The 288,358-nt window shown below is 37.0% G+C and overlaps 2 protein-coding genes and 2 long non-coding RNA genes across 6 annotated transcripts; 1 reads left to right on the top strand and 3 right to left on the bottom strand.

Annotated features, from left to right (window-relative positions):
- Positions 1–52,439: 52,439 nt before the first annotated feature.
- LOC123874752 lies at positions 52,440–81,945 on the bottom strand. Its single transcript, XR_006798002.1, has 3 exons — positions 81,935–81,945; positions 79,283–79,300; positions 52,440–52,570 (listed from the first exon to the last, which is right to left on the bottom strand). It is a non-coding gene; the product is annotated as an uncharacterized LOC123874752 (long non-coding RNA).
- On the top strand, positions 61,576–218,099 carry LOC123874751 (hemicentin-1-like). 3 transcript variants are annotated; one of them, XM_045920239.1, is made up of 18 exons: positions 61,576–61,706; positions 103,576–103,779; positions 118,839–118,980; positions 139,902–140,110; positions 156,725–156,835; positions 169,253–169,459; positions 170,611–170,756; positions 172,688–172,838; positions 187,819–187,949; positions 190,225–190,384; positions 201,359–201,520; positions 203,561–203,695; positions 209,684–209,866; positions 211,729–211,887; positions 212,854–213,111; positions 214,526–214,597; positions 214,868–214,944; positions 215,475–218,099. In XM_045920239.1, the coding sequence occupies exons 2-18, from the start codon at positions 103,689–103,691 to the stop codon at positions 215,778–215,780; spliced, it is 2,700 nt and encodes an 899-aa protein (XP_045776195.1). In that variant the 5' UTR covers positions 61,576–61,706; positions 103,576–103,688; the 3' UTR covers positions 215,781–218,099. The 3 variants fall into 3 exon arrangements, with proteins under 3 accessions (XP_045776195.1, XP_045776194.1, XP_045776193.1); XM_045920238.1 differs by having other exon boundaries at positions 61,576–61,893; XM_045920237.1 differs by having other exon boundaries at positions 61,576–61,900.
- LOC123875290 lies at positions 93,282–94,036 on the bottom strand. Its single transcript, XM_045921039.1, has 2 exons — positions 93,434–94,036; positions 93,282–93,344 (listed from the first exon to the last, which is right to left on the bottom strand). Exons 1-2 carry the CDS (start codon positions 94,034–94,036, stop codon positions 93,282–93,284), a joined length of 666 nt encoding a protein of 221 aa, XP_045776995.1.
- Positions 218,100–244,429: 26,330 nt separating the features above from the next.
- Positions 244,430–266,256, bottom strand: LOC123874903. The gene is made up of 3 exons (XR_006798031.1): positions 266,246–266,256; positions 264,499–264,501; positions 244,430–244,530 (listed from the first exon to the last, which is right to left on the bottom strand). It is a non-coding gene; the product is annotated as an uncharacterized LOC123874903 (long non-coding RNA).
- Between the last annotated feature and the right edge of the window lie 22,102 nt (positions 266,257–288,358).

Genomic DNA, 288,358 nt, shown 5'->3' with positions numbered 1-288,358 from the left:
GTACAAAGTGGAGTATTGTGTACCTACTCTATTATTTTAGATATACAGAGTCTGGAAGGTTACACGCTCGAGTGAATCGTAGCGTTCGTAGAAGAGGGGTCTCTCCGTCACTCGCTCCATACGTACGTAACGTAGTTCGTCTCTCATTGGAATACTAACCAACCATACTCAATAGATTTTTGTAGAAACGTTCCGAGAACTAATATTTATGCCTGTGGTTTTCCAGATTTCCGTTAAAATATTCGGTTTCAAAGTTACGCGGTGTGAATGAATTCACATACAAATCTTTGAGCCCCTGTAATTTTAAAACTACATATTTTTGGAAAAATCTAAAACACCCCAGGCACAGATATTAGTTTCTAGAATATGTCTGCAAAATTTCACGGACTTTGGTTGCTTAATATTCAAATGAAATTGGGGCTACGATTGTATGGAGTAAGTGACGGAGAGAGCCCTGTTACGGAATGCCGAGTTGTAACGGCCAAAGCATTTGTGGGGGAACAAAGCATATCTACACTTAGTTACATGGTTCTTGTATTGCTTTCGATTAGATATGTGTAGGCTTTCATATTAAGTAAATCTATTCTAACATTGTAAGCTTTTTTTTCGTTTTAATTTGTTGGAACACGCATCACGTGTGTTTGATATTTGTTCGTTGGTTTGTCCTTCAATCACGCCGCAACGGAGCAATGGATCTTCATGAGTTTTTGCAAGGATATACCTAAAGACCTGGAGAAAGACATAGGCTACATTTTATCCCGAAAAAAGAAAGGTTTCCCACGGGATTTTAAAACCTAAATCCACGTGGACGAAGTCATGGATATTAGCCAGTAACTAATAGAGCTAAAGAGTTCTATAACTTAGTGCTCTTTGTGTATCGAACTATAAATTTATACGGGTATGGTACGGCTTAACACCCAAACAAGGCTCTTTTACTTCCTATAGGGTTCTTATAAGTAGTCGTTTGGAAACTTCGGAGAGTTACGTGGAAGTATGTAAGTATACTGCTGTTAGTGTTGGGAACTAGCTCTTGGTAAACTTCGAGTGGGATTAGCACTGAACAAGTTTTTGATTAAGTACCAACTACATTGTGAAACTTTTGTTTATGCTAAGGTACAAGGTGGTGCTATTTGGCTGTGATAGAGTAGCGATGGGAAAGGTAAAAGGTTGACTCTTTAGTAGCCTTCTTTAAAGAAAAGACAGAAGACAGAGAGAAAGTGTTTATTTGGTGCCACAAAAAGTACTGATAAAATCATAATTTTATACATAAGAGTTGGTTATCACGGTGCTTTCTCCATGTCTCAAGCAGAATAAGCACTGGAATAAACTGTGTCATGTGTGCCACTACCTGAAACAAGTGTAAATTAAAAAATTATAACACCCTCGACAAGTGAAGGCCAGTAACTAGAAAAGAGCTGATCTTATCCTTAGCCTTATCTCTTTAGATGGAGCAAGACGGAACTCTGTAATGGTAAAGGCGCAACATTCTGTATTATAACTCAAAATAAAATTCCCAACCCTGGTGGGAATAGAACCCGGGACCTCCTACTAATAAGTCTACGGCGCTTACCACTGGGCTAGGGAGGTTGTCTAAAATACATTGTACCTATATTTCCCTTGTTAAGAGGGCTCTCTCCGGTCACTCGTTTCATACAATCGTAGTTCCAATTTCATTTGAATATTAAGCAACCAAAGTCCATGAAATTTTGCAGACATATTCTAGAAACTAATATCTATGTCTGTGGTTTTCCAGATTTCTGTTAAAATATTCGGTTTCAAAGTTACGCGGTCTTAAAAAATTTCATACAAATCTTTGAGCCCCTGTAATTTTAAAACTACATATTTTTAGAAAAATCTAAAACACCACAGACACAGATATTAGTTTCTAGAATATGTCTGCAAAATTTCATGAACTTTGGTTGCTTAATATTCAAATGAAATTGGAACTACGATTGTATGAAACGAGTGACGGAGAGAGCCCTGTTAAAAAGTCTATTCGTAGTTGACGCAATTGTTTTAGTGTAAAAATAACGTGACATAGTGTTGTGAGTGTGACCTAGTTGAACTACCGAGTCGGATAGGCGAACCGTGCACGTTTTTAGGGTTCCGTACCTCAACAGAAAAAAAGAAACTCTTATAGTATCAATTTATTGGCTGTCTGTCTGTCTATATCTGTCAAAACCCTTTTTGTCAGGAATGCGTGGAGGTATTCAAGTTGAAATTAACATGAAATACTCAAGTCTATAATCCCTTGGATGTTGGAGCTGTGAAAAAATTAAACTTCTAAGTCAACGCAATCGAAAGATACGGTTATTTATACCGCATATTTTGACACTCGTAAGGTAATCAAAACCTATAAGGAACTTACCAGTGACCTAGAATCATGAAATTTTGCAGGTACAGGGTCTTATAGCACAAAGTAAAGTAAAGATCCGAAAACCACGTTGTGGTTAATTAATCAGATAAAAATTTGCTATTACAGACAATCACACTATCACACTATCACACTAATTCACACTAATATTATAAAGGCGAAAGTTTGTATGTGTGTGTGTGTGTGTGTGTGTGTGTATGTTTGTTACTCTTTCACGCAAAAACTACTGGACGGAATTGGCTGAAATTCAGAATGGAGATAGATAATATCCTGGATTAGCACATAGGCTACTTTTTATCCCGGAAAACCAAAGAGTTCCCACGGGATTTCGAAAAACCTAAATCCACGCGGACGAAGTCGCGGGCGTCAGCTAGTATATAATATTTGCAATTGGAGATAATTTATGCAACAAAATAACATACCAAGGTACGGAACCCCCGGTGCACGAGTCCTATTCGCACTTGGCTGGATTTTAGTTTTAGTTTTTTTACACAGCTTAGAGCCGGCTGACACACGAGTACAAAGGGCGCTTTCATCGTATCATGTGAGTTGATCTTTCTACGTTTCACTAGAAGAACTATTTAATGGTCTACTCAGCTGAAAGAAGATATCTTCTAGACTTTTGGTGGCCGATAACGAGGCTTTGTCCTGTCTCTTTTCCGGAATTTATAAAACGGAATTAGAAAGGATTTTGAGAAATTCCAACGGGATTTTTAAAACCATAAATCCACACAAACGCGAAAGTGTGTCGAAAACCCAACACTACCCCGTGATCGGGTAAAAAATAGTCATCAACATACACCCTTACCGGTTCACTACTGAGAATGGGTCTCCACTCAAAATGCCCACCATGCTCGCCAAACGGTGGATTGGCGGACTTCACACCCGCTTAAGAGCATTATGGAGAACTCCCAGGCATGCGGGTTACCTCACGATGTTTTCCTTCGCCGTTAAAGCAAGCGATGTTCAATTATTACTTTTTACTAGCTGATGCCCGCGAATTCGTTCGCGTGGATGTAGGTTTTTTAAATTTCCCGTGGGAACTCTTTGATTTTCCGGGATAAAAAGTAGCCTATGTGCTAATCCAAGGTATAATCTATCTCCATTCTGAATTTCAGTCCAATCCGTCCAGTAGTTTTTGCGTGAAGGAGTAACAAACATACACACACACACACACCTTTCTCCTTTATAATATTAGCGTGATAAAAAATAAAAAAATAGTTATGACAGATATGAGTACAAGTGCAATAGAGCAACGGGTGAGGTTTGAACCGCCGACCTTTCGGAATTCAGTCCGCTTCTCAACCGTTGAGCTTTCGAAGCTCGTATTTTAATTTTAATTAGGTACTTAAAATGAAATTAAATCCAAAAAGAAGTGCTTGCCCGGGATTGATCCCCGGATTCTTCGACTGTCGTCCTAACCACTAAGCTATCACATTTTATGACATCATAATATTGCCTATGCATACCTCATCATAGTACCTAGGTAGGCATTCCGAACCAGTGGTAGATGCTCTTGACGATTCAAAAGTACTTGTAAAAGTCTAATTGAATAAAAATATTTTGAATTTGAATACATACTAATATTATAAATGCCAAAGTATGTCTGTCTGTCTGTCTGCTACCTTTTCAAGGCCCAACAGTTTAACCGATTCTGACGAAATTCGGTACAGGGTTAGCTTATATCCCGGGGACAAACATAGGCTACTTTTTATTCCGGAAAATCAAAAGAGTTCTCACGGGATTCCTAAAAACTCATCCGCTTAACCAATTTGTATATTTGGTATCGGTACCAAGCATGCAAAGTAGCTTGTAGTGAAAGTTTGCGTCCCTGTAATTAACATAGGCATTTTATCCCGGAAAATCAAACTTTTCCCACGCGGACAAAGTCGCGGGCATCTTCTAGTTTATGAAAAAAGACGAAGCGAATGACACCTCATTTATTAAAAACTAATGAATACCTACAAGCGATGTACTGATAAGCAAACACACAAAATAACTACACCTTCCCTTAGTTGGGTAAAAAAATATTAACAAGGGGTAAAGGGGTAATTAAAATCTGTTCCACAGCGGTCGTAAGTTACGCAGGGCTGAGCCCCGATAATATCTTGACACACAGGCTCGACGGGTAATTAAATTTTACTGTTTACTTGAAGGGTAAAGCAGTTTAGTGTTAAAACAAACGACGCCGTTCCACCATGGGGTAATTTGTCCCAGAAAGAGCGACGGTTAAATAATGTTTACTTTATAGCAGGGATGGTACGGAGCTTCGGTTCCGGTTCCGTTAAGTCGGAACTTCCGATTACTATTATACTTTCGGTTCCGACTCCGGCTCCGACATTTTTTAATCGGAGGTGTGAATCGGAGGTCGAAACATAGATAGCGGGCGAGTGCGGCGGCGTGTGCCGACCGACTGTTATGATTCGACAGGTTCATACGCGTCGCGCGGGGAATCGCCCCTCCCCCGACCCGCGCACTCAATTGTCAATTATTTTTTCACTTCGTCAATTTTTGTCTTGTCCACCAAGCTCGGTAGCGAGCGAACAACTTTTTAGTGGCGCTGGCCTAATCTACGACCCCTTAAGAAACAGATTAGAGGGAGACAAAGCTTCAAAGCTTTTATTCGTCAAATATAATACGCTACTTTTAGAGTCAATTAATACGATTTAATTTTTTTAAAGCTTTTGTTCGTTAGTATAATATAATTACTAATTGATTAGTACATTGCTACTTCGGGTTTAAATTCATTCTATTTAAACTTGTTGTTTATATGCCAATTTTGTTCATTTTTTATGTTTTATCATAAAACATAAAACTTTTATGTTACAACTGAAACTTAAAATAAAAAAAATACTACATAATGTTTTATTTGTCCTTAAATAATAATTCTCTCTCATGTCACCCTGCTTCCGATTCCGATTCCGACTGCGGTTCCGATTCCGAGAAAGCAAATTTAAAAACTCCGATTCCGGCTTCGGTTCCGATAAAACTGCTTCCGTTACATCCCTACTTTATAGCATCACAAAAATAGGTTAACATTGTTACGGTGATTTGAATCATTTTTAACCTCGGACCCTAAAAGCGGGGTGTTATAAGTTTGATGTGTGTATCTGTGTGTCTGTGTATCTGTCTGTGGCATCGTAGCTCCTACACTAATTAACCAATTTTAATTTAGTTTTTTTGTTTTGTTTGAAAGGTGGCTTGATCGAGAGTGTTCTTAGCTATAATCCAAGAAAATTGGTTCAGCCGTTTGAAAGTTATCAGCTCTTTTCTAGTTACTGTAACCTTCACTTGTCGGGGGTGTTATAAATTTTAATTTACACTTGTTAGTTCCTACCTCTGATTTCAAAATAAGTTTAAAATTGGTGATGGGTGATTGTCACACAACATTTAGTAAAACATAAGTGCGCTTGTAAAAAAGATTTTCGGATTTTCTCTGTGAGTAAATTAGGTTATGTTTCTTTCTACGTAATTATAGAGGGCGAGTAGGTATAGTACGTAATTACGTAGTTCCACTACAAAAGATGGAGTCTAGATTTGTTTGAGATTCGAGTGCTTTGTGAAAGGCCGTCGTTAATATCTGCCGGCGGGGCGTGCCTTATCTCAATAGATGGAGCAAGACGGAACTCTGTAATGGTAAAGGCACAACATTCTCTATAATAATTCTGAAAAACCCCCGACACAAGAACCTCTATAAGAAAACTAGAAAAGAGCTGATAACTTTCAAACGGCTGAACCGATTTTCTTCGATTATAGCTAGGAACACTCTCGATCAAGCCACCTTTCAAACAAAAAAAAAACTAAATTAAAATCGGCTCATTCGTTTAGGAGCTACGATGCCACAGACAGATACACACGTCAAACTTACAACACTCCTCTTTTTGGGTCGGGGGTTAAAAATACTAAGATATCTATTTACAAAGCTTATAAATCACAAGTGTAAATTAATTTTATTAGAGGCTATTAAGTTTTGATGTAATATTTTCAGTAAAAAAAAAAGGCCAAGTGCAAGTCAGACTCGTGCATCGAGGGTTCCGTACAGGGGTATTTTTTTCCGACATTTTGCACGATACTATTATGCACTATTATGCATGAACTATTATGCATAAAAATAAATAAAAGTTTTTGAATGTGCAGGTAAAACCCTTTTATATGATACCACACTTGGTATAGTTATCTTACTTTGATAATACTAATAGTTCATGAACGCATTTTGATTTTTTTGTGATATAACTACAAATGTAAAAAAAAAAACCGTGAAAAAAAAAAAAACAGGAAAATTTCCTGTTGTAACACCGATTTTAGTACTCGACCCGATAACTAGATGGCGCTAGTTACCCGGTACTTCGCGTTACCGTGAGCCGCGGGTCAGTTGTATATATCGGCTAGCATATGTTTGTAAAATCTATCCAAACAATTCAAAAGCAATTCTTATCAATTCGTAATGAATTCCGAGTCAGTTCCGAATTCCTTCGCTCGGTACTCAAACGAGTTACGAACTCTGCATCCACATCTGTTGGGACAGAGTTAAACGCTAGTTTCAGTAGTACCAACGACATAGGTGGCACGAACCCCTGCATCCACATCTGCTGGGACGGGGCGTTCCGGAAACCTACCAACCTTCGTAGGTGGCACGAACTCCTGCATCCACATCTGCTGGAACAGGGCGTTCTGGAAGCCTACGAAGTGTTAAACTATAAGATTGTACCTAAACTAAGTGGTGAAGCAATATATATAGTTTCCGTCTAGTTCGACCTCGTGTTTTCTTCATCGCCTGCCTAACCTCCCCTACACTGTTTTTTTTTGTGAATAATCTAAAATTAACGAAAATGTTTTGCTGAGGGAAGAGTTTGCCACCAAGTGTGGCTACACTCTAACATAATTTTTTTTATTGCCTTTACTAAACTCGTTCAACATTTTCTTTTGGATCATTGATTAAATCAAACTGATAAAAAATGAAGATGGAGTGGCTTTTAAAATTTAAATTCAATTTATATCTTTGTTGAACAGTAGGTATATTTACTAACTATAATATTTCATAATTACGTTAAAAATTACATTAAAAAGTACATACACAGATTTATATGATCGAAAAAAATGAATATTTATTATGCATTTGGTACATTTCAGTTTATATAAAATCGGTTCAGAGTTTCGTACCATTGTACAAGAAATACATAACACTTTTTAATTTATTAAATTTTGATATCAGCCATTTTGAAATTTACCTTATTTGTTGTTATAGTGGCAATAGAAATAATATTATAATGTATTCCACATATTACGGTTCGTGAGATACAGCCCGCTGACAGACAGACGGATGAATGAACTGTCCCGTTGGCACCCTTTGGATACGGAACCCTAAAAAACGACTTGGCTAATACGCCAAGTGGCTATTTACCCTACTATTCGTTGGGGTCTTCTTAAGGTGGTTGGTCCAGCGGGTATCAGCCAGCGCAGTGTGGGACAACCTGGGCTTGCTGATACGTGGTTTCCACTCCAGAACACGTCTGCCCCAGCGGCCATCGGTTCTACGGTAATACTGACTGACTGACTGATCTATCAACGCACAGCTCACAAGTGTTAATTAAAAATTTATAACACCCCCGACAAGTGAAGGTTACAGTAGGTAATAACTAGAAAAGAGCTGATAACTTTCAAACGGATGAACCGATTTTCTTGGATTATAGCTAAGAACACTCTCGATCAAGCCACCTTTCAAACAAAAAAACTTAACTAAAATCGGTTCATTAGTTAGCAGCTACGATGCCACAGATAGATACACAGATACACACGTCAAACTTATAACACCCTTCTTTTTAGGTTGGGAGTTAAAAACTAGACATCCGCGAGGAAAAGATTTTTGGAAACTCAACCCCTAAGGGGTTAGACAGTGTAGTCGGGGACATGAGCTAGTCTTGCTGTATTCTTGATCGTTCTGGCACGAACGACTTTTGATGCCGAGTAGAAGTCAATTAGGATATTATGTGTCTGCACAGCTACCATTTATTTACTTATTTTCTAAGTATGTGGTGCAAAATAAGTAGGTATATAAAAGGTTTCCCTTGCACGTTTACCATACTTGTAAAAATGACTGGGAAATTTTTGAGGCTAATGACTAATTTTATTTGTTTTGATAATAGAACCAATAGAACTTCGCAGTGAATACTTATCTTTTCGACCACCTTTTTTTAAAAATGTGTTGATAAAATATTAAAGTTGGTTAAAAATGTAAATATTGAGAAATCTCTTTAAAAAGAAAGGCCAAGTGCGTGTTGGACTCTCGCACGTGGAGTTCCGTACCATCATACATTATAACATTAATATGTGCTTTTTAATTTTTTTTAATTGCACGACGACTTAGTTTTTAATTATTATTGCTGCTATAGTGGCAATAGAAATTACACACCGTGAGAAAACTTCAACTACTGAAACGATTTTAACCATTTTTTTAGGTACTCTTAGAAATGCTAATTTATCTATAATAGTAACATACTTTCTATATTACAATATAGGTAGATATATTAAATTTCAACCGAAAGAAGCCGGGTGGATCAATTAGTATACTATACTCAGGCTAAACACAGGCTAAATATTAGTCGCATAAACAGAAAATAAGTACCCACTGTGCACTAATACGCTCGCTCTTATAACTTATGGCCCTAATTTGCGTGTTTTATGTCTACACATATCTAATTTTCCCTCTGCGAGAGGCGTGCGTGAGAAATGGATCCCCCGCGTCTTAGTGACATGTCGGGCATTTTTTTTTCGGGAAATATACGCCGTATATCTTTCGGGAGCGACTGAAGATTTGGGTGACAAGTTAATCATATACTACCGTTTAAAATGATTCTTATTCCGACTACGGATGTATTTTGAGTTTTGCTATGTGCCTTTTATGTGAGGTCTATGTGTTTAGCTGATGCCCGCAACTTCGTTCCCGCGGATATAGGTTTTAAAAACCGTTGGATGCATTAATTTTCCGGGATGAAAAGTATCCTATGTGTTAATTCAGGGTATAGTCTATCACCATTCTAAATTTCAGCCAAATCCGTTTAGCAGTTTTTGCGCGAAAGAGTAACAAACATCCATGCATACATACAAACTTTCGCGTTTATAATATGTACCAATTACTAGATGAAGTCCACGAGTCCCTCTGTGTAGATTTAGTTTTCTTTAAAATGCCGGGGAACTTTCTTTACCTATACCAAAAATAGTATTTTCAAATAACATTGGATCAATCAACATTTTACAATGTTATACCTATAATATTAATTTATCATATCCATCGTCGCTGCACGTCACGTAAGCCGTGCCTTATCTCTCCTCGATCTTGGCAATGGACGCTTAGCATCGGATGAGAGACGGCACATTGTAATGTATCATTAGGAAAAGTATACCTAAGTTTAATAAGTTAATGGTAACTAAGTTTTCCTTTCAGCAAAGGTTGCCTGGTAGAGATTGCTCCAAGCAATAAGGCCGCCTTTGCACGTGCAAGATGCACAACATGACGTCTTCTTTCACTCACTTCTGTCATCCTTTCACATGCCCAAGTAGCTTCCGATTAAGTACATAATTTAACAAGGACTCGTATTCTTAAATGTGATTATGTGTTTAGGAGTTCTTCGAAATAAATTTTATACATTGGCTAGTGATCTCCCGCTATCTCGCTTGACAAAAATATCAATCCTCTATATTTCCTATTCCGTGGATGCGTATTTCTTAAAATCTAGCCTTATTTCTTGTTTACATTATAAACATACCCTATGCACAAACGTTGAGCTTTCTAGATTAAAAAGTTTGGGCTGAGCGCTGATGACAGATGTGAGTGACGAGAAATTCAACCAGGACAGCCAACCCAAATGGAGACTAGTCAAATACGTAGGCGATACTATTGTGGACACGTGTGTACTCACAATAATACTCTATTCCTTCACTCCCGATGAGATGGATATCCGACATGAGCGGAGAAAGATCAGGCTCAGGACCAACAGCTTAACGTTTTCCCAAAGACACGGAGATATATTATAACTAATGCTAACTTTCCAAATTCGGGCTGCTACTGAGGATTCCTTGATAGGAAAAGCCAATAACTTATTGGCCTGATCCGAGAATCGAAGCTGTGACCTCATGATTAGTAACCGAAGGTAGCCAGAACACGTATCAAATTTGAATTTACTTACATAATTTTCAAAAATTAAAACTCATTTTTATTCGGGTTAATCGAAATTTGGTGGCAAAACCGGTATTGAAAAGTTTTATTTAATAACATTAGGAATCATCACAAACGGCAAAAATCTATTTCCATACGACACGAATATCTAACGCCAAACACATTAACGATATTAAACCTGAAACTATTTCAGCTACTGTTAGAGAATGGGCAAGTTATGAGCCATAATAACCGAAATGCATGCAACTTTGAACAGCCATCATAATAATTGCATTATTGGAATTTGTCGTAGAATTTTGCTACGAACGCTACGTCGTAGTATGTTTGCTACACGTTTGCTACGAGGGTATCACGTTTCGAGGAATTTAATATTGTTTAATGTGGTTAAACACTGAGACCCTGAATTCTTGTTAGACGTCTTCACTATAATTTTCGTAGAAATCTATTACGTTATCTAGCAGACCTGAAATTTAAGTTACTTGAATTTCTTAGTTTTTTTATATTCAGATACATGTTACCCCTTGACTGCAATCTCACCTGGTGGTAAGTGATGATTTCTAAGATGAAAGTGGGCAGTTAAGTATTTTATGAAATAAAATAAAGTCTAGTTTTGTTCACAGATTCCTTAGTACAGTCTAATGCTTTAATTTAAACCCGGGGCTAAAGATACGTCTGTAGATTAAATTGAACACAGTCTCAGGGCTTTTCGGATCAAAGTCTAACACAATTTGCTCGCCGCCATTGCGTCGACCTGTCACTACACAGCTAAACGGATCCTCTTACAAGCCGGTTACAAGTTTAAACTTGATTTGTCATGTTGACTTAACACAGTTAAGGTAATTGCTATTTGACAAATCGCAAAAATGCTGTACTTTGAAGTAAATTGTTTATTTTTCTAAAGCATTAACAGCTATTAAATACATGCAATTAAAAACTTCAGTTTGTGAAGATTATAAGGGCCTCTTTTAATTTAGTATACATTATCCCAATAAATAAAAAAAAACAAGTTGAAAACATTGCTGTTCGCAACTTGTTCTGTAAAAATTTTCTTTAACATCTTGATACTTTGAAGCCAACCTCCAGAAAATGATATGTTTAGGTTTAGCAATCAATTTGAACTGTTAGTTTTATACTAAATGTTTTTCATTTCTTAAATAATCTAAAACTAACCAAAAAACTTCCTGTGCTATTTATTTTCTTGCAGGCGCTCTATGGAATTCAGTGTCCACTGGACTGTCATGGCGGAAGGACTGTGCGCGTCATTTCGTCGCAAAATATTATTTAAAATGAATTTAAGCTTATTATTTTTGAATGAAAGTTGTGTTTATAATCGTTGAAAAATAAAATAGGGATTTTTTCATTTCTAAATGAAGCCTGCTTATATACTAAAATTTATTCTAAAGTTACGGTTTTACCAGGTAAATACTCGGAGGTTGTCATAGATTATGATGACAGATAGTAAGTGTTCTAAATAGGTATTATACCTATGTTTTTTAGGAGATAGCGCGCCTCGTTTCGGGCGCCGTGTTCCGAAATGGATTTCGTAGTAGTGCAAGTTTGGTGCAAGCCCCACATGACGGAGGTGTATGCGTCAGGCATTTCCTGTGTACAAAAAAAGACCTATATTTCGGATCCATTTTTCATCACTGACATCATGCACTATTCAAAGACGGGTCTTCAAGCATTGAGGAATTTTGGACGAGAGACATCTCGAAGGTTCCCGAAGGCTGCCTAACTGAGTTAGATTTGTCGGCTAGCTAGCTTTTTTTGAAATTGGACCTACTTAGCTGGATTGTGTGTTAGAGATTTCTTATGAGATATTATATGTACATAATATAACCATCATAAGAAAGCTCAGATTCATGCTGCGGGCAATGGGGAGAGCCTAAAGGTTGGAACGCCATTTCGGCGGCCGTGTTTCATAATAAAGAATACGATGCGGAGAGAGATGTCACTCTCAAGGTCTTTAAATGTATCCATGCAAAAAACCACGTCGACTGGTTGCTCCGTTGCAGCGTGATTGAATATTAAACCAACAAACACACTTTCGCATTTGAAATATGGCCAGTGATTATTAGAAACAGTTTAAATCTCTCTCTGCTCTCCGAGAGACGTTAGGCAAAGTGAACACGAATTATGACACTTCTGTGTTCTTATACAAGCTTAGGTCTCTCAATTTTGTCAATTAATTTCAAATTTCTTTCTCAGATCAAAACCTAGTAAGTGGTTTAAATTCAAGAGAAGTTTAGGAACAAACCTTTGAGAACATGGAAAACTTGCAGGTATGCAGGTTTCCTCACGATGTTTTCCTTCGCCGTTAAAGCAAGTGATATTAAATTGCTTAAAACGCACATAACTGAAAAGTTAGTAGTGCGTGATTCCGGGATCGAACCCCCGACCTTCGATTAGGAGGCGGACGTTCTAACCACTAGGCTATGACAGTTTTTAAATTAAAGGGGTTTAAATATTTTAGTGTGAAGACTGGCCTACACATTTATTCATTACATGTGCATCATTTTCTTTTTTAGGGTTCCGTACCTCAAAATGAAAAACGGAGCTCTTAAAGGATCACTTTGTTGTCTGTCCATTTGTCCGTCTGTCCGTCAAGAAAACCTATACAGTACTTCCCGTTGATCTAGAATCACGAAATTTGTTCTCGGATTTATTCCTTTACTTGGGCTATGAGAGTTGAGACCTATCTACCTGCCCATAATTCTAGGTTAACGGGAAATACCCTATCGGTTTTCTTGACAGACACGACAGACGGACAGACGGACAGAAAGACAGACATCAAAGTGATCCTATAAGGGTCCCGTGTTTCCTTTTGAGATATGGAACCCTAAAAACATTATGTAAGTATGCAAAGTATTTCCCTTGCAAACCATATTTAACAGTTGACATGTAGATGTCATTGACTTTTCCTATCTTACTTTTAAGTTTTAATGCATTATTAAGTATTTACTGTTTTGACATGGTATTTAGATAATGGGTGATATTTATTTTATTTAATCTAATTCCTTTGAAAAACTTAGTAAGGCGCATTAATCTATAAAAAACCTAGCGAGTTCATAGACTTACTATGTTTTAAAATGGTCAAAGCGACTTACTAGCTTTTAATTTTACTTTAATGTGGGTGTCCTTACAATACAACGGGACATACTATGAAAGTTAGGCTTATGACATAAAACGATTTTCGGAAAAATGACATTTACTTTGTTTTGATATGGGGCGGTCGATATAATTAGGTACTAGGGTAAAGGCTCAAGTAAATTAACAGATTGGACGTTTTTACATGTATTAAGAGCTGGAATAAAAAACCGGCTGATATACCTTTTTTAAATATTTTCTTACAAATTCTTACACTTTTTTCAATTTCAATTTTAAAACCGTGTTCCGTTCAAACCGTTCAAAAGTGCGTGTGCGTGCGTCCATGTGTGTGTGTGTGAGTGTGTGTGAGTATATACTTGTCTGTATGTTTGTACGAGTGTTTGTGAGTTTGGTATTGCGTTGTATAACCACATGAGTAGCGAACAGAGTCAAAGCTTCATACAAGCGCGCTACGATAGGTACACTACTACAAGCTTGAGGCGCGTGTGTGCGTGAGCACAGGCGCTACGTCGCGTACGGAGAGAAATCGGTTTATACCGGTTCGGCCTGTGCTCAAGCTCAGGGGCTGCAATACACGTCGCGCGTCGTGTTTTCATTTAATTTAATGTTAATGATAATAATTTAAATAGTGTTTACAATCTATTTTCTTGAACTGTCATAGATTTTGTTCAAAATCAATATCTGAGGATCCCTAGGATCACAAAACAGGAAATTGTTACCAAAACTTAAAACAGTTGGCACCATTTTGTAATTCTTTGTTAATTGACCGATTTCGTTCAAAATCGATATTTAGAGCTCCCTGGGATCACAAAATAAGAAACTGTTACCAAAATTTAAAAAAGTCGATGCCATTTTGAAATTCTTTGTTAATTGACCGATTTCGTTCAAAATCGATATTTAGAGCTCCCTGGGATCACAAAAAAGGAAACTGTTCCCAAAATTTAAAAAGTCGACGCCATTTTGAAATTCTTTGTTAATTGACCGATTTCGTTCAAAATCGATATCTAGAGCTCCCTGGGATCACAAAATAAGAAACTGTTACCAAAATTTAAAAAAGTCGACGCCATTTTGAAATTCTTTGTTAATTGACAGATTTCGTTCAAAATCGATATTTAGAGCTCCCTGGGATCACAAAATAAGAAACTGTTACCAAAATTTAAAAAAGTCGACGCCATTTTGAAATTCTTTGTTGATTGACCGATTTCGTTCAAAATCGATATTTAGAGCTCCCTGGGATCACAAAAAAGGAAACTGTTACCAAAATTTAAAAAAGTCGACGCCATTTTGAAATTCTTTGTTAATTGACCGATTTCGTTCAAAATCGATATTTAGAGCTCCCTGGGATCACAAAAAAGGAAACTGTTACCAAAATTTAAAAAAGTCGACGCCATTTTGAAATTCTTTGTTAATTGACCGATTTCGTTCAAAATCGATATTTAGAGCTCCCTGGGATCACAAAAAAGGAAACTGTTACCAAAATTTAAAAAAGTCATCGCCATTTTGAAATTCTTTGTTAATTGACCGATTTCGTTCAAAATCGATATTTAGAGCTCCCTGGGATCACAAAAAAGGAAACTGTTCCCAAAATTTAAAAAAGTCGACGCCATTTTGAAATTCTTTGTTAATTGACCGATTTCGTTCAAAATCGATATTTAGAGCTCCCTGGGATCACAAAATAAGAAACTGTTACCAAAATTTAAAAAAGTCGACGCCATTTTGAAATTCTTTGTTAATTGACAGATTTCGTTCAAAATCGATATTTAGAGCTCCCTGGGATCACAAAATAAGAAACTGTTACCAAAATTTAAAAAAGTCGACGCCATTTTGAAATTCTTTGTTGATTGACCGATTTCGTTCAAAATCGATATTTAGAGCTCCCTGGGATCACAAAAAAGGAAACTGTTACCAAAATTTAAAAAAGTCGACGCCATTTTGAAATTCTTTGTTAATTGACCGATTTCGTTCAAAATCGATATTTAGAGCTCCCTGGGATCACAAAAAAGGAAACTGTTACCAAAATTTAAAAAAGTCGACGCCATTTTGAAATTCTTTGTTAATTGACCGATTTCGTTCAAAATCGATATTTAGAGCTCCCTGGGATCACAAAAAAGGAAACTGTTACCAAAATTTAAAAAAGTCGACGCCATTTTGAAATTCTTTGTTAATTGACCGATTTCGTTCAAAATCGATATTTAGAGCTCCCTGGGATCACAAAATAAGAAACTGTTACCAAAATTTAAAAAAGTCGACGCCATTTTGAAATTCTTTGTTAATTGACCGATTTCGTTCAAAATCGATATTTAGAGCTCCCTGGGATCACAAAATAAGAAACTGTTACCAAAATTTAAAAAGTCGACGCCATTTTGAAATTCTTTGTTGATTGACCGATTTCGTTCAAAATCGATATTTAGAGCTCCCTGGGATCACAAAAAAGGAAACTGTTACCAAAATTTAAAAAAGTCGACGCCATTTTGAAATTCTTTGTTATTTGACCGATTTCGTTCAAAATCGATATTTAGAGCTCCCTGGGATCACAAAATAAGAAACTGTTACCAAAATTTAAAAAAGTCGACGCCATTTTGAAATTCTTTGTTAATTGACCGATTTCGTTCAAAATCGATATTTAGAGTTCCCTGGGATCACAAAAAAGGAAACTGTTACCAGAATTTAAAAAAGTCGACGCCATTTTGAAATTCTTTATTAATTGACCGATTTCGTTCAAAATCGATATTTAGAGCTCCCGGGATCACAAAATAAGAAACTGTTACCAAAATTTAAAAAAGTCATCGCCATTTTGAAATTCTTTGTTAATTGACCGATTTCGTTCAAAATCGATATTTAGAGTTCCCTGGGATCACAAAAAAGGAAACTGTTACCAGAATTTAAAAAAGTCGACGCCATTTTGAAATTCTTTATTAATTGACCGATTTCGTTCAAAATCGATATTTAGAGCTCCCTGGCATCACAAAAAAGGAAACTGTTACCAAAATTTAAAAAATATTTTTAACCGACTTCAAAAAAAGGAAGAGGTTCTGAATTCCTCGTTATCTTTTTTTTTTAATGTATGTTCCCCGATTACTCAAAGACGCCTGGACCGATTTGGATTTTTTTCATTTGGATTTGGATCAGACAAGTAATTTCCAAAATTTATCGAGGTGTTAACATCAAGAAGAACATCTGCAAGTTATTCCAATCATTTTTGTACCATTTGGTGGCGAGTACGTATTAAAGAATGTCGTGCAAGTGTGTCCAACTTTGTAAAACAAGCATACTCGGGCTACTTTGAGAACCCATTAGCAGCTAACAGCAAGGCCTGGACTCCAAATTTTTATATGTGGAAGCTGTATTTCCTCATTGCGTTTATGAGCAAATAAGAATAGACCCTACTTTTACTAAAAAAAAGTATTATAATTTGGCGCGACCCATCTAAACACCATGATGATTATTATTTCTGCATTGTGAATATAACCAGAAGAAACAGCAAAAAAATTGTTCCAAGCGACTCTATTGTAACTTGCAGTCTACAATTAGAACGATTCTGACTTCTGGTGATAAATCTGTACCTCAGCCCCAACCCAGTACCTCCAATCTACTTCAAGAACTTTCAGAAGGTAGTGACGATGTAGTGACTTTTACATCTCAACTTAGACTATTCAATCAAAATGCTTTGGACCACTTAATGAGAGATCTTAGATTGTCTAAAAAGCATCAGAACATGTGGCTTCTCGGCTCAAAGGAACAAATCTGATAACATGTGTTACGGTATATTGTTCTCACTACTCTCAAAACATTCAGCAGCTGATGTTGCACTTCCAGCGACTTGGGTGCAACATGGGCATTAAGTTTCATTTTCTCTATTATACAGAAAGGGCTCTTTATACATTCTAAAACAGGTTTTATTTATTATTATTATGTAAAATAGTTTTTGATATATCGCGCAAAATGTAGAAAAAATATACAATAAGTCAAAAACTGTGAAAATCTGACAATTTTTTTTGAATTCCAAGCCGAAAATATATTTAAGAATTTATTTATTAATAGGAATCAAGAGTTTATGCACTAGATAGAGTTCGTTCATTCACTGAAATTCCCAGTTCATTTACTGGCAATTTATCCTTTTGTTAAATAAAATAATTTATAATAATTAATACCACGCATTTTATTTGATTTTTTGATATTTAAATAATTTAAGAGTGTATACCTACTGTGTACAGACACACAAAATATAAAAATTATATATAGAACGATTCTCATATACCTTAATTTTAGGTCAATGTCAGGGTAGTCCTTATTCGTTCATGTACTGGATCTTTTACCCTCCTACGTCAAAATACTAAAAGTCCGCGTAAATTTCGCAGATTGAAATGTCTGCTTGATTAATTGTCAATAGAGGGTCATGACATGTCAAAATTGCTAGTTTGAAGGTGAAATCGTCTATGTCATTCGCATTGGCTTTCCTCTTAAGTTAGATAAGATACTACGGGTTGCGTAACTACGTTATCCTAAGGGTCCAAGAGCAATTAAAACTAATATTAAGTATAAAACTAGTTTATGCCCGCGACTTCACCCGCATGGAGTACTTACACGAATTTCAAGCCCCTATTTTGCCCTTTCAGGGTTTGAATTTCTAAAAGTTTTTTCATAGTGGATGTGCACGTCATAATAGCCAAATTTTAGCCCGATCCGTCCAGTAGTTTGAGTAGTGCCTTGATAGATCAGTCAGTCAGTCAGTGAGTCAGTTCTTTCAGAGCAAGCCATAATAAACTAAGAGAAATCTATACTTTTTATTTTTTAGGGTTCCGTACCTCTAAAAGAAAAACGGAACCCTTATAGGATCACTTTGTTGTCTGTCTTTCCGTCCGTCCGTCGTGTCTGTCAAGAAAACCTATAGGGTAGGTACTTCCCGTTGACCTAGAATCATGAAATTTGTGATTACATTATTTAAAAAAAATTAAAATGTGTTTACATTTTCAAAGTAAGATAACTATACTAACTGGGATATCATATGAAAGGGCCTGTACCTACGTTTTAAACCAGATTTTATTTATTTTCATGTATAATACTTTTTGATTTATTAAAACCTTGAGTCACGCGAGCGAAGCTGCGGGTAATAGCTAGTAATTAATAATTTTAATACCCGTTAAGTATCTGGAAAGGTGGAAAGGCAGCCTTAGTGAAGTAATCAGAATCCTAAACACCATAGGGAACTGCATTTTAATGTTCATATTTGTAGATCTGGACCACTTTGAAAATAAATTTTTAAAACATAAGACCCGCTTCGTTTGACCTAGATATGGCGAAAACAGTTACACCGGCACTGCATTACAAGTAAAGGAGAATAGAATAGAATCACGTAAAATATGATTCCGTCGAACGTGCCTTCTATTCCGTTTTGGATCTATAACTATTTTTATATTATACACCTGTGCAGTTCGTTAGCCTGGCATGCAGACTGGTGCGATTTTTTTTTATAGAACTTACCGCAACATGCTGTTGGGCAAATTATTCTAGTGATCAAAAAATTGTTTATTGGGTTAACTTTTTTCTATCGCTTTTATTGGTCTAGTGGGAGGCTTCGGCCGTGGCTAGTTACCAGCGACTTAGCGTCAAGCTGAAAGTTTTCCTGCGTATTTTTTCCGACACAGGGAGGAACGATCAGCGACTATGAAGTTTGGATCATGTTGGCTTTGGCATATAACAGGTAATAAAGGTATAAAAATCTTACGTCAAAGTATAAGGTCTATTTTTTGTACTTTCTTCGGAATAGTACTAGATTTTACATCATGACTGTATTGCTAGACATTTAAAGTCGTGACAACACCCTGCCAGACACCCTTAAATTTTAAAAGTTTACGGGTGTCTAGCAGGGGGTTGCCACGATACTTATTTTGGGTTACATTTTTATTTTTCGGGACGTTTTCTGCTGACAGAGCCCTCAAACTGAAGAATTAAAGCTATCATTAAACAAGTGTCCAGTGGAATTATTGAAACATTCTGCTCAGAGAAAGTTAAATTGGATCTCTCAAGGTGGCAGTGTCGTGCGGATGACCGACTTTATTCATCTGCCTGCTAAGATATTCAAATGTAACATTATAGTAACAGATAGGACATTACTATAGTGTATTAAGTAGTATTAGTGGTCTGTGAGGTGTATTGCTTGATTGAGATGGCTCATGGTGTAGGGTGTGTGTTGCGGGAGGGAGACAGCGACGTTGAGTCGCTCGATGTTTAAGGTGCCTACGCACTCGAACTGAACTGCAGCGGAACTGCGCGTCGCGGCAGCGCCCCGCACGATATTCTCTCCAGCCGCGACGTGCGTACGTCACTGCCGCAACGCGCAGTTCAGTTGCAGTTCAGTTCGAGTGCGTGGGCACCTTTAGGGTTCTGTATCCGCAAAACTGCCAACTGGCTTCTATTAACTGTTCTATTACTTAGTCTCCGCTGTCCATCCGTCTGTCGATCAGCGGGCTGTATCTCATAAACCGTAATAGAAAAAGACTTGAAATTTTGACAGCGTTTATATTTATATTGCCGCTATAACAACATGGCCAATTTCAAAACGGCGGGCATGTAAATAAAAAAAAAAAAAAAATCAATGTTTTATCGTGTACGATGGCTCGGAACTTTTGCGTGGGAGTCCGGACTTCATCATAAGTTCGTGTAGAAACAATTTCTTTTACTTTGTAGTGACTTTGGACTGTCGGCCTCTTAATTTAAGGACATATTTTACACTAGCTGCTGAAACTGAGATTGAAATAGATTGAAATTATAGCTCTATGCTTATCCTAAATCTCCTTGGCATAGCTTTTTGTTATCTTAATAATTGTCATTTTTACTCGCGGACAGCGGGATCACAAGTGTCATTAACTCAGACCTCAACAGTGAACGATTTTCCATAGATTCCAAATTATAAAAGAAGAAACTGACTGACTGACTGACATAATCAACATACAGCTCTAACCACTCATGCAGTTGTTACTCTGAGTCTAAAAGTAATTTATAATCTGAAGCTGGACATCATAATATTATAATTATTATTAACTAGCTGTGCCCGCGATTTCGTTCGCGTGGAATAGTGACTTTTCGGGCAGCATATAAGGCGCGAGGCGTGTAGTACGTACTCTGTACGTTAAAAATGTTTGCCGTGATTCTTTAAACTGACATAACTTTTTTATTTATGAACCGATTGACATGAAATAAACACTAAATGTTAAGTGAAGCTTACTACAATATATTAGTGAAAACCGTATCTAAATCGGATAAGCCGTTTCTGATATTAGCGTGCACAAACACACTGACAAACAGACAAACAGATAAAAAAACAATTAATTACAATTTCGGGTTCGGCATCGATATAATAACAACCCCTGCTACTTTTTTTTTATATATTTCCATTGTACAGACACCACTTTTCTACAATTTTATTATATGTATATATAGACTGTATAGATTAATTAATATTTTTTTTTAGAAAAGGGGTGTAAAACAACTTTAAAATATACAAAAGGAAGTGCAGTTGGGAAAAATCACTTCTTCTTTATAAAGAAATACCGGGCGACGACGGACGGGATTCTTAAAGAAATACAAAATACAATTTAACTTCCTCAGAACACAAAACATTTTCATTTCTAAAGAGTTTCCTGAAGGATTGTAACAAATTGAATCTCACGCCCGCTCAATCCTTTATTTCAGCGGCTGTAATGCGAATGGAATATTATTAATCGAAATACCCCCCTCCCCCCACACCTCCCCCTTAACCATTTCAACGTTTTGATTACTCAGGTAAATGTGGCACCTGTTATGAACACCATAAGCGCAGCAGTGCGAAAGCTCGAGAAAGATAAGTGAAATAGAATAAAATAGTTAATTTTTTTTTACCCGACTGCGGCAAAGCTAAAAGGAAGGGTTATGACTTTAGCAGTCTATGTATGTATGTTTGTATCCAGATTCTGTGTGTTCCGCCGTAGGGCCTAAACTACTGGGCCGATTTTGATAAAGGAGGTATCAATTGATTCGTTGTAAAAGTCTGGGTGACGTAGGCTATATTTTATACGAAAAAATTGACCTAACAGACGTTACATAAAAAAAAGTGAGGTGTCCAAAAATATTTTTTTGCTATTGTATCGAGTGGGATGTCAAATGAAAGAAGAGAAAATTCTGACCTCACGAATACAAATATACAACAAAATTAAAATATACACGACAGAAAAACAATTTTACCCTTATATTTCAGCATTTATGAAGACATTTCAGCATTTTAGTTTTCAATTTTTTATAGTGTAGATAACGAATAGACATACCATGATTAATTTGTAATCACACTTTACCCTAATATTATAAAAAAGAAAGTTTGTATGTGTATGTGTGTGTGTGTGTATGTTTGTTACCCCTTCACGCAAAAACTACTAGACGGATTGGGCTGAGAATGGAGAATTATACCATGAATTAGCACATAGGCTACTTTTTATCCCGGAAAATCAAAGAGTTTCCACGGGAATTCAAAAAAACGTACATTCACGCGAACGAAGTCGCGGGCATCAGCTAGTATTGAAATAAAAATACAATGGATGTTAAGACAAAATTACAACTATTTAAACTTAAAACTACGAACTAGAAAATACAAAGAACAATATTAATGGAGTTTTGTGTACATATCTATGGTTTTGTGTGCGAACTAAAGGAACTCTGCCTCAGCATAACACTGCAGTTTTTGACCATTTTAGCGCTGATTTTCAGGCAGAGCCCTGGTGTCACAACTTGACAACGAAACAGTGCATATCTATATAAAAAAAAAATTGCTGATATTACGACTGATATACGTGGGTAAAAAGTTTAAAACTACTAGTTCGTTAAAACTACTAGGACGTTAAATCGAATATAAAAATATTCGATTACAAGTTGACGTCCTTTAGGTATCTCAGCGCGCGGTTATAATGCGACTGGAATATTATTAATTGAAATCCCCCTCCACCCCAGCCCCCCTCTTTACCATTTCATCGTTTTGATTACTTAGGCACAATGTGCCACCTGTTATGAAGACCATAAACGCAGCAATGGGAAAGCTCACTTGATTCGATAAGTTAAATTGAGGTATTGAAGTTAGAATTTCTATTCTTTTTAATTTTTTTATTGGATGATAGCAACTAAATTTTAAAGTTTTCACATATTTAATCAATGCTAGCCTGACTAGTTTCTAGCTTGAAACATAAAAATACCTTAAATGCTAAAATATTTTAAATACTTCAAATGCTAAAATATTTTTTTCACTAGAAAATGTCACAGTTACGTAAGTAATTTCGAAAAACTGAACTTAAAAATATAAATATTGGTAGTAAATTTTTTTCTAGCACAAAGTATTTGCTTTTAACTACTACTATTATTATGGTCTGCTAGCAATTGTAAAAAACCAGTTATTAAAAAACCCCCAACACTTTTTGCAAAGAAAAATCCTTTAGTCGAAAAATCGCTTCCGAATTCCGGCGAGCAAATAACCCAACGCCCCAACGCCGGAACGCGTTATATTTCGCAATCTCCACAACAGCCAAACAATGTAATAATATTCTGCCCCGGGCGGGCAGGGTCATCGATAGTCATTATCGGGAATGCGGGACTAAGAGACTCCTGTCCCGGCGGGACCCTTACAGAGGTCTTGTCCCGACGCGTTCTATAACTATGCTAATGTTATTTGCGCCAGTGGGTTCCAAAATCGGTATCCACTAACTTGCGCACACTTTAACCCAGCGGTTTCCAAACTGTTGATTGTAAATCCACCAGAAAAAATTCGCAATAACTATCAGCAAAAGAACAGTCTGGCCCTTTTCACGACTCCAAACGTACTTTCTAAAACTCTTCACAAAAAAACTTCAAAACTGTAGGTATAATTATCCTAATCCTAATTTTTAACATTTTTATTTATATTATAAATGTGAATGTTTGGATGTTTGTTACTCCTTTACGTCATAATAACTACCTATCGAACTGATTTGGTTGATTTGGAATCATACATCACATACGCTACTTTTTATTCCGGATTTAAGAGCTTTCACGGCATTTAAAAGAATCTATACCTTTCCACGTGAACAAAGTCACGGGTACCATTTAGTATCGCATAAAACTCTCCCAAGACACAGCTAAACCTCTTTATAAAATCTTTGTCTTATTCTCAATTGATAAAATCAATCTTATTTTCTAGGGTTTGTGACCTAATAATTCTCGAAGGCCGTAAACCCAAGAAAATAAAATGTCAGGTCGTCAATATCTACGTTTAACGTCTCATCGTGTTGCTAGACTTTAAAAATATGAGAGATTTTATTTATTTTTTGTAACACTTGATGTAATTACTCGTAATCCATACTACTAAGTGTGTCTGTCTATCTGTCTGTTAGCTTTTCACGGCTCAGCCAATCAAATGATTTTGATGACATTTGGTGCAGAGATTTTCATCCCGAGTATGAATATAGGCTGCTTTTGCCCGAAGTATAAAGAGTTTTAAGAGGCTTTATAAAACCTAAGTCGCAAGTATCTAGTATATTCTATACTTCTCTTTTATACTGTTTTAAAACTTGGGAAGCACTGCACTCTGGTGTAAAGGCATGAATGGTACACGCCTTGCAGCTATTATCCCGCGTGGAAAGATTTGAGCTATATTGGTTTACCGTTATGAATTTCCAATAAATATAAGACGTATATTAGAACTTTGGAAGGGCTTAGTGTACTATGTTAAAACACAACATCACATTATATTAATCATTTTATTGTAAAAGTTACAATTTATTTCATTGTCACAAGTACCTAACAAACTTAATCCAATGGAGAAAAATTGTAGTACCTACTAAATTACTAAGTCACATCATGTATCCCCGAAGGAAAGCAAATAAACTCATCTCCTCAGACTTTTAATTGGAAGACACCGCACGAGATGAAAACAATAAAAATGTTTAGCTCGCGTAAGCATTGTGTGTAGAATAACAATAGACCACATCTGCACATTTATGTGTCACGTATACAGACTATTCAGTTGATCGAAAAACTTTTCCAATACCAATGACAAGAACCTGCGTGGATACTTTCACCGTAAAACTACAGCTTATTTTTGAAGGTAAATCTAGGTTCTTTGAAATTAGTAAAATGATTTAAATCATGTAGAATAACAATAGACCACATTAGTATATTCTATGTATGTGTCACATATTGGAATTCAGTTGATTGAAAAACTTTTTCAACACCAGCGATGTTGATAATAAAACCTGGACGGATACTTTCGCCGTGAAACAATAACTTATTTTTAAAGTGATAAAATGAAAAAAATCTAACTTGCAATCTGTGTAGAATAACAATAGAATACATCTGCACATTTATGTGTCACGTATAAGGACTATTCAGTTGATCGAAAAACTTTTCCAATACCAATGACAAAAACCTGCGTGAATACTTTTACCGTAAAACTACAGCTTATTTATTAAAGTAGGTACTTTGCAAGGGCTATAATGATATAAATTGAGCTCGCATTGTATGTACCACATCTACATTTTATATGTCACACATATAACACTATTAAGTTGATCTAAAAACTTTTCCGATACACGTGACGTTGATGATAAAATTTGCGTTGATACTTTCGCCGTGAAACAATAACTTATTTTTAAAAGGCAAATATGTAATTTACAAGTGATAAAATAACATAAATCTAGCTCGCATTATGTGAAGAATAACAATAGACCACATCTGCATATTAACGTGTCACGTATAACAGCACTATTCAGTTGATCGAAAAACTTTTCCAATACCAGTGACGTTGATGATAGAATCTGCATGCATACTTTTGCCGTGAAACTAAGGTTTTAATAGGTAAATCGGTACTTTGCAAGGCTATAATGACATGAATCCAGCTCGCATTGTGTGTAGGATAACAATAGACCACATCTGCACATTTATGTGTCACAACATAGCACTATTCAGTTGAGCGAAAAACTTTTCTAATACTGAATGACGCGAACCTAGGTAAATGCTTTTGCAATGAAATTACAGCTTATTTTAAAAGGAAATGGATACCTAGCAAGGGATAAAATGATATATAGAAACCGGATTATATGCAATTGCATATTTGGATGTGCATTTGCATATTTGACCTATCTAATTATTACTATATTTAATGTTGCATATTTTGACACTTTTCGTGCATATTTTAAGCATTTTCCATGCATATTTGCATGCATATTTTAAGCTTTTTATGTTGCGTATAATCCGGTCTCTAATGATATAAATCTAGCCCGTATTGTATACTAGCTGATGCCCGCGACTTCGTTCGCGTGGATGTAGGTTTTTCAAAAATCCCGTGGGAGCTCTTTGATTTTCCGGGATAAAAAGTAGCCTATGTGCTAATCCAGGGTATAATCTATCTCCATTCTGAATTTCAGCCCAATCCGTCCAGTAGTTTTTGCGTGAAGGAGTAACAAACATACACACACACACACACACACACACACACATACAAACTTTCGCCTTTATAATATTAGTGTGATAGACCACATCTTCACATTTACGTCTCAGGTATACAGTACTATCGCACTATTCAGTTGATCGAAAAACTTTTCCAATACCAGTGACGTTGATGATAGCAGATTGTACGTGGAACCTGCGTGGATACTTTTGCCGTGAAACTACATCTTGCGAATAGTTTGAAAGAAATAACTTCACTGAACTTTGAAGTCAGTATATTTTCATGGCATATTATTTTGAAGGACATTATTGCAGAGTATTCTATTAGGTAACTATGATAAAAGTAGAACTATGAATTTTTTTAATAGTTGAATTTTCAAGTTTTAGTTTGGTTCTTCTCCGTAGCTAAGACATTTAAAGCAGAGAATATAGACAAAATATTATAAACAAGTGTAAATTAAAAATTTATAACACCCCCGACAAGTGAAGGTTACAGTAACTAGAAAAGAGCTGATAACTTTCAAACGGCTGAACCGATTTTCTTGGATTATAGCTAAGAACACTCTCAATCAAGTCACCTTTCAAACAAATAACTAAATTAAAATCGGTTAATTAGTTTAGGAGCTACGATGCCACAGATAGATACACAGATACACATGTCAAACTTATAACACCCCTCTTTTTGGGTCGGGGGTTAAAAACCTATATCCACATGAAGTCGCGGGGCATCACCTATTTGGTTTAGAGATCGCTTGCATTCTGGAGACTTATCATTTTCATTCATTTTCTCTCTCTGAGCTGGTTTCTGCACTAAAACATTTCCGTCTGTTGTGCGTGCGTTGCCCCTCCCCGCCGAAGTGAAACGGAAGTGAACGCCCGGAGACGGATATAGGCTACTTTTTATCTCAGAAAATTAAAGATTGCCCGCCGGATTAAAAAAAAATCTACGTGTGAACGTCAGGGTGGCTGGACCATGAGAAAATTTCGAAGTTTAATCCATCCCAAGATTTAGTACCTATTTGGTACCTGACATCAAATAAATTAGTCGATAAATAAGGAGAAATTGTATAATGAAAGTGACCAGCCATTCTGACGTCAGGATGGCTGGTCACTTTCATTACAAAATATCTTCTTCATTATAATTTTTCTCCCATCCGGACGCTCACAATCTACGTGGATGAAGTCTTGGACGTCATTCATTAAATTTAATAATAAGCAGTATAGTGTGGGACGCCCTCCAGCACGATGGACCGACGATATAAAGCGGCTGGCGGGAAGTGGCTGGATGAGGAAGGCTGAGGACCGGGTGTGGTGGCGCTCTTTAGGGAAGGCCTATGTCCAACAGTGGACTTCCACAGGCTGATGATGATGATGAATAATAAGCAACAAAGTTCAAAATAATGAGAGCCTCGATAGCTTAACGGTTGAGGAGCGGACTGAATTCCGGAAGGTCGGCGGTTCAAACCTCACCCGTTGCACTGTTGTCGTACCCACTCCTGGCACAAGCTTTACGCTTAGTTGGCGGGGAAAGGGGAGTATTAGTCATGATTAGCATGGCTAATATTGTTTAAAAAAAATATAATAATCAACTTACCTAAGTTTCCAAGTTGCAACAAGCTAAGTGTGTTGTTTAATGAACACGACATAATTGTAACTAACGCACATCAGATAAGCAACTAACTGTTTTGGCAACTAAAGTTGCCAAGTGGGCAATGGGCCCAGATAATACGCATAAATTATTTCCGAGGATTGTGCGCTAACCCTTAACTATTATCTGAAGCTTACACACTTGAACGGATCTAAACATGGGTTGTAAGTTTTTGAATGAGATTTTAACAGTGGTCCCTCCACAGCTCGCTCCATACAAACGTAGTTTGTTTATCATTTGCATATTAACCACAGATCACTCTCTATTTGATCTGTGATATTAACCAATCAAGCTCGATGTAATTTTGAAGACACGTTCTAGAAATCCTATGTCTGTGATTTGCCAGATTTCCATGAAAATAACTATTTTTAAGGCTCCGTACCTCAAAAGGAAAAACGGAACCTTTAAAGGATGACTTTGTCGTCTATCTGTCTGTCTGTCCGTCAAGAAAACATATAGGGTACTTCCCATTGACTTATATAGAGTCATGAAATGGAGGTAGGTCTTATCGCATAAATAAAAATCCGAAAACCGTGAATTTGTGGTTACAACCCAAAAAAAATATGTTTATGAACAAGTTTACCTATCTTTGATATGACCAAAAGTAAAGATGCAGACGCGCGTAAAGCGGAGTTCACGTTACGAAATTAGTGACACGAAATTAGTTTCACGATATTAATTTCACTATCAATTGCACGTGTAAACGTCTAATTGCATACTGCATGCATTGCTATTGATAATGAAATTGGTGTCGTGAAACTAATTTCGTGCCACTAAATTCGTAATGTAAATTTCGCTTTAAAGAAACGCGCTCTGAATTACTGCAAAAAGTCACCATGGGCTACCTTTCTCAGAATAATTCAATGACTAATACAATTTCAAAGTAATGGACTTCTTGCTATTCGATAGAGGTATTTGAATAAAGTGTTGACAAAATGTAGACATTGTACGAACAAAGGATCAAAGGCTAAGGTGGTCGATCCAGAGGATTGAACTTATGGAAAGGTCAAAGTTCAGAGACAGTAGGTATTGCAAATACGCGGTCAAGTTGAAATTTTACATAGTAATCGCAATTTCATTTGCAGTAAAATTTATAGATAGATATGCTGTTTGTATGATGATCGGAGAGCATAAATAATATTGCTATGAAATAGGTATTATAATATAATATATTATTGGTATAACTATAATAATATGATTCCGAAAAATAAAAATATCAGTACCTAAAAAAAAGTAGAGTAGGTAGGGAATTTCCGCGGGAAAATAATTTTATGTTAAAAATTGAAAAATATTTGTCACATATTGACCTTGTGACGTCATCGATTACCTTCCGTACAGTGACTTTAATAAAAATTATTTATGTTAAAAATTTCGAATACTTAATCTAATTTTTTTTTAATAATAAATTCTAGCCCCCTAAACAAGCGCTATACAAAAAAAAAACATCACATCATTTTATTACTGCAGTCCAAAACACTTCAGTACACTTTGACAACACTGAAGGCAAGCAATTATTCCTCACGATAATTTTTCTTCACCGTTAAAGTAAGTGATATTGATTGAACCTATGCCCCTTTGAATAGCAGGCTAAAGCTTTAGAATAGAATAGAATAGATAAGAATAGAATAGATTTTTATTCAAATAAACTTTTACAAGTGCTTTTGAATCGTCAAATAATTTACCACTGGTTCGGAATGCCGTTCCTACCGAGAAGAACCAGCAAGAAACTCGGCGGTTGCTCTTTTCAATTGTTCAATTTACAATAATATTCTATACTATACAAGCAATTACACACCCGCGCATTGCTGGAGCGAGTCAAATCCATGCTTTTTATCATTTACATAATCTTCGATTGTGTAATATGCTTTTGCCAGGAGCATACTTTTAATGGATTTTTTAAACTTTTGTAAACCACTTTAACCACTATCGCTCTTAATAAGAGGCCATGTCTTCCTACGGAGCCTTAAAAATACAAAATGATATCTTTGAAACGAGTCTTTATTTTCAGCAAGAGTTTTATACCATTAACTCTTACACTATAAAACGGGCACTGTCCGCACTTTCAATACATTGTAGGTAACTGTGAATTACGTAACTCCTCTTCTAGTGAGTTTTACGAACTTTTGAGTAGAACGAAGTGTTGCCTTATTGGAAGTGGAGAAGTCTTGTTGCGAACACAGTAAACTACTATAGAACTACTATATTACATTGTATTACCTTTGGAGTCATTCTACGCACTTGGATTTCCCACTCTATGGCGTAAGTTTATACTATTTCTTTTCGTTTACAAGTTTGAGCTTAAGAATGGTTACAGATTTAGAGCCTCGATAGCTCAACGGTTGAGGAGCGGACTGAATTCCGAAACGTCGGCGGTTCAAACCCCACCCGTTGCACTACTGTCGTACCTACTCCTGGCACAAGCTTTACGCTTAATTGGAGGGGAAAGGGTCATGATTAGCATGGCTAATATTATTTATTTAAAAAAAGAATAGAGTTTTTTGCGCGTATAAGGCATAAATTCGTTTATACAGGGTGTAATTAGAAGGCTACCAAAAACTTAGCGCTATTATTAGAAAACTAGGTACCTAAACACAATTAAATATTAATAACCATTTTGCCTGTAGTTTTAGTGATTTAGTATTTTTCAAACCCGCAATGTATAGCGTGCGAAACTCGGCCGTCTTCGACGCTGCATTGACTCCTACAGGACCTATATCTACGCAACGTTCGTTGACCTCTAGCGTCAGTCAGATGTTTTATTTTCAATACAATGCGAACTTTTAAAAAACTACCTGCCTTTCATGATTCTAGGTCAACGGGAAGTTGCCTAGCCTAGCCTACAGGTTTTCTTGACAGACACGACGGACGGACCGACGGACGGACGGACGGGCAGACGGACAGACAGACAACAAAGTGATCCTATAAGGGTTCCGTTTTTCCTTTTGAGGTACGGAACCCTAAAAACGCGTACTATACACTGTTTTGGCAGACCCCTTCTTATGATAAAGATTGGCAAATATAAATTACCTACTACGTGGCATAGAAGAACGCGTAGATTTCAGAAATACACTTCGGTTAATCGAGTACTGAATAGATAAATCAAATAAAGCCATTTTGAAAATAAATGTTTCTTCGAATTAACATAACCATCACGAATATTGAAATGTAAATTTGTAAATTCGTAAATGGCGACAGTGCCGACTGTTATTGATCGATTCATGATAACAAATTGCCTTTCAAGAGAGGATTTCTAATGATTTGTCGAAGTATTAATGGTAGGCCTCTTATAAATATTAAACAATACGAAAAGAGATGTTCTGTACTGATATTATAAAGAGGAAAGATTTGTTTGTATGTAATCGATAAACTCTGAAACTTCTGAACCGATTCTAATGATTCTTTCAGCATTAGATAGCCATACCTATCAAATCATTATCTTTTACCTGAGCGAGGGTGGGTAGTGAAAATTAGAATGTTCTACCAACCGAATTTCAATGACGACTGTGGTGAAGCTCCACAGATCACAGAATTAGCCATCTGTACGGAAAATATTGTATGATAGTGCAAAAATTAATATATGCGCAAGCAATTACTCTTTATTGTCTCCCTCACAGTTCAATGGGATGGTTATCTAACACGACCGGAGACCAATCAGGTGCCGGAAAAATGGCTGAGTCTGACGCAAGGGAGTGAAACACTGTCAACTTCCCACTGCTAGTACTGAGTATTGTAACTGAACTAACGGGGTCCTAAAAAACTCTACCCTATTTTTCCTTCGGATCTTTCTAAAGATTACATTTTAAAACAATTTCTTTAAAGTGGCACGTGTATCGTGTAGCGGTAGGACCCCTTGTGATGTTGTGTCCATAATAAACCAAGAACTTTTAGAGCGTCGGAAATAATGAGTTCATCAGACTTAAACGACTTTATAGAGTTCAAGTATTGAAAATGTGTGATTGCGTATAACATCTCCCATGCATTCGGTCTGGTAAGACTATTGCCAATGCGAACTTAGTTCGAGTATTGAAGGTGTGTTGTTTGTGTATGAATATTTATTTTAGCATTTGGTCTGATAAGACAAATGCTAGTTCAAGAATCAAAAGGTGTGTTCCCGCTTAGGACCGAATTAAACTATGATAGGATCATGAGACAGCCTTACAAGACAACACTTCATATAGAGCCCTACTTATTAGACGTGTGTGTGTGAGTGTGCTTCTTCCTTCGTAAAGGAAGAAGTTGTGTGCGGCATCATTCACTCCAGTTGGCGTAAAAGGGGTTTAGAGTGAATGATGGTACGTAGCTCCACCACGCCACGTACGGTGAGCTTCTGCCTTCCCTTGGTATCCCATCGACATACTGGGACCCTCGATAAATCAAGAGATCAATATGGCACATAAAATACCAATGAACAGTAGCTCCCCCCCCACACACGTCATCATCCAAATAAACAGCGCAGCGTATGCAAGCATACTTTAGGAAGTGGTGCGTTCCACTTATGATCCCACGTTGCAGCCGAAGCTGAAATAGCATTTTTATAGTGGTGCTCTCCCACTACAGACCTGTAATAGGTTTCAAGGACGGGTCAGACTCACTGCGGGAATATCCACAGGCCTTAACCCAACCTTCAGTATATATGCATTAGCGTAATTTTGTATGGGTATGTTATTGATATTGGGTAACCACCACAAGGCGGTTAAGCATTCCAACGAATGTCAGAATACAAACAGAACAGCAGCATTACCTGCCCTCTGTGGTCAGTCTGTTATTAAAGCACATTAGAATCATCTCAGCCAAAGGATTCACAAAGCGCCTAAGACACTAGGGCTCTCCTTAGTTAGGATTGACAAAGCATCAAAGGCACCAGGGTACTCCCTCGCATAAGTTTCTTCCAACGCGCTCTGTCATATGTCAGATAGTTAGTTAATATCACCGAAAGCCATCTCAAGCAAAGATCACCGAACATCCGGAGGACACGCGGTTCTCCCCGCCTGAGCAGCCACGTCGTCAACAGTTCAAACATAAATCGCTTTTAGATCTTAGGAGGTATCGCCCCTATATAACAAATATATCTGTGTATTTAAAGTGGTCCCCTTCTATTCGAATGTTTGCTTAGAATGTTTCTCTCCAAACACCAACTTGGTCCGAGTCTCAACTCAGTATTCTTTAATATAAACTTTATGTATCGCCCCAGTACAGAATTTAAACAAACTAATTATCTCCGCGCATTACGACGTCCGCGCAGGCACCGCCCGCCGACGCAAATGCACGCGGTCCCGCTGTGCGGGTTCACGTTCTGATTTCGACTCTGCTCCGAGCGTTACGACGCCCGCGCACACATCGCTCGCCAACGCAATTCGGCCGCGGTCGATCGCGTCTCTGCATCACCGACGTGCGAAACGGTGTTTGCCTCTTTTCGAAAATTCAAAAATTAATTTTATGTTTGTATGTGTAAGTACATCTCTACAAGTATTCACTGACCTGATTTTGATAAAATTGAAATAAAAATTTTAATACAATTTTTTTTTTTTTTTTTTTTTTTTTTTTAATATTATTTTGGTAACACTTTGGTGTAAAATGTAGGGTCGTTACAGTATTTCTGGAGCAAACACCAACACCTATTTAATTGTGTTTTGCCCATCCCGTTAATCGAACCAAGACCTCGTCATTCGAACAAAAGACCCACGAGGCAGATGTGAGATGTAGCAAGGTTTCAGCCGTTGAAGGTTGTAGAACCCATAAAGGTTTACAATCACTCATTTCATTTAAGTTCGTACTATAGATACAATCAGTAATGAGCTATATAACTTACAATTACATAATTATGTTTATATTAATACAACTTAACATTAATTTTCATATCCATAAGCTTTAAAGCTAAACTTAAGTAAGAAAATAGAAAAATAAATTCAAATTATGACTCTATGCATCGTATCGCATAAAGTAAACTTTGACTTACGGAATGTATAAAATTACGTATTTAAAGCGTGTACTGAAAGTGCTATAAAAACTCGGAGTCGGTCGTTAGAGCCATATTTTTGCGTATACGAACGGTCAACTACTTGAGTTTAGTTTTACCATAGACTAATGGAAATATTATTACCCGCAGTCGTTAGGAGTATTTTACATACCCCCCCCCCCCCACCCCGCCTCCCCTCCTGTATTTTAATTTGTGAAGTTATAAGCGCTTATCCATATCCATATTAATATAGAGGCAATCGTAGTTTTATTTTGTGAGTTAAACGAAAAACTGTAACTGAAAAACGGCCAACTCCCCCGGACTTATCCTAAATGAAAACCTAAAAGCTTAAACAGCGACAGCTAATAGGTTGTTTACACAGGCTGCGTAAGCGTTGCGTAAGCGTAGACGTAGCGCGTACCATTGCGTTGTAATGCATGGGACTGTATGAAACATGGCACACCGCTTGCGTAAAGCGTGGACGTATGCGTAACCCGGTGTGTTAGGGGTTTACGCGCGTGTCACGTGAACGCAATTTGTGTGAATCGGCCTTAAAAGTTAAAACTTCTTATACCTACTCTGTTATTATCATTGAAAGACATTCCCAAACTTAAAGCATAACCACTCCAGTAACTAATAACTAACGTTGTAACAGTTAATTCACAGTTACTAAGCAAACTTTTGAAAGCTATGTAGTGCGCGAGTCAAACGTGACAGGAGTTTGTTAGGCGTTGTTATACATAGTCAAAGAGACGGTTACACGTTTAATAGTATAATTTTATTAAAATCAAGGCAAAGTCAAAGTCAATTTATTCAAAATAGGTACCATCGTACACCTTTTGATTGTGAATTGTTGGATTTGTAAGATAATGATGTAATTATGAAAATTACTTAATATATAAAAGGACAAAGTGAATGACTGATTAATCTATCAAGTATCAACACACAGCTCATACTATTGCACGGATCGGGCAATTTTGAAATTTAAAATTTGGCATGCAGATAGATATTATGATGCAAACATCTGATAAGAAAGAATTTTTGAAAATTAAAACCCTAAGGGAGTGAAATGGGGGTTGACAATTTGTAGACACCAGGGATGTAGATCACGCGGATGAGGTCACGGGCATAAGCTAGTATAAACAGAAAAATAAAATTACAACGGTTCTAAATGCACCCTGGTCTGAGAAGAGCCCACAACGAACTCAGCCCAGTTAGTCTTAAATTGTTATGAAAATTGATTTTGAATTTAGGTATGTAAAAGAATTGTAATTTATAATTATTTTATTTGGTAAATAATATTATTATATATAATCATTATTCAAACTTACAGAGTAGCCTCATTGCGGACACGTCATTGCGAAAGAATTCCGTGGTTCAAGTATTTAAGCCTAAGTGTTATATTCAATAAAATATATGATCACAACCCCGATTGATAACCATTGTACCCGATTGATTGCACCATAATTCTGATTTTACAGTAGTGGTAAAACTGACAAGGAAATTTAGGAACCGTCTCTCAAACTAACCAAAATTAATTAAATTCATGTGTACACTGAAGATTACATGGCAGACCTTGTTTGTGCAGAGATTAATCCATTATTAAAATATATTTTTTAATTAATATCTAGGTATGTTCAGACATTAATTTACTACAGCTAGTATGGTTCAAGATTGTGCCCATGCTCTCAGATTTTTGTATACGATTGGATTCTTGAATTTGTGAATAACTCATAATTTTTAATGAGTTATTCAAACGCTAGAAGATACGCTCATAAGGTTTGAATTATATTAGATAAATTTTTTTGGTACATAAATGACATAATTATTGTAAAAGAGTGCAGCCAAGTTAAACAATTGTCGTATACCTACTAGCTTAATACCGTCCCAAAAATAGGGGTCCCGTCCCATAAATTATCCCCTCCCCCCCCCCCCCCCCCACCATAGGGGTTGAATTTTCAAAAACGCTTTCTTAGTGTATGTCTACGTCATAATAGCTTATGTCTGCATGCCAAATTGTAGCCCGATCCGTCCAGTAGTTTGAACTGTGCGTTAATAGATCAGTCAGTCAGTCAGGTTTAACTTACCTCTATACCGATCGTAGTAGGTACGTACCCGCTATTACACTGCATTATGTTTGAAATCTTAAAGCTGTCTCCCAAACTAACCAAGAATTAATTAAATTCATGTGTACACTGAAGATTACACAACAAGCCCTGTTTGTACGGAGGTTAATCCATTATTAAAATGCAGCTGCATTCACCGCGGGCGTATTAAAGCGGCTTTTGTTTATGGCCGAAATGTATTTTCGATGTTGTTTTATTAACCCCCGACCCGAAAAGAGGGGTGTTATAAGTTTGACGTGTGTATATGTGTATCTGTGTGTCTGTCTGTGGCATCTCAGCTCCTAAACTAATAAACCGATTTTAATTTAGTTTTTTTTTATTTATCTGAAAGGTGGCTTGATCGAGAGTGTTCTTAGCTATAATCCTTGAAGATCGGTTTAGCCGTTTGAAAATTATCAGATCTTTTCTAGTTACTGTAACCTTCACTTGTCGGGGGTGTTATAAATTTTTAATTTACACTTGTCGCTATATTTTTGAGGTTTCCGTGGTAAAACGAAAACTCTGAATAGTTTCATAATAACACTTGGTTTCTACCCAAGCGGAGATGAGGGCAAATATGTTCAGTCGATCAATCAGATTTTTAAAAGCTGATTTGTCGTAAATTTTTCATGTCATCTCATAAGAATCTGATTGGTAAACTGAATTCATATTGTCTCCTGCTCTGCATAGGTGGAAACCGAGCCTAACTATCAATTCGTTTCTATAGGATTCCGTACCTCAAAAGGAAAATCGAAACTCTTACTGACTTTGTCTGTCTATCTGTCTATCAATCTGTTTGTCTGTCGTGTCTGTTAAGAAAACATGTATGACCTAGAATCATGAAACTTGGCAGATAGGTAGGTATTACAGCACAAGTAAAGGAAAAATCCGAAAACCGTGAATTTGTGGTTAAGTACATCACAGAAAATAAATCTTGACCAAATAATTAGTAGTATTTTCTATTTTCAAAGTAAGATAACTATAGATACCAAGTGGAGTATCATTAAACATATGAAAGGGTTGTACCTGTACATTCTAAAGCGAATTTTTATTTATTTTTATGCATAATAGTTTTATTTTTGTTCAGATAAACTTTTACTTAGTATACTTTTGAAGACTTTTGAATCGTCAAATGCATTTTACTTGTTTAAAATGCCTTTCCTACCAAAAAGAACCAGGAAGGAACTCGGTCTATAATATTCCTATAAAACCTTAGTTCATGTTCTGAACAGCATTTTCATACTTAAAAGCTTACATTTAATTAGTTAATTTTAATTACTTCCCTGCACTGATACGCATTATTTCTGTTTGTTTAGGTCAAACCAATTTATGCATGGGACGCGTAGGGTATGGGAAATAAACAGTTTCAAAATTAATTTATTTAACGACTGGCAAGGCTTTAACGGTTGATTTAGGATGCTTATAATATGGGGTTGGGAAGGGAATAAAGTTAAATAAATAAAAAAAACATTTTGATTTGGTTGGAAAAATAACATATGCTTCGCAAAAATCCAGTCTATAGGGCATAGGTAGAAACATATTTTGTGTTTTATATATTATGAGGATTAAAGTTTCAAGTAAATTTTTAGGGTTCCGTACCTCAAAAAGAAAAACGGAACCCTTATAGGATCACTTCGTTGTTAATTTCTTTAGCAGCTTTCCCATAAAATGCAAGCAAGCAAGTATGCCTGGCCGTATAACATGTTGTTTGAACGTTTAAGCGCTCGCAAACAAAACAGAAAGTATAACCCGTGTTAATTTATTTCTAGCAAACAACCAGCTTTCGTGGTGTTTTTGTTGACCCCAATTTTCACTTACGCTGAAGAGATTTAAGCACTGAAATGGTAGAGCGCCTATCACACCAATATTATTATAAAGGCGAAAGTTTGTGTGTATGTGTGTGTGTATGTTTGTTACTGTTTTGCACCCAAAAACTATCGAACGGATTTGGCTGAAATTTGGAATGAATAGATTATATTCCGGATTAACACATAAGCTATTTTTTGTCCCGGAAAATCAAAGAGTTCCTACGGGATTATGAAAAATCTAAATCCACGCGGACGAAGTCGCGGGAGTCAACTAGTCAAATATAAAAATTATTCAAAGCAATTTTTTTTAATAGGTATCCATGCTAATATTATAATGTGAAAGTGTATTTTTAACCCACGACCCAAAAAGAGGGGTGTTGTAAGTTTGCCGTGTGTATCTGTGTATCTGTCGTGGCATCGTAGCTCCTAAACCAATGAACCGATTTTAATTTAGTTTTTCATGTTTGAAAGGTGGCTTGATTGAGAGTGTTCTTAGCTATAATCCAAGAAAATCGGTGCAGCCGTTTGAAAGATATCAGCTCTTTTCTATTTCTTGTAACCTTCACTTGTCGGGGGTGTTATAAATTTTTAATTTACACTTGTTGTCAATGTGAAAATGATCATCAAGGGGCTACACGACTTACGGCCTTTGCTGTCTTTAGCATACAACTACAGTTAGAGACACTAAACCTGCATGTCTAAGAGAAATTTTAGAACACCAGTAAAACAGGCAAAGGATTTCTATTCAAACGTCGTACATACTCTAGCTCGAATGGCAGAGCATAATCGTAACTGTTCTTTTATTGCGCTATTTACATTATGTGGGGCGACTGACCGAGCACCAGTGCTCACTCTGGATAGGGGATGAGATGACTAGCATTTGAAGCATGGATTAATTTTTAAACATATGAAACCTATTTAGGTATATAGCTATGAACTCAACCCACTATCTATCCCCTGATTGTATAATAAAGGTGAATCAGACGCTCATAATACTTAGAAGCGAATACCTATTGCTATCCCATTTCAACTAACAATGAGAGCGAGAGGTCTAGAATCTGAAATTTAATATTCTTTTGATATTATGATTTATATTATATCATGCAAAAAAGAAGTAAATAGCATACACTAAAATAAATAGCATACAATATATTGTGTCTAAAGTGGAAACCTAAAACATAGGCACTTTTTTCAAATTTGTAGAGCGCTATCTCTTCTACTTTCATGCGTTTTTATTTCCTGTCTTACTCATCACTGAGCATGAATTATAATTATACGCCATGTAATATGAAAGTAACATGTCTAAATTGGTTTAACAAAATAATAATGACAAAAACTTTAAACAAGGTCGCAACCGGCAAAACCACTATTATTGTTGGCAATATAGTTTTTACGGTCATTAGCTTACTTGTTCTGTTTTTGCGTCCCTCTGAATGAAAATATCCCGAAGAACCAAGAAACGGTGGGAAATTTTGAGGACGTACTTGATAAACTCTTATTATTTTTTAATTGTAGCGGTTGCCACATTCGCAAGAAGATGTCGTTTCTAAACTCAATCAATCAACAACGCTCGAAACACGAACCCCAGCCTGATAACTCACTACCTACGCCTAGATGGCAGCACGGGTAGCTTAATTGGAATACAAGGAGAAACACGCAACTTTCAATCGCATGGACAGAGCGTTTACCAAATTGCTCTATATATAGAAGTTTCAACGCATAACCGTCGGCCCAGCTGGCGCTACCGAGCACAACACCGCTCGGTTGGGAAATTTCCCTATTAGTACGGTCGAGCACACAGCCACAGCTACCGTACATAATTATTTTTTTTTCACATTTCATTCAAACACAAACAATAACATCCGCTCCTTAAATACCCATAGCGTTATACGGCATAAAAAATTACGTATGTTAATTTCCAGTACGCAAGCTACGTCTTTACCAAATTTCATATAAATCCGTTGAACGGATGGGCCTTATAGAATCTCATGGGAACTATTTAATTTTCTGGGATAAAAAAGTAGCCTATGTCCTTCCCCGGGATGTTAAGCTAACTCTGTATGTAGATATCAAATTTCATTAAAATTGGTTCAAATGTTGGGCCGTGAAAAGCGAGCAGATAGACAGACAGACACCCTTTCGTATTTATAATATTAGTATGGATAAGCTTTTTAAAAATCTCAACAACACCTCTCTGACAACTCTTCCATTTTCCGGGATAAAAGTAGTCTATGTCACTCTCCATGTCTTTAATTATACCCATGCAAAAAGTTCGTTGGAGTTCGGTCCGCGATTGCTCTGTTGCCATGTAATTGAAGAACAAACCATTAAACTAAAAACAAACACACTTTTGTATTTATAAAGGGGAACTGATATACACAATTTCATTTTACGGTACAGATGATCAGGGTCTTCTATTAACCTATAATAATAATTATAAGAGAACCTAAATGAATTCACAAAGATCCACCACAGACAATCTGACAAGTATTAGGTTTCCATATTCTTATCATATTATAACAGTCATAATATTACTATAACTTTCAGTTTTCAACAAGGACTTCCAGGTTAGCTCACTTGCATCTTAAACTGCATCATCACTTACCACCACATGAGATTGCAGTCCAGGCCTAACTTAAATCTGAATAAAAAATAAAAAACTCTTTCAAAATCTGCCAGCTCTTGGACTATATCCCGACATCTGGATACAAAACAAGGATGCTGACTGGGCCGCCCATTTATCTTTCTTTACCCTAATTATGTGATGAAAATTTATCGTAGTCACTGCGACCTAAAAGTCAAAAGAGGACAAAATGTTCGAAGCTATTTATGACCTCGGCAAAGTAGTTTAAACTATGCTTAGTAGTTACGCCACTCTGCTTTGTAACTTTCATCAATTAATTAGATAAAATACCTTATGCATTTAAAATACCTATTGGGATTGTTTGCGTGCTATCCTAACTATCATAGTAGTAATATTATAAAGGTGATAGTTTGTGTATGTGTGTATGTGTGTGTGTGTATGTTTGTTACTCCTTCACGCAAAAACTTCTAGACGGATTTGGCTGAAATTTGGAATGGAGATAAATAATATCCTGGATTAGCACATAAGCTGCTTTTTATTCCGGAAAATCAAAGAGTTCCCACGGGAATTCGAAAAACCTAAATCCACGCGGGCGAAGTCGCGGGCATCGGCTAGTAAAATATAAAAGTGTGTGTGTGTGTGCTCACCCACTAACTAATTGGTAGGGACAGCGTATCGTCCACCGTGGCAGGATGTTGAGATATTTATTGACTCTATCACCCAATCACTGACTCTATTCTCAAGCTATGAAAATATAATACTCTTGGGAGATTTTAACATCAATCTACTAAACCCGTTAGATAGCAAAACTAAACTTTTTAATGATTTTTTAAATTACATAAACCTTAACCAAGTTGTCACAGAGCCAACTCATTTTACCGACCACAGTGAGACCTTGATAGATTTAGTCTGCACAGATGCCTCAACCCGGGATGTAGAGGTGAGTCATGTAAAAGAATTAGGTAACCATGCCATTATAACACTCTTATTAAACCTAAAGAAGGCTAAAATCGCTCCTCGATGGATCTCCATTAGACCACTAAAGGATATTATTGCCGAAGACTTTAGTGAAGATTTAAATAGAGTTCCATGGAAAACTATTAACCGGTTGGATAATATTGAAGATATGGTGTCAGTATTTCACAATTATATTTTAACTTTATTTGACATGCATGCTCCCACAAAAAAGATACAGTTAAAGGAACAATCATGCCCCTGGATAACTCACACTATTAAGAAAATGATTATGTTGCGCAATCAAAGTCATTCTCGATATAAAGCATCAAAAAAGGAGACACATAAAGAGTACTATAAGAATTTTAAAAAGATTGTTTGGGAAGCAATAGAAGCTGAAAAAAGTGCTTATTTTAAATTTTATATAAATCAATGTATTAATAAACCTATGTTGTTATGGAAGAACCTAAAAAAAAATGTAGGGATAAATAAAAAACAGGAGTATGAAATACCAACGAACTTATGTGACCCGGAGAAAGTAAATAATCATTTTTTGAACATACCATATAGTGAGAGACCCACACTGTCTAACCTTACATACTATGAATTCAACAGGTTTGGGCCGAATACTTTTAACCTAAAAACGGTAACTGAAGCAGAAGTTATAAAAACCATAAAAGGATTAAAATCGAACGCACAAGGCATTGATGAAATCTCGTTACAAATATTGCATTGGACACTTCCACAGAGTTTAAGTACTTTAACAGCTATTATAAATAAATCCATCACAAGCAGCACATTCCCAAATGCATGGAAAACTGCAATAGTTAAACCTCTTCCAAAAGTAAATATTCCAACCAGTATGAAAGATCTTAGGCCTATCAGTATTTTGCCATGCATATCTAAGATCTTAGAAAAACTTGTATGTGCCCAAATGACATCTTTTGTAGAGGAAAACAACATTTTACCAGCTCACCAATCAGGATTTCGGAAATGCCACAGTACAGCGACCGCAATGATGGATGTAATTGATAACATCCTGACAGCGCAAGATCAGGGCATGGGAACTATGCTGGTGCTGCTTGATTTCTCTCGAGCATTTGATTCGCTCGATACCACTCTATTATTGTCAAAGCTGTCTTATTATGGATTTGGAACGTCAACCTTAAAGTGGTTAAATAGCTTCCTCAGTGATCGGGCCCAATCGGTGCATATAGACCAAAGTGATGGTAGTCAATTGATTTCATCAACGTCCCCAGTTCTACGAGGAGTGCCTCAAGGATCTGCACTCAGTCCGTTGCTTTTTGCTGTATATACAGCAGACATAGTTAACTGTTTCTCCAACTGCAAATACCATCTCTATGCTGACGACGTACAACTATATTTCTCATTCAAACCACAAGACGCAGCAGACGCAGAAATCAAAATTAATGAAGATTTAAAAAGAGTATCCATCTGGTCAGATAAAAACTCTTTATTATTGAACCTTCTAAAGTCTAAGTGCATGATACTAGGAACTAATAAGATGACGAAAACGATCGAATCTCTCAATCTACAAGTTAAAATAGGAAATATTAGTGTAGAAAGAGTAACTGAGGCAAGAAACTTGGGAGTAATCTTTGACTCAAACCTACACTTTGAATCACATATCTTGAATATAGTCAAAAATTGCTTCTACAGATTAAAAGTACTTTATAAGATAAGACCTTACTTAAGTGTAGAAGTTAGAATTCGGATATGTGATTCACTAATCTTGTCCAAGTTAAACTACGCAGACACAGCATACGGGCCTTGTCTGCTTGGAAGAACCAAGAAGTTAGTACAGAGAGTCCAAAATGCATGCGCTCGATTCTGCTTTTCCATTGCTCCTCGTTCTCATATCAGTCCCTATCTCAACAAAGCAAACCTATTAAATATGTCAGCTAGAAGAAATCTGCACTTGGCTACTTTGTTGTTTGGGGTTATTTCCACTGGTAAACCAGAATATCTTTTCACGAAGATTAAGTGGGCAAGGCAGCACAGTAGGTATGCGCCAAGAAATTCGGCGTGTCAAATAGCCGTGCCAAGGCACAGGACCGCCGCATTTCGAGGGAGTTTCAGGCTTGCTTTCTCCAGGATCTGGAACATTATCCCACCGCCAGTGCAGAACCTCAAGTCAGTATTTGCTTTCAAGTCTAAGCTTAAAAAGATACTATTAGAAAAGCAAAAGAGCTTGGAAGCACTTACTTGAGTTTACTTTTTTATCATCAATCCGGTATTCTGGAAAGTAGCCTGAAAAATAGCTCAGGGAGTTTCTTAGACTTTGGATCTACAAATTAGTTGGAGATAGAGATTATAAAGAAGTAAATTTTACGGCTATCTGCGGACTTAGTCAATTTTGCATAGGGAGGTCAATCGCACAGGTCAAACAGAATAATATCTAGACTGATCCGGGACGTCGAGCTGATTTTTTTCAGGGGTTGCCTGAAAAACAGCGCTGAGGTAGTGTATACACGTACACTACTACAGCATTATGCTGAGGCGATTCCCTTTTTGGGACAGTTTGGCGCCACAGACACGCATTCTGTTTTTTACTATTATTTAGATTTTATAATTGTTTATTTTTAGATTTAATATAAGTAGATATAAGATTCATTGAAATTCCATGCAATTCGGCTCAGAGGATCACCGTGCCTTTGCAGTACAAGTTTATTATTTATTAGAACTACGAAATAGCGGTGGTCGTCTCGGCCGAAATGCATGGAAAGCTCAGTAAGTTATGTTTTAGATAAATATTTAGGTTTTTAAGTTTAATTTATTAGTTTTTATGTTTTATCTGTTTTCATTCTATTTACTGTGTTTGCGCCTAACTTTATAGTCCCGAATAAAAGTATATTTATTTATTTAATTTTAACGAAAGTGGGCACAAAGACAATTTGCATCCCACAGATTTATTTAAAAGCCTCCTTTTTCTACAACCGCACCGCACGCCACCGCAAGCAATTTCACCCTCACCACCTGGGTGCCTGGTGCACTTCGACCGCCCGTTGTACCAGTTCCTTTTTTCCACTCTCCCTTCTGGGGTGTTGCCATTACATTACCATGGGATTATTCAAGGGGCGGACCAACCAATTCCTGAATGTCCGGCAACGCATCGGTGGTTCCTTTGGTACCTACTGCAAATGTTTATGGGCAGTGGTAATCACCTAACATCAGGTGCTCGTTTTCTCGCAATTTTATTCATAAAGAAACCTGAATCCACGCGAACGAAGTCGCGAGCATCTATAAGTGCATTCCAAGAAAAAAAACGTAATGAAAAATAGAGGACTTGGACGTTATTCATCATCATCATCATCATCATCATCAGACTGTGGATGTCCACTGCTGGACATAGGCCTTCCCTAAAGAGCGCCACCACACCCGGTCCTCAGCCTTCCTCATCCAGCCACTTCCCGCCAGCCGCTTAATATCATCGGTCCATCGTGCTGGAGGGCGTCCCACACTACGTTTGCTTAAACGCGGTCTCCACTCAAGGACTTTCCGGCTCCAACGGCCATCGCCTCTACGACAAGCATGGCCTGCCCACTGCCACTTCAGCTTGCTAATAGTTTGGGCTATGTCAGTGACCTTGGTTCTCCTGCGGATCTCCTCATTTCGGATCTTATCCTTCAAGGAAACTCCTAACATAGCCCTCTCCATAGCTCGCTATTGGACGTTATTATTATTAATATATAAAAATAATTTCTTTAGAATAAATACCTACCTTCATTCATTTTAATAACGTTTAATCCCTGTTTTTCTAAGATCTAGTGGGAGGCTTCGGCCGTGGCTAGTCACCACCCTACTGGCAAAGCCGTGCCACCAAGCGATTTAGCGTTTCGGTACGATACTGTGTAGAAACCAAAGGAGTATGGGTTTAATGAAAACTGCCATGCCCCTTCCAGGTTATCCCGCATCCATTCTTAGTCCGCATCATCACTTACCACCAGGTGAGATTGCAGGGCTTGCTGTATTTGGATAAAAAAGTACCGCCCCACGAACTTTCAGCTAAGATCGAGATGTTGCACGATATTTTCTATCGTATCTTCGTGTAACAGTATAGAGTAGCTTCTCAAGCATTTTCTCAAGATTTCCCACAGCCTCTCGGAATATTATATCGAGTATTTGATAACGCATCATGCTGTATAGTACCTAGTTGGCATCTTGTCAAGCAAAGCGATGTGTGACAAATCTCGGCCCAACGTATGTTTGCTATTGCAACTATATTATATCGTACTCTACATAGTACATATTGTAGGGTTTCCATATTTCCAGATATCCTTGATTTGGTTCTATTTTTAACCCCCGACCCAAAAAGAGGGGTGTTATAAGTTTGACGTGTGTATCTGTGTATTTGCGTATCTGTCTGTTGCACTGTAGCTCCTAAACTAATGAACCGATTTTAATTTAGTTTTTTTTTGTTTGAAAGGTAGCTTGATCGAGAGTGTTTTTAGCTATAATCCAAAAAAAAATCGGTTAAGTTGTATGAAAATTATCAGCTCTTTTCTAGTAACCTTCACTTGTCAGGATATTATAAATTTTTAATTTACACTTGTCGCAATTATTATGAGTCGATGATGCTTTATTATATGTTTTATAAATTATTGACCCTTAAAAACCCTGAATCTAAGCATAGTCAAAGCGGGCGTCATCTATCCACACTAATATTATATTATTATAAATGCGAACAGTCACAATCTGTCTGTCTGTTAGCAATTTTGACGAAATTTGGCATAATGTGCCATAGGGTTCATCCCGGAGGACATAAGTCACTTTTTTGATTATATTTCATTTATTAAAAACAATAAATGTTTATTATACGTCTAAATAAAAATATTTTCTTTCTATTTATTGCTACGAGTAGGCGAGTCATCAAAAAAAGTTTTGTAGGTAGGACATGGTATTTTATTCTCGGGTAAAATGGTCACCCTAGGTCACCCTTGCTGTATGTAGACACTTGACATGACAAGCCAGAATAATAATAATGGGCAGTGTCTGATACTTGAACCGTGATGACCCAGTGGCGTCCAAGTGGTGTACAAATTGGATACACACTTCGTGTTCTTCATGATGTACAAGATTGTCTTCCGCTGCAACTCTGCATCATATTAATCACTAGAGGATGCCCGCGACTTCGTCCGCGTAGATTTAGGTTTTTAAAGATCCCGTGGGAACTGCTTGCTTTTCCGGGATAAAAAGTTGCCTATGTCAATTACAGAGACGCAAGCTACTTCGGCAAAAAATTCATACAAATCGGTTAAACGGATGGGTTTTTTGGGAATCCCGTGGGAGTTCTTTGATTTTCCGAGATAAAAAGTAGTTTATGTCCGTCCCCGGGATATAAGCTAACCCTGTACCAAATTTCGTCAGAATCGGTTAAACTGTTGGGCCATGAAAAAGTAGCAGACATACAGACAGATAGACTGACAGACACACTTTCACGGCAAGCTTCGTCGGTGGTTAGTATAACTTTTGCCCGATTAAAAGTTTATGGATCCTTTGAACAGATTCAGGGTTCCTTGAAGAGACTACTAAGTATTGCCGAAACATATAAAAGGCACTTTACTAGACGCCGCCGTTTTGAAACCCGCTGGCGCAAATAATATTAGCATAGTTATAGAAGGCTGAGATGAGACCTCTATAAAGGTTCCTTTGGGACCGCGTCGGCTCTTAAGCCCGCTTTCTCAATAATGACTATCGATGATTTTGTGCCCCCAAACTCGAGACTGGGCTACTTTAATATTATGGGATAATTTTCGTTGTACAAATTGAGACTAAAAATACGTTCGTATGGGGTGTAGCCAAAATGCTAGCAAAAACGTTATTGTTATTAATTAATTATTAATTGTTAAATACTATTATTATATTATTATATTTGCCTAATCTCGTAGTTTTAGTGATTTAGTATTTTTCAAACCCGCTTTGTATAGCGTACTAAACTCGGGTCAATGCCCTACCTACGAGGCGGCATTGACTTCAAGTTACCTATTTACGTAACGTTTGTTGACCTCAGCGTCAAGTTAGATGTTTTATTTGCAATATATTGTAAGTTTTTAAAAATACAGGTTTAAAAAAAAAAACAGATTTTTTTATGGTATCTTTTCAGTAAACATCAGTACTATCACCTGTCTTCGTTTTTGCTAGCGTTCTACACCCTGTAGTTAGGAAGGAAGAATCCATAAGCTTCGTTCCGATACCTAACCCTAGTTTAAGTTAGTTTAAGTTTTAGAAAACGCACACAGCTACGAAAAGTTAATTGCCAAGGATTGAACCCCGAACCCACGAATCAGAAGCCGAAGTCTTAACCACTATGCTATCACCACTTTTCGTTGCTAAATTGCTTTGCAAATTATTTCAATATTACAAAATCCATAATGCAGAAACGCCTAATCAGTCAACTCGAAGTTATTAAAACCCAAAATGGATATTTACGCTGAAGGTGAAATATTTACTTAAGAAATCAAAGCAGGGGTCTTTCAGGGGGTACATGGAGAAATATTTCCAGGTAAGGTCGTTGATGGTATATGAAACCCAAGATTAAACTCTTGCTTGAGTATCTGAAAATTAAGTGTAATATTATATTATATTCATTCATTCATCTATATACGTCGTCTATGCTATTTAAAACTTAGTTAATATTGATTATTCTTATTGATTTACACTTTACGGAACTAAGAATTATTAAAAAAAAATAGAATATTTAAAAAAAATAGCATACGTAGCACTGGTTTTCGGGCCCGTTTAGACCACAGAATAAAACTTACCCCGTTGATTTAAAATGGTTTTAAAATCCATACTAATATGATAAATGCGAAAGTGTGTCTATCTGTATGTCTATCTGTCTGTCTGTCTGTCTGCTACGTTTTCACGGCCTAACTACTGAACCGATTTTAATAAAATTTAGTACAGACTTGGGATACATCACGGGGAAGGACATAGTGTACTTTTTATCCCGGAAAATTGAAGAGTTCCTATGGGATTTTAAAAAAACGAAATCCACGCGGGTGAAGCCGCGGGCATCCTCTAGTGAGAGTTACAAATTGCAAGTTTTCGGAATCCATTACGTGCCTATCCTTGGGTTTTTAATATCAACGCGATGGGTGGGAATATTTTTGATTAATAACCTTCCCCGTCGCATTACGAGTGATGAAATAAAGGATTGGGCGGCGTGATATTCAATTTCATGTTTTGATTCAGGAAATGCTCCGGAATGAAATGCTACGCAATAGAAAGCTTTGTGTTTTGCGTTAAGTTAAATTGTGTTTTTACATGAATTATTCCGATGTATTTCAGTGGATCTAACAATGAAAAATTTAATCACAATGCGTTGACGGCATATGGTTGACGGTAATAATTAATTAATTGGTATGAATAACAAGTGTAAATTAAAAATTTATAACACCCCCGACGATCCAAAGTATTTGAGTTTTCCAAAACATCATTTTCAAATAAATAATTATGTATTTAGGCAACGTCCATCTTGACAGCTTGACATTTGTCAATTGACATAATATTATGAACCTAACGGTTATCTAACCTTCTTTTCTACAAGAAAACTAGAAAAGAGCTCATAACTCTTAAACGGCTGAACCAATTTTTTTAGATTATAGCTAAGAACATTCTCGATCAAGCCACCTTTCAAACAAAAAAAACTAAATTAAAATCGGTTTATTCGTTTAGGCGCTACGATGCCACAGACAGATACACAGATACACACGTCAAACTTATAACACCCCTCTTTTTGGGTCGGTGGTTAAAAAACCGGTAAGTGCTAGTTTTATTTTAGGAATTTTAGTTTATTTTAGGAATAATAAATAAATAGGAACTAAATCAAACGTAGGTACCTGTCAAATTTAGGTAGGTAGGTACCTAAACTGTGGTCAACTTGATTCCAAAGTCACAAGAACAAAGGTAATGAGGTAAAGTTTATTTAACTCCGAAAACGGGATTAAAACAATTAAGTGTTATTTATACAAACAGTTTAATGAGGTCTTGAATACAAAGTAGCTGCTGACCTCAGGAGATTTGAATAACGCTTGTTGTTGTAGCAAGCTGTTTTAGACTACCAACTTCAAATTCTTGTTTTCTTGAATTAAAGTTAAAACAATTTTGCTCGACTACGGGTTTTTAGGGTTTGAAACCTCTGTCCGTCTATCCATCGTCTGTCTATATTATGACATTGACATGGACATTTTAAAGAAAAACTGAGTTACATAATATAGAAACCTATTACAGCTACACAGAGGTATATTTAAATTTTAAAATTTAAAAAAAGATTCAGAGCACTTTTAAGGTTATTGAAAAAAAATCCGACCGTCTAAGGTTTGTGACGTCTGTATTCCTTTATCTTTTTTAGTTATGTGCAAAAAATATTCTAGAATTATCGCCAAAAAATAGGAATTTTGAAAAGCTAATGGTCTAAAAAAGAATACTAAAAAGTTAAAAACTAACTAGAAAGTTCGATGCTACCTAGAGCATTCTTTTTACTAACATTAGTTTGTGAAAATTTCTACCTCCACCTATATTTTTTTGCTCTTAACGGCTTTTTAGTTAAAGGAAATCTGTATTTGACCAGCGTAGTGAACTGTATCTTAAAATTCTGTTGTCAGTACATGGATTAAGATATTGGTGAAAAATTTTTTTTAAAAGAAAATGTCGTTTTTTCCCTTTCTCAGTCATAAAACATAGTTTTGAAGATCTCATCCTCATAGATTTGAAGATGTTTACCATGTATCGGGACTTGAGAGTAACAAATGCAATAGCTCTCAAGTAAACACGCACTCGGCGTTATTGCCCCGCTCTCCCCTTCCATCGGATAAACATCGCCCGTAGGAAATGATGAGAGTGGTCCACGCGGGGTAGGCGCGGGCAATGTCACCCGGATGACACTGAGACGTATATTCCAAGGCGACGAGTGGATTTAGTTGAGAAGTGGGTATTGCTACTTTTAAATCATTTTCATTCAGTGAAATTATATTATTTTTCTTCACAGGTGATTTTTCACGGTAAATGTTTTTCTATTTTCGCACTTATAAATCACCGTTTGCTTTCATTAATTTCACTATGCATTACGATCAAAACAACTAGCGCTGATAATTTCGTAGGTGCTTTTTCACGGTAAGTGATTTTCGCACTTAATTCACTTTCCGTAAAATGATTATTTGTTATATTGATTCAATTCAAATAAATATTTTTCCCTTAATATACCGCGAGCGTTCTCACTCGCCCGCTTTTTAGCGTCTTAGCTCTAGTCAATGGCATACAAGATTTTGCTTCTTGATTTTTCACAGACTACTTTAAGTTAGGTAGCAACACGGTAGTATTCTTACATAATATGAAAAGAATTTCATATGATTTGTCAAATAGGCCATCTCTAGCCTATTTCATTTATCGGGCCTTAGTAATGCTTAAGGAATTTTATTCTTTTGCTATTATTGCAAGTATTGTGGTGTAAGGTTATTTTTAAAAATTGATTTGAGTTGTCAAAAATAATATAAAATTATTAATTTATCTAATGCAGGTAGTTTGATAAAATCGATATTTGGCTCATTCGATGTCATACAATCTGTTGCTAGGCGGCCAACAAGATTGAACTTGCATAAATACGGGTGTTTCGAAGGTTTTAGTTTAGTCTCCTCCTGAGATTCGGAGCGATATCGCATATTTTCGGTATTTGGATTGTGAACTGAATAATTAGATGTTGTGATAGCAATCACGCTCTAATTAAATTATTTATTTTGGCATTAGTTTGTTTAGATTAAAACTCTCGGATAACCTCTACACATTTAACTTGTGTTTTTTGTGTTGGTTATGGGAGGACATTCCAATAATTCGATAAAAATATTTAAATAATACCTGCTTTTCTGAGTGACGCCAATAATTCAGAAGTGGGACGTGTCTCACGTTGCCTTCATTTCGCTTTGGTATCTTTTTCAAAACAACCCACATTTGATAATTTTTTTTTTAATGAGTTCGGTGTTTTTGGTGATTTGGTGATTAAAATTTTAAGTTTTTTTTAAAGAATTTAGTCTTTTGTGAAGTGGAAAGTAATTTGCAATAAGTGGTTCAGATTCTGTATACATCGAATGAGAAGTTAGTCGTTTGGATTTATTGTTGACTTGATATTAAAACTGAGAGTTCGGCAGTTCAAGGGTAGGTTTTAATGATTTGACGGAGGGCAGGATAGCCCATGATTTGGATTTGACTTAGGGCAAGGAAGCCCGCGACTGACATGACAAGATTGATTAGAAACACGAGGACGTGTTAAATTCAGGACGGCCGAACTGTAAGGTTATTTTTAAAAATTGATTTGAGTTGTCAAAAATAATATAAAATTATTAATTTATCTAATGCAGGTAGTTTGATAAAATCGATATTTGGCTCATTCGATGTCATACAATCTGTTGCTAGGCGGCCAACAAGATTGAACTTGCATAAATACGGGTGTTTCGAAGGTTTTAGTTTAGTCTCCTCCTGAGATTCGGAGCGATATCGCATATTTTCGGTATTTGGATTGTGAACTGAATAATTAGATGTTGTGATAGCAATCACGCTCTAATTAAATTATTTATTTTGGCATTAGTTTGTTTAGATTAAAACTCTCGGATAACCTCTACACATTTAACTTGTGTTTTTTGTGTTGGTTATGGGAGGACATTCCAACAATTCGATAAAAATATTTAAATAATACCTGCTTTTCTGAGTGACGCCAATAGTGGGTATTGTCATCTATTGGTTAGATTTTGTGTTAGGTTTGAGGAATACCTCCTACCCGACTTATCTCTGTGAGTGAAGAATCAAGTTTTGTGGGATTTTCATGTAAATGACAGTTTCATCATCATCAGAAGCTCAACCCATCGCTTGCCCACTACTGAACACGGGCTACCTAGAGAGGCACCCATAAAATCAAAATGAAAATATTTTTTACTAGAGGATGCCCGCGACTTCGTCCGCGAGGATTTAGGTTTTTAAGGATCCCGTAGGAACTGTTCGATTTTCCGGGATAAAAAGTTGCCTATGTCAATTCAAGGGACGCAAGCTAAGTACCTCGGTACCAAACATACATTACTATCATAGGATAAGCGGATGGGTCTTTAGGAATCCCGTGGGAACTCTTTGATTTTCCGGGATAAAAAGTAGCCTATGTCTATCACCGGGATATAAGCTAACCCTGTACTAAACGTCAAAATCGGTTATACTCTTGGGCCGTGCAAAAAGGTAGCAGACAGACAGACAGACACACTTTCTCATTTATAATATTAGTATGGATTTGTAAGATGATATAGTGGTGATAATTAATTACGTAAACTTAAAACTAAAGCTACGAGGTTTCCAAAGGGTCTGAGCAGAGCCCACAAGAAACTCAGTCGGGTATTCTTTTTATTATCATCATTCAACAAAATTCCTTAACTTATTAGAAAATATCAAGGCTGTTAAACAACCTATTCCCAAGCTTTCTTATCATTAAAATAATCCTTTACATTGTTATTGTAATAAAAAGCATATAACTCCGAAAAATTAAAGGTGTAAGCCCGGGGTTGAACCTTCGGCTCTCCGAATAGGAGTTTATAGTCTTAACAGCTTTCAAACCTTATTTTTATAAAGGATTTTAATGTAAACTGGTTGTTAGTAGAAGATATTGCTTTTAAGTCTGAAGATAAGTGATTCTTAGACAGTAAATATATTAAATAAATCTTTACTTAATTCCACACCTCTTCAAATATATTTAACATCTGTAACGTCTACGACTCTTAAATCCCAGACACAAAGTAAATATAAATAAATACTATTTTAAATGTATTTTAATATCAAAGCGAAGGCACAGAATAAATAAAAGCAAAATAAAAGTAAGAACTAGAAAGGTCAAGCAGCTTAAAAGATAAAATAAATAGAAAAAGCTACTTTAGTCAAAGTGCTGAAAAATCCTGCAGAATACATTTTAATCCGTATGAAATTAGCAAAATTTTTAAGTATAGAAAAAGAAAAATATTTATATATTTATAGCATATTTCTTATTCATTTTGATCCCAGAAAATGTTTGATATAATCTACATACATTAATCCATACAATATGATTGGTTTGATATAATCTACCTACATACATTTTCTATGCAATTTTGATAGACTTACAGTACATTTACAGTTACAGTGCAGTTGCGTAAGCGGTGATAGCCCAGTAGTTGAGACGTTGGCCTCCTATCGGGGGATCAGGGGTTCGATTCTGATCACACACCTTTAACTTTTTGCTTGCTTTGAATGAAAACATCGTGAGGAAACCTGCATGCCTGAGAGTTCTCTACAATGTTTTCTAAGGACTGAAGTCTGCCAATCCGCATTTTGTTAGCGTGGTGGACTTTGGCAAAATCCTTCTCCTTCCAAGACAAAACCCGTGCTCAGTAGTTAGCTGGCGATGGATGGATGATGACCACCCACCAAAGTCGTTACTACAAGTTACTGCAGTACCACCTACTTGTTACAAGTTTAATCTACTTTGATGCGCTTTACTTAAAATCTAACTCCTCCTTTATAATTGTTCCACAGAAGACGTTTTAACAAAGGATCTTCAATTATGCTCTATTGCACTGTGAAACAAAGCAACATGCAGTGTCGTGACGCAGTTTAGCAATCCATACAGTTGGGCAACGACTGTATTGATGCAAGTGCGATCGGTGTATACTGCATACCACGCAATAACTTGAAGTTTAGATAAATATTTTGTGGCATGCGGTAATTTAAATGTCCTCTCACTTTAGACTACAATTAATACTTAAGAACGTTTAGATACAATAGTACGCCTTGTGTCAAAATAATATTACCAACCCATCATATCGATCTAACTTTGTTAGAGGTTAGAGCGTATTATGCACTATTCTAAGTAGCATCGTAGTGGTGTAAACTGGCGCTTAAAAACACTCCACTGTGTGATTTTTAAACCATAACTTTAATTTTTAATTTTCATTTTAGCACACTCTATACAGAATCGTGGAAAAAAGTCTTAGCTACGCGACAGCAACATTTGTCTTGTTTGCCTGTCGAGTCTCACGAGTTGCAGTCGCGTATTTTAAATACCACATTGATCGAATGTGTAAAAACAATACGGCTTGCCCCACTGTATGATGACCAAATTGTTATGTTAGTCAAGTTCTAAATATTATAAGTACAAAGATTCCTCATAAAAGCCCTGTAATAGTTAAATGTTGCTCAACGCGTGTATTAACTGGTGAAATAATTAATTATTGTATGTAAATAATTATTTATCGGCATCATGATGACAGTAGTAGGTCGGAACTCTACTGTATGGTTGCTATACTGCGATGTTAAGCCACAAGTTTCGAACGTTGTACAAAGATGCCTCATATTAGCCAAGACTAGCTAGAATTCAACGGGCGCGGTCTAATAAGTGATGAAACAGTTCGCCGCTCGCTACAAATTCAACTTGCTCACAGCAATCGTGGTGTACTATAGTGAAAGACGAATTGAATTTCGCTAACTTAGATTTAACTTAGAAACCGTGATAGCCTAGTTACTAAGATGTCAGACTCCTATTAGAGTATCTAGTGTTTTTTCCGAACGAGCATACATAGGTACTTTACTGGTGTAGAAGTACTTAAGTACTTTATTGGTGTAGAAAACATTGTGAGGAGACCTGTGTGCCTGAGATTTCTTCATATTATAGTACGCGACATGTTGAAATGGCAATTGGGAAGGTAACTCCCCGCACACCCCCACAGCCTCCGCGCTAACCCGATGCGGGCGAGCGCAGGTAGGCGGGGTGTTCCCCCGTCATACCCCAATTGCCATCTCAACCTGCATATACAAGTCACCGATATCAGCTAGTCTTAGCCGTCACATCCTCGAAGAAGAACCCAACGGGCGTCGCGCGAGAGAGGCACCGGCGTTCTTCAAAGTCCCCGGAGTTTTTCAACCGAAGTTGTGTTAGTGGGTAGAAATCCCACATAACCCGAGCGACCTCTTCTCTCTTTGGGCTGGTTTCCGCACTTAAACGTTTCCCGAGCGGGTATCTTAGGAAGATATTATCCCGCTCGAAAAAAAGGCTATCACAGGAAAGTACCTATAACAATAAAACAGTAAAATAGTCCACCAAGGACATGAAATAAAGCACCATGCAACAGAAGGTGCAACGTAAATTGAAGCTATAAAATTGTTCGAGTGCACCCCGCTCATATTTTACGTGCTTCTTATGATTGTGCGAAATGAAATATACTAAGAGGTTGCCATTATTTCCTTAATGTTACACCAGAGTTATAGATGTACCTACATACTTACGTACAGTGCATACATACTGAGAACGCACTCGCCATATTGGCTTACTAGCTGATACCCGCGACTTCGTTCGCGTGGATGTAGGTTTTTTAAAATTCCCGTGGGAACTCCTTGATTTTCCGGGATAAAAAGTAGCCTATGTGCTAATCCAGGGTATAATCTATATCCATTCTAAATTTCAGCCCAATCCGTCCAGTAGTTTTTGCGTGAAGGAGTAACAAACACACACACACACACACACATACAAACTTTCTCCTTTATCATATTAGTGTGATGTGTCAACTGTCATGTCAAAAGTGCGATTTTCTCTCCGTCACTCGCTCCATACAAACGTAGTTCGTGTCTCATTGGAATAATAACCAATCATACTCAATGGAATTTTGTAGAAATGTTCCGGGAAGTTATATGGCATGTGGTTTTCCAGATTTCCGTTAAAATATTCGGTTTCAAAGTTGCGCGGTCTTAAAAATTCACCTACAAATCTTTGAGCCCCTGTAATTTTAAAACTACATATTTTTAAAAAAATCTAATCAAAATTTCATTGACTTTGGTTGCTTAATATTGAAATGAAATTGGGACTACGATTGTATGGAGTAAGTGACGGAGAGAGCCCTGTTAATTTAATTTAATTTCATTTCATTTATTTAAATCGTTTCACTACAACTAGGAATAGAATACCGACGCAAACAGGCTGATTGATTGAAATATATTATCAAATCCATTTCCAGTATCAAGATCGTTTTTTACCGTCTTTTTTTTAAAATTACTATACCTACTATAAAAAATAAAGCAAAATTCTAAAACAATTTAGATAGTCTAATGACTCTCAGTGAAGCTTGATACTTGTCCTATGTTAACAGTTGTCGGATCAGATGGGGCGATAGAGCACGGCCGCGCGATACAACCCTGATTAATTGTGTGTACTGTGCCTAATTTTGATTACACTTTATGACTGCTTAAGGCTGCTTTCTCACAATAGATTTACGAAGGTACCAATATAAGACCCACAAAAACATTCGTGAATAAAAAATTTGAACTTCTAATTATCATCATCATCATTAACCAACACTAGCACGTCTCCTTTCAGCAAAGGTTGCCTGGTAGAGATTGCTCCAAGCAATAAGGCCGCCTTTGCACACAATTGTTTATTCTGTTTTGTGATCCTTTACATGCTTTTTTTTGTATGCAATATTTTGTGTGTTCTATCTATCTATCTATCTAACCACCGAAGGCTCCACCATTGAACACGGGTCTCCTCTCAGAATGAAAATGTTTTAAGCCATAGTCTGCTACGCTGGTCCAGTGCGGATTAGCAAACTTTACACACCTTTGAGAATATTATGGAGATTGGACAGCTTTTAAACATGCAGGTTTCCTCACGATGGTTTCCTTACATATTCACAGGTTTATATAAAAATCTTTACATGAAAGTGCGTTATTAAAATGCGATAAACCTACTTTGTCGTATTAGTTTACAAATTGCGAAAAACCAAATTAAATTTGAATTTCGCGGGCAGACCCTTAGCCTTAAGCTATACGAATTTGCTCTTCATTTAGCAATGATATTCCGGGATAAAAAGTAACCTGTGTCATTTTCTGGGTCTCTAACTTACACAAACCCACATTAATAATTTCGTTGGTCCGTTGCTCCGTTGTGACGTGATTGAAGGACAAACCATCAAACAAACACACTTTCGCATCACACTTCACACTAATATTATAAAGGTGAAAGTTTGTGTGTATGTTTGTATGTTTGTTACTCCTTCACGCAAAAACTACTGGACGGATTGGGCTGAAATTTAGAATGGTAACAGATTTTACTCTGGATAAGCACATAGGCAACTTTTTATCCCAGTCACACTAATATTATAAAGGCGAAAGTTTGTGTGTATGTGTGTATGTTTGTTACTCCTTCACGCAAAAACTACTGGATGGATTGGGCTGAAATTTAGAATAGTGATAGATTATACCCTGGATTAGCACATAGGCTACTTTTTATCCCGGAAAATGAAAGAAGTCCCACGGGATTTTTAAAAAACCTACATCCACGCAAACAAAGTCGGGGGCATCAGCTAGTTTATAATATGGGTAGTGATGTGTCCCTACTTATTCTATAATGTACTGAAAAAAATTGAATTTGTGCTCTTGAATAAATTTTCAAACACAAAATCGTTTGTTAACAAGCAAGTTACAAATAAATTATGTTACTAGCAAATCAAACGGTTAAGCTAACGAATTTGCTTTCCATTTAGCAATGAGACGATGGCAGGTTCGATGGCGATAAATGAATTAGTTCGAATTTAAACTTGAAAAGATTTTGCATAAACGTTTATAAAAGAGAAAAGAGATGTTCTTTGACTTTACATAAATATATAGGGGTTAGCAATTCGTCATAGTTACTCCTGTTATAGGTAGGTAAAATATACTAATCGGTAAGGTAGGTATCACTCTATGACTTGTATAATATTATTATTCTTTTTTTTGTAACTTTTTAAATATTTAAAACACCTAATTTTGTTAGCTTATTCTTTTATTATACATAGTCAAATGTTTTTTTTTGCATTTTGTCTTTATTTTACTATGTTAAAATAATTGTACCTACTTACTTTTTTCAGTTAGTAAAATACTTTTTTACTTTTTTTTACTATCCAACACAATATTTTTATTTTTTAATTAAAAATGTATTTTTGCATCCCGCTGGCATCCTGATACATAAATAACAAGTGTAAATTAAAAATTCATAACACCCCCGACAAGTGAAGGTTACAGTAACTAGAAAAGAGCTGTTGACAACTTTCAAACGGCTGAACCGATTTTCTTGGATTATAGCTAAGAACACTCTCGATCAAGCCACCTTTCAAATAGAAAAAAACTAAATTAAAATCGGTTTATTAGTTTAGGAGCTACGATGCCACAGACAGATACACAAACACACAGATACACACGTCAAACTTATAACACCCCTCTTTTTGTGTCGGGGGTTAAAAATCAACAGAAAAGAGGAATTGCTAAATATGTAATTTGACATTAGATTAATTCAAAAATGGCAGTCTCACACTGCACTCGACGCTGCATTCAGCCAATTTAGGCACACGGCAAACAAACAGGGAGACAGAAGGAGTTTTTAGTCGGTAAGAGTCCGGCTCTACGCTTTGGGTGTCCATGAGAATTTCCCCCTTCTGTATAATAAAAATAGGCAATATAGTCAATTATAACGTCACGACCACAAAAAGCAATTCACTGCAATACCCAGCAATATCTGAAAATTTGAGCAATGAGACAGCCAACGAGCAAGCGAATTTCCAACACAATTTCATGTTAGACATCGTGCATCGATAAAATACATAAATCTTTATTAACACTAAAATGCCGCCCCGATCAAGTCGAGCTTTTATGTCCAGATATGTATCGGACGTACATAACTAACGACCGCTACGGAAATCTTTCAAACTATTACCACTCCAAAGGGCCAGCGCACACCGAGTGCGGCGAGCGGAGTCGAGTCACAGCGCGGGACGTGTCGGAAAGTAGAAGCATGCCTCTGTGAGTCATGGCTGCTATGGGAAGCTTTCAGACTATTTCCACTTCAAAGGACCAGCGCATACCAAGCGTGGCGAGTGGAGTCTAGATGCTTTTCTGTAAGCTGCTTGCTACGCTTGTGACCGTTCGAGCGCACTTATTTGTATTATAACAATTATCTGAAAGAAAGAAGAAAAAAAAGCGTTTCTTTAGAACCACAGATATAGAAGCTATCATGACTAACCCAGCTTACTACTGAGTGCGAGTCTCCTCTCAGAATGAAAAGGGTTTAGCTAATAGTCCACCACGCTAGCCAAGTGAGGATTGAGAACATTATGAAAAACTCTCAAGCGTGCGGGTTTCTTCATAATGTTTTCTTTCACCGATAAAGCAAGTGATATTTAATTGCTAAAAACGCACATAAATCCGAAAAGTTAAAGTTGCGTGTCCAGAACCGCACTACCAATTTTCCAAATAGGAGGCGGATATCGGACGAATGCAGAAAAATAGAAGCACAGCGTACAATTTCGACTATATGTCAAAAGTAAATAAGTTTAGTTTACGTTTATAAAAAATAATAGCTGTGCCTCACTGCCACTCCACACGGTCAGTGGGCCTTGCGCCCTAAAGTGTTTAAAAGGGATTAATTATTTCGTTAACAAGTGTTTAAAAACCGTTTACATTTCCTGTCAGCGTTACAAAGCGGTTGACAACTTAAAAAATGAGCGCAATTTGCTTTTATTTTGCTAAATTGGTACTAAAACTGTCATGGTCGGAGCTAGGCGAGTGTTTCTGTTTTATTGTAACGAGGGAAAACAAAAATAATGGAAGTCTATTAGCTCGAACTTGACTGAAAACAGAAAATTAAGTTTTGCTCTAACACGGAAACTGTTATGGTCAGATTTTTTCTTCTTTTTTTAATTTATAAAGAAAATTAGTCGTGCTATTCATTCCCCTTTTCCCCTCCAATTAAGCGTAAAGCTTGCGCTAGGAGTTAAGTAGGTAAGTACGACAATAGGGCATCGGGGGAGTTTGAACTGCCGGGGCCGACCTTTCGGAATTCAGTCCGCTCCTCAACCGTTGAGCTATTGAGGCTTTGAACATGCAATCATAATCATTGTAACTATCTGAATTAATAGTGTTCAGAATCCTTATAACCTAGTGGTTAAAAGGCTTCGATCTTTTATTATTGGGACCAGGATTCGATACCGGGCACGCACTTCTAACTTTTGAAAGTTATGTGCGTTGTTAACAATTAAATATCCCAATGCTTCAGTTTCACAAGCCGCGGTGAAGGAAAACATTGTGATAAAATCTACGTGGAGCACTTCATGAAGTTTTCAAAGGTTTTTTATACTAAAAAAAGCTAAATTTACACGCCTACACGCGCATGAAGTCCTGCCGAGAAGTTTCTATCGCGTGTCTAAACATAACCTTTTCATAGTTGGGTAAAACATTTGAATACGAAGACTAGGATACAAAAGCTCGATCTTTGCGGATGCTTTTCAACTATTTTCACCTTCCAAAGTGTTTCAAAAGGATTAATTATTTTGCTAGCATGTAGCTTGAAAACCGTTTAACTTCTCCTGTCAACAGCACTATTTACATGGAAGTGTCCTGTGTAACCATGTAGATAATTACTTTCTAAGGTTCCGTATATTGTGAAAAAAAGGAACCCTTAAATAGGATCACTTCGTTGTCTATCACCACGACAGACAGACAAACAGGGATTAAGGCGGCATGTTTTTGGCGGTAGGGTCCCACCTGATCACATCTAATTTAGAAAGCCATGCTAATTACTAATATTACCTATTATATTACGTTTGTCTGTCTGCCTGTAAAGTTGCCTTCAAACTCAAACTACGGAAACATAATATATTATATATTATATTATATTCCGTAGTTTGAAATCAACTTTAAGTACATTTTCACGGATCTTGACATTTGGCAAGAGGTTCCTTGCATCTCGGAGACGAAGACAGGCTGTTTTAATTCCGGAATATCAAAGAGTTCCCACGAGATTGTTAAAAAGTCTAAATACACGCAAATGAAATCGTGGATATCATCTTATAACAGGTGTATAAAACCAGCCACGTACTCATTCAATAATAAAATTCGGATAGGTATTTAATCATCGTAAAAACCGAAAGAAACATCAAAGACGATATACCGCTAAAATACTAAGAAAAATAATTTCCTCACAAAGGGAATCATACAAAATAACAAGTAGATACAAAGTGTACCAGATTGTGTATAATAAGCGAATATTAAGAGAAAAACGAGCTCTTTTCATTGGGAAAACATCGAAAATAATTTCCCGGTACATAAAAGCTGTCTTTACATTATCTTCAGATATTCAGTATCTTAATACCTATTCAGAGAAAGAAAAAAATGCTAAATGCCTCGACGTGCCTCCGTTAAGGATTTCCATTTCACATATTAAAATACTTTTCAATAAGAAATGTGCTCGCTCGTGAAATATGAAATTTTTCCTTACAATCGAACCGGGATGAGTTGCCGAGCGTTGCCGACGACGCCCGAAATCCTCACCTTTGAAAAACAACCGACCATCCCCGTCCAATGCCGAATCAGTGTTCGTTTGAATTCCAACGCATGTGGACGTGTCGCGTTGCGGAATTTACGCGATCTCGAGCTCTTGATAAAATCGAAACGTCTATTATAATTGAATGTGGTTTGATAATTACGCGCCAATGATCAAAGCTGGAATTTGGTTGAATGTAAAACATAATTTTATATTTTCCCAATGAGATATCGTTCGCTTTTATGTTGTGACGGATGATGGAACAGTATTTAACGGTCTCGAAATTTGATTGAATTGTTGGAACTGCTTATTGTTATATGATTTAAAATCGTGTGTTCTTTTGTTAAGTGATTAAGTAGCGATTAGCGATTGTTATGGTTGTGGTATGTAGTAAGTATTATAAGGAGTGTTGTGACTTGTGTCTAGTTAAACGTTTTGTTTTATTAGGTTTTTTGTAGGCCATGGACCGAGCTTAAATTAAGGACGGAATTAGACGGTTCGTAATTTCGTCGACGCATTTCTAAAGCGTTTTAATATTTCAATTTATGTATGATTAGATCATTAGCTGTTTGACCATTCATCGTCAATCACTAAAACTTAATTATTTTTGGTCAATCGTCTAGTTAAGCCTTAATCGCCTTCATTAGTTCGTAAGGTATCCTTAGGGCTAATTCGCACGAGAGCTTTTTTAACGTCCGTTAAAAAAGCGTTCAAATAGAACAAATGCATTCCCAAGGATCTGTTCATACGTCAACGCTTTTTTATCGCGCACTGTTTGTTGTATTGTTAGCGCAACACCGGCTTTTTTAACGCTCGTGCGAATTAGGGCTTAGAGTCTGTTTTACAATCTCCAGATAAACTTTATCTGATCAATAAAGAAGTTATGACAATTTTTGAATTGGGAATCTTTCAAAATATCAATTTTATCTGGCAATCGTGAACCAGACCCTTGAAATACTTATTTATTTATCAAATAAAATTATTTTTTCTTCTTTTGTTTATATTTTGTTAATTCCCTTCCTTTCATTTTAGCAAATTGGTTTTATTTAGGCAAAACTCGGGGCTTTTCTGTACTCTAGTTACTTTAAAGCCAAGTTAAGAACACCGCAGGCTAGACCGCACCGCTTCAAATTACTAAAAGCCGACTGCAACCATTTATTTTAGGTCATACATGATCCTGTTTTCATTTCTGCTGGCATTTTTTAAATTAATGTAGTTAATATTATGTAGACGGTGATTTTCTCTTAATATGTATTAATAAGGTATTAATAAGGTAAGTATAAGTATAACTAAAATCTAATCTATTCCACCATGTAATATTCTTTAGTAAAAAAAAATACGTGATTAAATTAGAAATGAGGACATAGGAGAGCTCCCTGATGCAGTGGTAAGCGCTGTGGTCTTATTAGTGGGAGGCCCCGGGTTTGATTCCTGGCAGGGGTTATAATTACTAAATGGTCTGGTCTGGTGGGAGACTTCAGCCGTGGCTAGTTACCACCCTACCGCCTAAAGCTCTACCGCCAAGCGATTTAGCGTTCCGGTACGATGCCGTGTAGAAACCAAAGGAGTATGGGTTTAATGAAAACTGCCAACCCCTTCCAGGTTATCCCGCTTCCATCTTAGACTGCATCATTACTTACCACCAGGTGAGATCGCAGCCAAGGGCTAACTTGTATCTGAATAAAAAAACCAGAGCAACCGACATTCACGATTCACGATTTTCGGATTTTTTCCTTGTGCTAATAAGACCGACCTACCTACCTGCCTTTCATGATACTAGGTCAACGGGAAGTACCCTATAGGTTTCTTGACAGACACGACAGACAGACAGACAGACAACAAAGTGATCCTATAAGGGTTCGTTTTTTCTTTTTTGAGGTACGGAACCTGTAAAAACTGGAAAAAAATAAAAAAAAACTTAGTTGCGACATTGAAAAAACTGGGTTATAAAAATAACTGCGCGTGGTCGTGACAAATTCAGGGCAAGAATGTAACGAGATCCAGGTTACTCGGTTGGTTTATTTTCTGCACATTTTATTAAGCTGGAAGAAAATGTGGATCTTATGTTTATTTTAGAAAGAATACCACCGTATATTATTTATGGAACACATTTTGTAATTTATAAAAAACGTTTAGTCAAAAAAAAAAAATAAGTTTTTACAAATTATAAAAAATATTTGACTGCAAACTAAGGATTTAAAATCTACATAGATCTTATTAGTAATTCACCAAGCATATTATTAGTGCGCAAGTGTTTCTTTTGATGGTTTGTCCTTCAATCACATCGCAAAAGAGCAACGGATCGACGTGATTTTTTGCATAGGTATAGTTAAAAACCTGGAGAGTAACATAGTAGCCAATCTACTTATAATATGGATAATATGGGTAAAATTTCTATCCCGGAAAATCAAAATATAATATCTCACGGGATTTCAACAAACCCAAATCCACGCAGATGAAATTGCGGGCATCAGCTAGAATTTTAGTAAATGTTTGGTTAAGTATTTTTTTTAAATAAGTAACCATTAAAATATTTTTCAAAGAAGAAGGAAGAATTTGTGGAAAAAATGACTTCGCCGCATAAAAGTATTTGGAAAATTTATTTCACATACTAGTTCTGTTTTATTTGAGAATCAAACATGAATTTCATTTACATTGCTGAAAATTTTCAGTATAATATTATATAATACTTAAGTAGATATTTGACTTGATAGTCATCAAGAGCGCCTTAATTAGACTCAATATTTTCGGTTAAATTTTCGTATAATATGTTACCTATTTAAGAGTCTAAGAATAGACTTTCATTTAAAAGCCTATTTACACATTACGAGTCGACGTTACGATAAATCGTTGAGGAAGTTGAAGAGTTTATCAGTTCTCTTGGCAATTAATGAAATGACCAATCAGATATGTAAATATAGATTTTTGTAGAGAACCTGCTAATTTACTCATTGGAGTCATAATCGCTTGAAAAGGTCTTTATAAATATTGTTTTTCTAAAGCTTGATTTTTGATAATAATGGCTATCATCGCGCCTTATCAAATGAGTTATGTAAGTATCTCTTTTTATTGTACGTTTATTTATGCATTACTTATTCTAAATTTTTGTTAGTAACTAACTAAAAGTATTAACACTTCAATATTTAAAAAAAAAAGTAAAACGCATATTAGAATAGCACCTATAATACCACATTCGTAATTGAACGACATCGTTTCGAATCAAATAATTAATATCGTAAAGACCGACGATATAAAGAAGCTGGCCGGAAATAGCTGGCTGAGGAAGGCCGGGTGAGTGTCGCTCATTAGGGAAGGTCTATGTCCAACAGTGGACTTCCACAGACTGATGATGATGATTTCAGCGATATTAAGTAAGATCGTGTTGGTTGTCAGGGTCGTGACGATAAATTGTCCCATCTAAAAAGCTTTTAGCGTATTATACCTACCTACTTCATCATTATTACGAACAGAAATATAGCCTTCATAGGTAAGGAAAATATGAAATTAATTTACATTTTTATGACTATGAAGTAGCCTAATTTATACCTACACGTGGAAGAAATTTCACAGTTGCTAAGTACCGTGGCGTGTTTCGTAGGAGTTCTGAGTGTTTTTTTGGCTTCCTTGCATGTTTCCATAGCAGTATTAGTTGAAGTAGTGTTCTTAAGTTAGTTAGGAAAATGTTTAGTTTCTTGAGAAAATTATTTCAGTATTTAAACTTCTTTTCTAGCCTTGAGTCGGTTCAAAACCAAAATCCTTTCAAAATAAGGCCACAGGTCGAAGTAAAGAATCACCAAGTGAAGAAAAAATGAAGGTCCACAGCCCATGCGCATAAATTTTCAACTTTTAGAAGCTTTTTTACTTCATTTTTTTTTAAATATATTTATACTACTTGCTTTAATAAGCTATGACCTTTACAAGATACTTGGTCCACTTTCGTCATATTGTGAGCTTGTATAAGAGATGAGCGTTAATTATATTATTTGCCATAAATTAATTGGACTAAAAACTTGCACCAAAACTCCAAACAAGTTTTTCCTTTTAGACATTTTATAGCAATTTTGGCCCATCCTTTATCTGTAAACTTTTCTCAAAAATACTGACCTATTACCTACAGTTTTACCAACATAAATTGAATTCGCCAGTCGGTCGATCGATAGGCAAACCTAAGGGTGCGGTCTCACTAGGCGTATAATTTCCGCTGGCTAGCTATTTGATTATTCTTACTAAAATGCGGTGATAGTCTAATAGCCTAACCTCGACAATCTATACAAGCGAACTGATTTAATTACCTATTACTACAACCGGAACACCGGCCTGTCCGCACACGATTTGTGGGGTTAACGGTAGGGCTGAGGTTGAAGTCAAAGCAAAGTCAACCGTGCAGAATAAGGACAACGCTATACGTAAGCACTAGTGCTTCTCACTCGCATGACAACAAGGTGAGGACCGAGTGATGCCAGCGTGGCAGTGCCAATAGTCGTGTGTTGCGGGCAATGATAAATTTTCACAGGGTGTGAGTGTCGCTTTTTTATGTAGTAGTAGTATTCCATGTTAGTGATTAAGACATTGAAGCGCGTTTCATCACTGCTTTACTACTAGGATTACATCCGTTGCGTACAAGCTTCGCTTCATAAGCCTGTAGACCCTTCCGATGAGACGGTTCAGTCAAACAGTCAGCTGCAATCAAAACGCTCTGTCAGACCACGCCCTTAACTTGAAATAGATTGCGCGTCGCCACTACAAACAGTATTTTACCTTCCCGCTGTGGGGTCTAGGAGGTAAAGTTCTCAAATTAGGCACCCGAAAGTTTGAAATAGTTTTTTTAACTCAATTTTTTATTGTTTTGTAGCCATATTAGTTTTTGTTTTGTTTTCTTATTCTCGTAAATGGATAAGATTAATTGTTTTATAAACATTATAGTTTAATGACCTACGTTGTAATATAAACATAAGATAAGATATCTTTATTATGTATTGTGTTGTTAATTTAATTTTGTTTTATTTTGTACATTTGTATGTACGTTTTAATCAATAAAGAATAAAGGAAAAATTAATAGAAAACGTAACTGTGCAAAATCACAAGTTTGTGGACCCAACGGATTGAGCTGAGTTTATTGTGGGCTCTTCTCAGACCTGGGCGCGTTTGGAACTCTCCTAGCTTTAGTTTTAAGTTTACGTAATTATTTTTATCACCATTACATCATTGTCTTACAAATCACACAATTGTCAATCAAAAAGTGTACAATGGTATCCAGATTTGAGTTAGATGGTTTGAATTCGAATTTCAGCCATGGGCGCTTCTTTATAAGGACTTATTGAGCTGCATCTGTTCGGCATATCTTGTACTGTCATCATTATCGAAAAGTTTTTCGACAAAATAGCAATTAGTTGAACACTTAGGCGGGCCCCCAAGTAGTATTAGCCCAGGGCCCCACAAACTCACGGTCCATCCCTGATTTCAGCTGTTTATCTGAATGTCAGTCCGTCAGGTTATCATCTTATTTGTTTACATAATAGAGATAGCCTTAATTAACCCCCGACCCAAAAAGAGGGATGTTAAAAGTTTGACGTGTGTATCTGTCTTTGGCATCGTAGCTCCTAAATTAATGAACCGATTCTAATTTAGTTTCGTTTTGTTTGAAAGGTGGCTTGATCGAGAGTGTTCTTAGCTATAATACAAGAAAATCGGTTCAGCCGTTTGAAAGTTATCAGCTCTTTCTAGTTACTGTAACCTTCACTTGTCGGGGGTGTTATAAAATTTAATTTACACTTGTATAATAAAGTATATCAGAACAAACGGCTTTTGAATGCAGCATTGCCATATCGTATGAATAGAAATATCTGCGTAGCACGCATAGCTAGATTTCAATATTGATATATTGAAATCTAGCTATGCGTGCTACGCAGATATTTCTATTCATTTTGACAGAAATTTGACAGACGTGCCTGTATGGGTGGAAGCCATTCAAAAAACTGTATGATGGATATTAGATAGTGAGCTTTTTGTTGTCGAGCTTACATCGAAAATGTAAAAGTGATATACCATAAATTCCGATATTGTTTGTAATTCCCATGCGAGAAATTCATTTTTGATATGTGCCTATTGTTTTTTGTTTTGAAATTGTATTGAGCTATCGGGATCCTAATCGGATTACTAACTAAAATCGTAAATATTGTATTGTTTAATATATAAAAATACTGGTTTGTTTATAAATTTTAATTTTAAGTGTTTCTTTATTTAAAGATCATCCCTTGGGGGATTCGGGATATAATATTACGTACCAATTTTTAAAAAAATAAATAAAAAATGTACAGTTAGTACTAACTGTAACTGAATTTGAATAATTCAAATTCAGTTGCAGTAAAATACAAATAAACCTACCTATAGTAGGAAAATCTACAAATAGTAGGTAAATAATAAGTTTTTTATTCAGAAAGTAATAATACAGATTTTCACAAATGTTAAAAATACTTAAATATAAAAATTAGTGTTTCTTATTTTCTACGTCACAATAATAATGAGGATTGAAAATAGTCATCCAAGGTCGTTTATATGACCCAAAGTCGAAATTTTAAAATTTCAGAGTAGGTTTCTGAAAACATAAAATAATTAAATATTATTTCTATTAACGATTTAAAAAAAAATTAAAAGGTCGAATTAACACACGAATATTTATCCCACTCTCATGTGGTCCATCTGAATAAACACTCAATTCAGAGTTATTCTATCTTTATTAGGTGCGTTATTTTTACACACTAAAAATATAATTGTTGGTGTTATTTTATTTTTTGTTCTTTCTGTGTTTATGTTATTTTTTCTGTTGTTTTTGTTATTTTATTGTTTGTTGTTTTTGTTATTTAATTTTTTGTTATTTCTGTTATTTTTGAACATTTTTTAAAAATAGGGTAAAATGTGCAAAATAAATAAATGATAGTTAATATGAGATGGAATAATAAACTATGTAGGTACTACATGTTAAGAAAATTTCTCTTCAAAGGAACCCAGTTCTCAGCATACCTACTCTAATAAAAAATTCAAAAGTTCCCGTACAATGTCTTGAAATATAATTTCATTAGAACGGAGTCTGCCTCGAGCGTCTTGGTAGACAGTTTTAATTATTCTTACTTTGCTATTTAGCTTTACAATGAGCGATCTTGATACAATACTTTAATGAACTCTTTATAGCTTTTAGACGAGAATAATGTAATCAATTTACTGTTTACTAGAGGATGCCCGCGGCTTCACCCGCCTAGATTTCGGTTTTTTAAATCCCGCAGGAACTCTTTGATTTTCCGGGATAAAAAGTAGCCTATGTCCCTCCCCGGGATGAAGCCCATGTCTGTACCTCATCAAAATCGGTTCAGCGGTTGGGCCGTGAAAACGTAGCAGACAGACAGACAGACAGACAGACACACTTTCGCATTTATAATATTAGTATGGATTAACCGCCGACCCAAAAAGAGAGGTGTTATAAGTTTGACGTGTGTATCTGTCTGTGGCATCGTAGCTCCTAAACTAATGAACCGTTTTCAATTTAGTTCTTTTTGTTTGAAAGGTGGCTTGATCGAGAGTGTTCTTAGCTATAATCCAAGAAAATTGGTTCAGCCGTTTGAAAGTTACCAGCTCTTTTCTAGTTACTGTAACCTTCACTTGTCGGGGGTGTTATAAATTTTATATAAACTTATAAAACTTAAAAAAGGTGTGATACACACGTCAAACTTATAACACCTCTCTTTTTGGGTCGGGGATTAAAAACGAAACAAAAAAGACGTCATCACGTCAATTCATGATGAACACGGCTGCTCGGAATAGAGTGATCCCACAAAGAAGTATAAAATACGCTATCACGGAAATAGGGAATGTCCCATGTGAAACAAAAGCACTGACGACAAAGACAATTACCGTCAAAGCGCACGACACTGTTTGTCGTGTCCCGCTGTCCCGATTGCAAAGAGAATTTCTTTCGATCCCAATTTATTTTGCAACAGCACAATACGCTGTCTACGGGCTGAGTTGCCCTGATTTAAAAGTTTATACCACGACTCCACGAGCGTGCAATGTGCATGCATGAAATTTTGAAGCTCATGCAAGCAAATACGAATGCATGGAAGCAACTTTCAGACTTGCTTTATTCTATAAATACCTAATTAATTTTTAGTAATGGCTTAGTCCGCGTGGATTTAGGATTTAATAAGCTTTTATTTTCTCGGGGTAAAAGTATTCTGGGTTCTTCTGAATGCTCTATTATTTTGTAGAAAACAATTTGAGTAGTATTTTTTGACAGTCAAAAATTAAACACACTCATCTTGAATAAGAGACATGGTTTTTGAACATAGTTCAAAGCGTGGAAAAATGGATTTAATACTATTCAAAATAAATCAATTATACTTTGCCTTGAACGTTATTTGTATGCAAGGGCAAAGTTATCCTCTGTTTACTCCGAGATCGTATAAAAAATTGGTGCTCACTTCGCTTGGGCCTGGATGTTCGTTGCCACACATCAGTGTTTTCACGTATTCACTACACACGGGTAGTCTACATGGTTTAATAGTTAAGTCTGGTCTTCATGGTTTAATGGATCTAACGGTTAAGTCCACCACGCTGGCCAAGTAAGACTGGTAAACTACACACATCCCTAAGAACATTATGGAGAACTCTTAAGCATGCAGGTTTCCACACGACGTTTTTCTTCACTGCCAAAACGAGTAATAATAATAATTAACTGATAATATTGCCTCATAATTCCGAAAAGTTAAGAGGAGGTTTAAGATTATGCATTTAGAAAAAGTAATTAAAAATTCTTAGGCGAACTGATAATTCAAATTTTGTTAAAGCCGCTAAAATCCTCTTAATAAGCCGAGATTTAAAACGAAATCCGGCGAGTTTTTCGCCGAAATGAAATTAGCCGAAAAAGGCGGTGCCATTAAAATTACATTAGCATAAATAAGAATGCTAATCTAAGGAATAAATCTTGGGCGGGGAAATAAAAATAATCCTTGGACCCTTCAATGGTGCCATGACAGATTTCTTTTTGCCCTGTTTTTCTTTAATTTTCTGTACTAATTAAGCACTAATTATACGGCCGTAATCCTTTGCCTCTTCTCTTGATTGACTGTAAACGGCTATACGGGTTTTAATCATTCAAAAACGTTTTAATTTTAGTAATTATAGCCCCAGATTTAAAGCGTTCGTTGGTGGAATTACGTTAATTTTGTTAGTTTTTTTAAAAAGTTGCTATGTTTTTATTTGAGAGAGTAAATAATTAGGAACTTTTGTATATGTATTTGGTTATGTAGTAAGACTTTTTAAATAACTAAGTAATTTGTTTTTTTGAACAATATTTGTAAAGATAAAACCGCCTTACATCGACTAAATACGAGTGTATAGCCTTTACATTCTAATTAAAATGTAAGCACAAATTCACGGTTTTCGGATTTTCTCTTTACTTGTGCTGAGACCTCTACTTACCTAACACGAGAGCTATCTCATAAATTGAACTAGTCACAAATATGAAATTTCCTTATATAAAGTGCTGTTTTAACAAGTGTAAATTAAAAATTTATAACACCCCCGACATGTGAAGGTTACAATAACTAGAAAAGAACCGATAACTTTTAAACGGCTGAACCGATTTTCTTGGATTATAGCTAAGAACACTCTCGATCAAGCCATCTTTCAAACAAAAACAACTAAATTAAAATCGGTTCATTAGTTTAGGAGCTACGATGCCACAGATAGATACACAGATACACACGTAAAACTTATAACACAAAAATGAATACTGAAAACAACGATTTATAAAATAGTTTGAAACTGTGACCAAAATGAACGAACATTTATGGGTTTTTTTTCACGGTTTATTGCGATATTTTAACTCGGAAAAGAAATATATTTCCATACACCTAAAATATGATGTTCCTAAATATGTACGGAACCGCATTTTTATAATTTGAGATTTATTAGTTTCGTATAGATTTTAGTCCTATTTCCAAAAACATCAGATATTTAGGCGGTTCTGTTTTCGATATTCATTCTGTTCAGCGTACCGCAAGATAATGGCGGGGAGGGACCTCAGAACGTAACGTTGTCGGTCGGGAACAGGCTCTAATGCCCTGGAAGGACCCTTCTTTGGGTGAACGGCGATGCTGAATCTTTTATTAGCCCCGTGAATGGACGGTCAGTTCACATAACCGTCATTGACATCTGTTTTGATATTACGCCATCGGCCATCTCGGCCAGGCTTTCCGGCGATTTGGGACCGATTTCACGTGTTTTTTTCTTTCCCTTATAAACATAGTGTTTTGTACACGTGGAATATTGGGCCGATTTTTGATGAAGGTGAGCATACTGGACACTTTTTGTCCATCGCGTCGTCTTGCTGCGAATATGTACTGACGCTATAACTAGGTAACCTTAGGGCGCGTTCACACCTAACTTTGTCGTGTAGTCATCCACCGACTGTGAGCGAGCGTTACTTAGTTTTTTATTAACCCCCGACCCAAAAAGAGGGGTGTTATAAGTTTGACGTGTGTATCTGTCTGTGGCATCGTAGCTTGTAAACTAATGAACCGATTTTAATTTAGTATTTTTATTTAAAAGGTAGCTTGATCGAGCGTGTTCTTAGCTATAATTCAAGCAAATCGGTTCAGCCGTTTGAAAGTTATCAGCTCTTTTCTAGTTACTATAACCTTCACTTGTCGGGGGTGTCATACATTTTTAATTTACACTTGTTTTATTAATAAGTATGAGAGTGTCAACTGTCAAAGTATTTTTGGTATGATAGAGCTATTGGGTAAATCTTGGGAACGAAAGAAAGGGACCTCGCTGATACAACTTCGCCCACGTCTACGCACGGTGCAAGCTACGCTTTTGATTATAATGATGACGATGAATGATACATGTGAGCTAAGAAGCCAAGTTAAAAAATTGGTTGTCTGTAAAGTCGGTTTACTGACGATAGTTGAACGTGACAACAAAGGCCGATTGTGCTTCTTTGTCGCTCGTTCCTCGCTCTCGCTTGCACTTCAAGCCTTACATGGAACGCCTCAGAGCGAGGTAACGCCGCATGAGTCATGTTTTTTCGTGCGTGCAGCCGGCTCTATCGAATTATAAGACGTTGTCACGTCAAAAAGTCGTGAGTATGAGATTACTCTAGGATTTCTTGTTCGAAAACTTTTGTCATTTTACCTTTGCCCTGCTACGCACATTTATTGTCACTACGATACAAGCCAGGTAACTTTAAAAGTAGATAAGTAAAACAAAGAAAACAATATAATAGCAAAGTTTATAAAAATCTTAGCAAAGTTAAAATAATGATCGTTTTCGCTATGGGACCGATTTCACTTTCTTTTTATTTTCTTATACAGAATAATAAACCTAGCTTAGAGGAAGTAGGCGTGAGATTACAAAAGGACTGCCAAAATTATTAACGCTACCACTCGTGGGTTAATTTTCTGTGCGTCTATTTTATTTCTCACTCCGATCAGCCCTCTTATTTAAACATTTACTATAATTGGTTGAATTTAATGACATTCTTGCTGCAAATGTACATTTTAGCCAATAGTGAAAGAGTGTCAGCCAATCAGAGTTGATTGCACTTGTCACACTGTAGCTGTCAAACTATGGCGGACAATAATACAAAAGTACCTCGTTACCAGTACAAAACTGTCCAGCAATTTCTATTACTGTCCTGTTGGATAGTCATAGTCACAGTCATAGTCATAGTCATTAAATTACATAGTAAAAACTTTATATCGCACGACTTGTCGTTACGGTGAACGCGCGCTAATACACGTTAGGGAAGCGTTGCTGAGTCGGCGAATATGAATGTATTGTGCGTCATCAGGATTTTCGTTCGCAGCGCCTTCCTCGGGAAATTGACTGATGCGTGGACCGTTTTTGCTATATTGCTTTCTGTATAAATTGGTCTCGAAAATCTATGATTAAGGTAGGGAGTTTGAAGGCTAGGTTTTACAAGAAAAGAAAATAAAATGTACAGTAAAAAGTTCTATTTCGTAATCGTAATACAAGACGTGGTTCAATCAAAATGTAATGTTGTCTATCTGAACTACAGCGTTTGCCCAATTTTGACATAATTGTATCTTTTTTAACCCCCGACCCAAAAAGAGGGGTGTTATAAGTTTGACGTGTGTATCTGTGTATCTGTGTGTCTGTGTATCTGTGTATCTGTCTGTGGCATAGTAGCGCCTAAACGAATGAACCGATTTTAATTTAGTTTTTTTTTTGTTTGAAAGGTGGCTTGATCGAGAGTGTTCTTAGCTATAATCCAAAAAAATTGGTTCAGCCATTTAAAAGTTATCAGCTCTTTGCTAGTTTTCTTGTAGAAAAGAAGATTAACTAACCGTTAGGCAACCGGTGACCCCGCCGTACAAACGAAGGAAGCACAACTATCGACCCACTATCGACCAAATCTCTGTAATTACACGTCACGCACACAAACTCAACATAAATTCTACGAAACTGGCCACTTAACACCTTCCGATACGCATTTGACACAACGTAGTGATTATATTTTTTTGTTTGACACTTCAATGAAATAATTTAATTTTAAATCGTATCGTAATCGTGCTGTGCAAATTACACAACTTCGAATTGAAGTCTAGGGTTGTCAGAAAATAAATGGGGTAATTTTGCCTAAAAATGAGCAATTTTTTTTTCATTATATTTAGACAAATTTATATTTTATTTTTGATGACAATCATAATATAACTAAGCGAAAAAGGCTGTTTTGTTAATTAAAAGATTTTAAATTGATATTGAAATTTAACTAAAACAAAACTTATTACTAAATTGTAGTACATTTAATATACCAGTCTCCGTCATAATAGCTGCATGCCAAATTTATCATGAAGTACCTAGGTACCTACGTAATTGGTGTACGTACGTTGGACAGATAAAAACATACGTTTTTATCTGTCCAACGTACTTACCATGTTGTCTTCTATGTTTTTTGTAAATGTATATGTTTGTGTGTGCAATAAAGAAATAAATAAATAGGTAATCAAAATCTTACTACATTAATAATATTATTTAGTTATAGTTAGTCCATGATAGGTAGTAGGCACCCACCAAAACAACCTTAGCGACGAACGGAGGACTCGTCACGCGTGATGTGGTCAAAGATGGGACGCTATACGGATAGCTAGAATATTTATCTTTATTTAGGTATTTTTTAAGGTCATAAATGTCAGAAAACACAAGACAAATAAAATATGAACCCATTTTGAATAAATAACTTTGAATTTGGCTTAGAGAAAAAAAAAACCGCTACCCAAGAGCCGCTTTGTGTAATTTGGTAAGAGATCTACGATATAGGGATGTAAACTTGCCCGGTGTATAACACCAAAAGTAGTGAATAGTCTACTAACCCTGCGAGATACGCTAAATAAAATCGCTAACTGGTACATACTTGGATTATTATTAAATATTTTTAGTGAATATATTGCGTTTTTACATTTGACTTTTTAACTTTTTTATTTTTAACTGTCAGGATTATATAGTAAACATGGTGATGGGCACCCTGTTAAGCAGAGATTTTCAATAAGGCCAGAGGCCCTATACTGTAATTAATCAAAATTATGTAAAAACAGAGTAGGTAAATTTTAATACGTTGCAATCGATAAATTATTATTTTCTAGCATCGAACATCCATCGATTTGTAACTATCATAATAAAGACTAATCTAATGAGATCTCATTTTAAATAATCATCGTGAAAGGGAAAAATAGGGAAAAATAGGAAAATAGGCAAATTTTCATATGTGAATGGTATCATTCCATAACGCACACATACTCATCAACTGACAGTTGCCCTGCTTCATTTGACTTTTCGGAGCATACCATCCTGAGTATTTATTCATCCAAGCCGTTAGGTTCATAATTTTATGTCAATTGACAAATGTCAAGCTGTCGAGATGGACGTTGCCTAGATACATAATTACATATTTTTTTGAAAATGATGTTTTGGAAACTCAGATAGGTACTTTGGATAGCTATAATCCTGAAAAATCAGTTCAGTTCAGCAGTTTGAAAGTTATCAGCTCTTTTCTAGTTACTGTAACCTTCACTTGTCGGGGGTGTTATAAATTTTTAATTTACACTTGTTCTCTAGTTTACTTTATACATATCTATGATTTTATTTGACAAGCCAATAAAATTCATCATCATCATTATCATTATCAACCGATAGACGTTCACTACTGGACATAGGGTCTCTTGCAGGGATTTTCACACGTTACTGTAAGCTCACTTATCACTTTTAGGTAAACTTATATTAGGTACATAAAGAATTACATTATAAATATTTAAAATGTAAAAATAATAATTATAAAATATCTGCTACGTCTTCAATATTGTTGTGTTGAGCCTAGAGGCGGCATTCATTCATTATGGAACGACAGAGCCGACGGACGTATTGTGATTGTAATTACTATTTAACCCGCATTTAAGAGGATCATTGTCAACGATCCCCCGTCGATTTCCTACGTATGATATTATTGTTCTCATCTCTATCTGCCCTGGTTCGTGCATTCTCGGTTCCTAGATCGGTGCATTTGTGATAACCAATTCTAATTGCTGTGATTGGCTGAATTTACCATGTTCTTGCTGCGACAGTGAGTTTGAGCCACTAGCGGAACAATGTTAGCCGGTCAGAAATGATTGCAATTAGTCAACCTGTATGACGTCCGTGTTCTGTTTTTGATTACAAAAAAGAAAAAATTGTTGTTGCAATCATCAATTTTAGCAAATAGTGAAAGAGAGTCGGCCAATCAGAGGTCACAACTACCGTCACACTTTCTGTCAAACTATGGCAGTAGGCTTACCGAGTAATGAAAACAATTTTTCATTCTGTAATGTCATGTGGCAAGTAGGGTTGCCACCTGCCTCTTTTTGATTTACAGGCTACCACCATCAAAAATACGGGGTTTAGATTTGAAGAAATTTAAAAATTTGAAGTATTTGAAGAAATAGACGGTGGTTCTCTCTGAAATGCATGGAAAGCCTATTTAGATATTTCAGTTTATTTGTAAGTTTTGTATTTTTTCTCTGTATGTTGCCGTGTCTTGATTGGTGAACTGTGTTTGCAATGTGATTTTAAATAAAAGATTTATTTATTTAAATAGCTTTTAAAAACTCTAGTTTTGTAAAGCAAAATGTTATACATTTCATGCATACAATCTTTGCATTTTAACTTAAATTTACATTTAACTTGTAATTCCACCTTCACAGTATCAATACTATGGCCGTAGCCAGGAATCGATTTCGGGAGAGGTTTTATCAGGGCCGGAACTGAATCCTGTCATGAGGAAAAAAACATTCGCTCAACTTTATGGGCTAATTACCTGGTTAGTGGAATTTCGCCTTTCAATTTGACAGTGAGATAAAATACAACAATAAAAAAGCGCGAGCGCAGTGAGCGTAAGTGTTTTTGGTTCAATACAGAAAGAATTAAAGTGAAAGGGAAACGAGTTTAGCCATAGCAAGATTTTATTTTTAAAGCTCCCTATCCATACTAATATTACAAATACGACAGTATATCTATTTGCCTATCTATTTGTTACCCTTTCACGGCCCATCTTCTTTACCAAAATTTTGGTACTTACTATTCAGAGGTAACTTGCATCCCAGACATAAACTTTTTAGCCCGGAAAATCCCCCACGGAATTTTTAAAACTCTAAATTCATGCAAACGAAATTGCGGGGCTTACACCAAGTAATACAAATTCAAAGCGCGAGTGAAGTGAGCGCGAAATGTTTGATATATTTCCAAAAAAAAATTGGTAAGCAAATGCAAGAAATAGTGTAAGTATTATTTTAGGCTTAGGTTTTTGACGGCTTCCCAGGCGCAGTCGCCATTTCTAAATTTCTGGTCTGGTGGGAGGCTTCGGTCATGGCTAGTTATATGGTTAGTATGGCCCTAACGGCCAAGAAATTAGACTGCATCATCACTTACCACTAGAAAAGATTAAAGTCACGGGCTAACTTGTATAAAAAAAGGCTAACATCCTCAAACCAAGTCCCGCCGCCTTGGCTACGACCATGATCAATATCGAGTGGGTTTCGGCTACGCATTGCCGCAAAAGGAAAATATTCTTTCTACTGGACATAACGTCAGTGTTCGGTTTCGCCAGCCAAGTGCGAGTCAGACTCACGCACCGAGGGTTCCGATTCGGGTATTTTTTCGACATTTTACACGAGAAATCAAAAACTGTTATGCATTAAAAAAATTATATATATATAGACCTAGCCTTTTCCCATGTTAATTGGGGTCGGCTCTCCTAACCATATTTCTCCAAGTTGTTCTGTTTTGGGTCGTCATTGTGTCTATTTGGGCTGTTTTCAGGTCGTTCAATACTACTGACATCCAGGTTTGTCGAGGTCTGCCCCGTCGTCTGGGTCCAGCGCTAACATGTATTACGCTTCTGGTCATGTGATCCTCGGGTCTTCTCATGACATGACCATACCACCGCAGCCGTCTCTCTAAGAGTTTGTCTTCGATTGGTGCTACTTTAAAGGTGCCCAGAATATGCCTATTCTGTATTTTATCTAGTAAGGTGACTCCACCTGCCCATCTCAGCATTTTCATTTCAGTTACATGCATCCTAGAAACCTGGGTTTTTTTTACAGGCCAGCACTCCGAGCCATAGATTAGAGCAGGGCGAACAGCGGTTTTATAAACGTTGCCTTTAATACGAATAGGCATCCGTTGGTCGCACAGCAATCCAGAAAGTTCCCTCCATTTCATCCATCCTGTGTTTATTCTGTGTGTGATGTCAGCATCAATAGTTCCATTATTTGACACCATTGAGCCTAGGTATTTAAACATATCAACCTTCTTTACTGGATTCCCTTGCAGTTGTATGGTAGCGCCTTGGTCGATACCACCAAAATTACAGTACATGTATTCGGTTTTTCCTCGACTTACTCTTAAACCGGCATCCTCAAGAGCTGCCCTCCATGTTTCGAGGGCATTAAAAAAATTATGCATAAAAATAAATAAAAATCTGTTTTAGAATGAACAGGTAAAGCCCTTTCATATGATAACCCACTTGATATATGTTATCTTACTTTGAAAATTGAAAATACTAATATTTGTTCATGAACACATGACAGACGGATAGAAGAACAGATGGACAGACGGACAGACGGAAAGACAGACAGACTGATAGACAACGAAGTGATCCTATAAGAGTTCTTTTTGCTTTTGAGTTACGGAACCCTAAAAATATTTAGTTTTATTTGCCCCGTATTTTATTTTCATAATTACCGGTTTCTCTATCCTGACATTCGGGGTAACCAGTAAAATACGGGGCCTCTGGCAACCCTATTCGGAAAACACTGTCACATTCAAGTTAATGTCAAATATTTTGTTTTCAATTACAGAAAGCTGCATCAATCATTATTACAATATTTTCTTTGTTGTGATTGGCTGATTTTTTGAGTTTCAGCCAATAAACAGACTGTTTGCCAATTAAACGTCATAACAATATAAATGCCAGAAAGTTTAACCAAATAAAACAAACTTAATGAGAACCTAGTGAGAATGCAAACGGCACACAATTTATAATACATATTATATTAGTCGTATATAATAGATATTATAGTAGTCATTCACTTTGGTAATAGTCAGATTGTCATCAGTAAAATTGATATTGGTTGATGTATCGTAAATTATTGTTTCGGTGACAAATATTTTTATTTTCTATTTATCTTTGAACAGAATGGAATAGAATGAAATGGAATGGAATACAATGATTAATTTTTATTCCTGTAAACTTTTAGGTAAACTTCAAAGTGTTTTTGAATGGTCAGAAAAATTTACCACTGGTTCGGAATGCCGTTCCTACGTTTTCTAGGATTTCGTACCTTAAAACGAAAAACTAAACTCTTATAGGATCACTTTGTTGTCTATCTGTCTGTCTGTCGTGTGTGTCAAGAAAACCTCTAGGGTACTTCCCGTTGACTCAAAACCATGAAATTTGGCAGGTAACCTAACTGCGTAATTTTGGGTAGTTTTTTGCGACATTGTTCAATAAAAAATTTTGGTTCCAACTCCTCAATCCTGATGTTGCAGGAGACCTGACTACTAAAGCTAATGTCGATTATTAATTGATATTGAAGGTATCTATACCAAGTAAATACTTTGTCGTTGACCTCAACCCTGATGCTGTAAGAAATTGCATTCCTAAATCCTGGTGATCCCTCGGGATTTGAAAAGGATCATTCGATTAAATGTTTTTACGTGGTACAGAAACAAGTTGCATTCCGGGGACGGGTTATTATGGAGAGGCAACTTTTGTTCTGGGAAATGAAAGGACCCCACAGGATTTTTAAAAACCTAAGTCCACGCGGGCGAAGCCGCGGGCATCAGCCAGTTGTAAATATATTTAGAAGCTACTATAAGAATAGGTACCTATTTCCTTATGTTTTCTTGTATGGCAGCGCGCGGTTTTAAATTATAAATTGCACGTCCTGTCCTTTTTTGCAATACAATTTTTTCTCAATATCTACCGCTTTATCTCATAGCAAGATTCCGTAAGACATAGTACAGTGAAAATAGGCAATATATACAATTTTTGCAGTTTCCACGTCAGTATCCGTCGAATAACAGCGTAAGCAGCAGAGCTGAGTTTACCATCCAGTGTTGATATATGGGTGTTCCATAGAAGCTTTGCATCTAACGTTATCCCGAAAAACACAGGGTTCTCCTTTATTTTCAACATATGATTATTTGAATGAATTTATGTCATTTAAGGTCCTGGTATTGGGCAGTGTGAACACACTTAGATTTCTTTGCATTTGGAAGTAAATTGTTAGCAATAAATCAGAGAGTGACCTGTGATATGGCATTATACTATACATTGTCAAAAATTATAATATTTAAGCTGTGCGTGTTGCGTGAGGAAGAGGTTGCAAGAGAGTTGCAGGGTTTGATGCATGCGCTATTGCCAGTGAACATGAGACATATTATTACCTACAGGCATACGTCTGAGTAGGTAACGTATACGTCTAACGCAAGTTGAAATGTACCAGTGTATTTAGGTCTAGATAGTAGACCTATCCACAAGTTTAGAGTCTGGTGCAGTTTCAATGTGGCCCGTGTGTTTAGACCAGTTTAGATTGTCAGTTTCCGCCCCCCGTCACCGTCGGGGGTTGGTCGTCCCCCGCACCTCACCACCCCGCTTGCACAAATCGAGACAGCACGAAATTTTCAAGATTTCTGGGTGTAATTTCTGGTTTTCGTAGTTCCCACATAATTATAACAATATAAAATATATAACGATAATTTTTTTACTACATAATATTCATTAAATTTTCTAGGTCTGTGGTTTTTCCAAATTTCATTAAATTGCTTCGTTGTCTAGAAAAACGAGCACAAAGTTGGGCCTTTTTTTAAAGAAAAATACAAATCTTTGAGCCCCTGTAATTTTAAAACTATATATTTTTAGAAAAATCTAAAACACCACAGACACAGATATTAGTTTCTAGACTATGTCTGCAAAATTTCACGGACTTTGGTTGCTTAATATTCAAATGAAATGGGAACTACGATTGTATGGAGTAAGTGACGGAGAGAGCTCTGTTAAGCAAATAAAATGTTTTGATTTTGATTTTGATTTTGATTGTATTTTGTTAAATGTGTAAAATATACAAAGTGAAAACTAATGTCGAGATTTATTTAAAAATCCTGATAACCTGAAGCTGTAGCTACATTACGGTTTTGCGCCGCCTGAATCCAGCGGCTCCCTGCGACTGGCTTGAAGTCTTCTCCACTATGTGGTGGTCTGCGCTATCCGGTGTGAGATCGCTATTCAAGTACCTTGGCCTATCGGTAAAAATATACCTAATATGAACGATTTGATCCAATAATATGATGTTCCAACTTTTCCAACTGCCTATAGTACGCGACAGGTTGAGATGGCAAGCGCGGGTGACGTGCGGGTGTGCGGGACGTCCCTCCGCCTCATACCCCGATTGCCATCTTGACTGTCGCGTACTATACGTAGTTTCACCTCTGTTTAACCCATTTAGTTCTTGAATCTATTATAATTAATTTATAATATCTATTTATAACACAATACAAATGTGTTTTATCGTTCGTTACCTATGGGTTCGAGTATCATTCATCCGGCTAAGCCTCCCAGGTTAATTAATCATTTTCATCTCGGACTCCACTCACAAGTAGCACCTGATAAAATAACAATAAAGTGGTCTTTGTAAAAAAACTCGTCATAAAACAATGTAGCAAGAAAAAAGAATAAAACTTCGATAAAAAAAGTAATCCAGCAAGCATTTTAAATTAACTCTGTTCACATTACGGAGACCGTAATTTGTAAAAACATCATTTTGGTGGACTTTTTTTGCGGACCGTTAAACCGCTTTTCCACGAGAGATGTGCGACTTTTTTTTAAATTCAGACAAGTTAGCCCATGACTGCAATCTCACCTAGTGTTAAGTGATGATGCAGACTAAGAATGGAAGCGGGCTAACCTGGAAAATGTATGGCAGTTTTCATTAAACCCATACCCCATTGGTTTCTACACGTCATCGTACCACCATCTCTGGTAGAAAGGCAGCCTTAAGCATTTATTTAGCTTTGTCGCGACGTTTCTCTAAACGAGGAATTTTCTAGAAATACGCCATGATTATAATATCGTTTGCAGAATTTTTTGTAAAAGGTTGCCTTTATTTGTTGGTAAGGTAAATGGTTTAAAGGAAAAATGAGCTCATGAAAAATAACGAACTCAATTAACTAACAGACTTTATACCCTGCTTTTTCTTGCCACTTTGGGTTTTTGGTGCAATTCGTTCCCATAATCCATACTTACTATAAATTACAAATAATGTAAACTTGTCTACTGTCGGCTAGTTTAATCGATTTTTACGAGTATAAAGATATCTTGCGTACCAGGGATGGGCATAGGCTTTTTTGCCTTGTAACATCAAAAATCTGGTATATGACAAGTGTAAATTAAAAATTTATTATTCCACCGACAAGTGAAGGTTACAGTAACTAGAAACGGGCTGATAACTTTCAAACGGCTGAACCAATTTTCTTGGATTATAGCTAAGAACACTCTCGATCAAGCCACCTTTCAAACAAAAAAAATTAAATTAAAATCGGTTCACTAGTTTAGGAGCTACGATGCCACAGACAGATACACAGATACACACACACGTCAAACTTATAACACCCCTCTTTTTGGGTCGGGGGTTAAAAATATGTGTAATGATGGGTATACAAGGGATAAGACAGTATTTTTTAAAAAGACACGGAAGTGATGCCACTAGTAGTCACTATAATGCGTAATAAATGACGCGCCATTTTAACTTTTAAATGTCAAATATCATGTCAAAAGCACGATTTTAGTTGATTTTAGTCCTTATTTTAAAGGTGAATAGAGTTAAAATGGCACGTGCGAAGGCATTTCGTAGGAACTAATGTCAGTTGATCTACGGAACCAGGCCACCGTTCTCTAATTTAAAAGTTCTCACACAATATTTACCTACCTGAGTCCGTAAATGTAGAAAAGGCTCCAATAAATTAAAACTTACTTACCCGTTTTAGTATGTACATACATTATAACTGGAAAGTGAGAATTGATGGACAATCTAACCCTTTAAATTGCACGAGTGTCCCTACCAGGACCCAAGAGTTGAGCACTTTACAGTTTGAACTCGGGGGACTAATTAGAATAAAAGAGTGTTAAAGTTCTCTTTAACTGACGGGCGCATTTGGTTGATACGTCTCTCAAGGGACCACCTTTATGGGTTGTGAAGACATGAATATTTTATTCTTCTTAATATGGCTCATATTGGAAATATCAATCGCTTTGGAAGTATATGGCAAAGAGATACAAGCAAAATATACGATATTGTTTATCACTGTACTGTCATCACCTAACATACCTACCGCCAGTTATGTAATTCGTCTGAGAATGAAATGAGATTTTTATAAAAATAATTTTGAAAATTTTGGATTTCGAATAAAATTGATGTTTATTTCTTAAAATTGGTGCAGGATTTTACGAAAAATAAAAAATGAAACAAAAAAAATAAAAGATAAAATTCTCTAGTCTCAAGTATTTAAACAGTTTTACTACAAGTGTAAATTAAAAATTTTCAACACCCCCGACAAATCATTTTCAAATAAATAATTATGTATATCTAGGCAACGTCCATCTTGCCAGTTTGACATTTGTCAATTGACACTTGAATATTATGAACCTAAGGGTTATCTAACCTTCTTTTCTACAAGAAAACTAGAAAATAGCTGATAACTTTTAAACGGCTGAACCAATTTTTTTGGATTATAGCTAAGAACACTCTCGATCAAGCCACCTTTCAAACAAAAAAAAGTAAATTCAAATCGGTTCATTCGTTTAGGCGCTACGATGCCACAGACAGATACACAGATACACAGACACACAGATACACAGATACACACGTCAAACTTATAACACCCCTCTTTTTGGGTCGGGGGTTAAAAATAAAATTGAATTCGCGTTGTCAACTTTTTCCAATAATTATATTATTTATTTGGATAAAGGAGCGAACATTCAATGTTCAAACATTGTTATACCAATGTTAAAAAGTATGTTTTTATCATATAAGATAATAATTGTGTAAAATTTATATTGCTCTTTACAAAAAATATCGGCTATTATACTATAAATGTTTACTCAAGTTCAGCAAATATAATAATATTGTTTTTATTGAATTTATTTTTCTAGAGAGTAGAAAATACAAATATTCAGAGGAAACAAAGCTAACAATTTCATTTCTTTGACTATATTACAAAATTGTTAATATACCCCAAGAATAAACTGTGGGTATAAGCCAATAATACTTGATTGCAGAGGTGAGTTATAAGTTAGTATTTAGAACTTGGTAAAGTTTCTTGATCAACCTGTCGCCGGCTAACTACTGAGCACGGGTTTCTTCTCAGAATGAGAAGGGCTTAGGCCGTAATCTACCACGCTGGCTCAGTAATAATTGGGTGACTTAGCACACCCTTGAGAATATTATGGAGAATTATCAAGTATGCAGGTTTCCTCGCAATATTTTCCTTAATTATAACACACATAACTCCGAAAAGTTAGAAGTTCGTGTCTGGGATCGAACCCCCGATCTCCTAAACATCACCGCTAAACCCAAGGATAAACCATTATTATGCATTAAGCTAAGCCAATAATACTTGGTCGGAGAACTAAGTTCTAAGTTAGCATTTAGAACTTGGTGAAGTTTGCTGGAACTGAATAGTTAGGTCAAACAAATAAGGCAACCAGTTATAGTTTTGGTTGCTTGCCATTCTTTGACGAATAAACATTATTGATTTTACTCCACTATACGCTATCCACGAAGAGAAGTTAGTGTAAGGCTCTTTCTGTTACACAATCCCATAGAAATGACACAAAAAACTCAGTGGGCGTTAACCATTTTGGATCACTAACAAATACAAACGAGTTTCGGTTTTTTAAACAAGGTTTCTATAATTATAGTACTCTATTATAGAAACTATGTTTAAAAAAAACTAAATAGTGTCTAGAGTATATAGCCATCGCCCGCGGCTTTGTTTACACTGTATTGGCAGATGTCCCATCACTAATTTTTAACCCCCGACCCAAAAAGAGGGGTGTTATAAGTTTGACGTGTGTATCTGTGTATCTGTGTGTCTGTGTGTCTGTGTATCTGTGTATCTGTGTATCTGTGTATCTGTCTGTGGCATCGTAGCGCCTAAACGAATGAACCGATTTTAATTTAGTTTTTTTTGTTTGAAAGGTGGCTTGATCGAGAGTGTTCTTAGCTATAATCTAAAAAAATTGGTTCAGCCGTTTAAGAGTTATGAGCTCTTTTCTAGTTTTCTTGTAGAAAAGAAGGTTAGATAACCGTTAGGTTCATAATATTATGTCAATTGACAAATGTCAAGCTGTCAAGATGGACGTTGCCTAAATACATAATTATTTATTTGAAAATGATGTTTTGGAAAACTCAAATACTTTGGATCGTCGGGGGTGTTATAAATTTTTAATTTACACTTGTATTTTAATTTAGTTCCGAGAACGCTCACGTGACTAGGTACTTGGTGAAAGCAAGCAGCTTTAAAAACAGGCCGGCAATAGCAGTCCCAGCGTACTTGTATTAGTAGAGATCAGTGACAACACTAGAATTCAGTCACTAGACTTTTAAACAAAAATGTTTACTGGCTGCAACTCACTTTTGCTTGTAAGTAAATGACCAGCGTCATACTAATAACGAACAGCTTTATACCTATAACATGTATTTTGTTAGGAATGATCCGTCTAGTATGAAGTATATATGAGCATACGATAAATCTTTTTGAACAAGGATTTCAAACACGTACTCGAATTAAAGCTAGAAACAATGTGGAGAAAAAAAATGCGCGATCAAAAAGCTGCAATATCTATACATCAAATAGAAATTGGCAATTCCGGATTGGAAAGGTTCACCCTATAAAGTACGTGAGGCGGTCAAAAACAAACTTTTGCAATAAATAACACGGCCGGATAAGAGTTAGGCCATCGAGTGATACGCAAAGGAGTGGACATAGCGATCCTGCATGTTTATAACATTACCGAGGTAGTATGTGAGTGTAAGAATATCAGAGCAAGATTTCATACTCAACAAAAGTGACCCTATCAACATCAAATCAGTAGGTTTCAAATTACTATGTGGGACCGCTTATTTAAAATGGCTTTAGACTTACTATAATAAGCGTGTCATAACTCATATCGCTTATGTGACATCTTAGAGGAGCAGAGCAGTAACTTGAAAAAATAGTGTATAGAAACGCTAGCCGTCATCCGCGGTGAACTTCTACAATCTCTCTTTATTTTTTGAAAAAATCTTCTTATGGATATTTGGGATGGAGACTTCAATTTAAAAAAAAGAAACAAATGAACGAATGTGGCACATTAGTGGCGTGGATTTAGGTTTTTCGAAATCCCGTGGGAATTCTTTAATTTTCCGGGATAAAAGCAGCCTATGTGCTAATCCAGGATATTATCTATCTCCATTTCAAATTTCAGCCAAATCCGTTCAGTAGTTTTTGCGTGAAGGAGTAACAAACATACACACAAACACACACACGCACACATACACACAAACTTTCGCCTTTATAATATTAGTGTGAAGTGTGATCAAACCTTAACGCTCTTTATCAGGTATCCGAGGCTAAGTTTATGCAATTACATGTAGTTTCTTTATTTCGCTTTCGTACAATTTTTATTATTAGACCCACTGGCCGTGTACTTTGGTAGTTTTTGCGTAGGGTGGGGCCGTATAGCTTATGGGAAAAAGGTACAAAATCCGGTCATTTTATATTCAATAAAATATAAGATCAACTAAACTGTCTTACGATAGTCACGAGATCTATTTATTATGAATCGAATGGTATCCTTTTTTTTGCTAGAATAGTAAACAGCACATGTTTGGAATAGTAAAGGAAATAGGATGAATTACTTCACTGTAGATGAACTATATCATACAATCTGAATTTGTAGTTAGCTTATTTTATCATCTACTAGCTTATGCCCGCGACTTCGTCTGCTTGGCACAAATTTCATACCCCTATTATACCTCCTTGGGCGTTGAATATTCAAAAAATCTTTCTTAGATTCGTCTACGTCATAATAGATATCTGCATGCCAAATTTCAGACCGATCCGTTCAGTAGTTTGAACTATGCCTTGATAGATCAGTCAGTCACCTTTTATAAGTATTTAGACTAGATAATATCGGTAACTTCGTCCGCGTCGATTTAGTTTTAAAAATACCGTGGGTACTGTATGATTTTCCGGGATCATAAGTTAGTTTATTTCGCTGCACGTCTATGCATTGCTTCTTGCGGTGTAATTGAAGGACTAACCAACAAACAAACACACTCGCATTTATAACTTTACCGACTTACTAAAGTTATAAATGCAAAATTCCTATATTGAGCTTATGTAGGTAACAGAAGAAACTGACTGACTGTTTCAACGTATATTTTACCTATCTTTGTATTAAAGATAGCGCAGCTATCATGTCTATTACCTTATTTTAAATTCTGTGGGCGTTCAGCACAAAACCTAAATGTTGAATTTGTTCAGACATAATGTGCCAAAAACAAATTTACATGGTTTTTAATCTCCCAACCTAAATCATTTAAGTCCAGTTACATAGCAGGTGGTTAAAGTTACGTTACGGTTGCCGTTAAATTTTGACCGTCAATAGAAAATTTAGTCTTTTTTAATTCAATGATTAATTATAGCCATTTATTCCATTACAAGTAAAGCCTTAACTGCAGTTTCACCTAGTGATAAGTGATAGCGGGCTAATCTGGTATGGGTATGGAAGTTATATTAAAGTTATATCTATATTGATTTCCACGTTGCATCAAATTGGAATGCTAAATGGCTTAGGGGTACGTTTTTACAGGCAGAGTGGCTTATCAGGTCAGACCGGAGTCAATTAAGGAAATTATAAATTTCTTGATGGAAACTTCTTATTAAGGAAATTATAAATTTCTTAATAGCTTCAACCAGGAATCTAGACTTGATCCTTGTATTTATAAGACCAAAGCGTTTACTTTGCTAAGGAAGTCGCCAAGGTTTATTAACTTTCTACTAAATTTTACCTTTAATCTTATTCGTGGAATTATGAATACTGACTTGTGCAAGCCATTTTGCTTTTTATTGGCTGTCAAAATTTAACGGTAACCGTAACGTAACTTTAACCGCCAGTCATGCACCTGGGCTTTAGTCTAATAGGCGTTTACGTAATGCAGTCACGTATCAACGTTAAATTCAGCGTACAAAATATGTAGCAAAGGTTCACGCACTTGTACCAGCCCTACCCTTTCCATTTGACCGAATGTTATACAACATAATCGAAATATAAATTTTTCTTTACTGTTCCTATAACCTTTTTGGTAACTTTTCACGGAACAAGGGTCGGAGATAGGGTTGCCAACCGTACTTTATTATAAAATATACTATGTACTTTATTTCGGGCAAAGGTATTTTATGCCTTATCGAAAATAAAATAGCAACATAAAATGTATATTTTTAACCTGACCAACTAAACAATATTTAACGCAAAGAAAATAATATATGTTACTTATTACTAAATGATGCCCGCAACTTCATCCGTGTGTATTTAGGTTTTTGAAATCTCGTGAGATCGTTAATTTTCCGGAAGAAAGAGTAATTAATATGTTACTATCCAGTTAACTATAACTGCTTACTGCACCCACGCAACAAAATACGTTACAGCAACCCATTACCTCGTTGCCGCATGTTAAAACAGTCGCCACGAAATTTTTAAAAAACCAAAATTCACGTGGATAAATTCGCCAGCAACATCTGGTGAGCAAATTGTTGGGTCACTTATTACTGATTCAATTAAACTCAGACTTCACCGTAGATCATGTATTTAATTTACATAGCAACAACAGAGCTTATCTACTTATAAACTATGTACATGACCAACCGAGTTGGTAGGCGCCAACCAACTGCCCGACTCTGCCGCGCGCAGGCGGCTCATTCCATTTTACTTACATCAGCCCTTTTAGTCCCCCACAATATTCCCCCCTTTTAAAAAAAAAAAAAAATTTTGTTTCTACAACACACAAAAAAATTTTTATATAGTGATTTCAAACATTACTACTGAGCTCACAGGTCGCTTTGTTGCTGACTACGCGCCACTTGGAATGTAGATCGCTATAATTGTAAACAAAGGCTTCACATTACGGTCACTTGATGTGGGACTAAAAGTTACACGCGCCTAACCGACTTGGCAAAATAAGTGGTACTCAACACTATTAACACATAACAATAAATTTTCTTCAAAACTTGTAACGTTCTTTTATTTCCTAGATACCTGTAAGGGCCATGCTAGGGTTTTATATTTTACGACACATTCCTACATCTACAACACATTACGAAATACGAGCTCCGCTTATTACACATATTCCACTAATACGTTTGGTTCTGCGTGACACCCGGTAGGGTGGATTGGATCCTTACTGTCGGGACCTCCAATCCGACACTAGCAGCCTCTTTACGTAGCCACTTCCCAATCTTTTTCCTGATTTGGTTCCTTACACCATAGCAGTAGATTATACATAAAAATATCGTTACAGTGCCCAGCAATGCAAACAGCAAGTTAATTTTTGATTCTAAGTTTCCGTTATTCGACACGGTCTGTTCAATAGCCACATTATTCTGGTTCCTTTCCTCTTTACTCTGACCGTAACCCATTGTTGCTCTCGCTAATAGATACGTATATGTACTGTAACTACTTAACAAATGATTTCTATATTATTTAATTAATTAATATATACTACTTGTTACATATTCTGCTCACGTTCGACCTAATTACTGTGTTGCATCTGCTTTACGTTACTGCGTAATATAAAAATATACAATAAAAATACACCATTATTTTTCTGTATTGCCTAACTCATTACTCAGCAAACCGCACTGGTCTAATTATTCTACGGCCGCTACGTGAGGTCTTTGGCGGCATGCAGTTTTCTACCTTATCACTTGGCGTTATAATCGGTTCCTTATACTCACAACGCTCGTCAACCTCGTCGTTTAATATGAATGCAGGCTTCAGTCTGTCTATTGATATATATAACTCCCTATTAGGTAGCTGAATTAAAAAACATTTTTTGTTCCTCTTGATTACCTGGTACGGACCTTGGTACGTGGGTGTTAATGGCTTCCGTACCGCATCATTCCTTACAAACACATGCGTACACTTGTGTAACTCGGGGTGGCAAAACGTCTCTTTAGGATCGGTGCCTTTCCGAGTTACGGGGTTAAAACTATGCAACGTCTTGCGTAATCTGTCCACGAATGTGTACGGGTCATTACCTTTGTACGACGAACTTTCCGCGAAAAAATCGCCAGGTAACCTGATATCATGCCCGTACACCATTTGCGCCGCACTTACCCCTGAATCACTCCTGCATGCTGCTCGGAGACCTAGTAAAACTGTTGGCAACTCCTGTACCCAACACTCGCTACGAATCATTCTTGCTGTAATTGCTGTTTTGAGAGACCTATGCCACCTCTCAACCAACCCATTACTTTGTGGGTGATACGGGGTTGTCCTGATACGTTGCACCCCCATTAATTTCATGAGATTCTGGAACACTTCCGCTTCAAACTGCCTGCCCTGGTCCGAAGTCAGCCATTTTGTTCCCCCGAACCTGCTGCACCACCCTGTATATATTACCTCGGCTACCGTCTCCGCTGTAATGTCCTTGATGGGAAACGCTTCCGGCCATCGTGTGTACCTGTCGACGATGGTAAGTAGGTATCTGTATCCATCTTGTGATGTCGGTAGGGGCCCAACTATATCGACATGTATATGATCGAACCTCTGGCATGGTGGAAAAGACTCTAATTTTGAAAGTGTGTGCCGACTCACCTTGACCTTCTGGCATTCAATGCACGCTTTTGCCCAAGACCTGACATCCCTATTCATATCTTTCCACACGAACCGTTGTGCTACCATCTTGAGGGTTGCCTTAACTCCGGGGTGACTTATATTATGAACCGCTTCAAAAACATGCCTCCTGAACTTCCCTGTTATGTATGGCCTAATACGGTTCCCTGTTACATCACAATAAATGCCTTTACTAACGTTAGGTATGCTAACACGTTCCAACTTAAGACTGCTTACATTGCAATCGTTTCGTAACCGCATGACCTCATCGCTTACCTCCTGGTCCCTAGCTAATTCCTCGTAATCGATTACCGTTGGGAAAACAATGGTCTCTATTCTCGATAATGCGTCCGCGACCGGGTTCTGATGATGACGGGTTCCGGTGATATGTTGTATATCGCTGGTAAATTCGCTAATATACAACAATTGCCTGACTCTCCTTGGGGTCTCTTTTTCTGAACTTACTTTAGTTAGTGCAAAAGTTAACGGTTTATGATCCGTAAATACTGTCAGTTGCCGTCCCTCGATCATATTCTTAAAATGTGTGATAGCCATGTAGATCGCTAGTAACTCTCGATCGTACGTGCTATACTTGCGTTGCGCATCGGATAGTCGCTTGGAAAAATAGCCTAAGGGCTTCCACACACTGTTGACTTTCTGTTGCAACACCGCGCCTACACACGTATCTGACGCGTCTGTCATGAGCGCTAAAGGAACGTTAGAAATTGGGTGCGACAATGTAACGGCGCTTTTGAGGCTTACCTTACATTGTTCGAATGCTTTCTCTGCCTCGCTGTTCCAATTGATTTTTGTCTTATCGTGCTTTTTCGCGTTATGCAGAAAACTATTAAGATGCGCATGGTGTTGAGCTGCATTTGGTAAATGAGACCTGTAGAAATTTACCATTCCTAAAAATCGTCGGAGCTGTTCAATATTTTCGGGCTTAGGGTAGTCTGCGATCGCCTTAATTTTATCGGGCAACGGACTGATGCCCTCTCGGGTTACCGCGTATCCTAAGAATTCTATTTCGTTGCGACCAAACGAACACTTGCTCGCGTTTATTGTAATGCCTACTCTATCGAAACGCTCACAAATTAACCTAACATGCTCTCTATGAATTTCTTCCGTTTCACTCGCTATAATGACGTCATCGATGTAACAAAACAACGCCGATTTTTCGCCGGCTGTTCCCTTGATGTATTCGATCCCTTGCAAAACTGTATGGTCCATGAATCTCTGAAACGTCTGTGCCGCATTTCTTAAGCCAAAGGTCATGCGAGGGAATTCGAATAAACCAAATGGGGTAATGATCGCCGTTTTCTCTATATCTTCCGGGTTAACTAAAATATTGTGGAAGGCTCTATTAACATCAATTTTAGAAAAAAAATTCTTACCTGTTAAACAGTACGTGAAGTCCTGTAGTCTCGGTACTGGGTAGCGGTCTGGTTTCGTTATCGCGTTGAGGCGTCTGTAGTCACCGCAAGGACGGATTTGCCCGTCTTTCTTCGGAACCACGTGTAGCGGACTGGCCCACTCGCTCTTTGATGGGCGGCATATACCTATTTCCTGCATTTTTCTAAACTCTTCTTTAACTAACCTATATCTATCTGGGGGCAACGGTCTCGCTTTAGCATAAACAGGCGGGCCGGAGGTCTCTATATAATGGTACACATTATGCTCAGCCTGGTCTAAGTTCTCCTTAAAATTAAGTGGTTTAGTAATGTTGGGGAAAGTGGACAGAATATCATGATATTGCATTTTACTATCGAAAGTACTAATCGACGCATCGTTACACTTAACTAGCGGTCCTGCTACCGTTAACCCTGTGACTTTGTCAATTATTTTCTTTGAGCTAAGGTCTACTATAAGCTGGAAATGGCTCAAGAAATCTGCACCCAATATTGGTTGACTTACGTTCGCAATTACAAAACTCCACTTAAATGCTCTTCTTAAACACAAATTTAACTCTAAAGTTATTGTCCCAAATGTTTTTATCTCTGAGCCGTTCGCAGCGAACAACTTATATGACTCACTGTTTTTAATATATTGTTTACTCACTTTTGAGGCTGGAATCACACTAATATTAGCCCCTGTGTCCACCAAAAAACGTAAAGCATTTTTCACATCAAATACACTGAGACGGTGATTGTCCAAAACAGCGACAGAACTCTGCGTCTCACCTGAGCCTGCCGCGCCTAGTTTTCCGACCTGCCCTTCCAACTGCACGGCTGCTCGCACCTTTTCGCTCTGGATCCGAACTTGTAGTGGAAGTGACATAACCAATCCGGACTAGCTGGGCTCCGCCTTGGCGAGCCTGCCCTGGTCGGTCTGCCTCTTGAGCTGGATCGACCTCTGGGAAATCCTCGATTACCCCTGCTCCTACCGACTTCCTCACGTAGCGCCGCTATCTCTGTCATCATTTTGTTTATCTGTTGCATCACCTCACTGCCCGTCCTTTCCGGTGTCTCGCTGCTTACCGCTGCCGTCTCTCCTGTGATTGGCTGCATATTCTCCATCACTTTGTCTGCGATGGCGGCTAGGTTGTCTACTTGTTGGTCTTGACTAGCTGCGAGCACTGTCTTCACGGGTACCGGCAGTCTTGTTATCCATAGATTCTTCACCGTCTCATCGCTAGCCTTGCTGTTTCTTGCCAGCTCCTTCATCCTGCGCAGGAGCTGTGATGGTTTTTGAGTGCCCAAATCTAACTCTCCAACCAGCCTCTGGAATTGTCGCTCCGGTGACTCCTCATAAACTTGTAAAAGCCGTTCTTTTAACACTTGGTATTTATTTGTTTCAGGTGGGCTGTAAATGATATCAGCTACCTGCTGAAGCGCCTCGCGATTTAATTTCGATACAACCAACTGGAAACGGCACTCGTCTCCCTGCTTCTGAGGGGCTATGGTCGCCTCAAATTGGGCGAACCAAAGTCTAGGCATCTCTCTCCAAAACTCGGGTATTCTTGCCGACACAGAGATACTTGCCATACCTTCTTCCACTTTCATAACCTGCGGCGCACCCTTCTGAGGCGAGCCTATCGGGTTCATTGTGCTTGAATTACCGTACGACGACCAGGTTGCGCTTTGTTCAGCTGCGGGGTCACCACTGTTGGGTCACTTATTACTGATTCAATTAAACTCAGACTTCACCGTAGATCATGTATTTAATTTACATAGCAACAACAGAGCTTATCTACTTATAAACTATGTACATGACCAACCGAGTTGGTAGGCGCCAACCAACTGCCCGACTCTGCCGCGCGCAGGCGGCTCATTCCATTTTACTTACATCAGCCCTTTTAGTTCCCCACAAAATAAATAGCACATATACCTATCTAATCTAGGTAACAACTTCCATAGTCAGGGAAAATTTAAATCTTTCAAAATCTTTAAAAGAATCTTTGAAAGAGCAACCGCCGAGTTTCTTGCTGGTTCTTCTCGGTAGAAAAGACGTTCCGAACCAGTGATGCAGTGTGGTGGTTGCATTTGACGATTCAAAAGTATTTTTAAAATTTTAATTGAATAATTTTTTTTAAAGGTGATAGCCCTGGCTCGGAAATTAAAAGATTTTATTATTTACTCGTGTATTCTAAATGTAAAGCGGGCCGTCAGTTTTATAGCTCTGACATGGGATGAAAGGCGGACCCTCTGTACAAGACTTGCTCGGTGATTATTTAAGGCTATCCTTGCCAACGATCCCCCGTCGATTTCCTACGTATGATATTATTGTTCTTATCTCTATCTGCCCTGGTTCGTGCATTCTCGGTTCCTAGATCGGTACATTTGTGATAACCAAATTTCAAATTGCTGTGATTGGCTGAATTTACCATGTTCTTGCTGCGACAGTGAGTTTGAGCCACTAGCGGAACAATGTTAGCCGGTCAGACTGATTGCAATTAGTCAACCTGTTTGACGTCCGTGTTCTGTTTTCGATTACAAAAAAGAAAAAATTGTTGTTGCAATCATCAATTTTAGCAAATAGTGAAAGAGAGTCGGCCAATCAGAGGTCACAACTACCATCACACTTTCTGTCACACTATGGCAGTAGGCATACCGAGTAATGAAAACAATTTTTCATTCTGTCTAGGTCGAAGTAGGGTTGCCACCTGGCTCTTTTTGATTTACAGGCTACCACCATCAAAAATACGGGGTTTAGATTTGAAGAAATTTGAAATTTTGAAGTATTTGAAGAATATATATTATATAGGCGGTGTTTCTCTCTGAAATGCATGGAAAGCCTATTTAGATATTTCAGTTTATTTATAAGTTTTGTATTTTTTCTCTGTATGTTGCCGTATCTTGATTGGTGAACTGTGTTTGCAATGTGGTTTTAAATAAAAGATTTATTTATTTAAATAGCTTTTAAAAACTCTTAGTGTTGTAAAGCAAAATGTTATACATTTCATGCATACAATCTTCTCATTTCAACTTAAAATTACATTTAATTTGTAATTCCACCTTCACAGTATCAATACTATGGCCGTAGCCAGGAATCGATTGCGGGAGAGGTTTTATTAGGGCCGGAACTGAATCCTGTCATGAGGAAAAAAACATTCGCTCAACTTTATGGGCTAATTACCTGGTTAGTGGAATTTCGCCTTTCAATTTGACAGTGAGATAAAATACAACAATAAAAAAGCGCGAGCGCAGTAAGCGTAAGTGTTTTTGGTTCAATACAGAAAAAATTAAAATGAAAGGGAAACGAGTGTAGCCATAGCAAGATTTTATTTTTAAAGCTTCCTATCCATACTAATATTACGAATACGACAGTACATCTATTTGCCTATCTATTTGTTAACCTTTCACGGCCCATCTTCTTTACCAAAATTTTGGTACTTACTATTCAGAGGTAACTTGCATCCCAGACATTTTTTTTAGGCGGCTTTTTAGCCCGGAAAATCCCCCACGGAATTTTTAAAAATCTAAATTCATGCAAACGAAATTGCGGGGTTTACACCAAGTAATAGAAATTCAAAGCGCGAGTGAAGTGAGCGCGAAATGTTTGATATATTTCCAAAAAAAAATTGGTAAGCAAATGCAAGAAATAGTGTAAGTATTATTTTAGGCTTAGGTTTTTGACGGCTTCCCAGGCGCAGTCGCCATTTCGAAATTTCTGGTCTGGTGGGAGGCTTCGGTCATGGCTAGTTATATGGTTAGTATGGCCCTAACGGCCAAGAAATTAGACTGCATCATCACTTACCACTAGAAAAGATTAAAGTCACGGGCTAACTTGTATAAAAAAAGGCTTACATCCTCAAACCAAGCCCCGCCGCCTTGGCTACGACCATGATCAATATCGAGTGGGTTTCGGCTACGCATTGCCGCAAAAGGAAAATATTCTTTCTACTGGACATAACGTCAGTGTTTGATTTCGCCAGCCAGCTCCTGCTGAATTTGTAAAAAACCGGCCAAGTGCGAGTCAGACCCACGCACCGAGGGTTCCGTATTTGGGTATTTTTTCCGACATTTTACTCGAGAAATCAAAAACTGTTATGCATTAAAAAAATATGCATAAAAATAAATAAAAATCTGTTTTAGAATGAACAGGTAAAGCCCTTTCATATGATAACCCACTTGATATATGTAGTTATCTTACTTTGAAAATTGAAAATACTAATATTTGTTCATGAACACATGACAGACGGATAGAAGGACAGATGGACAGACGGACAGACGGAAAGACTGATAGACTGACAGACAACGAAGTGATCCTATAAGAGTTCTTTTTTGCTTTTGAGTTACGGAACCCTAAAAATATTTAGTTTTATTTGCCCCGTATTTTATTTTCATAATTACAGGTTTCTGTATCCTGAAATACGGGGTAACCAGTAAAATACGGGGCCTCTGGCAACCCTATTCGGAAAACACTGTCACATTCAAGTTAATGTCAAATATTTTGTTTTCAATTACAGAAAGCTGCATCAATCATTATTACAATATTTTCTTTGTTGTGATTGGCTGAATTTTTGAGTTTCAGCCAATAAACAGACTGTTTGCCAATTAAACGTCATAACAATATAAATGCCAGAAAGTTTAACCAAATAAAACAAACTTAATGAGAACGTAGTGAGAATGCAAACGGCACACATTTTATAATACATATTATGTTAGTCGTATATAATAAATATTATAGTAGTCGTTCACTTTGGTAATAGTCAGATTGTCATCAGTAAAATTGATATTGGTCGATGTATCGTAAATTATTGTTTCGGTGACAAATATTTTTATTATCTATTTATCTTTAAACAGAATGGAATAGAATGAAATGGAATGGAATACAATGATAAATTTTTATTCCTGTAAACTTTTAGGTAAACTTCAAAGTGTTTTTGGATGGTCAGAAAAATTTACCACTGGTTCGGAATGCCGATCCTACGTTTTCTAGGGTTTCGTACCTCAAAATGAAAAACGGAACTCTTATAGGATCACTTTGTTGTCTATCTCTCTGTCTGTCGTGTGTGTCAAGAAAACCTCTAGGGTACTTCCCGTTGACTCAAAACCATGAAATTTGGCAGGTAACCTAACTGCGTAATTTTGGGTAGTTTTTTTAATCGATAAAGAAAGTTTGCGACATTGTTCAATAAAAAATTTGGATTCCAACTCCTCAACCCTGATGTTGCAGGGGACCTGACTACTAAAGCTAATGGGATTTAAAAAGTGTCGATTATTAATTGATATTGAAGGTATCTATACCAAGTAAACACTTTGTCGTTGACCTCAACCCTGATGCTGTAAGAAATTGCATTCCTAAATCCTGGTGATCCCTCGGGATTTGAAAAGGATCATCCGTTTAAATATTCTTACGTGATACAGAAACAAGTTGCATCCCGGGGACGGGCTATTACGGAGAGGCAACTTTTGTTGTGGGAAATGAAAGGATCGGGATTTTTAAAAACCTAAATCCACGCGAGCGAAGCTGCGGGCATTAGCTAGTTGTAAATATATTTAGAAGCTACTATAAGATAATAGATAAGGTACTTATTTCCTTATATTTTTATTGTATGGCAGCGCGCGGTTTTAAATTATAAATTGCACGTCCTGTCCTTTTCTGTAATACATTTTTTTCTCAATATCTACCGCTTTATCTCATAGCAAGAGTCCGTAAGACATAATACAGTGAAAATAAGCAAAATATACAATTTTTGCAGTTTCCACGTCAGTACCTGTCGAATTTTTCTAACAGTGTAAGCAGCAGAGCTGAGTTTACCATCAAGTGTTGATATGTGGGTGTTCCATAGAAGCTTTGCATCTAACATTATACCGAGAAACACGGGGTTCTCCTTTATTTTCAACATATGATTATTTATCAATGAATTTATGTCATTTAAGGTCCTGGTATTGGGCAGTGTGAATTCAACACACTTAGATTTCTTTGCATTTGGAAGTAAATTGTTAGCAATAAATCAGAGAGTGACCTGTGATATGGCATTACATATAGTATACATTGTCAAAAATTATAATATTAAAGCTGTGCGTATTGCGTGAGGAATAGGTTGCAAGAGAGTTGCAACTTGCAGGGTTTGATGCATGCGCTATTGCCAGCAAACATGAGACATATTTTTATCTACAGGCAACGTCTGAGTAGGTAACGCATACGTCTAACGCAAGTTGAAATGTACCAGTGTATTTAGTTAGACCTATCGACAAGTTTGGAGTTGGGTGCAGTCTAAATGTGGCCCGTGTGTTTAGACTGTCAGTTTCTGTCAGTTTCACGTGTCGTCCCCCGCACTTCACCACCCCGCTTGCACAAATCGAGACAGCACGAAATTTTCAAGATTTCTGGGTGTAATTTCTGGTTTTCGTAGTTCCCACATAATTATAACAATATAAAATATATAACGATAATTTTTTTACTACATAATATTCATTAAATTTTCTAGGTCTGTGGTTTTTCCAAATTTCATTAAATTGCTTCGTTGTCTAGAAAAACGAGCACAAAGTTGGGCCTTTTTTTAAAGAAAAATACAAATCTTTGAGCCCCTGTAATTTTAAAACTACATATTTTTAGAAAAATCTAAAACACCACAGACACAGATATTAGTTTCTAGACTATGTCTGCAAAATTTCATGGACTTTGGTTGCTTAATATTCAAATGAAATGGGAACTACGATTGTATGGAGTAAGTGACGGAGAGAGCTCTGTTAATGTGTTTAACAACTGTGTCATTGATCTAGTGGGTTAGGATGTTCAACAGCGGATGACGAGGTCCAGGGTTCAAATCCCGGGCTCGTAAAAAGGTGATACCCTGGCACGGAGATTAAAAGATAGAATTATTATTTAATCGTGTATTTTAAACGTAAAGCGGGCCGTAAGTTTTATAGCTCTGACATGGGATGAAAGGCGGACCCTCTGTACCAGTGTTTGACTTGTTCGGTGATTATTTAATGTGTTTAACAACTGTGTCGTTGGTTATTAGGACGAGGTCCCGGTTTCGATTTCTAGGTTTGGTCAAGGATAGTTAGGTATTGGATAGTTCTATTAAGGTTCTTATCATCCCAGAGTTAGGAAGTTGGCAGTGTTTCATCCCCGTGCCTCAGAGAGCATGTAAAGCCGTAGTTTCTGCGCTTACTTATTTATTTTTGTTATTGGATTGCCGTGTCGTGTTATGAGAGTGCGGGAATAGAGTAGTCTTGAATTTGCACACACAAACACACACTAATTTTGCATTATAATTATCTCCTGCATAGTTGACTTGTCTCTGCTGATCCGTCAAAGGACATTAATGTATTTATGAACGAAACGATTTGCTCAGAAACCGCGGCGAAATAATTTGGACCTCTATACAAAATACATGAATTTGTAATCCTTCGTTAGCCTTAACCTTTCGACCCTTATTAATGTGTCGCTTTTAATGTCTCGTACCCTCGTTTGTAAATCATTAAATAGAGACAAAAAGGTAAATGGCAGAGCACACAAAATCACACTTTTCTTCAATTAGGAGAAATAAAATAAAACCAACCGAGTCCGCGTCGGAAGGGTTCCGTACCATCGTACAAGATACGTAGTACTTTTTTTATAATATATTTTGTACAGCGGCCATTTTGTTTTTTTTATTCGCCGTTATTTTGGCAAAGGGTGAATAGGCATTTTTTAAGCAAGCTCCATTTTAGGCTGCTTCCATCACTAATTGCTAGCAGATTGGAGATAAGTGCTAGTCTATAAATTTAAAAAAAACACTGAAAATTTCAACTCACAATCAAAAAGTTCCCACGGGATTTTTAAAAGCCTAAATCCACGCGGACGAAGTCGCGGGCATCAGCTACTAAAGATATTGGTGATTATAACAAAACAAGTAGGTACAAGTGTAAATTAAAAATTTACACTCCCGACAAGTGAAGGTTACAGTAGCTACAAAAGAGCTGATAACTTTCAAACGGCTGAACCGATTTTCTTGAATTATAGCTAAGAACACTTTCGATCACGCCACCTTTCAAACAAAAAAAAACTATATTAAAATCGGTTCATTAGTTTAGGAGCTACGATGCCACAGACAGATACACACGTCAAACTTATAACGACCCCTCTTTTTTGGTCGGGGGTTAGAAACATGAGCAAACATAGCTTTAAAACAGATAACAATAAATCTTCCATTCAAAGTTCGTAATGTAATGATGAAGATTTATTCAAATCCAGCGAGGAAGCCGTTCATAACGTATTTTGATAATTCGAGCGCCTCCAAAGTTTACAAATCTAAGATAGCATTAACTTAAACCCTCTTGAGAACGGAAACTCCAATAACAATGCAAGTCCTTGAGGTAAGCCTGAAAATTGGACATCTAGTACTTTGTACGCTTTATAATAAATGTTTATAACTAGCTAATATCCGCAACTTCGTCCGCGTGAATATAGGTATTTAAAATCCCGTAGGAACTTCCAGGATATATAGTATCCTACGGCACTCTCTATCTCTTTAACTATTCCATGGAAAAATCCTAAAAAATCATGCCAAGTCGTAGCTCTGCTCTGAAGGACAAACAAACAGACTTTCGCATTTATAATAATATGGGTAGGTACTACCTAGGTAGTGATATCATGGTAGTTTTTGAACTTAAAGTTGTGATAGTAGCTTATTTTTCTAACTTAGGCCCTCACTTAGAAAGGATTTTCTTAGAAGAACTTTCAGGAAATACCTAACACGTTTTTCAGGATTACCTACTGAAATAGTTTTCAGTAGGTAAAATTCGTCCGCGTGGATTTACGTTTTTAAATGTTCTGTGCTAAGTTTTACGTGGATAAAATTAGCCTATGTAACTCTCCAGGTCCTCAACATCTTACAAACCAACACACTTTCGCTATAATATAAATAGGTAGTGATTCCACCCTCTCACCAATTTTCAAAATCTCCACTCGAAGCCGAAGTGGTTCAGCTAGTCTAAAATTAACTCAAAACCTCCTGAGAGCGGTAACTCTAATAATCCAATGAAAGTCAATTTCCTGTAGCAAAGCCTGGAGGAAACCGACAACATTATAACGAGCGTCCCGCTCCGAACTATAGCAGGTGAAATGACAGTTCAATTGGACAAATTTCGCCTGCAACTGCCGCTCGTAACGAAATTGGTGTTCCAATGAACCAATGAACTGACTCAGGAAATGTAAAATAACATTGGAATTTTTAACTTCGCCTAGCTGGAGTTTCTCTTGTATTTTTACTGAGTAACTTGTTGAATACGGCTGTTTTAAATGTAACAATTCTTATTGCAGTAAACTTTTATGTTACTGCTACTAATACAAAAAAATAAACTATTTAAAATTTTTGTAAGTAATAAAACTATCACAAATCCATACTAATGTTATAAATGCGAAAAGGTGTCTGTCTGTCTGTCTGCTAGCTTTTCATGGCCCTGATGAGTACAGAGTTAGCTTACATCCCGAAGTCAGACATAGGCTACTTTTTATCCGGGAAAAATCAATGAGTTTCCACGGGATTCTCAAAGATCCATCTATTTAACGGATTTATATGAAACTAGAGGATGCCCGCGACTTCGTCTGCGTGGATTTAGATTTTTATAAATCCCGCGGAAACTCTTTAATTTTCCGGGATAAAAAGTAGCTTATGTCCGTCCCCGGGGTATAAGCTGACCCTGTACCAAATTTCGTCAGAATCGGTTACAATATTGGGCCGTGAAAAGGTAGCAGACTAACAGACAGACAGACAGCATCTATAATATTAGTATGGGTTTTGTCCAGAGGTAGTTTGCGTCCCAGAAATTGACATATTAGGTAACTTTTTATCCCGGAAATTACGATGACTAGCATAACCGCAAATCCCTAACTGCCTACTGATATGCATAGCTATTTGTTAGTTTTCTATGGGTTAGTAAAACACCACCCTTGCAAAGCCGGCGAGAAGTTGTCCATAAAATTATGTGTAATTTGAAATAAACTTCAATTTTTTCGATATTCAATTTATTTAGTTATTACATTTTATGTTACTATTTTTTTCAGTACTATTAACAGGGCTCTCTCCGTCACTCGTTTCATACAATCGTAGTTCCAATTTCATTTGAATATTAAGCAACCAAAGTTCATGAAATTTTGCAGGCATATTCTAGAAACTAATATCTGTGTCTGTGGTGTTTTAGATTTTATTTAAATTATGTAGTTTTAAAATTACAGGTGCTCAAAGATTTGTATGTAAATGTTTAAGACCGCGTAACTTTGAAACAGAATATTTTAACAATAGTTTCTAGAATATGTCTGCAAAATTTCATGGACGTTGGTTATTCAAATGAAACTGGAACTACGTTTGTATGAAGCGAGTGACGGAGAGAGCCCTCTTAACCCTTTCCTATTTTATTTGACGTAGAGAAACGAGCTTGTGAATTGCGTCTGATTTTAATTGTGAATTTTAAGCTATAACTATTGAGAGAGTTTATGAAAAGATATAAATAGAAAAGATTATGTTTTTCACAAGCTTTTTTCTCTTTGATGTCACGATATTTCTATAATAACATTTTGTATTAAGCAGTTATTCAAGGAATATGTTTTAAAAAGCTTTATTCTCCTTGACGTCCGGATTTTCCTAGAATAACGTTTTCATACACGCGGTCATTCATATTTCAGTTCATTTAGGCTTAGCGTAGGTTGACTGAGGCTTAGCTACTTAGTATTTGAAGTCACGCACATCCAGTGAACGACAAAGCATAGAAGGTGTGTTTCTAACAATTATCATTGCACAAGTGTAAATTAAAAATTTATAACACCCCCGACAAGCGAAGGTAACTAGAAAAGAGCTGATAACTATCAAATGGCTGAACCGATTTTCTTGGGTTATAGCTAAGAACACTCTCGATCAAGCCTCCTATCAAACAAAAAAACTGAATTAAAAAAACTGCCAAAGACAGATATACAGATACACAGATACACCGCCGAGTGAGGAGCTGACTCACACTAGAATACTGAATTCCAGTGTTAAATTGATAGTAGAGCATAATATTATTATAGGCATGCACCGCTTACCACGGTAGAGATTTTGTTACGCTATAATGTAATAAATACAATTTCTATGCATTGTCATTCACTGCGCACACCTTATTAATACCTACTTACTCAAACCTATGAAAAATTATAGACTTTTGAACTACAGTGCCAGTGCTAGTGAATACAAAGGTAAAGAAATGGTGGTGAGATAGAAACGTATATAAAAAACAAGTGTTTGTGTGTGTGTGTGGCGTGATGTGTGAGGACATGATGTGAGATATGTGCTCCGTAAAGTGGATCAGACTGCTAGTGATGCTGGCGGCTTGCTGGGCGCAGGAGGGCGAGTGGAGCGAAGATGCTGAGGACTTAGGTGAGTTGCTTTTTAACCGACTTCCAAAAAAGGAGGAGGTTCTCAATTCGTCGGGATCTTTTTTTTTCTTTTTTTTTTTTTTTTCTTTTTTATGTATGTTCCCCGATTACTCAAAGACCCCTGGACCGATTTGGAAATTTTTTTTTGTTTGAAAGGGTATACTGTGCAGGTGGTCCCATATAAATTTGGTGAAGATCTGATGAATATCTTCGGAGATGGAGAACAGAACTCCTCAATGGATAAGAGCAAATTGCTCGCGATCAGTGTAATAGCTTAGTAAACAGTAGGGTTTTAACTGGGCATAGCATATTATAGTACAGTGGGGCCACTAAAAATTGTGAAATAAAAAATTTTCAAAAGAATTTTCGGTTTTATTTTTCTTTTGAAATTTTTTTTTATACCTAGACTAATCAGACGCAGGCGCAGCAAATCATGAGTGGAGTCCATTTTGGTACCACTCACCACGCATCTTATTTCGAGAAATTATTATTAGACTAGAGGATGCCCGCGACTTCGTTCGCGTGGATTTAGTTTTTTATAGATCCCGTGGGAACTATTTGATTTTCCGGGATAAAAAGTTGCCTATGTCAATTACAGGGACGCAAGCTACCTAGGTACCTTTCATACAAATCGGTCAAGCGGATGGGTTTTTAGGAATCCCATGGGAGCTCTTTGATTTTCCGGGATAAAAAGGAGCCTATGTCCGCCCCGGGATATAAGCTAACCCTGTACCTTTCGTCAGAATCGGTTAAACTGTTGGGCCGTGAAAAGGTAGCAGACAGACAGACAGACACACTTTCGCATTTATAATATTAGTATGGATTATTATTTTGTATAATTTCTGTGGCACTAATTAAACACTTTTTCTTTTTTCTTTCTAAATGAGGAGATGCGTAGGAGAACCGGAGTAACCAACATAGCCCAACGGGCCGCGAAGCTGAAGTGGCAATGGCCAGGGCTCATATTTCGAAAAACCGATAGAGGCTAAGGCCCCAAGGTCCTAAAATAGTGACCTCGCAGTGTAAGGTGTAGTCGGAAAGTCATAATTTAGTTGGGAAACACATTTCCGATTGTTTAATGTTCGAATTTCATCTTAATCGGTCTAGTGGAGTCGGAGCACATTGACTGTGACAGGCAACTACGCGCCGCGTCGCATCGCGCAGCGCTAATGTGTTTGGACCTTTAGAATAAAGAGCCGAGTATGCATAAATTCTCGGAATACACTAGTTCAATCAGTGTTCGTGCTGGGCAGGTGAACCGGGGAGCTTTTAAATTAAAACAAATCGGACTCAAGTGGGAATCGCGTATAACCTATTAAAAGTGTTCTGCTCTTCGAAAATTTAATTGGGAAATACATTTCCGATTGTTCTGTGGGCGTTATCCTTTGTTTTATACGATTTTTATTATCGACCCAGAGGCCGTGGGAAGTTTGGAAAGGGTGCTTGTAGACGCTGAGATTTTTCTTCTACTTTGGACCTTGGTTTTTGGAATCCAGATCGTAAAGTTGTAAATAAGTATAGTCAGGTTGTATTTCTATACGTTTTACCTGTCGTATAGAAGATCTAATAGCCGAGTGGCGTTGGATTTAGGAATTCTTTTGTGATTTTGAAAATTAAATAGATAGGTATAATAACAATGTTAATGACGATTGCTGAAATTTGTAAATATTTAATTATAATAATAAGTAATTTAATTATTTATAACAATGTTTGCGGAAACGAAGTAGCCTATAATTCTGCCCGGCCCTAATTGGTAGTAGGTAAGCGTATTTAAAATTGCTTTCTCAAAAATTACAGAAAAATGTTGGATATTCAAAAACACGTGTTTATTAATTCAATTCAATTATCTATGAGTAGAATAAAAAGTATTCTATTTCTATAACATAAAAATGGTAACGTCACATCATCTGTTTCATACTAAGTAGGTATGTATGAGATGTTAACAATTACAGTATAAACTGACCACTGACCAGGTAATTAAAATTCAAAAATTATGAGCCCACTATAAAATAGCTGAAAGGACTTATTTACCACAAGCGACCCGCCCCAGCTTCACACGGGTATCTTATTATAATTTTCGCAGGGATCTCTAATTTTTTGAAAATAAAATAAAGTCTATGTTACTTAGGAAAAATACAACTTTCTACTGGTGAAAGAGTTTTCAAAATCGGTTCAATAGTTCCAGAGATTGCCCCCTACAAACAAACTTACAAACTTTACCTCTTTATAATAATAATAGAGGATGCCCGCGACTTCGTCCGCGTGGATTTGTCTATGTCAATTACAGGGACGCAAGCTACCTCGGTACCAAATATCATACAAATCGGTTAAGCGGATGGGTTTTTGGGAATCCCGTGGGAAACCTTTGATTTCCCGGGATAAAAAGTAGCATATGTTCGTCCCCGGGATATAAGCTAACCCTGTACCAAATTTCGTCAGAATCGGTTAAACTGTTGGGCCGTGAAAAGGTAGCAGACAGACAGATACACTTTCGCATTTATAATATTAGTATGGATTAGCATAGATAATAATCAAATTTCCGCTTTAATCAATCACCTCCTCAAAATCACTCATGGGCTCTCAGGTCATTATGCAATCCATCGGGAGCTGCGTTCACACAGCGAATTGCTCACTTTGATTTAGGGTATCGCATGTATGTAATAAATGTACTCGCCAGCGAATACAACTTTTCACCGTTCCCGCACCGATGTATTTGCTACCGACAGTCATCAATTTATATACCTAACGATCTATACAAATGGACGAATTTTGTGTGCTTTCACAAGTTTATAAAGGCATTAAAATTGAAAATGTACCTCAAAATTCGGGTAACAATTTCACCAAACTATTGCATGAACAAGTAAAATTTTCAAAATTTAAAAAAAACCTGACACATTTTGATTAGAATTTGGCTGGACACTAATTTGTATTGGTCGGATAGTAATAACCGGTCTAATAAGAAAACTAGAAAAGAGCCTAGAACTTTCAAACAGCTGAACCGATTTTCTTATTATAGCTAAGAACACTCTCGATCAAGCCACCTTTCAAACAAAAAGAACTAAATTGAAATCGGTTCATTAGTTTAGGAGCTACGATGCCACAGACAGATACACAGAAACACATGTCAAACTTATAACACCCCTCTTTTTGGGTCGGCACACTCTAAAAACACACCACATACACCTAACCCATGTGCATAAATTGTGCCACGCGAATTAATTAAGGTGCTAAACGACTTACGGCCTTTGACTGTAACTATGTACTCCATAATAAGTATAACCTGGACGATTTGGTCTAGGAGCTTTTTTTATTCAGATACAAGTTAGCCATTGACTGCAATCTCACCTGGTGGTAAGTGATGATACAGTCTAAGATGGAAGCAGGCTAACCTGGAAGGGGGTTATAGCAATTTTTATCAAATTCATATCCTTTGAGTTTCTACACCTTCGTACCGGAACGCGAAATCGCTTGGCGGCTGAGCTAACGTGCTAAGCTAAGCAAGCTAAGCTGAAGTGATGTGATTAAACAAAACCATCATGGAAAATGTTACAGAACCTAAAATTAAATATAAAAACATCACTAAATAACATACCTGCTTACAGACTCTGTAAGATCAATGGTACCTATCAAATACATTGTCTTTTAGATATTACATTTCATTTTGTCTGTAAGCCTTTTTACGTTCATTCTTTTAACTAAAATTTCTCGTTTGTAATACAAGAGCTATGGAATAAATGGGTTAAGTGGAAAACGGGGTTTTACGTGAAGGGTCTTACATACAACGTTTTTAACTGAACATATTAGACAGGGCTGGCTATTTCTGTTTAAAGTATCGGATACATATGTTTTCTCTTTTTTTATGAGGTGTGACCTTTGTGGTTTATTATAATAAAAATAAATAAAAAAATCTAGTGGGAACTCTGTGTTTTTTTTTTTAAAGAATATTAGCCATTTTATTCATGACTAACATTCCCCTTTCCCCTCCAACTAAGCGTAAAGCTTGTGCTAGGAGTGGGTACGACAATAGTGCAACGGTTGGGGAATGAACCACCGACCTTTCGGAATTCAATCCACACCTATAACCGTCGAGCTATTGAGGCTTGGTTTTCCGAAATAAACTGCATCCTAGGTGTTTTTTTATAGGTATCCATTCAAAAAGCTGCGTCGATCTGTTGCTTCGTTGCGGCATGAATGAAGGACAAACCAACCAATCAACCAACTACACTATTCGCATTTAGATATCACTACCCATATTATAAAATGTGAAAGTGTGTTTGTTTGTTGGTTTATTGGTTTATTGGTTAGTCCTTCAATCACGTCGCAACTGAGCAACATTATTGGCGAGATTTTTCGCATGTATGTAGTTCAGAACCTGGGGAGTGACATAGGCAACTTTTTACCCGGAAAATTGAAGAGTTACCATCGGGTTTAAAAAACCTAAATCCACGCGGATAAAGTCAGTTGGTCATAATATTATTATGGATAGTGAATAGTGATACATTATACATAACAAAAAAAGTTGTTGAAATTTAACCAATTCAAACCGAGATGAGAAACGGTTAATTTTTGCAATAGAAACCTAAATACGAATGAATGGGAAAATTTAAGTCCTCTCAGAAAATTTACAAAGCCATTCAAATAATCCTCTTTCACAAAGTAATTAATAGAGTTTTTAGAAAGTTTGAAAGCACGCAAAGGATGAAAGCAGCCTTAAGAATCTGTACCCACTCAAAATTCGGATTTATCTCTAAGCTAAGGAACTTGCTCAAGTTTGATTTCGTATTTGAGTGGCTGTGAAAGGAGCAAAAAGGCGACTCAATTAAAAAGTGTTTATGCATGAGCAGGTCTATTCCGCTCAGATTTTATTGGAACGATTAAATTTATTGCGGAAAAATTCTGGACAGGGAAGTGGGAACTTAAAGTTTGCTAACATTTTTCAGACTTTTTGCGATAAAACATGGGTGAAACGGGTAAGGCTGTCTAGTTTTTTAAAGTAAGCCTGAATAAATGAAAAATCCAGTCTAATGCCAGTAATACAAACGCACACATGCAAACTATGGAATCAACCACCTTCAGCGGTGTTCTTAATAGATTATAACATGGGGTTATTCAAGGGGCGGATCAACAAATTCCTGAAAGACCGGCATCGTATCGGTGGTTCCTTTTGTGCTGCAAATGAACATGGTGGTAATTATTTAACACAAGCTGATACCCGCGACTTCGTTCGCATGGATGTAGGTTTTTTAAAATTCCCGTAGGAACTCTTTGATTTTCCTGGATAAAAAGTACCTAGCCTATGTGCTAATCCAGGGTATAATCTATCTCCATTCTAAATTTCAGCCCAATCCGTCCAGTAGTTTTTGCGTGAAGGAGTAACAAACATACACACACACACACACACACACACACACATACAAACTTTCTCCTTTATAATATTAGTGTGATGTGATCAGGTGACCCACCTGTTCAGTTGCTCGCTAGTTTTTTTTTAAATATCATAGAGTGAAAGATGTACAAAAGTGAGTACGCAGTCGGGTAAAAAAAAATCCCGCCTCACTTACTGACAGACTTAACGCCCAGCATAAACCTTTGCACTGAAAGAGCTAAAATGTAGCACAAAAGTTTCTTTTATAGTTTAAACAAGAAACAAGTTTTTTTCAAATTTTCACCGAAGCGAAGCCACGGGTGATCGCTAGTATAAAGATAAAACTGCTCCTGTGGAACTAGGATTCAGCTATCAATCACACTAATATTATAAATTCTAAAGTTTTTATATGTGTGTAATGTGTATGTCTGTTACTCTTTCACGCCAAAACTAGTGAACGAATTTGACTGAAAATTGAAATGGAAATAGATTATGCCCTGAATTAACAGATAGGCTACTTTTTATCCCGGAATATCAGAGTTCCCACGGGATTTTGAAAAACGTAAATCCACGCGAACGGAGTCGCGGGCATAATCTAGTCAAGTAATATGATTTTAATGAAACCCAATTAGGACCCCTTCTGGACCTTTTTAAAATAAAGGAAAAACACGGCATTTCTTCTATTAAAAGATTAAAAAGGTGATCAAATTACAAAGTGTTCAAGCATGGACGCCGGCAGACCTAGTCGGCCTCAAATTTTATTGGAACGATTAATTTTATTGCGAAAATTTCTGGACAACGAAATGGAGGGTTGGTCGATGTTCGCCGACCTTTTGCGGTTTCGCGATGGATGGGTTGTTCCGTACGGAATCTAATCAAAGAGCAAGGAGCCGACAAAACGGTTTCGGTATTTTGAACTTGATAAATGAGTGTACATTTTAATTAAATTAGAACGAGCCGATGCTCGTCACTTTCGTGTGGTTTTAGGTTTTTGAAAATCCCGTGGGAACAGCTATATTTTTAACCCCCGACCCAAAAAGAGGGGCGTTATAAGTTTGACGTGTGTATCCGTGTATCTGAGTGTCTGTGTATCTGTCTTTGGCATCGTAGCTCCTAAACTAATGAACTGATTTTAATTTAGTTTTTTTTTGCTTGAAATGTGGCTTGATCGAGAGTGTTCTTAGCTATAATTCAAGAAAATCGGTTCAGTCGTTTGAAAGTTATCAGCTCTTTTCTAGTTACTGTAACCATCACTTGTCGGGGGTGTTATAAATTTTTAATTTACACTTGTACAGATAGACCTTAGATGTGACGCATATTTCCGAACGCCTCGTCTATCCCTCTAACTTTTGAGGTATGGCATAAGACTATAATATGTCTAGGTATAAAAATTTACTCTTTAGTGTTGAATAACAAGTGTAAATTAAAAATTTATAACACCCCCGACAAGTGAAGGTTACAGTAACTAGAAAAGACCGAAAAGCCAGATCTGATAACTTTCAAACGGCTGAACCGATTTTCTTGGACTATTCCGCGCCTACGATCCAAAGTAGCTGAGTTTTCCAAAACATCATTTTCAAATAAATAATTATGTATCTAGGCAACGTCCATCTTGACAGCTTGACATTTGTCAATTGACATAATATTATGAACCTAACGGTTATCTAACCTTCTTTTCTACAAGAAAACTAGAAAAGAGCTGATAACTCTTAAACGGCTGAACCAATTTTTTTGGATTATAGCTAAGAACACTCTCGATCAAGCCACCTTTCAAACAAAAAAAAGTAAATTAAAATCGGTTCATTCGTTTAGGCGCTACGATGCCACAGACAGATACACAGATACACACGTCAAACTTATAACACCCCTCTTTTTGGGTCGGGGGTTAAAAAGAACCTGAATGAGTTCGAAACTTATCGGCCTTTGATTAATTACGTAATGTACTTAGTCGTGAATCAGTTAGATAATATAGGTATTTATATTGACTCTGCCCCAAGCATAAACTTGGGCATCCATTAAATGTTGTGCTAGGAAGGTCCTCCAAAATTAACGGCTTAAGGTTGGATAAAAAGATTTACAGACTTTAGTAAACAGCAGTCTTTGAAAATACGATTAGTCATAACCTCTATGCGGACTACGTGAAACCGTACTTAGGAAGTGCGATTTCTAATGGGCTCTGGGAATTGTTTGCTCACGTCACGCTGGGGGTGTTTGAACAATGATGTTACCAGCTGTTACCTCTGTAGCTATGGAGGCGTGCGTTTCTTAGGGCATATTCACACTTAAGAGTCTCAGGGTTTGTTGAGCAAAATTCTTAAGGAGTCATCATGAAATCCTACTCAGGAAGTACACTCTCTAGTCATCGTTTGCTCACGTATCTTAACCGAGAAAACTATGCTCGCTCGTTTCTCTACATAATCAATTAATCAGGAATGAGAAAATCCGTAGATGATAAAAAGTAACGTGTTAAACACGTTGAACATAGTTCAACGTGTTATAAAACTGAATTGGCATTCGAAGAACTAAATAGTCACTGAGTTCCCGAGGTGCTGGACCTTGGAATGGTGACCTCGCTCGTTTTTAGATTTTTTCCTTTTCTTGTGCTGTAAAACCTACCTATATCTACCAAATTTCATGATTCTAGGTCAACCGGAAGTACCCTCTAGGTTTTGATTCCCTTGTCTTGCCAGACACGACATACAGACCTAGATCCTATGAGGGTTCCTTTTGAGGTACAGAACCCTAAAAACAAGGGACTGTGGCAGTTTGAGGAAGAGGAAGGGGAATCCTTATCAACCCTAGTATGAACACATGCTTAGAGTATTAGTAGGCGTGTCCCCACAGTAATTTTATTAATATTGCTCCCACAAGCTTGTCAAGCACCAGATATCGGACATCTTGATATCAAACGAATCGTATTTAAGGAGCCGCTGGATTTAAACAGCGCAAATCTGTGTGTGGAAGAGACTATGTACTGTGACTGTGTACAAGAGACTATGTCCAGCAGTAGACTTCTACTGTTTGATGCTGATGGGACCAAATGTGGTCAAAGCTTGGTGTGAACACACGCTTAGACTAGCAGTAGGTCAGGTCCGCTCCACGTGTCCCCACAATAATTTTATTAATATTGCTCCGGGAAGCTTGTCACGCACCGAGACGTCGTATATCTTGAGAGTCGGGAAAAAATATGATATATCGAGGGAACGAGACTCGTGAGAGCATTACTTAGCCTTTATTGCGGAGTTTAGTGTCGCTTTAAACTTTTTAGTATTTAAACCTCACCTTATCTTTTTACCACGTAAGGAAGAAAGAATTTTTTAATGAGTTATAATGCTGCATGCATCATACCATTGCAAGCACGATAGAATGTTAAGGTGAACTAGTAGTTTGAAAAGTAGGATTTCTCACAATGTTTTCTAACATGTTTTCCTTCCTATAATGGCGAAGAAAACATCGTGAGAAATCCTACAAAGCAAGTAATATTTAGTAGCTGAAAACGTATATATAGTGCGAAAAATAAAAGGTGCGCATGAGTCGAACTCCGTATCCCAGAATAGCAGCGACGTCGTTACCTTGAGACTATGTTCTTCCTTGATTGCCACAGCTAAAATTGTTTTTAGCTGTGGCAATCAAGGAAGAACATAGTCTCGTCGAAGAACATAGTCGTAGAAGGAACCAAAAAATTATTATTCGGATTTTTCTACTATCACAATGCTGTTCTTTCAGAACAGAGTTTCAACCTTTAATGTTGCGCATAATGCATCGGAAATATAAATTATGTGAGATTACTGGTTCAGTCGTGTAATGGTAGCTATAAACGTGGTTTCAGAGATGGTGTCGTGTCGGAAGGCACTAAGGAATCGTGCCTCTTATAATTGCGGTGACGCTACCACGGTAATGTTCCTTGCCATGCGATTTTTGGTGATGTTTTGAATAAGACATGCCATTAAATAAAAAAACCGGCCAAGTGCGAGTCGATTTCGGTTTGATTTTAATTTAGTTTTTTTTACACTTGTTAACCCTAACAATGATGAAATGGAGGCTTACTCTATAAGGTCATGTCACATAATACCAAATCCCAACCAACTTTTGGTTAAATGTATTAAAACAAATTGATAACCCCAACCGAGATCTAACAATCTATCTCTATTTGGCCCGGTCTGGAGAGTAAATTGAAAACTCCCGCTAAGTATGACTGATGGTGCATATTACTTGAAAAGGTGACACTGCCTCTGAAGAAAAGAGGACGGTTTAATATTACACCTATTTATATTCATGGCATGGCTTTTGTCTAAAGGGGAAGCATGGTTAGCATGAGATTTTACACCTCACCAACGTTGATAGAATTCGAGTGCCGAAACACGATAACGTCAGAGTACAAGTGTAAATTAAAAATTTATAACACCCCCGACAAGTGAAGGTTACAGTAACTAGAAAAGACCGAAAAGACCTGATAACTTTCAAACGGCTGAACTGATTTTCTTGAACTATTCCGCGCCTACGATCTTAAGTATCTGAGTTTTCCAAAACATCATTTTCAAATAAATAATTATGTATTTAGGCAACGTCCATCTTGACAGCTTGACATTTGTCAATTGACATAATATTATGAACCTAACGGTTATCTAACCTTCTTTTCTACAAGAAAACTAGAAAAGAGCTGATAACTCTTAAACGGCTGAACCAATATTTTTGGATTATAGCTAAGAACACTCTCGATCAAGCCACCTTTCAAACAAAAAAAAGTAAATTAAAATCGGTTCATTCGTTTAGGCGCTACGATGCCACAGACAGATACACAGATACACAGACACACAGATACACAGATACACACGTCAAACTTATAACACCCCTCTTTTTGGGTCGGGGGTTAAAAATAGACTTTTTCGTCTTCATCTTCTAGTGCCATCTCCTATCGAGGTTTTCAGTCATTAAGGTTAACTGAATTTTGTTCACCGCTGCCCTAAATAGTGACCTTGCACTCATATTTAATCACTGCCGAAGGTTCTCAAGGATGTTCTTCTACGGCCAGGTCTACGTTTACCTTTTTTGCCATGTATTATAAGCTGTAGCAGGTCATATTTTGCCTTTTGCACACATTTGAGTAACTCAGTGGACTAAAAGGGCCTTAATTCAAAGTCAAAAATTCACTATCACCGATTTTAATGTCACAAACTCCTTGGAGAACTGGTCAAGGATACATAGACAAACTTAAGCTTTAAAGCAAGGTTACTAAGGTTCATTTACCTTTGACACTCGCACGTTGGTATCTCACCAACTTAGTAAAATCTTATACTAAGGCTCAGGCAAAATTTATCGCGATTTGTATTGTGCGCCCGGTATCGATATTTTATCATGAGCTAGAAATCGTGCGCGTTGCCATCCTTATAATACATAATAATATGTGGTCGCCATTCACTCTACTCGCAAGAGTTTTTTTTTTTTTAATTTAAAAGAATATTAGCCATGTTAATCATGACTAGTACTCCCCTTTCCCCTCCAATTAAGCGTAAAGCTTGTGCCAGGAGTGGGTACGACAGTAGTGCAACGGGTGGGGTTTGAACCGCCGACCTTTCGGACTTCAGTGCGCTTCTCATCCGTTGAGCTATCGAGGCTCAAGGTTTCTGAAACAAATCGATAAGGTTTTGAACGCCCTTCCGGCGTCCCTGTATCCTGCCACGTATAACTTTGGTTCCTTCAAGACGAGTTTTTTTCCTGCCATAAAGCCCCATTATAATAATTGCAACTTTATTGCTACTACCATCTAGCCTATAAGCTAATAAGTAATATTATTCTAGCTTAGACTTCTACGGTTAATTTCTAAATCGAATCACAGTCCAATAACTGTCCTTAGTATTATTAATGCATACTTACAGTTCACTATGTTCTTGTGACCATATATTAGGCAAGAGTGATTATGCATCTTCTAAGCAAGCGTGCTCCCACTTAAACCTCATCATTGAATTCTTTGAAGTATACTCGTAATTGTCGTCAAGTGTAATGCAAAAAAAAAACCATACAGATTTATCTGATTCAGCGCATTATATCAAAATAACTTTGTTATTCCCCATTGCTTTGTTATTTTAACTTGTCTAAACAAAGATATTTTATTGCATTTGCTAGAGAAATAAAAATTTCCACTTATTGTATAAGTATGAGTGACGGGTCACTTATTCAGCCCTAAGAAGGTGACAGTTGAAAATATAAGAGGACCGTTTTCCGGGACGAAGTGACGTTTTAATATTACGTCTCCTTTATATTCACGTCTCTATCGCCTTTTCTAAAGGAAAGTTTTGAGAAATTATACCTACGAGGGCATTCTTATCTCGTTCTTTTCGTCCCAGATTTTATGACGAAAGTTTAGAATTTCTGTAGTAGTGAATCTTTCATCGCCATGAAATTTCTCATTGTCATTTCCTCAATGCTTGAAGATAGAAGTCTTTGATCGTGCGTTCTTCCTGATGATAAGATTATTATATAGACTAGCTGTGCCCGCGACTTCGTTCGCGTGGAATGGCTCTCAGCGCGCTTTATATTATATAGCCACGGACGCTCAGGCGCGAGGCGTGTAGTACGTACTCTGTACGTTAAAAATGTTCGCCGTGATTCTTTAAATTGATTTAAATAAATTAAATAAATTTTTAAAGATTTAAATAAATAAATTTAAATTTATGAACCGATTGACATGAAATAAACACTAAATGTTAAGTGAAGCTTATTATTAATACATTTGTTCAGTATGTAAGAAATTATTCAAAATTATTTAGAAATGTTTGCATACAAGCTAAGTCAATTCACATAAAACAGAAAATTATTAATTCTGATAATAAAATCAAAGCAGCTTGGGATATCATCACAGATGAAACTGGGAAACGTAAAGTGGAAAATAATAAATTGGAACTTAAAATTAACAACCATATTACTGACTCCGACTTAGAAATAGCAAACGTATTTGAGGACTTTTTTCGAAACATTCCAGTTACCACTACCAGTTCCCTTAACTCGTCGCCAACGGAAGCCTACACTCTTCTAAGGAGCAATGTTTCTGAGTGCAGTGTATTATTTAAATTTGAACACGTTACCCCATATGATATTGTTAAAGTATTCAAATCGCTACAGTACAAAAAAACCGGAGACCTATGGGGAATTTCAGTAAAAGTAATCAGCAATATTATTGATATTGTTGCTCCATATCTTGCTCTAATCTTTAATGAGTCCGTAGATTCAGGATCCTTTCCAGATCTTATGAAATACAGTAAATTAATTCCTCTTTTTAAATCGGGTAGTAAAACTGACCCAAATAATTACAGGCCAATTTCAATTTTACCGACTTTTAGCAAGATATTTGAAAAAATTATGCTCAACCAACTGCTCCAGCACTTTAATCTGAATAAATTACTTCATTCGGAGCAGTATGGTTTTACTAAAGGTCGATCAACAATCGATGCGGGCGCAATGCTTTTAAAGCATATATTCGATGCATGGGAGAACTCACAGAATGCTATTGGAATTTTCTGTGATTTGTCTAAAGCATTCGATTGCGTTTCGCATGAGACTCTCTTGGCTAAATTGAACCACTATGGAATCAAAGACTCTGCGCTTAGTCTCATTGCGTCCTACCTCAGTGATCGTATACAAACTGTATGTGTAAATGATGTGAAGTCATCCGGATCAGCCTCACTAATGGGTGTTCCACAAGGCTCTATCTTAGGTCCCTTCATGTTTTTGGTATATATAAACGATTTACCATATTTCGTCCAAAATAATTGCGATATTGTACTATTTGCTGATGATACGTCTTTGATTTTTAAAGTCGATAGAAATTATAATAATTTTGACGATGTAAATAGAACCATATCGCAGGTTACTCATTGGTTTACTGTTAATAATTTGCTTTTAAATGCAAAGAAAACTAAGTGTGTCGAATTCGCATTGCCCAATACTAAGACGGCAAATGATTTTAATTTAATGGTAAATAATGATATGTTGAAAGTAGAAGAAACTACCGTGTTCCTAGGGATAACTTTAGATGCAAAGCTTCAATGGAACGCCCATATATCAACACTTGCTGGTAAACTCAGCTCTGCTGCTTACGCTGTTAGAAAGATTCGACAGATAACTGATGTGGAAACTGCAAAAATTGTATATTTTGCCTATTTTCACAGTATTATGTCTTACGGAATCTTACTATGGGGTAAAGCGGCAGATATTGGAAAAATTTTCGTATTACAAAAAAGGGCAATACGCGCAATCTATAATTTAAAACCGCGCGATTCCCTACGAGAGAAATTTAAGGAAATAGGTATTCTTACAGTAGCTTCTCAATATATTTACGCTAATATAATTTTTGTACGACAAAACATTCATAGTTACAAAAAAATCGGTGATTTCCACGACCGGCAAACTAGAAACCGTGATAGGCTCGCATATCCTACGCTCCGCCTCAGGAAAGTTGGAAAATCGTTTGTGGGAATGAGTGTAATATTTTATAATAAAATTCCACAATCAATTTTAGACTTGCCTTTACACAAGTTTAAAAAATCTATTAAAAGTATGCTCCTGAAAAAAGCTTATTATACAATCGAAGATTATGTAAATGACAAAAAAGCTTGGATTTGATGCGCTCCAGCAATACACGGCGCTGCAATTGCTTGTATACAGTATGGCATATTATTGTAAATTGTACATTTGAAAAGAGCAACCGCCGAGTTTCTTGCTGGTTCTTCTCGGTAGGAACAGCATTCCGAACCAGTGGTAGATTATTTTGACGATTCAAAAGCACTTGTAAAAGTTTAATTGAATAAAAATAATTTGAATTTTGAATTTTTGAATTTTGATGTAATAACAACCCCTGCTACTTTTTTTTATATATTTCCATTGTACAGACACCACTTTTCTACAATTTTATTATATGTATATAGATATGGCGTTGAATTGTTGGTAACTGGATGGGTGATAGCATCTCGTGACTCGGAGGGCAGGAACTATCGTTCCTGGTTATTATCATCATAAAATCATGCCTTATCTTAGTCGAGTTGTCTATGGAAGCAACTGGGGTCATAGATAATGCATATTATTATCCCAAGACATCCATAATATCCTCTTCCATTATGCTAAAAACGGTCGGGCATGAGACATGGCTTAAGTAAATGAGCCCTAATAATTTTACAGTCAGAAGTTAAAAAATATGCACTGAATTGAGAACCTCCTCCTTTAATCCTGATAAATTATTATCGTTAACGTTCAAAGTTACCATAACAGGGCTCTCTCCGTCACTCGTTTCCACTCGTTTCATACAATCGTAGTTCCAATTTCATTTGAATATTAAGCAACCAAAGTCCATGAAATTTTGCAGGCATATTCTAGAAACTAATATCTGTGCCTGTGGTGTTTTAGATACTTCTAAAAATATGTAGTTTTAAAATTACATGGCCTCAAAGATTTGTTTGTGAATTTTAAGACCGCGTAACTTTGAAACCGAACATTTTAACGGAAATCTGGAAAACCACAGGCATAGATATTAGTTCCTGGACCGTTTCTACAAAATTCCATTGAGTATGACTGGTTAGTATTCCAATGGGAGACGAACTACGTTTGTATGGAGCGAGTGACGGAGAGACCCTCTTAAGAGGAATTCCAATTCCTTGATATCGGTTTAAAAAATTATTGCTCAATGATGTTTTTCTTTGTTCCAGTGTCAACGGTGGACGTTGACGCAGTGTTGGGTCGGACAGCGTCCTTGCCGTGTGACGTCACACCAGATGCTAACGAAGACCGAGTGTACATGGTGCTCTGGTTCAGAGCCGGGAAGAGCACTGGCGGGAAACCTATATACAGGTTGGTTTTTTTATTCTGATACAAACTAGCCCTTGACTGCGATCTCACCTGATAGTAAGTGATGATGCAATCTAAGGAAGGGGTACGGCAGTTTTGCCATAGGTGCCCACGCACTCGAATTGAACTGCAACTGAACTGCGCGTCGCGGCAGCGCCCCGCACGATATTCTCTCCAGCCGCGACGCGCGTACCTCGTAGCGCGTCACTGCCGCGCGCCGCGGCTGGAGAGAATATAGTGCGGGGCGCTGCCGCGCCGCGCAGTTCAGCTGCAGTTCAGTTCGAGTGCGTGGGCACCTTTAAACTGCATTAGAAATGATCAGGAGCTCTCTCCATCACCCGCTGAGTGACTCCAAGCTTTCTCGATGAGCGATGGTCTTTGGAGCCGAGTCCTAGAGTGAAAACTACGTATAGTAAAATTTCAGTATGGGATATCCTCCAGCACAATGAACTCACGATATAAAGACAATGACGGCATGAGGCTGGATGGGGATTTTTCATTTACTCTTTTATTGAAAAATTAATCACAAGTGTAAATTAAAAATTTATAACACCTCCGACAAGTGAAGGTTACAGTAACTAGAAAAGAGCTGATTACTTTCAAACGGCTGAACCGATTTTCTTGGATTATAGCTAAGAACATTCTCGATCAAGCCACCTTTCAAACAAAAAAAAAACTAAATTAAAATCGGTTCATTAGTTTAGGAGCTACGATGCCACAGACAGATACACAGATACACACGTCAAACTTATAACACCCCTCTTTTTGGGTCGGGGGTTAAAAAGAGAAACAGCATTACGTCAGTGGTTGAAAGGTCTAAAATTGATTATAGAAGCGGAAACGTCAGCGATTCGAAACCCCTGGCAATTCAAAATGTCAGCTGCGAAACGCCGCGCGTGTATTTTTGATACAAATAACACGTTTGATTGATATCACTCTTGATTTGATTTAGCGTTTCGCCTTCCTGAACTGCGGGGTCATTCTCTATGTGTGTGTTTATGTACTTTGGTTGGAAAATATGGAAATACTAGAGGATGCCCGCGACTTCGTGCGCGTGGATCGAGGTTTTGAAGATCCCATGGGAACTGTTTAGTTTTCCGGGATAAAAAGTTGTCTATGCCATGGACGCAAGCTACCTCGTTACCAAATTACATACAAATCGGTTGAGCGGATGGATCTTTAGGAATCCCGTGGGAACTCTTTGATTTTCCGGGATAAAAAGTAGCCTATGTCCGTCCCCGGGATATAAGCTAATTCTGTACCAAATTTCGTCAGAATCGGTTAAACTGTTGGGCCGTGAAAAGGTAGCAGACAGACAGACAGACACACTTTCGCATTTATAATATTAGTATAGTATAGATATTGGGTAGATAGATACAGTATTAGCTGTTTTTCACCGTCTGAAAGCAAGGTTGCGTGAAATTTGTGGTTTTTTGTCGAAAAATTAAAATATTATTTGCTACGTAGGTAGCGACTTCATCTACGTAGATTTAAGTTTGTAAAAGGCTTGTGGAAATTCTTTGAATTTCTGGGATAAAAGTGACCTCTAGGCTCTAATGCAGTTTCAGGATTCAAGCTAACTCTGTACTAAATTTCGTCATAGTGATTTTCACTCCGATTCCAAATTAAATAAAAGTAAGCTGAAGTGACAGTGGGCTGGACAAATAGTAAGAAAAACCAGTAGGCATTAAAGTCCCATGATGCTAGAATGACAACTTTGCACCAAAAACACAGGGTTGGAAGAGCCCCAACTAGGTGGATAGACGACATCAAATGAATCGCCAGGGGCCGCTGAATTCAGGCGCCGCGCCGTAAGACCGTGGCGAGTTGAATTCTCTATAAGCCTTTACCTCATAAATGGACGTCTATCTGTTGAACGATGATGATGATGAAGTATAAAAATATTACAGTGTGTGCCCGCTCTAATTTTAAATACAATCGCAACTGAAAATTTGCTACGATACGCGTGTCCGATGTAACATTTTTATATTTGCCCGTGCAAAAGGTAGAAATCGGCGTAAAAGTTGTCGATTGTCGAATGGACAAAATGTCGGAGCATTGGGGCTTTACAAATAGCACTCTCATATTGACTGATATACTTTCATTTTATTAGGACATAACTTTCCTCTTTATTGGTGCGCCAGTTACTACCAGAGCAGTTTGAGTACTCATTGCTTTAGTTTTATTGACAAGTTAAGTATAGTTACCACTTATCACCATGACAATGAACAAAAAAAACGGCCAAGTATGAGTCAGACTCATGCACCGAGGGTTCCAGACTTTGGTATTTTCGACATTTTGCACGACAAATCAAAATCTGTTATTGCATAAAAATAGAAATCTGTTTTAGAATGTACCTACAGATAAAACCCTTTCATAAAATTATTGTTACCCCACTTAGTATAGTTATCTTACTTAGAAAGTGGAAAATACTAATATTTTGTTCATGAACACATTTTTTTTTTGTGATGTAACCACATTCACAGACTATAAAGTTGATTTCAAACTACGGAATATAATAAAAATAACATAATAATAATTACTGTTAAATAAAAATACTGTTCACACTTAGATATAATATTATTACATCTAACAGTGACATTTAAAAGTAGGGTGAGCGATATTTATATATTATATTATATTTCCGTAGTTTGAAGGCAACTTTAGACCTAACTACCTACCTGTTAAATTTCATGATTCTAGATCAGCGGGATTTATACCTAAGTATATAGTTTTTCTTGGCAGACACGACGGACAAACAGATGGACAGACGGACAACAAAGTGATCCTATAAGGGTTCCGTTTTTCCTTTTGAGGTACGGAACCCTAAAAACGTGAAAATTATCCAATTCCAACTATCAAGTATAAATTGATTTATAGTTAATCCACTAATCCCGATTTAGCCAACACGCGTTTTATTATATCCGTAAAAGCTAGCGTATCAATCAAAATATACGCAAAGCTGATACAAAATACATACTCAATAATAAAACCTTTTTTATGATGACTTTCAAAGTTCCGATTCGATATCAATTTTCACATAAATCGTACGAATTTCAACCTAATTCGGATAGTATTAAAGTTTATATTCGATTGGTAAGTGGATTGGTTGTTTATCGGTGTTATATTGGTGTTATACGGAAGCTTCCTATCGCCGGATATTCGTTGGCCACCATTTTGTTACTAAAAGTCTTCGATTGATTTAAGGGCTGGGCATACATAACGCGTGAAGGCAGCAGCACGGCAGAACTCGCACTCAGACGCAAGCACACAGATAGAGGCGGACCATCTTTCTTGATAACAACTCAAACCTGTAATTGCCAAATGCGTCGCACCTCCTCCGTGCTTTGTTTTCAGCATACCAATTACCAATTTCAACGGTATGTCAAAGTGGGTACATACGTTTAGGAAGTTATTATAAGCCCTAATTCGCACGAGCGTTAAAAAAGCGTTGCGTTAAAACCCGGCGTTGCGCTGACAATACAAAGTGCGCGTTAAAAAAGCGTTGATGTGTGAACAGAGACTTGGGAATGCGTTTGTTCTATTTTGAACGCTTTTTTAACGGACGTTAAAAAACTCTCGTGCGAATGAGGCCTTAAGAGTCGACTCCAGTCCACACCGTCATCAACGCATACACATTGATCCTTAAAGTTTGTTATAGGGTTCCGTACATCAAAAGGAAAAAGGAACTCTTATAGGATCACTTCGTTGTCTGTCTGTCTATCCATCTAGTGTAATCGTATTGCGTTGTGTCTGAAGAGACCTTAGATAATTTGCCGTCGCGCGTTATGTTTCTCCAAGTCCTAAAATTCTTTAAAATCCTATTATGCAGTAGTAAGTTAAACTATACTAATTGTGTATACATAATAGAGAGAGAGAGCCAGAGCGTACTAGACCTTCGTTATTTTATAAAAGCTGAAAAAGTTTCTTTGCGTATTGCCCCCAACACAGGGAGGAACGATCATCGACTATGAAGTTTGGATCATGGCTTTGGGAGATAACAGGTAATGAAGGTGTAAAAAATCTTACCTTAAAGTATAAAGTCTAATTTTTTTTTATATTTTCTTCAGAATAGTATTAGAAAATAGAAATATCGTCATGCATTGCCAGACATTTAGTATCGTGGCAAACCCCTGTCAGACAGACACTCCTAAACTTTTAAACTTAAAGGGGGTTGCTACGATATTAAATGTCTGGCAATGTATGACGTGACTTCTAATACTACTGTTCCGAATAAAAATTAGGCTTTATACTTTGACGTAAGGTTTTTTACCCCTTTATTACCTGTTATCTCTTAAAGCCACCATGATCCAAACTTCATAGTCGCTGATCATTCCTCCCTGTGCTGGGGACAATACGCAGAGAAATTTTCAGCTTTTATAAAATAACGAAGGTCTGGCACGCGCTGGCTCTTAGTCCATAACTTACAGGCGGATTCAAAACGTTGAGAGTTTTGTGGCTCGCGTATTTTTTGCGCTTTTGTGCACTCTCCGCCATGTGCGGCTTTTGGTTAATTAGGATAAAATGCTAGCGCTTAGCGACTGAGCAAGAGAGTTAAAAATATTAAGTTTTATGAGACTTTGTTGTCTGAATTCGAGGAAGTTTTTTTGTCTGCTTATGAATAATCATTTTAGTACCTACTTCTACCTTCTAAAAATAAGAAACTAAATAATAATTATTATAAAATACTACTATAATAAATACTATTAAGTGTAATTCTTGGGTCCACGTAAAAGTGAAGTGTTGATGAATAGTATTGTATATAGTATATAATATATATAGTAGAGATTGAGGACGGAACTTCTCAATGGGTTACATAAATCAATCGCAGTCAGTGTAAAGTTGCCTTTAAACTACGGAAATATAATATAATATATAAATATCGCTCACCCTACTTTGAAATGGCACTGTTCATACTGACTTCTGTGACTTTGGTTGCTTAATATTCAAATAAAATTGGAGCTACGATTATATGGAGTAAGTGACGGAGAGAGCCCTGTTAAAAGACAAATAAACAAATAATCACACTTTCGCATTTATAATGTTATAATGACTGTAAAATAACACATTCACATTTTTCTATAGAATAGATAGCAACATCAATGCAAAGCCGGGGCGGCTCTGTAAGTAAATATTAACACAGTTACCTTAAATTTTAATTAACAGTTAATTGGTATAACCTCACGCTAGAAGCGGTAACCGTGAAATGGTGAACCGTGGTTTGAATTTCACGTTCGCTGTAAAATATGTACTTACTCATATAAGATCTGTTGGGGGTAGTGAGCCGATTAAATTCTACAACCTCTTATAATATGTAATACTTAGTTAATTGGGTATAGTTAAGTATTTTATGTAACTTAATCTAGGCTTATTAATTTACCTGCGTCTTATTTCGAAGCCTGTGTAACCTTGATAGGTAGGTACTTTGTAGAACTTGGTTATATAATAAATTAGAGACTAATAATTGTGTTTAATTTCACCAAATCATTATAAAACAAGTGTAAATTAAAAATTTATAACACCCCCGACAAGTGAAGGTTACAGTAATAACTAGAAAAGAACTGATATCTTTCAAACGGCTGAACCGATTTTTGTGGATCATAGCTAAGCCTCGATCAAGCCACCTTTCAAAGACAAAAACTAAATTAAAATCGGTTCATTAGTTTAGGAGCTACGATGCCACAGACAGATACACAGATACACACGTCAAACTTATAACACCCCTATTTTTGGGTCGGGGGTTAAAAAATGAAAAACTTTAGTAAAAGCCACCTGTAAAACCAAACAAATATTATCTTACTGATAATTTCAAGCCTAGGAAAAACCCGGCCAAGTGCGAGTCAGACTCCGCGCACCGAGAGTTCCGTACTCGAGTATTTTTTCCAACATTTTGCGCGATCAATCAAAAACTATAATACATAAAAATAAATAAAAACCTGTTTTAGAATGTACAGGTAAAGCCCTTTCATATGATACCCCACTTGGTATAGTTATCTTACTTTGAAAATTGAAAAAACTAATATAATTTGTTCATGAACACTTTTTTTTTTGTGATTTAACCAAAAATGCTGTGTAGCTTTTTTCTTAATATGAATGACCTACGCTGCTAACTTAGAATTTCACCCACTTCCCGCAAACATATCACAAATATTACGTTACTTTTTCCCTCTTTATCAGTCGAATAGCTCATGATATCCGAGACGCGTACCATAAAATAAGATCAGATGATAGTGGGGCGATGAAAATTGTTATGTCATCATAAATTCCGGGTATTTTGTATAGCTTGTTAGGCGGGGGATATGTTTTTACGATTATCGTCGGAATCAATTATGCGTTATGTGTAGATCAGATATTTTATGGCGTGAATTTTATTTTGTCACATTTTATGTCACACTATAGAAGTGTGTACATAGCTATCCTGTAGTTTTCCTTTGAAACGGGAGGCGCAATATATTACGTGGCCCATTGATTAAACCTTGTTACCACGAACTGCCAATGAAATCATAAAGTATATCTCATAATGTTGTAAGAAAAAGAAACTGTCCTGACTCATCAATGCTCAGTCCAAACCCTTGGGCTTAAGAATTGAGATTTTGCACAGAAGCTCCCTTTAAATGATGTAGACAAGGAGTACCTACTTACAGAGAACTCTTTCGAAATTCCCACGAACTCGAAGGGTCACTGGTAGAGATCTCTTATAGAGAAAAGTGCTTCCATGTCCACTTCTTTTCTTTTTAACCCCCGACCCAAAAAGAGGGGTGTTATAAGTTTGACGTGTGTATCTGTGTATCTGTCTTTGGCATCGTAGCTCCTAAACTAATGAACCGATTTTGATTTAGTTTTTTTTTTGAAAGGTGGCTTGATCGAGTGTTCTTAGCTATAATCCAAGAAAATCGGTTCAGCCGTTTGAAAGTTTTCAGCTCTTTTCTAGTTACTGTAACCTTCACTTGACGGGGGTGTTATAAATTTTTAATTTACACTTGTTCTCTTTATTGTTACAACTTTCTGGTTCAAAAAAATTAAAAAGAGAAATAGGGAAAAAGCGAATTTATATTTTCGCACAATATTCAGGTGCAATAAATTCGAAGGACAAATTCACAACGGCCGATAGCTGACAAATTACTGACGATTAATTTGACGTCTCTTTTGGAGCTCAGTTGACAGAACTCCACGCAAAGGCATTTAGAAAGATTCAATCACGAAGAAAGAACATTAGGGGCGACCTAAACGCCGGGCCATTAATCACGGGATGTCATTTGTTACTATTTGTTTTATTGAGGTAACTGTTCAGTACCTACTGATTGTTCTATTTTTATAAATTCATTAATTCCATGACCTTAAAATTTTTAGGTCATTGAGTTCGGCTATAAAAATTGTTCGAATAACAAGTGTAAATTAAAAATTTATAACACCCCCGACAAGCGAAGGTTACAGAAATAACTAGAAAAGAGCTGGTAACTTTCAAACGGCTGAACCGATTTTCTTGAATTATAGCTAACACTCTCGATCAAGCCACCTTTCAAACAAAAAAAACTAAATTAAAATCGGTTCATTAGTTTAGGAGCTACGATGCCACAGACAGATACACAGATACACACGTCAAACTTATAACACCCCTCTTTTTGGGTCGGGGGTTAAAAATCGTGTTTATTTAGCTGTCAAATTAGTATAACACCCTGTCCGGTTTTTATTAGGAAAACATACAGCTTAGTTCTATATACAAAACAGCTAATACAAATAAGCTATTACATAAACCAATTAAGTTTCCACTGTTTAGTTAATACAAAGACTTTTAAGTTGGAGTTTATTACATTTCGAGCTTACTGGTTTTTGAAGAAATTGAAACAGAGTTTTATTTTTATTTAAATCACCCTTGAATCAGCGCTGTGTGCTAACTTAAATCAACCGTAACTTTGGCAATCTTTGGCATTCAACATTATGCTGATCTGGACCTTTTTAGGGTTCCGTACCTCAAAAGGAAAAACGGAACCCTTATAGGATCACTTCGTTGTCTGTCTGTCTGTCAGTCTGTCCGTCGTGTCTGTCAAGAAACCTATAGGGTACTTCCCGTTGACCTAGAATCATGAAATTTGGCAGGTAGGTAGGTCTCATAGCACAAATACAGGAATAAATCTGAAAACCGCGAATTTGTGGTTACATCATTAAAAAAAAAATTAAAACGTGTTTCAATTTTCAAAGTAAGATAACTATACCAAGTGGGGTATCATATTATGAAAGAGCTTTACCTCTACATTCTAAAACAGATTTTTATTTATTTTTATGTATAATAATAATAGTGTTTGATTTATCGTGCATAATGTTGGAAAAATACCCGAGTACGGAACCCTCATTGTGCGAGTCTGACTCGCACTTGGCCGGTTTTTTTCAGACTGTGCCACAAATGACACAGTTTGTTTTAGAGCTTCTACTCAGAGCCTTATGATGGCATAGACTGACGAGATTATTATAATCGTGTACCAATTATGACATAAGAAGGAGAATAATTCGACATTTCTCTTGAAGCAAGTTAACAATACAACAAAGGCTGTTAGGAAGATTCAATCTTGGGAAAGTACATTAGGGTCGCACCAAACGCCGCGTCACGGTCATTAATCACTGGGCGTCGTTTGCTGCTATTTATTGAGGCGACCCCAGTGTCGATGGCTCCTTAAACCTATGTTTTGTAGCCCTATTACTGGTAATGCTTTTGTTGAAATTAAAGAGGTTTACATAAAGGGTAGAATATTGTATTCCTTACTAGCAACTGTCCGCGTCTTCGTTCAGTGAAAATATAAACCCTCTGTATTCCCCATCCCGCGCGAATTTCAGAAAATCTAGCCTTAATCCTTGACTATATTATCTGGCCTTATCCCTAGCCTATATTACAAAGAAAGGTTTTTCTAAAAAAACCCTCGGGACTCTTTGTTTTTGGTGACAATAAGTAGCCTGTTTTACACTCCAGGTCCACACTAGAAGAGATAACTACATTTGTGCAAAAATATTCATAATAATGTAAGTAGGATTGTTCAGTAATTATAACATAAGGAGGAGAATAATTCGACATCTCTCTTGAAGCAAGTTAACAATACAACAAAGGCTGTTGGAAGATTCAATCTTGGGAAAGTACATTAGGGTCGCACCAAACGCCGCGTCACGGCCATTAATCACTGGGCGTCGTTTGCTGCTATTTATTGAGGCGACCCCAGTGTCGATGGCTCCTTAAACCTATGTTTTGTAGCCCTATTACTGGTAATGCTTTTGTAGAAATTAAAGAGGTTTACTTTTGAGTGGGATAGAAAAAGAAACAGAATGGATCTTATTAACAACTAGAGGATGCCCGCGGCTTCACCCGCATGGATTTCGGTTTTTTGAAATCCCGTAGGAACTCATTGATTTTCCGGGATAAAAAGTAGCGAATGTCCTTCCCCGGGATGTATCCCAAGTCTGTACCAAATTTCATTAAAATCGGTTCAGCGGTTGGGCCGAGAAAACGTAGCAGACAGACAGACAGACACTTTCGCATTTATTATTAAGTATGGATTTTTTTATCCTTGACATCTGTCTATCTATCAGTGGGTTGTATCTCATGAACCGTAAAGTGTTTATTTATATTGCCCCTATATATTGCCCTACAAACAATAAGAAATCAAGTAGGCGAATTTAAAAATGACTGGCATGCCAATTAAGTGACTTATTTTGTACGATACGGAACCCTTCGTGTGATAGTCGGACTCGCACTCGACCGGTTTATTTTTAGATATACCTAGTTGTTTCCCACCCTTCCCACTTTACAAGAGAATTCAAAGCATTTTTGTCATGTAATATTATAAAAGCTTTATTCCATTCATATTGGCTTATTTCAATAAGTAATTACGGTGAGCCGCCAAAAACAGGGCACAAAAACTAATTTGCAGGGTGTTCGAAAATTTAATTAATATTATTATTGTATTTAGCTTTAATTCAATTGTTGGGGCAAATTATTGTTTTCATTAAATGATTTTGTATGACGTTTACGATGTTGTTTTAATTTATTTGTTTTGTACAACAAACATTTTGTGGGTGTTGCGGTCAATGGTTTAACGACAACAATGTTTTGATGATGCGTAGTTACATAGGAAGGTCTGTAGCAACTAAGTAAGCCTGTGGTGACAATCATGTATGGATAAACTTAATAATTTTATCTTTAAATTAGATCTTCTAACTTATGCAGGCGACTTCGTCATAGAGATTGAATTCTCAAAAAGAAAAAAACTTAGTGGAAATCTACGTCATAATTCTCAGTAGTGAGCCGGCGATAGTTGGATTAATGATGATGATATTGTATCTCCGTACTTATTTGAGTATAGTTGACAAGTACCAAGCGATTTGCTTCCTCGTTTCTAATCCGAATCGCCAGGATATGGAACGCAATTCCGGCATCAGTTTTCCCTTCCACTTTTAATATGGGTACCTTCAAGTCAAGATTGAGTAGTCAATTTCTAGGCAAGCGCGCTCCATCTTAGGCTGCATCACCACTTGCTAGAAGGTGTGATTACAGCCAAGCGTCAGTCTATAAAAAAAATATTAAAAAAATAGTTAAATGTAGTCCTATAGAAGCAGGCGTTATTTTGCGGAAGTCCATGATATACAAGGAACCAAAAGCTTAATTTGCTATAATCCGCCAAACCAAGGAAATCTGTATAGTACAACATGCAGCATGCGACATGCACCGCCCGCCCTCCCACTGACAAACATGCAGGAAAAGCCAGCCACCAAGCAAGCCACACGTACCACCACCACGCAGCACCACACAAATCGCAACACCACTCGATGCACGTTTCGCCCCGACACCAGAGCATCCTCAGGAGATGTAAACCTTACAATGGACAATTGCAAAAATTAAAATAAAAATAGTTAGACTTTTATTTTTAGATGAAAATTGGTGTCAGGTGCCAGTGAGTATGTCCAAAAAGTTAGAGGTGCGTACCCGGATTTGAACCTCGGATACACCGAATAGGAGGCCGAAGTCTTAACCACTAGGCTATCAGCGCAGGATAGTAATAGCCCGGTAATCAAAGTCATGATCAAGCCATTGCTGCATAGTTAAACCATGTTAAACTTTAATTTAACACTGTGCCACTCGTACCTCGCTCTCCAACCCCAAAGCTTTCTCACGAGAGCCATATAGCTAACCGTATGTAATGCGGTGTACGACTTAACAGGACTCTCTCCGTCACTCGTTTCATACAATCGTAGTTCCAATTTCATTTGAATACTAGCTGATGCCCGCAGCTTCGCCCGCGTAGATTGGTCAGATCCCCTGCAGCATCAGGATTGAGGAGTTGGAATCCAAATTTTTTATGAAACAATGTCGCAAAGTTCCTCTATCGATTAAAAAAGAAATGACGCAAATCGGTTCAGAAATCTCGGAGATTTCGGTGTACATAGGTAGAAAAACACAACTCCCTTTTTGAAAGTCGGTTAAAAAAGTAGCCTATGTTACGCCCTGGTCAATCCTCTACTTGCCTGTGAAAGTTCCATCAAAATCGGTTCAGCCGTTCCAAAGATTAGCCTTTTCAAACAGACAGACAGACAAAAATTTTAAAAACGTGTGATTCAGTTATGGTATCGTTCAAATAACCATATGAGCTTAATATGAGGTAGTTATTTCGAAATTACAGACAGACACTCCAATTTTATTTATTAGATAGATTAAGCAACCAAAGTCCATGAAATTTTGCAGACATATTTTAGAAACTAATATCTGTGTCTGTGGTGTTTTAGATTTTTCTAAAAATATGTAGTTTTAAAATTACAGGGGCTCAAAGATTTGTATGAAAATTTTTAAGACCGCGTAACTTTGAAACCGAATATTTTAACAGAAATCTGGAAAACCACAGACATAGATATTAGTTTTTAGAATATGGCTGCAAAATTTCATGCAATTTGGTTGCTTAATATTCAAATGAAATTGGAACTACGATTGTATGAAGCGAGTGACGGAGAGAGCCCTCTTAATATATGTCGTAAAACTTGAGCTGTACAACCTACAAAGTACTATTTAGATTAAGTGTAGCCACTCGCTTATAGCGGCGTTTTCTCCTGTTTCATACAACGTTATAACTTTTGATCATGGAATTCTAAATGAGCTAATAGAAATGACGACCCCTGTTTTTGATTGGAACTTTTAAACTTTGAGGGCCTCTGGTTACCACGACACTAAGTCTGAGATCTACAGAGGGCCCTTAGACTTTGCTCAGACTTAAGACACTGTTAAAACGAGACAGCGATATACTGCTGCCATAAATCTATCTCGTTTTAATTGAATCTTAAGTCTAAGCAAAGTCAAAGTGCTGTCTATAGATTTCAATCTATGTGTCTGGCAATGCATGATGTGATATCTTATACTATTCCAAAGAAAATATTAAAAAAAATAGTCTTTATACTATGACGTAAGATTTTATTTTTTATTTTATTTTATTTATTTGGGACAGTAAACAATTAGATATTATGTATTAAAACTATAACTTAAATCTATCTATTTTTTGCACCTTTGTTACCTGTTACCTTCCAAAGCCACCATGATACAAACGTCATAACTGATCGTTCCTCCGTGTGCTGGGGACAATACGCAGAGAAACTTTCAGCTTTTATAAAACAACGAAGGTCTAGCACGCGCTGGCTCTCGCTCTATAAAACCTGTCCATAAAATGAGGCTGCAAAGATTAAATCGCATAATAAATAAACAAAAAGCCAATGAATTAAAACACCTCGTTAGTCTTAGGTAAGGCGTTCTCACAAACCGTCTGGGTCCCTGGGGAGCCGTATCGCTAACCAGCACATAATGTGCTGGGGACGTACAAATTAAACCTCACAATGCAAAGTTACACTTTATTCGATTAATTTTCTGTTGTTTAATTCTCAGAGAAAGTGTATTTACAGGCATGCCCTACCTTGAATACATAGTAGTTCAATGACCTTGACAAGTTTTTTTTTCATTCAGCTACAAGTGCGGTCAAGGGACTCTAATCTCACTGGGTGGTAAGTGATGATGAAGTCTAATAATATGGAAGCGGGCTAACCTAGAAGGCATATGGCGGTTTTCACTAAGCCCATACTCCTTTAGTTTCTACACGGCATCGTACCTTCGATGCGGGGTTTGAAAATGGTATCGCACAGCCAAAAATTTTATAAGAGAGCTTGTATCCAAACAGGCAAGTGGTCTGTGTATCCAAAACACGGGCATAGACTAATTTTTATCCCTGAAAAATCAAAGAGTTCCCACGCAATAATTTTCACTGATAAAAAAATAATTTGAAAGCACCATATCACTAGCTCCAGGTAGTTTTGGGTGCATTTTTTTCATTGTCGTTTTAGGGTTCTGTACCCGAGGAGTGCCAATAAAACCCTAGTACTAAGCCTCCGCTATCCGTCCGTCCGTCTGTCTATTAGCGGGCTTCTATCTCATGAACCATCACACTAATCACACTAATATTATAAAGGCGAAAGTTTGTGTGTATATGTGTGTGTATGTTTGTTACTCCTTCACGCAAAAATTACTAGACGGATTTGGCTGAAATTTGGAATGGAGATAGATAATATCCTGGATTAGCACATAGGCTACTTTTATCCCGGAAAATCAAAGAGTTCCGACGGGATTTCGAAAAACCTAAATCCACGCGGGCGAAGTCGCGGGCATCGGCTAGTAATACACAAAGAGTTGAAATCACGGAATGTGTATTTACATTGCCGCTATAACAGCAAATAATAGAAAAATTCAAAATTAAAAAAAAAAAAATCGATACGGATTCCTTCCGACTTGCACTGTAAGTACTGTTTTTTCTCATCATTTTCTGTAGTAGACTCACTCTAGACTCTTCATAATATCCTTGAATTTATTCACATACACATCCTGTTTCAATAATATTGTTTCTCATGGGGATAGTCTTAACTAAGGCGTTCTTGCAAGCCACTTGGCTATCCCTGGAGAGCCGTGTTGCTAACCAGCGTATAACGTAGCGGAAGACTTAGCGAGAACTACAAATTAAACCTCACGTTACTAAGACAAACTTTAATCGAATACCGTTAGTTATGGTTGCTTATTTGGAGACAGGGATTGGGATTTAAACCTCAGATTATAATTGTACTTTGTAAATTAAACACATTATTCACTAACTTTAAAGGTGAAGGATTAATTTTGAGGAAACTTGCATGTCTGAGAGTTCTCCATATTGTTCTCAAAGGTGTGTGAAGTCTGCCAATCCGCACTTGGTAAGCGTGGTGAAAAAAACCCTTTCTCATTCTGGGAGAAGACCCGTGGAGTAGTGAACTGTTAATAATGATGGTGACACTAGCGTTCCTACGAGTCTATCCGTTAAATTAAAAACTAACTGACTGACAAACCAATGCTGATTCAAGAACCTTTTATCTATAACTAGCTGACGCCCGCGACTTCGTCCGCGTGGATTTAGGTTTTTCGAAATCCCGTGGGAACTCTTTAGTTTTCCGGGATAAAAAGTAGCCTATGTGCTAATCCAGGATATTATTTATCTATCTCCATTCCGAATTTCAGCCAAATCCGTCCAGTAGTTTTTGCGTGAAGGAGTAACAAACATACACACACACACACACACACACACACACATACAAACTTTCGCCTTTATAATATTAGTGTGACGTTCCCTAGTAAGAAAGGAGATTCAGAAATTAATTCCCAGAGAAGCGGTCAGCTAGTATTCATTACCATCATCGGCCTATCACTAGCCCACAACTGAGAACGGATCTCCTCTTAAAATGAAAATGGCTTAGACCTATTTAGTCCACTCTGACCAAGTGCGCATTGGCAGATTTCACTCACCTTTGACAACATCATGGTGAAATCTCAGGCATGTACGTTGTCAAGTGTGACCGCAAACACAGGTGCACTTTTTATATCTCTCCCGATAAAGCAAGAGATATTTATTTGCAAGCAATTCAATGCAATGATTGCTTAAGGCGCAAGAGACGGTTCTGCCCGCGAAATTTATATTTAACTAGCTGACGCCCGCGACTTCGTCCGCGTAGATTTAGGTTTTTCGAAATCCCGTGGGAACTCGTTGGTTTTCCGGGATAAAAAGTAGCCTATGTGCTAATCTAGGATATTATCTATCTCCATTCCGAATTTCAGCCAAATCCGTCCAGTCGTTTTTGCGTGAAGGAGTAACACACACACACACACACACACACACACACACACACACACACACACACACACACACACACACTTTCGCCTTTATAATATTAGTGTGATTTGGTTTTTCGCAATTTGTAAATTATTGAAATAGGTAAATTATGGCATTCTACCTAATTCCGACATTGGCAGTATCATCTTCACAGGATTACATAAAAATCTTAACTTGAAAGTTTTAGTCAAAATAATGAGTTTGACATGAGTTACTCACAAATTAATCGATACTATAGCTAATTTCTTAAACTGGACCTTTTCAAGTAAAGATTTTTTATAAATCTGTGAGGATGATACTGCCATTGGCGCAATTCAAGTGCCATAAGCCTACTTTGTCGTATTAGTTTACAAATTGCGAAAAACCAAATTAAATTTGAATATCGCGGGCAGACCCGTCTCATGCCCCTCGAAACGGATAGGTATAACTCTGAAAAGTTGAGGTGCGTGCCGGGGATCGATTCTCAGACCCCACGAACTCCTGTTCGGGGGGGTCACTAGGCTATCGCCCCTTACAAATCAGACCAACGCCATCATAAACATAATAATTAGCGAAGATAATTTAGTAATTTTATTCATTTGCCACATGCTAACGTAATAAATTGAATTTACTACGATTTCCTGTGTAGGAACATCAATTAAAAATTCAGGGGCACGCGCGCTCGGAATCGTTGAGTGGTTTTGAACGACTGTTCGTAATGTATAATAATGTTAATTACCCTCATTTTACGAGTGGGCAAACGTGACATACCGTAGCTTGTTATTATATTCCATCCTTTAGATTTTTACTGATTTTAAGGGTTCAAAAGGAACCCTTATGAGATCACTTTGTTGTCTGTCTGTCGATCCATCTGTCGATCTGTCTGTGGCGTCTGTCAAGAAAACCTATTTTTTTTTTCCTAATTTATTTTGCCATTACATTTTTTAGATTAAAACTCTCAACGCGTTCAAACTGTGCCTTCGCGTAAGTTTTGGGAGGGCATTCCAAATAATTCATTAAAAATTAAAAAGAAATTAATAATACCTGCTTTTTTACCCGACTGCGGCAAAGCCAAAAGGATGGGTTATGATTTTACTGAGTGACGCTTTTAAGGCTATCGTTGTCAACAATCCCCCGTCGATTTCCTACGTATGATATTATTGTTCTTATCTCTATCTGCCCTGGTTCGTGCATTCTCGGTTCCTAGATCGGTACATTTGTGATAACTAATTGAAATTGCCGTGATTGGCTGAATTTACCATGTTCTTGCTGCGACAGTGAGTTTGAGCCACTAGCGGAACAATGTTAACCGGTCAGAAATGATTGCAATTAGTCAACCTGTTTGACGTCCGTGTTCTGTTTTCGATTACAAAAAAGAAAAAATTGTTGTTGCAATCATCAATTTTAGCAAATAGTGAAAGAGAGTCGGCCAATCAGAGGTCACAACTACCGTCACACTTTCTGTCACACTATGGCAGTAGGCATACCGAGTAATGAAAACAATTTTTAAATTCTGTCTAGGAAGTAGTAGGGTTGCCACCTGCCTCTTTTTGATTTACAGGCTACCACCATCAAAAATACGGGGTTTAGATTTGAAGAAATTTGAAAATTTGAAGTATTTAAAGAAATAGGCGGTGGTTCTCTCTGAAATGCATGGAAAGCCTATTTAGATATTTCAGTTTATTTGTAAGTTTTGTATTTTTTCTCCGTATGTTGCCGTGTCTTGATTGGTGAACTGTGTTTGCAATGTGGTTTTAAATAAAAGATTTATTTATTTAAATAGCTTTTAAAAACTCTTAAGTTTTGTAAAGTAAAATGTTATACATTTCATGCATACAATCTTTTCATTTTAACTTAAAATTACATTTAATTTGTAATTCCACCTTCACAGTATCAATACTATGGCCGTAGCCAGGAATCGATTACGGGAGAGGTTTTATCAGGGCCGGAACTGAATCCTGTCATGAGGAAAAAAACATTCGCTCAACTTTATGGGCTAATTACCTGGTTAGTGGAATTTCGCCTTTCAATTTGACAGTGAGATAAAATACAACAATAAAAAATCGCGAGCGCAGTGAGCGTAAGTGTTTTTGGTTCAATACAGAAAAAATTAAAGTGAAAGGGAAACGAGTTTAGCCATAGCAAGATTATATTTTTAAAGCTTCCTATCCATACTAATATTACGAATACGACAGTATATCTATTTGCCTATCTATTTGTTACCCTTTCACGGCCCATCTTCTTTACCAAAATTTTGGTACTTACTATTCAGAGGTAACTTGCATCCCAGACATTTTTTTTAGGCGGCTTTTTAGCCCGGAAAATCCCCCACGGAATTTTTAAAAATCTAAATTCATGCAAACGAAATTGCGGGGTTTACACCAAGTAATACAAATTCAAAGCGCGAGTGAAGTGAGCGCGAAATGTTTGATATATTTCCAAAAAAAATTGGTAAGCAAATGCAAGAAATAGTGTAAGTATTATTTTAGGCTTAGGTTTTTGACGGCTTCCCAGGCGCAGTCGCCATTTCTAAATTTCTGGTCTGATGGGAGGCTTCGGTCATGGCTAGTTATATGGTTACTATGGCCCTAACGGCCAAGAAATTAGACTGCATCATCACTTACCACTAGAAAAGATTAAAGTCACGGGCTAACTTGTATAAAAAAGGCTTACATCCTCAAACCAAGCCCCGCTGCCTTGGCTATGACCATGATCAATATCGAGTGGGTTTCGGCTACGCATTGCCGCAAAAGGAAAATATTCTTTCTACTGGACATAACGTCAGTGTTTGATTTCGCCAGCCAGCTCCTGCTGAATTTGTAAAAAACCGGCCAAGTGCGAGTCAGACCCACGCACCGAGGGTTCCGTATTCGGGTATTTTTTCCGACATTTTACTCGAGAAATCAAAAACTGTTATGCATTAAAAAAATATGCATAAAAATAAATAAAAATCTGTTTTAGAATGAACAGGTAAAGCCCTTTCATATGATAACCCACTTGATATATGTAGTTATCTTACTTTGAAAATTGAAAATACTAATATTTGTTCATGAGCACATGACAGACGGATAGAAGGACAGATGGACAGACGGACAGACAGAAAGACTGACAGACTGACAGACAACGGAGTGATCCTATAAGAGTTCTTTTTTGCTTTTGAGTTACGGAACCCTAAAAATATTTAGTTTTATTTGCCCCGTATTTTATTTTCATAATTACAGGTTTCTGTATCCTGAAATACGGGGTAACCAGTAAAATACGGGGCCTCTGGCAACCCTATTCGGAAAACACTGTCACATTCAAGTTAATGTCAAATATTTTGTTTTCAATTACAGAAAGCTGCATCAATCATTATTACAATATTTTCTTTATTGTGATTGGCTGAAATTTTGAGTTTGAGCCAATAAACAGACTGTTTGCCAATTAAACGTCATAACAATATAAATGCCAGAAAGTTTAACCAAATAAAACAAACTTAATGAGAACCTAGTGAGAATGCAAACGGCACACAATTTATAATACATATTATGTTAGTCGTATATAATAGATATTATAGTAGTCGTTCACTTTGGTAATAGTCAGATTGTCATCAGTAAAATTGATATTGGTTGATGTATCGTAAATTATTGTTTCGGTGACAAATATTTTTATTATCTATTTATCTTTGAACAGAATGGAATAGAATGAAATGGAATGGAATACAATGATAAATTTTTATTCCTGTAAACTTTTAGGTAAACTTCAAAGTGTTTTTGGATGGTCAGAAAAATTTACCACTGGTTCGGAATGCCGTTCCTACGTTTTCTAGGGTTTCGTACCTCAAAATGAAAAACGGAACTCTTATAGGATCACTTTGTTGTCTATCTGTCTGTCTGTCGTGTGTGTCAAGAAAACCTCTAGGGTACCCGTTGACTCAAAACCATGAAATTTGGCAGGTAACCTAACTGCGTAATTTTGGGTAGTTTTTTTAATCGATAAAGAAAGTTTGCGACATTGTTCAATAAAAAATTTGGATTCCAACTCCTCAATCCTGATGTTGCAGGGGACCTGACTACTAAAGCTAATGGGCTTTAAAAAGTGTCGATTATTAATTGATATTGAAGGTATCTATACCAAGTAAACACTTTGTCGTTGACCTCAACCCTGATGCTGTAAGAAATTGCATTCCTAAATCCTGGTGATCCCTCGGGATTTGAAAAGGATCATCCGTTTAAATATTCTTACGTGATACAGAAACAAGTTGCATCCCGGGGACCGGCTATTACGGAGAGGCAACTTTTGTTCTGGGAAATGAAAGGATCGGGATTTTTAAAAACCTAAATCCACGCGAGCGAAGCTGTGGGCATTAGCTAGTTGTAAATATATTTAAAAGCTACTATAAGATAATAGATAAGGTACTTATTTCCTTATATTTTTATTGTATGGCAGCGCGCGGTTTTAAATTATAAATTGCACGTCCTGTCCTTTTCTGTAATACATTTTTTTCTCAATATCTACCGCTTTATCTCATAGCAAGAGTCCGTAAGACATAGTACAGTGAAAATAGGCAAAATATACAATTTTTGCAGTTTCCACGTCAGTACCTGTCGAATTTTTCTAACAGATTTCTAATTTTTTTAAGCAGCAGAGCTGAGTTTACCATCAAGTGTTGATATGTGGGTGTTCCATAGAAGCTTTGCATCTAACATTATACCGAGAAACACGGGGTTCTCCTTTATTTTCAACATATGATTATTTATCAATGAACTTATGTCATTTAAGGTCCTGGTATTGGGCAGTGTGAATTCAACACACTTAGATTTCTTTGCATTTGGAAGTAAATTGTTAGCAATAAATCAGAGAGTGACCTGTGATATGGCATTACATATAGTATACATTGTCAAAAATTATAATATTAAAGCTGTGCGTATTGCGTGAGGAATAGGTTGCAAGAGAGTTGCAACTTGCAGGGTTTGATGCATGCGCTATTGCCAGCAAACATGAGACATATTTTTATCTACAGGCAACGTCTGAGTAGGTAACGCATATGTCTAACGCAAGTTGAAATGTACCAGTGTATTTAGTTAGACCTATCGACAAGTTTGGAGTTGGGTGCAGTCTAAATGTGGCCCGTGTGTTTAGACTGTCAGTTTCTGTCAGTTTCACGTGTCGTCCCCCGTACTTCACCACCCCGCTTGCACAAATCGAGACAGCACGAAATTTTCAAGATTTCTGGGTGTAATTTCTGGTTTTCGTAGTTCCCACACAATTATAACAATATAAAATATATAACGATAATTTTTTTTACTACATAATATTCATTAAATTTTCTAGGTCTGTGGTTTTTCCAAATTTCATTAAATTGCTCCATTGTCTAGAAAAACGAGCACAAAGTTGGGCCTTTTTTTAAAGAAAAATACAAATCTTTGAGCCCCTGTAATTTCAAAACTACATATTATTAGAAAAATCTAAAACACCACAGACACAGATATTAGTTTCTAGACTATGTCTGCAAAATTTCATGGACTTTGGTTGCTTAATATTCAAATGAAATGGGAACTACGATTGTATGGAGTAAGTGACGGAGAGAGTCCTGTTAATACCTACATCTCCTCAAAAGTAAGTTTAATATCCTTGAAGATTGGTCGCTAACCTTAAATATAATAAAACAAACCCTTTCTTATCTCAGAAATAGGATTTTTATTTTCAGGGGATGCAACCCCCGGTAACCAAGCACGTAGAAATGAAATAAAAACATTGTTCCAGTTTCGACGTCCGCGGGCGCTCCTTCAACAAGGCGCTGCAGTGGTCTGACCCGAATGTGTTCGGGCCGCGCGCGTACTTCGCGACAGTGGCCCGTCCTGCCACGCTCACCCTTGACACCGTTCAGCTCGACGACGAGGGCGTGTATCGCTGTCGAGTCGACTTCAAGAACTCACCCACACGAAATTTTCAGATACGGCTCTCTGTTATTGGTAAGTACCTGGTACATGCATAATTTAATCCATACTAATATTGTAAATGCGAAAGTGTGTCTGTCTATGTGTCTGTCTGTCTGTCTGCTACCTTTTCACGGCCCAACAGTTTAACCGATTCTAATGAAATTTGGTACAGGGTTAGCTTATATCCCGGGAACGGACACAGGCTGCTTTTTATCCCGAAAAAAAGACTTCCCACGGGGTTCCCAAAAACCAGTCCGTTTAACCGATTTGTATGAAAGGTACCGAGGTAGCTTGCGTCCCTGTTATTGACCTAGGCAGCTTTTTATCCCGGAAAATCAAACAGTTCCCACGGGATGACCTTTCAAGTAAAGATTTTTTTTATAAACAGTTCCCACGGGATCTTCAAAAACCTAAATCCACGCGGACGAAGTCGCGGGCATCAGCTAGTTAATTATAAAAGTTGTATGTGCACATGAAAAAGACCTAAACGTTCGATTCGTACGCTGTGCCTAGGTACGTTTAGATCGTATTTCAACCGTATTCCGGACCGGTAAACTTCACACTTTATTGCGTGTTACTCTTTGCCTAATCCTCTACTTGTCAATGAAAGTCCCGTCAAAATAGGTCCAGCCGTTACAGATGTAGACAGATAGACAGACAGACAGACAAGACAGACAGACAGACAAATAATTAAACTACTTATTTACTTATCAAAATTCTAATATTAAAAGTAAAGATTAATTAGATATAAGTACATCGATGTATATAAATAATTAGGCACGAGCATCACGGATCATAGCTAATTAAGTAAAATACCTAATTGTAATGTTAACGCTTAATTATACTCCCCAGTATCTTGAAATGGGCGTAAATTCAGGGCGGAATCACACCCCCGGCCTTAATTGGTACATTCTTAATTAATTCATCATTAATAGCAATGATGCTCTGTATAGGTACTAATTAATAGCTCTCAAAGCCTTTGTCTTAATAAATGTGATTTTGATGAGTTTCTGAAATATTACTCGTATGTTTACTCGAATTATGAGCGAAGTGCTTAGGTTCGATTTCTGTGTCTAAGGAAAAATCTAGATTTTGTCTAATAGGAATGCAAACGCAGCGAAATTCTGAATTTAGAATTTTAGATTCATGTCTGTGGAACCGATGCCTAGATAATACAGAAATAGAACTAGAATAAGTTCTCAACTTCGTCCACATGGACAACACATATTTCAATCCCCTATTTTACCTCTTTAGGAGTGAAGTATTCAAAAATCCTTTCTTAGCGGATGTCTACGTTATAATATTACTATCAGCCCGATCCGTCCAATAGTTGGAGCTGTGCGTTCATAGATCAGTCAATCAGTCACCTTATCTATCTATACATATTATAATAAAATTGTAGAAAAGTGGTGTCTGTACAATGAAAATATATAAAAAAAAAGTAGCAGGGGTTGTTATTATATCGATGCCGAACCCGAAATTGTAATTATTTTTTTTGTCTGTTTGTCTGTTTGTCTGTGTGTTTGTGCACGCTAATATCAGAAACGGCTTATTCGATTTAAATACGGTTTTCACTAATATATTGTAATAAACTTCACTTAACATTTAGTGTTTATTTCATGTCAATCGGTTCATAAATAAAAAAGTTATGTCAATTTAAAGAATCACGCTGCCCGAAAAGTCACTATTCCACGCGAACGAAGTCTCGTTTTATATATTTATATTTCTTCTTCTTCTTTCTTAATGGCCATTAGAAAGCGGTAGTTCTTTATCTAAGTCTAGATCTTAGTGAAATTGATTAGTTTTTATTGTAGTACCAAATTGAAGTCATTATTGAACAGTAAAACTTTGTTCGGCCAATTTGTTAATAACGCAAGTTTTATATTAGGGTTACTGCTACTGCCTACCTACTAACAACAGATTTTATGTAGATTTAAGGGAACACGCGATTTTTTCTATGACTAGGTAAGATTTTTGTACTCTACTGACTGAGGTAAGACCTAAACCACTTGAAAAACTAAGCTTTCACAGTCTTGAACAATGGTCTAAATGACTCATAAGGTCCGCACATCGCACGAAAGCACTTTTGGAAAGAAAGAAAGAAAGAAAACGCTTATTAACCCCCGAACCAAAAAGAGGGGTGTTAAAAGTTTGACGTGTGTGTCTGTGTACCTGTGTACGTGTTTGTCTGTGGCATCGTAGCTCCCAAACTAATGAACCGATTTTTTTTTTGTTTGAAAGGTGGTTTGATCGAGAGTGTTCTTAGCTATAAACCAAGAAAATCGGGTCAGCCGTTTGAAAGTTATCAGCTCTTTTCTAGTTACTGTAACCTTCACTAATTGTCGGGGGTGTTATAAATTTTTAATTTACACTTGTATATATTTACATATTTTCATTTCTTAAACTGTGTCACACTTTACTAGTTGGTAATCCTGGCGCGTACCCTCTTGATTTTCGTTGGGCAGTACTCTTTTTATAATGGTTGAGTATCCCCATGGTACCATACTCGGCCGCACAACGGGCATGGGTCTCCTCTCAGAATAAGAAATATTGGGCCATAGTCTACCACGCTGGCTAAGTGCGGATTCACACACCTTTGATAACATTGTGGAGAACTCGCAGGCATGCTGAATTCCTCACGATGTGTCACCGTTAAAGGAAGTGATATTTCATAGTTTAAAACGCAAATAACTTCGAAAAGTTACAGGGTCATGCCCAAGATCGAATCCCCGACCACCCGATTTGGAGGCAGAGGAATTAACCACTACGCTATAGCCGCTCCAGAATATATAGAAAGTAGTAAAGAGTAGTTTACGTAGAATGTTCTAGATCTCAATTATAATACCGGATATTCCCTAGCAACATTAACATGTCCTGAACAAAATTGAGTTAGCATGTAATTTTATTATCTCCGTGGAACCACCTCGGGCCGCAAAGTCTATAAAATTTATTATATATATGTTTGTCGTGGTTTTAAATTGTAAATGAGTCCTGCTTTAATACAATGTTTTAATACAATATTCTACTGCCTGAAATCTAACAATCTGTCGAAGTCTGCCAATTTGCTCTTCGCCAGCGTGGTGAACTAAGGCCGAATCCTTCTCATTCCGAGAGGAGACCTGTAGTCAGTATTAGGCTGGTGATGGGTTGATCATGATGAATGTTGTATAATGTAAGAAGGCGATACTTTGCAGAAGTCCATGATATTTTTCGATTGTGCATTGTAAAGTCTATATCTCCAGAGGATGCTCCGGTGTCGGAGTGAAATGTGCGTCGAGTGGTTTTGGAATTAGTGTGTGTGGTGCTGCGTGGTGGTGGCGCGTATTGCTTGCTTTGTGATTAGCTTTTCCTGGAGCTAGTGGTTCCTTGTAGATCATGATGAAGCTTACATTCAAATGCGTTTAGTCTACAGAACGTAAGATTGTAATCTAACAGTTTAATGAACACAGTAATTAGCGTATTTACATCATTCCACGCTAGTATTTGTACATGAGATGCATTAGGTAATAGGTAATTTGTTAACCCGCAGTTCACTAGCGTACCTATGTCGCTTAGGTAATTTTTACAGCTCACGAACTAACACAAAGCTCATTAATATGCATAGAGCCTTAGTTTAGTAGATGCCCGTTCGGTCAAACGCAATTTATGTGTGCTGCCAATTTCCTAGGGCATTGCACTTTAATGTGCCGTTTTGTTAGGGTTCCGTACCTCAAAAGGAAGAATGAACCCTTGCAGGATCACTTTGTTGTCTGTCTGTCTGTCAAGAAACCTTTAGGGTTCTTCCTGGTGACCTAGAACCCATTGTGCCAGATCCTTTTTTCCACACACATTCAAACTGTGAAATGAACTCCCTTCTACGGTGTTCCCATTAGATTACAACATGGGGTTTTTCAAGGGGTGGACTAACAAATTCCTGAAAAGCCAGCAACACATTGGCGGTCTCTCTGGTGCTACAAATGTTCATGGGCGGCGGTAATTACTTAACATCAGGTGACCCGCCTGATCGTTTGCTCGATATTTTCATTTTCCCCTTTCATTCTGATAGTAACCCCGTGTGCAGTAGATGGGTTGACATTTTTTTTATTCAGATACAAGTTAACCCTTGACCGCAATCTCACCCGTCACCTGGTAGTAACTGATGATGCAGTCTAAGATAGAAGCGGGCTAACCTGGAAGGGGTATGGTAATTTTCATTAAAGCCATACTCCTTTGGTTTCTACCCTGCATCACGGCATCGTACCGGAACGCTAAATCGCTTGGCAGCACGGCTTTGCCGGTAGCGTGGTAACTAGCCACGACCGAAGCCTCCAACCAGACCAGACCAGTTTAGAAATTATAAAATCGAACCCAGGACCTCCTAGGTGGGCTGTCAATGGTGATGATTATGATCATCGTATTGCGTGTATGCTTTGCGTTCATACGCATCAATCAACCCCCTACGTAAAGTCTATTAGGTAAACGTAAACTTTGACCTTCGGAATGACATTGTATAAACTAGTTACAAACTAAAACTTTTTTCCACAAAAAATAAGGTCACCTTACTTTTTACGTAAACTAATAATAGAGAAAGAAATGAAAGTCTGCAGTAAAAACATTGCGTGTTACATTAACGATTGGCATTTAGTAAGACAAAAGTTATTTTTTCTAGGAAACTTGCGTATTAAAGTATAGTCTTAAAGGCAAACGGGCACTTTAGTATGGAAACCGTACCCGCGGCGGCGGACGCGAACGAAAATTATAATCAGTATGTATATTGTATATGTATGTACATTCATATACGGCTCTGATCTACAATGACAAAAAATTTAAAAGTTTCGGTATTTGAAAATGCTTGGCAAAATAATGTTCTGACTTGTCATTGACGTCTTAGTGGCTCTACTTGCTTCATTTTATTAGTATAAATGTATGTACCTCTTAGTGTGTCATATAGAAAACATCAATAACCAAATTATTTTGATATTAACGGTGATGATTAGTAAGCCGCTCGGTGCGCCAGTATAACGATGTGACTAAGTGTAAAAGAGATATGTACTATATACGTATGAATGCCTATGATCACGCGGCGCACCCGTATGCTCATAGTATAGTAAATGAATTATTTTTCAGTCATTTTTATACAAATAATATCGATTTATGCTCTTTTTATTTAATATTTAATACCCTTTTTCCCCTATTGATTTTGAATCAAATCTTTATATTATATTGTCAAAGGTTACAATATTGTCATTGTTTTAAAACTATTTTGGTTCATGTCCGCCACTTTTGGCAAAGCGGATTAGATTATGCTCGTTTCCCTTTGGTCTTATGGAGATTTTATTACAAGATTATAGGTAGGAACTAGTAGTAATTCGTTAATTAGTTGTATGGCCATAGTATACGCTGTAGAATTCATTCAAACTTCCTCACATACGTAGGAGTCAACGATAATTGTAGAAGTTTTTTTGGAATAATAACGCTGTTTGCTCCCATATCCTTCTGCATCTGGTAGAAAAATAAAACAAAAGGATCCGAGCTATTAAGATTTCGATCTTAGTTTCCATAGCCGTATTACATTTTATTAGGGTTCCGTACCCAATGAGTGCCAACGGGACTCTATTACTAAGCGTCCACTGTCCGTCCGTCTGTCAGTGGGATGTATCTCGTGAACCGTTGAAATTTTCACAGCATCTACATTGCTATTGCTGCTATAATAATAAAAATTACAAAATGGTCGCCATAAAAAAAAAAATTATGAATCTTGTACCATGGCACGGAACTCTTCGTGTGCTATTTCGACTCGCACTTGACTCATTTTTGTAGAAGATATGCCTACTTAGATGGCTTTATATTAATTCCAGACAAAATAAGATTACTATCAAGGGACACGATCAATCTTCGAGATACGAACTCCATCTAGTATTTACTGACAGTTCTGATTAATAAGGCAATACTTTTGAAGCTTATATCAGATAATGTACCTACCTAATATTATTTCATCTACTGCTATTTCATCTATTAGCTGACCCATTAGGTATGTAATACATAATATTTATCTATTAAGAATCTCTCGAAGTCCGAATAAGAGAGATTTTTGACTACCTCCCTGGCGCAGTAATACGCGCTGTGGTCTTATTAGTGGGAGGCTTCGGCCTTGGCTAGTTACCACCCTACCGGCAAAGCCGTGCTGCCAAGCGATTAAGTTTCCGGTACGATGCCGTGTACCAATGGTGTAAATTGATACCAAAGGCGTACCTATGGGTTTAAAAGAGCTGCCAAACCCCTTTCAGGTTAGACCACTTCCATCTTAGACTACATCATCACTTACCACCAGGTGTTCCGATCCAGTTGCATGGATCGTGGTAACGACGGGATTGTAGTGCTACGATAGATGAAGTTCGAAATGACATGGCCAGTAGTGAACTACGCTCTTACTTGTTCTTTTCCCTGGAACTTCACTGCTGGATAATATGCATCTTTGGGTCCCTGTTAGTAGACTGAGATCAATGCTACTCTACCATACAAACCTCTGATATTTCAAGTAGGACACTGAAAACTGTAGATAGATAGATAGATTGAACGCTTTATTGCACATAAAAACACATTGTAAAGGAACACAACACATAGAAAGAAGAAAACAGAAAAAAATATTGTGTGCAAAGGCGGCCTTATTGCTTAGAGCAATCTCTACCAGGCAACCTTCATTTATTCATTTATTTATTTCATTGCTGTCATGTACTAATAACTATATAACTTAAAGCTAAATAAGTATAGTTACATGACGCCCTGTCAGGGCATCGCAATTTACAATATATTAATTACATTTATTATACACAATCATTAAACTACCTTTGCTGAAAGGAGAACCTATAGAAGAACTATCTAGATAGATTATACGAAATACCCGAAAACTTGAATGGAATTACGTCAGATGTACACATTCCCACGGAAAAACCAACTCGGAATGTTTTAGCGTATGCGGAGAACATATAGAAGCCTTATCTAAAAAGCCAGCCTTTCAGGGGCTTTCTCAAGCGGCGATGCAAAACAAAGCTTTGTTATAACTCCTTTGAGTTTCGGGAGGCGAATGAGAGGTTACATGCGACGCGCCGTCAAAGAAACCCCGGAGTGCTCTTATCGCAATAATGTACGACGATATCAAATTTAGAGTACACGCTTTCTCGACGTGAATTAATTTGCGAAATTTTGCTTTGGGTAACGGTAAATAGGTTACTGTTCGAAATAGGTCTTGACTCTTGAGTCTTGAATACATTTTTAGCTGCATTTATTTTATTAGGCTCGGTAGGAACCAGTGGTAAAATATTATTTTGACGATTAAAAACCACTTGTGAAGTCTACTTGAATGAAAATCGATTCTATTCTGTTCTGTTCTGTCCTGTCCTGTCCTGTTCTGTTCTGTTCTGTTCTGTTCTGTTCTATTATATTATATTATTGCTGTAAGGCGGTGATGATAACCTAGTGAAGACAGCCCTTTTTTAGCAAAAGGATCAATAGGGTCAATTAAAAATAAAGAAAAATCATGATTTTTATTTAATTATTCTCTTCAACAATGAATTCTAGCCCCATAAACTACCGCTATACAAATCATCACATCATTTTATTACTGCAGTCCAATACCTTAACCGCAGTGAGGTAACTTGTGTGAAAACGAAAATATTTCTTTCAAAAGATGATCAATACTCGCTCAGCTGCTCCGGCAACTTGTTTCATTAAATTCAAATTTAGTGTTGTACTTATTAATTCAAGCGAGCGTTTTCTCGCGCCATGAGTTTGCCGCGCGGGTGCTTTTTATATTCTTCATTTTGTGTTTAAGCTTTTCGGGGTGTTTTAGAGAAGGGTAGATTTACAGTTTTTCGGGAGCACTAAAATATCATTTTGCGAAATTCGGGTCATTGACACGCTCTTTCTTCATGTTTAGGGTTCCGTACCTAAAAAGGAAAAACGGAACCCTTATAGGATCACTCTTTTGTATGTCTGTCTGTTTGTCTGTCCGTCCGTCCGTCGTGTCTGTCAAGAAATCTATAGGGTACTTCCCATTCACCTAGTATCATGAAATTTGGTAAGTAGGTAGGTCTTATAGCACAAGTAGAGGAATAAATCTGAAAACCGCGAATTTGTGGTGGTATAATAAATTAAAAAAAAAACAGAATAAAGGACTACGCTTCAATCTATATTGACCGTTTAGCTAAATATTGTATAACCAACTCCCTAGTGCAAAGTGTTTGCTGGAACGCGCGAACTGTTTGCTTTAAGTTCCATTTTAGTGCAAGTCTGCTTTTATGGGCACCAGTTTATGAGCTTTCGTCAATAATCTCCGTCAAACCAGACATCCATCTACATATTATTATACTTAATATAAATGCGAAAGTGTGTCTGTCTGTCTGTCTGCTACTTTTTCACGGCCCAACAGCTTAACCGATTTAGATGTTTGGTATAGAGGTAGCTTGCATCCCGGAAATGGTCATAGGCACCTTTTTATTCCGGAAATCAAAGAGTTCCCACGGGATTTTTAAAACCTAAATCCACGCGGACGAAGTCGCAGTCATCATCTCGTAAGACAAGTTCGAGTTCGCGATTAGTCAGATTAGAAAATGAATTGTTTTCAAATGAGCTAATATTTGGCGGAGATTGGATAAATCTAACAAGATCAGAAATTTCCAAAAGTCCTGAAACACGTATTATTGATTATCGCAAAGCATCGCCTGCTTCCATCCAAATTCTCTACATACTCGTAGATAGTATAAAACAAAGTCGCTTCCCGCCATCTATTCCTCTGTACGCTCAGGTCCTTTAAACTGTGCAATGGATTTTAATGTGATTTTCATCAATAGTTAGAGTGATTGAAGAGGTAGGTATTAGTTTAGTATTGTTTTGGGTTAAGTTACATGATGATAATTTTTCAAAATGTCGGAAGAAATCAAACCGACTGAGAGCTTTCATCGAAAATTCTGTCTTATTCTTTTGAAATTTGAAATTTGAAATAACAAAGTAACCACACACTCACACCATATTAATATCTACAATGCACCTGTGTGAAGCCAGGGTGGTTCGCTTGTAATATATGGAATATATAATCTAATAAAAATCATAATATATAATCTAAAAAATCATAAAAGTAATATATGGAATATAATATAATCCATAATATGAAAAAACTAGAGGATGCTTGCGACTTCGTCCGCGTGGATTTAGGCTTTTAAAGATCCCGTGGAAACTGTTTAATTTTCCGGGAATGCCTATGTCAATTACAGGAACGCAAGCTACCTCGGTACCAAAGTTCATACAAATCGGTTAAGCGGATGGGTTTTTAGGAATCCCGTGAGTTTTCCAGGATAAAAAGTAGCCTATGTCCGTCCCCGGGATATAAGCTATGCCTGTACCAAATTTCGTCAGAATCGGTTAAACTGTTGGGCTGTGAAAAGGTAGCAGACAGACAGACAGACACAATTTCGCATTTATAATATTAAGTACCTATGGATAAAAGATATAACCCAAATTTGAAAAAAGCCGAACAATTTGCGACATAACTTATTTAAGTAGACTCCATATTGAAGCCACCACTTCATACATAATTCAGACGCCATAATTACAAGCGTAGTCTCTGTCATACTACACAACCCGCCAGTAACAAAGTGGCCTAACCTACAATTTATCAAAATACAGATAGTTATACCAATAATAATATTGTTTTGATTTCATCTTAATCTTAATTAGCTGATAAGATTTCGCCTGGCTTTGCTCAGATAAAATTAGATACCACTCTATCCAAAAGTAGCATTGGCTATATTCATATGACATGTTAGCCTATTCTGCTTTTGGATAAAGTAGATTTCTAAAGGTGAAAGAATTATTAAAATCGCTTCATTAGTTTCAGAGTTTTATCGATTACAAACAAAAATTCTTATCTCTACCTAATTTTAGTACAATCTTGATTTTCATCAAATCGAAATTCATAAAAATGAAAAATATGTCAATGTTGCTGATGGCTTTTCATCAGTAACTCCTCAGCTTTTTTCTGGCATACATTTTGGCTTTCTGAGCCGATAGTAAACTCATAGCTAAAGAGAAACAGGCTTACTGCTTACTGATTCAAAAATAAGCGTTGTTATAAGGATCCGGAGATCAGATGCCAAAAAATCCTTTCTAAAAATTGTCCTGAGAATTAATTATTATTTAGATTATAAAAAATTCAAACAAGCATTATTATAATCGCTGACAAAGCTCATCTAAAAACCTAATTTTGGGGTTAGACCATTTTTATACTAACGGTTACACATTTTATCATCAAATATACGTAACACACGAGTAATTGTATAAGATAGCGTAAGTGATAACACACTGAGTGTTGGGGAAGGTAAATAATGATAGCTAACGTTTTCATTTCTACGTAACCTGAGGTTAGGTATATTAACGGGAACATTTTATTTAATAACTATAGATGTAGACACACGCCCACTGTATCTATACCTAAATGCGAAAGTATGTTTGTTTGTTGATATGTTGGTTTGTCCTCCAATTATGCCGCAACGGAGCTACCCGTCGAAGTGATTTTTTGCATGGATATAGAGACCTTGAGAGTGACATAATATGCTGCTTATACTCGGTGCGCGAGTCCGACTCGCACTTGTCTGTTTATTTAAATTAATTTATTCATATGTTAATTTATTTAACTTAATTTATTTTAAATGTAAACAACGTATTATCACTGAAACTATTAACAGGGCTCTCTCCGTCACTCGTTTCATACAATCGTACTTCCAATTTCATTTGAATATTAAGCAACCAAAGTCCATGAAATTTTGCAAACATATTCTAGAAACTAATATCTGTGTCTGTGGTGTTTTAGATTTTTCTAAAAATATTATGTAGTTTTAAAATTACAGGGGCTCAATGATTTGTATGAAAATTTTTAAGACCGCGTAACTTTGAAACCGAATATTTTAACTGAAATCTGGAAAACCACAGACATAGATATTAGTTTCTAGAATATGTCTGCAAAATTTCATGGACTTTGGTTGCTTAATATTCAAATGAAATTGGAACTACGATTGTATGAAACGAGTGACGGAGAGAGCCCTCTTAAAGCTACATGTTCTACAGCTATTAGCTCGCTGGCCCCACGATACGGGCCGCCATTCCGGTTTCCTCTCTAGAAGAATATTTGCATGCACGCTATAAATGTTTGTTCCAATTGCAACGCTATTTCATAATTGCAGTTTATGATTCGCTGTACGTAACTAATATTGCTTTATTGAAGTCACACACTTTAGTATTAACAGCCCTCATTATTTATTCCTATTTAAACTGAAGCTAAAATCTGGCTAATTAATTATTTATATGAGTAAAGAGTACAATCCATACTCCATACTTCACTACCCATATTATAAATGCGAAAATGTGTTTGTTTGTTGGTTTATTGGTTGGTTTTTCAATCACGTTGCAGCGAAGCAACGGATTGACGTGTTTTTTTGCATGGGTATAGTTGAAGGCTTGGAAAGTGACATAGGTTACTATTAATCCCGGAAATCAAAAAGTTCCCTTAGGATTTTTAATAGCCTATCGTGGGCATCAGCTGGTAATATTCTTAAAGTGTATCTGTCTGTCTGTACGTCCTCAACTTAGCGGATTTCTGTGAAAGGTACCGAAATAGTTTGCGTCCTGGGAACGAACATAGCTACTTTTTGTCCACGAAAGTCAAAGAGTCTAACTCTTTGACTTGTACCACAGATTTTTAAAAAACCTAAATCCACGCAAAGGAAATTTGCGGGCATCATCAATTTAAATCTATTCTAAATATTCAAAAGAAAAGTCCTGACTCATTAACTGACGCTTCAAGCGCCCAGTACCTAAAAAGCTGAAAATTTGCAAAAGACACTCCCTTCATAATAATTTAGACAACGAATAAGGCCAGACCTTTTGAAATTGCCACGGGATAGATAATCATCATCATGATTAACTTATAAGCGGCTCACTACTGAGAATGGGTCTCCTTTTAGAATGAGAAGGTCTGTCACGCTGACCCAGTATGGATTGGCAGACTTCATTCACCATTATGCAGAACTCTCAGATATACAGAACTCTTTTTCAACGTTAAAACAAGTGAAGTCGGTTCATTAGTTAAGGAGCTACGGTGCCACAGACAGATACACAATCCAAGAAATCGGTTCAGCCGTTTGAAAGTTATCAGCTCCTTTCTAGTTACTGTAACCTTCACTTGTCGGGGGTGTTATAAAGTTTTAATTTACACTTATCTGCTGTATACCAAGCGGAATCGTATTGTTTTATTGAACATAACTGCATCGAAGTCGGTATGCATATTATTTATATTGCAGCTGCGTGCATGAATTCGCGTTAGGTTTATTGTGTGCAATTTAAATAGGTGTACTCATTGTATAGTATACTTAATCATAGTATAATATTACTAACGACAGCTTTTATGTCACCTTAGGCCATATTATATAAGAGCATATTATAGACCATTTACTAATCTTAAATACAGGGAAATTGTCGCACCAGCCAGTAGTTTTTATGTTTTCTGTTTTCTGATCTCCAGCGTAAAACAGCTTTAATAAATGTTTTTTTTTCTAAACTAAATTGATAGGTCTTAATCGTCATAATTTTATGCGAGGAAAAATACAAAGAGATAGTAGATACTACTACCTGTACATTACGTATTCTGAAGTACTACATCCAGAGAGAGACCTTTTAAGTCGCTACAGTTCTACTAGACCTACTAATCTCCTAAAAAAATCAAAAGAATGAGTTTACAATGAAGTTTCATAACTCAAAATTTAAAAAAACCCCCGACACAAAAACCTCTATAAGAAATTTCAAATTAAATTCAAATTCAAATTCAATGATTTATTCAATAAGATATATCTATGTATATCTATAAATGATTTATTCAATAAGAAAGCTAGAAAAGAGCTGATAACTTTCAAACGGCTGAATCGATTTTCTTCGATTTTAGGCTAAGAACACTCTCGATCAAGCCACCTTTCAAACAAAAAAAAATAAATTTAATTCGGTTCATTCGTTTAGGAGCTACGATGCCACAGATAGATACACAGATACATAGATACACAGATACACACGTCAAACTTATAACACCCCTCTTTTTTGGTCGGGGGTTAAAAACATACTAATTACCACCCCTAACAGCGATAAAGCCTTAACTTTTCACAAAAAATACTTCACTCAATAAATGCGAAAGCGACAGGAATATTAAAAGCACCCGCGTATTCGACTAGCAACGTGAAGAGAACGCTCGCTTGAATTAATAAGTACAACACTAAATTTGAATTTAATGAAACAAGTTCGCGGAGCAGCTGAGCGCATATATCGATTTATTCGTGAAAGAAAATGAAGCGATTTGAAACGTCGATTTTATTCGTGAATATGCCTAGTAAGCGATAATAGGTATTCGAAATCGCTTTACGTTTATAAAGGGGATGTTTCAATTCATTACTCAAAAGGTGAATAATATGCCATTGATACATTTAAATAGGAGAAATGTTGTAAAGTGAAAGTGCTTTTGGTTAAAATTAGGAATCAAACGAGTCGCTGACGACGCAAGAATATGGAGCACAAAAAAAATCAAAAAAAAAACCTACTTTTTTATTTCACAATTTTTAGTGTCCCCACTGTACTACAATATGCTATGCCTAGTTAAAAACCTACTGTTTACTAAGCTATTACACTAATCGCGAGCAATTTACTCTTATCCATTGAGGTGTTCTGGTCTCCATCTCCGAAGATATTCATCAGATCTTTACCAAAATATGGTACCACCTGCAAAGTATACCCTTTCAAAAAAAAAAAAACCAAATTGGTCCAGGAGGAATCGGTGAACATACATAAAAACCAACGGATTGAGAACCTACTCCTTTTTTGAATACGGTTAATAAGAAACAAAATATGAATCATCATTCCTCATACGCATGGCTAAGGTTTAAAATCTTTTGGAATTTAGGTCTCTCTTCCGCGTTCTGCGTTTTCTATCAGTTACAATCCGAGTATCTTTAAAAACTACCTACCTGCCTAATTCTAGGTCAACGAGAAGTGCCCTAAAGGTTTTTTTGACTGACAGTCAGACAGATAGACAACAAAGTGATCCTATAAGGGTTCCGTTTTTCCTTTTGAGGTACGGAACCCTAACAAAGGATTTAGATCATTAATCATTATGGAGAACTATCAGGTATGCTGGTTTCCCCACGATGTTGTACTCCACCCTTAAGAGGGGTCTCTCCGTCACCCGCTCCATACAAACGTAGTTCGTCCCTCATTGGAATACTAACCTATTATACTCAATGGAATTTTGTAGAAACGTTCCGGGAACTAATATCTATGCCTGTGGTTTTCCAGATTTCCGTTTCAAAGTTACGCGGTCTTAAAAATTCAGATACAGATCTTTGAGCCCCTGTAATTTTAAAACTACATAATATTTTTAGAAAAAATCTAAAATACGATAGTCACAGATATTAGTTTCTAGAATATGTCTGCAAAATTTCATGGAGTTTGGTTGCTTAATATTCAAATGAAATTGGAACTACGATTGTATGGAGTAAGTGACGGAGAGAGCCCTGTTAACTGGTAAATATTTTATTCTAACCTTAATAATATGAGCTGTCTCCTATTTATTACGGACCGTGTATGTAATTGTGTGAGATTGCGCAAATGATAACGAATGAGGACGAGGGTGGGAAATAATGAACGCTAACGTTTTCATCTTTCACTAAGTGGCCGTTAGTAATGAACGTAATTTCGTCGCTGAAATTAAATAGAAGTAGCTACGTATTTCATTTCATCATTATTTCTTTTTGAGCTTCCTAAGATCACAAGAACGCGTTATCATATACCTACTAGCTGATGACCACGACTTCGTTCACGTGGATTTAGGTTTTTGAAAAATCCCATTGGAACTTTAATTTTCCGGAATTAAAAGTAGCTTATGTCACTCTTTACTTTTTCACCAAAAATCACGTCGATCCGTTGCACCATTGCGGCATGATTGAAAGACAAACCAATAAAGAATTCACATTTATTGTATGGACAGTGATGCAAAGGAGTCATAACCCTCAGCAATGAGAGATACGATGCAGGCATAGAAAGATTAAGAAAGGGTTAAACAACCAGTGCAATCTTTAAACAACTTATATCTACCCACGCGTATGAATTGCAAGAAAAACTAGTTAGCCTATAAATATTATAGTTGAATATATAGTAATTTAGAAATTGGAAAACTCAACAAGGATCGAAACCAATTAGTTCTGTCAATGGATCAAACAAATTGAGCGGCATTTGAAGGCGAAGTAATCTCATATCGACCGGAGTGGCGCTTAATTGCCGGCATCCGACTTCGATTTCAGAATTCCCTTCAAATTGGCCGACATGCAACTTACAGCAAATATTAGTATTTAGGGTTGATGAGATATTTTTATTGATTTTTGGGTTCCTTTCCTCAAAATGAAGAACGGAACCCGTATAGGATCACTTTGTTGTCTGTCTGTCCGCTTCCTTATCGGAGGTTGGGGATTCGATCCCGGGCACGCACCTCTAACTTTTCAGAGTTAGTTTTTGCTTTAACGGTGAAGGAAAACATCGTGAGGAAACCTGCATGCCTGAGAGTTCTCCATAATACTCTCAAAAGGTGGGTGAAGTCTGCAAATCACTTGGCCAGCGTGATAGACCAATTGAACAAACCCTTTCCTTCTCACTCTGAGAGGAGACCCGTGCTCTGTAGTGAGCTGGCGATGGGTTGATCATGACGAAAGAGCAAACCATTGCCGTTTAGGCTCGTACAAAGTTATCCAAGTCGATTGTATTGAACGCTTATTTAATACAGAGAAGGGTCCGAAACAGTAATTCGGTTTTGGGACCTTCCCTTTTGTTTACAGGTTGTTACTACTGCTTTGTTTCTGAAATGGTATTGAAATTGCCTGAGAGATTATTATTAATAGAGTGACCCTCTAATACTGAAAAGCATCAGGTATTACCTAGAAGATTTTTCACTTTTATTTTAAAGATACCTGGATTGTAATTGATAGGAAACACGGATCGCGGAAGAGTATTCCAAACCTTAGCCATGCGTATGAGGAGGCATAATAATTATTATAATAACTAGGCTAATAATAATTATAATAAATAGACTAGATTCGACTAGGATGGTCTGCCAATTTTTCAACCTGTCGCCCTGACCCCCGGCCGTTGTAACGTGTATGTAGGTTTATTTATTTTTATGTATGTAAATTGTAAGTCTATTAAATTTGCTATCGGCTTTTTAACCCCCGACCCAAAAAGAGGGGTGTTATAAGTTTGACGTGTGTATCTGTATATCTGTCTGTGGCATCGTAGCTTCTAAACGAATGAACTGATTTTAATTTAGTTTTTTTTTTGTTTGAAAGGTGGCTTGATCGAGAGTGTTCTTAGCTACAATCGAAGAAAATCGGTTCAGCCATTTGAAAGTTATCAGCTCTTTTCTAGTTTTCTTATAGAGGTTTTTGTATCGGGGGTTTTTTAAATTTTAGTTATTTATTATTTAAGTATTTATTTTGTACAAGGGCGTGAGAGTATAGAATATTGAATTATAATAAGAGTAGCCAGTGATAATAATATTTCCTCAAAACTAGTATCCAATAAATGTTGTTGCAGTGCCGCCACATCAGCTGATCCTGTACGACAAATCAGGGCGCGACGTGTCGGGAGTCGTCGGCCCTCTGGAGGAGGGAAACGAACTCGTCCTCGTCTGCGAAGTCAGAGGAGGTGAGCCCTTTTTCCTAGATTTTTAATGCCAACTAGAGGATGCCCACGACTTCGTCCGGGTGGATTTAGGTCAGACCCCGTGGGAACTGTTTGATTTTCCTGGATAAAGAGTTACCTATGTTAATTACTGGGACGCAAGCTACCTCGGTAACAAATTTCATACAAATCGGTTAAGCGGATGGGTTTTTGGGAATCCCGTGGGAACTCTTTGATTTTTCGGGATAAAAGCCTAGGTCCGTCCCCGGGATATAAGGTAACCCTGTACTTAATTTCGTCAGGATCGGTTAAACTGTCGGGCCGTGAAAAGATAGCAGACAGACAGACAGACACACTTTCGCATTTATAATAGTATGGATACAGGGCCAATCATATTTTGTGGACGTGCATTGTACGTAATTGTATTATGATAACACGCCACAGTAATCGACACACGAACTCCGGGGGCTCCCGGGGTATTTAGTTTCTCATACTCACTAAGTTCATCACAATAAAGTGCGGCTTTATCATTGAACTACGAGTAATTCGACGTCAGTGTGATAAGTCAGGGCGAAATTACCTACTAATGCATGATACAGTCCGTACAAAATGACTTCTCACGCGCCATTTTCAACCCCCGACCCAAAAAGAGGGGTGTTATAAGTTTGACGTGTGTATCTGTGTATCTGTCTCTGGTATCGTAGCTCCTAAACTAATGAACCGATTTTAATTTAGTTTTTTTTTGTTTGAAAGGTGGCTTGATCGAGAGTGTTCTTAGCTATGATCCAAGAAAATCGGTTCAGCCGTTTGAAAGTTATCAGCTCTTTTCTAGTTACTGAAACCTTCACTTGTCGGGGGTGTTATAAATTTTTAGTTTACACTTGTACCTAAGTATAATATGATAATACGACACAGTAATCGCCTCAAACTATTGGGGTGCTCAGTTCCTCATACCCACTAAGTTCCTACAATAAAGTGCGGCCATGTGACGTAACACAGCAGACTAGTTCGCCGTCAGTACGATACAGTGGGGCATTATGAACAACTAATGCGAATAGAATGTGCCACATGTGCCTGTAATCGGTTGGAGCTCCCGGGGCACTTTGGACGATCAGTTGGCTTACTTAAAAGATTATCCGGGATCTATTTCATTGCTAGCTTTATGGATATCGACTGCCTTTGAGTATTTATGAATGTGATCCGATTAAAAAACTCCTTTTAAAAATTACTGCACTACCCATTACTACTCATGTCATAAATACGACTATGTGTTTGTTTGACTTTATTAGTTTATTCATTTATCCTTATAGGGAAAAAATCCAAAAAACCGTGAATTTGACAAAAAAAAGGAAAAAGTGTTACGTATTTCTTGTACGATGGTATACGGAACCCTTCATGTGTGAATCCAACTCGACTGGTTTTTTTTTTTTTTTTCAATTTTCCTTTATTTGAAAAATGTGTACACCTACCAAAATTTTTACTTTGTATACGAGAATGCAGTGCGTTGCAATTTCTTTGACACCAGTCAAAAAATGGACAACGATCGCATTGTGTTGAAACTGCACAATTTTGAACATTTTTTTGCATGCATTCGCACGTTTCTGTGAACGATGAAAATTTATTCGCGCGCGCATGGGAGTGTAAAAATGTTTTTCAATATAAAAATCAAATATTTTACATTTTAGATTACATTCAATGGGTACTGTGTAGGCTTGCCAACTGTAAATAAATAATTTCCTGGATTTTTCTCTTTGAAATCCGGGACTTATGGAATTTGTGTGCTCCAAAAAGTTAAAAGACCTTTGTTAAAATATATTTTTTAGTTTGAAATCACTAGCATGTGTTGTGGGGAATAAAGGTAAGTTACAGGGCAGCGATAAAATCTATACTAATCTATACTATAATATTATAAATGCGAAAGTGTGTCTGTCTGTCTGCTACGTTTTCACGGCCCAACCGCTGAACCGATTTTAATGAAAGGTACATACTTGGGATACATCCCGGGGAAGGACATAGGCTACTTTTTATCCCACGGGATTCCCAAAAACCCATCCGCTTTTTAACCCGGAAAATCAAAGAGTTCCTAGGGGATTTAAAAAAATCGAAATCCACGCGGGTGAAGCCGCGGGCATCCCCTAGTTAGAGTATAAATTTTGTGAAAAGTTACAAGCTTTTTGAATTAAATAGACTAGGCCTTTATAAATAAAAAAATTTTCATTTTACCAATTATTTCTCTATGACAAAATATATTATTTAAGTATTCGGTATTCAGCCGAATAATATGTAGATATTCAGTATCCGGCCGAATATAATAAAAGCAGCCGAATAGGCCGAATACCGAATAGTAACCGAATATTCGTTGCAAGTCTAATTTTAATTCTTGTGTAAAATAACATGGTCAGTAATAATGTGAAAGTTACAATGATAGTTTCAGCACATGAGTAGATACTAGATACTCGTGTCATTTCTATAATTAGAATAGAATAGAATAGATTTTTATTCAAATAAACTATTACAAGTGTAAAAGTCAAATAATTTACCTCTGGTTCGGAATGCCGTTCCACTGAGAAGAACCAGCAAGAAGCTCGGCGGTTGCTCTTTTCAACTGTTCAATTTCAATTGTACGCTCAATAGTGTGATACTAAGGTTGAAATCTATATACCGCACTTTGGCTTGCTTAGTCTTAAGTGTCAGTTAAAACGAGACAGATTAATGCCAGCGCTATAACGCTGTCTCGTTTTAACAGTGTCTTAACAGGGCTCTCTCCGTCACTCGTTTCATACAATCGTAGTTCCAATTTCATTTGAATATTAAGCAACCCAAGTCCATGAAATTTTGCAGACATATTCTAGAAACTAATATCTGTGTCTGTGGTGTTTTAGATTTTTCTAAAAATATGTAGTTTTAAAATTACAGGGGCTCCAAGATTTGTATGAAAATTTTTAAGACCGCGTAACTTTGAAACCGAATATTTTAACAGAAATCTGGAAAACCACAGACATAGATATTAGTTTCTAGAATATGTCTGCAAAATTTCATGGACTTGGGTTGCTTAATATTCAAATGAAATTGGAACTACGATTGTATGAAACGAGTGGAAACGAGTGACGGAGAGAGCCCTCTTAAGTCTGAGCAAAGTCAAAGTGCGGTCTATAAATCACTTGATTCCTAAGCGCACTTTCAAGTAAGTGAAACTATTTGATTCCTAAGCGCATTTTCAAGTCAGTATAGTTCTTACACCCAATTCCCTTGTGCTAATAGTGGAAGTTTTTAACCCCCGACCCAAAAAGAGGGGTGTTATAAGTTTGACGTGTGTATCTGTGTATCTGTCTGTGGCATCGTAGCTTCTAAACTAATTAACCGATTTTAATTTAGTTTTTATTGAAAGGTGGCTTGATCGAGAGTGTTCTTAGCTATAATTGGTTCAGCCGTTTGAAAGTTATCAGATCTTTTCTAGTTTTCTTATACAGGGTTTTGTGTCGGGGGTTTTTAAAATTTTAAGTTATTGTTTCTAAAATGTCTCTTTCTCTTTGAGTTAGAAAGCACTAATTTTCTGTGACATCTTCAAACAATAGATAACTCGAAAGAGGTGATACTGGTACATTTTTGTGAACGACAAAGCATAGAATTATTTCAGAAGCTTCACAATAGCGTAACTAAATCTCTACCTAGGTAGACTGTGAATATACCGTGCGTTTATTCAATTCGAGTATAGCTCCATAATTGTCACTTTTAATGGCCAATCATAATAGCGACCAGTGTCGAATGAAATACACTACAATCCAATCATGACCCTTTTGCGATTAAAACAGATCTGAGTTTGCGACCCCGAGTTTGTGTTTTTTTTATTATTATTCTGATACAAGTTAGCCCTTGATCTCACCTGATGGTAAGTGATGGTGCAGTCTTAGATGAGAGCTGACTGAGGAAGGGGTTGGATGATTTTCGGATGACAATTGTTAGAAATGCGCCTTCTATGCTTTGTCGTTCACTGCTGCTATTCGTAGAAGCAATCTCTCGGTAACTTATCGGCAAGTTTAAGAGCGATATATCAAAGTAATCTGTTTAATTTCTCATCTCGCGCTTGGGAGAGGAATTTATGCTTATTCCTTGAGTGATAATGTCTTGATGGAGAGTAATGGCGTCTTTATCGTTGTAGGAGCGTTTAAAACTATCTCATGCCTTATAGCTTCACCCGCGTTAAATGTAGAATTTCTTAAAATCCTATAGGAATTTGATAAAATATTGTCAGTCAGTCAGTTTCTTGTTTTATACATATTTTCTAGACAGTTACCCGTGACTTCATCCATATTGATAACATGGGGTTTTAAAAATCACGTGGGAACTCTTTGATTTTTCGAGATAACTCTCCAGGTCTATACACTTTTTACATAGACACATAGTATAACTTATAAATATAAAACTTTTAATATCATGTGCTTCTTGGGTCTTTTTACTTTCTTCATGAAATGGAAAGTCTAACGTGCAACATACAATAATTTACTCGATAGAAAAAAAACCGAAAACTGGTACAAATAGATATCTATGCATATTTTTTAGCTTAAATCGGAAACAGTAATTAATTTTTGTATATATAGGTATAATTATTTTTTATTTATTAACAAAAACAGCTTACCTACCACATATTTTGTTAAATTTAATGTATTTTTATTAAATTTTATTTATGGATCTGACTAATGTTGCTTTATCGTCGTCTCTTTCTCGGTAGGCTAGAGTGAATAAATCTATCCTTCTCACCTTTTTGCTTGGTTCTAGCCTCGTTCAATATTGTTAAATGCTATTCCCCCATACACCCCCCAGCGATAGATAACTTCAGGGTAAAATCTGTTCGCTTAGATACGGTCGCCTTTTGCAATGCCGCGCAACGCAAATTGTCATTATGTTTTTCTGGTGGGAGGCTTCGGCCGTGGCTAGTCACCACCCTACCAGCAAAGCCGTGCCGCCAAGCGATTTAGCGTTCCGGTACGATGCCGTTTAGAAACCAAAGGGGAATGGGTTCAGTAAAAACCGCTATTTCCTTTCAGGTTAGCCCTCTTCTATCATTAGTCTATCAGCCTATGAGTGCTACCACTAGGTGAGATTGCAGTCAAAGGCTAATAAAAAAGAAAAACCGGGTCACTATGTTAGTGAACAGACTATACCGCTCGGAGGCGATCACCCAGTGAGAGAGTGACTTATCGGAGAGTTTGAGCGCGATATATCAAAGTAATCGGTTTAATTTCTCATCTCCCACTTGGGAAAGGAATTTATGATTATTCCTTGAGTGATAATGTCTTGATGAAGAGTAATAGAATGGTATTTATGCCTTGTTGTTGGTGATAAATGTTTTGTACTATGGGGAACTTAACTTTATCTTCAGTTAAACTTATTGCTATACTAGCTGATGCCCGCGACTTCGTTCGCGTGGATGTAGGTTTTTTTAAAAATCCCGTGGGAACTCTTTGATTTTCCGGGATAAAATAGCCTATGTGCTAATCCAGGGTATAATCTATCTCCATTCTCAGCCAAATCCATCCAGTAGTTTTTGCGTGAAGGAGTAACAAACATACACACACACACATACATACATACAAACTTTCGCCTTTATAATATTAGTGTGAATTATGCTATATTTATTTCTAGCTTTTGCCTGCGTCTTCATCCGCGTGGATTACACAAATTTTAAACTCCTATTTTTACCCCTTTAGGAGTAAAATTTTTATAAATCCTTTCTTAGGTCTCTTTGGCTATCTGTAAGTTAAACAGCTCGATCGGTCCAGTAGTTTGAGCTGTGCGTTGATCGATCAGTCAGCCTTTTATGTATTTGGATTATTAACTTATTTGTGTTTCATTAAGAGGGCTCTCTCCGTCACTCGTTTCCACTAGTTTCATACAATCGTAGTTCCAATTTCATTTGAACACTAAGCAACCTAAGTCCATGAAATTTTGCAGACATATTCTAGAAACTAATATCTATGTCTGTGGTTTTCCAGATTTCTGTTAAAATATTCGGTTTCAAAGTTACGCGGTCTTAAAAATTTTCATACAAATCTTGGAGCCCCTGTAATTTTAAAACTACATATTTTTAGAAAAATCTAAAACACCACAGACACAGATATTAGATTCTAGAATATGTCTGCAAAATTTCATGGACTTTGGTTGCTTAGTATTCAAATGAAATTGGAACTACGATTGTATGAAACGAGCGGAAACGAGTGACGGAGGGAGCCCTGTTAAGTACCATAACATTACGTTAAGTTTAGAATCTTGTGTAAACACTGTTGATAATAAATATAATCCAAAGAAGCTCTCGATAGTACAGGAGACGGCGGCAAGTTTTTACAACGATTGATAACAAATAATTTTAAGCTTATTTCGTGGTTTAACGACATTTTATATTGTAGATAACGGGTACATTGGTACCACAGTAATTTTGATATTTTAACTGGCGATATTTCGACTCAGTTGCATTATTCGTGGTCACGAACAGTCCATCCTAATGTTTTTTTCAAGTATAACCTGTGTTCTTACTCTTTGTAGTTTTGTAAAGAATAAAGATGTTTAAATGAAATGAAAATAAATACAAACATACATACATACACAGACTGCTAATATCACAAACTTTCCTTTTGGCTTGGCCGTAGTCGAGTAAAAGTAACAGACACAGACATTTGATTTCACCACTGTGCATATTATATTATTCAGCTATCTCTTGGACTATAGGGTTCCGTGTCGGAATTATGCATAGCCTCTGGGATTAGAGGGCTGTCATCCCGAACCACTTTGCGGTCGAATTCGCCGGATCCTTCTCGTGATATAGGTTAATAGACAAATTATACGCTCTACTGTTAACTATTTGTTAACTCAATATAAACAAGGCAGGACTAATCTTACTATAACGGTATAAATAAACTAAAAATCAGTCTTTTTCGTGACCCATCCGATGGGGTCATCGGATAAAACTCTTTTACCCAAAAACTACTGGGTAGTAGTTTTTGGGTAAAAGAGTAACAAGCATACACACACATACAAAGTTTCGCCTTTATTGTGTTTTTTAAGAGCGATAATGTAATGTGAAAGGCAGAGTTTATATATCTCTACTCCTGTCGCTTTTATCTGTTTTACTTATAAATTAAATATGAACTATGATAAAGCTAACTCTATGAACAATGTACATTGTTTGCGTTTAATCTATTTTCGTGACGTCATCACGTGATGGATTAAAAATTTGTTATTCAAAAGTTAAACAAAGCCGCTATTCTGCTTTATCGCAAGATATTTTTGAACACAGCTGACAGTTTCCACACTACTTCCTGTCCTTCAATCATGCTGCAACAGAGCAATGGATCGATGTTATTTTTTGCAAGGTTATAGTTAAAAACCTGGAGAGTTACATAGGTGTTTTTTATCCTGGAAAATCAAAGACTTCCCACAGTACTTTTGAAAAACTAAAGCCACGCGAACGAAGTCGCGGGCATCAGCTAGTTTATAACAATGATAAACGTATTGTACGTAACACTTGACAATCGCCCCGTACACCCGCACGTCGCGCTATGCCGCACCGAGTTAGCACGGCCGCTGTGCTGGTGCTAATTCCCACCCCGATTGCCATCTCGACTTGTCGCGCACTACAGAAACCATTCACCTGATACATTTTAATCTAACTAACTCGCACCTTAACGTTCAATATCTGACTCAATTTATACTTCGGTCAAGTTAAAATTGTGTAATTTCGTAGAGCCGTAGAACAAGCAAGTTTGGAGGTCTCAAGGCTTTCTGGAGCCTCGTAATTGCGTTATCGTACCGCCCCGCCCGTATTGATCATTCCACGTCACTTATTACAAGCAAACTTACTTGTTTGCCCTGAAAAGCAGCTTCCCTTCTCTGAAGGAGGCGCTATATAATCATCGTTTTCGTCTGTCACAGTGCTTGCCCATTCGGTCAAGTGTACTTGAATCATTACTTATCGCCACCGCTAACGTTCAGAACTAAGCAGTTGGTCGAAATGAAATGCTGTATTGATGCTAGATAATTGATGAATATGAAAAGTCTTTTTTTTTCTCTTAATTACATCGACACATTAAAACTAGAAGCCGAACCTTTTTTCTTCCAAAAACGGCCCGTCGAGTGGTACGATATGTCTTTCTCCCTTCTATACAAAATGAGTTTAGTATCAAAATCTTTATGAGGATTATAATAATTTTTTCTTTCTTTCTTTTGCTTCCTACTGAAGGATTAATTTTTGTCAGTGAAAGTACGATGATTTTTTTATTCCCTGTTTCCCCCAAAAGTATCTGTATCGGCCAAAAACGCTGTTTATTTGTAGGCGTGTTGCTTAATGTATTTGGCCTGAAGTCCTGTACATTTGTATAGCTTTATTAAGATGTTACAGACCTTAACTCTAGGGACTTTGTTTTATTAATTCCCTTAGTTCAAACCTTTTAAGAAGATTAGAAGAAGTTTATTTGTGATTGATCGAAGTAGGCGTTACTACAGCATTGACAATAAGAAATCTGCATTCTGCACTGATAAGAGCGAAACTTAGTCTGTTTGTATGTTTGTTCGTTGTTACATGGCTCATCTGTTTTACTGACTTTGACGAAATCTGGTAGATATTATATAGGTATTTGCATCACGGAGACGGATATAGGTTACTTTTCCACACAGACGGAATCGCGACCGTTACCTAGTGTTACATAAACTGATAATAACTCGGAAATATATCTAAGGTACTTCCAAGTTTCCGAGGTCGGATCATGTTAATAACGCAGGTACAAGACTTTGTTTTCTTAATTCCCTTAGTACCAAGCCAACTTTTGTTATTAATAGATTAGACAGATTAAATAAAGGATGAACCTTGAGAGTTGTTAATTTTGATAAGTTTGGAATAATACCTTAGAGGTAAGAGCCTTAATATTAATAAGCAACTGACGTTTCGGGTACCAAATCATACTAAACAAATCCCAGTAGAAAATACCTGCTGTACCCTCAGTTTAATATTAATAATTGTGATCATATTCGGGACCCCAACGTCTATCGGTTTTTAGGGTTCCGTACCTCAAAAGGAAAAACGGAACCCTTATAGGATCACTTTGTTGTCTGTCTGTCTGTCTGTCCGTCTGTCTGTCCATCCGTCCGTCCGTCCGTCTGTCTGTCTGTCTGTTGAAAATAAATAAAAATCTGTTTTAAAATGTACATGTTAAGCACTTTTACCATTTGGTATAGTTATCTTACTTTGAAAATTGAAACACATTTTAATTTTTTTTTGTGATGTAACCACAAATTCACGGTTTTCAGATTTTTTCCTTTACTTGTTATATAAGACCTACCTACCTACCAAATTTCATGATTCTAGGTCAACGGAAAGTACCCTATAGGTTTTCTTGACAGACACGACAGACGGACAGACAGACAATAAAGTGATCCTATAAAGGTTTTGTTTTTCCTTTTGAGGTACGAAACCCTAAAATAACACTATTTTACTTAACACTGTAGTGCACCAAGAATTCTTATAAATCAGGAGTCATAAATTGCAAAGTGTTTGATCAAATCTCGCCAATATGAGGGAAGCAAAAGTTGGCAGAGATTCCCGCAAAGTTCGGAGGACTTAATAGCCTCTTTCCTCTTCTACACTTTCTTAGTTTACTGTAGGAATTTGCCAGCAGACCAAAGTTATTTTTAGTGCTGACTTTTGTTCCTGTAACAGAGAAAATTTTGTTACTAATTAAAAGTATACTTACTCGTATTTTGCTAAATCCTGGGGAAATTAGTATTAGTTGAATAGTGAATCTAATAATCCATAATCATCGTCGAATAAATTATAGGTATAACCATTGATTTTAGAAGCACCCTCTTATAGTTTGGTTTTTCTGAGAGTAGTCATAGTCTGTCTGTCATGTTTGAACGCACGGACGCGCGATCATTTTCGTTGGACGCATCGCATCATCGCACGAGCGATGACAATAGGACGGCGCGGCACCTTATGCGTTATGCCTTTAGTATCTTTAGGAGGGATTTTTGAAACTTTGTGAATTCTTCGATTCTGTCTGTTTTGTATGATTCTATATGATTGAATAGAAATATACTTATACTTATTTCTATTCAATCACACTCTGCGGCAATTTTCAACTCTGTACCTATGCCGTTCACGAGATAAGTACAGACCGCTGACAGACAGATGGACGAGCGGTCGGATGGTCAGTGAAGGCTTACTATAATACAAGATTATTTAGAAACACGAGGGCGTGTTAAATTCAGGACGGCCGAACTGTAAGGTTATTTTTAAAAATTGATTTGAGTTGTCAAAAATAATATAAAATTATTAATTTACCTAATGCAGGTAGTTTGATAAAATCGATATTTGGCTCATTCGATGTCATACAATCTGTTGCTAGGAGGCCAACAAGATTGAACTTGCATAAATACGGGTGTTTCGAAGGTTTTAGTTCAGTCTCCTTCCGAGATTCGGGGCGATATCGCATATTTTCGGTATTTGGATTGTGAACTGAATAATTAGATGTTGTGATAGCAATCACGCTCTAATTAAAATAGTTTATTTTGGCATTAGTTTGTTTAGATTAAAACTCTCGGATAACCTTACACATTAAACTTGTGTTTTTTCGTGTTGGTTTTGGAGAGGACATTCCAATAATTCGATAAAAATATTTAAATAATACCTGCTTTTCTGAGTGACGCCAATAATTATTTGTCTTGGAACAGTATACTCGCTAAGCTACGATCTCACAAGTTAGTCTCATATCCCCATATTCAAGAGCAGATGGTTCAATTTACAATTGTTTAGTCTGCCACGTGGTTGTCATTATCTCTCCTACTTGGCCTACCGCCAATCGCTCGGTGAAGTGCAGTACAGTATACTCCAGAACATGTTATTAGCAAGTGTTGCCAGCTGATGACACTTGAAAACTGGATATTGTATAATGAATTCCGAGAAAAACAATTTCTATTACAATATAACACATCGATGATTTCTTAGTATCTACTTAATAACTCAAAATTTAAAAACCCCCGACACTAAAATCTCTATAAGAAAACTAGAAAAGAGCTGATAACTTTCAAACGGCTGAACCGATTTTCTTCGATTATAGCTAAGAACACTCTCGATCAAGCCACCTTTCAAACAAAAAAAAACTAAATTAAAATCGGTTCATTCGTTCAGGAGCTACGATGCCACAGACAGATAAATAGATACACAAGTCAAACTTATAACACCCCTTTTTTTGTGTCGGGGGCAAATAAAAGTCTAACACTGGTACTTACTGATGGACAATGCAGAACTTCTTTCTCTACGTATTCATTAGATACATTGTAGATTACACATTCGAAATGATCCGTAAGAGAACCAGATTTACCGACAAGGCTCAACGGATTGCGAAGCTGAAGTGGCAATGGGCACTTGAAAACTGAATGTTATGTTTTGAATTCCGAGAAAAACAATTTCAGCCTGTATTGAAATGAATAAACGTGGACTTGATATCATAGAAGATTGCCTAACAAAGGCTAGTTACAAAGGTCTGTTGATTTTATTTGAATAAAAGTCTTTCAATTCCTATTTCTGAAAACCAACTTAGGTTTGATAGGTACTGTTATTTTAAACTGACTGAGTGAAATAAGCTTTCCGAATTTACTTGGTCTAATTAGCACTTTGTCTGTCCGTCTGTCTATCAGAGCCTTGTAACTTCTGAAATAATGGACATAATTACTTATTTGAAATTTACAAATTATTTATAGGCGCTTTTTGAACCAAATGAAGGCCAATTGTTCTAGACAAAGACCATTTTAGGTACCTATGTTTTTTCAAAATTATTTCATAAACGTTTAATTAAACTGACTTTTTCATTCAATGTTGTTTTGACCTATTTTATCCCAGAGTCTCTACTAAAAATTGCCGGTATAATATTTTTTGGAGCCGGCGCCAATTAGCTTATTGGCTACACGAATCGTCTAAACCTACTTCATATATTTTTGAGACTCCATAATGGCACCTCATTGGCAGCGACCCCAAAATATACAGGGTTACTGGTAATATGTCGGCAATCTGTTAAGGGGGTGTAGGCGAAGTAATTTGCAACCAAATGACCCCTAATGACTCCTAGGCAAATGTCAACCATTTTCGAGTAATTTGACTTTTTGTGTTTTTTTAGAAGAATTTGAGGCATGCAACTTTGAAAATTTATAAAAAAAAAACCAATGCATGGATTTTTTTTTTTTTATTATTATTTCCTTGCTAACACTTCAATACATAATAATCAACCATAAAATGATACTTATCTTCAATAGTTTTTAAATCACAGCTACAAATCTGTACAAGTTTCATAATTTACACCAGGTGGTCTGACAAAAATGGTTGATTTATGTAAAAAATTACTGAAGAACTTTATCGGCAGAACTTTATTTTGTGATAAAAGCTTTTTCTTGTTGCAGGACGTCCAGCCCCGACAGTGATATGGCTTATCGATGGCGTCCCAGCTCCTCAATACATAGGCGAGAAGACGGATACACATGTAGTAGTAAACAAGCTAGATATACCCCACGTCAAACGAAGTCATCTCAACACCACCTTCAAGTGCCGAGCGTCCAACACCAACCTCGTCAGTCCGCAAGAGAAGACTGTCAGATTGGAAATGAATTGTACGTATGTATTATTATTTCTTTACTTTTTCATCATCCGTTAATTCATAATCAACCGATAGACATCCATTTCGTTCATGTCCGTGGTAAAATGATTTCTTTTCGAGCAAAAGTTGTTTTTTTTTTCTTTTTTTTTTCACTATTCTTTATTTATCTACATCAACAATTTTCATAGAATTATGACTACAAAATATGTACAAATTCACTGCATGGTTGACCATTGCAGGTGCACTTATGAAAGAAAACACTACCTACCATGCACTAAATTAAAGTAACTTAATACTTTTTTTCTTTTTTTTTTTTTTGAAAAAAACACAAAGTAATACGTTTTACTATTAACATTTACATTATTCAACTAAAATCAACTAATTGGGTACCTAATTTATACAAGCAAAATTAAAAACATGACGTATTAAAATAATACTCTGTCTTGTTGATTACTCTGTGATGTGACCTATTCAAAATATTTGTATGCCTTGAAAATTTACTTAGGTAATATACACTTAACCTAGCTTACCTGTGTTAACAGTTACCTAAGTTATACGGAACAATTGCGTACTTTAAACTAAGCGTTATCATAATCATAAACAGTCGTCATTCCCACACAAGCTAACCCAAATACAGTCATGGTACCGAAATGAAACCCATTTGTTACAGTTAAACTGTCGCTAGTACAGATACAGGTACAAACTACAGGTACAGATACAGGTACAGATAAAGGTACAGATACAGGTACAGATACAGAGTAAACCCGCGACGTTATCCTCAGAGCACTACATTAGCTTATCGTGTACTAGCCGATGCCCGCGACTTCGCCCGAGTGGATTTAGGTTTTTCAAAATCCCGTGGGAACTCTTTGAGTTTCCGGGATAAAAAGTAGCTTATGTGCTAATCCAGGATATTATCTATCTTCATTCCGAATTTCAGCCAAATATATTTAGTGGTTTTTGCGTGAAGGAGTAACAAACATACACACAAACTTTCGCCTTTATAATATTAGTGTGATTAGTGTGAAGTGTAAAGTGTGATACCAGTCACAATAGTGTAAACGCTAAACTTAATTATATTATGGGAATGACAACTGTTTAGTATAATCATACAAGCTAACCCAAATACAGCCATGGTACCAAAATGAAACCCATTTGTTACAGTGAAACCGACGCTCGTACAGATACAGAGTAAACCCGCGACGTTATCGTCAGAACGCTACGTCAGCTTATCGTGTGTGTCGGAGGGGAGCCGCCCGCCCGCCCAGCTGACCTGGTTCAAGGACAATAGGAAATTTAAAAGGGGAAAAGTTTGTATCATAATATTTTTATATTCATACATTTTTTTTTAATTTCATGCAGGTCCCTTTAATCTTTTATATACTAGGACGTTCATGAACAATGTACCGTCGATTTAAGTTGAACGCACACTTATCCGAGTCGAACGCGTCAAACGAGTCGAACGAAACGAATTTTAGAATTGTGTATATGAAATCTAATGAAATCTCTTCCATTTCGTCGATTCGAAGCGGGAAAGTAAAGATATTAACGCGTTCGGCTCGGATAAGTGTGCGTTCACCTTTAGAAAGCAGATTTACTGAAGTAAATAACTAAGCGGTACAGCATCATCATTATCACCATGTTGCCGGCCTACTACTGAGCACAGGTCTCGTCTCAGAATGAAAAGGATTTCGGCCATAGTCTGCCGCAATACCCAAAGGCCTTGGAGAACATTATTAAATACTAGAGGATGCTCGCGGCTTCGCCCGCGTGGATTTCGGTTTTTTTTAATCCTGTAGGAACTCTTCGATTTTTCGGGATAAAAAGTAGCCTATGTCCTTCCCCGGGATGTACCCCAAGTCTATACCAAATTACATTAAAATCGGTTAAGCGGTTGGGCCGTGAAAACGTAGCAGACAGACAGACAGACACACTTTCGCATTTATAATATTAGTAAGTATGGATAGTATGGATTGAATTTTCGAGAATAGCTAAATGTTACATAGGTTTAATAAATAAAATATCGTAAATATAGCTCTATTAAATACTTTTCACTTAGGTATTTGATGTAGAAAGGAAGGTATTCTCACAGTATCGTAATTACGCAATATTAATAAGGAATATTAACTCCTTTTATATAGAGGAGGGGATTCATTTAGCGAATCGCCAAAGGAAATGAAAAGGAACGTATTTCGTATAAACGCCAAAGCTTTTGGGAACTATAATTAAGCCGTAATCTTTGTGGGACGTTTTCCGTAAAGAAATTGAAATACATTTGTATGAAATTAGGCGCTTTTATGTTTTCTAGGTCTTTTACTAACTTTTGCTGTAGTACCTAATTTTATTCCGTTCTGTTTAACATTGTATACCTACTGTTTATAAGGCACATCAACAAACAAATTGTACGTAGCAAAATAATATAAAATAATATTCTTTTTGTGCTATAAAATAGTTTTAAAGCCTAGATTGAATAAATGAATCTTGTTAGAGCAGTCACGCACTCATCCGGACTGATTCCGTGAAGACACGGATATAAGAAACTCGAACCGAACTCGGATATTGCTTACGCACTAATTCGATCTCTAAAGTTGCCTTCAAACTACGGAAATATAATATAATATATAAATATCGCTCACCCTACTTTTAAATGTCACTGTTCACACTTAGATGTAATATTATATTACATCTAATACTAATCTAAATATTATATTATATTCCGTAGTTTGAATTCAACTTGATCCAAATCCAAGCTAGTCATTTGAATCCGAGGCACATCCGAGATATTTTCACGGATGACGGAAGTCGGAGCTAGTGCATAAGCTTTCATTTCACGGATTCGGATCGGATGCAGTGCGTAATAGCCCTTAGTCTGTTAGTGTTAGCCCTTGGTCTGTTAGATTTAGTTCGATTGGTGTAAAACCACGGAAAATAGTCCGTTTTTTTTTTAATGCTCGGTCTAACAGATCAAACGCATAATATTAATTAACCCGCAAGTGTCGAACGGTGCCAACGGAACTCTAATACTAATCCTCTACTGTCCGTCCATCCGTCTTTTTGTCAGCAGGCCTTATCTCGTGAACCGTAATAGGTAGAGAGTTAAAATTTTCACAGAATGTGTATTTCTATTGCCGCTAGAACAAAAAATAATATGAAAATGAAAATTAAAAAGTTATTTTTTGTGCGATGGTAGGAAACTCTTCGTTTGCGATTCCAACTCACACTTGACCGATTTTTTCTACAGATAATGGACGCGTTGAACGACACGTGGGTAAGCAGTACACTCCAGTTCATGCCTCTACCAGAAGACGACGGCGTCCAAATCAAATGCCAAGCTGACAACAATGCGTTGCCAGGACAGAGTATAGAAGACTCTTTCAAATTGGATGTTGTGTGTAAGTACCTTTGGAGACTTCGTCTGTGTTGGTGTTAGCTGGCGGGCGTGCTCTGCCTTTTTAGAGTGTTTTTTTTTTTGTTAAAACTGACTGGAAAGCGCTCAAAGGGGGTGCCGTGCGTATGTCGGCGAGCGCCGGCACAGACGGGGTCCATACTTAAATAGTTTAACTAACTTGTTACAAATAACTACAAACTTGACATTGGCTAATCTTTGTAAAGCCAGAAGAAAGAGAGAAAAAAAAGTACCTTTAGAGCTAACCCAAAAATAATAACAAAAGAGCTAAAAGTGATGCGTTTCCAATACTTTCGTAGAGAAAATTGAAAAAAAAAAATAACAATCAGGATAGGACTATAGGTCTAACAGAACCTTATATAAAGAAAAGTTAAAATATATACCTAGGTAAGTATGCAATGTCTAAAAAATACACGATATAACAAATCCATTCTTTAGCGAGTATGCGAGATAATATAGATAATATATGATAAAGCTACCTAAAAGTATGTGATTTTGACCTAAACATCAAGCTATTTTATTTTTAAACGGTTGAACTAATCAGTTGAACTAGTGCGAACGAGCGCTCCCATAGACGTACTATAGTATAATAAAAAGTGTTTTTTTTGATAAGAATTCGCTTGCGTTGCGACGCTATATCCTATCCAGGTCTTTGACTATGTCCATGCAAAAAGGAGTAATCCATGGCTCTGTTGTGTCGTGATTGAAGAACAAACTCACAGGCACATTTTCTCATTTAGTAGTGACATCAATCTACATACGGTACGAAAAAGTTTGTAGCACGGTAAATAAACGACCACATTAAAGTGCCTAAAATAAACATCAAAATATTATGCCACACTACATTATCCTCAATTCAGGGTAAGAGCAAGTAAGCCGACATAAGTCGTATATTTTCTTTCACATCATCCAAAATATGAAAAGTCATAAACAATTCCCTCCAAAAGCAGGAAACTGGAGCCCCGACCCAATTTGTTCCCCCACCTGTTTACAAGACAAGCGTTAGCAATGAATTGGGTAGCCACACGTTTGAAATTCACGGGGACTTTCCTGAATAACTGATTGGTAGGAAACAGTAACAAAATATGAAGTATTTATACAAATACTAGAGGATGCTCGCGACTTCGTTTGCGTGGATTTAGGTTTTTAAAGATCCCGTGGGAACTGTTTGATTTTCCGGGATAAAAAGTTGCCTATGTGAATTACAGGGACGCAAGCTACCTCGGTACCCATACAAATCGATTAAGCGGATGGGTTTATAAGAATCCCGTGGGAACTTTTTGATTTTCCGGGATAAAAAATAGTCTATATCTGTCTCCGGGATATAAGCTAAACCTGTACCTTTCGTCAGAATCGGTTAAACTTTGGGCCGTGAAAAGGTAGCAGACAGACAGACAGACATACTTTCACATTTATAATATTAAGTATGGATATGGACTAGACGATGCCCGGAACTTCGTCAGCATTGATTTAGGAAAAGTTTGTATCCTGAAAACAGATGTAATATTCTTTTTATTCCAGAAAATAAAAACCGGTCAAGTGCGTGTCAGATTCGCACTCGAAGGGTTCTGTAGTTTTGTAATCATCTATATAATAAAAAGTTATGTACTTTTTATTTTTTATTTTCATGGCGGCCATTTTGAAATTTTTATTATTTGTAGTTGTAGCGGCAATAGAAAATATTTACACATCTAGAGAAAATTTCAACTCTTTTCCTATTACGGTTCACGAGGTACAACCCGCTGACTGACAGACGGACGGACAGCAATAGTTTAGTAATAGGGTATTTTAGTAATAGTAATACCGCAGGTAGGGAACACAAATACGTTTTTTTTATGCACAAAAAGCTCGACGCAGACAAAGTTGCAACTACTTAGTAGAAATAAGGAGTTCCCTCTGTAATAATGTTAATTTTAATTATCATTGCCACTTATGAGCTCAGCACGTATTCAAACGAGTGTGCACGACATACGGTGATCTTTATAAGCCAACTTGAAGCAATTTGAGACAATGGCAGATGTGTGCAAAGTGTAAACGTCTTGGATGTGCTTGTTGATTAAAATTTTGTAAAGCAAATTCCCGAGACTGCCAGATCTCAATTTTTAACCCCCGGACGTGTGTGTATATGTCTGTGGCATCGTAAATCCTAAACTAATGAACCGATTTTAATTTAGTTTTGTTTTGTTGGAAAGGTGGCTTGATCGAGAGTGTTCTTAGCTATAATCCAAGAAAATCGGTGAAGCCGTTTGAAAGTTATCAGCTCTTTTCTAGTTACTGTAACCTTCACTTGTCGGGGGTGTTATAAATTTTTAATTTACACTTGTTTTCTGAGCAACTAAATGTGTGGGAAAGAGTAGTATTCGTGTGCTAGGCTAGAAGATACAAGCCTGATTTTTCCCTGCAATAAATTTTGCTAGTATTTTACAATTTTTGAATGAGTTTACCTTTATTGTACACCACAAAATTATTTTGGAAGTTTTTTTTTTGGAATTACTTCCTTCCACATAAAGCTTTTAATTCAAAATACAAGGGCAGTGACTTGCGTCGGTAACAGCTAGTCAGTAGGTAGGTAAGGTACTAGGCATCGAAATAGAGGGAAAATTGGTTAATAACCAATGCAATTAACAAATGTGTCAACTACACCGATGACATGCGTGGTATTGGCAGGTAAATTGGGTCACAGAAACTCATCTATTCATGAGTTTGCCGATGATGAGGTAAAATTACCTACGTGCTTACCAGCCATAATTTTAACTACAAATCTGGTTCATCCCCAAAGATATTATAAAACAACAGATAGGCAAATACATTAACAGTAACTCCAGATACATTGACTCTTGTATATACATAACTAGCTGATATCCGCGACTTCGTTCGCGTGGATGTAGGTTTTTTAAAATTCCCGTGGGAACTCTTTGATTTTCCGGGATAAAAAGTAGCCTATGTGCTAATCCAGGATATAATCTATCTCCATTCTAAATTTCAGCCCAATCCGTCCAGTGGTTTTTGCGTGAAGGAGTAACAAACATATACACACACACACACACACACACACACACACACACACACACACACACACATATATACAAACTTTCTCCTTTATAATATTAGTGTGAAGTGTGATATACTCGGTAATAAATTAAATTATTTTATAATTTTTAGCGTTTGTGGATATTAAAGTCGTTTTTTTTTTTAAGTGAAGACAAATTCGTAATCTTGTGCATGTGACACAATATTACGCTTAGCGCCACAGATTTAATAATTTATTGGTGCGGGGTTTACGCACCTTTTAACACCTATCAAACTTCTTCAAATAATGGCGGCCCTTTACCAAGATTGATACCAGATTTGGCGTACCTTACTACTTTTACTAGACGTACCTTTACGTTGCGAGCGTGGGAGGAATAAGTGTCACTTCTTTATTTAGTAATGGTAATTATTCTTTGACCGTCAGGAAATATTGTACATCGAACTTTAGAAAGAGATTGCGGCTTCGTAGAGCGTTGTCTCTGTCACTCATACCTATGTGACGTTTCGTCGATCCCAACGACAGAGACAACGCTCTACGAAACCGTTATCTCTTTCTAAAGTTCGATGTATAATATTTCCTGCCGGCAACGTAATCATGGGCCTTAGTTAGCATTCAAACGGCACTCTGAGAAAATATACCCGTGGCATACTCCTGAATGCACTGGATAAACTAGTTACAAACTTCCTCAGCACATACCCCCAGAAGACTACTTTGAAACGATTTACCGCTTGTTTATTCTTGCATATAAAGTTTGCAAACGATACTATATTTCACTTGAGAAATGAAGAATAATTGAGTTAAGTTTGCCGGTGTTTAAAACCATGGGTGTAAAATATGGGTAATTTTACCGCCACAGAGTTCTAATTAAGGCGAAATCATCGCCAAAGCTCTTGAATTCTCTTATATTCTTGTTTGTAATAGTACAATGCTGTGCATGTTTTCTCCGTTTGACCGAAGGGATCCGAGCTTCCAACGACCATTGCCTCTACTACAAGCATGGCTTGGCTTATCCACTGCACAATACTGTATTCAAAATTAAAGACCACTCCACAAATAAATACAGAAATGGAAGACAATATAAGACAAGGTTTCGGAATTAGCCTAAAACTGACTCTAGACACTAGTTAGAAGCTAGAGTAGCTTGAGTTTAGTGTAACGTTGCTTGGTGTCCGTTCGTATAAATAGTGCATCGAGCCAGACAGTACCAAATTAGACCAAACTTGTTCCAACTCTGTTGTGGTGACCGTTTATCCAGTATAAACTGTTTGGGAATTTCCATACTGCACAGTACACGTTTTCAAATCCAATTAGGTAACTATCTATACAGTGTATACAAGCGTTACCTATACACTGAACGAGCCGAGATTTAAAACCTATGAATAACCATTTAAATTTTAAAGGTTATACACACGATTTAAAACTCGACCTTAAAGTTTAAAAGATTCATACATAAAAAGCATTTTGAAATTCAACGAGAATTTCTGAAATACATTAAAAATTCGTATATTAACGGCAGTATTCATTGATTATAAAAAAAACCATTAATTTTTCTTATCCTGTTTACGCTGACATCATTTTTTCAGGTTTATTGGGAAATCATTCTTATTTCCAAATATTTGAAGCCTCAATAGCTCAACCGGTAAAGGAGTGGACTGAAAACCGAAAGGTCGACGGTTCAAACCCCGCCCGTTGCACTATTGTCGTACCTACTCCTAGCACAAGCCTGACGCTTAGTTGGAGAGAAAAGGGGAATATTAGTCATTTAACATGGCTAATATTCTTCAAAAATATATATATATTTTTATAAGTAGATCGATTTTGGAGAAATATTCCGTATTGTAAATAGAGAGTGTTTTCAAAAATTCGATAATCAAAACAATTTTTTACTAAATCGATGGCTATAAAAACGGCTATAAGAGTTGTTAGAAGATAATATTCACTCCCAACAGCCAAATAAAAGGAAATTAGAGGGAGGAAAACCTAAACGCAAGCAATCAAATAAAATGGAGCCAACGAGGCTAAGAGTAAATAGGGTTCCAGAATTATTGATATCACTACCCATATAATGCAAAAGTGTGCTCGTTTATTGGTTTGTCCTTCAATCACGTCGTAAAGACTTGGAGACTGGAGAGGGACATTTGGACGAACTCATGGCATCAGCTATTTCTCTTTCATATAGTGCTTGCTCTTCTAAAAAATCTATACTAATAAATAAAATTGGAGTGTCTGTCTGTAATTTCGAAATAACTACCACATATTAAGGTCATATGGTTATTTGAACGATACCATAACTGAATCACACGTTTTTAAAATTTTTGTCTGTCTGTCTGTCTGTCTGTTTGAAAAGGCTAATCTTCGGAACGGCTGAACCGATTTTAACGGGATTTTCACATATAAGTAGAGGATTGACCAGGGTGTAACATAGGCTACTTTTTTAACCGACTTTCAAGGAGGGAGTTGTGTTTTTCTACCTATGTACACCGAAATCTCCGAGATTTCTGAACTGATTTGCGTCATTTCTTTTTAATCGATAGAGGAACTTTGCGACATTGTTTCATAAAAAATTTGGATTCCAACTCCTCAATCCTGATGCTGCAGGGGATCTGACCAATCCACGCGGGCGAAGCTGCGGGCATCAGCTAGTAATTTTCTAAAATTCCACTCTAGCGGTGGGGAGACCGTGCCAAAGCCAAATTAAATTAATTAATCTTTTTAACTTCCGACCCAAAAAGAGGGGTGTTATAAGTTTGACGTATGTATCTGTGTATCTGTTTGTCTATGTATCTGTCTGTGGCATCGTAGCTCCTAAACTAATGAACCGATATCAATGTTTGAAAGGTGGCTTGATCGAGAGTGTTCTTAGCTATAATAATCGAAGAAAATCGGTTCACCCGTTTGAAATTTATCAGCTTTTTTCTAGTTTCTTATAGTTTTTTGTGTCGGGGGTTTTTAAATTTTGTTTTATTCAATCATAGGTAGGTACTTATATTTTATAAGCATCCTTTGGAGCCAAATAATTTGAGTTCAACAATTTAGTACAGTACTTACTAAAAAACCGCTGATGTTATAATCGTAATATCTGAAGCACTTCGATTTTCAACAGTTTCTGAAATCCGGTAACTATTTTGCTTCTGGAATCTTCAGATTTTACACGTTAGCTGTTTTGTCTATTACGTAGCCTCACAACAACTAATCAAAAACATCTCAATAATCCATGCATACGTAGTTTCTAATAAGTAATAGAGACGTAGGGTAAATGGAGGTCTATATCAAAGTCCTAAAAGCAATTTAACAATAAACTTATTCATGTACAACATTGAAGCTGATACAGCAGTATCAAAGTCATGTGTATTAACTTATTACACGTAACGTGAACCGAAGCCTTAGTACGACTTGAGTTTGTTATCGATCATCGAAACACTATAAAATTTGTGTAAAATGAACTTAAAATTATTGATCGATTTAAAGTATTTTATTGAGTACTAGCTCATTTGCACGACTTTATCCGTGTGGATTTAGGTTTTTAAAATTCTGTAAGAACTCTTTAACTTTTCGGGATAAAAGCAGTAGGTATAAGATGTCACTCTCCAAGTCTTTAACTATATCCATGCAAAAAATCACGTAGATCTTATTGCTCTGTTGCTGCATTATTGAAGGGCAGATTGCTTATCTTGGAAAATCAAAGAATCCCCACGGAATTTCAAAAATCCAAATCCACACAGACGAAGTGGCGAGCATCTGCTAGTGTGAAATGAATGAAAAGGTTGTACGGTAAACTGTGGGCCGTAGAGATGCCTATCGTCTTTTTAAACCAAGTGCTATTATTATTTTTTTGTGATTAGACCAATAATTTATAGTGTTTATGTATCTATACTAATATTATAAAGAAGAAACCTTTGTATTTTTGTATGTTTTTATTAAATAGGCTCAAAAACTACTGGACCGATTTCAAAATTTCTTTTACCATTACTTAGAGGGATTCTTCCGAATCCGTATAGGCTATATTTTATCCCGAAAAATAGATAGGATTTTTCGTGGTAGTGAAAATTGTGGTGCAAGGCGTCGAAAAAACTGCCGTACGTTAACGATTCTCGCGAACGCTGCCTAAATGGTTAGAGATGTATGGTTGACTTCTATAGAAAAGTTGTAGAACTCAATAATGCCTACAAAAAAGTCCGCGATACTGGTATTTACATTGCACCCGTGCGAAGCCGGGGCGGATCGCTAGTTCCAAATACTTCAACGTTGTTATGTGCAAACTTGTACTAACCCCCTGGCGGCTGGTAGAGTGTAATTAAAGCCTTGTTAGTGTTTTTGGGTCGGAGCCTGACTAAAAACTAATTCGCTGCGCTTACAATGGTCCAGTTACAGGTTTTGGAGTGACAGTCCCGGGATTAAACCGCACTTTGCTGGACGTTTGCTTCGTGAAAGGCTAGATTTAAAGCGGGGGATTAAAAAGATTGAATTTCAAGTCAACATTTTTCATTTCACATTCATTTTTCAATGAAATAGGCTTTCAGCGTTAAAGCCGTTTTAGTTGACCGAGTTTTTAGTGCACTTGATTTTTAAAGGTTATTTTTAATGAAACTTTGACACGTATTTGGTATGAAGTCAATATTTTCCGAATTATAATCATTTTTCAATTGAATAGGCTTTCAGCGTCGAAGCCTATTTAGTTTACCGTGTTTTAGAATACATGCTGGCTTACCACAAAAACTTTAGACGCGGTTTACCCCCTTTAACCCCCAAACGCACGTGATTAATGTTAGTTTAAAGTTTAAAGATGATGTTTAGAGATGATGGTTTGAAGGTATCTTTGATACGATGGCACAGGTATAATTTTTTGTTGTATTCACATAGAAGTTAGGGCTGCAATCTCACCTAGTATTTCAGTTATTCAGTTTCTCTTTTTGGTAGGAGTGTGACAGATTTTATTAAAACCAACTCCCCTTCTCAGTTTCCACGTGGCATCGTGACGTCATTGCTTGGCGGCATAGCTTTGCCAAACTCTACTACTACTCTCTCTTACTATTCTACATACAGACTCTTACTGTTCCAATTCATATGGAAAAAGTGTTTTTCAAGTTCAAAGCTGTATAAAAATAAGAAAAGTCTTAATAAGATCTTTATTAAAATGAGGAAAAAAACGCACTGACTCCATTATGATAAAGGGAAATAAAGTTACAAATTCAGAATAAAATCTTTTGCTCGCCGAACCATAAAGCATTTGGGACGAAGAGAATTTCTACTCGAATTTTTGTTTGAAATAATATAATGAAGAAATCGTAAATTCTTAAGTCCCGGTCACACAAGACGCGTGATGGCAAATCAGTTTCTAGAAATTTTAATACAAGGAACTTCTGTTACAAATCTCTAGTGTTGTTGCCATGACGCGACTCATCTGTTTCTGAGGCAACCACAAAAATTTAGGTTTTAAGTTTAGGTACATAGTTAAATATTATTGCGCCATTATTTCAATTTATTTATTGATAATATTATTTTTGATTATTGATAATAATCAAAATGTGTGCAGTGATTCCATTCAGAAAAAAAAGGCTTTGACTTTGACTAACGATAGTATGAAGATGTCAATTCGCGACATTTTAGTCTCTTTACTTCCACAACTAAGGTCAGTAATTATAGCTCCCTGATTAAAGTTAAAGGCAAAACTATGGTCTAAAGTTCACAATCTGTCTTGTGCAACCCATTTCGCTTTTATTGACAGTTACATTTTAACGGTAACTGTGACGTTACTTTAACCGCATGGCATGCAACTGACTTGAATGCCAGACAAACGCAATTAACGTTAACCACGCGGCCTGTCTGATTTCATAACGCGTCCCTCGTGGTGCGTTGTATCTGACCAAGGCCTTATTTGGGGACAACTCTCCCCGCGGGGCAACATCGTTATGGGTATTTAATGGCCGACAAAATGTTAACGCTTTACTTTTGCGCGAATTCAACAAGCCAGATGTTTGCTATTTAAATGATTTTAAAAATTAAACCAGGAATGTTTTTGTTGATTTGCATGCAAAATAGCAAGCTTAGCTATAGCTTATTTAAAACAATACTTTGACAAACTCTTTGGTCCAATTGCAAGCTTGTTAGAAAAGTTATAGAGTTATAGTACTCTTCTCACCTAATATTTATTTCATCATATCTATCCTTCATTTTTAACCCCCAACTCAAAAAGAGGGGTGTTATAAGTTTGGCCTGTGTATCTGTGTATCTGTCTGTGGCATCGTAGCGCCTAAACGAATGAACCGATTTTAATTTAGTTTTTTCCAACTAAACGTAAAGGTGAAAAGAATAAGTCCGCTTTTAATCAAAAATTAATATAATGTGCATCACTTTCTAAAAAACAGAGTCTTTAGAATTCTTCTCAAATAAGATGAGGAGTCTTATATTCCAGACATAAACTGTTTCTTTTTATTCTTCTTTGCCACATGTTATCTTATTTCGAAGAGGAAACCCCGCCCCATCTGGAATCGTTTGTGTAACAATTTAACGGAGAAATCGTAAATGTTTATATTGGGGACGATTCTCGCCACAGGGCGACACCGTTATGGGTCTTTAACGACACATAAACCGGCGCCACCTCAGTGTGGTGCCGGTATTTATCTCTACAGAACGGTTGATAATAGTTTTCTAACTTCTTCATTAAAAGATGAAATGAAGTATACAAGTTATCCTAACTACAACGTTGCTAAATAACTTACAGACACACAGACAGACAACAAAGTGACTATAAGGGTTGCGTTTTTCCTTTTGAGGTAGGGAACCCTAAAAAAGGTGCAGGCCGTAGTCTGTCACGCTGACCAATTACTGCGTATCGACATTTACCTTCGAGAACATTATGAAGAACTTTCAGGCTTACAGGTTTCCTAGCGATGTTTTTCTTCACCGTGAAAGCAAGGCAAGTGGTATTTAATATCTTAGGCCGATGTCCATTGCTTTCAATCCATTCTTCCATTCTAATATTATAAATGCGAAAGTGTGTCTGTCTGTCTGTTTTTCTGTCTGTCTGTCTGCTACGTTTTCACGGCCCAACCACTGAACCGATTTTAATGAAATTTGGTACAGACTTGGGATACATCCCGGGGAAGGACATAGGCTACTTTTTATCCCGGAAAATTTAAGAGTTCCTACGAGATTTTAAAAACCGAACTCCACGCGGGCGAAGCCGCGGGCAGCCTCTAGTTTGTTACAAATTATTTTTAAAAAATAAAGGGGCGGAGGCAAAGCGGAGGTCCTTAATAACTCGACTTATGTCTTTTTAATAAACGTGTATTTTAGAGACAGAAATTGTTTTGAATTTATTTTCTTTGTCAATTTGTTCGAAAGGCACTTCGGAAACGTGAGTGAATTTTTAACCGTATTTTTTATGTGAATTAATAAATAATTGAACTCGTTTGAGTTATTAAGTGGGACTGTACAGTATTGGATTTTAATTAATTCATTGTTTAAATATGAAAATGGTTTATAACCCAACTATTTGACTAATTTTCACCTAATCGTTATTTTCGTTGTAAACTGATAGACTTCCACAGCTGTATATTGGTCTCTTGTAGGGCCTTCCACATGCAGAGGTCTAGTTAAAGGCCTCCCTGGTGCAGTGGGAACCTCTGTGGTCTTATTAGTGGGAGGTCCCGGGTGCGCTTCCCGGCAGGGGTTTGGTCTTTTATAATTCTGGTCTGGTTTGATCTGGGAGGGAGGCTTCGGCCGAGGCTAGTTACCACCCTACCGGCAAAGCCATGAACTTGCTCAGCTGAATCTAAAGGCTCCCTACAGCTTGTTTGATGTCGTCTGTCCACCTAATCACTAGCGAAAGATCTGCTTACGTCATGTTATTTTACCCCCCGTCCACACACTGCTCTACTCACGCAATTAATCGCCGCACTAGGTCGCTTGCCTTTGCAACGCGATGGACGTCGAAACTGTGGCTATTGCATACTTACCTACAAAATAGGAGCCGATGGGCATGAACGAGGAACATGTGAGTAACGCGGCCACACTACGTCTCCGCCTCCGTCCCTCGCTCCTTCCCATGCCACACGGGCAGTGTGTGGACGGGGGGTTAGAATCACGCGCAATAAATTCTAAAAACACATTATTAAGACTTCTGTAAAAAATCAGGCAATATTGTGTTAATTCCATAACGTAGTATTCATTAAAACGAGCAAGGAACTCACTAACTCTGTTAGGAGAGAGGAAATTAATTTCTAAATATAAATAAGTTATATTTATTCCTGTTTAACGAACCGTGCCTTATTTCGAGACGGGAGATTTTCGCCGCTTCGACATAACAATGTAACTCAGAAATCGTATTATTTTAAGACGACTAATGAGTACTCGTACCTATTATCACAAATTCCTGACTGATACTAACTGTTACCTAAATAAGCGATACAGCGATATAAAACCGGCCAAGTGCGAGTCAGACTCGCGCACTGAGGGTTCCGTACTCGGGTATTTTTTCCAACATTTTGCACGATAAATCAAAGACTATTATTATAATAGAAAAAAATAAAATCTGTTTTAGGATGTACAGGTAAAGCCCTTTCGTATGATACCTCACTTGGTATAGTTATCTTATTTAGAAAATTGAAACACATTTTTTTTTAAATGATGTAACTTCAAATTCGCGGTTTACAGATTTATTCCTGTACTTGTATATGCTATAAGACCTACCTACCTACCAAATTTCATGGTTCTAGGTCAACGGGAAGTACCCTATAGGTTTCTTGACAGACACGACGGACAGACAGACAGACAGACAGACAACTAAGTGATCCTATAAGGGTACCATTTTTTCTTTCGAGGTACGGAACCCTAAAAAGGAAAAGTTGACTGACTGACTGATCTATCAATGCACAGTTCAAACTACTGGACGGACAGATATTATATGAGGTAGACATCCGCTCAGAAAGGATTTTTGAAAATTATAAAGGGGTTTCTTTGTGTAGTCTACGCGGTCGAAGCCGTGGACATACCTAGTAGTAGAGTTTAGTATGAAAACGATTCTAGCCGCTGGGGGACATCGTTAAGGTTGTTTAATGGCCAATAAAATGAAGACCCTCTGCTCGGGTGCCTCCTTACACCTTAACAAACCAGGGTGCTGACAGAAGGCGGCCTGAAATACAATGATAATATTATAATCATTATATTAAGTAGAGTGGGATTATATTTTTGCCCCAGATGCAATTTTATAATTTTGCGTATTTTTATACCGGTTTTTCTTTTTGTAAATAATTACGGAAAATTGATGTTGTTTTTTGTTTCTTTTTTGTATTAATTTACTTCCTTTTTGCTATTTTTGTAAATAAAACTAGAAATTACACGTAACTTTTGATTCTCGTGGATATAGCCTATGTCCGTCATCAGGATTCAAGCTACCGCTGTACCAAAAGTTACAATCGGATGCATGGACGACCCTTGTTTAACAGACAGATACATTTTTGCGTTTATTGTCAAAAGGATTTATCTGAATTAATGGTCATCTATTTCTTGATATTACGCAATTAATTATTACTAGCTGATACCCGCGACTTCGTTCGCGTGGATGTAGGTTTTTAAAATTCCCGTGGGAACTCTTTGATTTTCCGGGATAAAAAGTAGCCTATGTGCTAATCCAGGGTATAATCTATTGCCATTCTAAATTTCAGCCCAATCCGTCCAGTAGTTTTTGCGTGAAGGAGTAACAAACATACACACACACACACACACACACATACACATACAAACTTTCTCCTTTATAATATTAGTGTGATTTGTAATACTCGATGGACGACCCTTGATTAACAGACAGATACATTTTTGCGTTTGTAATTATTATTGTCAAAAAGATTTATTTGAATTAATGGTCATCTATTTCTTGATGGTACGCAATTAATTTTATTATTTGTAATACTCTCATACCTTATAAAAAATTATCATCTTCATAAATAATCCTTAAGTACTTAACATTATCATAGACAATGTACAAATCCTAACCTAAGTTACGTAACTATCTACGTTAGAACAATTTTCCAACTAACGGTAACGATTATTGTCAGATGTTACTGATAGTATCTGGGGCCGCATGGATCTAAGCAGCTTTTCAAAGGATAGATTTTCAGATATACGACATAAATGGCAAAATGGAAAAGAGCCCGGAAGGGCCAAGCCCTCGTTATTTTATAAAAGCTGAAAGTTTATCAGCGACTATGAAGTTTGGGTCATGGTGGCTTTGTCAAATAACAGGTAACAAAGACATATAAAATCTTTCGTCAAATTATAAAGTCTGATTTTTTTTTCTTCGGAATAGTGTTAGAATGCACGTCATGTATTGCTTAGACACTTAGTATTGTAGCAATCCCCTTCGAGATACCCTTGAACTTGCGTCTTTGTTACCTGTTATCTGCCAAAGCCACCATGATCCAAACTTCATTATCGCTGATCGTTCCTCCCTGTGTTGGGGACAATGCGCAAAGAAACTTTCAGCTTTTATAAAATAACGAAGGTCTAGTCCCTCTGGGCTCTTAGTCTAAAATCGTCATAATCTGACCGTTCTAAATTCTCAGATGAATTTTAATGAACATTTCGAACAATCCAACTTAAACATGGAAACGAATTTGAAACCGCGTATAGGAAATTTCGCTTTGCTACTAGTATGCAGATTTGTTGGAAATCAGTGGATGTTACGGGGTAATTTCATAACGTTTGTATAATGTAGGCGTATCTCCCCTACTGCTGCATACATATAGACTATTTTGATCCCATTTTTGATTAAATTTTGCCACCATGTTCACACGCATCCTTAGCCCATCCGTATACTAATAATAAAACTGTAACTGGACGATGGAATGTCATTAAATATATTTTGAAAATTTCAAATGGATATAGGTGTTAGGGGGGAACTATACATAAAGTTTACTTATCAATAACTTAATTAAAAAAAAATACACTATTATTAAAATATGAATATGACGTTTGAGTTTAAACTAAAAACTAATAAAAATAATTAAATTAAATTAAAAACTAACATCTAAATTATTAAAACAAAGAACCTAAAACTAAAAACCTTGGGGTAACTTCATAACGTTTGTATGATGTCTGGTCAATCCGCACTTCGCCAGCGTCAGCGTCAGATGGTCAGCGTTGACTATGGCTAAAACACTTCTCACTCTGAGAGAAGACCCTTGCTCTGTACTGAGCCGGCGATGGGTTGATCATAATGTTAATGATGATGATAATTTCAAATGATTCTCTTTTAAAGATTCCTGGGTGGAGCACGATGAGTCTTGCTATTAGATGACTATTGTTCCTATCGTGCGGCCTTGTATTGTATGCCACAATATCAAACTGTTGCTCTGGTGTAAAGGAAGACTTTAGAATCGCGAACGTCTTGTCTATTGAAATACTTTAATTTAGAACAGTCTCTACCATCGCTGATTGGAGGAGATACTCGGAAACCCTAAACGTAATTCCACTTAAGTAATTTCAAAGTAATGGAATTTCAACCTACTCTGAATTCCCTTGAAAGGGGAGAGGACCCTTCGAGTTTTAATGGCTTAAGTACAATCTTGAATGGGATTACCTTATTGACATTTTGGAAATATTATTAATAAACTTGTTTGACGTTCAATAAAGTGATTACTTATTAATTAATAATCCTGACTTCGATATTCGTGAATTTTGAGAGTATTTTAACTTTGATCGACTCTTCATTTTATTTGATGGTTACGTAATTATGAAGATTAAAATAATAGCTAGCACATTGTGGATTGTGATACGAGGGCGGTAACTATTATAGATTATTACAAACTAGCTGACTTTTGTATTTGTAAGCCCGAGCCGCAGGCGAGGGTTTATCATTGTTATCAGAGGATGTTCAGAAAAAAGTCCTCAGCTCCTAGCAGTAGAACATTTTTTTCATACGTAGTTTTTGTTTCAGATCCACCAGTGGTATCATTGTCTCTCGGTAGCACATTAAACCCTCATGACATCAAAGAAGGGGATGACGTCTACTTCGAATGCTCAGTTAGAGCTAACCCTAAAGAGCACCGGATTTCATGGTATCACAATGTAAGTAGATATGCCTAGAAATAGACATTCAAGATTAAAATAATTCGCATAGAACTAAAATCGGTACGATTGTTGGGAACACCATTATAAAGGAATTGTGAAAAGTCCCCGTCTATCCCACACTTACAAAAAATATTCAAGGCCAAAGTTCACACAAATGAGTTTCTTGCATTTTCCAGCTAAACGGCAAGTTTTGTCATAAAATAGGTCAGATAAAAACTGTAGATTATTTTATTATCTATAAAAAATATTTTAACATTTTTTCCCATAAAAATCACCATTTCTGAGATATAGCGATTCTTTTTGGGTCCCGACCCAAAAAGAGGGGTGTTATATTCTCGGGTGTTATACGTTTGACGTGTGTATCTGTGTATCTATCTGTGGCATCGTAGCTCTTAAACTAATGGACCGATTTTAATTTAGTTTTTTTTTGGTTTGAAAGGAGGCTTGATCAAAAGTGTTCTTAGCTATAATCCAAGAAAATTGGTTCAGCCGTTTGAAAATTATCAACTCTTTTCTAGTTACTGTAACCTTCACTTGTCGGGGGTGTTATAAATTTTAATTTACACTTGTATGTCGACTGTCCATCTACTAAATGGGGGTATAAAATATATACTGCATTTTAGTACTTCAAAACATTATTTAAGCTTTAAAAGCCTGTGGTGTAGTAAATTAACCATAGACAGTATTTCGAAGGCCAAATAGAGTCATTATTCTGACTTTGATGTTTTTCCGGGCGAATTCATCACAAAACTAAACGCAGAATGTTTTTTCCAATTCCGTTTGCAATCGCGTAAATGCCGTATTGGGGGTGTAATTTCGCGGGCCGTTTGAGACATATTTCGCAAATCTACTTATTACACTCGGAGATTTACGGATTTGGAATACGGAATTTCGATATTCCGGTTTTCATAATATTTGCAAAATACCTACCTGTACACTAGTAGGAAGGTTCGTTGTTCAAGTTCAAATTTATTTATTTGAATAAAATATAATCACAAGCCTATACATGTATAAAAACTAAAAAGTGTAAATTAAACATTTATAACACCCCCGACAAGTGAAGGTTACAGTAACTAGAAAAGAGCTGATAACTTTCAAACGGCTGAACCAATTTTCTTGGATTATAGCTAAGAACACACTCGATCAAGCCACCTTCCAAACAAAAAAACTAAATTACCTATAACCGGTTCATTAGTTTAGGAGCTACGATGCCACAGACAGATACACAGATTCACACGTCAAACTTATAACACCCCTCTTTTGGGTCGGGGCGTGTTTTGAATTTAATAATGCCAAAACTTGAGTCAAACGAAACTATTATGACAACAAGAACAATAAATCGGCGAAGGGCGAGTCAGACTCGCGTACCAAGGGTTCCGTACTCGGTTATTTTTTCTGACATTTCACACTAATATTATAAAGGCGAAAGTTTGTATGTGTGTGTGTGTGTGTGTGTGTGTGTGTGTGTGTGTGTGTGTGTATGTTTGTTACTCCTTCACGCAAAAACTACTTTACGGATTTGGCTGAAATTTAGAATGGAGATAGATAATATCCTGGATTAGCACATAGGCTACTTTTTATCCCGGAAAATCAAAGAGTTCCTACGGGATTCCAAAAAATCTAAATCCACGCGGGCGAAGTCGCGGGCATTGGCTAGTTGCACGATAAATCAAAAACTATTATGCATAAAAATAAATAAAAATATGTTTTAGAATGTACACGTAAATCCCTTTCATATAATATAGGTACCACTTGAAAATTGAAAATACTAATTATTTGTTCTCTCATTTTCTTTATTTTTTTGTGATGTAACTACATAGGTATTCACGGTTTTCGCACTTTTTCGTTTACTTGTGCTATAAGACCTACCTACCTGCCTTTCATGATTCTAGGTCAACGGGAAGTATCCTATAGGTTTTCTTGACAGACACTACAGACGGACAGACAAACAGACAACAAAGTGGTCCTATAAGGATTCCGTTTTTCCTTTTAAGGTATGGAACCCTATAAAACTGACTCGGTTATTATTATTAATACTCCTCTTAAAAATTCCACTAGGTTTGTAGTGGCATTTTTATTATTGGTTCATTAATATACCTTTTAGCGGGCTATGAAGGGAGCTATCCTTGGGATTTCATTACGTTGATCACGTAGGGAAATTCCAGGTTAGCTCTCTCCAACCAGAAATGAGCAGATCCGTAGGGGAATAAGAATAACCGACGGTATTCAGTAAGGCACTTGTCCGACCGATAATCCTAAACATTTTTCACAGGATAAAGCAGTGCTGCACAACGTGGTGTCTGGCGTTATAGTCAGCACCAAGTCGCTGGTGCTGCAGAAGGTGACGCGCGACCACAGCGGCGACTACTCGTGTCGCGCGACCAACTCGCTTGGCGAGACCGCCAGTCAGGCGACACATCTCAGGATACAATGTAAGTTGACGTAGAACATCAATCCATACTATATTATACCATATAATATTATAAATGCAAAAATGTGTCTGTCTGCTACCTTTTAACGTTCCAACAGTGTAACCGATTCTGACGAAATTTGGTACAGAGTTAGCTTATATCCTGGGGACGGACATAGGCTACTTTTTATCCCGGAAAATCAAAGAGTTCCCACGGGATTCATAAAGGCCCATCCATTTAACTGATTTGTATGAAAGGTACCGAAGTAACTTGCGTCCGTGTAATAGACTTAGGCAACATTTTTCCCGGAAAATCATACAGTTCTCACGGGATCTGTAAAAATCATAATCCACGCGGACGAAGTCGCGGGCATCCTCTAGTAAATCTACAGATTCGTAATACCACCTGAACTTTTTAAAACTCAAGCGTGGAAAGAAACCGGGCAAAATAAAAAAATGGAAATATTTTTTTTCTCTCAAATCACCAATGAAGCGCCTTCAGAACTGGAATCTATAATCAATTTGGGAATATCAATCATTTTCCCAGTCTCTCCCCGAAGATCGCGATGTTGACTTGTTACAGTCGAAAGCGCGAAACCTAACCAATTTCTGATCAATTTGTATTTTTTGGTTCATCAGTTATTTATTTAAAAAATTATTGACATCAACATAAGAGTTTTTTTTATAAAATAAACTTAAATCTAAATTAAAACTAAAAATAATTGTAATGATTAATTAAAAACTAAAATGATTAAATTAAAAACCTCATCGAGACAAGATGCTTTATTTGCCTATGATTTAGTTTTTCTGTTTATATCTTTATATCATGATATGAATTAATAAAATGATAAAAATATAGATAAGTACAGACTTTGACTGTAAAAGACTAAGTCAAGAAAAATCAGGACCTTAATGTTTCCAAAATAATCTAGAGAATTCCATTTTCTTATCATGAATATTATCTATTTTAGACTATTTTGTAACTAGAAAATACTGACAAAATGGTTACAATGTAATTATTATCCAATTAACTGGCAAACGATGGGCCATATTAACGATATCTATTCAAAAATGAGTAATCAAAACCACATCGATCATTGTTGACCAAACATCAGATAAAAATAATTATCTAGCACGATTTATTTACCCCAATAATAATGGAGTTGTCATATACTGGAGGTGGAAATGTCTCGCAAAATGGTCTTAAACCAGACTCGACTCACTTGGTCACATGACCCTACGCCAATGCCCCTTTGATGGCACTCGCGTCTCCGTCATTATTATCTAGTGCGCTCTTAAGGCGTAGAAGACTACGCCTTAAGAGCGCACTTTGACTTTGCTCAGACTTGAGTCACTGTTAAAACGAGACAGCGTTATACCGCTGGCATTAATCTGTCTCATTTTAACTGAAACCATAATATTCGCAATAAAGAAATTTTTACTTGAATTGAAACTTAAGCAAAGTCAAAGCGCGCTCTATAGATTTCAACCTAAGAGTTACGAAATAGAAAGGGAGACGTTTATCATTTCTGTACAATAGGTCTGTTTGTATATCTATCCTTCTATCTGTTTGTCAGTTACCTTTTCACGGCCCATCATCTTAACGGATTTTGACTGTAGAAACTAGAAATAGTTTGTAGTAGCGGGCATCGGCGAGTTATACCATAAGAAGTATAGATTATTTACTTTTTTTTTGTATGATTATGAAAGAGTGCTTTCTTGACGCCTGATGTATGAAATCTGCATCTCTATGGCCTATTAACTCAGTGCCAATAATAAATAATCTATATGAGGATGGGGTGGTGCGACATCAGGCTATGGGGTGTGAATTTTGACATATCTAATCAATCATAATATCTATCGCTTGTCGATGGGGAAAACGGGTATGATATTTCAGTAGATATACCAATTAATAGATAAAGTTACGAAAGTAAACAACTTTTTTACTAGTAACAACTAATGTAATGAAGTTACCTATATAAGGCCTTTTCTCTATAGCCTATTATGACGTCACAATAAGGCCTTTGAACAATCTACAGTATACGTAATAGTTTCATAGTAGGTATCTAATAGTTAGTAATAACTAGCTGATGCCCGCGACTTCGTTCGCGTGGATGTAGGTTTTTAAAATTCCCGTGGGAACTCTTTGATTTTCCGGGATAAAAAGTAGCCTATGTGCTAATCCAGGGTATACTCTATCTCCATTCTAAATTTCAGCCCAATCCGTCCAGTAGTTTTAGCGTGAAGGAGTAACAAACATACACACACACACACACACACACATACAAATTTTCTCCTTTATAATATTAGTGTGATAGAGCGACGTCTAGTATGAGTAGTAGTAGCCTAGTATGACAACGCATATCAAGCAACCTTGACCGAACTCGGTAACTAGATTTTGTCCGATGGGAGGCTTCGGCCGTGGCTAGTCACCACCCTACCGGCAAAGCCGTGCCGCCAAGTGATTTAGCATCCCGTTACGATGCTACGTAGACACCAAAAAGGTTTAATAAAAACTGCCATACCCCTTCTAGGTTAGCCCGCTTCCATCTTAGACTGCATCATCACTTACCACCAGGTGAATTGCAGTCAAGGGCTTACTTGTATTTAAAAAAAGATGGGTGACCGATATAATTTGACTGGGGACGATAAGGATTCTAAGGATACCTTCTAAATCCAAATTGGTTTGGTTATGGTGGAATAAAGAAACCCACATATTACTATACTAGCCGATGCCCGCGACTTCGCCCGCGCGGATTTAGGTTTTTCGAAATCCCGTGGGAACTCTTTGATTTTCCGGGATAAAAAGTAGCCTATGTGCTAATCCAGGATATTATCTATCTCCATTCCGAATTTCAGCTAAATCCGTCCAGTAGTTTTTGCGTGAAGGAGTAACAAACATACACACACACACACACACACACACACACACACACACACACATACAAACTTTCGCCTTTATAATATTAGTGTGATGAAGCCAGAGAATATTAATTACACTCCCTTTTTAGCTGTCGTGTTCAAATAGTCGAGTAAAGTATACCTGTACTACGTGACAGGTTGAGATGACAATCAGGGTGGGGACACCCCGTACACCCGCACAGACCCCGTGCTAACCCGGTGCGGGATAGCGCGGGTGACGTGCGGGTGTACGGGGCGTCCCTCACCCCGTACACCCGGTACAGACCCCGTGCTAACCCGGTGCGGGATAGCGCGGGTGACGTACGGGGCGTCCCTCCGCCTCATACCCAGATTGCCATCCCGACCTGTCGCGTACTATACTCGTATATTATAACTCCAATAAACTGAGAAGCTCTTCTCAATTTTCGAAAGAATGATTTGGTATTCATTATGCAAGTTTCCGTTCCAAAATGAAATTATTTAAAAACCTTTTCTTGACACAAAATAATGGCTCCTAATTTAGATTGGAAAAACAATTTCCTGTGTTATTTGGTTATTTATTTGATGTTTTATCTTTGACATGGCGCTCTTATCAATATTAATCTTCTAAATTGAAAAAAAAACCTTTTGACCATAGTCCATACGATACTTATAAAGTATTTTAAAACTAAGTGATGCTAGCGACGTCGTCCGCGTGGATTTAGGTTTTTTAAAATCCCTTGGGAAGTCTTCGATTTTCTGGGATAAAAAAATACCCTATGTAACTCTCCATAATATAGTACATATTATCCATGCAAAAAATCACTTCAACCCTTTGTTCTGTTATGGCGTGATGAAGAACAAACTAACAAACAAGCACTTTTTCTCATTTATAATAAACGTAGTGACTCAAATAAAAGGCAAGCTCAAACATTCGTACTCGTATGTTAATAGCTAGAGAATGAAGCAACTTCGTAGGTACGCTTGTGTGTGACACGCATGCACATAGAGACATAGACTACATAATATACAACATATGTAGATAAGGTACATCTAAGGGGATTCTTCAAAACATGGTGACACGTTACCAGTCTATAAAAATCGTTGCTTTTAATACAGTTTGAAATATTAAACTTTTGGTTGGATTTAAATGATGGAGACGGCGTTGTAGGTGACGTCTTTATTTGGTGAAGGCTTAAGATCGACTCCTTATGACAAGTAACAGTAGTTATAATCAAATCTTATAAGCTATTGTCTTAAGATATTTCTTAATCTAACCTACATAATTTTGTATCGCCTTTTGTTCAAATTCAATGCGTAAGCAACCTACATATTACAAGTTTAATTGTATTTCACTAAAAGGATAATAACTAGGTGTGCCTACATCAAAAATATGTAGAATTTTATTTGTCTTCAGCATATACGAGGTCCGTAACATCCCGTCAAGCTGAAGTTAGGTTCAATGCGGTGATGCACCAAAAAATAATGACCATTGGAGCATGATACCAGTGGGAGATATAAGGATTTAAAGAATTTGTTTAAAACTCCGATGTAACAACCCTGCAAGCAGCTGATTGCAGAAATGAACCCCCTGAAAAATTTCTGTGAACTCGAAGGACCGTTTCGACGTTTGTTATACAGCAGAGACAACGAAAGAATCTATGGCACTAACTAGTTGGTACTACATGGGTACTACATATCTCATAATTTGTCATGTGATTTATCAAACACGCCGTATAAAGTAATAACAAGTGTAAATTAAAAATTTATAACACCTCCGACGATCCAAAGTATTTGAGTTTTCCAAAACATCATTTCCAAATAAATAATTATGTATTTAGCCAACGTCCATCTTGACAGCTTGACATTTGTCAGTTGACATAATATTATGAACCTAACGGTTATCTAACCTTCTTTTCTACAAGAAAACTAGAAAAGAGCTGATAACTCTTAAACGGCTGAACCAATTTTTTTAGATTATAGCTAAGAACACTCTCGATCAAGCCACCTTTCAAACAAAAAAAAACTAAATTAAAATCGGTTCATTCGTTTAGGCGCTACGATGCCACAGACAGATACACAGATACATAGATACACAGATACACACGTCAAACTTATAACACCCCTCTTTTTGGGTCGGGGGATAAAAACAGTGTTATAATTAACTTGGAAAGCTAAAAGAGACGTTGAATTCGGTTCGTTAAATCATAACCGAAGTCGAGCGACATATAAATTGTATTGCGAATTTCAGAGCCGTATTTAGGAAGGTTGGCAATAGGGGTGTTTACGAAAATGCAAACTCCATTAATTGCATTGTTGTACGGACTCGACACTTTAACTCCGTTTTAACTTTAGGGGTCAACTGTCACGTCAAAATTTTTAAAAGAAAAATAAAACCAACTTCAAAAACCATTTTATTTCACAATTTTTAGTGGCTCCACTGTACTATAATATGCTATGCCCGAATAAAACCCTACTGTTTACTAAGCTATTAAACTGATCGGGAGCAATTTACTGTTATCCATTGAGGAGTTCTGTTCTCCATCTTTTTTTTTTTTTTTTATTCACTATAGGTAAGCGCTTGACCACAATCACACCTGATGGAAAGTGATGATGTGGTCTAAGATGGGACGCGTTTACCTAGAAGGTGCCTATTCACTCTTGTTTTAAAGATACCCGGATTGTAATTGGTAGGAAACACAGATCGCGGAAGAGTATTCCAAACCTTAGCCATGCGTAGGAATATCTCCGAAGATATTCATCAGATCTTCACCAAATTTATATGGGACTACCTGCAAAGTATACCCTTTCAAACAAAAAAAAATCCAAATCAGTCCAGGCGTCTTAGAGTAATCGGGTAACATACATTAAAAATAAGATTCCGACGAATTGAGAACCTCCTTTTTTCGAAGTCGGTTAAAAAGTACGATTCACCTTAAAAATCAGGACTAAAATCGTACCTTTGACATGGTAGTTGACACATAAAATTAAAGTTGCGCGTGAGGACTCATTTTTTACGCATTATATCCGAAGTATTAAAAAAAAATATCCCTAAGTTTTTGATATACATACATTTTATAAGTCTTGTGGGTTGCCTGGAAGAGATCACCATAGTGATAAGGTCGCCCTTTGTTTGCGAACATTTCCTGTACTTTACTTTGTGTCATAGTTTTTAAGGAATAAAGTATTTAAACAAGATAATATTGAAAACTAAAACCCGACTGCGATCGTCTTAATAACACTGAAATATTAGAGTAAAATTGTTTGTCTGTCGTTTGGTGTATTTTAATATTGTTATACATTTTATGCCCATGAAATTTCTCCTCTTTCATTTGACACCCCACTCGATACCATAGCAAAAAAAAACATTTTAGGAGACCCCCACTTTTTTGATTTAATATCCGCTAGGTCAATTTTTTTCGTATAAAATATAGCCTATGTCAACCGGGCCTTTACAACGAATCAATTGACACCTCATTCATCAAAATCGGTCCAGTAGTTTAGGCGCTACGGTGGAACACACAGAATCTGGATGCAAACATACACACACATATATAGACTGCTAAAACATTACCCTTCCTTTTGGCTTTGCCGCAGTCGGGTGATAAAATAAAATAAGTCTAAAAGTAGAATTCTAAACAGAAGTCATATTGATTTATCTAGCCCCCCCTGGAATTTCACTAGTTACGGCCCTGTGGAAGCGTTCCCCTCGGTCGGGCGCAATGCTGGGATTCATTAAGGTGCTTATAAAATTGCGCTTTTCGGTTCTGCTCTACATTTTCATTAAAGACTCCAATATTTGCTCGCATAATACGGCGCCCTTTAGGGATTGAGATTATGAGAATAAATACAGTGACTCCATCCAAATTTTATTTGTTCTAGCATTTTCCCGGTATTTAAACAGCGGCTGTATAGTTATATAGGGATGACAACTACTAGTCAAATCAGTGACTTTTTATCAAACGTCAAAACACTCGCTTAGTATGGGAACATATCTAAAATACATATAAATACATAAAATACATATGTGACGTCATAAACATTTGACATAATGTGACGTACCTACCCCCTTTTTTTTGGGTTACCCCTCAGAATAAACAAAACTATGGCGCTTCTAAAATCAATGGTTAAATCGATAATTTAAGATGGTTATCAAACTAACTATATTATCAGCAGAAGTGGTTTTACAAATTTTGGAAGATCCATTTAATAATTCCAAAGAAATAATTTCTTTTTGACATTGGCTTCATCCCAATTCACTATATTTGTCAACTTTTTGGATCATTTTGTTTTTAGAAACGCTCTCCAGTCTCTATACAAAAGGAGTTCGATTCCTATTTGAATAATATAAAGCTTTAAACTCGATTAAATTTTATAGACACATTTTATAATTAATTAAGATCTCTGAGTGGTATTTTGGGTTTCCGTAAAATAATGTAGTTTTAAAATTACACTGGTTCAGAGATTCGTATGAAAATCGTTGCTTTCACAGGTCCCTAGCTGCCCACGAACTTCATAGGATATGATGCAAGATTTTCTTTTCATGCTCCTAATTATAAATCGATTAACTTCCAAACCGCTGTAGTTGGATAAAAGCCATCAAAATCTCATCCATCATTGACTAACGAACGGTAAACATTCTCTACCGGGATTCAACGTATCGATATACTTATACAAACCTAACAAAAATAGTAAAGCTTTGCTTGTTTATTGGATGAACTCGATATCACACTAATATTATAAAGGCGAAAGTTTCTGTGTATGTGTGTGTCTGTGTGTATGTTTGTAACTCCTTCACGCAAAAACTACTGGACGAATTAGGCTGAGAATGAAGATAGATTATTCCCTGGATTAGCACATAGGCTACTTTTTATCCCGGAAAATCAAAGAGTTCCCACGGGATTTTAAAAAAACCTACATCCACGCGAACGAAGTCGCGGGCATCAGCTAGTAAAGTATAATATCAACCTATCGTTTGAACTAGTGAGCATGGGTGTTCTCTTAGTATAAGAAGAGTTTAAACCACAGTCCACCATGCTAGCCAAGTACCGATTGGTAGACTTCACACACCTTCGAAATAGAGAACTCTCGGCATGAGGTTTTTCACGATGTTTTCTATCAAGCAAGTGATAGTCAATTGCTTGGAAGGCACATCAGTCCAAAAACTTAAAGGTCTTCGGAATAGACCACCAGACCCCGAAGCCGAAGATTTAACCACTAGGCTATCAGTCTTTACTAGATGATGCCCGCAACTTTGTCCGCGTAAGTTTCGATTCTTGAAAAACCCCGTGGAAACTAAGATTTTCCGGGATAAAAATAAATCGATATATATGTATTGTATATCTTCGAGACGCAAGCTATCTATATATCAAATAGATGATGTATTATAGAAGCAGGCGTTATTTTGCGGAAGTCCATGATATACAAGGATGATATGAAAGCTTAATTTGCTATAATCCGCCAAACCAACGAAATCTGTATGGTACGCATCACCACACAAATTCCAACACCACTCGACGCGCGTTTCGCCCCGACACCGGAGCATCCTCAGGAGATGTAGACCTCACAATGTCTAATTGCAAAGTGAACTTCACTTAAGTTACCATACAGATACCATACAGATTTCGTTGGTTTGGCGGATAATAGGAAATGAAGCTTTTATATCATCCTTGTACAAATAGATGATGTCTACGATTTCTTAAGTGGATTTAGGTTTTTAAAAATCACGTGGGAAATCTTTGTTTTTCCGGTATAAAATGTAGCCTATGTCCTTCCCTGGGCTGCAAGCTAACTCGGTACCAAACGTCAAAATGAGTTTATGGGATGGACCGTACACAGCAAGCAGACAGACAAAAAAACAGACAGGCACACTATAGCATTTATAATATATGTATGGAAGTATGGATTAGGTTTTAATAATAAACCTGTTTTATTTATAATGAGGTTTATTTAGTCAGACCTTATTAATTGTTTTGCTAATAATTCTACCTTGCAAACTTATGAATTCCATTAAAATACAGTAGAAACTAGAAACTAACATTATTTTTATTTATGTAAATTTTTGTGTTCAATTCAAAATACACAGTGTTATGCTAAATACTTAGCTGATATAGGTCCAATTTATTTTCACATGCCTGTTTCATTATAATATATCAAAGCACACTTTAAACTGACAGGTTATATAAGTTTAAAGAGCAAGTTCCCAATATACCTTCCGGTCATTTTACCGGCCCGTCAGTAGGTACATACATAAAAACATCTGCGAAAGGATAAAGATTAAATTAGTCGATCAAAAGTCGATCCGTTGCTCCGCTGGGGAGTGATTAAAGGGCACAAACTTTCGCATTTTTAATTTATTACTAGGATAAAAAATTATGAATTTACACAGTCTAAATAACTGGAATTTTTCCAAAGTGTTCTAATAGGTGTGTAAAGTGTTTCAATCTGCACTAGCGTGGTAAACTATGGTCTAAACATTTGACATTCTGAGAGGAAACCCGCGCTTAATAGTGAGCTGGTGATGAGTTGACATAATAATGACAATGATGAAGACATAATAAGTATCTTCACCCATCTTTCATAGCAAACCAGAACTTTTAAATGATACTAATATTTTTCGTATAATTTGAATAATACTTAAAATATGCAATTATAATACTAGTCAGGGAATAATTTGTTTGTATTATACATTCAGAGCTCTATGTCTTAATTGTCAAAACTTGTTCAGAACATTTATTTCGAGCTATTTTCGTCGGACCGTGATCCCGTCTAAACAAATAGCATAGTGGAAACACGCTCTTAGTTTGCCTACGAAGCCCCGGTTCGTGTTTTAAATGAACTCTTAAATCATCTGCACTTTCAGTACGGCATGCGGAATTGTTAGAACAATCTAGATGGGGAAATTGCATATCCGTATTGTATGATTTAATTGCTTTTGCAAAAGGGAAAACTATGTACGTGTTGAATTTAGAAAGAACGGTTTATTTAAATCGATCAAAAAATACATTTCTGCATGTCTGAGAGTTCTCCATAATGGTCTCAAAGTTGTGCGAAGTCTACTAATCCACACTTGGTCAGCGTGGCAGACAATGGCTTAAACCCATGGACACCCGTGTCCATAGAGTGCCAGCGATGGGTTGACCATGATGATAAATCAATGTAACCATATTATTTCTTTTCCGCAAAACTTTTCTCTTTAATAAAAGCAGAAAAATGTACAATGCCATCAGCTTGGGCATTGGAAATGGATTGATCAATAAGGTGGTTACCTATCAATCAAATCGATTGTCAATCATTATAACGGTTTGCTGATAGGCCACTTTTGTTTTTAACCCCCGACCCAAAAAGAGGGGTGTTATAAATTTGACGTGTGTATCTGTGTATCTGTCTGTGGCATCGTAGCTCCTAAATTAATAAACCGATTTTAATTTAGTTTTTTTTTTTGTTTGAAAGGTGGTTTGACCGAGTGTTCTTAGTTATAATCCAAGAAAATCGGTTTAGCCGTTTGAAAGTTATCAGCTCTTTTCTAGTTACTGTAACCTTCACTTGTCGTGGGTGTTGTAAATTTTTAATTTACACTTGTATTGTCATTGTATTTTTAAGCATTGAACTAAAAAAAAATATTGAAGCATTGAACTATTATGTACTAACTCTATGATTTTAACACGAATAAACTATAGGTAGAGCAATGGCTTGCCACTAACCAGCGCGTTTCATCTTAGGCAGCATGACATTTGCTAAGAGGTCTGATACAGCCAAACCTCTATAAATTAATCAAAAACTAGGACTTCATGAAAGAGGGTTCTTTTTTTTTCTTTAAATCTGGCTTTACACTGATTAGCCAATGTGAAGTTTGTAATTATTTTCAAGTTATTGAATCTATACAAGTATGGACTCCGTCTGCACCGGCGCCTGCCGGCATACACGCGGCGCCCCCTTAGAGCGCTTCCCAGTCAGTTGCGCCATCAATAAACACCAGCAGAACACAAAAACCGGCCACTTCTAACCAAAAAACACTCCAAAAAGGCACAACATGCGCGCCAGCAAACGCCACCACAGACGAAGTCCGAAAGAGAGTTCATCAATTACAAATTTTAACACCACCCTTTGTCCACAGACGCACCAGTATGTACCCACACATCACCACAAGTACTAGGAGCACAGTTGGACGAGGTCTTACACGTTCGGTGCTCAGTCACAGCGAATCCGCCTGACGTCACTTTCTTCTGGCAGTTCAACAACAGTGGCGAGAGCCTGGACGTCTCACCAGCAAAATTCGGTAACTCATCTGTAAAATAAGAACTCCTGATATTTTTACTTTGGGAGTCCTCATAATGATGTTATACTTCGTGGTCTAACCAAGTACTAGGAGCGGAGTTGGACAAGGTGGTGAATCGGACCTCTTTTTATAAAAACTTACAGTTACAGATCAAGTAGCAAACATGACAAAAGAATGTACAATAAAACACTCGGAAGTAGAAAACCTTGATTCTTTTATGAAAGACAAGTACAAAATCAAAGCTAAGAATGCAAACTCGAAGCAAATCAAATTGTAAATAAACTAGACCAACATACTTAATAAGTCAATGACTAGACCTGATTCAATTTAAAAGAAACAATTCCACAATAATAGTAGGTAAGTAAGTACCTCTTTTTATGAAAACTGAAATTTACAGGACAGGAAACAAAAATGACAAAGGCATAGGTACAATAACACACTCGGAAATAAAGAGCATTGATTCGTTCACGTAACACAAGTACGAAATCAAAGCTAAGTATACAAACTCGAAGCAAATCAAATTGTTCCAAAGATGTACGCTTGGTATTCAGAACACGTCACACGTTCTCTGAAGTCTGAACTTGTATTAGAAGGGAAGAATCCCAGATTAATAAGTTCCTACGGTTACGTCAGAGGCTCAAACTTGTGCAAACTTGTTTCAACTTGTGTTGCTATTTCATATACAAGCTTTTTGAATCTTTGCCAACGGTTTTCTGTTTGAGTTAATACTTTTAGAGGCCAAAAAGATTTTTGATAAAAGCTGTAAGTCTAACGGCCGAATCCTAAAGCTTCTCTTTATGCTTATGAGCCACTTTAGCGTTAGAAGTAAATGCAATACGACTGGTGCGCCATCTGTTGTATGTTGATGATATTATGTCATTTACCTTCAAGCAAGTTTCAGGATTTATAATATATATGACGATTTTGAGACATCGATATTTGATATTTGTTTGTGTATTTATATATGATGATTTTGAGACATTGATAATCGATATTTGTGTTCTTCGCGTAGGTTTTGTGAGGACATTCCAATAACATAATATTCGTTAAAATTACTTAAATAACACCTGCTTTTCTGGGTGGTATAATATTATAACGTGTCTGTCCTGTATCTTGTCGGCTCTCATCCATATCTCATATACCAGCAGTGGTCCACAGTCCAAGCGTACGTTGTGGTTGCACGGTCGGTTTTTTGATTCTCTGCCAAGTCGGGTCTTGCGATAGTCATAAATTATTTTCAACGAAATGCATTACAGTTTAAATGCGGCTCTTATTTACTGCGGAATGGAAAGAGCATTATGAAATTCGAGAAATTTCGTTTTATTTTTCGTAAAAGTAAGTAAGTATAATATTCGACCACAATTTAATAAATGAGAGCATATAAAATCCTGATAAATTATTATCGTTAACGTTCAAAGTTGCCTTAAAGCACAGAATACATATAATAGTGGCTTACTAGTAACATGCTCGTATTCCAAAATCCGCGAGATTCAAAATATAGGTAGGTCATGTGACTTCTTTCGCGTAAAAAAGATTTTATGTAAACGAAGTATTGAAAAGTATCCCATGTCCGTCTCCCTGTCCGATAATACATAATTGCTAAATGTGTTTATTAGTTTGTTCCTCAATAACGCTGCAACAGCAACGGATAGACGTGATTTCTCACCCATATACCTACTTAGTTACAAAACTGAAGAATAACAAAGAATACTTTTATTCCGGAAAAAATAGCAATACCCACGAATCTTCATACGCGTGGACTTAAGTTTTAAAAATCCCGTGGAAACTCTTTGATTACTCGGGATTAAAAGTGGCTTACGTCACTCTCCAGGGTTTTAATTATATCCATGCAAAAAATTACGTCGATCCATTTCTTCATAATAACGTGATTGAAGGAGAAACTAACAAACGAACACAAGCATGTATAACAATATTATGGGTTGTGATTCCTTTGTTCTTTATACTTTAAGATGGTTCCACGACACCCGAGATACACGAGATATTGAAAATATACATATAAATCACATACATTTTGTCCAGGTACAGCCAACGGCAGTACAAGCGAGTTAAGTTACAAGCCGCAAAGCGAACGCGACTACGGCGCGCTGAGCTGTCGGGGCACCAACACCGTCGGCAGACAGCTTGAGCCCTGTGTCTTCCAGATCGTTCCCGCGTGTAAGTTGATTTCGTTGATTTATTTAGATTTATCCATACTTTAATATTATAAATGCGAAAGTGTGTCTGTCTGTCTGTCTGCTACCTTTTCACGGCCCAACAATTTAACAGATTCTGACAAAAGGTACAGAGTTAGCTTATATCCCGGGGACGGACATAGGCTACTTTTTATCCCGCGAAATAAAAGAGTTCCCATGGGATTCCTAAAGAACCAATTTGTATGGGTACCAAGGTAGTTTGCGTCCCTATAATTGGCATAGGCAACTTTTTATCACGGAAAATCAAACAGTTCCCACGGGATCTTTAAAAATCTAATCCACGCGGACGAAAATATTATTTCCTTGCCCTCTCACGCCCTTATAGTTTATTTTTACCCGACAATCAGGCAAAGCCAAAGGGAAGGGTTATGATTTTAGCAGTCTATGTAGATATGTACGTATATTTGTATCAGATTCTGCGTGTTCCACCGTAGCACCTAAATTATTAAGCCGATTTTGATGAATCAGGCATCAATCAATTCGTTATTATGGCTACATTTTATATGAAAAAAAAATTACCTATGATGGATGTTACTTCCAAGAAAGTGGTTTTCTATTGTATGGACTGGAATATCAAATGAATGAGGAAACATTCTTTAAAGTTCATAAATACATAAATATAGTGTAAATATATACACCGAGCGACAGAAAAACGATTTTACTATACTGCCGTCCTAACAAAGAGTGCAATAAGTCGAGTTTTTGGGCAAATTGACTTAAGACCATATCCGTAATCACGAAAATGAGCTCTATATTTTCGCCTTAGACGTCTTTTTTGTATCTTCAGTAGTTTCGGTTCTGTTGGTTATCAAAACTGCAATATGTAATATTACGATTTGTAAGTAGCTAATCATAACCGCGAATATCTCGAAAGTAGTCGAAACCTAGTTATTGCTCTCTTCGTTAGGACGGCAGTATAGGTATCTATCGCTATCTATCGGCAGTTCGTGGATAGTACTCGGGTTTTTTATCTTGTTAAAATGGATGTGATATAATATTAACAGCTCGTTCACACAGGCTGCGTAAGCGTAGACGTAGCGCGTACCATTACGTTGTAATGTATGGAACTGTATGAGACATGGCATACCGCTTGCGTGGCGTGAACGTTCGCGTAGACTTAATGCGTACAGTTATGTTTACGGATTCACGCGCGTCACTACGCGCGTGTCACGTGTACGTGCTTGGTGTGAATCGGCCTTAAGAGTTAGTTGTTTTACTAGGGAATATTAAAAATAGCGCCTAATAATATTTTAGTAGTATCTAAATTGCAGTAGCCCTAACGTTAGTTCTGGTAATGGGTCTTAGTGCAAAGTTTCAGATGGCCGATGGCGGAATAAGCTATTATATTTTAGTATCGATTAGCCAGGAGTTTCTTATCGCCCTATCGCAGTAAATTTAGAGACCGGTGAACATTACGTTTTTATCGTTTTCAATAACAGCTTGGCTACATAGGACAAGTTACTGACTTGAAAGTATTTAAGTGTTGCCATCTTCAGGGTATCAAGCCATTATGTGCAAGAATATTTTCTAAGTTAGAAAAAGTGAAAAACCTACATTAGCTTCTAAAAATAATATTTAGTAAGACGTAGCGTTTTTCGGATTCCGTACCTCAAAAGGAAAAACGGAAGACTTATAGGATCACTTTGCTGTCTGTCCGTCTGTCCGTCTGTTCCCGTTGTCCTAGAATCATGAAATTTGGCATGTAGGTAGGTCTTATAGCACAAGTAAATGAAAAAATCCGAAACCCGTGAATTTGTGGTTACATCACAGAAAAAACATCCGCTCACACCGTGCAAGTAGATGCAATACAGCATTGTGAACACTGCAAATACTGCGAACTTGCCAACAAACTCTATGTGCAATTTAGCGAAATAAACAAATTTTTTTTAGGTACTTACCAATTTGACCAAATAACTCTCACTGGCTCTATGTAAGCAAGCGTTTATGCTTTTACCGTTTCCAATAACTTGCGAAAGTCTATTAGTAAACTTTTGTATACCTTTTACCCTACCTCCTACTTTATGTTTTATTGAGGTAATTTTTCAGATAGTTTTATGTTACAGGGTGAATCATTGTTACTGGTGAAACTTTTGTAAAGGAATTTAAATAATGGTTAGATAGGTATAATATGATCTTGATTTCAAGTTACAGACTGTATCGTACTGTATCAGCAACTTTTGTTTAATATCTAAAAAATACAGCGTTTCTATCATACTAACTTCCACTAGAAATAGTCACACTAATATTATAAAGGCGAAAGTTTGTATGTGTGTGTGTGTGTGTGTGTGTGTGTATGTATGTTTGTTACTCCTTCACGCAAAAACCACTGGACGGATTTGGCTGAAAATCAGAATGGAGATAGATAATATCCTGGATTAGCGCATAGGCTACTTTTTATCCCGGAAAATCAAAGAGTTCCCACGGGATTTTGAAAAACCTAACTCCACGCGGACGAAGTCGCGGGCGTCAGCTAGTAAGTTATAAGCGTGTATGCACAACACCGCCGTACAAATATACTACTATAAAAAATTAGAAAATATTGCTATACCGCAGCTGCATAAAGAAATGTGAGCTGACTGATAGTCTGAGAGCCAACTGTTAGATCTCTTTTGAAGTTAACTTACTACACAGTTTTTTATCTTGTGGCTACGATATGATCTGTTTCATAAATAATACGTACTTATCTAATTTTTTACTTGTGACTATTCTAAAATACCGCTTTGGTGTGAGACAAGAGCTCTATTGTTAGAAACACTTCGACTGCATCTGGATGGGTGACCAACTTCAATTAAGTAATGGAACGGAATCAACGAATTCGTACATCAATTTTATATAAGTAAAATTATTTTATTTCATTTAACAACAATTATATTTGACACAAGCTTGTATCAAATATAGTAATTATTGTTAAATGAAATAAAATAATTGTAACTTCGTACATGTGGACTACACAGATTTTAAACCCTTATTTTATCCCCTTAGCTTAATTGAAATTTCAAAAATCCTTTATTACCTAGTATATCGTCTTATTACCTATCTACATGCCAAATTTCAGCCCGATAGGTATGTTCAGTAGTTTGAGCTGTACGGTGATAGATCAGTCGATCAGTCAGTCAGTCAGTTACCTTTCCCTTTATTTAGGTAAAATAATACAGCTAAAATAATCTAGTAAACACAAAAATAGTAGTAGAGAAGTAACTAAAACGCTAAAGCCTGTAAAACTTACTAACAGTGCCTTGAAGAACTAATCAGTTTACCGATATTCAAAGATACAAATTAAATTATAATTATTATTACCTACAATCCCATCTGATGTAATGTATTGGGTACACTAATATTATTCTGGTTAGAGTTATTAACCAGAATAATTAACTATTGTTACTGAGTTTAATTAATAGGAATTATATTAATACTTGCTTACACACACTCCAATCAGGATACATATTAGCACCATCTCTCATCATATCTACATAAGGTGCGACCACAATGTTTAATATCAAGCGTATATCACAATAGGTGGTTGTTGTGTGACTTGTAAGTTGTATGTTGAAATAAGATATTAAATTACCATAATACTACTGATAAAGGGCGTGTGACATAGTAGTACATGTCATTCGATTGCGATTGTTAAGCATCGTTTACCTAAGTGGGTAACTGGATGGGTAACCGATTTTGCAGACCCTTTGGCCTTTTCGTTTTTTCCGTACCTTGGAGAGCCTACCGTTGGTCTCCTATTCAGAGGTCCGGGGGTTCGGTCCCGCGCACGTGTAAGCAATTTAATATCACTTGGTTTAAAGGTTAAGGAAAACTTTCATGCATGAGCATTCTCCATAATTTTCTCAAAGGTGTGTGAAGTTTGCCAATGCTTACTTGACTCTAGACATTAACAATGTGATTTATATCCATGAACATGTATTTTAAGAGGGGTCTCTCCGCCACTCGCTCCATACAAACGTAGTTCCAATTTCATTTGAATATTAAGTAACTAAAGTCCTTAAAGATTTTTCTAAAAATATGTAATTTCAAAATTACAGGGGCTCAAAGATTTGTATATGAATTTTTAAGACCGTGTAACTTTGAAACCGAATATTTTAACAGAAATCTGGAAAACCACAGGCACAGATATTAGTTTCTAGAATATGTCTGCAAAATTTCATGGACTTGGGTTGCCTAATATTCAAATGAAATTGGAACTACGATTGTATGGAGTAAGTGACGGAGAGAGCCCTGTTAATTCATTTTTGGATATGAAACTTAGCTTTGTTCGTGTTGCGATGGAAAATTCATTAGTTAAAATGGAAAATGGAAACATCTTACATTTGAATAACTTATTTTAATTACTTTCCGTAACTGTGACTGAGTTTGAAAGCACGCTTTTATTTAATTAAAACTTTGTTTGAAATTATTATAATTGCGTACAATAATTTGTCGAAGAAATATGTAGAAAGCTTAAAATAATCCACCCGAATGCTATATTATGTCATATAATTATATCACCACCCACCTTATTCTATTTTTATTAATATTATAAACTAACTGATTTACCCGGTTTCGCGTCCATACATAATTTTGTTAATTATATAGTCTATATTATAAATATATAACTTCTGGATAAAGTAGTTTTCTAATTGTGAATGAACTATAGATGTCGGTTCAGTAGTTTCAAAGTTTATCAACTACTAGCCGATGCCCGCGACTTCGCCCGCGCGGATTTATGTTTTTCGAAATCCCGAGGGAACTCTTTGATTTTCCGGGATAAAAAGTAGCCTATGTGCTAATCCAGGATATTATCTATCTCCATTCGAAATTTCAGCCAAATCCATCCAGTAGTTTTTGCGTGAACGAGTAACAAACATACACACACACACACACACATAGGAAAAGGAAGCCGCAGGAATATGCTAGTTATCAATTAATTCCCAAAATACAAAAGTGAGCGACATAATTTTTGGAAAATCACTGGAAAGCTTATAATAATCCGGCCATGTGTTACATGTCGTATAGTAATTATTAAATTATACGGCATCAAGAGAGTAATTTTGAAAATTGCCTAATTGAAGCCTCAGTTGGCAGCAAGCTTGTACGTCGTTAGCTAAAACGGGATTTGGGATAATACGGGATGTTAATTATCCTTACGTGGGGGTTTATACTTATAACATTTTGTTTACATTGTTGAATGAATGAATATACTTTTATTGTACACCTCAAAATTAGTACAGAAAAACACAACATACAAAGCTCAACAAAATATAGGTACAATTTGGCGGCCTTATCGCTACCTAGCGATCTCTTCCAGGCAACCAAATGGTCCAAAGGATATAGCTATAGATATTAGAGGTAGGTGGGGCAAGTATACATTTATATATAATATTAGAATAAATAAATATATAAATATATAAATAAATAAATACATAAAAACATGTTAAAATTGTAATTACCTACTAATTGTAATAATGTTGAATTGTAATTACTAATCACCACTTAGTCTGTATTAAGCTATCAACCTAAAAACCGGCCTAGTGCGAATCGGACTCGCGCACCGAGGGTTCCGTACCTCGAGTATTTTTTTGACATTTTGCGGGATAAATCAAAAACTATTACGCATAAAAATAAATAAAAATCTGTTTTAGAATGTACAGGTAAAGCCCTTTCATATGATACCCCACTTGGTATAGTTATCTTACTTTGAAAATTTAAACACATTTTAATTTTTTTTTAATGATGTTACCACAAAGCCACGGTTTTCGGATTTATTCCTTTACTTGTGCTATAAGACCTACCGCTCTGTCAACTTTCATGATTCTAGGTCAACGGGAAATACCCTATGGGTTTTCTTGACAGACACGACGGACGGACGGACGGACGCACAGACAGATAGACAGATACAGATAGACAGATGTGATTTCTCTAAGTGAAATAATCCTTGGTAACAAAAATCTTTCTTCAACAGCACGCCCCGCTCCACCCCGCAACTGCTCGCTCCATGCTGGCACCAACAACACGGAAGGTGTCAGCTGGCTCATCGTACGCTGTGTAGCTGGCTACGATGGGGGACTGCCTCAGACCTTCGTCCTGGAAACCCTGGACCCTGTCACCGGCAAGACGAAGTTCAATAGCAGTGTCAATGAGACAGGTTAATTCTGACTTGACTGATATAATTCCTGTTTTTACCCGACTACGGCAAAGCCAAAAGGAAGGGTTATGATTTTAGCAGTCTATGTATGTAGGTTTGTATTTATGTGTGTTTCACCGTAGCGCCTAAACTACTGAGCCGATTTTGATGAATGAACTGTCAATCAATTCTTTATTATGGTCCTAATGACAGGCTAAATTTCTCATGCTGGCACACAGAAGGGATTAATAGGAAAAAGATGGCTCAGTATGTTATACTGTCTAACTGGACCTCCATCGTGGAGGTCTACCGTAGACTTTCGGCCTTCAAACCTTGAACCCGCAAGACCAAGTTGTAAAAGTAATAGGTATTGGTAAAGCCAGTCAGCTATATTTATCCCTCAAATTCTAAACAAAAAGTGGATATTTGTAGTATTTAGCTGGGATAAAATTCATCCACAACCGGCTTCTGGCAAATCTTTTGAATCAATTGAATAAAATTATAAATGAAGTATCAACTGACAGAAATGTTTGTATTAATATTGATTATATTCCAAAGAAAAAAGCATCCTAAGAGCGCTACACGCTGCAACGCCATGGCTATGTCGGCTATGTATCCAAGCAATTCGTATTGGAAACTATGACAGCTAACTCACTTGGCGGTCTCATTGGCTACGGTCTGGCGACGCCGCCAATTTGGAAGCGTAGCCACGACTAACCACTTATACGTGGAGTCTGGATACTTTGCCGACTTGGTGACGCAAAACCAATGCCTGTATGTATTTTGTATACAAATAAGTTATGCCTCCCTCAGTGGCCAACTGATTGCCAGGACAGACCCCCGCGTATTTGTATTCGCTACTGTTGTGTCGTTGAACTACTTATTTGTCAACGGTAAGTAGCCAGAGATAGCCATGGCTACGTAGCCAGCGTTGTCATTGTGGCGTCCCAGTGTGTAACAGCTCTAACGCTCTTCGAGATAGGAATATTCATTGTTGGCAGAGCTGATGTTTGCATTTTAAATGCAATTCATGATTTCAGATCCCCGCGTGGCCGGCGGGTATTCTATTGTTTATTTAATGAGCTCTTTTCATTTTAGAAACTTTTCTGAATTGCCCTTTAGATACTTAAGTTTTTTCTCGAGCAGCAATGTTTATTGCTTTAATCAAATACAAACAGATACTATTGGGCGATTCTGATAAAATATGGTAGATATAACTTTCTCAGCTAAAGGAGCATCATTTCTAGGCTAGTTACATCGTTTTTCAGCATGCGGATATCCACTGCTGAAAATAGGCCTTTCCCAAAGAATGCCACAACATATACTCCTCCTCATCCGACTACTTTCTCCTTTCTTCGTCGTTATTCATTCGTTGATTAGTATTCATTCATAAGCCTTGATTCAGCAAAGCCGCACCTACCACGACGTTAGGGTTCATAAAACTCATACCCCATCCAGATCAGGCCTAATATCTTGATATATGGCCCTAAACTATATCCTGACATACCACCAAGTGAGATTGTGAGCACGATTTTGTCATAAAAAATGAAAAGCTAGTTTTGAAAAAGAAAATCCGCTGCTTGGGAGTGCTATAATTGGTGTTTGATTTAGGCAAAAAACAGTCGCAGCGTTTGAAATACTCTGATCAAGTATTTGGCTGTCAGTCTTTTTTTTTAATTAATAGACTAGCACTTGACTGCAATCAGACCTGCTAGTGACGATGCAGCCTAAGATGGAGCGCGTTTGCTTAGAAGTTGCTTATTCGCTCTTGACTTGATGGTGCCCATATTAAAATGGATGAGAAAACTGATGCCGGAAATCTCAAATAGTTATGAAACGTTTATTATTTTGCGCAGTGTGGCAATAGAACAAATTTGTTCCAGATGGCCTGGCAACCTTCAAGTTGGACCTCGCTCAGCTGTCAGCGGGCAGCGTCGAGGGGGCCACATTTAATCTGCTCATCTATGCACGGAACCTCAAGGGAGAGTCTGAGAAAACCTTACTCGAGAACATTGCTTTCAACGACGCTGCTCGGAGGACGGGTGAGCTTAGGGCATTGTCCTTATTTAAATATGTATTGCGTTGATCGGTGTGCTTATGCGGTATTTTAAAGCTTACTTTATTTTATTAAACTAGAAGTTAAGTCTATTTTAATGAGTATTTCGGTAAAGCCTTTTATGAATTTGTGTTTTTAACCCCCGACCCAAAAAGAGGGGTGTTATAAGTTTGACGTGTGTATCTGTGTGTCTGTGTATCTGTGTATCTGTGTATCTGTCTGTGGCATCGTAGCGCCTAAACGAATGAACCGATTTTAATTTAGTTTTTTTTGTTTGAAAGGTGGCTTGATCGAGAGTGTTCTTAGCTATAATCCAAAAAAATTGGTTCAGCCGTTTAAGAGTTATCAGCTCTTTTCTAGTTTTCTTGTAGAAAAGAAGGTTACATAACCGTTAGGTTCATAATATTATGTCAATTGACAAATGTCAAGCTGTCAAGATGGACGTTGCCTAGATATACATAATTATTTATTTGAAAATGATTTGTCGGGGGTGTTGAAAATTTTTAATTTACACTTGTAATACTTGTAGTTAACAATATTTTAGCAATCGATCAATTCTCTACTTATTCTTGTTATCGACAAATAACAGATGACAGATAGATTTACCTATTACTAATTATTTCAGCCGTTACCTGCACTACTTTTATTTATTTTTCTGTGTGAAAAATAATTATGCTAGTGAATGAGTCGAAAACTTGAAACTTTAGTAATACGATATTAATAAAAAGATCATTTTTACGAACATGACATTCCCTTATCGAACTAAAATAAAGTAAATTATTAGTGTAATCATGACGTCAAGACAATCTATGAATATGAATTCGGAACGAAAAGTTTGAAAAAAAAAAACATTTTACTATATCAAGTACACAATTCAGAAGCACCAAATTTTCCCCCCTCTTTTTTTTGAGAAACAATAATAATTTACCCGAACTATACTTTTTTCAAACAGATGGCAAAACCTCAATGGGCGGAATCACACTAGGCGTGTTAGTGGCCGTGGCTTTAGGCGCAACACTTGCTTTAGGCGGGATAGCCTTCGCAGCACTATGCGCCAGAAGAAAAAGATCGCTTCCGAACCACAAGCATCCACCGGGAGATATGCTGGAGCTAAGCGATGGCTGCAGACGATACGTGGTCGCGTATACGATCAAACCATCGCCGGAGTCCAAGACACCAGACCCACAGCCAGACATATTAAATGCACCAGGTAGGAAATTAGGTTAAGGAAAAGTCCAAAATACTCGACTTAAGAAACTAAATAATACCACAGGATGTTCTGGTAACGTAGGGTAAAAAATATGACAATATCATAAGCATCCACCGGGACCTGTGCTTGTGCTAAGCGATGGATTCACTATCATACCATCGCCAGAGTTAAAAACACCAGATCCGGCTAGCGGCTGCTTTAGAACAAATTGAATCCCATTGGTTGTGGAACGTCTAAAAGGACTCTAATATTAATTTTGCAGAAAGATTTACTTTTCTCTCAAAATACAAAAAAAAAAAAAACATGAAAGCTAATTAAGCTTTGAAAACATTATCACGGTCAATTCATGTGGCCAAAATAAAAGGAGTTTTTGTTTTCAGCGGTCCAAATGGAGTTTTTATCTTAAGTAGGAAAATTTCGTTGAACGTAGAAAAACAAACCCAGGGGAAAATACCTACTTGTAGCGTGCTGCGGTTTGTATTACCGCCCCTATTTTTCCTTCCCTTTTGCTTTTTTTTGTAACGCATTTTGCATTATCGTGCCCACTTTGTTGGTCGGAAAACTCAAATTTCTTTTTTTATTCTTCGGTATAACTTTGATAGTGTCAATTAATTGTGGAGCAATAAACTTTGAACTATACATAAACCTATCCTTCCCGTTCTCACGTATGGTGCTGAAACGTGGACACTAACAAATGGTCTCGTCCACAAATTCAAAGTCGCTTAGTGAGCTATTGGGGAGACTATGTTAGTTTTCCTGAGGGATAAGATCCGAAATGAGGACATCTCCAGGAGAACCAAAGTCACTGACAGCTCAAAACATTAGCTAGCTGAAGTGGCAGTGGGCAGGCCATGTCTGTCATAGAGGAGATGGCCGTCGGAGCCCAAAAGTTTTAGAGTGGAGACCGCGTATAAGCAAGCGTAATGTGGGACGCTCGCCAGCACGATGTACCGACGATATGAAGAGGGTAGTGGATGGATGAGGAACACTGAGGACTGGATGTGGTGTTGCTCATTATGGGAGGCCTTTGTCCAAAAATGGACGTCCACAGGTTAAAGACTTCAGCCTCCTATATCCCGGACACGCACCTCTAAATTTCGGCATTTTGTTTTGAGCAATTGAATATCACTTGTTTTAACGGTAAAGGAAATATCGTGAGGTGTGTGCCTAAAAGTTGTCGAAGGTGTGTGAAGTCTGCCAATCCGCACTTTGCCAGTATGATGGACGATGACCTACACCCGTCTTACTCTGAGAGGAGAAAATGTTTAATAACTAGTGAGGCAGCGCGGCGATGGGTTGTGTTGATAATGATGATAGTTAATATATAACTTGGATTTATACTATATAATTATGTAGTTATTGCTCGTAGCTAAATGATTTTAAGATAAGTAATTTTGTGTATAATTTTGTACAGATGGGGAAAATCAAAAATTACCGCCCACGACAAGCGAAGCGGACGAGTGGCCTAGCATAAAGGAGTTAAGAGGTACCAATTGAAATTAAATTTATATTATTAATCTATAAAAAATGTCCTTGAATTTGTCTCAATGAAATTTCAATGACATTGCTTTAGTACAAGTTCCACTAAGGCGACAAAGTTTAGTACAAGTTTCACTAAGGCGATTTATTTGATTTATTTTGATAGAAATACCTGATTCAAAAATACAGGGCAGTGTAAATTACTTACACAAAGAAAAATTACACTGAAAATGTACTGAACAACTGTCTTCTTTCTTCAAAATGTTGGTTTGTGCAGGCGATTGGAGTAAAACTGGAGCTGTTTTTTCAGCGGAAGATCTTGCTCTCCTAGACTCCACAGGACGTCTGCAACAGGTGATTATGTATTAAATATTGCCCTTAACTTCATTTATAACAATTTCTTAGATGCGATATTCATACTAATATAATATTATAAATGCATTTATATTCTTAGATGCGATATCCATACTAATATTATAAATGCGAAAGTGTGTCTGTTTGTCTGTCTGCCTGTCTGCTAGCTTCTCACGGACCAATAGTTCAACCGATTTGGATGAAATTTCATACTTTCATACTTCGTATTTTAGCTTAGGTCAACCAGGAAGGACACTATGTACTTTTTAGTCCCGGAAAATCAAACAGTTCCCACGGGATTTTTAAAGGGCCATACGCTTAATCGATTTGTATGAAATTTGGTACAGAGGTAGCTTGCATCCCGGAGATTGACATAGAAAGAGTATATTATATAGTAATAAAATAAATCAAAGAGTTCTCACGGCATTTAAAAAAAACCTAAATCCACGCGGACGAAATCACAGGTATCGTCTAGTTAGGTATATATAAGTTAAATTCATGCGTTAACGAACTCATATTTTCTCCACCAGCTAACCCCAGGCAGTGACATGGTGCCAAGCAGTAGACAAGAGGACGTTATCAACCAAAACTTAACGAACAACTTTCGGCCGAACTTCGTAGTAACTAATAGTCCAACTTTAGGAAGTCCAAACTTCGTCTGTCCCAATGGCAACGTGGGATCGCCATTCGGAAGTCAAACCCTTGCTCTTAGTGGACCAACTTTGAGTTCGAACAGCTTGGCAACTTCCACTTTGCATAGAAAAGGGAAAGGAAACGTGAGGAGAAGGGAGCATGTATTGGCTGAAAACTTGCCCGGCCCTGAAAGCTGCGTGTAAACTTCTGCGTGAATATTCTCTAAATACTAACGTTGTTTTCAAAGCTGATTCACCGACGAAATAAATAGCAACAGTTCCAGATAAGGTCAAAATGCATTTTATGACGTCATAATGTTTAGGATTTTAGGAACTGTTAAAAATATGTCATAATTAGACCGTTTAGCTTGTCGGATTGACAGACGTCAATACAGGCGATTGGATAAGAATTTAGAGAAATAGCCATGATCAAACTATTTCTGACTGATGTCAAATATTTCGCCGTTGAACTCAACGACGAAGACGACGTTTTAGAGAAATTCACCGATAACATAATGTTGTAGTTTGTAAGATTAAGACTTTTTTAAAGTGTTATATACTGTAGAACTTTGCCTATAAAACACTTTAAAATAAATCATTAGCAGGGTTCCTATTCAGTGAGGCAGCCTCGCCAGGTTTTACTTTGTCCGGCAGGGCGGTTAGTGTAGAAAGCCAGTGCGCTGCCTCGTCCTCGGTCGGATAAAGCAATGCTAGCCCTAATAAGAACCCAGCTTTTTCACAATTTTTTACTAGCCAATCACTGAAATTGACATATACAAGTACGCTGGAAAAGGTGTGCAATAAAGAATGACAGTTATTTTTGTTCCGATTCGAAGCGCCCCACCGAGCGTACCAGAAATTAAAATTGACACTAATTTATGTCAAATAGTGTTCATGTCATGACAGATATCTCATCACTGACGTTTAGTTAAGTTTAGTTTAGTCAAGTACAGTCCAATGACGCTCACTGCTGCTATCAGCGCCAAAATAGCGAAAATCAACTTGCTTTAAAAACAGGTTGTCGGTCGCAAGTCCAGCGTACTCGTATTAGTAGAGGTCAGTGTATCCAATAGACAAAAACTGAGACTTAGTTTATACCTTTTTAAAATTTGTATGCAAAAGGAAATTGCTGGAACCACGCAAAGAGTTATGTAAAGTATAAAATAAAAATACCTCTGAATTAAGAACTAGTTTAAAATACCTAAAATGAAACCTTCATAATATTTTGTTAATTTTTAGTTGTTTTATTGACAAATTATTTTTTACTCTAAATTAACTTTCTAAGTAAACAGGTCCTTTAGAATCAGCGTTCTTAACTTCTCGCTTGGGTACAACTCAGATACTAGAATATCAGAATGACCTTTTCGCTGAAAGATTATCATTCATGTTGGATGTTAAAATGGTTAGCACTCACGATAGTTTATAGCTCGTTCACAAAGGCTGCGTAAGCGTTGCGTAAGCCTAGAAGTAGCGCGTGCCATTGCGTAGTAATGTATGGAACTGTATGAAACATGGCACACCGCTTGCGTAAAGCGTGGACGTATGCGTAACCCGGTGTGTTAGGGGTTTACGCGCGTCACTACGCACGTGTCACGTGTACGCAACTGGAGTGAATCGGCGTTAAGTTTAAACGCTAAAACTATGACAATACTTACTTTCCTAGTTAAATACAAATTCTCGTGACTGGGTACATGATTATCCAAAAACATAATTAAATTGTTATAATTTAAGTTGATTATAATGCACTCGTTATTGAAGAAAAAATATATTAATAATTTTGAATGAAACTGAATATATGGTCTACTAGACTACAGATTTATTATCTGGAGAAAGGTTTTGTGAATGAACATTCATATTTCTAGTATAATAATAATAATGTCAGTTTAGAACCTAAGCTAAAGACAATTCCGTTTTTAAATTGTCATGTACTCAGTTTTAATTTCAATTGTGTACGAATATTTATTTGCTCAAAGAAATTTTTCATTAATGTTGTAGATGTAAGTAATGATTACAAAATACTACCTATTTTCAAGACTGTATAAAATTTGTATATAGTGTTAAGATTAACTATGCATTAGATGTACCTACTGTAAAATTATGGCTAAGAACTTTTTACTGTTACTTACAGCTTGTAGATTTTAATACTTTATTTGTTAAATAATATATACGAGTACTTATATAATATCATATTTTATTAGTTGTGTGGATGTATGTATATATATAATATGCGTATGCAATACATATAATATTTTTAAAAACATGATTATTAGTACGTTTTAGACTCATAATAAAGTTTTCGTCAAAAATAAAAATAGATATATAATTTTTGTTGTCACAAAATTTTGCTTGAATTTGAAATAATATATTAAACTGTTTTTGGTTTTCCTCTACAACATTTATAAAATATTTATTATTCATAGTTTATATTTATTATTTGTAGTTTTAGAATAGAATAACAAATAAACAATCTTGTACGGAATGAAGTAACTCTGGATTCAAAGTGAAATTGATAAATAAATTTTAAGAGGGCTCTCTCCGTCACTCATTTCATACAATCGTAGTTCCAATTTCATTTGAATAGTAAGCAACCAAAGTCCGTGAAATTTTGCAGACATATTTTAGAAACTAATATCTATGTCTGTGGTTTTCCAGATTTCTGTTAAAATATTCGGTTTCAAAGTTATGCGGTCTTAAAAATTTTCATACAAATCTTTGAGCCCCTGTAATTTTAAAACTACATATTTTTAGAAAAATCTGAAACACCACAGACACAGATATTAGTTTCTAGAATATGTCTGCAAAATTTCATGGACTTTGGTTGCTTAATATTCAAATGAAATTGGAACTACGATTGTATGAAACGAGTGACGGAGAGAGCCCTGTTAAGGTGTAAAGTTAGAATAAATAATGATTGCTTTTGTTGTGAATTTCTTTGTGAAATGTAAATATTTGTTACCTAAATTAGGTAGTGCCATTTTATAATGATAATAACTGCCTGAATGTTCCCAGTTTGTGTTGATTTTATTGTTCAGAGTTTAAACGAGGCTTCGGTTATATATTCAAAATATACATGCTATATATAAAAACATAGTTTTTTTTTGAAAAAAAATCAATATGGCGGCACATTTTCCAATGTGAAATTTTTCCTTTTTTCGTTCGATTTGCCAGGGCATTTGTGTTTTGTAGATAATTTTTAAATTCATTATCCTAAGCTATCAGTTGGCAATGTTAATAAAAACTTCAGGTTTCGGTTTTGCTCTCATAATTCTTTATTAAAACCAAGTAGCATGTATATTTTGACTTTGAATCAGACAAGCGATTTTCGCGACAAAATTGTCGCAACGTAGTATTTGTGTCTCGAAAATCGCGTATGTGGATAAGCCTTTTAATAAAATATTATGTCGAGTAGTTATACTTCTTGTAGCTGTCAGTATCAATTTCCGCGATCCTAACGATCTGATATGGTGATTTTATATTAAATAAATAATTAAAAATTTATATGAAAACTGCTTTTTATTTGTATTTATCCTAATCTAGTCTTTTCGGTAGGAACGGCATTCCAGTGGTAAATTATTTTGACGACTCAAAAGCACCTTGTAAAAGTTTATTTAAATAAAAATATATTCTCAATTCTCTAATAAGTATGAAACGCTGGTTACGCTGGAACAATAACAAGCGACAATGCGGCATACATTCTTTTTTTTTAATTAAAAATGAAAAGGATTTAGATTTATTTATTACATGATTGTAAGTATTAGAAAGATGTTAAACATAAATTATTAAGTAAGTACATATCTATAGGTAGGTATAATCTACTGCCATTCTTGGCTTGCAAAGTTTACAAGCTTAATCCACTTTCGATCTTCTTCTTCGTCGTATCACTCTTGGCAGAGCGGTCGTGGTCATCACGAAGCAACGTCTTTGAGGGCAGATGTTAAACGCCTCACGAGCATTCGCCACTTCTCCCTGCTGGCTGACAGATTTAATTTAGTCGGTCCATCGCATGGGCGACCTTCCTCGCCCTCTGGTGCCCTCCATCTTGCCCTGCACGACAAGACGCTCTATGGAGTTACTCTCACGCCGGGAGACGTGTCCAAAGAATTTCAATATGCGACTCTGTACTAACGCCGAAAGCCGTTGTTTGATTCCGAGTTCTTTGAGTATAGCGACGTTGGTGCGAAATTCAGTCCATGAGACTCCTAGCATCCGCCTCCAGTACCACATATCCAGAGCATCAATCTTCTTCTTCTCGACCAGTCATCATGGAAATACAACCACTTTCGATAGGTACAAAAAATATTTTTACTACTTATATCGTGACATAATATTAATACTTAATAATAATCTTATCAAAATATTAAAATACAATACATTATAATATTTAAGTAATCATTGCATACGAATAGAAAATTTAACAATTCAATATTTAAATTAGCAAAAAGATTTTACAATGATACTCAAAGAAAATTAAACACTAATAGGTAGGTAGGTACTTATCTGGAATCATAATTTCAAAAGAAATAAATAAGTGCTAAAATGTTACAAGTCAAAAAATGGAATATAAAAATGGTCAAATAGCATTTAAGCCATATCAACATTAATCCTAATATTAATATTCACATTAAAAACTATTATGACGTGAACTCTCTCGACCATTTTCTTAGTCATTAAATTGCAAAAGAAAAACAAAGGATGGAGAGGGCTCTCTCCGTCAATCATTTCCACTCGTTGCATACAATCGTAGTTCCAATTTCATTTGAATACTAAGCAACCAAAGTCCATGAAATTTTGCAGACATATTCTAGAAACTAATATCTATGTCTGTGGTTTTCCAGATTTCTGTTAAAATATTCGGTTTCAAAGTTACGCGGTCTTTAAAATTTTCATACAAATCTTTGAGCCCCTGTAATTTTAAAACTACATATTTTTAGAAAAATCTAAAACACCACAGACACAGATATTCGTTTCTAGAATATGTCTGCAAAATTTCATGGACTTTGGTTGCTTAGTATTCAAATGAAATTGGAACTACGATTGTATGAAACGAGTGACGGAGTGAGCCCTGTTAAACACTAACCTCAATGTACCTATAAAGAATTTTGAAAAGAACCACAAACTATTTTATTTTCATAACAACTGCCTTTCCTAATAAAAACAAAAAAGAAACATTTAAAAACTAATCCACTTAGAAAAACATTTCAGACGTTGAATAAAAACATAATTCGTAATAATCAGCCTTCTAGATAAAAAGCTAAGGGATTACAGTAATATAAAGTACAATAAAACCGGCCAAGTGCGATTCAGACACGCGCACCGAGGGTTCAGTATTCGGGTATTTTTTCCAACATTTTATACGATAAATCAAAAACTATTATTCATAAAAATAAATAAAAATCTGTTTTAGAATGAACAGGTAAAGCCCTTTCATATGCTACCCCACTTGGCATAATTATCTTACTTTGAAAATTTAAACACATTTTAATTTCTTTTTAAACAATGTAACCACAAATTTACGATTTTCGGATTTATTCCTTTACTTGCACTATAAGAGCTACCTATTATATAAGCCAAATTTCATGATTCTAGGTCAACGGGAAGTACCCTATAGGTTTTCTTAACAGACACGACGGACGGACGGGCAAATGGACGGACGGACAAACAGGCAGACAGACAGACAACAAAGTGATCCTATAAGGGTTCCGTTTTTCCTTTTGAGGTACGGAACCCTAATAACGATAGAATAGGTTCTTTAAAGTGTCTAGACTTTGCTAAGGCTCTTTACTGTGACGTGGCCTACTAATCCGATTAGAGTCCTGCCTCTGTCGAGTTAGGCTTCAGACAGACAAGTAAGTTGACTGGCTTTTAAATTTCAGGAAATATAAAATTAAGTAAGTGGTTTGGTAGTTACGTACTTTTTTATTAAAATGCTACAACAAAGCTAGCCTTTCTAACTAACGAACACAGAATATTGACTTCGAGTGACCTATTTACGGAACGTTCGTTGACCTCTTGCATCAGTCAGATGTTTTATTTGCAACGTATTGTGAACTTTTTAAAAATACAGGGTTTTTTTTTTAATTTTGTAGTTTTTTATGGTATCTTATCAGTGATCATCAGCACTATCACCTGTCTTCGTTTTTGCTAGCGTTCTGGTTGCATCCTGTGTTACATTAATTATTATTATTATAATATTATGTACTAGCTGACGCCCGCGACTTCGTACGCGTGTATTTAGGTTTTTCGAAATCCCGTGGGAACTCTTTGATTTTCCGGGATAAAAAGTAGCCTATGTGCTAATCCAGGATATTATCTATCTAAATTCTGAATTTCAGCCAAATCCGTCCAGTGGTTTTTGCGTGAAGGAGTAACAAACATACACACACACACACATTCAAACTTTCGCCTTTATAATATTAGTGTGATATATTATACAACCCAAACGAATTCGGGTGGACTGCTAGTTAATAATTAATAAATATACATACCTGGTTGTGTGCACAAGAAATCAAAATACTTAATTGTAAGTATTGTACCCCATAGCCAGTGGTATCCATCCAATTTCCAATTTAAATACATACTGTACAAATAGTGTTATTTCCAATTTTATTGTAACGATAATAACCGGGTTGGAACAAAGCCCCAATTGATTAATTCAAAGTAAACAGGGCTTATTAAATCTGAGTTTAACAAACATGGCTGCGGTGAAACATGTACACGGAATAATAACAATTATATTGTTCAAATACCGGCTTATATATTAAAGATTACCTACCACTCTATCCGAATAATAACATACTCACTTACTTTATCTATAGTAATATTATAAAGACGTAATGTTTGTAAGTTGGTTTGTAGGGGATAATCCCTGGAACTACTGAACCGATTATGAAAATTCTTATACCAGTAGAAAATTATATTAAGTAGGTACATTATTCCTGAGTGACATAGGCTATATTTTATTTTATAAAAAGATTAGAGATTTCTACGAAAATTGTAATAAGCTAGTTATAAATACAAAAAGGATTTGTTTCTTGGTTTGTCCTTCAATCACGCCACAACGGAGCAACGGATCGGCGTGATTTTTAGGGTTCCGTACCTTAAATGGTCTCTCTTACTCTCTCTGTTGTCACTGTTGTCACTCTCTGCTGTCACTCTGTTGTCTGTCCGTCTGTCATATTATCTGTCAAGAAAACCTATAGGGTACCCATTGACTTAAAATCACGAAATTTGTGCAGGTAGTCTTTAAGCAGATGTAAAGGAAAAATCCGAGAATTTGTGGTTACATCAGCAAAAAAAATTAAAATGTGTTCATGAACAAATATTAGTCTTTTCAATTTTCAAAGTAAGATAGATAATATTATACCAATTCTATGAAAGGGATATCATGCATTCTAAAACAGATTTTTGATTATTTTTATGCATAATAGTTTTTGATATATCGTGCAAAATGTCGAAAAAAATACCCGAGTACGGAACCCTCAGTGCACGAGTCTGACTCGCACTTGGCCTGTTTTTTTATCCTATTTATATTTGTCTCAACAAAAGACAGCATTACAAGAATATTCCACACGAGAGTGGCAGCATTGTTTTCAAATCAACCCCGGTAATAAAGGTTCCCCGGACCGCAGTTATCTTCAGTACCTCTAGGACGTGTTTTTATAGTTTTCGAAATGAAATTCGATGTCGAGTTTCTCGATCGAGTTCATCCATGTTGATGCCAACATCTATGTAGATTTACCTACATAATCAAATAGAACGTACAGCTTTATATTTATAGCATTTAGATTTTTTTTGTAAAAGTGATGTATAAGTTGCCACATTGCACATCAATCTATTTTAATGGTCAAGCAATAGAAAAGTCGTTTGCTGGTTTTGTGACCAACAATAGGGATAATTTAGCCCTTTCATTTTCTAGTGTCTCGAAAATTTCGAGAGAGAAAAAGATTTAGAGAGAGTCATGCCTATCAGCAATGAGATTCCTCATGCCTTTCTCGCTTTATGTGAATTCACATGTATGTAGCTTGGTCATAGCCCAGTGGTTAAGATGTTGGCCTCATATTTGAAAGGTTGGAGGTTTAATCTCGGGCACCCACATCAAACATTTTTGAAAGAAATATGCGTTTTAAAGAAATATGAAGGATAAGTCGTGAAGAACCAGCGTGCCCAAAAGTTTTCCACGATGTTATGAAAGGTGTGTACAGTTTGCGAATCCACGCTAAACAAACGTCGTGAACTATGGCCACACTTCTCATTCTGAGAGAAGATCCGCGTTCAGTAGTGAACTGGCAAACGGTTGTTGATGATGATTATAAATATACCTATTCATGCACAGAGAGAGAAAGGATGCATTTCATTATGAATACTCTTTTATAGAAATTCAGTGAACCATCAAAGTTTTCGAGAAGTGTAAACTCGTACTAGGCGTTAAGAAACCCATTTGCCGCCCGCCCTCCAAATGGGACTCACACGGACCGAGTATCACCCGAAATTGGTCTAATCTTTAGTTATGGCCTTTTAAGGGATTTATTTTTCAACGCTTTGTGCTACGGAAGAATGAGCCTAATGTATTATGTGTGTGAATATCCCACCACCCTTAAGTCCATATCCAGAGTGAACTTGAGTGAGGGAACTCTCGGTTTGGTCCTGAATTGAAGATATGTCTCATATTAGACTATGGGTGATTTGAAATTATGGAAAAATAGGCGATTTATAGGCTACCTAGGTAGCTTGACGCTAGCGTCAAATGTAGGAACATTTGACGCCTGCCATGACCCCAAAGCCTCGACGTTTTGTTACAAGTTCCCTAACTGTTGTGAACTGTGCCTTATCAGTCTAAGAAAGCAAAGACTTCTATAGACTTTGGACTACCTGCCTGGCGCAGTGGTGGTATGTATTTAATTACATTCCTATACCCCTTACTAGGAGAACAATAAAAAACTTAAGGTTTAGACTGACCTTGAAGAACTTACGACTGTAGCAGTCTTAAGCTTCACGACTTCTAGACATGTGATATGTCATTGCTTTCATACAGTTTCTTATATTGGATTATCACTTCCAGAAGCCACCTTGCATCTTTATTGCCACGCGTCTTGTGTACCTATACAAGGCGATACCACGCGTCTTGTGCAACCAAGTCTTTATTCGTTTCTCACTAAAATAATACTAAGCATATGAAACCATATAAAAGAAATTAAGCTTGTTAGCTTATTGGAACAAAGCTTACATTGCCTTTGAGTTTGATCAACAATGTCAGGTCAACACTGCACCCTACAGGCTTTGAAAGGCAAAGTTACCGCACTAGACGACTGACAAAGGCTCAGTGTTCATTGCGACATACTCGAGGAAGCCTGAGTAAGTACTGCAAAGTAAGCACGTGGGCTCTGAGCTTTATGTTAAGTAATGAATTGATGAAGGACTGTTAGTACATGTCTGTGTTCTCTTTATTTTATTTTATTATTTTATTATTAATTAATATTCAAATCCCCAAATTCATATACAACGCGCAGTGGAAACTTAAAATTGAAATTAAAACAATAAAATTGTAGAAAGAGACGTAACCTATTCAAAAGAGCTTATTGCGTTTGAGTTCAACTATTTCAAGTCAACAATACACTGAGAACGAAGGCTTTGAAAAACAAAGTAACCGCACTAGACGACTGACAAAGGCTTATTTCATTGCGATTTGCGACGCACTCGAGGAAGCCTGAGTGATGTAAACTAAGGACCTGGTCTCTGAGCTTTGTACTAATAGTAATGGATGAAGGACTGTTATGGGATTTGGCTAGGTTCTCTCTACTAACCATACTCTACTTTGCCTCAGTTTTATGCAAAACGCATAGAGAAATCTTTACAGTGAGAATTGTAGAAAGAGAGGAATCTATTCAAAAGAGCTCATTGAAAGCTTACATTGTGATTTAGTTTGATCAATAATCTAAAGTCAACAATACACTGAGAGTGAAGGCTTTGGAAGGCAAAGTTACCGCACTAGATGACTGACAAAGGCTTATTTCATTGCGACGCACTCGAGGAAGCCCGAGTGCTGTAAACTAAGGACGCTAAGTAATGCTAAGTAAGCGGTGCCTAGTAATGGATATGTGAAGGACTGTTAAGGAATTGGACTAGGTTCTCTTTACTATCAATACTCTACTTTTCCTCAGTTTTATACACAACTAACCGATGCCCGCGACTTCACCCGCGTGGATTTAGGTTTTTTGAAATCCCGCGGGAACTCTTTGATTTTCCGGGATAAAAAGTAGCCTATGTGCTAATCCAGGATATTATCTATCTCCATTCTCAATTTCAGCCAAATCCGTTTAGTAGTTTTTGCGTGAAGGAGTAACAAACATACACACACACACACATACAAACTTTCGCCTTTATAATATTAGTGTGACAATATGGGATTCGTAGAAAGAGATATTGCGACGCACTCGAGGAAGCCCGAGTGATGTAAACTAAGGACGTGGGCTCTGGGCTTTGTGGTAATAGTAATGGATGAAGGACTGTTATGGGATTTGGCTAGGTTTTCTCTACTAACCATACTCTACTTTGCCTCAGTTTCAGCAAAACGCATGGAGAAATCTTTACAGTGAGAATTGTAGAAAGAGACGAATCTATTCAAAAGAGCTCCTTGAAAGCTTACACTGTAATTTAGTTTGATCAACAATCTAAAGTCAACAATACACTGAGAGAGAATGCTTTGGAAGGCAAAGTTACCGTACTAGACGACTGACAAAGGCTTATTTCATTGCGACGCACTCGAGGAAGCCTGAGTGCTGTAAACTAAGGACGCTAAGTAATGCTAAGTCATCGATGTATATGGATTAGCCTTTCCCATACAATTCCGTCCGCAAAAATACGCTTGAATCTTACGTCATCGTCATTGACAAAGTCAAGAGACTTTTGCAAATTCTCTTGACTTTTTGAGCGCGTTTTTTATCTTCGAAGGGCCCATAAGTAAACGGTGCTAAGTAATGAATAGGTGAAGGACTGTTATGGAATTGGACTAGGTTCTCTTTATTATCAATACTCTACTTATCCTCAGTTTCATGCATAAGAATGTGGGAATTGTAAAAGAGACTAACCTATTCAAAAGAGCTCATTGAAAGCTTACATTGCCTTTGAGTTTGATCAACATCTCAGGTCAACAATGTACGGAGAGCGCAGGCTTTGAAAGGCAAAGTTACCGCACTAGACGACTGACAAAGGCTTATTTCATTGTGACGCACTCGAGGAAGCCTGAGTACTATAAACTAAGGACGCTAAGTAATGCTAAGTTAAGTCATCGATGTATATGGATTAGCCTTTCCCATACAATTCCGTCCGCAAAAATACGCTTGAATCTTACGTCATCGTCTTTGACAAAGTCAAGAGACTTTTGCAAATTCTCTTGACTTTTTGAGCGCGTTTTTTATCTTCGAAGGGCCCATAAGTAAACGGTGCTAAGTAATGAATAGGTGAAGGACTGTTATGGAATTGGACTAGGTTCTCTTTATTATCAATACTCGACTTATCCTCAGTTTCATGCATAAGAATGTGGGAATTGTAAAAGAGACTAACCTATTCAAAAGAGCTCATTGAAAGCTTACATTGTGTTTTAGTTTGATCAACATCTCAGGTCAACAATGTACGGAGAGCGCAGGCTTTGAAAGGCAAAGTTACCGCACTAGACGACTGACAAAGGCTTAGTTCACAGCGACGCACTCGAGGAAGCCTGAGTGCTGTAAACTAAGGACGTGGTATGTGAGCTTTGTGTTAAAGGTTGAGAACTGTTATAAAATCATGTACTTCTGTCTACTATATTCGATTGCTTTGTATGATTTTGTTTTTATTTACTTTAGAAGAACAAATTTGGCTTTTTCGTTACGTTATTAGAAGAGCACATAATAATTGTAAATGACTACTCATATTGAGTAAGTGAGTTTGTTTGTTGGTTTGTTCTCACAACGGAGCAACGGAACGACATGATTTTTTACATGAGTACCTACTACCTATATATTATGTAGTTAAAGACTGAAATAGACTACTTCTTATCCCGGAATATCTGAGCTCCCACGAATTTTTTTATAGTAATGAAAAGTGGGCAAGACTCTCAACAATGAGGTTTATAACTTAGAGAGAGAGAGAAAGAGAAAAATGATACTATAATTTCAAAAAAATGTTCCAAATATGAAAGTATTTTAATGCTAAAATACGTAGGTACCAGGACAAGTTACGTTGGACGCATGAAAATCACGTCCAAAGGCCCCTTTCTTAATATCCTATTCCCTTATCTTCTCCTCCAAGATTAGCGAGGGGAATTTATTACTTTAGTAATGACATAACCGAATTTTCCCAGATTGCAATGTTCTTTATAGATTTTCCTTTTTCGGCCTTTTTCATTCACGACAGTCTGGAGACGGTTCCAACTTCTTTATAATATATTGTATTTAGTATTAAAGTTTATGTGCGTGTTTTTTTTTCTGTATTTGTGCGTTATTTTTAAACGGTTTTCCCGAAAAACTACAGGGTGAAGTAGGTTTATTTGTCCTTCAATCACGCTGCAACAAAGCAACAAATCGGCGTGAGTTTTTGCTTGGATAAGTACATAAAGACCTGTAAACTGAATAGGCTATTTCATTCTAGAAAATCAAAGAGTTCTTACGGGATTTTAAAATATTTAGCGGGCATTACCTAAAACCTACCTATTAAATTATTAAATTATTATTTAATTATTATTATACAACTTACTCTCACGCCCGGTTACAAAATAAATATATATAAAAGCCAAAGGATATATAATATACTTACATACATAAAACTAAATAAACCTACATACACATTTACATAAATACATATTTGTACCGGGCGGAGGATTGCACCCCGGCAGGGGAGACCAAACGGCCGGGGGTCAGGGCGACAGGTTGAGAAAGCGGCGGACTATCCTAGCCGAGTCTAGCAAGATCGCTTTTTGCATCCTGGCTGCGAGCGAACTGCCACGGAACCCCAGTCGCCTCAGATGGTGAGCGAGGTTGACTGGGATCAACCCGTTCGCAGACATGACGATTGGGATGATTTCAGTGGACTCCACATGCCACATGTCGGAAACCTCGTGTAATTATTATTATTAGGTATTTTTCTAACAAGAAAATTCGATATCAGACGCTTTAGAATATTCTTCTAAAAAAGAAATATTGTATTTCTTTTAGTATAAAACTCATGAAGTCCACAATAACGGTAAAAATATCTATAAAGACCAGATGATCTAGCTTTCAAGAAACTATCGCCTCATATTTTCATCCCGGTAAACAAAAGTATACCTTACGTTTATCATCCTAAAGTTTATTTTAAGTTGTCGGATTTGCTTAGATAGTAGATGGTGTGAAACTCAAAACTGCATCGCTCGGGTCACTATCACGTTTGTTTTAGCAGTTCAAAATAGTGAAACGATGCAGCTTGCGAGCATAATTCTAATGCCTTTTACACACACAACGACTCCGTGCGGCCTGACGCACGGTGTCTACATGTCACACCCGGATTCACAAACGTTACTATGAGGTCTCATAGCGCGCTCGAACGCACAGTGTAGGTTCCACCAATCAGATGACTGTATCATGTCAATTTACAATGATCTGATTAGTGGAACCTACACTATGAGTTCGAGCGCACTGTGAGACCTCATAGTAATGATTGTGAATACGGCCGTAAATCCATGCTAACATCGTCACCAGGGTGATCAACCCAACACGCCCACTATTGAGAACAGGTATCCCCTCAGAATGAGACGTGTTTAGGCCATAGTCCACTAGACTGGTCATGTTTGGATCGGCAGACTTAACACACCTTTGATTAAGTGTAACTTCATACACCTTTTAGTTATGTTGCAGTTTAAGCTGGAAGTGCGCTTATCTAGAAGGGATCATCATCATCATCATAATCAGCTCATCGCCGCCTAACTACAGAGCACGGGTCTCCTCTCAGAGTGAAAAAGGTTTTGGCCATAGTCCACTAAACTGGCCATGTTCGAATTGGCAGACTCCATGCATTTTTGAGAACATTATGCAGAACTCTTGGGCATGCAGGTTTCCTCACGATGTTTTCCTTTACCGTCGAAGCAAGTTATATTTAATTGCTTAAAACGCACATAACTCCGAAATATTAGAGGTGCGTGTCTGGTATCGAATCCCCGACATTGAAGTATTCCTGGTATTGAAGTATGGCAGAATGTCAGTGTAACTCTCTGCCATACCTACTTGCAGTCGCGCGGCACTCTTTTTGTCTGTAGAGGTCTTAAGTGCTTTAGCTATGAATATTTCAGCACTTTGGCAACTTAAAGATACAATTTGGCAGTGAAACTGTTTAATCCGTGTCCCGCTTCTTAATTCCTGTGAATTAATTTTACTGCTAGCATAAAATTATACTACTATTTTAAGCCACCTTCACAAACCTCGCAAACTTCCGCGTCGAGTCGTCCGAATCGGCTCATAGTATGTCCTTTCCCGAGGATGTAAGCAAACTCTGTACGCATCAAAATCGGTTAAACTGTTGGGCCGTGATAAGATGACAAACAGACAAACTTTCACATTAATAATATTAGTTTGGAAAATGTAAATAATAAATTGGTAGGTACAAATAAGTAAATAATAAAGCAAAAGACTACGACGTAATAAATAGATTAGTGTCATTATTACGTAGCGTGGGAAAGTCGTATATTGGCAGCTCAGCCCCGCTGTGAAGGCGCTCCAATACGATGGCAATATTTTCCAATTATTGACTCGACTGTAGATATACAGAGCCAAGACTACTTCCGATCTGATAAAAGATGGAATTTTCTACTGTGCTACTAATAAAATTAAAATTAAAAAGTTAAAAGCCTCAATAGCTCAACGGTTGAGGAGCGAATTCCGAAAGGTCGGCGGTTCAAACCCCACCCGTTATACTATTGTCGTACCCACTCCTGGCACAAGCTTTACGCTTAATTGGAGGGGAATAAATACTCCCCGTATTAGTCATGATAAGCATGGCTAATATTCTATATAAAAATATATATAATCTAATTGGAAATTATCTCTGAATCACTGTCCATTTTATTACCCTATCTTATAAACTTACTCGCTGAAGTTTTAGATTTTTGAATATCTCGTGGGAACTCTTTGATTTTCGGAAATGAAAAGTACTATATGTACCAAATTCCATCTAAGTCGCTTAAACTTATTAGAAGACAGTACAGTTGAATCAAGCACGAAAACTATCCAATATCAAACGCATTTCTATTTTCTACCTAGGTATGGCAAAGTAATTTATAGATGTTTTCGTGAAGTACGGACTACGGAGGGAGGTCTATTAATCTCTCGTTATCGTCCGTCTGTCGAGCGGTTTCGGCACGGCTGCTAACAAACCTTTGCAGAAGCCTCTTAGAATTGAACCATGAAACCAATGCAGAAGTTTTCAAAGCGCTTTCTTTGCTGCTAAGTGCCGTGCGAAGGCAGCGTGCCTGCAGTCGCGCTGCATTGTAAATCCATGTGTGTGTGTGTGTGTGTGTGTGTGTGTGTGTGTGTGTGTGTGTGTATGTTTGTTACTCCTTCACGCAAAAACTATTGGACGGATTGGGCTGAAATTTAGAATGGAGATAGATTATTCCCTGGATTAGCACATAGGCTACTTTTATCCCGGAAAATCAAAGAGTTCCTACGGGAATTTTAAAAAACCTACATCCACGCGAACGAAGTCGCGGGCATCAGCTGCGGCCGCGCGTCATTTCATTGATCGAAATTATATGGATTTACAAAGCAGCATGACTGATGCGCTGCACGTTGCGGAAAATTTGAAGGCGCCCTTAAACTAAATGGTCTGGTGCGAGGCTTCGGCCGTGGTTAGTTACCACCCTACTGGCAAAGATTTAGCGTTCCGGTACGATGCCGTGTCGAGCCCAAAGGAATGAGGAAGGCAGGAAAGGAAGGAAGGAAGGACTTAATGAAAACTACCATACCCCTTCCAGGTTAGCCCGCGTCCATCTTAGACTGCATCATCACTTACCACCAGGTGACAAGGGCTAACTTGTATCTGAATAGAAAAAAACACACTGATCATCCAATACAGAAAGACACAGATAACTAATGGCTGCTGTAAACGCTGTGACTCTGTATCGTATCAGCGCAACAGTTCATTTGTTTTAAACAGCCGAAGAAAACAAGGCGAGAGCAAACGCGAAACGTTTATCTTCGAAGTCTGCAGTAACACAGAGAACACTTGCAATTTATTACTGTCTTACTAGTTTCTACTCGTGCGAGTCATTAGGAAAACTTAATTAAGTAGTAATTGTTAAAAAAACTGCAGAACTTTTTACTCTTCATCACTACATCACACTAATATTGCATAGGCAAAAAGAAAGGTCTGTGTGGGTATGTTTGTTACTCTTTCATGCAAAAACTACTGGATGGATTTGGCCGAAATTTAGAACGGAGATAGATTATGCCCTGGATTAACACATAGGTTTTTTATCCCGGAAAATCAAAGAGTTTGCGCGGGATTAAAAAAACCTATAGGTAGGTATCCACGCGGATATTGTCGGGGGCATCGACTAGTATTCTTATAAATTAAAGTCCCCAGTCATGTTTTTCAGGGCTCATTTCAGAAATTCCTGTATAATCTCAGAAACTCCTGCACGGATTTTCATACAGATAATAAAACTACCATATCCCTTACAGTTTAGGACGCTACCTTTTTGACTGCATCATCACTTACCACCAGGTGAGATCCCAGTCAAGGGACAACCTTAAAAATCGGCCAAGTGCGAGTCAGACTCGCGCACCAAGGGTACTCGGGTATTTTTTCCAAATACAAAATCATTTATGTGTATGCATATGGGGCAGCCCTAGTGGTGTAGGGTCTATTAATCTCCCTTTATCGAGCCCGTCTGGCGTTCCAGAGACGTGCGCTACCCAGCCATTAGCTAGGGGCAAAGATGTCTCGAGCAAACAAGGGAACCATAACCTTGTAATGATTACAGTTAAGTAAAAGGAACCTCAACAGCAGACTCATATTATAAAAATCTTTACTTGAAAAGGTCCAGTTTAAAAAATTAATTAAAGTATCGACTAATTTGTGAGAATAGTCGATACTTTAATTAATTTCTTAAACTGGACCTTTTCAAGTAAAGATTTTTATATAAACCTGTGAGGATGATACTGCCACTGTCGTAATCAGAATGCCATAAGCCTACGTTGTCGTATTAGTTTACAAATTGCGAAAAACCAAATTAAATTTGAATTTCGCGGGCAAGCCGGTCTCATGCCCCTTAAAGCCAAAATGCCTCAAGCAGATAAAGCACTAGAATAAACTGTATAGAATAGAATAGAATAGAATAGATTTTTATTCAAATAAACTTTTACAAGTGCTTTTGAATCGTCAAATAATTTGCCACTGGTTAAGAATGCCGTTCCTACCGAGAAGAACCAGCAAGAAACTCGGTATGTTTAGCACAGCCCGAAGAATGGCTCCAGCTCTCTGGTAATACTATGCCGAGATAATGATTAGAGAGATTCCTATAAGATCGGTAACCACGTATTCAATATCAATCAATTCTCAGTTACCGACATCGGCTCGAATTTCAATATTAATCAAAAACTAATCATTCATGGTTAATATTCAATCAGACGACATTGAGGAGAAACTGTATTAACACACTAGTTATATTAATACGTCGTTAACCCAGTATTGAAGTCGTAACTTTTTCGGCAGGTCGTGATTATGAATAAATAATAAGCTTTATTATTTGCATTATTGCTAGACTAGCCGATGCCCGCAGCTTCGCCCGCGTGGATTTAGGTTTTTCGATATCCCGTGGAAACGCTTTGATTTTCCGGGATAAAAAGTAGCCTATGTGCTAATCCAGGATATTATCTATCTCCATTCCAAATTTCAGCCAAATCCGTCAGGTAGTTTTTGCGTGAAGGAGTAACAAACATACACACACACACACACACACATACAAACTTTCAGCTTTATAATATTAGTGTGATTATTACTAGGTATGTTACAGTAGTTATCTTATATCTCAACTAAAATCTATGAACAAACAATAGATCGGAAATTGATAAAAAATGCTTAGCGCTGGTTTTCAGTTTGCGCAATCACACGCATTAAGGCGAAAGTTTGTGTGAATGTGTGTGTGTATGTGTGTGTGTGTATGTTTGTTACTCCTTCACGCAAAAATTACTAGACGGATTTGGCTCAAATTTGGAATAGAGATAGATAATATCCTGGATTCACACAGGCTACTTTTTATCGCGGAAAAACAAAGAGTTCCCACGGGATTTTGAATACCTAAATCCACGCGGGCGAAGTCGCGGGCATCGGCTAGTAATTTATATGTGTTCGTACGAGTAAAATTCGTACGGAAACGCTTCCAAAGTGCGGTCGGCGCTAATCGACTATTGTAAAATATCTCGTATAACATTGGAATATAAACACATTGCTAACTCAAGTTGACTCGCTCGCGAGCGCAAGGGAAATCTTTATAATATTCAACGTGTCTTAAGAGGGCTCCCTCCGTCACTCGTTTCATACAATCGTACTTCCAATTTCATTTGAATATTAAGCAACCAAAGTCCATGAAATTTTGCAGACATATTCTAGAAACTAATATCTATGTCTGTGGTTTTTCAGATTTCTGTTAAAATATTCGGTTTCAAAGTTACGCGGTCTTAAAAATTTTCATACAAATCTTTGAGCCCCTGTAATTTTAAAACTACATATTTTTAGAAAAATCTAAAACACCACAGAAACAGATATTAGTTTCTAGAATATGTCTGCAAAATTTCATAGACTTTGGTTGCTTAATATTCAAATGAAATTGGAACTACGATTATATGAAGCGAGTGACGGAGAGAGCCCTGTTAACGCTCCGGGGGTAGGCTTGGCGGGAAATTGTTTGTCATATTAACGTCACAAGTATAAACTTTACAAATTGTTATATTCCATAGGTATCTACTCGTACTCGTACGAAACGTAGTGATAAGAAGAATTATTTACATTTAAACACATATTGTAATGATCAAAGGCTCTAATGAATTTTTAGGGTTCTGTACCCAAAAGTGCCAATGGGACCTTATTATTTAGCCTCTGCTGTCCATCTATCTGCCAGCGGGCTGTATCTCATAGACCATAATGGCAGCCATTTTGAAACTCGCCATCTTAGTTTTTCATTACTTATTTGTTCTCATAGCGGCAATAGAAATACACAGAATTACAGAATAGAATTAAATAATTAAGTATTATTGTAGACGATTGAAAATACCGAAAACCCCAACAAGTTTTACACAAACTTATATTAGCTTTATTATTTTTTTACCAGCTCGTGACTTCACCCGAATGGATTTAGGTTTTCAGAAATCCCGTGGGAACTCCTTGCTTTTCCGGGATAAAAAGATATTTTCAGGTTTTTAGAAATATATTTTATCAATAATCCGCCGATCCAATGCTCTTGATGGACAAACCAACAAACAAACACACTTTCATATTTATAATGGGTTGGGTAATGATGAGAATATGGATCATTTATATTGTTGACAAGCTGATGCCCGCGACTTCGTTCGCGTGAATGTAGGTTTTTTGAATTCCCATGGGAACTCTTTGATTTTCCGGGATAAAAAGTAGCCTATGTGCTAATCCAGGGTATAATCTATCTCCATTCTAAATTTCAGCCTAATCCGTCCAGTAGTTTTTGCGTGAAGTAGTAACAAACATACATACACACACACACACACACATACAAACTTTCTACTTTATAATATTAGTGTGATACTGAAATTCATTATTAAATCCTTAATACCTACTAATGGTTGCCATTCCACAATCATAAGCTAAACCCAAACGAAATGTTCAGGCAGTCGTATCGATGTTGAGGTTACGGAAGCTCGGATAAGGCTTCTAAGCTCCGGTATTGGGGAAGGTTGCAATCAAACAAGTGTCTCTAAACCCGAGTCGGATTGTCGTATCTCTGAGATAACGATACCTGTCGATTTTGAGCTGGTTTTGTTACATGGATTACAACACACACAATACACATACAATACCACCTATTTTTTTAAAAATTAATATTAATTAGTTTCAATTTATTCTGAACATCTAAAATCGAAATTATTAAAACAGTGAACCTAAAACTAAAAACCTTAAAAAATAATATAATATAATACCTAAAATAAATTTTATTATTATCATCAGCTAGTATATATTATATATATTTATGTGTATACACGCATACTACACATGTGGTTAAAGATATTTTTTAATTTACTTACTGTTGTGACTGTGGCGTCACCCGGGTCACAGCTGAAAATCAGCGTCCTGCATTTAATGCATATGATGCAGGACATAATGCTGAGCTGTACACCCATTTGGGGTGGTGTCACAGATGAAAATGTATATTTGTATACTTTGTTTTTATCTGTGACACCAACAACAAATAAATGCATTTTCTTTCTTTCTTTCTTTCTATTAAAAGAAGTCCCAGGCAAGGTTTCGAAGATACTGGCAGCGTTCTCCCTTTGAATGGCTACACCTTTGATACATCTAATTATAATACAAGACATACACCAGCGAGTGTAGAGTCCACCGATAATATTATTGTAGGTAAATTGAACAATTGAAAAGAGCAACCGCCGAGTTTCTTGCTGGTTCTTCTCGGTAGGAACGGCATTCCAAACCAGTGGTAAATTCTTTGACGATTCAAAAGCACTTGTAAAAGTTTATTTGAATAAAAATCTATTCTATTCTATTCTATAGATACCATAGACTCTTGGAGAACGTCAAAAGGGTTCTAGGTCTCGCACAGACTATCAACAAATCCCACCTAACAATACTGTTAGTGCGCGACAGGTCTTCGTCTGTGTTGATGTTGGCTGGCGGGCGTGCTCTGCCTTATTGGAGTGTTTTTTTTTTTTTTGTTAAAACTGACTGGAAAGCGCTCTAAGGGGGTGCCGTGCGTATGTCGGCGAGCGCCGGCACAGACGGGGTCCATAATTGTATAGTTTAACTAACTTGTTACAAATAACTACAAACTTGACATTGGCTAATCTTTGTAAAGCCAGACGAGAGAGAAAAAAAAAATAGTGCGCGACAAGATGAGATGACAATCAGGTGGGGGGAGGGGGTTGTCTACTTGATCAGCTACGTCACCCCCGCACACCCGCATAGCCCCCGCGCTAACCCGCTGCGTGTGAGCGCGGGTGACGTAGCTGATCAAGTAATGATTGAATAAGGCTTATATAGTAGGTATATGGTCCAATAACGATATATTCATAATATTAATTACACCCCTTGTAACAATTACAAGATTATCCTGAATAGATTTAATAATAATCAAGCAAAGATATCGGATTACAGATCAATGAGAATACCCAATAATACCTAATCTAAAACTAATTACTGAAGTTTAATATAGCTAGTCAGTCTTTAGTAGAGATTAGATGAAATCTTAATATCTATAATAATATTATAAATGCGAAAGTATGTTTGTATGTTTGTTTGTTTTTGTCATCGATGTATATGGATTAGCCTTTCCCATACAATTCCGTCCGCAAAAATACGCTTGAATCTTACGTCATCGTCATTGACAAAGTCAAGAGACTTTTGCAATTTCTCTTGACTTTTTGGACGCGTTTTTTATCTTCGAAGGGCCCATCCATATTTTTTTTTTTTTTATTCACTATAGGCAAGCGCTTGACCACAATCACACCTGATGGAAAGTGATGATGTGGTCTAAGATGGGACGCGCTTACCTAGAAGGTGCCTATTCACTCTTGTTTTAGATACATCGATGGTTTTTTGTCCTTCCTTGACGCCCTCACTGAGCAACCAATCGACTTGATTTTTGGCATACCTAGATATTATTGAAAGGACCTCAAGCTTCTGACCTCTTGAATCCAAGTTTCCTAACTGTAACATTACAGTTGAGAATATCTGGAATTAGTGCACAGGCTATCGTATGGACATTATAGGGTCATTTAAGCCAGCGAAGTGCGAGTCAGACTCGCTCTCCGAGAGTTCCGTGCTCGGGTATTCTTTCCGACATTTTGCACGATAAATCAAAAAATAAATAAATATATATCTGTTTTAGAATGTGCAGGTAAGGTCCCTTTCATTTTATGAACCCGCACTTGGTATATTTAGGTTACTTTGAAAATTGAAAATACTAAATTATTTGAACACACAGCAATTTTTTTTGTAATGTAATCACAAATTCACGGTTTTCGGGTTTTTTTTGCTTTACTTGTGCTTATTAGACCTGTCTACCCACCAAATTTCATGATTCTAGGTCAACAGGAAGTACCTTGTAGGTTTTTTTTACAGACACGACAGACGGATAGACAGACAGACATACAGACAGACAACAAAGTGATCCTATAAGGGTTCCGTTTTCCTTTTGAGGTACTGAACCTTAATAAAGCCAGTTCCGTTCGCGTCCGGCCATCAGCCCGGACATGACTGTGAGGGCGAAACACAAAAGGATTTCAATTTGCTACCGTTTCGCGCAACCCTTTTCAGCTTTACAAAGTAATTTCCCGACGCAAAATTGATTTGTTGAGTCCGTGGTTTCTGTTTGGAGCTGCGGTTTAATTATTGCGGAAAAATACGCTGTACCTTATCGTGTTTTCTTCGTCCGATGACAATGGCTATTTCGTTGGCGACCAATGATATTATAGTGTATGAGAGCAGTGTGAAGATTTCCTTCCGAGCGGATGTCTTGCTCGGAGCCCAGCTGGTCCAATCGTTGTATTTTGTCGTATTTTCTACGCAAAATTGACTTATTTCGTGCGTAGTTTCTGTTTGAAGCTGCAGTTTAATTATTGCGGAAATATATATTGTACCTTGGTCATGTTTTCTTCGTCCGCCGACAATGAATGTGTTTTGTTGGCGACCAATAGAATAGAATAGAATAGATTTTTATTCAAATAAACTTTTACAAGTGCTTTTGAATCGTCAAATAATAATTTACCACTGGTTCGGAATGCCGTTCCTGCCGAGAAGAACCAGCAAGAAACTCGGCGGTTGCTCTTTTCAATTGTTCAATTTACAATAATATTCCATACTGTACATACATACACATAATGATATAATACTGTACGGGTGCAATATGTATCTATAAGCAAATCCAGGTATTTCCCCACTGTTGGACATTAGGTCTTCCCTAGAAAGCGCCACCACACTCGGTCTGCAGCCTTCCTGATCCAGCCACTTCCCGCCAGTGTCTTTATATCATCGGCCCATCATACTGGAGGGTGCCCACACCATACACTTGCTTATACGCGGTCTCCTCTCTTAGACTTTCTTCTGTGGCTACAATAGCCATCGCCTCTACGACAGGCTTGCCCACTGTCAGTTCAGCTAGCTTATAGTTTAGGCTATGTCTTTAACCTTGGTTCTCCTGCTGATCTCATGTCAGATCTTTTCCCTCAGAGAAACTCCTAATATAGCCCTCTCCATAGCTCGCTGAGCGACTTTGAATTTGTGGCTGCGGCCGTTTGTTAGTCTCAACGTTTTAACACGATAAGTAGGGACTATGTTATTATATTATATGCTAAAGAATCCACTTTGTTATTTATATTCTGCCTTTGTCAAAATGCTATACATATACCTACTTAGATTTCATTACGTTCCAATATGACGCAGTACGATTTAATACATTAACATTACAGTTAGGAAACTTGGCTCGAGTGACGTTAATATGACAAATACGACGCCCTACCTCCGGTCGCGTTGAGCATGTTGAATATGGTAATCATTTCCCTAGCGCCTCCAGCCTACCTAAGCGTCACTTTAACTTCTCTCTACTAATATCATAAATGCGAATGAGTTTGTTTGTCAGTTTGTCTCTCAATCACGCCTTAATGAAGCCACGGATTATGGTTAATTTTTGCATCATCACCATCAACCCATCGCCAACTCATTACTGATCTCCAGGTCTCCTCAGAATGAGAAGTATTTGGTCATGGTCTACCACGCTGGCCAAGTGCGAACTGTCAGACTTCACCCATCTTTAAGAACTTTATGCAGGAGGCGGGGAGGCGGGTGCCGAGTTTTTTGCATGGATATAATTTAAAGAGAGTTAAAGACATAGGCCTCTCGGACGAAGTACCGGGTATAATCTAGTAAAGGCCGATTCACACCAAGCACGTACACGTGACACGCGCGTAGTGACGTGTGAATCCGTAGACATAACTGCACGCATTACGTCTACGAGAACGTTCACGCCACGCAAGTGGTATGCCATGTCTCATACAGTCCCATACATTACAATTTACAACGCAATGGTACGCGGCTACGTGTACGCTTGCGCAACGCTCACGCAGCCTATGTGAACGAGCTGTAAGGGTTATTAACGTCGAACTATAAGCATCTACTTATCGAATTCTCGAATACTATCAATGTAAGTGAGGTGTAAATAGACTATCTAGGTACCCTACTGTTCGCGACAGGTCGACATGGCAATCGGGGTGGGGACGCGTCGCACACCCGCACTGCCCCCGTGCTAACCCGGTGCGGGAAATTGCAGGTGACGTGGGGGTATTCTGGGGGACCCCCGCGTCATACCTCAATTGCCATCTTAACATAGAGTATTTTGAACTCAAAATTGATTAGAAGAACCCAAAAAGGAAACACTAAGAACCTAACAATAACCTGAATCTGTTTTTGGGCTTATTTTAATCCTGTTTTCGCCACTCGTGCCTGAATCTAGTTATTACTGCGCTTGTTAAGATAACTTTTATCTGTCGACTCCAAGCTAAAAAGGCTTTCGTTTGCACCAAGAGCCAATGGTCGCTTTGCACGATAAATCAAAAACTATTAAGCATAAAATTAAATAAAAATCTGTTTTAGAATGTACAGGTAAAGCTCTTTCATATGATACACCACTTGGTATAGTTATCTTACTTTGAAAATTGAAACACATTTTAATTTTTCAGATTTATTTTTAACTTGTACTATAAGACCTACCTGCCTACCTTTCATTATTCTAGAACAACGGGAAGTACCCTATAGGTTTTCTTGGCAGACACGACGGACGGACAGACAGACAGACAGACAACAAAGTGATCCTATAAGGGTTCCGTTTTTCTTTTTGAGGTACTGAACCCTAAAAAGAAAAGTTACTCTGACTCTTTAACAAAATACAGTGGACCTCCGGTAATCCGACAAACATTTTGCAGGCCAGTGTCGGACTATCGAATTTGTCGGATTATAGAGTACTGCCTAAGACCCCCTATAGTCCGGAAATGTTTACAAAAGACTACCTTGTAATCCGACAAATTAGAGATTCAATGATAAGATTCTATATGTTATATGTAGGTATATATTTACTCTGAAGTACTTCATTATGTATATCAAATTTAGTAAATTAAACTATATTTACGTCATTAATACTATAGGACTTACAAAAAATAATAACTTTTCATTAGGAAATAATTATGTAAACACAAATGTACATATTAAAACAAGAATATTGTCAAAAATATCCAATAATAGTACATGTCGCAATGTAACAGACATGTCGGATTACAGGGGGTGCCGGATTAGACAGGGGCCGGATTACCGGGGGTCCACTGTAAATAAAAATACATCTTCCCGCTAGCTCTCGGTCTACTCGTTTTATGCCCCGCGACTCTCCGCCCTGCGATGACACTCAACAAAGTTAAATTAGCGCAGTTTGCCTCGTCCACATTATCTTTTGTCGGATTTTTACTCCAAACTTGTTGGCCCGTTGGGTCAACTTTGATAACGATCATTTTCTAAATTGAACCTTAAACTGAAAGCCTCAACAGCAGAACGATACAATTGCGATGGGTTTGAGACAATCGCAATCACCTCGGATTCGTTGACGCTCGCTCACTATTGGCTACAATGCACTATTGTAGAAAGAATACCATAAATTCAGCCAAACGCAACAGCTGTTGCGATTGTAATATTTTAATGATTGATGCAAGTTTTCCGAAATAGACCAGCTGTCTAAATTATTTAGTGACTAGCAACCCCGGCTTCACGCGGGTAGCTTATTAATTACAATTTTCACAAGGATCTCTATTTTTTTGAAAATAAAATATTACCTATGGCACTAAGAAATCATACTATAACTTTCTACTGGTGAAAGGATTTTCAAAATCGGTTCAGTAGTTCCAGAGATTACTTCCTACAGACAAACTTTCATACTTACCCCTTTATTATACTTAAATATTATTGCGATTAAAAAGTCAATGTATATCTGAGAAATTAAATTTTTGTGAAAATTTGAAAATGGGATATTTTTATGATTCGGTGTACCTAGCTTATATTCCGATAGGAACTCTTTTGACGCTTTCATGACCTGGTTTAGTATTAAACGAAACGTGGGCGTCCTATATGCAAATCTATTCCATCAACAAATACCTACATCAAACCTACACCAAACCTACATCAAACCTACATCACCTACATCAAATTTTTTACTTTTTACTATTTTTCTACCTGGAATCCAGTCTGCAACATCGTCAGTTCATCTTATCATCTTTTAAGAGTGTGGGAAATGTTTCGAGGTTCGTTCCCGCACACTCTCAAAAGAAGAAGAGGAAAAATTCTGAGTTCATAATCCATACTTCCATACTAATATTATAAATGCGAAAGTGTGTCTGTCTGTCTGTCTGCTATCTTTTCACATTCCAACAGTTTAACCGATTCTGACGAAAATTGGTACAGGATTAGCTTACATCCCGGGGATGAACATAGGACACATTTTTTATCCTGGAAAATTAAAAAGTTCCCACGGGATTCCGAAAACTCCATCCGCTTAAGCGATTTGTATGTTTGGTAACGAGGTAGTTTGCATCCATGTAATTGATATAGACAACTCTTTATCCTGGAAACAGTTCCCACGGGATCTTTAAAAACCTACGTCCACGCGGACGAAGTCGCGGGCATCCTTTAGTAAGATAATAAGTTATCAGGCTTTTAGTTTAGGTCTTCAGTTAGGTAGTAGGTATTGGTAGATAGGTATCATAATATTGTGCATTTGTATCCAGCGCTTATGAAATCATATATTTCCATCTCATTTTCGCAACGAGTAGGTACTCGGCGCTTTGGCTCAACGTGAAAATATTTTAGCACAAATTATCATATTCAGGTAAAGGAAATGGAGCGTAGACTCCAATACCTACAGACTTGGAATCTTAATCACCATAGCTTACCTATAATATTTTATACTAGCTTATGCTTGCGACTTCGTCCGCGCGTCCGTTTTGAAGTCTTGAAGTTTTGTTATTAGTACTTACTGCGCTCGAACAGTATTTTTGAACTTTCGATAAATTTTAGTCATGTTTCAAAATGCCTAGGTAAACTGTAAATTTTTTAGGCAATAGTTGAGCCTATAGTGACTTATTACCACAAAAAAAAAAACCAAAAACGTTCAACAGAAAGAAAAAAAAACCAATGACAGATGAAAATTATGAAAAAAATCATTAAAAAATTCATATCTCCTAAACTATTAAAAATCTCTTAACATATATAGGGGTGATTTGGATACCCCTTAATACAAGCTATTCAAATTTTTCTTTTAGACGTCACATCTCCGGCCACCCTGTATAAGACAATATTATAGCTTCGTATATAATATACGTACACTAACATTCTTAGTAACTTCTATTCTACAAAACCGTCACGTAGGCGCGTATTAGCAGACGGGCCCGTCAATAGTTAATTAAAGTTATACCCCCTCCCCAAACTGCTCTTTCAAAGGCCCAATTACGTTTTCTATTCCTTATCGAGTTCCCTTCATCCCCACCTGAAAACGCGAACTTTCTTACGGCAGGCCTTTTTGAGATAAAATTTTTGTTCGACGTTTCTCTTATCTGTAGGTTTAACTTTAATACAATTCTTTAGATGTTTTTCTTCAGTCAGTAGACTGAATCTAGAGAATATAATCTTGGCATTTTAGTATTTAACTAGAGGATGCCCGCGACTTGGTCCGCTTGGATTTAGGTTTTTAAAGATCCCGTGTGAACTCTTGATTTTCCGGGATAAAAAATAGCCTATGTCCGTCCCCGGGATATAAGCTAACCCTGTACCAAACGTCAGAATCGGTTAAACTATTAGGCCGTGAAAAGGTAGCAAACAGACAGATAGACAGACAGACTGACAGATAGAAAGACAGACACACTTTCACATTGATAATATTAGTATGGATAACATAACATAACAGAATATTTTATTGACATCAACATAAGGGGTTTTATAATAAAATAAACTTAAATTTAAATTCAAACTAAAAATAAATAGGGTTCGACAAAACAAAGTTCGATCCGTCCTGTAGTTTCAGCTGTAGATAGATCAGTCGGTTAGTCAGCTTTAGATTAATATTCACAATGAAGTTAAGTACTAAAAACTTAATCGTGTCACGGTAATACAAAGTTAGCGATGTGATTAAACATAACGTATTCAAACACGAGATTCCAGATGCAATAAAACTGGTAACATCTTTACAACACGTAAATAGGCAGTGTAAAGCTTGAAACGTACAATGGGACGCGTCCGTAAGCCGCGGCTGATGGACGCGTCACAGGCAGAATGAACTATAGTGCGTTTCAACAAATAGTACCTATGGCGTTATGTTGGCTCCCCTGTCTGTCCAAGTCATTGGCACCATATTTGCATAAGAAGACGCAGATTTTGTTTTTTTCATTTGATTTTCCTGAATGAATGAAATAAAATCAAATGAAAATAAACAAAATCTGCGTCTTCTCATGCCAATATGGTGGCAATGACCACCCAACAGACAGGGGAGCCAACATAACGCCATAGGTAAGAATTATAAACGATCTATAGAGTGAAGGAACTTTTGGTTTGATCCTGAATCGACGATATGTCAAATATCAGACTATAGTGACGTGTATTCGTAGAAAAATAGGGCTACCTTAGACCTACCTGCAGCAAATGTACTAACATATTTTGACGTCTGCCAGGGATGATGGAAACTCAACCGAGCGACGTCAATGCCGTTCGGTGGTAAAATGGTGAAGGGGGGACAAGATCGAGATGTCTCAAGCGCTCAAGGCCACGCCACATCCGCGACTTACATCCGACAGTGTGCATAGTTCAGTGTGTTAGCATCGTAGCATCGTCCACATACATATAGGCGTCCGTCAGCGGCGTCTTATACCTACTTAGCTTGTTTCTGCCTTTATGAGGACGTGTGCCATTTGATTTTATCAACACGCTTTTAGAACTGTCAAACTCTTCACTCGAATAATAAATGCGATTCGAATGCGAAAGACAATTTATCAGTAAACATTTATGACAGCTTTGACTCCCTTTTTTAACCTCCGACCTAAAAAGAGGGGTGTTATAAGTTTGACGTGTGTATCTATGTATCTGTCTGTGGCATCGTAGCTCCTAAACTAATGAACCGATTTTAATTTAGTTTTTTTTGTTTGAAAGTTGGCTTGATCGAGAGTGTTCTTAGCTATAATCCAAGAAAATCGGTTCAGCCGTTTCAAAGTTATCAGCTTTTTTCTAATTCTTACTGTTGTAACCTTCACTTGTCGAGGGTGTTATAAATTTTTAATTTACACTTGTAATATCAGTAAACATTTATGACAGCTTTGACTCCCTCTTTTCAAAAACTGTGTTTTAGGCATCGATGTTTTTAGGTGTTCTAGTGTACAAATTGGAGCGTTGATTGCCTGGTTGATTAGATGTTGGCCTCTTAAATGTGCCCTAATTCAGGGGGTACAGGATTGAATCCTGGGGACGCAGCTTCAAATTTTCTGAGACATGTGTGTTTCAGGCAATTAAATATCACTTGATTTAAGAATGAAAGATAGCATTATGATTAAACCTGCAAGCTGAGTTCTCCATACCGAGTGTTCTCAAATCTGATGTAATTACGGGTCTGCTTGATTAGTGGCATATTGACATTTTTTTTGTATTAAGTAGGTAATTGCATCAAAATGAACACATGTGGATTGCATCATCAAAATAGATTATATTATTTATGTGTTTGCATTAAATTTTATTAAATTTCTTCTATTACTCAAGTTATTTTGCAAAAAAAAAGGTTTGCAAACAAAATACTTAGTCAATAACACAACTGCACTCATGAACTGCGCTCCAAGCTACGCTTTGACGTTGAGTGATATTCACGCTGAGCTTGCTCAATGCTCTGCTTGTTAGTGATAATTAGGACGGCTCTGGCTGACGGCTCACAAATGGCAGCTGTTTGCTTTGCTAAATTGGCAGCCATCTGTGCAATGTACATATTTCGGTTAAAGTTTTGCTTTGCCTATTGTGTTATTGTTAACTTTAGGTTAGTAGGTTTTCGTTTTACTCTTGGGCACACGTATTCTCAACTTCTGAGGGTCGTGATACTTTTTACTAATGCGTGTAAATAGTAATAAGTAGAAATCCAGTCTGGCCAAATGAAGATATCATCGCGACACTTAATCGAAGCCAGATTGACATGAAATAAAGTTAAAACCTTAAAAAAACATGTCCAAAAATGAAAAATTCGTATTTGAAAATGGCGCCTTACAGCTGCCACATTGTTTTTTTTTTTCAAAAAAATTATAGCCACCTCAATTAATTTGTCACCTCAGTATGATATAAGGATTCTACCGATACTCCGGTATCAGGAATATTTGATAGAATAATATGTAGATTTAGAATAAAAACCGAAAGTTCCCTCTCTCCAGTTCACTCTGCCCTAGTCTTGTTAAACTGACAGACGTCAAACCAGAACATTGAGTAGGTAAGGGACAAAGTGGCACTCTTATGAACTAGTATTTTTACGCGGCAAAGCCAAAAGGAAGGGTTATGATTTTAGCAGTCTATGTATGTATGTATGAGCGTATGTGTGTATGTTTTGTATCCAGATTCTGTGTGTTCCACCGTAGCGCCTACTACTGTGCCGATTTAAATAAATAAGGTGTCAATGGATTCGTCGTAAAGGTCCGGGTCACAGGCTATACTTTATATGAAAAAATTGACCTAACGGATGTTACATGAAAAAAAGTGGGGTTTTTTTTGCTATTGTATCGAGTTGGATGTCAAATGAAAGAGAAGAAAATTCTGAGTTCGTCAAAATACATTTATTTTACATTAAAATATACCAAGCGACAGGGAAAAATATTAGTATAATATTTCAGCGTTTATTAAGACGATCGCAGTCGGGTTTTAACTTTATCTTGTTTTCATTAAGAGTCTGCACACATCTGATTAAAATTCAGCGCAGGCGCGCATTTGTGCGTAGGTACGCACCATTTCCTTTACCTGAATATGTTAATTTCTGCTAAAACGTATTCCCGTCGAGAATCGCTTCACACTTGAAAAATGACTTTACTGACGAAGATAAAAACGTCATAGATATAGACACGCCCGGGCGTTATAAAGCGGTTCGTGTGAAAAAATGTTTTCAGGCTTCATCTACCTACTCTACACTAGCTTCTCCTTTCAGCAAAGGTTGTCTGGTAGAGATTGCTCTAAGCAATAAGGCCGCCTTTGCACACAATTGTTTTTTCTGTTTTTTTTCTTTCTGTGTTGCAGTGTTCCTTTACATGTGTTTTTGTGTGCAATAAAGTGTTCTATCTATTTATTTATCTACCTATGTGAGTTTCTTAATTACACCATATAATTTCTAAATGCCTGAACAGATTTGAATGTTGACATTACAATTACACGCTGCAAGTCAGTCTGTATCGCCGTATTGTAACAAGATCGCCTCGAATGGTACCTAGGTATATTACACTAAAGTTGAAAACTAAAACCCGACTGCGATCGTCTTAATAAACGCTGAAATATTATAGCAAAATTGTTTTCTGTCGCTTGGTATATTTTAATGTTGTAGTACAGTTATTATATTCATGAACTCATAATTTTCTTCTCTTTCATTTGGTATCCCACTCAATACAAAAGAAAAAATTTTTTTTTGGACACCCTCACTGTTTTTGATTTAACATCCGTTAGGTCAACTTTTTACTTATAAAATATAGCCTTTGTCACCCGGACTTTTGCAACAAATCAATTAACACCGCATTTATCGAAATCGGCCCAATACTTTAGGCGCTACGGTGGAACATACGGAATCTGGATACAAACATACATACATAGACTGCTAAAATCATAACCCTTCCTTATGGCTTTGCCGCAGTCGGGTAAAAAACCAGCCAAGTGCGAGTCAGACTCACGCACGTGAGGGTTCCGTGCTCGGGTATTTTTTCCAACAATTTGCACGATAAATTAAAAACTATTATGCATAAAAATAAATGAAAATCTGTTTTAGAACGTATAGGTAAAGCCCTTTCATATGATACCCCACTTGGAATAGTTATCTTACTTTGAAAATTGAAACACATTTTAATTTTTTTAAATAATGTAACCACAAATTCATGGTTTTCAGATTTATTCCTGTACTTGTACTATAAGACCTACCTACCTGCCAAATTTCATGATTCTAGGTCAACGGGAAGTACCCTATAAGTTTTCTTGACGGACGGACGGACGGACAGACAGACAGACAGACAACAGAGTGATCCTATAAGGGTTCCGTTTTTCCTTTTGAGGTACGGAATCCTAAAAACGATGCAAGTCAATCTCCAGCTTTAGCTGTGAACAGACCCCGTTCGTTTTCCCGGAGCTGTGTGCCCGGTGGAGCGCACACAATGTCCCTAATGGCTGACGTTACGGACATCAATTTGTTCAAGCGTGACCCGATACTTGTCCCCACTACTTTATTTCTTTTACATGCCCTAACTATAACAATTTTCAGGGACATCAAAGGAAATAAATGTTTCTTTTGTGTAAGAACTTCAGACGCTTTTATACCTTTAATGGCAAAAGGTTCTTCAAGTTTCTGTACGATTAAAAAGCTATTTATTTATATCTCTCTGCTCTTTTATTCAAGAAAAAAAGAGGAATCTTTATTCGGTGTAACATGCAGACATACTTATTATTATAGTGCAGTACCACATAAGGTATCATCCAAACCTGTGCGATCAAAGCGGCTTCAAAGTGGGAACGTCAGCCGCGCGGCGGTCGCCTCCCACCATCTTAGATGACGCCTTGCACCTACACGGCCTACGGCAGTCACGTAGATGTACCTACACGTTAAGATTCGCCACGTAGACGCTCCTGCGTTGCATCCCGCATCCCGCGTTCATGATACGCAGGAGTGGCAATAGCTTAATCATATTATACACAACAGGCATTGTAAAAAAAATATATCGTCTTGTGCAGTAGCCCACTTGGCTTGTGTTAGGGCAATGTTATATTAGAAACACTTTGCATTATATAAAGAGTTGAGTGTAGATACTTCATCATCATCATCATCATCATCAGCCTGTGGACGTCCACTGCTGGACATAGGCCTTCCCTAAAGAGCCCCACCACACCCGGTCCTCAGCCTTCCTCATCCAGCCACTTCCCGCCAGCCGCTTAATATCATCGGTCCATCGTGCTGGAGGGCGTCCCACACTACGTTTGCTTAAACGCGGTCTCCACTCAAGGACTTTCCGGCTCCAACGGCCATCGCCTCTACGACAAGCATGGCCAGCCCACTGCCACTTCAGCTTGCTAATAGTTTGGGCTATGGTAGATACTTATAGTATGTTATTATTAAGGATGCTTACATATTAGAAGGACGGATGACGTACTATGCGCAAAATAGGTAGTCCTATCTGAACACGAGGCATATGACGTCGAATCCTTAGTGTTGGTTGTCCTTTGACAGCGTCACAATAAAGCCACGGATCGACGTAATTTTTTGCATTGATTTATACCTACTTAGTTAGGACTTGGAATGTCGAATATGCTTCTTTTTATCGCAGAAAATCAAAGAGTTCCCACGGGATTTGAAAAAAACCTAAAACCACACGAGCATCAGCTCTTTTAAAATAATTACATGACACCCTCGAATTAAATACAATCGAGGCGGGTAAAGGGAATTTCCTTTATTTTCAGAAAATGAGATTCACAATCGTACGAGCGTGTGGGCACGTAAGTATTTACCGACCCGCAGGTAAACCTCGCTGCTGTTAAAAAGGAGTTTGGGGGAATTTTATTGCTGATTACGTACCTTGGACGGCAATCGAGCTTGCGAGCTGTGTTGAAACGGGTATTCAAAGGTTTTAGCGTTACTTTAAGTCCTAGGGAGCTTCATCATAAAATGGTGTTAACTTTAAATCCCCACTAGGTGAACAGACATCAAAGGAGTCGCAGGTAGTCCCTGAATGCAGGCGGTGCAGGATCATTGTGGAACTCCCTAAAAGAGACCTATGTTCAGCAAAACGGGTATTCAAAGGTTTTAACGTTACTTTAAGTCCTAGGGAGCTTCAATCATAAAATGGTGTTAACTTTAAAGCCCCACTAGGTGAACAGACATCAAAGGAGTCGCAGGTAGTCCCTGAATGCAGGCGGTGCAGGATCATTGTGGAACTCCCTAAAAGTGACCTATGTTCAGCAGTGGACGTCTATGGGTTAAAACGGGCCATTTACTCCATTTTTAACCCCCGACCCAAAAAGAGGGGTGTTATAAGTTTGACGTGTGTATCTCTGTATCTGTCGGTGGCATCGTAGCTCCTAACTAATGAACCGATTTTAATTTTTTTTTTTTTTGTTTGAAGGGTGGCTTCATCGAGTGTGTTCTTAGCTATAATCCAAGAAAATCGGTTCAGCCGTTTGAAAGTTATCAACTCTTTTCTAGTTACTGTAACCTTCACTTGTCGGGGGTGGTATAAATTTTTAATTTACACTTGTCTGGAATTTGGTTTTTAACTCGTCATCATGATTTCACTGTCAGTTCGCGGTAATAAGGCCGCAAAAAGTGCTCCTCTTACATAGGTTAGCGAGAAGTTTCTTGTTTACAAGAAATCTTTCTTGTTAAATTCTTCTTAAAATCTTATAAAGCCTCCAGTACGTTACCTATGATATTTTGTAAGAGCATGTAAATATTATGTATGTTTACTACAAAAAATACCTATTGAGTAGGTATTTGACCCTCCGTTTTGGGAGATTAGGCCAATTGATTTTACGACAGCAGGCAGGCAGCGCGTTGAAAACCGTTTTGTCCACTTACACTGAGTCGGTTATTGAAGGATTTGTGTTTGTCGGCCCATATCAAAGTAGGATTAAAGTGTTTATTTAAAATAATGTTTTATGTTACATTACCTATTACTTAATGGCCATTTAACCGTCTACGTTTGAATGATTCAAAGCAATTTTATGTTTATTAGGTTTCAAAATCTTGTGGATTCAAAGCATTAAAAACCATCCGTTTAAGGCATTCTTATTTTGAGCTCACTCGTCACCTATTTATACTGAAAAACGCTAACTTTATCGAACGAGTTTACATGCAAACGTTACACTCTGTAATTGTTATCGTGCTTTTTTCTGTTAATATAAACAAATCATTCGTTCAGAGTTCCAGTACCTACGTATTAGTACGTACGTAAGGGACCGATAGCTCTCAGTGAAATTGAATACATGGTATAAATCCCGCGTGCCCCGCGACGCGACGTTGGATTTCTCCGCGGACCAGTTTATTTCACCCGCACAATGCCGCGGTGCCAATAAATAGCACGGTATCTTGCCGAGTGCCACAGAATTGTACTGGCGCTAGCTAATGGCTTAGCCATTGAGTAAGTAAAATAAAGGATGAACGGATACAGATTCTAAATAACAGGCAGCCGTTTTAGTAACACTCGTTTCAAAGAATGTTTTAAACCATGGCACTAGTATACTGAACCCTACTGTAAATAGAATTTATAAGTTAAATAACAATCCACAAAACAAAAAGTAACCATTCGTTTAAAACTCTAGATCTCTAAGTAAGGACGTAAGGGACCGATAGCTCTCACAGAAATTGAATACACGGTATAAATCCAGCGTGCCCCGCGACGCCACGGTGGATTTCTCCGCAGACCAGTTTATTTCACCCGCACAATGCCGCGGTGCCAATAAATAGCACGGTATCTTGCCGAGTGCCACAAAATTGTACTGGCGCTAGCTAACGCCATTGAGAAAGTAAATAATAGAGGACGAACGGACACAGATTTCTAAATAAGCATCGTTTTGGTAATACTCCTTTCAAACAATCTTTTAAAACATGGCACTAGTATGCTGAAACTTAGTGTAAATGGAATTTTTAAGTCAAGTAACAATCTACAAAACTAAACACAAAGTAACTCAAAGTAACTATTCGTTTAATGTTCTAGACCTCTAAATAAACACTCTGTAATTGTTATCAGAAGAAAAAAAACAAAAATGGGGAGGGCGCTGCAGTGCGCGCGAAAGTACTGGGTCCGTGTTTAAAGTGAATTTTATAATTGAAAATCACAAATTTACAGTTGTTTTTGTGAAAAAAGTGTAAAACTATATCCAAATCGCAAGTGAAAATGTTATCAAAGGCGTACAACATAAGAAAACTGTAAAAAATGCTTATGAAAATATTTTCTTTCAACCGATCAATAGTTCAAGTGTTGTAAACAAAAGTGCTAAAATACAAAGGCAAATACAATTAAACTGGACTAAAGTAATTAAAAACTATTTTCCTATTTATATTACTGCAAATAAACAGTGAACTCAGCATACAAAGTGAATTACAAAGATAATTTTTCAACGAAAATAATAAAAATCAAAAAGTGAAATGTTGAGGGTTGTTTGAAAAATAGTTAGACAAGCATACGTCGCAGCTTTGCAGATTACGCTTACATATTTCAACACTAGAATGTAACGATAGGTTGGCTTAATGCGAACGTCACCGGTCTAAATATCGACATTACCGAGATCGATCCCCGGCACCGAAGAGTGAGTGGTGAACTTTTTTTACTTTTTTTTGGCTTTTAAAAAAAAAATTCAAAGATGGAAGACATCGTACAATTATTGAAAAAGATACAAGAAGACATTAATGAAACAAAAGATAGTATCAAAATCAGCGAAATAAATTTACTCAACAAAATCGACGAAAAATTTGACGACATCCAAAGTAAACTACAAAATCTAGAGGTCACAGTTAGTTCACAAGAACAACGACTAGACCTTCTCGAAAAACAAGCCAGGGAGAGAAATATCGTTATTTTTGGTGTCGAGGAAAAAGAACAGAATTACGAAGATTTACATAATAATATTCTCAAGATATTCAGTGATATTATGAAGATAGATTGTACTAGTTTTGAAATACAAGGTATAAAAAGAATTGGTAAAAAATGCGATAAACCTAGACCCGTTATTGTTACACTTTCGACATACAGGAGAAAAATTGAAATTTTACGCAACAAAAAATCACTTGAACATTTAAATTACTACATAAAAGAAGACTACCCACCAAAAATTTTACAGAAAAGAAAACAACTTCAAGAAATGGCGAAGGAAGAACGGGAAAAAGGCAAAAAAGTTATAATCATATATGATAAGTTAATTATCGTTCCAGAAAAAGAGAGAAGTGAAAACACAAAACGAGGAAATAAACGCAATCTCTCTGAAACTCCTCCCGACAAGCATGGTAAAAATACAAGGAAACCCAAAAAGACGACTCAACCTCATAAAAACAACAACCTGACATCTTACTGGACCAACAAAGACATCCCAAATGCATGAATACATGAATCCAGACGCTGCAGCAACACCTTAACATAGGTACAAACAGTTAGGCTTAGTTAATGTAATACTTACTTACAATATAAGGTGCCACCCTCCTCCTCCTCCAAGACGGCCGGTCACCGTGGAGGAGTAAGACCACAACCCCCCCGGTTCGAAAATAGATATCAATCACCACCATTTAAAATACCATGCATATAATATAATAATAATAATTTTATGATAAATGCATATAGGATAGAAACAGGATTTATTTACATAATTGAACAAAATGGAATGTACTTATGAAAGGAAAATTTTGGAATACCTACTGATTACTAACGCGAGGAATCAAAGGAAAAAATAATATGAAAAAAAAAAAATTACCTATATAATTATTACGGATTTTTCAAGATTTTGCATTGAGGAAAAATACAAAAAATTAAGAGAACCGGAGGGAGGCCTTATACCCAAATATGGGATCCTTATCTATATTGTATAGTGATTACCTACCTACTCAATTAATAAATAATAAAATTAGACAAAATTAGAAATTAGCAATAGATATAGATATAGATGTAGGTACATAAATATAAATTTGTAAACTAACAATAAATAATTTAAGCTTGAAACATTTGTAAACTAACAATTTTATTAACCAACACTGTACATAACACAACATATAAACCACATATACACATACAAAATATACACATAATAATAAACCTACTTACTAATAAAACTAACATAAAGATAAGGTAAAAATTGTAAAATAAAATAACTAGATAGTTGTAGGAAAAACTTTTATACTTAATATGTAAAGATAAGGAGTAAATAAAGGCTTAATAATAATAATAATTGTTATCAGGCTCTTCTCTGTAAAGACAAGTGTAAATTAAAAATTTATAACACCCCCGACAAGTGAAGATTACAGTAATAACTAGAAAAGAGCTGATAACTTTCAAACGGCTGAACCGATTTTCTTGAATTATAGCTAAGAACACTCTCGATCAAGCCACCTTTCAAACAAAAAAAACTAAATTAAAATCGGTTCATTCGTTTAGGCGCTACGATGCCACAGACAGATACACAGAAACACAGATACACAGATACACACGTCAAACTTATAACACCCCTCTTTTTGGGTCGGGGGTTAAAAAACAAATTCGTTCAGAGTTCCAGTGCCTACGTATTAGTACATACGTAAGGGACCGATAGCTCTCACAGAAATTGAATACACGGTATAAATCCAGCGTGCCCCGCGACGCCACTGACGCGCGACGCGTGTCTATAGATTCTATACTCTATGGCACAGGCGCTTTAAATTTTCCAATTGTGACGTATATGGCAGTTAAATTTAAAACTGCCACACCAAGTGGCGAAGCGGTGGAGACAAAAGTGCCGGCTTGAATGGTGCATTATATTGCCCACAGATTCGGCTACATTGCGGAACGGTTTTACATAACGTCTCCATTTTGCGTTCACTGAAGAACATAAGTCAAAGTCAAAGTCAAAATCATTTAATCAAAGTAGGTACAATTGTACTCTCTTTGATGGTCGAAATTGTTAAATTTGTACGATATAGTGGTGATAATTAATTACGTAACTTAAAACTAAACCTACGAGGGTTCCAAACGCGCCCAAGTCTGAGAAGAGCCCACAACAAACTCAGCCGGGTATTGTAAATAATAATGACGCTTAAAATAGTTACTTGGGAAAAGTGACCAAATAGGGAATGCCATTTTAAATGGAACCTAGCCTAAACTTAGAGTTTCTGGATATTTTACATGGTAGAATAAGGTTGAACTGTAGTCATATACTATACAAAACATTACATCATTTTTAGGGTTCCGTACCTGAAAAGGAAAAAAGAAACCCTTGTAGGATCACTTCGTCGTCTGTCTGTCCGTCTGTCGTGTCTGAAGAGAACCTATAGGGTACTTCCCGTTGACCTAGAATCATAAAATTTGGCAGGTTGGTAGGTCTTATAGCACAAGTAAAGCAAAAAAAACCGAAAACTGGTGGTTACATCACAATTTTTTTTAAATGTGTTCAATGAACAACTAATTAGCATTTTCAATTTTTCACGTCAGATTACTATACCAAATGGAGTACCTATCATACGAAAGGGCTTTACCTGTAAATTCTACAACAGATTTAATATTTATTTATATGCTCATTATACCAAGTGGAGTATCCTACGAAAGGGCTTTACCTGTAAATTTTACAACAGATTTTTATTTTTTTTATCAATAGCTCAACAGTTTTTGATTTACCGTGCAAAATGTCGAAAAAACACGACTGTTGTACGGAACCCACGGTGCGCGAGTCTGACTCGCACTTGGCCGGTTTTTTTCTTTCTAACTAGCCACTAAATACTGGTTAGACCTTTAGACAGGCTCATAAATTGGAAGATAGGATACAAGCACAAAAATAAAACTAAACAATTACCTATTACATCAAGTCCCTAACGACCAGACGCGGGGAATTACGAAACGGCACAGAGTTATAGCGGGCTTCAAATAATCATTAAACATAACATAACGTTACATAACGTTACGTAATGTTTGCACATTCCTCCTACAATGTACACATACTAATATTATTATCATCATCATCATCACCAACCCATCGCCGGGTCACTGGACAAGGTTCTTCTTTCAGAATGAGAAGGGTTTGGCCATAGTCTACCATAGCGTAAAAAAAAATGTTTCCTTTGTCAAAAATAAGTGTAATTGCCGTTTTTAACCCCCGACCCAAAAAGAGGGGTGTTATAAGTTTGACGTGTGTATCTGTGTATCTGTGTATCTGTCTGTGGCATCGTAGCGCCTAAACGAATGAACCGATTTTAATTTACTTTTTTTTGTTTGAAAGGTGGCTTGATCGAGAGTGTTCTTAGCTATAATTCAAAAAAATTGGTTCAGCCGTTTAAGAGTTATCAGCTCTTTTCTAGTTTTCTTGTAGAAAAGAAGGTTAAAAGAAGGTGGACTAGGTTGGTTGGTTAGATAACCTAACGGTTATCTAACCAACCAACCTAGTCCAAGAAAATCTGTTCAGCCGTTTGAAAGTTATTAGGACTTTTCTAGTTACTGTAACCTTCACTTGTCGGGGGTGTTATAAATTTTTAATTTACACTTGTTGACTAAAAAATCTTGAATCTCAAGCAAAATTCATTCACCTGGCCTCTCTCGTGGTGAGGTGTAGTTAAAGGCAAAGTGTGACACGCACAAATAACGTCGTTTCCGTCATCTATGGAAACAGCACTATTTCAGGTTCCACCCGCCAATGAGTTATCGCCTCAATGAAGCGAGCTCTTAAGTTAGAGCGCGCTTCTAACAATCATTAAACATAACATAACTGTTCCCCATCCGAGTGATAGCTCGTTCAGATAACTGCCGCTGTTATGTCTCAACAATCTCTTTTGGCGGAGAATTGTTACATTTTATGATGGTATTAATGAGTGATGGCCTTTTAAAAGGAACAAGAGCGGAACTTTCATGGAGCTTTACGATGGGATGTATAAAATTTAGTACTGCTTGTTAATAATGACATATTATATGAGCACCTACCTACTGCAAAATAAATACTAAGTATACTAAGATTTTTTTCTTAACTAAGTACCTATATTCACTCAAAAAATCACGTCGATTCATTGCTCCGTAGCAGGCTGCAGTGTGATTGAAGGGCAAGTCAACAAACAAACAGATTTTTGGATTTAATATATAGGTAGTTACTAGCTGATGCCGGATATCCAGACTCTTCGTCGTAGGGTTTTAGGTTTTTGAAATTCATGACGCGCAGGTGTGGCTGTCGCTTTAAGTTTCAAATATTTAGCTGCTGTAAATTGTATATCTACAGGGTGTACCTATATTTAGGTATGACACCATAAAAATCATGAAATATTATACCTACTATAGATAGATAGAAGTCAACGAACGTTGCGTAGATAGGTGCCACGGGGTAAATGCCACGTCGAAGTGAGACATTGACACCGAGTGTTGCATGCATAGATACATTACGAGTTTGAAAAAAACTTCATTACTAATTTATATCAGATGTTTATTGGTGTTAGAGTGTATTTAGGTACTTTAATAAAAAGTAATCAAAATTTTCACCAGCGTTATAATTACCTGCGCCTTGCTGTAAGTACTACTATTCTTAAGCAACTAATGTCAGAATAATAACCCACAGTGTATAACCAAACAAATGTGTCGTGGTAATAAACCGAGATAATGTATAATCTATGCATGTAACAACTTTGCTACAACAATAATATTAGCTTGTAATAACATAATTATTATGCGCTTAGCCGCCCACGCTGCAATTATTCGATAATTATGTTACCTGAATCGGTAGCCTAAAAGCCTTGGAGATGAGAGCTGAATTCATAATGAAATGTGTCTAATGAAAATTCAATATTCAATAACAAGCTGTCTTTTAAGGTAAAACTCGGTCAAGTGTGAGTTAGACTCCCACACGAAGGGTTCCGTACCATCGTACTAGAAATACTTAACACTTTTTGATTTTTTGTGATGTAACTAAAAATTCACGGTTCTTTCTTTTCTTTTTATTCTTTTCTTTAAGAATATTAGCCATGCTTATCATGACTAATACTCCCCTTTCCTCTCCAACTAAGCGTAAAGCTTGTGCTAGGAATAGGTACGACAATAGTGCAACGGCTGGGGTTTGAACCGCCGACCTTTCGGAATTCAGTCCGCTCCTCAACCGTTGAGCTATCGAGAAACTGTTTTTGAAAGTTCCTGCTATATAGCATTATAATATATATATTATAGCAGCTATAAGACATTTGCTGCCTTCCGAATTTCACGATTCTAGGTCAACAAGTAGTAGGTACCCTATAGGTCTTGATTGACGGATCTTGACAGACACGACAGACACACAACGAAGTGATCCTATAAGGGTCCCTTTGTTACCTGCACATACGGAATCCTAAAAAATTAAATTTAAGAAAATCTATTTTCAAAACCCACACGGTTTCACAAAATTACATTAAATTCGTCTGTGGATAGTATATCCATTGTAACTTTGTGAAACCGTATGTATGGCTTCAATTAATCACGAATATGTCTTATGATTCTGTAATCAAATTGCTAAATTGCTTTAATATTAGTACTCTACAAAATCCATACTTGCCTACCTAGATTATGTAAATTACTAAATGCAGCCATATAAATTATTGTTCTACTATCTTGTCCAAAATACCATACTTATTTTTGCTGTACTAACAAAAGGTACTTTAGTAGTCCATAACAGTCTCAAAGCATCTCCCAACAAGCCCATTAAACTGTTTACGCTTACATTTTAATGAGATTGTGTTAAACACACGCGCTAATAGGCGCTCGGTAAACTTCTAAATGCTCTATTCATGCAGGAGCGGCGAGCTTTACCCCTCACACCTACATAATTACCCCGCTCATTTTCGCACCATTTTTAAATGAGACAAAAGATACCCGTGAAAACTGTTTTAAAATCATACTGAAAAGTATTTTAACAGCTGCTTCATTGTTAACACGAGTAGAACTTAAATGAAATGAAAATATGGGTGTTCAAAAAAGTTTTTAAAATTTAAGTCTGCATTTTTTACTGAAAAATACTAGAAAAAAATATTTGCTCTGATATTACGGTCCAGATTTGGACTAAGGTTCCGAATGGACTAACCGTCTAAATTCAAATTGTAGCATATTTAAGAAACTTTTATAAGTTTCTCAAGCCTTTCTCATTCGCGGCACAGTCGAAGTTTTAATTGTTCTACCATTTCATGTGATGGGCCGAGAGCCAGTGGAAAGTTATGAGAATGTGCTCGATAAACGCTGAAAGTTTGTAAGGTTGTTCTTCAGGCTGATTTATCTCTTCATGAGGAATAATAGGACTACCAGCCAGCCTACTGATTCGCTGATTCAAAATGTCATTTGACATTTATTTTCAACGCATTGAAGGTTTTCTACGAAATCTTTTTTAGTATCAGTCCGTGAAGCAGCAATGTAGTGTACCAAGTGATATCAAATGAGTTTGGTGGTTTTCATTTATTGTATACACTGAGATAGCGAATCATCCCACATTATGGTGAGTTATCATAGGTAGTGAGATTTTTTTTAAAGAAAATACATTGCAATACCAATACAATGAGTTTTTTTGATAAATACCTCTTTAAAAATATGATCTACTAGCTCTCAAACTAAGAAGGGGGCCCGGCAAACTTTATAGTCATGAATTTATTTCTCTACGCCCATACCACTAATTTTACAAGCTATGAAAATTAGTTTTCATTCTGAGCAAACATCTTTATGCCGAAGGAAAGTGTTATTTTATGCTTCCAAGTTTGACTTGCCTATAAAATATGTAGTTTTTTAAAATCGCCTCCTATTCGCTTCTTTTTCGGAGTAATGTGCATTTTAAGCAATTAACAACCACTTTTAATATGGGTAACTTTAAATCTACTTATTTTAATTAATCTACTTTAATTATACTTTTTAGTGTTTTTGGTTTTTGAAGTCGGTTTTATTTTTCTTTTGAAAATTTTTTATTTCACAATTTTTAGTGGCCCCCCTATACTATAATATGCTATGCCCAGTTAAAACCCTACTGTTTACTAAGCTATTACAGTGATCGCGAGCAATTTGCTCTTATCCATTGAGGAGTTCTGTTCTCCATCTCCGAAGATATTCATCAGATCTTCACCAAATTTATATGGGACCACCTGCACAGTATACCCTTTCAAACAAAAAAAAAAATTTCCAAATCGGTCCAGGGGTCTTTGAGTAATCGGGGAACATACATAAAAAAAAAAAAAGATCCCGACGAATTAAGAACCTCCTCCTTTTTTGGAAGTCGGTTAAAAATAAAATAAAGCATCACTCGCTTTGAAGAAACTTTCATGCCTGACTTTCTCTGTAATGTTCTCAAAGGTGTGTGAAGTCTACCCAATCCGCACTTGGCCTTAGTAGCCTTGCCGTGCTGTACCGTGGTAGCCTTTTTTTATTCAGATACAAGTTAGCCCTTGACTGTAATCTCACCTGGTGGTAAGTGATGATGCAGTCTAAGATGGAAGCGGGCTAACCTGGAAGGGGTATGGCAGTTTTATTAAACCCATACCCTTTTGGTTTCTACACGGGGTCGTATCGGAACGCTAAATCGCTTGGCGGCACGGCTTTGCCGGTAGGGTGGTTACTAGCCACGGCCGAAGCCTCCCACCAGACCAGACCAGTGATTTAACAATCATAAAATTCCAAACCCTGCTGGGAAACGAACCCGGGCCCTTTCACTAATAAGACCACAGCACTTACCACTGCACTAGGGAGGTCGTTAAAACTATTTCCAAACTCTTCTCATACTGAGAGGAAATCTGTGCTCTGTAGTGGGCCGGTGATGGGTTGATCATGATGATGATGTATAGATATACCTAGATATTCCCTTTGACTGCGTAACAGCTAGACCGCAAAGTAATTGATCAAAAGCACTTAGCACCACTGAGCACTGTTCAAAATGCTATGAGTTTAATTATAGCTAAGTGCACACTTGCAGAGCTTCATGTGTGACTGGGTCTAGCAATCAGTTGCTTTGATTAGTCAACCGGTAGTGTGCGACTTGCTTTACACTACAATTGGATACATTATATCGCATACCACGTTTAGACGGAGATATCTCATCTAATAATATTAGTGATAGACGGGGCAAAGTGATAAATTAATTCAAAACTATACTGAGAGCTCAAAAGAACTTGCACTAAACAAACTTCAAAACTGCATGAATTAAATTACTATCAATGCCCGTGATAACCAAGTTGCTTAAAAAACGGCCAAGTGCGAGTCAGACTCGCGCACCGAGGGTTCTTCACTCGGGTATTTTTTCCGACATTTTGCACGATAAATCAATAACTATTATGCATAAAAATAAATAAAAATCTGTTTTAGAATGTATAAGTGAAGCCCTTTCATATAATATGACATCCAACTTGGTATAGTTATCTTACCAACCAAAAATGATCTGATGATGTAACCACAAATTCACGGGTTTCGAATTGTTTGCCTTTACTTGTGCTACAAGATCTACCTACCTACCAAATTTCATGATTCTAGGTCAACAGGAAGAAACCTATAGGTTTTCTTGACGGGCACGATAGACGGAACGATAAACAGACGGGCAGACATACAGAAAGTGATCCTATAAGGATTCCGTTTTTCCTTTTGAGGTACGGAATCCTAAAAACGTCATCAACAAAATAATATATAGCGACTCGCCATAATAATTGCCGTAGGTACGTGGCAACTGTTATGTCAAAAGTTCGGTTTACGAATCGTTCTTTTGACATGGCAGTTGACGACGATAGAGAAAATATGGCGAATATTTTCTCAAAATTAACCCATTATAAATATTATTATAATTCTGTGGTTTGTGGTCTTAATAAAGTATGAGATTTATTATATAAAAAAAGTTTCCAATAGCCGCTCTACCGTTTAAATCAATATCCTTGCTTTACGGACAATAATATCAATGGGAAATGACAGTGCAGTTATGTCACTCAGACTGTAATTAGTGAGTATTGATGCTATCTCGTATGGCATTTGAATTGAATTTGCATAATTCTAGTGTTGTATGGTATCGTTAAGAGGGCTCTCTCCGTCACTCGCTCCATACAAACGTAGTTCGTCTCTCATTCTAATACTAACCAATCATATTCAATGGAATTTGTAGAAACGTTCCAGGAACTAATATTTATGCCTGTGGTTTTCCAGATTTCCGTTATAATATTCGGTTTCAAAGTTACGCGGTCTTAAAAATTCACATACAAATCTTTGAGCCCCTTTAATTTTAAAACTACATATTTTTAGAAAAATCTAAAACACCACAGACACAGATGTTACTTTCTAGAATATGTCTGCCTTTCATGGACTTTGGTTGCTTAATATTCAAATTAAATTGGAACTACGATTGTATGGAGTAAGTGACCGAGAGTGCTCTGTTAACTGTAGACTTTGAATAATTTCCTTTTCCTTTCCTAAAACAAGTTTTAAGAATAATAATTACTACCCATATTATTACGCATATTATAAATGCGAAAGTGGTTGTTGTTGGTTTATTGTATAATCACTACCCATATTATTATTACCCATATCACCCATAATTAAATGCGAAAGTGTGTTTGTTGGTTTATTGGTCGTTATTTTTCCTTCAATCAAGTTGCAGCGCGACGGAGCCACGGATCGACGTGACTTTTTGAACAGTTACACTTAAACACATGGAGAGTAACATAGGCTACTTTTTATCCCGAAAAATCTAAAAGTTCTTACGTGGTTTTTAATAACCTAAACCCAGGTGGATGAAGTCGCGGGCATCGCTGATATTTTTATGAATTACTATCTGATGCCTATGATTTCATACGCGTGGATTTAGGTTTCTAAAAATCTCGTAAGAACTTTTTGATTTTTCTTTGAACTCGTAGCTTTAGTTTTAAGTTACGTAATTAATTATCACCACTATATCGTACAAATTTAACAATTTCGACCATCAAAAAGAGTACAATTGTACCTACTTTGAATAAATGATTTTGACTTTGACTTTGATTTTCTGGAGTAAAAAGTAGCCTTTTTATATCACTCACCACGTCTTTAACTAATACGTACCCATCTTTCTATACTAATAAATAAAATTGGAGTGTCTGTCTGTAATTTCGAAATAACTACCTCATATTAAGCTCATATGGTTATTTGAACGATACCATAACTGAATCACACGTTTTTAAAATTTTTGTCCGTCTGTCTGTCTGTCTGTCTGTTTGAAAAGGCTAATCTTTGGAACGGCTGAACCGATTTTGACGGGACTTTCACAGGCAAGTAGAGGATTGACCAGGGCGTAACATAGGCTACTTTTTTAACCGACTTTTAAAAAGGGAGTTGTGTTTTTCTACCTATGTACACCTAGGGTTGACTATGGATGGCAACCTCGCTTGGGCAGCACATATAAATCAGCTTAGTAAACGTTTGCATTATTCGATCCATTCCTTGAAGAGACTGCAGAGTTTTCTTCCGCTACGTACCAAAATCATGCTAACACATTCTCTGTTGCTTCCAATTCTCGACTATGCTGATGTGTGCTACTTAGACGCCACTGAAGAGCTACTTGACAAACTCGATCGGCTTCAGAATCTGTGCATACGGTTTATATACGGACTGCGCAAATTCGATCACATTTCCGACTACCGTCGTCAGCTTAAATGGCTCCCTATTCGCTTTCGTCACAATTTGCATATTTTGACTGTTCTATACAATGTTCTCAATACCTCTTCCCCTGGTTATCTGCGAGAGCGATTTCAATTCTCGCTCCCTCCTGCTAGGCCTATGCGGTCTTGTGTCTCAAAAAATCCTCTCGTCACTCCCCATTGTAACACAGTCTTCTACAGCAAATCTTTCACCGTACTAGCCACCCATCTTTGGAACTCACTTCCTGAGAATATTAGAGAGAATTGCCGCTCAGTACATTCATTCAAATACAGAGTGAAGCAGTATTACCTATCATTACAATAGAGTATTTATATATTATATATATATATATTATATTATTATTGTATGTATTTTATTTTGGTATTTATTGGAAGATATTTGTGTAAATATTATTGTGTAGCACTTGTATTAACCATTTTATAAATCTAGTACCATGGGACCTATTCCACGTATTTATGCACCTTACTCACAACCTGCACGGGGAAGCTGGAAGAAATCTCTGTTTAGAGATAAGCATTTCCTTTGTACATAGCTTAATTTATCTTAACTTTGTAACTACAATTTTGGTACATGAAAATAAATATATATATATATATATATATATATATACACCGAAATCTCCGAGATTTCTGAACCGATTTGCGCCATTTCTTTTTTAATCGATAGAGGAACTTTGCGACATTGTTTCATAAAAAATTTGGAGTCCAACTCCTCAATCCTGATGCTGCAGGGGATCTGACCAATCCACGCGGGCGAAGCTGCGGGCATCAGCTAGTGCAAAATATAACGTTGATCCGTCGCTCTTTTGTTATGTAAGTGAAATAGGAAACCGACAAACAAACACACTTTTGCATTTCTAATATGGGTTAAACTTATTCACCTACATAAAATTGTTATATTTAATCTTCTTGCTGAATATCTTATCTTAACTTGAATATCTGCATTAGTTCATAGTGAGACACAATTTCATTGGCATTCTCTATTCATTCAGAGAATTCTGCCAGTTTACAACTTTAATATAATTGTTAAGGAAGATTAAATTCATGAAGATTTCGTTTGTTGACCGGAATCTTATGAAATGGTAAAACAATTAAAACTTTTGCCCCGAAACTGGTTGGGACCAACTTTAGAATATTCCCTGAATAGAATATGTACTTGACATTTCCTTATTCTTGGAAAGCAGAAGATAAGAACAATGAAATGTTTTCTCTATTAAAATGTTCACACAGTAAGAATATAAGACTATGATAACTAGCTCTTGCTCCCAACTTCGTCTGCATGGAATTAGGTTCTTGAATCTCAAGTGTAGCCTACATCATTTCTTGAATAACCCTCTACGTACATTTGAGTGTTTTAAAATTTTTCCTTCCCTTTCCCTAAGAATTTCCGAAAATCGTGAAAAATGCATTCCTTCGTTTTCAACCGAAAGCTTAAATACCATGAATATGATGAACCTTTCTTCTTCTGAGTTTCTCCAGGTGATCAAATCAGAAATGGGGAGTTTTGTTAGAGAACTAAAGTAACCGACGTAGCTAAAAGGGTTGCGAATCTGAAAATAGAGTAGGTGCATATTGACCGCCCGTTGTGCCAGATCCTTTTTTCCTTGCACATGCAAACTGTGGAATCCATCCCATCGGCGGTGTTCCCACTAGATTACAAAATGGCGTTATTCAAGTGGCGGACCAACAAATTCCAAAAGCCGGCAACACATCGGCGCCGGCAACGCATTGACGGCACCTCTGGTGCTGCAAATATTCGCGGGCCCGGTAATCACTTAACAAGAGGTGAGCCGTCTGCTCGTTTTCTCACTGTTTTTTTAAAGTAGATATTATGTGCATGGACTTACACTGCTCACTAAATGGGTTACATAACATCATGGCCAACCTTAAAGAAACTCTTTTCTCGTTATTTTCGAGATGCGAATCACAATCCAGGGACCAAATGTGGGCTCGTATTGACAGACCCGCAGGCAAACTTCGTCTCGCAGTTGAGAGGAAAATCGGGGGCATTTTATACCTCGTTAGAGAGCTTAAACAGAAAAACCGGCCAAGTGTGAGTTGGGCCTCGCTCTTTTAGGGTTTCATACAATTATGAACAACTTATTTTGTATGCATGACACATAAGTCTTAATATAAGTCTATCGCATGACATATTTCCGAGGTATAGACAAAGGGTGAAAGAAACTCCCAAAAAATATTCTATAGACAATGATACCCTATAATATGCTAGGGCATGAAAATTTTTTTTTTCCGACTCCTTTTTCATGTATGAGATAATGTTGAAAATAATTCAATATTCGATATCCGGTCCACGTTCTACACCAAATGCCAGAGATTTGTAACTCATTTCGACTACGCGCTAGAGACCTGTGACATGCGGACAGATAGATAAACAGTAGAGTGACATTAATAGGGCTTCGTTTTTATTCTTTGGGGACGGAACCCCAAACCGTTCCGCGAAAATCCTGCGTCTTCAGCTACCTACGAGTTCGCTAAGCAAATAGATGGAACAAATAAATCCGTTATATTGCGTTTTTTGGCAGTTCTACTTCATTATTTTTACCCCAAGATGGAGGGAGGAGAGCCCTTTTTAGGGTTCCGTCCCTCAAAATTAAAAACAGAACCCTTATAGGATAAAGTTCTCAAAGGTGTGTGAAGTCTGCCAATTGGCCAGCATGGCGGACTATGGCCTAAACCCTTCTTATTCTGAAAGGAAGGTTGGCCGGCGATGAGGTGATCATGTTGATGGAGGGTTGGTGCTGCAAATGTGGTCGGCGGTAATCACTTAACATCTGCTAAGTAAGGTCTACAACACATCTACACTCAGCTCCGCTTTAGTGGTCAGGTGCCCTTATAGACACCTTATTACAGCTACGACGTAGCCTTCATTACGTAGTCAAATTTTCGTCTCATTTTTTCAATGCGAAAGCGAATAACATGAATACGAGTTAGCATAAATTATCATATTCAGGTAAAAGAAATGGGGCAGATGAGTGAATGCAAACTTGGAATATTAATGAATGTGCCCGGAAAGGTACACACTTTAACTTGATAATATGGAGTAACTAGCTGATGCCCGCGACTTCGTTCGCGTGGATGTAGGTTTTTTAAAATTCCCGTGGGAACTCTTTGATTTTCCGGGATAAAAAGTAGCCTATGTGCTAATTGAGGGTATAATCTATCTCCATTCTAAATTTCAGCTTGATCCGTCCAGTAGTTTTTGCGTGAAGGAGTAACAAACATACACACACACACACACACACACACACACACACACACACACACACACACACACACACACACACACACACACACTCAAACAACAACAAACTTTCTCCTTTATAATATTAGTGTGATGAGGAATGCCCAAACGTGCGCCTCGAATAAGCCTTTTCTTACCCGACTCACCAAACCAAAAGGAAGCGTAATGATTTTAGCAGTCCGACAACTACCCAAGAATTGCCGATAGACAGCAATAGATAAACGACCAAAATTAATAATTAATCTATCTGTAATCTGTCGATAAGTTACTTAGCAATGTTGTTATTCGTCAAAAGTCTTTTTGACAAATAACAGCGTTGCTAAGTAACTTATCGACAAGTTAAAGATAGATTGAGCATTAATTTTTAGCCGACGGTAAAATTGTTTTTCTGTCACTCGGTGTATTTTAACATTGTATATTTATATTTATGAACTCAAAAATCTTTTCTTTTTCATTTGATATCCACTCGATACAATAGCAAAACAAAATTATTTTGGAGACCCCCACTTTTTTGGATGTAACATCCGTCAGGTCAAATTTTTTCGTGAAAAATGTAGCCTATGTTACCCGTACTGTATTAACGTATTGATTGACACCTCATTCACCAAAATCAGCCCAGTAATTTAGGCGCTACGGTGGAACACAGAATCTGATACAAACATACATACATACATATATTGCTAAAATCATAACCCTTCCTTTTGGCTTTGCCGTAGTTGGGTAAAAATACAATTTTATTAAGGTACAATCGTTTTCACTGACGTAGAGAATTCAACATGCTTACTCCAACTTGGCTATTCTGTTCAGGAAGCTTGTTAGTTCAACTTTTGCAGCCGCCGCTAAACCGCATTGTATATGATTTGGACTTTTGTTGTAGAGCAAAGTCATCTTGAAAAATTTATATAAGTATATATTAACCTTGGATACTCTTTGAAACCTTTGAAGACCCGAGAACACCAGAACTTAATATTAAGATAGCTGTTAAGTAGTAGTTTAGTAAATATTTTTAACCCCCGACCCAAAAAGAGGGGTGTTTTTTTTTTTTTTTTATACTATTCTTTGAATGTCAAAAATTCATCTACTGTGTAGAAGCACCTTTCTATTAGCCACCGTTTAAGCCTTAATTGAAATAAGTTATCAGTTTGACGTGTGTATCTATGTATCTGTCTGTGGCATCATAGCTCCTAAACTAATGAACCGATGTGGTTGATCGAGAGTGTTCTTAGCTATAATCCAAAAAATCGGTTCAGCCGTTTGAAAGTTATCAGCTCTTTTAAGTTACTGTGTAACCTTCACTTGTCGGGAGTGTTATAGCTATAGAGCGTACTTTGACTTTGTTTAGACTTAAGTTTCAGTTAAAACGAGACAGATTTATGCCAGCCGTATAACGCTGTCTCGTTTTAACAGTGTCGTAAGTCTGAGCAAATTCAAAGTGCGCTATACATCTCAGCCTTAGTTAGCGAACCACTCCACAAGTCAAACCAGAGTTATGCGCAAAAAATGTTCTCTATTAAAAAGAAGAAATTCTAAATTAAAAAACTCAAAGTAATTGAAAACCGGAAAATGTTAGGTCAGAAAACTTTACTTTAAAACTTTCACGAAATGAGCATCCTAACCGAATGTTTGCGATCCCTGCAAAAGGTTCAAAGTGGTGCTTTAGCAAATTATTCATGCGACCTGCGATGTTCAACCCCTGCCTCGCGGTGATTAGTCTAAAACTAATTGATTTTGCTTGCAGAATCTAGACTTGAAACCTTAATCTATATTTAATTATGTCGCAGGAAAATGTTACATATTTACTTTAACTTTAGTTTTGAAAATCTAAATGAATCTAAAGACATAGCTACTATACTTAGGCTACAAACGAAACTATATAGTTCTTTTTTTTTATTTTTGTTGACGCTGCTTTTGACCAATTATATTATTTATTGATATTTTCCATGGATATTTTGGGATACTCGGTTGCTTGTTTGAGCAAACTTTTTTATAGTAGGTACTACTTAATTAAAACTTATTTCTAATACTTACTAAAAACGTCTATATTATTATGTATGAATTAGATAAGTCATTACTAACAGAATCATGTTCTATAAACTAACAAAATAATATGTATAGCACTAGCCATCAAGTTATAAGCAAAAACGATGCATTTGAAATAAAATCGTTGCAAAATTGTAAGTAGGTGCTTACTCAGAAAAATAGAACTGTAGTAGGTACCTATCTAAAATAATCAAATTAATTGAATTGAACCCATAGGGAAACTTTTACGAAATCCGAATGTTTGCGAGCCCTACAAAAGGTACTAAGTGGTCCTTTAGCAAATTATTCATGCGACCTGCGATTTCTAGCCCCTGCTTCCGGGTGATTAGTCTAAAACTAATTGATTTTTTGGCTGGAGTCTAACACTCGATAACGGCGCCCTAGTAGCAAAAGTTAATACATTGCTTAACCAAATTTTAAGGTACTTAGATAAAAATAAATATCTAGTGATATCAGGTCAATAAAGCTTGCGCTGTGTAATACAAAAGTCTGATTGGTGGTGTTGTTATATCGCCACTGTAAAAAAAAGAAAGTTTACTCCACAAGTAAATAAATAAACAATCTTCTATTTAAGACCAGGCCCAAGTTAAATTTAAAAGAATGAGCCGACAGGTGAAGCCCCACAGCTATGTGAAATTAAATCGTTGCAAAACAGTACTCACAATAATGTAACTATACCTAAAATAATTTATAGTTAATTGAATTGAACCCACAGGGAAATTCGGGAAACTTTTACGAAACAAGCGTCCGAATGTTTGCGATCCCTGCAAAAGGTTCAAAGTGGTCCTTTAGCAAATTATTCATGCGACCTGCGATTTCTGACCCCTGCTTCCGTGTGATTAGTCTAAAACTAATTGATTTTGCGGCCGGAGTCGGACACTCGATAACGGCGCCCTAGTAGCAAAAGTTAATGGATTGCTTGACCAAATGCGGTTTGGTATCCTCCAGCGATATCTAAATTGGCTTAAACTTAAATTTGAAACGGGGAAATTTCGATGATCGAACCGTGAACGAAAAATTAAATTAATGATCCAAAAGCAAAACTCGCTAGCAGCAAGCGTTGGTTTTTTTTTAATACTTGAAACATCTAATTACATCATAACTCATCAGTTCAGCCCAAATCCTTAACCTAAAAGCTAAAATTTTGCACAGCAGTTCCTTTTTTGATCTAAATAAAGAATTAAGGCTGAATTTTTCGAAATACTCTTTTGGCGGTCACTATATTCCTTACTTTAAGGTTAGGATACTACAATTAAACAGTATCCTTATCTTCAAAATAAGGACATGATAGACCTTAGATCGTTCCAAGGATTTCTAAAAATAAACAATATAATAATTCTAATGGTGAAGCAGGTCACTTGTATTAGTATTAGTATTTCATTTATTGCAAGATTGTAAGTAAAAAGATGTTACATAAATTTTAAGTAGGTACGTATCACAATCTGCCATGACATGGCGTGCAAAATTTACTATCTTTACATACATTTTCAATAAGTACATAAAATATCATTCTTAATCAATAGAAAATTTAACAATTCAATATATAAATTAGCAAAAGAAGTTACAGTCATATTCAAAGAAAATTAAACATTAATAGGTAGGTGTCACAATTATAAAATAAAAATATATGTCACAATGTTACAAGTCAAAAAATTGAAATATAGAAATATAAATGTATTTCTTCAGGTAGGTAGCATGCTAAAAATAAATCAAATTGTATCAATAATATTTATGCGACCACGATATCGATAATAGAAATGGTGCTAACAATAAAGTTTATTATACAACAATAGCTTCTAATGTTCAAATCGCGTGTAGGCGGACAGTGAATAACCTACAGCACATACAATCTACACTCAAGGATGTGCCAGCTCATATCGATGTTTCAGATTTATCGATAATTTCTTGAAAATAAACTATGATTTGCTTCACTTTATGTCAGGAATTTCCCTGTACTTGTAGTTATTTTCTGATGCCAACTATTCTAAGAAGAAAAGATTCCAAGAAAAATTTAAAGTGCCCCCGAGACGATCAATGGCAATTGTCAATGTTTACGTGGGATTCCAGCAATGCGCAGGACTTCAATTGCTTTTATACATGGCATAATATTGTATATCAAATCTTTGAAAAGAGCAACCGCCGAGTTTCTTGCTGGTTCTTCTCGGTAGGAAAGGCATTCCGAAGCAGTGGTAGATACTTTTGACGATTCAAAAGAACTTCTAAAAGTCTAATTGAATAAAAATATTTTGAATTTTGAATTCAGGCCCCAATGCCAATAATTGATCGTTTACCAAGAGAATTGATGCAATTACGGTATTGAAGGAATTGATGGTAATTTTGATTGAACATTGAAGCACATTTGACAAGCATCAATGGCACATTAATTTTAATTGAGAGCAAAAACATTGACAAACTGATTGAAACTGCATTAATGGTATATCAATTGGAATTGTCAATAACGTAGTTAAACTAACAATTGCCATTGATCGTGTAATCATGAAGTTCGTCAACGCTGATGTCAATCGCGTACGTCGGTCAAGCTTACTTTACGTTAGGTGCGACGTCTTCGTGAAACTAACTGACTATGCTGATCGCAGTACAAACTACATATAAGTACATGTGACCAACATGCCGTGACGACGTATGGTTACATGACCATGAACATAAGAAAAATTCAGGCCTAAGACTACTTAATAGGGCTTTTAAACTTTAACGACCTCTGGCAGAGGGTTGCCATGACACTAAGTGTCTGACAATAATGAATGACGTGCTTTCTTATATTATTTCGAAAAAAAATTAAAAAAATCTGACTTTATACCTACTTTGACGTAAGATTTTTTACACCTTTATTACCTGTTATCTCCTAAATCAACCATGATCTAGACTTTATATTGCTTAGTTAGTAGTAGTAGTTCCTCCCTGTGTTGGGGATACCTGCATGCTTCAGAGTTCTCCATAATATTCTCAAAGGTGTGTGAAGTCTGCCAGTCCGCACTTCGCCAGCATAATGGTTTAAAATCTGTTCATTATGAAAGTAGTGCTCCGTAGTGGGCCGGCGGTAAGTTGAGGTGATGAGACTGAACGTTGTGTGTAACCGCCCTTAACCGCCTTTTCTTTTGAAAGTATTAGCGAAGGAAGAGCGCGATGCAAAACTTCCCACTTTGGATAAAACTGTAACTCGATTAGCGGTTTGGGGAACTTCAAGACGGACGCGCTCAAGTTCAGATTTTCCGGAAAGTTTTCCACAAAACCATTGTGAAATATTTAATTTTACAATTCGGAATGCTCATCACACTTCAGCTTTGTAATTGTGATATTTTTGACGATTGATCTTCAAAAATATCAACACTGAGGTATATTATAAGGAATCACACTATATAATATTATAAAGGAGAAAGTTTGTATGTGTGTGTGTGTGTGTGTGTGTGTATATTTGTTACTCTTTCACGCAAAAACTACTAGACGGATTGGGTTGAAATTTAGAATGGAGATAGATTACACCCTGGATTAGCACATAGGCTACTCTTTATCCCGGAAAATCAAAGAGTTTCCTCGGGAATTTAAAAAACCCTACATCCACGCGAACGAAGTCGCGGGTAGCAGCTAATATATACTAAGGTTGAAAATTGGAATCAATAGAGTGCACTTTGACTTTGTTAACCCCCGACCCAAAAAGGGGGGTGTTATAAGTTTGACGTGTGTATCTGTGTATCTGTCAGTGGCATCGTAGCTCCTAAACTAATGACCCAATTTAATTTAGTTTTATTTGTTTGAAAGGTGGCTTGATCGAAAGTGTTCTTAGCTATAATCCAAGAAAATCGGTTCAGCCGTTTGAAAGTTATCAGCTCTTTTCTACTGTAACCTTCACTTGTCGGGGGTATTATAAATTTTTAATTTACATTTGTGTGTACAATTCAGGGCCGAAATGTCAAGTTTTCTTTCACTGTGCTAAGTCTGCCCTCATTTAACATCAACTACACTGCTCTCTAGTCCTTTAAGAGAATCCGAGCTGCCTTTAATTCTGGATTAATTCCAAGAGTTTCTCAAGGAAGTGCGCCGAGGTAGCGCGGCAAAGTTATTGCGACTCGCCGGTGTCCTTCGCAGCACTGCGGCTTTGTTTGCAGACCGTACCTGCTCTTTAAATGTCTTGTAAACTAATGTTTAGGAAGGTGGGACTAGAACTAGTTGAACCTAGAGGATGGTAGTAAATTCTGTAGACCTACTCTCTCCGTCACTCGCTTCATACAAACGTAGTTCCAATTTCATTTGAATATTAAGCAACCAAAGTCCATGAAATTTTGCAGATATTCTAGAAACTAATATCTGTCTGTGGTTTTCCAGATTTGTGTTAAAATATTCGGTTTCAAAGTTACGCGGTCTTAAAAATTCACATACAAATCTTTGAGCCTTTGTAATTTTAAAACTACATATTTTTAGAAAAATCTAAAACACCACAGACACAGATATTAGTTTCTAGAATATGTCGGCAAAATTTCATGGACTTTGGTTGCTTAATATTCAAATGAAATTGGAACTACGATTGTATGGAGTAAGTGAAGGAGAGAGCCCTGTTAAAATGTGCGCTTTAAGCAATTTAATATCCCCTTTTTTAACGTAAAGGAATACACTATGATTGTATGTGATTCTCGGCAGAGGTTTGGAATTTTATAATGTCTAAATCTCTGGTCTGGGCTGGTGGGAGGCTTCGGCCTTGGCTAGTTACCACCCTACCGGGAAAGCCGTGCCAAGCGATTTAGCGTTCCGGTATGACGCCGAGTAGAAACCAAAGGGGTATAGGTTTAATACAAACTACCATACCCCTACCAGGTTAGCCCGCTTCCATCTTAGACTGCATCATCACTTACTACCAGGTGCGATTGCAGTCAAGGACTAACATGTATCTGAATAAAAATAAATAAAAAAATCTCTATTCTCTATCGACAAAAGCCTCAATATTCAAGCCTCAAAAGCTCAACGGTTATAGGAATGGACTGAACTCCGAAAGGTCGGCGGTTCAAACCCCAGCCGTTGCACTAATAATTGTCGACCCACTCCTAGCACAAGCTTTTGTTAGTCATGATTAAAAATGGGTAATATTCTTTTAAAAAAAAATACCCGGCATCGTCTCCGCATATTTACCAAAAGAATTGCTCGTCTAAAGTAAGATAAAACGAAAGAAGTGTCAGAGCAAGATTTTTGGCGTTTTATGGGACCAAGGCTCCATAAGTTACAAGTGTGGAAGTATGTCCTTTGTACAATTTCCATTAGTCGTTGATCCCTGGCGGCTTTTAACCCTTATGTTCGATCAAGCACACTTACTGCCTGTAATGGTCGACTTTAAGGTCGTAGCCCACTTACAGGGCACCGCTGCAACACAACTCCTGCACAACACTGCCTGTACAGCTAGCAGGCCACTCGCTGCCCCTGCGCCTACAGCTAGCAGTCAGCTAGTGCGGCGGACGGGTGGCGGCGACCGGCCTCCCTCCACCCGCGCACGTACACTAACCGTTAGCACACTTCAAGCGAGCAATTGGAGTAACTGTATTCTGTGGAGCAGATGCCGAGCTCACAGCGCGCGGACCGCTTACTTAAAGTGTGCGGTACGCAAGACGTCAGAGGAGTCTCTCCGTCACTCGCTCCATACAAACGTAGTTCGTCTCTCATTGGAATACTAACCTCAACCACTCAATGGAATTTTGTAGAAACGTTCCGGGAACTAATATCTATGCCTGTGGTTTTCCAGATTTCTGTTAAAATATTCAGTTTCAAAGTTACGCGGTCTTAAAAATTCACATACAAATCTTTGAGCCCCTGTAATTTTAAAACTACATATTTTTAGTAAAATCTAAAACACCACAGACACAGATATTAGTTTCTAGAATATGTCTGCAAAATTTCATGGATGGTTGCTTAATATTCAAATGAAATTGGGACTACGATTGTATGGAGTAAGTGACGGAGAGAGCCCTGTTAAGTGACAAAGTTGCGGCAAGCTGCTTACCGTGCGTTGTCTGCTATTTTGTCTTGTTATTATAAAGTGCATCTTCAATGCACGATGTTAAGTCCATATTTGAATGCTCATACTTTGATTGGGTGCGGTGGGAGCGGAATAGTATATGTCAGCTACGACCTTTAGGAACGTCAATCCGCTGAACCGTGTCGCTACACTTGTCCCACTATTAACTACTTTCATCTTTGTGTCATTGCCGGTCAAGAAATACACCTCTCGATAAATATGTTGCCTTGGTACAATCGTGATGTACATACAACAAGTTCGATAAGGTTATTCTATTGCACTTATTATGTTTCTGTTGTCCTGGTCAATACGTTTTAAGAATCAGAAACTGAAAGGGCTCCTCTTTTATATATGAGTTCTATAATAATTTTTTTTAATGAAAATATTACAATAAAACTTAAAGCTAGCTTTATCTAATTCTAATTACTATACAAATCAAGCCCGCGTGGAATGGTGCCAAGAATACTGGCTGCATTTCCGCGTTGGACAGCCAGGCTGATCCGTTGCGCAAAAAATGAGCCAGCCCTTCTGTCACCCGATGAGGCGCGGTGAATGTCTTGTAAAAAAATTTTTGCACTAGGACTCCATGAGGCAGGACACATAGTTCGAAAAACCGATAGAATGTTGGAGTCCCAAGGTATTTGAATAGCACCTGTGACGTCGGACCTGTGAGGTCGTGGGAGACCTGCCTCCAGCATTGGGACGTCTATCGATTGATAATGATGCTGGTGATGATGTATTGGAGAAGAATAAAAGAATATTGTTAAGCTGTGGATAGTGTAGTTGATTACATATTTACTAATATTGAACGATAGATTTAAGTTATAGCTGTAATATATAATATGTAATTGTTTATTGTCCCAAATAAATAAAAATAAAATAAAATATAAAGAAGTATATCTCTCATATTACAGAAAAATATTTGCCACTGTTACAATGTTATGGCCTTTGTAAAACCTTGAACCGCTGATCCCGGCCGGCTTTCGACCCTTATGTTCGATCGAGCGAGCTCACTGCCTGTAATGGCCGACATTAGGAGCATCAATCCACTGAAGCATGTCGCTACACTTGCCCCACACTACTTGGTACACGCTCCGTTTGCCACGTGTGACAAATTTCAACGCCATCGACCACAAAAATGTCGACCAAAAATGTGGTGGACTAAGAGCCAGTGTGTGCCAGCACTTCGTTATTTTATAAAAGCTGAAACTTTCTCTGTTTTCCTTCACCATTAAAGCAAGTAATGCTTAAAATGCACATAATTTCGAAGAGTTAGAGGTGCATGCCCAGGGTCAAAACCCTGGACTTTCCAAATAGGATGCCAACGCCTTCATCACTAGGTCCTGCACTATCACCGTTTTGATGCTAATCCATTTTGACGACCTTCCTGGTGTAGTAGTAAGCGCTGTGGTATCTTATTAGTGGGAGGTCGCGGATTCGATTCCCGCTTGGAATTTTCTAATGTTTAAATCTCTGGTCTAGTCTGCTGGGAGGCTTCGGCCGTGGCTAGTTACCCTACCGGGAAAGCCGTGCCAAGCGATTTAGCGTTCCGGTACGATGCCGTGTAGAAACTAAAGGGTTGAACAAAAACTACCATACCTCTTCCAGGTAAGCCTGCTTCCATCTTAGCTGCTTCACCATTTACCACCACGTGAGATTGCAGTCAAGGGCTAAGTTGTAAATCTGATAAAAAAAAATTGGTTGTCTGTAAAGTCGGTTTACTGACGATAGTTGAACGTGACAACAAAGGCCGATTGTGCTTCTTTGTCGCTCGTTCCGCGCTCTCGCTTGCACTTCAAGCCTTACATGGAACGCCTCAGAGCGAGGTAACGCCGCATGAGTCATGTTTTTTCGTGCGTGCAGCCGGCTCTATCGAATTATAAAACGTTGTCACGTCAAAAAATTGGTTTGCAGCATTAAAATGCTCTGTGATACAAGTCATCGCAATGAAGTATTCTACCAATTTCAAGCTAAGCAAATACCGAAAATTTCGTTATTTCGTTAAGTATTTAAAGCAAGTTCGTACTTCGTGATGGATTTTACAAAGCCGTTAAGCCAGTTACAGTTTCGTCCAAAGTAAGTGGCAAGTTTTGTGTCGAGGACTATGTCTTGCTTTGGAAAGAAAATCCAATTAATAGTTGCGGGGGAGCCATCAACAACTTTAACAACTCTGTTACGTTAGGCAAGCGTCGATTCGCGACTACTAAGAACTCCATTAGATTGTTGGTTTTGCTGTCAGTTTTGCCACATCATGTCAGAGTGTAACGACCCTACATTTTACACCAAAGTGTTACAAAATAATATTTAAAAAAAAAAAAAAAAAAAATATTTTTACTTCAATTTTATCAAAATCAGGTCAGTGAATACTTGTAGACATGTACTTACACATATGAACATAAAATTAATTTTTGAATTTTCGAAAAGAGGCAAACACCGTTTCGCATGTCGGTGATGCAGAGACGCGATCGACCGCGGCCGAATTGCGTTGGCGAGCGATGTGTGCGCGGGCGTCGTAACGCTCGGAGCAGAGTCGAAATCAGAGCGGGACCGCGTGCATTTGCGTCGGCGGGCGGTGCCTGCGCGGACGTCGTAATGCGCGGAGATAATTAATTTGTTTAAATTCTGTACTGGGGCGATACATAAAGTTTATATTAAAGAATACTGAGTTGAGACTCGGACCAAGTTGGTGTTTGGAGAGAAACATTCTAAGCAAACACTCGAATAGAAGGGACCACTTTAATTACACAGATATATTTGTTATATAGGGGCGATACCTCCTAAGATCTAAAAGCGATTTATGTTTGAACTGTTGACGACGTGGCTGCTCAGGCGGGGAGAACCGCGTGTCCTCCGGATGTTCGGTGATCTTTGCTTGAGATGGCTTTCGGTGATATTAACTAACTATCTGACATATGACAGAGCGCGTTGGAAGAAACTTATGCGAGGGAGTACCCTGGTGCCTTTGATGCTTTGTCAATCCTAACTAAGGAGAGCCCTAGTGTCTTGGGCGCTTTGTGAAACCTTTGCTGAGATGATTCTAATGTGCTTTAATAACAGACTGACCACAGAGGGCAGGTAATGCTGCTGTTCTGTTTGTATTCTGACATTTGTTGGAATACTTAACCGCCTTGTGGTGGTTACCCAATATTAATAACATACCCATACAAAATTACGCTAATGCATATATACTGAAGGTTGGGTTAAGGCCTGTGGATATTCCCGCAGTGAGTCTGACCCGTCCTTGAAACCTATTACAGGTCTGTAGTGGGAGAGCACCACTATAAAAATGCTATTTCAGCTTCGGCTGCAACGAGGGATCATAAGTGGCACGCACCACTTCCTAAAGTATGCTTGCATACGCTGCGCTGTTTATTTGGATGATGACGTGTGTGGGGGGGGAGCTACTGTTCATTGGTATTTTATGTGCCATATTGATCTCTTGATTTATCGAGGGTCCCAGTATGACGATGGGATACCAAGGGAAGGCAGAAGCTCACCGTACGTGGCGTGGTGGAGCTACGTACCATCATTCACTCTAAACCCTTTTTACGCCAATTGGGGTGAATGGTGCCGCTACACGCTACACAACTTCTTCCTTTACGAAGGAAGGAGCACACATACACACACACACGTCTAATAAGTAGGGCTCTTTATAATGTGTTGTCTTGTAAGGCTGTCTCATGATCCTATCATAGTTTAATTCGGTCCTAAGCGGGAACACACCTTTTGATTCTTGAACTAGCATTTGTCTTATCAGACCAAATGCTAAATAAATATTCATACACAAACAACACACCTTCAATACTCGAACTAAGTTCGCATTGGCAATAGTCTGACCGGACCGAACGCTTGAGAGATGTTATACGCAATCACACATTTTCAATACATGAACTCTGTAAAGTCGTTTAAGTCTGATGAACTCATTATTTCCGATGCTCTAAAAGTTCTTGGTTTATTATGGACACAACATTACAAGGGGTCCTACCGCTATACGATACACGTGCCACTTTAAAGAAATTGTTTTAGAATGTAATCTTTAGAAAGATCCGAAGGAAAAATAGAGTAGAGTTTTTTTAGGACCCCGTTAGTTCAGTTACAATTTGGTGCCGTGACCAGGATTGGTCATAACGGCTAAATAGAGTAGGGTAAAGTAGGCGAAAGCCTACAATTTGTTGCTCGTGAAATGGAAAGAGTAAGGAAATTTTGAGTTCATAAAGACTTGAACGACTTGTTATCAGGGGGTTGTGGGGAAAAGATGATTGAGGAGAAGGAAGTAAGAATGTAGTAACTGTCTAATTGACAGGGGGTTGTGGTAGCTGGTTGTGTGTCGTGATTGTGAGTGTTAGCTAGTGTACACGTACCCTGTTTTAAAGCATATATGCGCAAAGGTTATAAGAGATGGTATGATTGATGATTGACGGAGTAAATGTCAGAGAATAAGGAGCAAAAGACAAATAATAGATGAAAGGTGAACATAGCGAAAGAAAGAAAGTTTGATGAAGCGAAAGATGATAGATAAAATGTGGACAGAGCGAAAGACAGAAAGTTAGTTTCTTGAAGCGAAAGAATTAAATATATTGATCGATGATGGATAATAGGTGATGGAGACGTGGATTTTAAGAGGAATTATAGGGTAATCATGTTGTAGCATAACACATGCTATAACGTGAAATCTTAATAAATTTTAGATCAATGAAGTCATAAAATCAGAGTTTGTGAAAATTTAAGATATACCTAATAAATAAATAGATAGCTTAAAAAACGGAAACATTGATAGATGGAGCACTAGACACCTTAACTAGGGGAAATCAAGAATTATTAAATTGACGCTTAGGTAATTAAAAAGGGGATAGTGGAGAATACAGAAGTACTGTAATTAAATACTTAATATTGCTTAGAACCGAGAGAATATTATCAGGATGTTGTCAAGTGAATGTGTGAGTAAATATTATATATATTGATTGACGAAGAATGATATGACAAAGATGTGAGCATAAAGTAGTAAGTTATGAAAGGGAAGTGTGTAGAACAAATGATATATGATGTAAATTTAATAAATAGTCAAACTAAGTATCAAGCATGGATCGCTTTTGGATCTGGGTATAAGAATATTAATCTTAGATAAATTCAGCTGTCATAGAATCATAAGATCGGGGGGTTGACCATTGAAAGTGCAAAATAAACAGGACTTATATTTCCTAGTGTAAATTCTATTCAGCATGCTTCATAGAAGGTATTCTTTTCGCATTCTTCATAGAATTTAGGGGGTTGAATGTAACGACCCTACATTTTACACCAAAGTGTTACAAAATAATATTTAAAAAAAAAAAAAAAAAAATATTTTTACTTCAATTTTATCAAAATCAGGTCAGTGAATACTTGTAGACATGTACTTACACATATGAACATAAAATTAATTTTTGAATTTTCGAAAAGAGGCAAACACCGTTTCGCATGTCGGTGATGCAGAGACGCGATCGACCGCGGCCGAATTGCGTTGGCGAGCGATGTGTGCGCGGGCGTCGTAACGCTCGGAGCAGAGTCGAAATCAGAGCGGGACCGCGTGCATTTGCGTCGGCGGGCGGTGCCTGCGCGGACGTCGTAATGCGCGGAGATAATTAATTTGTTTAAATTCTGTACTGGGGCGATACATAAAGTTTATATTAAAGAATACTGAGTTGAGACTCGGACCAAGTTGGTGTTTGGAGAGAAACATTCTAAGCAAACACTCGAATAGAAGGGACCACTTTAATTACACAGATATATTTGTTATATAGGGGCGATACCTCCTAAGATCTAAAAGCGATTTATGTTTGAACTGTTGACGACGTGGCTGCTCAGGCGGGGAGAACCGCGTGTCCTCCGGATGTTCGGTGATCTTTGCTTGAGATGGCTTTCGGTGATATTAACTAACTATCTGACATATGACAGAGCGCGTTGGAAGAAACTTATGCGAGGGAGTACCCTGGTGCCTTTGATGCTTTGTCAATCCTAACTAAGGAGAGCCCTAGTGTCTTGGGCGCTTTGTGAAACCTTTGCTGAGATGATTCTAATGTGCTTTAATAACAGACTGACCACAGAGGGCAGGTAATGCTGCTGTTCTGTTTGTATTCTGACATTTGTTGGAATACTTAACCGCCTTGTGGTGGTTACCCAATATTAATAACATACCCATACAAAATTACGCTAATGCATATATACTGAAGGTTGGGTTAAGGCCTGTGGATATTCCCGCAGTGAGTCTGACCCGTCCTTGAAACCTATTACAGGTCTGTAGTGGGAGAGCACCACTATAAAAATGCTATTTCAGCTTCGGCTGCAACGAGGGATCATAAGTGGCACGCACCACTTCCTAAAGTATGCTTGCATACGCTGCGCTGTTTATTTGGATGATGACGTGTGTGGGGGGGGAGCTACTGTTCATTGGTATTTTATGTGCCATATTGATCTCTTGATTTATCGAGGGTCCCAGTATGACGATGGGATACCAAGGGAAGGCAGAAGCTCACCGTACGTGGCGTGGTGGAGCTACGTACCATCATTCACTCTAAACCCTTTTTACGCCAATTGGGGTGAATGGTGCCGCTACACGCTACACAACTTCTTCCTTTACGAAGGAAGGAGCACACATACACACACACACGTCTAATAAGTAGGGCTCTTTATAATGTGTTGTCTTGTAAGGCTGTCTCATGATCCTATCATAGTTTAATTCGGTCCTAAGCGGGAACACACCTTTTGATTCTTGAACTAGCATTTGTCTTATCAGACCAAATGCTAAATAAATATTCATACACAAACAACACACCTTCAATACTCGAACTAAGTTCGCATTGGCAATAGTCTGACCGGACCGAACGCTTGAGAGATGTTATACGCAATCACACATTTTCAATACATGAACTCTGTAAAGTCGTTTAAGTCTGATGAACTCATTATTTCCGATGCTCTAAAAGTTCTTGGTTTATTATGGACACAACATTACAAGGGGTCCTACCGCTATACGATACACGTGCCACTTTAAAGAAATTGTTTTAGAATGTAATCTTTAGAAAGATCCGAAGGAAAAATAGAGTAGAGTTTTTTTAGGACCCCGTTAGTTCAGTTACAAGAGTGAGCTTTTTTTTATTCAGATACAAGTTATCCCTAGACTGCAATCACACCTGGTGGTAAATGATGATGCAGTCGAAGATTAATCTACAAAGGGTATGGCAGTTTTCATTTAATCCATACTCCTTTGGTTTCTACACGGCATCGTACCGGAACGCTAACTCGCTTGGCGGCACGGCTTTGCCAGGGTGGTAACTAGCCACGGCCGAAGTCCCACTAGACCAGACCAGTTTGGAAATATAACGTACCTACACACATTATAGCACGTCCCACTAATAAGGCAACATCGCTATAGACCGCACTTGACCTTGCTCAAATTTAAGGCACTGTTAAAACGAGACAGTGTTATATCGCTGGAATAAATCTGTCTCGTTTTAACTGAAACTTAAGTCTACGCAAAGAGACGCAAAGTCAAAGTGCGCACTATAGATTTCAATCTAACAGCAGTCGTTCGAGTTCACAAGTTTTTAAATCAATTAAAATATTACCAAGAACAACTATAGGTACAAAGAAACATGACACGATGTTAAATATTTGATCGCTTTAAGCCATCGCGCCGACAAAAGACAAACACCTCTCCCTTTGTGCTTCGCTTCCGGCGAATATTTAAACTTAAAGCAAACATGTCGAGATGCTGCCAAAGCTTTGTGACACTCCAGGGCCTTGTTCTGATGTTTCCAATGTACCTACATACGTAACTTCCCCTGTACCTGTACGAACAAAGAAATATATCATCATCATCATCATCATCAACTGATAGACACCAAAGCTGGACAAAATATGTCTCTTGTAGGGATTTTCACACTCCACAGTCCACAGTATTGCACCGCCTGAATCCATCGGTTCCCTGCGACTCTCTTGATGTCGTCTGGTAAAAAAACTACAGTACCTACTTTTGACTTTGACTTTGACTTTAAACCCGTTGTGCTATGTCGGTTACTCTGGTTCTCCTACGGATCTCCTCATTTCTGATTTGATCAGATAAAGTGAAACTCCAAGCATCTCTCTCCATCGCTGGCTAAGTGACTCTGAGCTTTGTAGTTAGCTTTGCGTGTACCGGTATGAACAAAGAAATACATTATCATCATCATCATCATCCGATAGACGTCCACAGCTGGACATAGATCTCTTGTAGGGACTTTCATACACCATGGTCTTGTGCCGCCTGAATCCATCGGTTCGCTGCGACTCTCTTGATGTCGTCTGGTCACCTAGTGAGGGTCTTCCAACAAAACGCTTAGCTAGTCGCCATTCTAGTACCTTGGGATCCTAACGTCTATCGGTTTTAGGGTTCCGTAGTCCGCCATGCCTGTCTGTCTGTCTGTCCGTCCGTAAGTCACAGCCACTTTTTTCCGAAACTATAAGAACTGTACTGTTGAAACTTGGTAAGTAGATGTATTCTGTGATCCGCATTAAGATTTTCACACAAAAATAGAAAAAAAAAACAATAAATTTTGAGGGTTCCCCATACTTAGAACTGAAACTCAAAAATATTTTTCAAACCCATACGTGTGGGTGATAAATCGTAAACCGCAATTTACCTTTCATTATAATGTTTGCTTATCAGTAACTTAATTTAAAAATACACTATTATTAAAACATCGATCAAATTTACAACGAACTAAGAACTTTTATATGATGTTACTTGCTGCTACGGAACCCTTCATGGGCAGGTCCGACTCGCACTTGGGCGCTTTTATTCTAAGTGCCCTGCCCATTGCCACTTCAGCTACGTTACTAGGTACTATTATAATATATTCTGTACTTCAGCTTCGCAACCCGTTGAGCAATGTCCGGTTACCTACTCTGGTTTTCCTACGGATCTCCTCATTTCTGATTTGATCACGAAAATAAACTCCAAGCATATCTGTCTTCACCTCAGTGACTCTGTGCTTTAAGACCCATTGTGCCTTAACAGGGCTCTCTCCGTCACTCGTTTCATACAATCGTAGTTCCAATTTCATTTGAATATTAAGCAACCAAAGTTCATGAAATTTTGCAGACATATTCTAGAAACTAATATCTGTGTCTGTGGTGTTTTAGATTTTTCTAAAAATATGTAGTTTTAAAGTTATAGTGGCCCAAAGATTTGTATGAAAATTTTTAAGACCGCGTAACTTTGAAACCGAATATTTTAACTGAAATCTGGAAAACCACAGACATAGATATTAGTTTCTAGAATATGTTTGCAAAATTTCATGGACTTTGGTTGCTTAATATTCAAATGAAATTGGAACTACGATTGTATGAAACGAGTGACGGAGAGAGCCCTCTTAACCATTGCGCTATTCAAGCTAATGAAAGAAGCTGTAGGTTTATTTAATTTTATAACCTTTTCTTAGCCTCCGGTTGGAGTGGGGTAGTTAAGTTTAATGTCGCCACAAATGGCCGACGCAGAACACTCGCTGAGAAAAATAAAACGGTCTTAAATGATCAGTTAGCATTCCTTATAGTTATTGGATGAGTTTAACTGCTCTTTTCATTGGAAATACGTGTCTTTGACCATGATATTACCTGCTTTTCCTATCCACGGAGAGAAGTTAATAAAGGACTCAATCTGTTGCATAATCGTTGAAATTGGTATATTATAATAAAAACGATACATGGAGGGTGCCACGCTACACTTAGACACATCTCGGCTTGCCGCCCACCGCCATCTTTAGGTATAGATACCAAAGTAATCGAGTTGTTATCAAGAGACGCAGTACATCAACTCTGCAGGTGTGCCTTGCGCCTTAGTCCGTCAATTCTAAATATCAGATTCATTCCAACGTATAGTCCGCGACAAATTGAGGTGGCAATCGGGGTATAAGGCGGAGGGACACCGTGCACCCGCGCTCACCCGCATTGGGTTAGCGCGGAGGCTGTGAGGCAGTGGCGTGCAGCTCATAGAGGTATAAAAGTACTGCCTACCCTAGTTGTACTAAATCAACACTTATTTTCCATTATGACCTACCAGAAAATAAGATCATACCTTAATGCTTACCTTGGCTTTAAACCCTGTGCACCCCACTGCTGTGAGGGTGTGCGGAGCGTTCCCTCCACGCTTGCCATTTCAACCTGTCTGTACTTAACAGGGCTCTCTACGTCACTCGTTTCATATAATCGTAGTTCCAATTTCATTTGAATATTAAGCAACCAAAGTCCATGAAATTTTGCAGACATATTCTAGAAACTAATATCTGTGTCTGTGGTATTTTAGATTTATCTAAAAATATGTAGTTTTAAAACTACAGGGGCTCAAAGATTTGTATGTAATTTTTTAAGACCGCTTAACTTTGAAACCGAATATTTTAACAGAAATCTGGAAAAACCACACACATAGATATTAGTTTCTAAAATATGTCTGCAAAATTTCATGGACTTTGGTTGCTTAATGTTCAAATGAAATTGGAACTACGATTGTATGAAACGAGTGACGGAGAGAGCCCTGTTAACATATCTCACGTTAGATGACTTGAAAAACTACACTATAACCTCTTACAACAGCTAAAGAATTCGTTTCTAAGGCTGCAACACAACTACTCTGCACTGTTTAAAAAGTCGTCTGTAAAGAAAGGTAGCTTGAAAGAGATCACTTAAAGTGATAAGGCCGCATTTTTGCTTGCCGGATGAGACGAAAAGAAAGGTCTCCAAACATTTCGGTACCTGCATTTCAACTCTCTTTTGGAGCATGGAAAAGGAAATGGCCTCGAGTGGAGTTTGATAAAAACTGAGGTAGGCGTTTTTAACTCTACGAAGGTAATCTTTTTTAACCACCGTTATTGGTAACTAGGAGTAAAATATCGTTATTATCGTCACCTCATCGCTGGCTCACTACTGAGCACAGTTTTGGTCCATAAATTATGTTGCCAATTTTGACTTGACTTTGACCTTACTAAACACATTGAGTCGAAAATAGCGGTAACTACAGCTATTTTTAACCCCCGACCCAAAAAGAGGGGTGTTATAAGTTTGACGTGTGTATCTGTGTATCTGTCTGTGGCATCGTAGCTCCTAAACTAATGAATCGATTTTAATTTAGTTTTTTTTTGTGAAAGGTGGCTTGATCGAGAGTCTTCTTAGCTATAATGCAAGAAAATTGGTTCAGCCGTTTGAAAGTTATCAGCTCTTTTCTAGTTACTGTAACACTTGTCGGGGGTGTTATAAATTTTTAATTTACACTTGTTATTTATTTACACCATATATTTATTACTATAAAATATACAAATCCACTGCAGTACATAGTTGTCCATTACAGGTGTAATTATGAAAGAAAATAACCTAACACGCAGTAACTTAAAATTACTTAAACTAAAACAATTTTTTTTATTTGCTGAACTGGAAACTATGAACTATTCAGAATTCTATCTTCTTCTATCCAGAAGTTTTATTAACAAAATATGATCATTTTGAGAACTTTGCAAAATTTCTTGCATCTTTTGACGCTAGCACCGAAAAGGTGAATAATTAATTAGATCTTAGAGCGTTTTAGTGACACGAGAGTAGACGAAGTATGGTCGTATTGTTCGGAATGTTCTCAAATAACGTCAGAACCACATTACCAGAGTGAACGACATTACTTTAACAGGGCTCTCTCCGTCACTCGTTTCATACAATCGTAGTTCCAATTTCATTTGAATATTAAGCAACCAAAGTCCATGAAATTTTGCAGACATATTCTAGAAACTAATATCTGTGTCTGTGGTGTTTTAGATTTTTCTAAAAATATGTAGTTTTAAAATTACAGGGGCTCAAAGATTTGTATGTAAATTTTTAAAGACCGCGTAACTTTGAAACCGAATATTTTAACAGAAATCTGGAAAACCACAGACATAGATATTAGTTTCTAGAATATGTGTGCAAAATTTCATGGACTTTGGTTGCTTAATATTCAAATGAAATTGGAACTACGATTGTATGAAACGAGTGACGGAGAGAGCCCTCTTAAGCTCCAGCAAAACAAACCGAGGTGTCTTGTACAGTGGGAACTTGCTGACACTGGATGTTCTTCCTGTGTAGTTGTTTACGTAGTTTATTACTACGTTTATGTACCTTTATTATTAAGTTTTGCTAATAGGTACGTAGTGGTGAGTTTTATCGCCTGCAAACAAGAAAATAGTATAATATCTTACAAATCCAACAATTGACAATCAAAAAGGGTACAATTTTGACTTGACTTTGACCTTACTAAACACATTTGAGTCGAAAATAGCGGTAACTACAGCTATTTTTAACCCCCGACCCAAAAAGAAGGGTGTTATAAGTTTTACGTGTGTAAATGCGTATCTGTATATCTGTCTGTGGCATAGTAGCTCCTAAACTAATGAACCGATTTTAATTAAGTTTTTTTTTTGTTTGAATGGTGGCTTCATCGAGAGTGTTCTTAGCTATAATCCAAGAAAACCGGTTTAGCCGTTTGAAAGTTAGCAGTTCTTTTCTAGTTACTGTAACCTTCACTTGTCGGGGGTGTTATAAATTTTTAATTTACACTTGTGACACAATGTGTTAAGAACTGTACTGACATAGCCCCGAGATCTTCAAAAATAATTGTAGATGTAAAAAATCTGTATCTTCCACAATGTACATTACTATCTAATATTCATAATTAATAGGTATTATAAATATCAAAGTGTTTGTCTGTCTGTTACTTTTTCAACACCGATATTGTTGAAATTGATACAGAGTTAACCCAGAGAAAGTACATAGGCTACTTTTTATCCCAGAAAATCAAAGTGTTACCGCAAAATATTTCGAAACCTAAAACCACGCGGACAAAGTTGTGGGTTATTTGGTACAGAGATGACTAATTGTATCAGGGAGGCAACATAGGCTACCTAAGTACTTTGGTATTATCGTAGTGATTATAGAATACTAGCGACCCGCCCCGGCTTCGCACGGGTGGACATTTATTTTTTCCGGGATAAAATATAGCCTTTACGGATTCGGAAGAATCCCTCTAAGTAATGGTAAAAGAAATTTTGAAATCGGTCCAGTAGTTTTTGAGCCTATTCAATACAAACATACAAAAATACAAAGGTTTCCTCTTTATAATATTAGTATAGATTAAAACACTGGCGCAGTGGTAAGTGCTGTGGTCTTTTTAGTGGGAGGTCCCGTGTTCGATTCCCGGCAGGGCTTTGGAATTTTATAATTTCTAAATTTTTGGTCTGGTCTGGTGGGTCTTCGGCCGTGGCTAGTCACCACCCTACCGGTAAAGCTGTGCCGCCAAGCGATTTAGCTAATTCCGGTACAATGCCGTGTAAAAACCAAAGGAGTATGGATTTAATGAAAACTGCCATACCCCTTCCAGATTAGCCCGCTTCCATCTTAGTCTGTATCATCACTTACCACCAGGTGAGATTGCAGTCGAGGGCTATCTTGTATCTGAATAATAAAAATAAATGTACTGCTATCAGTTTGGATTTACACATGGAACATAATGTATTGAAGGAAAATCTTCACAATTCTATCCAGAAAACTTAAACGACACATTTTTATAAGCACTCCTCCTACAAAAGATGTGCAGTCGCTAACGAGTAGCGAGTCACAAAACAAATAGTTTTATATTTCGC

This window comes from Maniola jurtina, chromosome 19, assembly GCF_905333055.1.
Source record: "Maniola jurtina chromosome 19, ilManJurt1.1, whole genome shotgun sequence".
Classification (NCBI taxonomy): Eukaryota; Metazoa; Arthropoda; class Insecta; order Lepidoptera; family Nymphalidae; genus Maniola; species Maniola jurtina.
The sequence above is the reverse complement of the archived record's forward strand: the minus strand, read 5'-3'. Positions and strand labels throughout refer to the sequence as shown.

What these genes read in the sequence shown, in the direction of transcription:
- LOC123875290 (XM_045921039.1), bottom strand. Translation starts at nt 94,036, where the DNA reads ATGAACCCGATAGGCTCGCCTCAGAAGGGTGCGCCGCAGGTTATGAAA. An exon ending in CGGAAAGGACGGGCAGTGAG is followed by an intron (nt 93,345 to 93,433) that starts GTGATGCAACAG and finishes AGGATTTCCCAG; the next exon opens with AGGTCGATCCAGCTCAAGAG.
- LOC123874751 (XM_045920239.1), top strand. Translation starts at nt 103,689, where the DNA reads ATGTGCTCCGTAAAGTGGATCAGACTGCTAGTGATGCTGGCGGCTTGC. An exon ending in GGCGGGAAACCTATATACAG is followed by an intron (nt 118,981 to 139,901) that starts GTTGGTTTTTTT and finishes ACATTGTTCCAG; the next exon opens with TTTCGACGTCCGCGGGCGCT. An exon ending in GACACATCTCAGGATACAAT is followed by an intron (nt 190,385 to 201,358) that starts GTAAGTTGACGT and finishes CTTTGTCCACAG; the next exon opens with ACGCACCAGTATGTACCCAC.